General features: G+C 48.8%; 3 protein-coding genes across 4 annotated transcripts; 2 read left to right on the top strand and 1 right to left on the bottom strand.

The window, feature by feature from the left end:
• The first annotated feature begins 54737 nt into the window (after positions 1–54737).
• On the top strand, positions 54738–185485 carry CORO2B (coronin 2B). Its single transcript, XM_008139087.3, has 12 exons — positions 54738–54877; positions 121308–121508; positions 160030–160146; positions 173205–173354; positions 173928–174092; positions 176058–176174; positions 176299–176403; positions 176967–177063; positions 178775–178887; positions 179248–179338; positions 179524–179663; positions 183542–185485. The coding sequence occupies exons 1-12, from the start codon at positions 54863–54865 to the stop codon at positions 183671–183673; spliced, it is 1443 nt and encodes a 480-aa protein (XP_008137309.2). The 5' UTR covers positions 54738–54862; the 3' UTR covers positions 183674–185485.
• Positions 185486–222855: 37370 nt separating this feature from the next.
• On the bottom strand, positions 222856–261147 carry ANP32A (acidic nuclear phosphoprotein 32 family member A). Of its 2 annotated transcripts, none has more exons than XM_008139086.3 (7): positions 261065–261147; positions 229705–229854; positions 229355–229477; positions 226896–227097; positions 225352–225449; positions 223342–223405; positions 222856–223067 (listed from the first exon to the last, which is right to left on the bottom strand). In XM_008139086.3, the coding sequence occupies exons 1-7, from the start codon at positions 261116–261118 to the stop codon at positions 223006–223008; spliced, it is 753 nt and encodes a 250-aa protein (XP_008137308.1). In that variant the 5' UTR covers positions 261119–261147; the 3' UTR covers positions 222856–223005. The 2 variants fall into 2 exon arrangements, with proteins under 2 accessions (XP_008137308.1, XP_054572071.1); XM_054716096.1 differs by lacking the exon at positions 261065–261147 and adding an exon at positions 259952–260106.
• A 15021-nt stretch (positions 261148–276168) lies between these two features.
• LOC103283952 (60S ribosomal protein L35a-like) lies at positions 276169–278083 on the top strand. The gene is made up of 2 exons (XM_054715409.1): positions 276169–276242; positions 277765–278083. The coding sequence occupies exons 1-2, from the start codon at positions 276169–276171 to the stop codon at positions 278081–278083; spliced, it is 393 nt and encodes a 130-aa protein (XP_054571384.1).
• Positions 278084–288358: the final 10275 nt, after the last annotated feature.

Genomic DNA, 288358 nt, shown 5'->3' with positions numbered 1-288358 from the left:
AGCGAGTTACCTCGGGGCCCTCAGCTTCTGCCTTGCTCTTGCTGCTTTCACTCTCACAGGTGACCTCAGAGGAGGGGCTCATGGTTTCTAAATGAGAACCAGGTCGAAGGGGTTTGCTTTTCCTGATGGTCCCTCCCACATCCTCCCTCCCTCTCCCCCCACCTCTGACTCTGGTGAGGAAGCTCTCAGATAAGGAGTCAGATGACTGTTGGGGTGCTCTCTGTGCGGCACTCCCCCGCTCCCCTCTGGAAAGTGAGCCTGCACAGCTGCTGTCTGTCCTGGGACCTGGGCCAGCGGCACGGGCTGCAGCCTCTAAGTGAGTTTGCAGGTGGGCCATTTGGGTTGAGTGTGCACTCTGTGCTACTGGGGTGCTGCATGGAGGTAGGTGGCTCTGTGACCCCCACTGTCCACTCCTTGCAAACGAAGACTCCTCCACGGTGCTGACTGGGTGTGATGTGGCAGATGCAGTCTGATACAGGCAGGCCAGTCAGGCAAGAAGGAGCAAGCAGGTACCATAGGTGCCGGGATCCAGGCACTCATTACACCAGCATTCAGTCATTCCAAAAATATTATATGCATTAGTGCCAGGCCCTGGGATGTAATGGTGAGTGTGGCTGCTAGGCTTTGGTATCACAGAGCTCACATTCTGGTGGAGGAATAGGCAGGTGGGCCGGCAATTGCAATACAGTGTGGCACGCGCTGCTGTGCTGTGGGACAGGGCACTGCTGTGGTTGAACTGTGTCCCCCCAAGAAAGATATGTTGAAGTCTTAACCCCTAGTACCTGTACATGCGACCTTACTTGGGAATAGGATCTTTGCAGATGCAATTGAGTAGAGATGAGGTCACCAGGGAGGGCCCTAATCTATTATGACTGATGTCCCAACAAGAAGAGGAGAGGAGACTCAGGAGGATGCTATGTGACGAGGGAGGCAGGACTGGAGTGATGCTGGCAACCGCAGAAGCTAAGAACAAGGGATGGAATAGATTTTCCCCAGCGCCTTCGGAGGGAGCATGCCCCCGCTGACACCTGGATTGGGGACTTTAAGCCTCCAGACCCATGAGAGAATACATCTCTGTCCTTTACAGCCACTCCGTGTGTGGTTCTTTGTGACAGCAGCCCTAGGACACTGAAACAGGCGCATCACCTGTCTCAGGGCCTTTGCCTGGAAGGATCATGGAGCCATGCCCGTGGCTCCCGGGAGCTATGCCCAGAGGGAAATGAAAATGCTTCCCCTGGACAGAACCCCGAGAAGCATCAGCTGTGGTTGATCCCTGGATGATTTGTAAGTTTGCTGCTGTCGTGAAGAGAAGTTTATTTTCTACTATATTTTATCATTGATTATTGGTGTTTTAGAGGAATGCTAATGAATTTTGTATCCAACCATCTTGAAGAACTACTTATTTTAGTTCTATTAGTCTGCTGAGTGTTAGTTCTTACGTGAAGGTAATCATATTGCAATCCTCTTATTTTATTTTATTTTATTTTATTTTATTTTATTTTATTTTATTTTATTGCATTGACCAGAACCTCCAGTGCTATATTGAATAATAGCAGTCATGGTAGGCACCCCTGTCTTATACCTTAACATAAGAAGGATGTATCTAAACTAAAAAAAATTTCTTGTTAAGTATATTCACTGTAGGATTAGAGAATCTTTCTAAAGTGAAAGAAGTTCCCCTCTATTTTTAGTCTCTAAGAGTTTTTATATAAAGAGATGAAGTTTTCAAATACTTTTATGCATCTGTTGAAACATCATGGGATTTTTCTCCCTCCGCTTATTAATGTGGTGAAATACAAGGATAGATTCCCTGATACCAGACCATCCTGACATTCCTGGCATCAACACTTCTTAGTCATGATGTGCTGTTTTTAAAATAATTTGCTAATGTTTTATGAAGAATTACAATAGCAATAAGTGAAATAGTCTGTAATTTTCTTTTCTTGTTTTTTTTTTTTTGTCTTCTTCTTACCAGTTTTAAAAGCAATGTCATAAACAAGGAGGTTTCTCTCCTTCTGTTAGGATTTCCATCGGGGTGCTGCCCAGGCCTGGAGGAGTGGCTGGGACCATCTCGCCACATGTTTTCCTCAGCTCAAGGCTTTTTCTCAGAGAACACTGGTTACTTATGTGTCTTAGAGATGGCCCTGTCCCTCACCCCCAACCTCATGGAGCTCTACGTGCAGATGTGCTGGGTAAACCCACCTGACCCTCTTACTTGTATGACCAATAACACGTGCCTTAGATCAGCTGTTCTAGGGTCAGGCTGGCCAGGGTGCAATAGTTCAGTCTGGAACTGGGGTTAGAGGTCAGCCTGTGGCCAGTGTGTGGTTAGCTCATGGCAGTTAGGGCTAACCCTGAGGATTGGGCTCAATACTAAAGTATGGTTCATGCTCAGAGTCCGTCTCTAAGTCAGCGTCTAGGTGGGGTAACTGAGTTCATGGTCAGCCTCTGACTGAGGTTTGGAGCCAGTTTGTATCTAGTTTTAAGGATCTGTGAGTGGCCAGGGTTGAGTTCAGTCCTGCCTAGGGTTAGAAGTCAGTGTGCGGCTGGGTCCATGGACCAGAGAGCAGCCCGCAGGGGGCCTATGCTGGCCTTGGCCAAGGAGCAGCTCTCACTACCCTATGCACTGCAGAGATCCCAGGCCTGACTGAGCCCTTTGGCCAAAGGGCCTCTGCTCTTGCCCTCTGGAGAGCGGTGTGCTGCTTAGCAACCTCGGTCACTGCAACCCTTGGTCCACCCCCGTCACAGGGGCTCCACTCACCCTGGGGTGGCCTGTCACTTTGCTTCCAACACACCCAGGTAACACTGCTGTGAGGTGGCTCTGCCCTGCTCCCAGAGCCAGGCCCACCCCAGGCCCCCTTTCCAAAGAAGCCGGAGGCAAACCCAGAAAAATAGAACGTGCCATGGCTGCTCTAAGGCAACACGCCGAATGTGCTACTCCATGGCTCTGCTGTGTGGAGGAAGGGTTCTGGGTTCAAGTCCTGCTTGTCCCACCGTGGAGTGAGCAATCTTGGGTAAGTCATCGTTCTCTCTGAACTTCAGATTTCTTATTTGTAAAATGGGAATCAGAATTTCTGTGAAGATGAAACAAGATAGACTGTTGAAATGTGTAGTTAAAACTGCCAAGTGCTACTGAAAAATAGGGGATGGTGGTGGATGATGAAGAAGCTAATGATGACGATGATGACAGAGGGTGATCACTGTTTGTTCTCCTGGAGTCTCCTGATGGGGCTCCTGCAAGTACAGAGACGAGCACCAGCTTTGGCGTCACACACTCTTCAAGTCCAGGCTCAACCTCTTACTAGACATGTGTCCACGGGCAAAGCGCACTCCCGCTCTGAGCCTCCTCATCTGCCAAGGGAACCGCTCAGAACAGCCAACATTGTAGGCGCATTAGTTACAGGCTAAGCTTTTACATGAAAGCACTCACTTCAGTCCTCACAACCTTATGCAGATGAGGATCCTGAGGCATGAAGAGCTCAAGTGGATGGTCCCAAGTCACGCAGTGAGAATAGAGTCAGGAGTCACACGCTGGCCAGTGGCTCCGAGTCCTTGCTCATGGCTACCCTGCTCCGCGTGCCCTGGTCTAGGGCGCACCCTTCACCTCCAGTGGCTGAACTGAGACTTCCTCCCCAGCCCTCTGGCTCCAGAGCCCACACTCGCCGCTGTGCTGCTCTGAGCCTGGCCAGGCTGGGGGTCAGACATCTAACTGTGGACCTCACATTGCCTGCCAGTAACACCTTTGTGTCACTTTGGACTCGGCTAGCATTCTCAGTAGGCCTACCTCCTGGGGGGTCATGGAGGGTCAAATGAATGGAAGAATATAGTTAAAAGGTCAAATCAAGGCCTAAGTAGAAGAGCTGTTTAATACCCTCCACACTCTTTGATTTCCTCCACTTCCCCTTCCCCATCTCCTCGCTCCTCCTCCGTGACAGAGTCAGGACAAAAGTGATGATTATCCGAGGGGCACAGGCAGGGTCTGTCCCCTGGAAAGGCCTCTCCTCCCGGCTCCCTGGGGGCTTTCCGGTTCTCAGGCTGTTCTCCACAACCCCCAGAAGACGGCCGCGCGTCCCTCTGCAGCGATGGAAATAATTAGCTCCTTTCTTCCTACTTGGACGGTCACGCCTAGTTGGGCTCTTAAATATGATCTTTGTGTGCAGTGCATTTTCAACCCCTCACAGGTCCTATTTTTACTCCTCTTGCTAGAGGAGCGCTGGGAGGAAGATTCCAGCAAAAAAAGGGCCCTAATTAATTTCCCCTGCTTTTAAATATTTTTCAAAGTATGTGTTTGAAAAGGACATTTAAAAATTCCATGACTGTGGAGGCGGATTCCAACATATTTCTCACCGCTCTCCACTCGGAAAGCCACCTCCCCTGCCAGGGCAGCGGCCGGGCTGGGCGCTCTGTTTTGCAGCTGGTAGCGCTGCTCTCCTCCCTCCCGACTGGATGGACCGCCTTCTCCATCCGTCTCTCGATAGCCCAGAGCCCCGGGCTGCCTCTCAGGCCACGAGGAGGACAGGGTCCTGGCTAGGGCCGGGCAGAGGTGAAGGGGGCCTCGGAGAGCCAGAGTCACGAAAGCGCAGGCCTGGGCCGTTGGAAAATCCATTAGGGCAGATTCCTTTGCCCGGAATCCCCGTTCCCAGAAGGGCAACCGGGCCAAACCATACATGGTGACGGTGATTTATTGCTGATCTGGCCGCCCGCCTTTGAAATGATACTCCTCACACTGCCTGTGTCCTCACCAGGCCACGGGGAGTCTGAGCACACGGTTCCGGGCGGGAGAGAAGCTCCTGGGAGCTGGAATAAGGGCGGGGAGGCGGTTGTCATTCTTTGGGAGTTAAAGTGATTTAGTTCTTTCATTCTCCGGTTTTCGAACTCCTCACTGAAGAGAAGTTGTTTTGAAAGAGGCTTTTTGAAAACACACGAGAAAAGGTTCTTCGAGTTCAGCTCTCAGTTGCCAGGGGTAGGCTCCAGCTTCCCGGGATGAGTCCTAAACCGAGGCCAGGAATTAGCGGCCCCTGGGACTGAGGGGAGTCTCTGGCAGCGGAGAGAGCCCTGTGCCTGAAATCCCACCGTGAGCGCTTCCTGCTTTAAGATGGGAGGCCCCACCCGGGCTGCATCAAGCCCTTTTTAGCCGCCTGTGAATGGTGTGGGCGGCAGGACCCAGGGCGGGCTCCTCCCCTCTCTGCCCTCCCCAGCTTCCCCTGGCTCCTCTCCTCCCCTGGCCTCCCTCCCCCACCTCTGTCTTCCTAAGTCCGCTCCCCCAGTTTCCTAGTCAGCCTTCCTCTCTCCTCCCTTTCTTTCTCTCCCTTGGCCTCGAGGCTCCCCTGCCCTTGCTCCCAGCAAGCAGCCTCCGGTCCCTTGTTTCCGTGCAGTCTTGCTGCTAGAATTGGGACCATCTGGGCATGTGCTTCAGCTGCAGCTGGAGACACACTTTGGGCTGGTCTCCACCCGAGGGCTTCCCAGGGGCTCCCTGGTAACCCTGAGATGACCTGTCTTGCTTTTTTTCTGATGGGGAGTTGGGGGGGGGGGTGGTTGGCTGGAGGAAAGAGAGGTCAAGGGGCCTTTATAGACACAGAGCAAGCCAGATGTGCTTGATCCCTCAGATCCTGGGTGTCCGGAGCCTTGGTTCAACGCCCTGAAATGACCTCAGGTCCCAGAGGAGGAGCCTGGGCTGGGCCTCTGCTCTCCAGTCGCTGATTTCAGACAGCATGCCCGCTGTCCTGCTCCAGGCCCCAGCCTGCATATGCAGGCACAAAGGCAGCACGCGCAGGGCCTCGGGGAGTCCCTCACACTGTGGGCACAGGCCCCCCCTTCCCCACACCTCCCCTCTCCCCAGGACCAAAGTGTGCAAGGGGACTCCTCGGGAGAACCTGATCCCAGTAACCTGCAGAAAATGCGGCCAGGATAGACAAGGCCCCAGAGATCTGATTCTTCAGAAAAGTGTACAAACCCAGGGAAGCCCACATCCATCAACGCGTGTGATTGGAGTCCCAGGAGGAGGAAAATGAGGAAACGGGCAAAAGCCATATTTGAAAAGACAATGGCCAAGAATTTTCCAAAACTATCAGGCAGGTAAATTCTACATATTAACTCTACATTGATAATTCTATTCTATTTTTTTCCAGCTTTACTGAGATATAATGACATACCTGACATGTAACATTGTGTAAGTTTAAGGTGTACAAGGTGTTGATTTGATAAAATTATATATTGTAAAATGATTACCTCCATAGGGTTAGCTAACACTTGCGTCTTGTCACATAATTACCATTTCTTTTTTTTGGTGAGAACATTTAAGCACTTCTCTCTTAGCAACTTTCAGGTCTATAATACAGTATTATTAACTGGAGTTGCCATGCTGTGCATGAGGTCCCCGGAAATTATTCACCTTCTAACTGGAAGTTTGTAATTTTTGACCAACATCTCCCCATTTCATTTACCACTCAGCCCCTGGTAACCACCACTGTCCTCTGTTTTTATGAATTTCAGTCTTTAATATATTTTAAAGACAGAGAGGGAGAGAGGCAGAGAGAGAGAGAAAAACATCAATTTGCTGTTCCACTTATTTATGCATTCATTGGCTGTTTCTTGTCTGTGCCCTGACTGGGGATCAAACCCGCAACCTTGACATATCAGGACAATGCTCTAACCAACTAAGCTACCGGTCAGGGCTTGAGTTCAACTTTTTAGATTCCACATTGAAGTATATCACACAGTATTTGTCTTTCTCTGTCTGACTAAATTCACTTAGCATAATGCCCTCAAGGTCTACCGATATTGTCACAAATGACAGGATGTCTCTTTTCCTCATAGCTGAAATATATTCGTGCACTTGGGGGTTCCCTCAGCCCAGCCTATGCCCTCTTGCAGTCCAGGAGCCCTCGGGGGATGTCTGACTGACAGCTTAGGCCTGAGGGGAGCGGGCCTAAGCTGGCAGTCAGACGTCCTTAGCACTGCCGCGGAGGTGGGAGAGGCTTCCGCCACTGCCACTGTGCTGGTGAGCCATGAGCCTGGCTTCTGGCTGAGCAGGGCAGCTCCTGTGTTGAGCATCCGCCTCCTGGTGGTCAATGCGCATCATAGCAACCAGTTGTTCCACTGTTCAGTCGATTTTCATATTAGCCTTTTATTATATAGGACTAGAGGCCTGATGCACGAAATTTGTGCAAGGGTAGGCCTTCGCAGCCCCAGGTGCCTCATGGCCCCGCCCCCCCACCCGCACCCACCTTGGCCTGGTGCTGCCCGTGTCCACTGCCACAAACTCCTGGTTCCCCAGTTCCACAGAGCCCCCGATCAATCGCCCCACAGAGGGTGGCCTGGGCCTCCCTCTTTGGGGCGATTGTGGAGTGCCCCCCTATTAATTGCCCCCCAGCCAGTGGTCTGGGCCTTCTTCTGTAGGGCGATTGATCGAGGAGGCCCCCCCCCACCCCCCGCTGCAATCGATCACCCAGCAGAGGGTGGCCTGGGCCACCCTCTGCAGGGCAATCATGGGGCGATGGCGGGGCCCCTGACCAATTGCATCGCACCTGCCTTGGCTGGCCTGGTGCCAGTGGGTGTCATAGTGTGGTCATCCTGATGGTCATTCCACTGTTCGGCCATTTGGTTGATTTGCATATTACATCTTTATTATTATAGATTGTACTAGAGGCCTGGTGTATGAAATTCGTGCATGGGGGTAAGGGTCCCCTCAGCTCAGCCTGCACCCTCTCCAATCCGGGTCCGCTTGGGGGATGTCTGACTGCCGGTTTTGGCCCAATCCCTGGGATTGGGCTGAAACCATCAGTTGGACATCCCTCTCACAATCCAGGACTGCTGGCTCCTAACTGCTCACCTGGCTGCCTGCCTGATCGCTCCTAACTGCCCCCCTGCCAGGCAGATCACCCCTAACTGCCTCTGACTGCCAGCCTGATCGCCTCTAACTGCCCACCCCCCCGCTGGCCTGGTCACCCCTAACTGCCCCCTCCACTGGCCTGGTTGCCCCTTAGTGCCCCCCCTGCTGGCCTGGTTGCCCCAACTGCCTCCCCTCTGCTGGCCTGGTTGCCCCTAACTGCCCCCCCCCCCTGCTGGCCTGATTGCCCTTCACTGCCCCTCTCTGCAGACCTGGTTGCCCCTCACTGCCCCCCCCCCTCTGCCGGCCTGGTCACTCCTCACTTCCCCCCTCTGCCAGCCTGGTTGCCCCTCACTGCCCCCCCGCCCCCCGCTGGCCTGGTCGCCCCACACAGCCTGCTGGTCAGTCGTTTGGTCGTCCCTCGGTAATCCTCCTGCCAGCCTTGTTGCTCCACGCAGCCTGCTGTTCGGTTGTTACTGTGAGGGCATTGTGACCAATTTGCATATTACCCTTTTATTAGTATAGATATATACCACATCTTCTTAATCTATCCACCCATTGATGGACAGTTAGATTGTTTCCATATCTTGGCTATTATGAGTGATACTCTGTTTTGAAACCCTGAGACCTGGGCAATCTGGTTTTAGAGGCTGCACTCTTACGCACTCTGCTCTATGGTCTGTAAAAATTCATTATGAATATTTATCTTTTCATTGCTGACATCGGTCACCTGTATCCCTCTCTTTGTTCCTTGACCTGTCTTTCTACAGATTTATCAATTTCATTAGTCTTTCAAACAACCAACTTTTGACTTTGTTGCTTTTCCTTTTATATTCTGTTTTACTATTATCTGCTCTTATATCTATTATTTCCTTCCTACTATTTCCTTTGGGTAATAATTTGGTATTCTCTTTCTAACTTCTTGAAGTAAATACTTGCATAACTGGTTTTTAGCCTTTCTTCTTTTCTAATATATTAATTTAAGGCTGTCTATTACTCTCTAAGCCTGGCTTTAGCTGTATCTTTAGATGAGTATTAAATAAACTGATTTCAGCTTTTATGTTCTAATATAGGCATACTTAAGGTTATAAATTTTCCTCTAAGCACAGCTTTAGCTTCATAAATTTTGATATGTTATATTTATCATATCATTCAGTTCAAACTATTATCTAATTTCTATTGTGATTTTAAAAATCCATCTATTATTTGAAGCATAATGCTGAGTTTTCAAACATCTGGGAATCTTTCAGTTATGTTTTTCTTATTGTCCTTAATTTAGTACACTATAGTCAAAGAACATACTTTGAATCATTTCCACCATTTGAAATTTGTTGAGATTTGCTTTATGGGGTAGCATGTGGTCAATGTTGATAAATGTTTCATGTGCACCTGATATGATGCTTTTTCTTGGTGCGAGGGGCAGGTTCTATGTGTGCTATGTAGGTGAATTTTGTCACTTTCGTTTTTATTTAGTGCAGGTCTACTGGTGCTGAATCCTCTTGGTTCTTGTCTGTCTGTTTACTTTGCCTACACTTTTGGAAGATTTTTTTCACTGAATATAAACTCTAGTTTGATGATGATGATGATGATGATGATGATGATGATGGTGATGATGATGATTTTAGCAATTTGAAGATATTATTCCATTTTCTCTGACCTTTATCTTATTGTGCTTTTGAAGGTATATATCTTTTACCATGAACCACTTTTAAGAATATTCTTTTTATTTTTAGTGTTCAAAGGTTCATTCTGATGTTCCTAAGTGAGAATTTCTGTATATTTATGCTGTTTGGCCTTTGTAACACTTCTTGAATCTTTAGCTTTATGTCCTGTCAGTGCTGAAAGATACTTGGTCATTATTTCTTTATATACCACTTCTCTATTCTCTCTTCTCCTTCTGGGTCTCCAAGAAGGAGAAGAGAGAGTGTATGTATTGAATGATATGTATTGAAATCTCTATTTAAATTTTTCATCATGTTCCATATGTGTCTTATCCTCTATTCAGTATTTTGCTTTGGACTTCAATCTGTGTATTTTCTATCGACTTAACTATGATTTAACTAATCCTTTTCCTCTCCTTCAGTCCACTATTGAGCCATCCATTAGATTCTTAATTTTCTGAATTATATTCTCTTTCAGTTTTAGAATTTCTGCTTTTTCCAGCCACCTTTTTTATTTCATCCTCACCTGAGGATACTTTTCCATTGATTATTTTTAGAGAGAGTGGAAGAGAAAGGGAAAGACAGAGAGAAATATCAGGGCCCAGACAAGGGAGAAACCTAAAACCGAGGTACGTGCCCTTGACTGGAATTGAACCCGGGACCCTTGGGTCCGCAGGCCGGTGCTCTATTCACTTAGCCAAACCAGCCAGGGCTCCAGCCACCTTTTACTCATCTTCTTAGCCTCTTATCCTATGTAGCTGAGAATTGGAAATTGCTTCAAGGAGAAAAGAGCCCACTGCCAGGCTAACTTCTCTGGGCCTCCTTCGTCTCTTGGATCTTGACTCCTCTGGCCTTGGAAGCCCAGAACTGTGCTTAGTTTCTCTTCTCTGTGAGATAACCTGAAGCTCTGCCTGCTTCTCTGTCTCTTTGTGGGTAACCTCTCCTGAACCCCTCTACCTCTCACCCTGCACCAAATGTCCCAAGGGGAAAAGTGATGACCAAATGGTGGGATCTTTCACAGAGCTTCCTTTTCCCCCTCCAAAATCGTGGCCTCTTGAATCATGGCTGCCTTGTAACTCTTTAAAGAAATTTAAAAATATATTTTATCCAGCTATTTCAGCTGATCTCAATGAAAATTTTTATCTGGCATGAGCTCCTTCATCATAGCCAGAAGTGGAACTATGTTTCTTTATCTTTTAAATCTTGTTTTAATGATTTTCAAGTTACCGTATTTTCCGGCGTATAAGACGACTTTTTAACCCAGGAAAATCTTCTATATGCCCAGTTGTCTTATACGCCGGAAAATATGGTAATTGAAACTGTTTTTTTTCCTAACCCCTCCTTGTTGTTCCAGGGGGGCATAAACAAACAAACCATAAGTATGTTCATGCCGTTTTGCTGAGTCACCTTAGGCTTATCTCCCCAATCATATTATAATAAATGAACTTTACAATTTTACTAGTATTGCATTTATCTATAATAATAAAAGTGTAATATGCTAATTAGACCTTCCAGACGAAGCCGGGCTGCGAGGGAAGCCAGGGTCCTGGGTGCCAGCCGGTGGCCAGAGGGAAGCCAGTGCTGGCAGCCGGGGGAAGGAAGGCCTTCTCTTGCATGAATTTTGTGCATCGAGCCTCTAACGGACATCCTAAGCATTATCTTCTTTGACCATCACCCCAATCCTGTAGAGTAAATAGAGATAATGTTTTCTGTTTTAAAAATTATGACACTGAAGATCATTAAAATGTATTTAACAAAGAAGTTAAATGAATTCTTGAATGAGTACTGCTAATGAAGGGGAGGAATCCTAACTAAAATTTAGTTATTCGAGATCAAAGTCTAGCCACTATTCATGCTTCTTTTTAACTGTAGGCTTCCTGAAGCCAGAGCTTCTTTTGAATATTCCACCCACTGAGCTCACCCAAGATCTGAGTGCACAATGGGAGTGCGAGAAAAGCTGGCTGAACTGATGTATGTTGCATCGCAGTGGCTGATCAGAGATGGAGGCTCCTGGCCTAACATTGGCCCTTGACTATTGAATCAGATTTCATTTAAAAGGAACTGAGAACAACAAATTGAATGCCAAAAGAAACCCACAGGAGTTTATGAGAGGTACAACATAAATTCACTAAAACTCTTACTCAGTATTGGTTCTCCTTTGTCTTATATGTAGGCACATCTGGGTATAACGAAACGAGACAGATCTCCCTCTCAGACAGGCAGTTTCCCCTAGCAAAACGCTCACCAAAACGCAAAGTTAAAAGAAAACTGACATCATTTAATAGTTAACGAGGCTGATTATGGTCTAAAATGGCAAGCATGTAAATGGAAGCCATTTCTGAAATAAGCCATTCTTATTGGCTGGGGGAGGGGGAAACACAACCTTTTTTTTTTTTTTTTTTAAGCAAATCCTGAAGTATTTTGGAAAGATGAGCTGCCTGTGAAACCTTGCTGAAAAAGTCAGAAAGGACGACAAATGGTTTGAAGCAAATACTGATGAGCTTGTCAAAATTTGGAAAAGGTTAGTGCCCCCTCCTGCTGGGCCATAGGAGGATGCAACAAGGCTTTATGGTTTCCAGGCTGAGACAAATTCAACTCCTGACAGAGCCTTTTGCAGGGTTTGGGGCAGATATTTTTCATTCGTTAAAAAGTAGAAATGCAATTTCTGTTATTTGCTCACTCAGTGAAGATCTCAAGTTCAGTCTAATTCACATTTGTTCCAGCACAGAATGTAACAATTCATGAAGAAGGTCAAAACTGTCAACACTGTTTATAGATTGGGCTGCTGAGCAGAGAGTCAAACTTGGCTTGCTAGGTTTTTAAATTTATTCTAATCGACTTCATTGAAGTGTTTTATGTATGCATACACATACGTGTGTGTGTGTATATACAGTAAAAGTGCACCCATTTAAAGTGTTATCCACACATCAATTGGTTGCCTCCCACACATGCCCTGACCAGGGCCCTGTAAACCAGGTATGTGCCTTTGACTGGAAATGGAGCCTGTGGTCCTTCACTGTGTGGGCCGATGCTCCAACCACTGAGCAACACCGGCCAGGACTATTGAACATTTTTAGTTGGGTTTTCTATTATTATTGAGTTCTAAAAGTTCTTCATATATTCAGGATATAAGTCCTTTGTCAGATATATGTAAAATGAATATTTTCTCCTAGCCTATGGCTTATTTTCCATTTATTAAAGATAACTTTCAAAGAGCAGAAGTTTCTAATTTTGACGAAGACTGTTATGGACCAAACTATGTACCTGCTAAAATTCTTACGTTAAATCCCTAACCCCCAAGGGACTGTGTTTGGAGGTCGGGTCTTTAAGGTGGTACTTAAGTTAAGTGAGGTCATAGGGTGATGCTCTAACCCAAAAGCACTGATGTCCTTATAAGAGGAGGAAGAGACCCCAGGGATGTGTGTGTACAGAGAAAAGGCCGTGTGAGGACAGCAAGAAGGCAGCCATCTGTAAGCCAAGGAAAGGCCTCTTCGAAACCAACCAGCCGGCACCCTGACCTTGGACTCCTGTCTCCAGAACTGGGAGAAAATAAATTGCTCTCCGTGGTGCCTTGTTCTTGAGTAGTTGTTAGTTGTTCTTCTTGTGGGGGAGTAAAGTCAGGAATGACCTATGTTGACATTTTGGTGATGTCACTCCCTAACAAGTACTAGCAAATGTATGAATTTACTAAGATATTTACTATTTGTTATGCTCTTTAGGTCCAGGTTTCTGTCTAGTATCAATATTTTGAATTTTCTTTCATATTTCTTGTACTGTAGTTCTGCCAGTAATGAGTTCTATTAGCTCTAGTTTGTCTGAAAAAGTCTTTAGTCTTCATTTTTAAAGAATATTTTTGTTAATATAGAATTCTAGGTTGACAGAGTATTTTTTTTCTTTTAACACGTAAAAATATCTTTCATTGTTTTCTGGTATGCATAGTTTGTGACAATAAAAACCTGTAGTGTTTTATCTTTGATTCTCTGACATAGAGTGTCTTTTTTTTCTCTAGATGCTTTTAATAGTTTCATTATTGGTTTTCAACAATTTGATCATAATGTACCTTTATCTGGTTTCCTTTGTTTTTGTTCTGATTGGAATTTATTGAGTTTCTTAGATCTATGGGTTTACATTTTCAACAAATTTGGAAAAGGTTTTGCCCAATAGATCTTTAAATACTTTTCTGTTCTTGCTCCTCACCTCTGGGACTTGAGCAACATACAGATTAGACTGCTTTTTTGCTGTCCCATAGGTTACTGTGGCTCTATTTATTGTTCAGCCTTTTTTATTTTTGTGCTTCAGGTTAGATAGTTTCTATTCCTATGTCTTCAAGTTCACTGATGCTTTCTTCTAATCCACTGTTAACCCCATCCAGTGAATTTTCCATTTCACATGTTGTATTTTTGCCTCTAAAAATTCTATGTGGTTCTCTTTTTTTTCTTCTTCTTCTCTTTTTCATTACTATGTTCATATTTTCATTTAAGTTCTTGAACATATGGAGTACATTTATAATAGCTGCTTTAAAAATCTTGCTTGCTAATCCTGTTATCACTATAATTCCTGTTTCTGCTTCTACTGACTTGATTTTTTTTGTTTTGTTTTTAGTCACATTGCTCTATTTTTTGGCATGTATAGTAATTTTTAATTATATTTTTATTTGATTGTGAATATTCTGCAGTTGAGTATTTTCCTGTGAAGAATGTTGTGGTTTTTATATCAGGAGGTTAAATGCCAAAGGATTAAGTTGCTTTTTTTCAAGACTTGTTTAAACCTTTGTTAGGGCAGGTTAGAAGCTGAATGTCCTGGGTGATCAATAAAACTTTACTGTGTCTGGTTGGAGCCTAAACATCTCCTCACCTGTATGAACACAGGAAACTTTCAACTTAAAAAAAACACCCCACGGTTGTTCTTTGTATGAAGTCATAGACTTTCAGCCTCCGTGAGCATGCTTTATAATCCAGCAAACATTCAAGGGAAACCCTATGCAAATTCTTTTAGATTTTGTTTTCTGCAGAGCTCCCTTCTTTCTAGAACTATATCCACATTTTTAGCTACTTCAACATCCCTGAAATTTGATCTCTGTCTCTTCAGCACAATGAGGCCACAGATTTCCTTCCCACATCACAGTCCAGAATGTGCCTCTAGACGCAGTCCATAGGTATCATTGGGCTCATCTTATTTGTTTTCCTAGTCTCATGGATCATACTCCCATGCTGCCTGTTAACCAGTGTCTGAAAACAATTGTTTAATATATTTTGATCCGTTTACTAGTTTATTATGGTGAGAAGGTAAGTCTGAATTCTGTTACTTTATCTTGGGAATGCAGTGTGCTGAATTTTAATTCAGAAACTCTCAACTAGGTTGGGAGAAACAGAGGTGGATTAATAAGTTTGCTGATCACACACACACACACTCACACACACACACACACACACACACACACACACACACACACACACACGGGCATGAACAAATAAACAGATAAACCTAACCAAGAGGAACCAGGGGTAGACTCACCAGTAGAGTAACTAGACTGTGGAGCTGAAGCCAGTGGGACTGAATCGTTGAGTACTGGCTGATTGGTGATACTGCCACTCCTTTGTGGGAAGAGGAGAGAAGTCAAACTTGAGCTGGTTCTCCCTTGGGCAGGGACATTGAGAGACTGAGATCATGGAGGTAAACAGCCAAAGCTCCCCAAGCACTGTCTCAAAAAGCAGTATCTTTTCAACATTTTCAAAGGTTACATTTGGCATGACAGTTGTTAAAATAATAGTAAAAATTTGTTAGGGTAAACAGTATGAAATATCTGTGTCCCAAATATGAGAGCCTAGAGAAGGTAACCAAAAGGTGGGGACCTTGTTGTGATTATTTCCTCACCGCACCCCGCACATGCTTGTGCAGAGCGCCCCATCCTAGAACCCCACATTCAATGGCTTTCTGTGGCCTTTGATAGACACAAGCAAGACTCAGTCTGGCCCTAGTCTCCCTGCTTCCTGAGCTGCCTAAGACGAGCCCTATGTCCAGGGCAGGCAGGATTCGTCAGGGCTCTCCATCACACAGGTGTCCTTTCGCCTGGGGAACCAGTATGTCTGGTGGGTCCTCTGGGTGGGAAGGCCTCCCACCACTTCTGCCAGTCTCACCCCACCTATCAGACTTCTTCTAGCTTTTCTTTATAGATCCAGCCCACCATCTCCATCTCATCAAGTCGTCTCCACTCCCCTCTCTCTGGGTGTATAAGTGCACACGCACACACATGCACGCTGGCCTCCCATAACTGCACTTATGTTTGATTGTTGTTCACCTGATTCTCCTGTTACAGTAGAATTTCTTAAAAGACAAATATTTTGCCTTATACATTTTTATCATATTTTATCTCCAAACCAAGGAACATGATCGAAGCCTAACGAATGACTGCTGAATGATGTACTCACTTCCACCTTTTGTCTGCCAGATGAACCGGAATTATCATGTCAGCCAATCCAGGCATCCTTTTTCCTTATTCATTGCTGATTTCAAACTGCTAAATTACCCTTTGAAAACTCACTGACAGTTACAGCCTCTTTGCCAATACATCTGCTCTTTCTCCGTGTGCCAGCACAGTGAGTCTTGTTACATGGTTCTCAGTGATATGGGAATGCACTCAAGGCTTCACCCAGCCCTTAGTAAGATTTATGCCTCCCTGCATCTCCTTCGCTCCTCACTTTCTACTCATGCCTAGGAAGGATCGTTTCTGTAGATGGCTCCTTTTATCATTTTTCTGTTGAAATTGAGTAGTTTTTTTTTAATCTCCAGGGTATTATGGTCTTTTCCTTATGCTCTGCTCCAAAGCTAGAGGCATCTCCTTGTAGTCCTGGAGCAAACAACCAGGCATATAATTTTGAATTACCATTTTATAATTGTACTAGTGGCCCAGTGCATGAATTCATGCACATCGAAAGGAAATTAATTAGAAGAAATATTTTAATATCGCTATTCACCCTTTCTCTATAATAGAAGTGTCAACCAAATTCATGATCGACAATGACAGATCAAAACACATGCATGCGATTGGCGCTAGCGAGAGCTTTATATGTATCACCCATGCATGAGTCAACTTAGCCTTTTATATATATATACTAGAGGCCCAGTGCATGAAAATCGTGCATGGGGGAGGGGGGAGACAACCCTCAGCCCAGTCTGTACCCTCTTGCAATCTGGGACCCCTCAGGGGATATCCGACCACAGGTTTAAGCCCGATCCTGCAGCATCCCTCTTGCAATCTGGGACCGCTGGCTTCTAACCACTCACCTGTCTGACAGTCTGATCACCTCTAACCACTCTACCTGCCTGTCTGATCGCCCCTAACCACTCGCCTGCCTACCTGATCGCCCCTAACCACTCTGCCTGCCTGCCTGATCGCCCCTAACCACTCTCCTGCCTGCTTGATCACCCCTAACTGCCTCTGCCTGCCTGCCTGATCACCCCTAACCACTGGCCTGCCTGCCTGATCGCCCCTAACCCCTCTACTTGCCTGCCTGATCGACCCTAACCACCTCTGCCTTGGCCCCCGCCACCATGGCTTTATCCGAAAGGACATCCGGAAGGACCAGAAAGTTGTTTGGCTATCTGGTCTAATTAGCATATTACACTTTTATTATTATAGATAGAATAAAATTGCTTAATTAGACCTGCTTTCTGATTTAGCTAACCTTTTTCCAGCTCAGTGAAGCACCCCAACTTCTCTTTCAGATAATTGTCAGCAACACAGCAGTAAATATCAACACAAAGCAGATTATTATTGTAGATCATGCAGGGAGAACAAAAGGTAAAATACTTAACTGCAGCAGTGTTTGATTATATTCTGCACAGTGAGAAACCTGAAGTCATTTTCAAGGTCCACCAATTCTTACTTCTTTTCAGTTGGGTCAAGTTCCTAAGCTTTCTAAATCTCTGTCTTCTGGCTAATGAAAAGAAAATAGGATTCTAACAAGTCTCCTATCTACCTACTGCAGGACTTCTGTGAGGATCAAGTGAGATGAGGCACGGGAAAACGCTTCACAGACATTTGGTTAAAGTGTTAAATGTTTGCACCTGGCTATAAAGCAAGTCATGTTCCTAGGCTGAAGAAACTCCAAAGAGGCTAGTCGCTAGGGAGAGGAAGCTGGGCATTGCTACGTGACATCATTACCCAGATGGACACTTAGCATATTAACCTTTTATATATATAGATGATCTTAGACAAGTTGCTTAACTTTTCTGAACTGAGCTTGGTCATGGAAAAAAAGAGAGTATTGATGATAATTATTAATGACTAGAGGTCTGGTGCATGAAATTTATGTATGGGTGGGGTCCCTAGGCCTGGCCGGTGATCAGGGCCTATTGGGGCCGTCTTGCCCAGTCCCAATTGGGGCCAGGTCATCCAGGGCCTGCGGGCTGGGGCCAGGGAGCCTGCCAGCTGCTGGCCGGGGCCTGCCGGATGGGAGGAAGAACACGGGGGAGGGACCACAGGAGGTTTGCCGGCCAGGGGGTGGGGGGGGGAGGACTGGAGGAGGTTGGCTGGTCGTGGGAGGTTGGCTCTGGGACTGCACTGACCACCAGGGGCAGCTCCTGCATTGATCGTCTACCTGCTGGTGGTCAGTGCATGTCATAGCGACTGGTTGACCGTTCGTTCCAGTCGTTCCGGTCGTTTGGTCATAACGGTTGCTTAGGCTTTTATATATATATAGATGTTAATTATAATGATAATTCAAACAGGGTTGCTGGAATGATTAAATAGATAAAATATGTCAATAACAAGTATGATGCACATAGCAGGAATTTAATAAATATTGTTCTAATTACTATTATTATAGTTATTAACCCTTCATACACTACTGATACCACCTCTCTGCTCCTGCTGCCTTTCACAAATATATAAACACTTCTAGAACCTGTTAGGGATAATGCAACTGTTGGAGATGCCTAGAGAGAGGAAGAGTGCCTGCCACAGGCATTGGAGGGGGTAATGTTTTGTGAATCCTCACTTGAAAGCAGACTCAGTCAACTTCAATGCCAGCTTAGAAACCGGACACCAGGAATGTAAGGATTATTTGGGATTCCGGAACTCAGGTTGTTTAATATTCTGGAAACTGGGTCTTTGAGAATTGTGTGGGTTTATGGAACCTGAGGCTCTAGGAATGCTGTGTGATTCTAGATCCACTGGCATGAAAAAAACTTTGGGTGATTCTGAAACATTAGCCTGTAAGAAAGTTACATGATTTGCAATATTGGCTTATACTAACACTATGCTGTTTCATAATCGTGTGTGCTTCTGGAGATTTGACCTGTAATAAACCTACAAGATTTTGGAAACTTGATTAAAACATTTTTTTTTAAATTCTGAAAACTTGGCCTGAAAGAAATATGCTTGATTCTAGGATCCTGGCTATCAGAATATTATGTAATAATACTGTGTTATTTCAGAAACTTGCTCTATAAAAACACTGTATGATTCTGGAATCCTAGTCTGTAAGAGATATAGGGTAATTCTAGAATTTTTATCTCCATGTGCCTGAGCCTATAGGAATCTTGCATGAGTCTGAAAGCTTATTCTGTGGGAACCTTATATAATCTGGATACTTGATCCAAAGAAGCTCATGTGATTTGGGAAGGTTGGTTTACTGGACTTTGTGATTTTTACTCTTGGCTTGTGAGTTTTTATGTGAATTTAGGATTTTGGCCTGAGGAAGTATTATCTAATTCTAGAACCTTGAGAATCGTCTGTGATTCAGAATCCTGGCATATAATAGCCCAGCACTTCAGAACTTTGGCCAGTAAGAATGCAGTGTGACTGTGTAACTGGCCTGTAACCACATGGTGTGGTTGCAGAACATTGGCCTTTACAAGGTGTGACTGAAACCTTGGTGTATCAGAAATCACTGCTTGTTTTTTCATATCTGTTCTTCTTTTCTTCTTTGGTTATAGACCACCTGATTTTTAGCTGGGCCCATGGCCACCTGAAATAACAACTAAATTCTAAACCCTCTCTTGCATTTAGATTTGTCCTTGTGACTAGACTTTGTAAACAGAAGTGGCACACAGAAGTTCTAAAAAAATGTCCATATATGAAGGGGCTATGTCCTTGTTTCCATCCATCCTCCTTCCTGTGGCTGGAATGTGGACCTGACTCCAGGGGCCACCTTGAACAATAAAATGACCTTGGCAGAGAAGCCATGAATTATGGAGCATTGAGATGAAAGGGCCCTGAGCTCCTGATACTGGAGCAATACATGATGTGAGAGAGAATTCAACTGCCTCATGTAAGCAAGCTGAATCCATTGTTTCAATTCAATGAATAGTAGGAGATTCTGAAGATATGGTGTCTGTCATTCTGGCATCATGGCCTGTGAATATTCTGTAATTCAGAAACATTGGTAGACTGGATTATCTGTTGCCAACTGTGCATCACTGTCACCTTCTTGAAGAGAGAAACCAAGAACTACATTTCCCAGAATTCCTTTCCATGTGATTCTGGATTAGAGTTTGCCTGTAAGGTAAAAAAGGAGAGGCCATTTGTCTCCAGAGATAGTAATTGGCAACAGCATGGAAAGACTTAGCAAACTATAGCCCATCGGCCAAAGTGGCTTTCTGCTTGTTTTTTTAAATAAAGTTTTATTGGAGCACAACTATGTTTACATATTGTTCATGACTGTTTTTACACTACAACAGCAGAGTTTAGTAGTTGCTACAGAGACCACAGGTGGCCTGTGAAGCCCAAAGTGTTTATGGTCTGACCCTGTACAAAAAAAGTTGCCAATTTCCACTATAGAATACAATATTGAGGTTCAGTAAATTCAATTTAATAAGTATTATGGAGTATCGGATTTCTGGTATAGGAGGAGGCAAGAGTCTTGTTCACAGAGTGGATATTATTTAGGGGAAATAATAAAGTATACCCAGGTAGCAGGATCTCAGAGTTACGTATGTTACCTTCAGATATTCAAATAATATATAATTCTATTTTTCATTCCTAATAATTGATCTGATCTTTTTCAAGTCACTATCCATTGGGTGATAGAGGCAAGAAACATTACAATTTACCCAATAATTTTTAATTGCATAAAATAATATAGTCTTTTAAAAACAATGCTTGGTTTCATTAGGTAAAAATGTCCAGGGCATAGCAGTTGAGGGAGCGAGGGGCCACTGGATTCATGCCATGTCCTCTGGAATTGCTGACTTCAGCGCAGAGGAGCTGATCCTGAGTGTTCCTTGGGCTGGTGACCAGGAGGAGGTCCTGGATGTTGCCCTGGCGCCCACTTCTAGAGTCTGTGGTTATAATAACTCATGGGTTGTACTCCCGTTCCTCTGCACAGTCAGAGTCCATATCACCCCAGCTGATTTGGCCCCACTTTGGTTCTTGCTGTTTGTTATTTTAATTGAAGCCCAGTCTTCAAGTTCACTCCAAATGAATAGGTCTTTATCTAGAGAAAGGAAACTCACAAGTTTATGAATACAAAAAAAAAAAAAAAGTTAGCTTTTTTTTATCATCTCCCAACCTCCCTACACCCAGTGGGAGAGAAGGTGAGGATTCCAGAGCCCACTAGGAGTTCTTGCACTCTAGGCAGGGTATTGAGTTCCCCAAGGAGGAGTCTAGGTACCATGACAGCAGCCAGCAGGTTCTCACAGATCTGGGTCCCACTTTGTCTCAAGAGAGAAGGAGAGATGGCTCAGAGTCCTCATTTCTATTAGCTGACCTGACTAAAGTCCTGAGGCATTGGATGGTTTGGAAAACTATTAATTCTTTTAATTGATTGTATCACAGAATGTCAATCACACTCGAATGTTCCAGATTTTGCATTTAAACAGCTGCATTACATATGAATTGTATTATGCTATTTAACATTCATAGGTTTCAATAGCACAGGAGATGGTTCAGGGACCAAAAAGGAAGTTTAGTCACAATGTCCTAGAAGTAGGAACTATAGACGCCCAAGCTGCAGGAGCCTGCCAGGAGAGCACACTGAACCAGAAAGGAAACCCGCTTCCTGCTGCAGTGGCTCTCTATCCCCCTCTACTGACAAAGCTTAACATTGTGCCAGCTGGCAATGAGCAAACATATTTCAAGTGCCCAGCTCCATTTTTGTAGAGCTGGCATTGAAGGACTAATAATCAGTAAACTACTAACTGGTACATATGGGCTACGACTATCTATAATTGCCTTATTAGAAAATCTGAAAAAAATCTTTGAAATATTTATTAATTAAATCATTTAAAAATAACAATAAACCCATTAGGTATTAATAATGCATTTTTATGAAAATAACACTTTCCAAAACAAATAAAATTAATGAAAAGAGTAGCATTGTTTTAGATTTCTGGAAATATTTTTGATGTTTGATTTGATAGAAGACAGCTGGATTCTCCTATCTGCTTCTGCAATCAATCTATTGTGATACTAGAGGCCCAATGCACGAAAATCGTGCAAGAGTAGGCCTGCTGCCTCGTGGCCCTGTCCCCCACCCACTGGTCGTTCCGGAAGGTAGTCCAGAAGGTCGCTCCACCATCTGGTCTAATTAGCATATTAGCTCTTTATTATATAGGATGTTGTTTTGGTGGAGGTATATGAAGAAAATCTGCTTCTCATCGCAGACACACACACATACACACACACACACACACACACACACACACACACTCATACAATGGTAACAATGTGAGGTGATGATGTGTTAATTAGATTGATTGTGAAGATTTTTTTCACAGTGAGTATATATCAAAACATAAAGTTGTATACCTTAAATATATACGCTTTTTATATGTCAATGTTATCTCAGTTAAGCTGTTTTTACACGTTTTTGTGTTTGGTTTTTAAAAAACAAACAAACCTGGCTTCACACAGCTATGTAGTTGGAAAAAAGAGGAGTGCTTACATAGTCTTTAAAGATGATTATGACCATTCTTCTTGGACAGTGCACCAAAGCTCAACATGTGCTCACTTCTTAAAGGCTGGTTGCAATGAGGAATCTGAAATCATATCAATGAACTTTTCTTACTCTTACATCAAACTCCACATGTCAGCCTTGTACTTTAAATGGATCTTTTGCTTATGCATAATCCTGAAACATCATTCATTTATCATTTTGAAAATATTGATTCATTGAATTATTATGTAGAGCTTCCAAATGTTGACACATTTTATTATACAATATAAAAAACAACATCCTTATATTAATATTACAAACAATCACAATGTATTGAGAAACTGTCAACCTCATAGAGGCAAATACAAGTTTTCCAAAATTCTAAATTGCACTTGAAAGCTTGAATTTTATAATTGGCAACAATTATTGTCAGTCATTTTTCCTTGAAGTGGTAAGCTCATTTCTTTCATTTTCAAAACTGTGTCTGCCAAATGCCCAAATCTGGATAACTCCACTTTGTCTGTCTTTGAAGTAAGAATAATATTCCATGAAAAAAAGGGGCTCGTTTAGCTCACAATGCAATCTATCACAGAGTCCTTGTCCTCCAGACGACCCTCATACTTATGCTTGCAGCAGAACTGCTTTATGCATTTTCCCACTTTGTCACACAGAACCAGAATATTAAAAAGGCATGCACTCAAGGTTCAATATTTAATACATGGACTAATTTTCGCTGCTTCATCAAAGACATTCTTAAGCCAAACTGGCTTTTTTTTTGTCTGCAAGTGCGTGGTGGTGAGAAACACAGTCAATGACTCCTATTACAGCCGATGCCTCTGCTTCATTCACACTCAAGCACCAGCAATTTTATCCACATTTGCTTTTGCACCATCAGTGCAAATTTCAACACAGAAAAAAAGGAACAACAATATTTTTGTATTCATATGAAAATAGTTTTCATTTTGTAGACCCCCACAAAAGATCTCAGGAACCTCCAGGGTTCTGTGGTCAACACTTTGAAAAACATAGATCTATTTAAACATTTTATTAAAAAAGTACATTTATGTCATTTCAGGGCCCTAATTATCATTTGAATTGAGAGTCCTTTTGGGGCCAAGTAGTGCTATTTTGTTTTTAAGTGCTAGTGAGGCTAGGAAGAGGCATAGCACATTGAGGATGAGCTCACACCAAGGGATGTCAAACTCTGTATTATTACATAGTAGTTTGGATAGAGGAAAAGTGATGGGAGAGCTGGATCATTACACAAGATAATAATATGCTGATCCCAAAGGAGTCTATATCATTGCAGTCAGTACCATAATCATAGTGCCATGGTGATTTAGTCTCATCAAAATAATATCACTTAGAGCTAATTATCCCCCACTACTGAAGCAGGCCCTTCTGAGTGCTCTGCCCCATGCCCTGTGAATTATGACCTAGTTCAGTCTGCCTGGTGAGTAAGCATTATCCCGACCCAGGGTGAGCTTCTGCTACTGTTCCCTCCAATCCTTCCAGGTAGTTCTGTCCCTGGCTCCTGTGGTTTCCCCACGCTTCCGTGCATCTCAGTCCTCGGCTGAAGACAGGAGGGAGCCCTCCTTGGGCTTTGGGGTCCTATCTCGGTGTGGCTCTCTCCGCTCCGTACTGTGCCCTGTGAATTCTAGCCGCCTTGGTCTCCCTAGACTCAGTTCTGTCTTCTCAACTCAGAGTCTGCCTGTGCTCCTTCTCCCTGCACTGGGGCCTGGAAACTCTCCTGGCAGCAGGATGGGGCCCTCGTGGGACTGTCTCATTTGGTTGCTGTGTTTGGGGGATCACTGTTCTTTGTTGCCTGAGGTCTAGTGCATGGAAAACCATTGTTTCATAGTTTTAGTTGTTTCAGGTGGGCCAGTCAACCAGTTTCGGACTTCTTCTTGGCTGGAACTGGAAGACGGGTTCCAGATCCCTTCCCATTGTGCACCTACGTATAGGCTGACCCATCCTTAGCCACATGATTTCTGAGCTCATCGCTCCCCTGCATTGCCTTGCCAACTCACACTTTTAACTTCCTGTCTTCAAACGCCTTTCCCTAGAGTGCATTCCAAGTGACCCCGGGCAATGGTTTTACCCAATGCTGCTCCACTGCACGGAGCACTGTCTTCCCAGCCTCCAACACCCGTCTCCTCACCGCCTGCCATTGAGACTCTAAGAGAATGCTTCACCTCTTAGTTATTTGTTTCAACAGCACCCACTTCCAAAACCAACTTTCTGTGTCAGTCAAAATGGGGTAGGCTAAGCTATGCTAACGACCACCCCCAAATGAACAAGAGCTAATGTCTGGCTCACACTGCATGTCCAGTGAAGGGGACCTCACTCATGGTAGTCACTCGGCAACCAAACCATCCGAGGTTCCATGGTAACGCCAGCTTTCATAGTTGCTGAGCAGGAAGGGACATGGCCGAAACTGTCCTCAAAGGGTCAGATGTCACTTCTGCTCACATCTCACAGGTGGAGGGAAGTCATATGGCTTCCAAAGAGCATAGAGATGTACAAGCTTAGCGACGCCTGCTTGATCATCAGTGGTCAATATGGGATTTGTTGAGCAATGCTCCACATTTGGCAGATTTAACAACAACAAAAAGTCTCGTTCCAGACTGCTCCTGGATTGTCAGAGTTTATTGCCGAACAAAATAATCTCTTAACTACCAAGGCAATGCAAATCCAAAAAGCATCAGGCTGGACTGGAGCAGGTCACTCAGGAAGGCTTCCAGCAGGGGGCAGCATTGGGAGCCCCAAATGCCCACAATCCCAGTGGCCCTGGGCTGAGGTCCCAGGGAGGCATCCTCCAACTCTGGCTCTGCGCTGCCAGGCGACCTTGAACAAGTCGTGTCCCCTCTGTAGCCCTCAGCTTTCTCCCCTCTAAAAGGAGGACAGCGTGAGTGGAAATTTCCAGAACAGTGGCTGGCGTGTTCCCTTTCTTTGGCTGGGAATTGTCTCTCCTGGACCAGAGCCGGGCTGACTCACAGGCACTATCAGCATCATTCTCAGGCCTGCGCCAGGTCAGCAAGTTGTTTATCTTGGTGTCTGAGCCCATTCCTGACTTCGCAGACACACAGAGATGAAAAGCATCTGAGGGGCTGCTGTACCCCCGCCCCCACTTTCCACTGTCTCCCCTCCTTCCTCTATCACCCCAGGGGCTTGTGGGAATGACTAAAATTCAACCCTACGGCCAGCAAGGCCAATTTCCCAGCGGCAGAGTCCATAGTTCCCAGAGAGATCCTCCTGTTTGCTCCCCAGGACCCTCCCCTTGTAAGGATCTTGAGTTTACGCCTCCTTTCCAGCCCCTGCCTGTCTCTGAGCCCAGGGCTTCCATTCTTCCCCTCAAGACAGCTGTCAAAATCTCCCGTCTGCTTCCTGCCCTAGTCACCCATCCTGCTCGTGAATGCCAGTCCAGTCTTCCCAGCTTTACCTGGCAGTCTCCTGCCCAGCAGCCTCCAATGGTGGCTGGGATGAAGCCCCCCTGCACCCCGATCCTTTCCTTCACTGTCCCTGCCCTCTAGTCAGAACAAACACTCTGCTGGGTAAGTCACCTGCTTTCCTCCTGAACAGTCTCCCCATCCCTTTGTCGAAAGGGCATCTCAGACCCCACCCTGGTGACCACCCGCCCACCCCATGCTCTTTCAGCCCCCATTGTAGACAGCCAACTGGGAAGGGTAGTGTCTGAGAGCAAGGGCACCAGCACCCAACTGTGGCATTGACACCCTGACTCTACCCCTCCTGAGCAAGTGGCTCTCTCTCTCTCTCTCTCTCTCTGTGGCTCATTTCCCCCACCTGTAAAAAGGAGATGATGATGGTACCTTCCCCAGGAGGTTGCTCACTGGGAGGAGTAACCAAGACAACATGTAACAAATGCTGTGTGAGTGTGTGTACGTGTGTGTCACTAGTGACCTGTGGCGCTAGTCATAAGTGAATCCACCTATTCACCCATCCGCCTGGCACACTGTACTGAGCCCCTCATTTCTGTCGGGCTCTGAGCTAGCGATGCCAGGACTCAGGCTGTACCCTCAGGGAGCCCTCCTTGAACTAGGGGAGAGCCAAGCAAACAAAGCCTGGACACTGTGTGACATGCGTGTACAGAACAAGTGATCCTTCTGCCTGGTGGAGAACACCTGAGCTGGCTTCCAAGATGGACGGCAGGGGTTTGGGGGGGGGGGTGCCACACACCAACTTGACCCTAAACTCTTAGGATGGGACCACCTTCCCAGATATCTCTGTGCTCCCTCCAGTGCCCCCACCGGGCGATGCCCACCGCAGGCGTGGAGCAGCGTTCCTCAAGGTGAGGGAGCCGAGCTTAGGTAACCTGCTACCTTGTGCCTTTTCTGCGCCTCATTTTCTGCATCTCTAAAGTGATGGAGCTAATGGTTCCCTCGTCGAGGGGCTGTGCGGACTGAAGGAGTTGTGATAAATGGAAGCCCTGGTGCCTGGTGCATATGGAGTACTCAGAAAACGAAGAAGGTACAAGTCCGTGAGAATTCTGCCTCGGGGCCTTCAGGGTTTCTTCTCCAAATGCTGAACCTGGGTGTTTAATTCACTTGTTTTCACTTTGTCATCGAGTTGATGTGGGAAGGCGATTGCTGCTGTAGATGTGAGGTCTCAGGTTCCCCTGACGCCACAGTTTGTGGCCTCCCTGCCCACCGCAGTCCTGGAATCATTAGGTGGCACATGCAACCCTTTGAATGAATCCTGAATTGAATTGCGTCTCCTACGTGGGTGTGGCTGCTCTTCACATTTTAACATTCTTGAGATAAAGAGTGAGTTTCCCAATTGGCCTTTCCCGCCATCCCAGGCTCCCTGAGGGGAAGCCCAGCCAGAAGGGGAAGAAGGGGTGAAAATCCGGGGGAGAGAGCAGAGCGCAGCCACAGCCGGCAGCATCTGGAGGAGCCCAAGCGGCTTCCCTTCCTTAGGTCCTGGCGGAAACATCCCTTTCTAGGGAGAGACAATTCCCATCATCCCATCACAGGGGTGTATGAGGCTACGCTGGGAGGCTGGGGCACCCCCGAGGGGTGATGGGGGCTGAGGTCGCTTCCTGGGCTCAGACCCAGACATCCCCAGTCCCCAGCCCCAAGGTTGTGGTTAGGAAAGTGGCACACAGCGGTGCCAGGGCCCAGAAAGCCTGTCACGGCCAGTGGCCACCCAGAGAGCTGGCATTTCCTCCTAAAGGTCTCATTCCCTCCGCGTGGGGTCTCCTAAACCCCAGACCTCCCCCACTCTGCTCTCCCTCTTTTGCCAACTCATGCCATTCATTTTCCAGGGCAAAATGCCAACAGAGAATTGGGCTGGCCACCCTCGTTCTCTGGGCAGAAAATGGACTCGAGGCTCTTTTCTGAATATAGAACTGCTCTCTTGTTGATTGTCCATTACGTTCCCATCCCCTCCGCCCTCACATTTCCTGCCAGGAGGGTGACCAGACAAGGAATTGTCATGTTCATCCTGCAAACGAGGAAACCCAGCCCAGAGACGTTGAGAGATTGGCTACAAGACCTCCCAGTACTGGGTTTAAGGTTCTGCCACCCCGTTGTGTTTTTTCTGTTTCCTCACCTTTCCAATACTAGGCACACATCTGGGTGTGTGGGCTGAGTTTCTGTAAACTGGGTCCTAATCCAGCTACCCAAGGATTTCCACCTTTTCCAGAGACCTACAGGGAGTTCTGTCTGTGTGGGTGCAAGCAACCTGATCAGCTCTTCTGGCTGCTCTGTGTTGGTTTCCCAAGCTGGGTTTTGGTCATTCTAAAGCCTGAGGTGTCTAGATGGGCCTCCAGGAGCGGCTGCTGGCCTCCTGCCTGGCCTGCCTTCACTGCTCAGTGCAATGCATTTTCTTCTTCCCCTGGTGCTCAGTGGTTATTGAATGAACGAATGTGCAGGGAGGGAAGAAGGGAGGGAGGATGAATGAAATGTTGCCTTGTTATGCTCTTGATCCTGCCTTGTTCCTGCCCTTCTCTGGTCTTACGCTGACCTTTTCCTCCACTGACCTTGGCCTTGACCTTAGCTAGTGTTTGCCCCCTGTCCATTCCATTACCTGGTCCTTTAGGTCAGGACAAAAAAAACTCCACCTATAAATGTTAGCTAATATTTTAGGCAAGCACTCAGGATATTTTCTCCCTTTCTTGTTGGATTATATGTTATCATTTTGATGGATTTGAAAAGGTAAGTTAACTTATAACCAGCCTCATTCCAGAAACGACTCAAATCAGTTTGTAAGTTTAAATATAAAACAAATGAAGTAAATTATAAAACAAACAAGTGCAAAAATTACATTTAAAGGAAAATTATGCTTAAAAAAAGGTAAAAATAAGAAATGAGATAAAGGCAACTGGGAGGTCCAGTATAATCGCTAGAGAATAGGACAAATATCTGCCACTGAGCTTCCTGACAGCCAATGCAAAGAGGGCACACTATAGCATGTACTTAGAACTCCTCAGTGTCCCTCAGATAGAGACGGATCAGAGACCCCCAGCTGCTCCTGGAACAATGCTTCCTCATAAGGAGAGTCCACATGAATCAGCTGCATCCATATTTATGGCCTCAGTAACCAGAAATAGAGCAAGAAAGTTCAATGCGCTGCTTCCTTCATTTGCAAATTATAGAAAATACAGAGATAATCACAAACATTTACAATGACAGTTGTTAATATTTTGTTGACATTATAAACTTCTAATAAAGTTCTCTATCTCCCTTTTCTCAGTTTCCTCTCCCCAAAGGAACTGCCACAATGAATTTGGTGTTTATCCTCCCAGTCCATTTAAAATACAGACATATGTTTCATGAATAATATCAATTATTGTTTTTAATCCACATAGCCATATCCTACTGAACATTTCATTGTCACTTTCTTTTTTTTTTTGCTTACAGTATGTTTTTTAGATTGGTCAATGTTGATGTCTAAATTTAATTCTTTTAACTTCTGTATACTATTTCATAGAATAAATATACCACATTTTATTAAGATAGTCTCCTATTAATAAACATGTAGATTAGCCCACATTTTTCTATTAAAGTCAAAGATACAAAAAACGTATTTGCAGGGGTGTGCAGGTAAATGTTTAACCATCATCTCTCTGCAGGGTGGGGGGAGGGAGGAAAGCCCTGGTTTATAGCGTTTTCTAATTTCTGTGGTGTAAATACTCCCACCTTGACTGATTTCAAGCTACAGACATAACATCACTGAACTCAGAGTTAGGAAAAAGTTGAACATCCTCAGGTCTTATGAGCTGGTACAAGAGTTGGCTCTGGTACACCACAGCATACACATCTCCCTGAGCATATATATCAGCATTTCTCTAGGGATATATCTTAAAACAGAGCTGCTGTTGGCATTCTCAAATTTACCACTTATTGCCAAATTGCTCTCCACAGTGGCCTTACTACTGTACACTCCTTCCAGCAGCATGTGAGAGTGTGCGTGTCTCCACATCTTTACCAGGACTCAGTACCTCCAGGCTTCCATTTTTGCCAATATGATGAATGAGAAATGGTACACCCAGTGAGGTCAAACACCTTTTTATGTGTGTGTTGATGACTTGGGTTTCCTCTTCTGCCTGTTTATATGCTTAGCCCATTTTATCTTGAATTATTTATATATTTTTAAATGATTGATAGGAGTTGTTCCTACATCATGTCCTCATCCCTTGTCTGTTATGTAAATGGGGAATATCTTTAGTCTAATTTTCTAATCTTTTCTTTATTTTGTACTTTTTGTGGTTTAAGAAATTCTTCCTTCCCTTCCCCAAATCATAAAGATACTCTCCTCCTTGCTTCCTTTTTAAAAATTACTTTTTGTCTTATTATATGAGCAATACCAAGTCTTTGCAGAAAAAAAAAATAGAAATGATATATAATCAAGGAGAAGAAAAATCACTAACAATCCTGCTACCCAGAAATAAGCACTGTCCGTATGTTGGTGTATTACCTTCCAGTCTGGTTTATACTGTCCCTCGATGCGGGTCAGTGATGTCAGCCCGCTGAGGGCATCTTGCTTGTGTAGTATGCAGCTCTCTGAGTATTCGGTTTAGCATTTGTTACTCTGTCAATCTTCCTTCCTGGCATTTTAGATCTGGACCTTTTGTCTCCTTACTGGTTGATTGGTTGTTTTAATGTATCTGTTCTTGTGGCACCAAAACCTTCTGCTCTCTTGAGCAAAGTCTTTCATCCCCTTCCCTCCTCCTCCTGCTCCGGCCCTTGGCTAGCCTCTGGCCACACCAGCTTGGGCCTCTGTGGGGCAGGATGACAGGGAGGATGAAGTGGGAAACGCTCTGAGCGTGCAATTGGTTCACTCCATTGTAATCCCAGCCCCTCCGAAGCTGCTGGCGAGCATGGGCAAGTGGCTGAGTTCCTCTCCATCTTGCTAAGCTCCTTGATTCCTGCTTCTTGGACGGTGCAAACTACACTTGGTAGGTTTTCCAGACCTGGAAAAAGGTAGAGTCCTCCAAAGAGGTGGGCAGGGGAGATGCCAGACCCTGGGTGTCTTTGAAGCTGAGGGTTCTCGCTGAGGCAGATCTGAAGCTCTTTCTTTCCAGCATAAAAATAGTTTATCATACAAGTCCCCAAAGCAAGCCCCTGGGACGGAATGCTCTTTCTAGTTGATGTAGATTCTTTCCCAAGTTTGTCATTGACTTGCCTTGGCAAATCAGTCAGCCTGGGCCTCAGGACCCCTTCTGAAAACTCCCTTCATGTGGGGTTAGTTAGTGATATGAGGGGCTATGGAGTCAGGATGGCAGCATTGAATTTTAGCCCCACCCCTTATCAATTTAGGCAGGTTATTTAACCTCTCTGAAGCTCACTTTAATAATATATAAAATTATAAAGCAATATCACCGATTTCATACAGTTTATTGTAAAATTTTAATGAAATTATCCAGGTTCAAAGTAAGGACAACCTCTGTTACAACAGTTTCAGGGAATTAGGAGTCACCTGAGAAAGGATGGGTGTCATTCACAGAATTGCCAGCAGGTGGTGCTGTCTCAGAACAATTCTTCCAGGGGCTTGTGGGAAGATTTTCTCCAGCAGGCAGGGAGGTCCTTGGAGCCAGAGTACATCTGAGGTGGAAAGGACTCTAGAGAGTTTAGCTCCCTCATTCTCCAGAGGGGGATCCGGAGACTAAAGAGGTCAGTCATATTGCTTTCCTGCACTCATGACCTTGAACCCAGGCCACCTGCCAGTCACCGGTCCCCATGGGTGTGGGTGCTGGGTGGGGAAGTGTGCTGGGTGTGTGTCTGGGTGGAGAAATTATTCCTGTCTCTCCAGGGAAAAGGGGCCCAGGCTGCCATCCCTTGTATTTGAAAAATGAAAAATGACAACTAGAGTTACAAAGATTACAGCTTATTTTAAATGCTTATGATTACAGATTAGTGCTTTTCACGTACATATCAGTGATTAGAACTTCTTTTGATATAACATCTAAAGTCTGGATTTGGGGTCTTTCATGAATGTGAGGCCCAGAACCAAATGCCCCCTTCGCCTCCCCCCATAGGCCAAGACCAGATGCTGCAGTCCTGGGGGTGGGGGTGGGGGGTGGGGTGGTGGCGGGGGGGAGGAGTGTGTGTGCAGAAACCTGGCTGGGGCCTGAAGCTTGGTTTCTGCTGGTCTCTGCCCCTGTGGTTCTGCAATCACAGAATGCCTCGGCAGTCATCTTGCCCCAACTCTCCTCTCACAGGTGCGGAGACAGAGCCTGGAGAAGTCCTTTGCTGGTAACGCTCAGCAGGTGAGAGGTAGATCCAGGCCATCGCACCACTCCCCTGACTCAGTAAGAATGGAAAAGGGAAAACACCGAACGAAGACTGAGGCTGAGACCCCACTCGCTCCCTTTTCCCCACCTAGACCCCCTGGGCCTCCTCTCTCCGGATGCGGAATCCCTGGCCCAGCCACCCCCACCACAAAAGTAGTCCCTTTCTTCTGCTACACTTGGTATTTGGACACAGAGGGGATCTGGTTCCTACTACACGCTGGAGCCATCCAGAGAGGGCACAGAGCCCCCAAGGGGCAGAAATGGCCATAGGAGGGATGGGGGAGGCAGGGCCTTGTTGCTAGGCAACCAGACTCATCTGTTGCCTCAGTGACAGCCCCATCAGAGGGAGGTTGTGTGCAGTGTGTGCCTACGAGTCTTTCCAGCACCAGCTGGCTGGAGTCACCCCCCACCCCCAACACACACAACACACACACACACACACACACACACACCCTGGTCACACACCCCTGGTGGGAGGGGGACCCATGAGAATCTCCTCCCCTTCTCCTTTCTTCTTAGAGCCAGTCCCCTGCCAGTTCTCTCAGGGACTCTTGGCATAACCACCGCCTCTAACAGACTTCCTGCTTTTGGAAGCAAAACCCCCAAGGTAGGTGTGGCTCTTGCTGGCAACTCCTGCCCCGTGACCGTCCCGGGACTGTCCCCGACGGCCGGGATGCCAAGCCCACCTGCCTCACTGAAGTGCGGGTGGGTGTACAGAGCTTGACACGTGATCTTGTCCCATTTACATTTCCTCCAACACTCTGAAGGGGATACATAGAGAATGATAAATAGAGTGTAATCCTGAACAGAAACTGGGGAGGGTTGCCAACGAGGAAGCTAGAGTTTAAGGCTCATCTACCCAAGATACATCTGGGAATGGCGATGCAGGTGGGGGACCAGGTCATGCTCAACTTTGCAAAAGTCAGGCACCATCGTAGCCAGAGGAGCATCTTCTCCAAGGGCTTCCTACAGGCCAGGCACCGGTCTGAGTGCTCGACATGTAGGGAAGTGCCTGTAAGGTAAGTGCCATGATGTTCATGATCACTTTGAGGCACAGAGAGGTTAAGCAAGTGTCCCGGGTCACAGAGCTGGTGGATGGCAAAGCTGGGCCTTGAACCCAGGCAGCCTGATATCAGAGTCGCGCTGCTAAGCAGGACTCCATAGGCTGAGTCATGATGTTCCAGGAGTTAAGCAAGGACAGGGGAGCAGTGAATGATGGGTGTGACAGTTGTAGCACATGCCTCCCGGGTAGACTGAGCACGTCTCCGGAAGGCCCTGAAGACATACCGCCAGTGGTGGGCATGTGGGCACTGTGGGAGGTCTTTGTGGGGTCTTGCAGTTGAGGATAGTTTAACCCGAGGGCTGTGAGGGCAGCCAGACAGGCACTTGTGGGCACCTCCCTGGAAGGAACAGTAGTGTGGGCACAGGGACTTCCTCGGGGGCAGGCCAGTGAGCAGGGGCGGCAAAGGCCTGGGGGAGGGCAGACAAGGAGCAGCTGCTGGGGGAGGCTGGCTCCCCACCCTCTGTGGGGATACACTGTGGGGCTCAGTGGGGACCCCCACGCATGATATATTTCTGGGCTAAAAGCCCAGCCTCTCGAGAAGCCGTGTCCTGCTGCCATTGCCTGCCAAGCCCAGGAGCCCTGCTGGAGCTCTGATGGCTGCGAGGGTGGGACGGGGAGGAGAAAGCTAACTAACTCCCTTCCCCTGGACTCCAGACAGGATGTGGGTCTGCAAGAGAAAAGGGAGGGAGGCTATCCCTCTGGGACCACTGACCTGGCTCCTTGCCAGCGGCTGTAGGAGAGACACAGGAGAGGAGATGGATGGATCTTGGAGCAAAACTCAGCTCTGCCTTGTCTTGCTGTGTGACACTGGACAAGTTAATTCCCCTCTCTGAGCCTTAGTCCCCTCATCTCCAGGTCCTGATACTCACCCCACGTAGTTGTTAACAGGTGAGGAAGTGACCTGTGCAGACCAGGAAGAGAGAGCACGTTTCTCTTTTGCTGCTGTATCATCTACCATTTTATTCAGTGAATATTCACTGACCACGTGTTACTTGCTGGATGCCATCTTACGTGCTAAGAAGGGGGAATGGGTAGCAGACGTGGCTGAGAAGTGGTTGTTCTTACCAGAAGAGCAGTGCACCCCAGGGGCAAGGGGCAATGATAAGTCAGTGGCACCCTGTTAGCTAGAAGTGGCAGTGTTTTATTAATACTTTAATGTACAAATTGCCCTGTGCTTTGTCTAGCTGAGAGCATTTGCATAAGAAAAGATAATAAATGAGTGGATTCCCAGGCACACTGGCAGGAGGAGTGGCAGCCTTGGGGAAGGTGGGGACTCCCTTGCTCAAGGGGAATGAAAAGCCTTCGATGAACTTCCACACAGTGTTCGTTTTATTTTTTATTTTTGTTAATCCTCACCCGAGGATATTTTTCCATTGGTTTCTAGGGAGAGTAGAAGCGAGAGGGAGAGAGAGAGAAACATCCATGTGAGAGAAACACATCATGTCTCCTGCATGAGCCCATACCAGGGCCTGGGCTGGGGAGGAGCCTGAAAGCAAGGTACCTGCCCTTGAGCCCTTGATTGGAATCGAACCCGGGACCCTTTGGTCCGATGCCTAATGCTCTATCCACTGAGCCAAACCGGTTAGGGCCACACAGTGTGCATTTTAGAAGTTATGGTCTACCTCACATTGTGGCCAGAAGACTCCCCCGCCCCCACCCGGATCTGAATGACCGGAAGCAGTTATTTAAGCAGATTCCCAGCCCCCACTTCTCTGCTGAAGCAGCATCTCTGGGGACAGGGCCCAGGAATTGGCATGTTAGTGAGTTGCCCACAGATTTAGAGCATACAGAGAGAGGCCTGAGAATCCCTGCTGGGCCACTGGCAGGACTGGGCTGTGTTGCACAAAATGTGGGATTGGCACTGTGGGCAGTGAGGGCATTGAGGGGCCCTGCCTGGGGAAATCAGAGGCCAGGCCACACCAGGCCCCAGGGCCTCAGAGGGACAGCCGTGGTGAGCCCTGGGGGACTCAGGGCGGGGCAGGTGGGATCAGGTAGTGGGGCCGCGCCCAGGAGAGGTGTCTCTGCTCCCTGCAGCCCCTTTCAGGGAACTGCATGCGCAGCGGGAAGGCAGGGGCAGCAGCGGGCAGTGACCTTGGACAGCACAGGAACTTGGGCCCTGAAATAGAAACTACCGGCGGCCAGGAAGCCGAGTGAAGACCAGCTGGCTAGAAGGAAACAAAAAAGTCAGCACCCTGCCTCGTCCTATAAAAAATGTCGAGGTAGTTGATATCTCCGGGCTAACTGCCTGCTTAAACCTCTGGCCCGCAGGCACAGCGGATCAAGGTCTGACCGCCAGACGGCTTTCCTCGAGTGGCGGTCGTGGGCAGTCTGCCGTCTTGCCCCCACAGCGCAGGTGCGAACACAGCAGGCCATGCAGCTGGAAAAGGAAGTCACCGGGACCCAGAAATAGAACATTCCGCAAGCCCGCCTTTTTCAAAGAGCTCGCCTTTTCTCACGAGGCCATTTTGTCCCGTTTATAAAAGCAGCCTCGCAGAGCCAGTTCAGAGGACCTTCCTTCCCTCTGTGCTGCCTCCCTGTGCTCGAGCAGAGGCTTGATAAAATCTGTCTGGAATTTCTCTGGAGTTTTCTCTCGATTTCTATCTTGGGGAACCCCAAACCCCAAGTTCTTTGTGAAGTGAGAAATGAAACGAAGACAATACCCCATCCCTGTGTGAAGTAATCCAGAGACCAAGCAACAATGATTTAGTTACTTGTTCTGGGAATGCTAAGACTGTGAACGAATGAACAGTTTATTAACAACCAGATTATCAAGACTCCCTTCAAGATCCTTGCATCCCTGTGCCCCCCCCCCAATTCAAAACTCTGTCAGTTTCCCCAAACCCAACCAGTTTCCTGCCCGCTTTAAGTAAGCTGGGACCCTCAAATCCTATCAACACCCCTGCGTGATATCCCCATTTTAGACACTCGGAGGGCTGGTCAAGGTGAGTTCCTCCCACTACAAGATGTCTCAGAGACTTAGCTTCACTTGATCAACAGTTTCTTGGTGTCTTTGGAGAAGTCCACGGCCAAAGACTTTGGTTGGTGCCTGTGGTGTAAAAAGAAATATATCCGTAAGATTTCTGACACAGAGCTCCTAATCCCCCCGGAATTTTCTGAGTATTAGGAGTGTCTTTCCATTCATAAGGAGTTCCTTTTGAGCTCTCGAGGTCACTTAGAGTAGGGCCCGGGATAGCCTCAGGAGGGGGTGGTCACCAGAAAGACCAAGTGATTAGAGGGTGGGAACTTTCGGGCACACCCACCAGCCTCTGGGAAGGAGCCCTGCAGACTAAGCTCCACAAAACTCTCAACAACCAAAAAGGATGAGCTCCAGGTTGGTGAACACCTGGAAATTGGGGGAGAGTGGTGGGCTCAGAGTGGGCATGGACGTTCTCAGCCCTTTCCCTTCATCTTGTCCTCCGCATCTCTCCCCTCTGGCTGTTCCTGAGTTGTATATTTTTATAATAAACTGGTGAACATCAGTACATGTTTCTCTGAGTTCTGGGAGCTGCTCCAACAAGCTGATCATACCCAAGGAGGGGGTCATGGGAACCTCCAATCTGTAGCGGGTGGGTCAGCAGCATAGGTGATAATCTGGGACTTTCGATTGGTGTTGGGAGGGTGGGGGTGGGGCAGTTCTGTAGGACTGAGACCTTAACCTGTGGGATCTGGTTCTATCTCCAGGTAGACAGTGTCAGAACTGATTGAGTTTGTAGGACACTGGGTCAGTGTCTGCTGAGATTTGGCAAATTGCTTGTTGGTGTGGAGGATAATACACATTGGAATGCCTCAAAGGTCAGTTTGGCTTAGGAAAAGACCTGTCATCTTTTCTTTCTTTCTCTCTTTCTTTCTCTCTTTCTTTCTCTCTTTCTTTCTCTCTTCCTTCCTTCCTTTCTTTCTCTCTCTCTCTCTCTCTCTCTCTCTCTCTCTCTCTCTCTCTTTCTCTCTCTCTCTCCCTTCCTTCCTTCCTTCCTTCCTTCCTTCCTTCCTTCCTTCCTTCCTTCCTTCCTTCCTTCGAGAGGAAGGGAGAGAGAGGGAGACAGAGAGACAGAGAGGGAGAGAAACATCCATGTGAGAGAGAAACATTGACCTGTTGACTCCCTCATGTGCCCCCACCGGGGATCAAACCCAAAACCTGGGTATGTGCCCTGACCAGGAATTGAACTCGCCACCTTTTGGTGTATGGAACGACGGTCCAACTGAGCCACACCGGCCAGGGCAAGACCTGTCCCCTTTCTCAGGCTGTGAAAGCAGGGATGGAACCTTGCCTGCTGAATAGTGGCCTGAACAGGAAGGTGGAATAATGAACCTCCAGGAGGAACCAGCACCTGCGCACACCTGGACTCCAGGCCAGTGAGACTGATTTTACACTCTGACCTCCAGAACCTAAGAAAGGAAGCGTGAGTTGTCGTGAAGCCCCTAGGCTTGTGGTAATTTGTTACAGCAGCAACAAGAAGGATCACACCTGCCATGGGGGATAAAGGTCAGGCCACAAGGCTCAGGGGGAGGGAAAGAGAAGGAGGGACGTGGGGCAGCTCTGAGATGGCCATGGGGTGCAGTGAGCTCAGTCCATGTGGAGGAAACTGCCTCAACTGGGCTGGGGGACATGGGACTTCTGCGGTTCTCGGGTGCTCGGTGACAACTGGGCCGGGGTGAGGAATGAGCTAGAAGGGAGGCGGTGCCACAGTGCAGGGGCCTGGCACTCAGGGTGCCACGGCGGGCTTTAGGCTGGGAAGAAACGGGGTCTGGCTTGTACTTCGGGAAGGTCACCTGGCTGCAGAGAAGTGGACGAAGCAAAGGGGGCTGTGGGGAGGCGGTCACCTTGGTCCTGGGAGTGGGGATGAAGGCCCGAGTGCGGAAGGATGCATGGGCGGGGCTGGCTGTGGCCGCAGGAGAAGAGGGGAGAGCTGAAGGGATGAAGGAACAACATGGGGGCGGGCAGAGGGAACAACCTTGGTGGTGACAAGATGTCCCCCAATTCTGTCTTTAATCCTTTCCCTCTTGGTACAGTGATCCCTGAAGTTCTCACAGGGAACAGTCTGAGCCAGTGGCTGCTGTGAAACCATTCCACGTTCCCATAGGCCTCCCGGTTTGGATGCAGGTGTTAGTTCCAAGGAGTTTCCACCAGAGGGCAGGGTGGCCCACATACTTAGGAACTTGAGGGCTCAGAGGAACACTGTTAACAGGGCGCTCTCTCTCTCTCTCTCTCTCTCTCTCTCTCTCTCTCTATCTATCTCTCACACACACACACACACACACACACACACACACACACACACACACACTTCTCTCGGCATCTGTGTCCGTTTGGGTCCTCTGGTAAGCAGACATTGATTGAAACGAAGTTTGGAGTTCAAGCTGAGACCTGAACTTGTGAAATAAGGAGGAAGGCAGCAGGACTGGCAGGGGGAACCTCAGACCAGATGCAAATCTGACCAAGTCCCTGCCAACCCCTACCCAACAGAGCTCTGAGCCCAGTCCGCCCGTGTGAGAGCCCTGGATGGGCTGAGACCAGCAGGCCCTTGACACTCGCTGTGCTCAGGCCCTGGCTGAGGGCCCCTTGGGAAGATGGGGCTTCACACCCCATGGACAGAAGGTGCTGGAGGTTGTCTGCTAACTGCACTCCCTGAGGCTGACAGCAAGTTCCTTCCTGAAGAGGCCCAGAGCAGCACACAGCCTCCTCTCTCAGAGCTCCTCCACCTCTGCTCCTTGCTGGACGGCCCTCGTTAGCTGCCCTCCCTGAACCCCTCCCTTTCAAGTCCAGCTTTCAGGACCTCGAGGGCAGGGTGCTGGGCATAAACAGGTCTCATACCAATGCATTCGGTATGAGGCACCCAGAGGAACCTGAGCCCAGCCCTCTTCACTGTTGTGCAGTTTGCACAAATTAGCACCCTCTCTTCTGGATGTCCCATGGCACAATCAGGGTTATCTTCCCCACCAGCCCCCCAGGAATAGGATCCAAAAGAGGAGTGTAGGAGGGGTGACACGTCCCCCAAGGGAATGGCACAGAAAGGGTACAAGGGCCTGTGGGTTTTAAGGCGTTTATGCCCCTCCCCTCAACCCCAATACAACTCCACCTCTCAGTGCTGGTTGGGTTCCAGGAAAGGAAGCTTTGAGAGGGTTTTTTTTTTTCAGAATCAGTTAAATCTGAGGATGCTCAGGGAGATACGGTGAGAGGTGGAGTGGGGGTTTTCCTGCATATGGCACACCGGCTGCCCCTCCTCCCAGTTCCTCTCAGCCACCATGATGCCCATCTGCCATTTTGGAGAACTTGGGTAGTGCCTGCAGCTCCACTCTCCCAGGTCCAGATGGTCATCTCATCCCTTTCTCCCCCCACTCTCCCCACTGCCCTCACCCCAGTCCCGCTCAGCAAGGGCCTGAGCAAATGCCAACACTGCCTCCCAGCACCTTCTCCTACCAGGGTAGAGGGTCCTTGGTTGTCATGGAGACCAGGCCTGCACATCTTCCCTCAGCCTTCCTGCAGGGAGAGAGGCAGACTGCTGGGATGGGAGAGTGGAGGATAGACAGATATCCAGATAGAGATGGCAGGAGAAAATGCACACACACACACACACACACACACACACACACACACACATATCTAGAGCCCGAGAAAGGACAGGCAAAGTATATGAGGTTTGTCCTGACTGTGATCTGTTATTAGCATACAGGGTCACATATGCCAATGTATGCACGGCCATGTGTCTGTGTGAGTGGAGTATGTTTCAGTGGGGCTAAGTGTACGAGCCTATGTTTATCAGGCTAGTGTGTTTGGTGGGCCTGTGTGTATAGTGATGCATGGGAATGTGTATATAGTAAAGGTGTACCTGTGAGTGTGACACCAGTGTGTGCTGTGATTTGGTGCATATGCATATGGATGTGGGAGTACAGAGGAGGAATGCCCTGCTTTCCCACAGACCTTGCTCCCAAAAGCAGGCTGGCTGGGGCTCCCCAGCTCATACCCACAGTGGACTTTAGGTGTTGGGCACATGGTGGACAATGAGGTGTGAGTGGGGAAATGCCGGGACTGACCAGCAGACCCTGAGTGACGGATGAATGGATTACTCTGACACATGTTTCTGTGAAAGAGAGGGCCAAGGGACTGCTTGGCTATAGCAACCAAACAGCCCCGTTCGCCTGTGTCCTTAGGCTTTGATTGTAACAACAGCTTGAACTAAAATTAACCTCTAGATAAAATCAGCAGGGTAAGTATCTTTGAAAAAGCACATGCTTCTACAAGGTCGGGTCTAAAGACTAAACATAGAGATTCCAGTAAAACACCCAGGGGCTTGGACTTGTTTGGAAAAGTCAAGGCAGGGGCTGCCGCCTTTGGCAAGGTCTCCCTACTGGCCTCCGACCTTTCGGGGAATCCTCCTTATAGACTTTCCAACCAACTCCCGTGCTTCCCCATGGGGAAATCTTGGGAGACCCAAGAAAAGCCCTGCTGGAAGTCCTGGCTAACTCCCCTTGTCTTCCTGGTAAGACTGTGCCTCCTCTCTCCTTCTCCCTTCTCTTCAGATCGTAAGCTCCCTGTGCAAAGATTGTATTTCTCTCTTAAACTGGGAGCCCCTCCAGGTTAGGCCCTGATTTTCACCCTCAGATCAGAAGTTCCCTGAGTGTAGGGCCTATATCTGTCCTTAAAATCTTATTAGGTAAAATACAGGATGCCCTGTTAAATTTGAATTTCAGATAAAAAGTGAATGATTTTTAAAGATATAAGTGCATATCAAAAATTGCTTGGAATAAACTTACACTAAAAATGTACTTATTGTGTTTTGAAATTCAAATTTTACTGGGCATCCTGTATTTTTATTTGCTAAATCTGGCAACCTTATACTGGAAACTCCCCAAAGACACAAATAGGCTGAAAGTAAAGGGTAAAAAAAGATATTCTATACAAATAGTACAGAATCAAAATAGAGCTGGGCTGGCTATACTAATATCAGACAAAATAAATTTTGAGTCAAAAATTGTTTCAAGAGACAAAGAAGGACATTATATATTTATAAAAAGGTGAGTCCCAGAATATATAAAGACAGAATTAAAGGGAGAAATAGATAGTTCTACAATGATAGTTGGAGATTTCCATACCCTGCTCTCAATAATGTTTAGAACAACTAGAAAAAAAAAGATCAATAAGAAAATAGAGAACTTGAACAGAACTATAACCAAATAGACCTGACAGACATATACAGAGTTCTCCATGCAAAAACAGAGCATACATTCTTCTCAAATGCATATGGAGAATTCTCCAGGATAGATCATGTGTTAGGTCACAAAACAAGTCTCTATGGATTTTAAAAATTTAAATAATCAAAGGTATCTTCTCTGGTTATAATAGAATAAAACTGAAAACTGACAACAAAAGAACAACTGGAAAATTCACAAGTATGTGGAAATTAAACAACACACTCTCAAACAATCAATGGGCCAAAGAAGAAATCACAAGGAAAATGAGAAAATACTTTGAGACAATGAGAACAAAAGCACAGTATACCAAAATTTCTAGGATTCAGCCAAAGCAGTGCTTAGAGGAAATTTATAGCCCTAAATGCCTACATTATAAAAGAGGAAAGATCTTAAATCAATAACTAAATTGAAATATTAAAAAAGAAAAAAGAAAAGAAAAAGATGAGCAAATTGAACCAAAGTCAGCAGAAAGAATGACTTAATAAAAATTAGAGCACAAAAACAAAAGACTAGAAAAATAGAGAAATCAATGAAACCAAAAGTTGTTTCTTTGAGAAGATCAACAAAATTGACACTCTGTCAAATAGATTGACTAAGGAAAAAAAGATAAGACTTAAGTTACTAAAATCAGAAGCAAAAGTGGGGACATTACTACCCACTTTATAAAAATAAAAAGAAGATAAAAGAATGTGAACAATTGTATGCCAAAGAACTGGATAACCTAAGTGGACAAATTTCTAAAAGATACAAACTACAAAACTGACTCAAGAAGAAGCAAAAATCAGAACAGACCTATAAGAAGTAGAGATTGAATCAATAATGAAAAACTTCCCAACAAAGAAAAACCCAGGACCAGATGGCTTCACTGGCGAATTCTGCTAATCATTTAAAGAAAAGGCAACACCAACCTTCTCAAACTCTTCCAAAAAATAAAAGAGGAAGGAACACTTCCTAACTCATTCTTCAAGGACAGTATTACCCTTTTACCAAATCTAGATAGAGATGTTACAAGAAAAAATATCTATAAGCCAATATTCCTTTTGTACATTAGCTTTTCTAAATTCTAAACAATTGCTGTATTTATTGTTGAATGTGTGTGGGAGAAGTTTATTGTAAGTTAGTATGTTTTATTATTTACACTTTAATAAACATTGTTTTCGGCATTAAGTCAATTAGGGGAACCCCTAATTACGCAGTGGGCCTCGACACACCTAAACTAAGCTTCTATATGAAATTGTTTAGAGAACAATTTAATTCTAGTGAAATCTTTAAAACTGTCTTCTAGCATAGTTTTGTGTCTCAGTAGATCCAAAATTATCAACGAGTAGAGTTACTGTAAAAATGAAGAAGTAGAACTTGAGTTACTCAAGTCTGTCATCCTTCTTAATCTAGAGCAATGGGTCAAATCACGTCAATGTTCCCTATCTTTCAGCCATTTTCTCTGATTTTTTAAGAAAAAAAACAAAACAAAACAAAAGAAAACTTCAGAAGGTTTTACCAAAAAGAAAATAATTTCTGGTGAAGGCATTTTACCAGAAATTTTTGGCAAGAAATATTTGAAAACCACTGCAATCAATACTAAAGAAAGATATAAACAGTATTGTAATTTCTAGAATTTTTTTGTGAAATTAAATTTTTAGAATCTCTACCAAATATATCCTTATATTTAAGACTTTCCCTAATTATTTATTATCTGTTGCTTCATGTAAAAATAAGTTTTCAAAGTTAAAATTAATAAAAAGTGTTCTTTAATGAATTGTGAGTAAAGGTAGATAGACAAATATAGCTTTCCTGTCAGCTGAACATGAATTTGATGTCAATTTGGATGTCAGTCACAGATTTGCTACTGTGCCAGACTAATATAGTAATGTAAGTTTTCCCTGTTTAAAAAGCACATTAGTGTAATTTAAAAGTATTAATCCATTACTATTTTCCTTTTTCGTATTTTTATTGTTAAAATTTTTATTGGCATGAACATATATATGAAGTTAAAAAAAAACATTTTTAGTGTCTGCATTTCTTTTCCAGCGATTTTAGTTATTTCTTTCATCTCAAGATTATACTGAAAGCTTGGGGGTGGGGATGGGGTTGGGGTGAGGGATGATCTCCATTCTGGGTGTCAGATGCGTAAGGAGGCCACTGACAGGGAGAGCATTTGCCTGTGGTCCCGAGGAACAGGCCCTCCTATGCTTCACGTTGGCCTCACTTCTTTCCGGAACCGTTTTGTTAGGAATAATGCCTGCTTGGTCTCTGCTGGGGAGCCCCGGCCTGAGTGGATGGTTCCACCGTGCGCTCCTTTCCGCCAGCCTGGCTGCTTCCTCCACCACGTGGTCCCAGGCCCCAGCCAGCAGGGAGGCAGACCTGGGTGGGAGCCGAAGGAGCCTCCCTGGTTAATTGGTGCTAATAAATTCCTGCCGCCCAATCTGTCCTCCACCACCTTTCTTCCACCGCCCTGGGGAGAGCTGAGAACAATGCCAGCTTTGCACTTTGCATCCTGGTTAAGTAGTCCTCTTCTCCAGGCCCTAGGTGCCACCTGGCCGGGAGAAGAGGTAGGGAGAAGGGGGATGCTGATAAATAAAACGCTCAGCATTTCTCTGCCAGAGTCCTTCCTAAGCACTTTTCATGAATGCTACTCATTTAACCTTCACAACAAGGCAGGTGCTAACAAAAACCCCACTTTACAGCCGAGAAACAGCTAATATGTTCTGAGTCCTACCGTCTGCCAGTCCCTGACCCAAGCCAGGTACAGACGTTGCCCTCTGAGGTGGCTGCCATCTTTATGCCCATTTGACAGGGGAGGAAACTGGGGCCTCTTACTTGGGGAGGCTAAGTAATTCAAACAAGGCCGCAGCCAGGGAAGAGCAGGGACAGGATTTGGACTCAGATCTGGCTGCTTCTAAAACCCTATATTGCCAATCACCACACAGAACGTCCTCCGAGGAACTCCCACTCAAAATCAGGTCCTGTGGGTACCACAAGGAGGCCTTCCCCTCCCCCCCAGCCTGCAGGGAGTCCGGGCACTAATGGATTGCCTCCAGGTGGGGTGCTCTGCCTTCCTCCCCTGCTCCCTCCTCCACAGGCCTCCTCCGTGGTTAAGGGGCAAATTGGGCTCCATGCTCCTGACTTTCCTTCTCTGCCTGGTACGTGGGGGCAAAAATCATCCCGGGTGGGAGAAGGAGCCTGTATTGCCAGGCACTCCTGGGGTGAGCACAGCAGGAGACAGGACTCTGGAGGCTCAGGGGTGGCCTCTCCTGACTATTGATGTGGTGGGTCCCAAAAGGAAGCAATGCAGCAACACAGCACCGAGTGCATTACACATACATGCATGCACGCACGCACGCACACATGCATGCACACGCTTGCCTTGCAGTAGCTGGAGCACCTGAGGCCACCCAAAGGGAGGTAGAATGTCCCCTAAAGGACTAGGAGCAGCTGAGCCCCACACTTCCTCTGGGTCTGACATTTTCTGTTCTTCGAGTTCTATGTTTCAGTTTTCTTATCTGTAAAATGCGTATAACAATAGTACCTACCTCAGGGAGCTACTGTAAGAATTAAGGTGCATTGTTACAGGCTGAAGACTAGTCCTGGCTCATAGTAAGTCCCACAGAAAGGTTGACTCTGATCATCATTTGTTATTCTGAAGCCAGTCTCCAGTGATGGGGCAATGGGGCCACCTCTGTGTGCTCCAGGGCCAGCCTGGGAGGCATGGGGGCAAAGCTGGAGGTTGAGTACAAGCATGGAGTCTTCCAGAACCTACTATGCCACTGACCAGCTCAGGGCAAGTTGCCTGTTCCCCACCCCACCGCCCCCTCCCCCAACTCCATGCTTCATCTGTAAAATCAGTTGTAAGGATTAAATGAAACAATGTGTATAGAGTGCTTAACACAGCATCCGGATATAAATGGTGGCGGCATCATCATCATCATCATCATCATCATCATCATCATTATCATCATCACTGCTTGCCACTTACTCTCTGAGAGGTTGTCATGGGGACAGGAATAACGGGTATTATTGTCTAGGTTTGTAGCTAAGAACTCTGGGACTCAAAAAGTCAAAATGATCCACTTGCACTCCCACTGAGGATTTCTGGCACTGCTTCCCAGACATCGTAGCCCCAATCCCTTATAGCGAGAGCCAGCTCGCCCTCTACAGTTTCCATGGGCATTCGCTTGTTTAGCCCAGCCTGAGACCTGGGTGGTTTGGGCCCCCATTTTAAAAATGGATTTTTATTTTTTAGATCAGTTTTAAGTTCACAGCAAAACTGAGCAGAAAATAGAGAATTTCCATATACCCCTGCCCCCATGCAGACACAGCCTCCCCCACTATCAACATTCCTATCAGAGTGGGGCATTTTTACAATCCATGAACCTACACGTCATAATGACCCGAAGTCCAGTTTACATTGGGGTTCACTTTTGGTGTTGTACGCTCTGTGGGTTTTGACATGGATCCACCATTACAACCTCACTGTCCTAAAATTCCTCTGTGCTCCGTCTACTCATCCCTCCCTCCCCACATCCCCAGGCCGCTCCTGATCTTTTTACTGTCTCCATAGTGTGGCCTTTTCCAGAATGTCATGCAGTTGGAGTCATACAGTATGTAGCCTTTTCAGATTGGAGAGAAAGAAAGAAACATTAATGATGAGAGAGAATTATTGATCAGCTGCCTCTTGCACACCCCCTACCGGGGATCAAGTCCGAAACCAGGCATGTGCCCTGACCAGGAATTGAATAGCCACCTCCTGGTTCATAGATAGACACTCAACCACTGAGCCACGCCAGCCGGGCTAGATTGGCTTCTTTCGCTTCATACTATACATTTAGATTTCCTCCATGTCTTTTCATGGCTTGAGAGCTCAATTCTTTTTAGTGCTGAATGATATTCCATTGTCTGGATGGACCACAGTTGATTTATCCTTGCACCTGCTGAAGACCACCTTCGTTGCTTCCACATTTTGGCAATTATGAATGAAATTGCGTCCTACTATAAACCCATGTGTATGTTTTTGTGTGGACATATGTTTTCAACTCCTTTGGGTAAGTACCAAGGAGCAATTGGTGGGTTGCATGGTGAGAGTATGTTTAGTTTTGTAAGGAACTTCCAAACTGTCTCCCAAAGTGGCTAGGCCAGTGGTCGGCAAACTCATTAGTCAACAGAGCCAAATATCAACAGTACAACGCTTGAAATTTCTTTTGAGAGCCAAATTTTTTTAAACTTAAACTTCTTCTATCGCCACTTCTTCAAAATAGACTCGCCCAGGCCGTGGTATTTTGTGGAAGAGCCACACTCAAGGAGCCAAAGAGCCGCATGTGGCTCGCGAGCTGCAGTTTGCCGACCACGGGGCTAGGCTATTTTGCATTCTCACTTACAGTGAATGAGAGTCCCTGTTGCTCCTCCTCCTTGCCAGCATTTGGTGTTGTCAGCATTTTGGAGCTTTGACCCCATTTTGCAGATGAGGAGACTGAGGTGCGGAGAGGCAAAGGCTTTGCCCAGGCAGTGACAGGTTGCCCTCCCACTCCACCTTCGTCCTACACACATAACTCTCACAGTGTGCAGGCTGATGTGTGTTCTTTGGCTCAGGAGTCACTTTCCTGTGGGCTCTGTGCCCTCCCCAGCAGGCTTGGGGAAGGGACTCACCCGCAGGGAGACGCTACTCTGGTGAGTCACCCAAGCACAGAGCGTGCAGAGGTGATACTGGAACAAAAGGGCAAGTCGGCAGCACCAGCTGTTTCTCATCCCCTCTTTGGATGGCTGTGTGGTGTGGTGGGAATGCTTGGACTTGGAAATGGGTTTGAACACAGAACTGCCACTTTCTAGCTATGTGACTGCCTTCAAGTCACTTAGCTTCCAAGCCTTAATTTTCCCTCCTGAAAAATGAGTGTAACTTCATGGGGTTGTTGGGAGGATCAAAGGAGACTGGGCATAGGCAGTATCTGCAAGTCACAGAGTATGATTTAGAATTAGATCATCTGTATTCATAAGGGATATTGTTCTGGAGTTTTCTTTTCTTGTGATGGCTTTGTGTGCATTTCATATCAGGGTAATTCTGGCCCCATAGAATGAGTAAGGGCCTATTGTGGGTCTTGATCATGAAACTATAAGACATGGAGGAGACCCCTGGGTAGTGTCAAATAAGCCAGACACAAGACTAGGGACTGAGATGATGAGAAGCAACATGCTCACAAAGGTGGGCTGGTCCAAGGCCCTCGGGGACCCCAAGTTGGAAAGTAGCTCTTCTGTTCTCCCCTGGGGTTCAGACCGTGGAAGCTATGCTGAGGGAACACTAGGGAAGGATCTGGGTCCCAGCAGCCAGAGCCCCACATGGTGAGCAGAAAGCCCAGGATGCAGCCAGGCTGACCCAGAGTCCAATCTTGTCGCCATCACAGCCTTTTGGGGTGACCTTGGGCTCCAGCTCTCTGAGCCTCAATTTTATTCTCTGGAAAACGAGAGAACCCTCTAGGACTGCAGTGAAGATGGACTGAGATGTTGGACTAAAGCGCCCAGCACAGGGAAGGCTCCAGGAACTGGTTGCTTTTTGATTCTTTTTTTTTTTTAATATATTTTACTGACCCTTTACAGAGAGGAAGGGAGAGGGATAGAGAGTTAGAAACTTCGATCAGCTGCCTCCTGCACACTCCTCACTGGGTATGTGCCCACAACCAAGGTACATGCCCTTGACCGGAATCGAACCTGGGACCCTTGAGTCCGCAGGCCGACGCTCTATCCACTTAGCCAAACCGGCTAAGGCCACTTTTTGATGTTTATCTTAGGTCCCCATTTCTGATGATGGCAGAAAACATGAATCTTCCCACTTCAAGGGGTCCCCTGGCAGGATTTGACCTTGTGGAAGGAAGTTTGGGGGAAATGAAGAGGAGGTCATGGATGGCTGACATCTAAAAGCTATGCCCCAGGCTGTGGTAGACTTGGGGGTAGAGATCTGATGGTAAACATGATTAAAGAGCCGCCCAGGAATGTTTAGCTGGCTTCTTTGTGAGCTCCAGATGGGTCACCTTGCAGCATCGCAGCATCCTCCTCTCCCACACTGTCCAGCCCTTGGGCCTCTGGGGCGGTTGGGTGAGTGGGTGGGGACTCCTTATCCCCAGACATCCACAGGACTCCTGTCCTGGCCTCCTTAGGGTTCTACACAAGTGTCACCCTGTCTCACTTGCTTAGTAGCCACGTGAGCCTGTGTAAGAGTCCACCCCACTGTTAGCCTGGGAGAGCTTGGTACAGGAGGAAGCTGAGGCTGAACCATACAGCCTAGACTTTTCCCCCAACATCTTATTCCTCATGGGGCTGCCTCTCTCCCATCACTGCTACTTCCACCAGGACAATAGCGTTAGTGAGATGATTCATTTGACAAATATTTAACAGACATCTAAGCTGTACCAGTCACCGTGCTGGGACCTGGGGATACTGGTGGAAACAAAACCAAATCCTTGCCCCTTTGTAAGCTTTTGTTCTGTGGGTATGTTGGGGACAATGTGCAAAGTAATTATGAAGTGAAGACATGTCAGGGGTGCTAAGAATAATGCAAGACAAGGGGTAAAGGGAGAGGGTGGGGGCATTTCTGGAACGGTCAGGGGAGGCCTACTTAGTACAGAGATACTTGGGTAGATCCCCAAGGAGGCCAGGATAGGAGTCCTGAGACCAGTTGGGCCTATAGTGCCACTTACGCATGCTCCAGTTCCAAGAGGATGCGTATGGCTGGTGCCATATTCCTTTTGCAGGGTCTAGGTCATGAGCGATGGGGCCACTAGAATGGTGCTGACATGCTGAGTTTGAGTGATTCCCATATCAGACCCAGGTCAAGTTCAGGCCTCTGGGCTACCATCACTCCAGGGTCTGTGAGGTGACTCTTGCCCATCTATGTTTTGACCATGGCGTCACTTCTCATCTGCAACACCAAGAGTGGCAGCGGTGGTAGCAAGCATTCTTTACCCTGGTGCCAACCTCCACGAGCACCCATGGCATCACTCCATCCCATTGCCATCTTCTGTGGCCTAAAGGGTCTGTCATTTACACTCCAACATTCTGAATGATCAATTAAAGACCCCAAAACAAGTGACCCTTCTCATCTCCTGCACATTCGGTAAGACTTGCATTTATGGTCATCAGTGAAGCAGATGAAGAGCATGCGAAAGAGTCACTGGAATCCAGTATTCATGGCCAACACAATGGATGATACAGAGTCATGGGTAATAATGCAACTGGCATTAAATAAATGGTAGCAGAGAACTGCAGGGGTGAGAAGATCTATATTGTTTCAGCACACAGGTGCCTAAAAGCCATGGCACTGTGAATAAAAACCTTTTTCTCCTGGTGGGGGATAAGAAATGGACCAGGAATGACCTATCTTATCTAATAAAAGAGTAATATGCAAATTGACCATACATCTGTTACACCCACAAGCCATGCCCACCAGCCAATCAGGAGCGAGTATGCAAATTAACCCAACCAAGATGGCTGCGACCACATTGCGAGCAGGAGGCTTGGGTTTACCCGGCAATGGAGGAAGCCAAGCTTTCCGCACACCCTGGCCAGCCTAGGCCTCCACTCAAGGCTACAAAGTTTCAATTATAGAAGATAAATAAATCCCAGATACCAGGGCCTCTGCTTGGGTCACTGGCAGGCATGGACAGCCTGCAAACCACCACAAGCCCCTTGCCCAGGCTGCCTCACACCCCAAGGGAACCCCACTCTGATCTGGGACATCCTCAGGGCAAACCAGCTGGCCCCCACCCGTGCACCAGGCCTCTATCCTATCTAATAAAAGAGTAATATGCAAATTAACCATTACTCCAACACACAAGATGGCTGCCCCCATGTGGTCAAAGATGGCTGCCCCCATGTGGACACCAGATGGCCACCACAAGATGGCCAGCAGGGGAGGGCAGTTGGGAAGGACCAGGCCTGCAAGGGAGGGCAGTTGAGGGGTGATCAAGCCTGCAGGGGAGGCCAGTTAGGGGTGACCAGGCCGGCAGAGGAGGGAAGTTGGGGGTGACCGGGCCTGAAGGGAAGGGCAGTTGGGGGGGACCAGGCCTTCAGGGGAGAGCAGTTGGGGGGGGACCAGGCCAGCAGGGGAGGGCATTTAGGGGGGACCAGGCCTGCAGGGGAGGGCAGTTAGGGGTGACCAGGCCTGCAGGGGAGAGCAGTTAGGGGCAAACCAGCTAGCAGGGGAGTGGTTAGGGGGTGATCAGGCTGGCAGGCAGATGGGGTTAGGGGCAATCAGGAAGGCAGGCAGACAAGCAGTTGGGAGCCAGCAGTCCTGGATTGTGAGAGGGATGTCCTACCGGGATTGGGCCTAAACGGGCAGTCAGACATCCCTTGAGGGGTCCCAGATTGGAGAGGGTGCAGGCTGGGCTGAGGGAACACCCCCCCCATGCACAAATTTTGTTCACCGGGCCTCTAGTTTGACAATAAAGAATATGAAGAGCTGGTTCCTGGGCCCGAGGAGGAAAAGAAGGCTCTTGGGCCCACAAAGACTCTGCACACTGATTGGACAATAGGCAAAGATGCTGGTACCTGTTCTCTATCGTTACTCGATGTCTTCACCAATAAATCACAATACCTCATATAGGCCAAGAGATTTGTGTTACATTTGAAAATGAGATTGTTTATATAGACATGGGTTCCCCACACACGCGAATCTGCCCAAGGCTCTGCACACGCTCAGGGCAGCGCTGGCTGGGGAGATAAGCCTGTTCTTGCAAACTAGAGTTCAGAACATCTTGCAGCAGCACAGGAGGCCTTGGCAGCCATCTGGTCCCAAGCCTGCTCTTTGCAAATGATGAGGGACTGAAACGCAGCAGCGACAGGTGCCGTGGTATCTAACGTGGACAAGCTGCAAGTGCTGGGAGCTCCCCTCCACTCTCTCTAGATACAATGGAGAAAATATCCTCGGGTGAGGATTAACAAAACAAAGATAATAATAATAAATAAATAAAAAACACCCCCCCACCCACACACACACCACAAGACAAATACATTTAATTTTGATAATTATAAAACAGGGTGAGTTAGGCCACCATGGAGGTAGTGTCAGGAGAGCTACATAGAGGAGGTGCCATTGAACTGGGCTTTGAAAGGTGAACAGGAGTTTGCTACACAGAGAAAGAGGGGTAAGGAGGCTGAGGAGAGAGCCTGGTCCAAAGCATGGAGCCATGAGAGTGTCCGGAGGAGACCAGAGCTACTACTGCACACTCTTAGTTACGCCACAATTTGTAACACATTTCCTCAGCCTCCCTCTGGTTTCACCTGCAGCTCCATGGGTGGTTTGAGAAAGCTCAGACTTGAGCTGACTGCATCACGTAAGCTGGGGTGGGGGTCTTTCCACTTCTGCCCCAGGGCATTCTTCAAGCTGAAGTAATGCCCCACGGGGCAGCCCTCAAACAGGGAGGAAGAGAAGCCTGTGGACAAATGCCTGCTGGCTGACTCCAGCAACCAATCCTGGACACATCCCAGAAGTCTCTGGGGAACTGGCCCCCTTCCCTCCAGCCGTGACCTTGAGAACACACAGTATAAAGCCAGTCTTTATATTGGCTCTTCCTCCTTCCCAATCTCACTACCCACACCCGGCCCTCTCTTCCACTTCTGCTTCCTGGGACACCTTCCAATTAAACCACCAGCGTCCAACTCCTTTGTCAGGCTCTGCTTTGGGGAGAGTCCAGACGAAGATGGGCCATGTGCTGGGACCCAGAGTGGGAGGCATTGTGGTGTAGACACTGCGCCACAGAAAATGCACACATTTCTGAGAGTCTTCTGCGGGCCAAGCCCTTGACCTGACAAGGGGTCGCAGAGTTCTTTGAGAGGCCCTTCCTCTTCCAGACCTCCGTTCTGATTGGGGAGATGTGACACGAGGGGTGAGCCGGCAACGTGTGAGGGCTCAGACTCATTTTCTTTCTGCCTTTGGAGCCTGTCACGTGGGTTGTGGGCAGCAGATTGATGTTCCTAATTACATTTGGCTCAAGCTGATATTAAGCATTTGTCTTATTCTCAGGGTCTGTAAGGCTGGTGGATGGTAGGGAGGGTGCCAAGAGGCATGCTGGGTAGCCGAGGATGGCAATCTGGGAATTGAAACATCCATGAGAGATAAAGGCGGACCAGTCACAGCCTTGGGGGGAGGGGGATTCGTGTCTTTGAGTTGCCTTTTCATGGCTTCCAAGGGCTGGAGGTCCTGGAAAGGTTTTAGGGGCACCCTCCTGTCTTGAGGCTGACCTACCCAAGGCAGTCCAGACAGGGACTGTGACCCCTTTTGAGGCTGGACAGCTTGCTGAGAGCAAATGCTTCTGTGGGTCTAATCTATATTTCTTCTGCTGCAGATCTAAGGTTTATTTTGACTGATTTGTTTTGGGTGGTTGGTGTTTGCTGAGCACCTGCAGAGTGCCCAGGGGTACACAGTAAGGGAAGATGTGCCCTGTGCGCAGGACGCTTCCCAGCTCACCGTGTATACCAACAGGAAGCTCATGAAAAGAAGCCCAGATACTACAGCCAAATGTAACTGGTGGAACCAGGGGGGCAGGAGTTGTCAGGAGTATGGCAAGGAGGTGGGATGGTGAGAGGTAGGGAGGTTTGGATTAGTGCAGAAGGATGGGGTGAACAATGTGGTCAAAGATTTGAGGTCCAGCATGGGAACGAGGAAGGGTCTGCACGAATGAGATGCCTGAGACCTGTGGCAACATCGGCTACCCAAGAGATTTAGTAAAGTTACTCAAAGTCCTCCTGTGTGAAACCAGGACTCATAGCCATTCATCTAGCATTCAAGACGGGATGGGGGGGGGGGGGGGGGCACGGCGCAAATAAGGCATCCAGGCTGAGTGGCCCTGGAACACACAGGTCCAAAATACACAAGAATTCTGTTTATCACTGTGTGATTTTTAGGCAGGTCTCCTCCCCTCTTTGTTCACTCAGCAACACGAGGATGGTAATTCCTGTCTCCTACTGTTGCATTTTGGACTACAAGAGGAAATGCAAAGAAAATTAGTGTGATGATCCACAAAGCTCTCTACAGAAGCCCTTATTGCTGTAGCGTAACCAGTGTGCTTCTTGAAGGCAGGCATCAGGTCTCCTCTGTTCTCCTGGCACCGTGGACACACAGGTAGTCACCCACCGAGTTGACTGCCTGTGGCATACTTGATTTGGATGTAAATCTTGGTGTAACAGGAAGCCAGCACTGCCGGGCTTGCAGTGAGGTGGTGATGCACCAAAAAGCCCTGCACTCTCCATCTGGGCTAACCTGTGCCCTGCTCAGTCTTAGCCGCTCAGTGGTTCCGTTTAGGCCCAAACAGGTTCTTTTCAGGTACTCCGGCTGGCGGGGTCACCTTCAGGTGACTGTCCCTCAAGCCCCTGCAACAGCTCCAGGATGTGGTGTGACCCGGGTCAGGATTAGGTCACTGCACGGGACGCTGCACCAAGGCCAGTGCAGACACACCTGGGGCCGGGGCCCGCCCTGTCACCGGAAGGCACCTCTTATCACCACGGGTACCGGGACCGTGGAGAGCTTGCGCGCCGTGGATCGCGGAGAAACGCCTGGGGGCAGTCCCACCGCGTGTCCTTGTCTAAGTCCCTTTCCCCTCTAGCACTGTTTCTTCCTCCGTAAAATTGGCTACGATCCCCCTGGGCCAGCTAATCGGATAGAATTGGAGTCAACCGATCGCTTACCCAACCCCACTGCGCGACCTTGTGCCTGGGGTTTGCGTGAGTGAGGAAGGGCCGCGGGCGGACTCGGGGCTGCCGGCTGCCACGCCCCTCTCCGCGGAGCCGAGCGCCCCTCCCGGCCCGCGGGCCCACTTTGCGAACCTCCAGGGGGCGAGCCCGGCAGTCTTCTGGGCCAACGCGGCGCCTCGACCGTCCCGCGGGTGATTTCACCAGCGTCCCCGGGCCAGCGGGGCTCTGAGAACCCGGGCTGCCGCCCACTCCCCCGGCCAGCAGGTGCCAGGACCCCGCTCGCCCAGCCGCCCGCGGGCCTGAAGGGGTTAAGGCCGCCGGCCTCGGCGCCCGGCCCAGGCTCCCGGAGCGGCGGTGCCCAGCGGCCAGCGACACGGGCCGGAGGCGCGGGGCACGGCGGCGGGCGGGCGCTTCCTCCTCCCCCTCCTCCCTCCGCCTCCTCCTTTGTAGCGAGTTCCCGGCCCCTCTTCCTCCCCCCGCCCCCCAGCCCGGGCCCGCTCCCTCGCTCCCTTTCTTCCTGCCTCGCCTTCCTGCGGCGAAAGAGGCTCATCTATTATAAATGCACATTTGGGGCTGACATCAGCGAGGAGCGGCGGGCGAGCGCCGACGAGCGGTCCCTGCGCGCTGCCCGCCCGCCCGGAGCGCGGGCCCCACGGCTCGGCGGAGCCTCCGGCGGGGCGTGGGGAGCGCGCCCAGAGCCGCCCGGGCCGCGAACGCGCTAGCCGCGCGGGACCCCTTCCCGCCGCCGCCCGGGCCTCAGGCGGACCCCGGCCGTCGCCCCCGCACGCCGCGCCCGCGCCCGGCAGCGCCCCGAGTTCCTGCATGACTGTCACAAAGGTAAGCGCCCGGGACCCGCCGGCGCCGACAGCCCTCCGCCTGGGCTGCGGGGACGCGGGGGTGGGAGGGAGGAGGGGGCGCGGATGCTGGGAAGGTGCGGCGTGCGCCTACTTAGCTCCCCCCGTCGCTGGAGTCGCTCCGGCCCCCAAGGACTGCAGAGGGAAGGGGGAGGATGCGGCTTTGGCAGCCGCTGTGGTTTGGACAACAAGCCTCCTCACCGGCCCAGCCCCAGGACTGCATTTTTAACCCTTGTTTAGGATGCTGCATTTTTAACCCCCGGAGAGCGCGGTGGGGCAGCTCCGTGGTGTCCGCCAGTGGAGCGCGCCGCGGGGAGGGGAGCTGGCGGGGACTGGTGCCGGCGGTGGTGTGGGAATGGGCTTGCCGCCCAGAGGAGGCCACTGGAGGGGAAAGCCCACCACACCTGCCGGCCTCTGCTGCCGCCAATCCCGGGGACGCTGGCCCTTCGCCAACGCCACTCAGCGGAGAAGGCGCTCCCCAGCCGGGGAGTTGCTACTGGGGACAGGGAAGGTTCGGAGGTGACCAGCTTGAAGATAAGGGGCGGGAATGTGACAGGGAGGGTAAGATGGGCATTCTGGCAGCCTCAACATTTCAACATTGAGAGGGCGTTTTGGACCTTGCCATAGGGCCCCAGGAGAGACTTTGGGGTTTTCTCTGTTGTGAGGAGGAAGGGGTTAAGAGGAAAGCAGACAGGGTACTGGAAGGTGCCCAGGATGAGGAGACTAGCAGACCTGAACTCACTCCCCACTCTACCCAAACCTTGGGTGATCTTGGCTGGGCCTTTCTTCTTTGGGCCTCAGTTTCCTTTTGTGGAATATGAGGATGATAATATGGATCCCGAGGGTCATGCTGGGCAGCTGAAGAACAAATAAATCAAGGATGTGAACCCACACGTTTGAGGGAGCTCTGTCACTGTAAGGAGCTCACAGCCTGGCCTTGGCCTTGGGTGTTGGCCTTGGTTTTGGTGATCCAGGCACCCAAGGCCAGACTCCGCTAGCTGTCCAGCTGGCTCTCAGGATTGGAGAGTTGGAGGCCAAATGGGAAGGGCAGTTTGCTCGTGGTCAGAGCCGTGGCCCAGGTGGAGGGTCAGCCATGGTAGCTACGGGAGGGGTAGTTCTGGCTCCGTCTGATAAGTCAGGGGCTACCCAGGCCCCCATGAGATCTGCTGCAAGACAACATATTTGCTCAGGGTATTTGGGCTCAATTCCAAAATTGGGACTTGGAGACATTGTGGGAAGATGAACTTGGGGGCTGAGGGTCCACCTTAGCTCTGGCTACTACTGGCAGGGCTGCTGTGACCCACAGCGAGTAGGACGCTTAGTGTTTTGAAATGCTACGCATGCTATTCATCTGGGAAGGATGATTATTATTAAGGTTATTAATGTCAAAGGGAAGAAGAAGAATGGATAGGCCTGGATGAGAGATAAAGGATGTGCGATTTGTAATAATGGCACTGAGATTTGATTCAGTGCCTCCCCTGTGTCTCTTTATGCATACGAGCCCAGGACGCCTACCTACCCAGGAGGCCTACAAGGAAGGTGTGGTTGGCACCCTTTAACAGAGGAAGAAACTGAGGCTCAGAGGGATACAGGATTTGCTTAAGGTCACACAGTGAGTAAGTAGCACAGCTGGGGTTTGCCCTGAGGTCTGTCGTAATCTGTGGCCTATGACCTTCCCATTGCTGTGCACTGTTGAGCACCCTGGAGATGGGATTATTTCCATGTTAGAGGGTCGCTACTTGGAGGCGGCCCCTGAGGTAGGGAGTCCATGAAGGGGGGAACTTGTTTGTTAAACCCCCTGGCAGGCCTGCCCTCTTGATGCCCAGTGATTATTCAGGAATGCTTTCCCACCCCCACCAAAACCCTCTGTGTCTCTCTCCTCCTGCTCTAACCAACGTGGCATCAGTCTAAGCCAGCTCCGGATTAAATAAAATCCCCACCTTAACCCTATCTTCTTCACTCTTGCCGGTCCTCCACAGCGTTCCTGTGGGGAGGGCTGGAGGAGCAGGCGGCTGCAGGAGAGGGCCTACGTACAGTCCTGCTGCCTGGGAGCCTGCTGGAGGAGGTGCCTCTCCAAGTTCCAGAAGAAGAAGCCAGTGCTCTGGGCGTCTGAAGGCCTGGCCTCTAGTCCTAAGTCAGCCACGAAGAAGGCCGTATGGCCTTGGGCCAGTCAGTTCCACCTCTAGGCCTCTGTTTTCCCACCTGTGAAATGGAGGAATTGGTTTGGAAGGTGCCTAGAGTTCCTTCCGCTGGGCCTTTAGACATCTTCAGCTTCAGCAAGGAAGTCAGCTCTCACGGAGATTTGGGGGGGCTCTTAGTTCTCTGTTTGGTTACAAGACAGATATGAAGAAGAACCCTAAAGGACATGGGAGGTGGGATCACTGCTCACAAACTGGGGGTGGGGGGCAGGGGAGGCAATGGCTTAGAGGGTGAGACCTCAGCCCTTACTGCTCCTCCTCCAGGCACGAGGTCATCCCTTTTGGGGGAGCCTAGCTCCCTGCCCCTTGGACTGAGCTTTTGTGGCAGGCCCCCTGAGGGCAGAGGTTAGGTGTGGATTGCAAGAGATCATCTTGTTAGTGCAGAGATCCTGGAAAGCGGAGGAGAGATCAGAGGGGCAAGCTGCTAGATGGTCTGTAGCACTTCCTGAGGGGAGGCGGGCCTCTGATTCCCACCTCCCCTGGCCTCTCATACATATCCCTGTTCTCCTGCATTGTGGGCTGCAGCTGGTGGAGCTGCACATAAAGCCTGGGGGTGAGGGGGGTGGTCCTGGAGGGACTTCTGCCCTAATCAGCACTAGAGATACAGAGCCTGCAGATGGTGACCTGCTAGCCCACTGGCATTGCTCCTGGTTAGGACGTTTCAAACTCTATTTTATTGTGGGTGTCTAATAAGCTACCTTAGTTTCCTTATGTAATGAGGAGGAGAAAGGAATGAGAGAGAGAGAGAGAGAGAGAGAGAGAGAGAGAGAGAGAGAGAGAGAGAGAGATGCTTCCCTGACCTTGGCCAGCCACAGGAGAGCCAGGCTTCACCTCCTCCCAGGTTCAGCCTAAAATCCTTCCATAGGGCAAGTCAGGGGAGAGGAAGCAGAGGCTGCCTTCCTAGTAACAACACGATTTTATTCCAGATGATTTTACTCTTTGGGTTCTTGCGCCTGCTTTTTAGTAATTTTTCTATCTGTATTCCATGTCAGCAATATGCCAGACCAGCAGCACCTCTCCTGTTCTTAATGCCCTTTCCGAAACCGCCGTCACCCGGAGAAAACAGAACAAAGCCGCTAGCCCTGTGAGCAGAGTACACGTCGGTGGGCTATGAGAAAAGGTCCTGTGGTGTGATTTCCTGGCTTTTGTCTGTGATGTGCCCAGAGACGGGGCTTCTGGGTAAGCGAGGTGGTGACTTGTTGTGACGGGGCTTCCTGGTTCCCAGGTGTGCCTTGTTAGGTGAGAGCCCGTGAGCTCAGTGCTTTCCAAGTTCTCGGGGCCAGTTTGGTGGGTCTGCTGTCAGGAATAAAGCACCCGAGCCTCAGGAGTGCCTGCCATACTCCGGAAGAACTAAGGAGGAGGATGTGGGCAAAGAGGAGGCCCTGGGGCCAGCACTCCCTCTCTGGGACCTGATTTCAGGCCCAGCGGCACGGCAGCGGCTCCTGGGCCCTCTTCCTGCAGGTCAGTCCTCTCTCTCCTGCCCCTGTCCTGGCAGAGCTCAGCGCACTGCTGGCCGCCCCGGCCCCTGCTCAGTGCGACAGGACCAAGGACGGTGTTGCTCTCCCAGGTAACTAGTAACAGTTAATTGTTTGACAAAGATCACGTGACTCTAGGGCCCCTAGAGAGTGGCTTGTAGGAGAACAGCATGTCTGAGCTGTCAGATCGTCCAACCCTCTCCCTTGACAGACGAAGGAGCTGAGGCCCAGGGCGCAGAATTGGGAGCTGCCTAACGTCACTCAGCAAGTTGGAGGCTGAAGCGTCTGGAGCCTGGTCCTCCTGACGGCTGGCCAGTGCTCCTTACCCCTGGCCGCCCTGTGAGGGGACTTCAGGCAGCCCAGTCAGAGGCAGGTGTTTCGGCTCCACTCCAGTGACCCTTCTGATAGGCCAACCCGGACTGCTGGGGTCTGGCTTTCCCTCTGCTGGGCAGCCTCTTCCCTTGGAGACCAATGTTGGGGTTTAAGGTATATGGGAGCCCTAGCTATACCCAGGATCAGGATGGGAAGGGAGGAGTTGCGAGGCCACTCTACCTCCAAATCCTTGGCCCAGAATCTAGCCTATGAAGGAGATGCCTGGGCTCCATTCCTCTCTCCCCTTCCCCACCCCCCACCCCCAACATCCCCCTTCCCAGCACCTCTTTCCTGTCTGGCTCTTACTGGGAGAAGAGATGTGAGAGCCACCATGTCACAGAGCCTCAGGTAAAAGGCACACACCCAACTCCCCGCACTTGGGGGTGGAGAGGGGGGTGGTTCTGCCTCTCTACTTCATGCACTCATTATACCTCCTCCTTCCTGTCAGTTCTTCCAGATATGGAGCATTCTCATGCAGAGGGTGTGAGGCCAACATTCACTCATTCCTTTTAGCCAGCACCCTTGGAGCCCCTACTCAAGGCCAGGCCCTGTGTTAGGCATGAGGGTGACAGAATGCGTAAGCCATTGCCCCTGCTGTCCAGAACCTCTGAGGAGATGGAGATGAAGGAGATGTCCTGAGCTAAGAGTCTTGAGGTCCAGGGGATACAAGCCAGGAGAGGTCTGTCTTGCTTGCATACTATAGGTGCTCAATAAATACAGGCTCTTTCCTTCCTAACTATCTCTCCTTATAGGCAATGAAACTCACTCTCCAGAAGAGCTCTGGTGAGTTATTTGAGGGTACCCCACAGGCCTAGGTTCTCTTGCCTGGGGGCATTGCCATCTTGGCACCTGTGGCATCACTTAGAGGCTCGTGAAGGATTGTGAGGCTCCCCAGGGCCCCAGAATCACCCCACAGCTGGCTGGCCCTGTGGGGTGAGCCTAGACTTGAGCTCGGCCAGTTTGGGATGGGGATGCTGGCTGGACCAACGACCTGGCAGCACTAGGCCTGGCAGCTCCGTGATGGAGTGAGTTTTTCCATTTCTCTCCCGGGTTGGCTAGTCTGGAACAGACATGGCCTCAGCTGCCGCCGGCTCCTGGCACCGCGCAGCCCAGAATCTGATTTGGATGTGCTGGCCACAGAATTTGTCTGGTGTCCATGAGATGAGAGAATGTGCACATTCCCAGAGTGCACAGCACCCTCTCCTTTCCTCTTCTCCAGATCCGCTTTTTCTGATCCCCTGCCTTTCTCTGCCGGTGGACCCCGCAGACTCAGGCCTCAGAGCAGCTGGCCCGGAGCAGGCCCTGCCAGGGAAGGACAGATGTAAATCCAGTGGCTTCCACATGAAAAGAAGCTGTTTACAACGAGCCTCCCCTTTGTGGGCCTGGAGTGTGGGACCAGCTGTGAAGGAGCAAGAGTGGGGGAGGAGGGTGGGAAGTAGGGGAGGAGCTGCCACCCAACCTTCCTGGCCCCTCCCCTCTGCTCCCTGACAGAGGCCCCTGGAGGGACTTCTTAATTGGTTTCTGGCTGGCACCCTCCTTCCAATTAACACCGTGATGGGAGGCACCGGCTTGCTCAGGACTGTCCTGTTTACAGACTACAAGCATGGGTTACTGCACCTAATCCCTCCGAAGGTCCCATGGTGGGGTCCCCCTATTTACGGAGGACTAAACGGAGTCTGAGTGGAGAGATGGCCACAGCCTGGTCACAGAGCTAATGTGGGTCAGAGCTGGGATGCACACCCACATCTTCTGACTTTAAGCCATAACATTCTCAATCTGATCACATACTGGTCTACATCAAGCATGTCAAACTCAAAGGCTAACACGGGCCAAATAAACGAGGCATGCGGCCCGAGGGCTGCGAGTTTGACATGCTTGGTCTACATCCTGTGAGGGTTAGTCGCCATCATCGAGAGAATAACAGTTATTAAGCAGGCATTGGGCAGGCATGATCGCACTTACCCAGTACACCCATGAGGTTGAATCTGTCATCGGATGATCCCATTTTCCAGAGGAGGAAACTGAAGCTCATCGAGGGTAGGTGAGTTGCTCAAGGTGGCAAGCGTAGTGGGTGGGGGAGGGGCGCTCTGTGCCTGGGCTGTCTGAGCCCAGAGCACACATTCATCTAACGTCCAGGCCTCTTGTGCAGGTGTTCCACTCTGCTCTGCTCCCACCCCCGAGGTGGAGGGCTCCTATCTGTGTGTCCGTGGTCCTGGCACTGAGGTGTGTTTCAAGGCTGCTTGCCTTGAAGGAGACACCATGGATGTGTCCTGCTTAGACTTCCCTGTGGCCTTTATTGGAGCTGGGAACCACATAAATAATTTGGGGGAGGGTGCTGGTGAGGAGGGCTTCCTACATGTGGTGTCTGACATCAGATAGGGCTGCTTAGGCACGGTGGCCAGCCCAGGGGCCGAACAAGGTGTGACTGAGGCAGAAGTGGCCTTCTCTCGATATGATATGGCCCTTGATTCCCAAGGGGGTGCTGACTCTGAAGAATGCCAGCTTTAGAATTAGACAGATGGCACTACATCATTTACTTGCTGTGTGTTCTTGGGGAAGTTGCCTAACCTCTCTGAACATCTGTTCCTCCATCCATGAATTGGGATTATAATAGTACTTAAAAGAATTATTATGAAGATTAAACGAACTGATCCACGTGAAGCAGCTAGTGTTATCTATTAACATCTAGAAGACAGGAAATTAAAGAAATGCTGACAATGGGTGTCTTGAGGGTTATAAAATGAGAAGTACAGCAAACTTGGGGAATAACAACAGGGGACTGACATAGTCAGGGGGTCAGGAAGCGACTTTAAGCTGAATCATGAAGGGTGAGTAGGAGGTAGCAGGTGAAAGGAGGGAGCTGAGGAGAGGATAACAGGCAGAGGGCACAGCACACCAGGACTTTTCCTGCAGCATTGGGGAGGGCTCGGTACATGTATGCGCTCCTGTGATCCTCAGAAGGACTTCATGGTGTCGGTTGCTGTTGCCATCCCCACTCCACTCAGGAGGAAACGGGCACAGAGGCAGCAAGTAAGCCGCAAAAAGTCACCCAGCGATGTGGCGCACCGGCTGGTCAAGCAAGCCCCGGCCTCCTGACTCTGTCACTCTTCCCTTCCTCCTCCTGCGGTTTGATGATCACAGGGAGGATGGGTGGGAGCTGGGCCACTTAAACTGACCTGGGCAAGAGGGGGTGGAAGTGCCACGTTCAGTTGTCCAACCCTCTGCCCCCTCGCAGAGCCTCCCTGGGCTGTGTAAGGGAGAGCGGGGGCCCTCCTGGCTCGCAGGCAGCTTCAGGGAGGGGTCACTTATTTTTTCCAGAAGGAAATTTGGCTCTGTCAGGAACATTTCCATGTTATATTTTTACTTGGCCCAATTATGGCCATTTTTAGTTTTTAAATCTTTGTGATGATCTGGATTGGGCCTTGGTCTTTAAAGTAAAACTATCCTATATAATAAAAGCCCAGCAACTGAAACAGCAGAACGACCAGAACCACCAGAGACCAGAACGACTGCGGCCCCTCGCCCCAGCCTCTTCCCCCAGCAGGGACCTCCACCCCTATCAGGGGTGCCCATCAGGGCAGGCCTGTCGGTCCCCACCTGTGCACCAGGCCTCTATCCTATATAATCCTATATAATAAAAGGGTAATATGCAAATTGACCCTAACAGCAGAACGACTGCTCAACCAGTCACTATGAGGCGCACTGACCACCTCTTGGTCCCTTTCCCCAGCTGGCAGGCTCCGATTGCCCAATGGCAAATGGGGAACCGGGAGTGGGTGGTGGTGGGTGGCAGGGCCGGCTACAGGCAGCCGGGGAAGATGGCCCTGATCACAGGCCAGGCCTAGGGACCGTACCCGCACACGAATTTCATGCACTGGGCCTTTAGTGTATATATACACACTAGTATAAACTTTAATGTTACAAGTCCACTAGGTGGTGGCTGCATTTTGGTTTCTGCCCTGCCTGAGCTCAGGGAAGGTGCACATTTTACATGGAGTTCCTGGCTCAGGCTTAAACTTACTGGCCCCTGTGTGAGGCAGAAGGTGACACCCTTGGAGGCTCTGGCAGACTGGAGAGGGGGTGTGGGAAGGCTCCCGCTGGGTGGGTGCTCACACGAATTCCCGGGAAGAAGCCCCCAGGTTCAGAGTTTCACTCCAGAGCCAGCTGAGGTCATCGGGTCCAGCACTCGGCCTCCATGGCACTCCACACTTGCTAGGAACATGAGAATGACTCTTAATCTGAATTTAGATTCATTTAATAAATCCCAATTTATAAGTAGGCAGTTCCCAGCCTTTTACCAGGTGTTAGGTCCCTGCTTTTAAGGAACCAACTATGAAATAAGAACAACAGAAGTAGTTAACCTTCCTAGAGTGTGTAGTTTCTGGCAGGCATATAAAAAGTGTCTCATATAAATCTACTCATTTAATCATCATGACAACCCTTGAGGTCTGTGCTATTACTGGTCCTCTTTCTATAGCTGCAGCAGCAGAGGCCGAGAGAGGACGGGAGGTAATAGTGACTAACGTCCACAAAGCTGGTGAGGAACTGAGCCTGCTGCCCAGGCCTTCTGTCTGGCCACGGTGGGGCTGGGATGACCTTGTGCACACACTCCATGTAAATGTACACCTTCCCTGAGCTGAGGCAGGGCAGAAACCAAAATGCAGCCACCACCTAGTGGACTTGTGTAGGTATTTCTCTCTTTCCGCGTCCAGCGCAGCTAGAGAGAGGGTCCAGTTCCTGAGTAGGGGCAGCTGGGGATTGAGAAATAAAAGAAAGAGAGAGACAAGACACAAAATAGAAGGAAAAAGCTGGGAACCGGGTGGGACCACTGCCCTCTTCTGCTGGAGAGACAATGACCCAGAGCCGATACAGCGAGTTTATTTTATACCCCCAAATACCAGGAAGTTTCACCAAAAGTTAAGGTAAGACAAAAGGAGATTATTTGCATTCTTTTTTTTAAAAAATATTTTTTATTGATTTTTTACAGAGAGGAAGGGAGAGGGACAGAGAGCCAGAAACATCGATGAGAGAGAAACATCCATCAGCTGCCTCCTGCACACCCCCTACTGGGGATGTGCCCGCAACCAAGGTACATGCCCTTGACCGGCATTGAACCTGGGACCTTTCAGTCCGAAGGCCGAAGCTCTATCCACTGAGCCAAACTGGTTTTGGCAATTATTTGCATTCTTGAGTAGGCCCGAGCATTCCTGGTGCTTGACTGGATTTACATATCAAAGATCCACTACCCCACACCTGGGCAAAGGTAAGAGTCAGTGCTGATAACACATCTGCCTTCTTGGTAAATGTGTATCCAAGACAAGGCTTTGCCTGTCACCTTGGGTTCAGCTGACAATAATTAAAGAAATGCCCATGTGCCTTCCCAGGTGCTGTCTACAGACGTGTAACATTATTTACTTTAAAGACCAAGGCCCAATCCAGATCATCACAAAGACTTAAAAACTAAAAATGGTCCTAATTGGGCAAAGTGAAAATATAACATGGACATTTTCCTGACAGAGCTGGGGATCTGGAGGCTCTTGACTCTGTTCCTTACTGTGTGACCTTGGGCCAGCCCCTCAATGTCTCTGAGCCTCTCTTTTCTCATCTGTAAAAGATGGAGTTAGTACTCAACCTTTCTAGGGTGCTGTAATATGGAAGTAACATGGAAAAATAGAAGTAAAGTGCTTTGCAGGTGTCATGGAAGGGGGTGGTTCGTTGTAATGTCAAATTCACGGCCCCTCCTGCCCCATCCCACCACCAGGGTTTCACGGCCTTCAGTGTTAGGCAGTTCTGTCCAACAGCTAACCAACTTCTCCGGCTGCAGTGCTGCCTTCAGAACTGATTCATACTCTGTTGGTGGAAGAAATGAGTTCCTCTTCTAAAGGGCCTCTATGTGTTTTTATTGTCAGGCTGGTTTTGCAGATGAAAAGCTGCTTTCCACTCTTCCTGTTCTATTTTGGCTATCTTAATATGCTTGGGACACATAATCTGGCGATAAAAATTGGGTGTCCTGCTTTCGTTTGGAAAGTGAGCCAAATAAAGATCGGAACCTTGATCTGAATCATCCTGGTTCCCTGTGGAAGGTAGGGAAGACAGGCCCAGGGCACAATCTTGCCTGAGACTCTGGACAGCAAGACCCAGTCCTCCATTGGCAAATGACCTTGACCTTTGCTCAAACACATTTGACACTCCTGGGGGCTAGATCTACTTTTGTTTTGGGCTTATGGAAAGGGATATCTTTGACCAGCTTGAGGTCTTTGCAGCAAACCATTTAAACACCTGGAGTGTGATTTCAGAACTAGTAGCTTTATGATCTGGGGCCCAGGGGAATTTCCAGGACGTGGAGCAGCCAAAAAGAAAGGTGTTGGTGGAAATGGACAAAAACATTTAATTTTTGAGTTTTTTGTCCAACTGCATGAAGATGATGCTGTTTATGCCTGCCCTGCCAACCTCCAGGTGAAAGGTCTGTTTGCAGGAATGCAGGGGAAATTTGGGATTCTGAGAACTATGGGATTCTGGGAAAGGGGATTTCTGTGTACCTGATAACTTTTTATTATCTCAAATCTGTCCTCTGAAGGCCCTGGGTCAGCCTTCCTGCCATAGTCTTTATACTATCTGAGAGCAAATTCAAGTGGCTGTGGACTGAGGCTATTTCAGGGCCCCCACCGCTCTGTTAAACTGGCCTTTTCAGGGTCTGGAGATTCCTCTGCCTCAGAGTCCCCGGAGCTCCCCAGTCTCTGCTACACCATCCGCAGGCAAAGGCCTAACCTATGAGGTTGTTTGCTGAGTGTTTCATGAGTGTGGACCTTGACTCCGTAACTGTGAGCTTGCTGAGGCCGGGGTTTTTAGTCCCTTCCCCAGCACTCGTTAAGGGTGTGGTCCAGACTTTGGGGTACCAGGTGTAAAGATATAACATTGGCGAGGATTGCAGCAGGCCTAACCCCTGTCCTGGTGTTGCTGCGTAGGCAATGTCCTCTTCCTATTGATCCATGGATTTCTAGAGCCGGAAGGGACTCTAAAGAGATGTAATGGGATCCCCCCCATTTTGCAGAGGAGAAAACTGAGGCCCTAGAAGGTCTGCCTAAGGGGGCACAAGTGGCCAAGCAAGTCCTGGAGCTCCCTTGGGTTAATGGCAGGCTCAGGTTGGATGAGTTTCAGTTCAATGGGTTTTTCTAGGCTTCTAGTAGAAACCCGGCCAAGGACTGATTGAGAAGTGGGTGGTGGGGGAAATTCCAGAAAGGAGACTTTGAGAACTTAGCCTAGATGACAGGGGGCGCCTGAACGGAGAGGCTTGGTCCCCCCCCCCCACCCCCCCAAGTGACCGGCCAGGAGTGCCCCTCTCTGAGGCTTGGACATGGCAGAGGCAGGCGGAGCGACTGCTGAGGTTCCTCCCGCTCAGCCAGGGGACTGTGATTACGGAGATCTGGCAGCCGCGTGTCTTACGTCCAGGCCACCACTCTGGCCTCCTAAGCGGCCCGTGAACCCCACTCTCCCTCCTGGAAGCCGAGGGAGAGCTGGCCCTCTTGGCACCCTGGGCTGAAGGCGATCTTTCCCTCTTTTGTTTCTCTGAAACCATTAGAAGGGCCTCTGGGTTGGGAGCCTGAGTTGCTAAGAGCTTTCTGCTGGCCAGACCTTATCGCAGGCTTGAGAAGTCTCTAGGCAAAGTTTTCCCTGGAACTCTGACTTGGAGGGAGGGAGGGAGGCAGGGAAAGAAAGTGGAGGATGGAGGGTGGAGGGTGGAGGGTGGAGGGTGGAGGGAAGGAGGGGGCGCGGGGAGGGGCTCAGGAGCCACAACAAAGCCGCCATCCCAGGCCCCTGGAGAACCAGTGCAGGAACTGGCTGTGGGAGCTGCAGGCTCTGCAGCTTTTGCTTTGGGAAAGCAGCAGGAACGATGCAGCCAGTGCTCCTGAGTTGCACACCAAGCATGACACATTCTTTATCTCATGTAACCCCCCAACTCCTCTGGTATCCCCACTTCACAGAGGGGGGCACTGAACCTCAGAGAGGGCGGCCCTTGCCCTGGCTCACACCACGGGGAAGGGTGGCCCGGGACCTGCCCCTGGTGTGTCTGGTTGCACAGCCCCGTGGACACGGAGCAGCCCGCTGGCCTGGCAGCGGACGGCTGATCAAGCTGTGTGCTTGCTTTTTCCAGAATGCCCTCCCAGCCCCCGTGCCAGAGCCCCGTGCCTGAGTTCAGTTCCTTTGGGCTTTTAAGATGTTATTAAAATGTAAATTAGCCTGGGAGAAGTAATGCCTTCAGTGGGTGGCATTGACTGATAGATGGCAGGGCCCTGAGCAATGAGAGGAAGGAGAGGTCCCTGTGGGGGGAGTGAGGCCAGAGAGGACGGCTGGTCCCGGGAGCAGGTTTTGCGAGGAGATGGGAGTGGAGAAGATGGCCATCATTCTGTGTACCTCTCCACCCTGGCTGTCCTGCTCCCCTGACCACTGACCACCCTCCACACCCCTCACTGCTAATCAAGTTAATGAATCCCCCAGATTCATTAAAAAATCATTTGCTGAGCATTTGTGTGCCAGGCCCAAAGCATGTGGCACGGAGCATGCAGGGATGAACCCAAGTGTCCCTTCCTTCAGGGGGATCGCAGTCTAGTGGGGGAGACTGGCCGCTCAGAAGGACACACAGCTGTGGGGGAAGGAAGCTGGTGCGTCGGGATGTGGGGGGCAGGGACAAAGACGTGTGCACAGAACTCTGAAGTCCTGGCGGACCAGGTGGGGAAGGCAGGGAAGGTTTTAGGAGGCGGCGATCTTAGCTCCAGTCTTCCCGGTTGAGTAGGTGGAGGCGGATGAAGAGCAGGGAAAGGCATCCCAGGTGGAGGGGATGGCTGAGCAAAGGTGTGGAAAGGGACACGCGGTGGCTTATTCTCTGAGAGACAGGAGTGGGATGCTGCCGGGAGGAAAGGGTAGGATAGCGGTGGTGAGACAGGCTGGAGCGGCAGGTGGGAGCCGGGGGTCTTGAGCTCACCCTGTGGTACCCGGGGAGCCCTAGAGGGGTTTTCAGCAGAGGAGTGACAGGGGCCCTTTTGGTGTTCGCCCAGCCCATGTGGCCTGCAGGCGGAGAGGAGAGGGTCACTCACAAAGCCCATGGGCACGGGGTGGGGGAGCGGTTCCGGCCCCCAGCCCAGGTTTCCTGCAGGCGTCTCCCCGTGCCTGGGAGTGGGTGCTGCACGTGTCCCTCTCCATCAAGGAGATTGTGACTGGGACCACTCCATGGAACTGGCCTTTCCCATGGTTGCATGTGGAGGTTGAGTGGACAGAAGAGGAGGGCTGAGGGCCACAAATCTCCTTCTGAGAAGACTTGGTGATGGCGTGGTGAGAAGACCGCGGCGGTGGCCTCAGCTCTGCCACTGTGTGGCTGTGTGATCTTGGGTCAGTTATCCCCCTCCGCTGGTTGGGACTCAGTTTCCCCAGCTATCTTAGGATAACATCACCCAGTTCAAGGCTGGGTGCATGAGTGAGCTTATGCCCTGGTGCATGAGTGAGCTTATGCCTCTGGCCCAGCCCTACCCATCTCCCTCCCCCAACTTCCAGAACCTGCCGCCAGAGTCTCCTGAGCTGTCTCCAGCCTGCCTGTCCAGACTGCCGCAGGCTGTGAAAGTGCACAGAACTTGGCTGTTGAGGGCCAGAGTTCTAGTTGCGGCGCTGCCACGAGCTTGCACTGTGACTTGGAGAAGTCCTGCAGCTGGGCAGCCTTCCCTGATGAAAATTCTATCCAGTTTTCAGTGGGGACCCGGGTTGAGGGTGAGCTGCAGCATTAACTGAGACAGGGCATAAGAGAGCCTTCTGGAGTGATAGTGGTTAGGCGAATGTATGCTTGTGTACCAATTTTTCAAGCTGAACACTTAAGATTTGTGCACACTAGGCATGTCAGATACATTTCAATATCCGAATGCTAATATTTTATTATATAAAACTAGGAGCCCAGCGCGCGATTCGAAATCGTGCGGCGCTGCCCACCCTCAAGTCACCGGTCCGGCCCTGCCTCCCCCTCCAGCCCTTGAAGCAGCCGCAGCTGCTGCTGATCAGGCCCTCCCCCAGTGCAGGCATGTGGAGGCCCCTGCTGCCCTACCCCCTGATGCGCAACCTCCTCCTGTCTGGTGGACCTGTTACGGAGTCCTGGTTAATTAGCATATTTCTCTATTATTTATATATATATATACACACACATATATATACATATATATATATACACATATATATATACACACATATACATATATAAATACACACACACATATATATATAAAATTATCATTTATGTGTAATGTTAATATTTAATATGTAATCTATTTACAGTTGATTAAAAAAACCAAACAGACAAAAGGTTTGCCCCAGCTTTCTGGTTCCAGTGCCGTCTCTCTCCATCCATTCACATGTTCAGCCCGGGGCACAAGGAGGTGAAGGAGACGCAGATGCATGGCTGCTGTGTGAGCTCAGAGGTGTGGGACCTGCAGTGGCTCCCCATGCCGTTAGTAGTGGTTCTCAGTGCTGGCTGCAAAAGACCTGGGGACGTCTGCATGCTTGTGCCGAGGCCCAGCTTCATGGGAGTGTGACCTATGAGATGCTCGTTCTCTCACCGTCTTGAAATTCATCACAATTGTTGACCAAGGGGACCTACAAATTATGTAGTTGGTCCTTCCTCCCACCCTTCCTCCGGAACAACAGGCTCAGAATCTCTGGGAGGTGAGGCCCGGGCATCAGGGTTTCTTCAACGCTGAGTTTCCTTCCAGGCACAGCCCTTAGCCTCCGACCCTTGGCTGAAACAGAAGTTGCAGCCTAGTTCTCTAGACGCTTGTAACTGAGTTGGAACGATAAGACCTCACACGTGAGAGCGTCTTATCAGTTCCCAGTGGCTGCAGAGGCAGCGAGCCACGAGGGAGCTCGGGGAAGAGAGGAGGATCATTGTTGTAGGGTGGGATGGTCAAGGAAGGCTTCATGGAGGAGGTGGCCCATGTGCCATCCTGAGAAGGGCGAGAGAAAAGACTGGGGGAGAAGAAAAGGCAGAACAACATTTAGGAAAGGGAAGGACGCGTTCGGGGAAGGGGAGCCAGGCTGACTGGAGCGTGAGTGTCACTTGAGCAGAGATGTGGTTGGGAAGCCGGGGTGGGATGGGGCACGGTTGGGAAGCGCAGGAAATGACAGTCTGAGAAGTCAGAATCCTGTTGGCAGTGGGGAGCTGCTGAATATTCTAGGTCCCAGGATAATGTACTCCACGAACAAGCATTTGAATGAAGAAACAAAAGGAGTGTTTCGGGGAGACTTAAGGGGGACCAGCCTACTGAGTCCCCAAGGTTTCCAGCCAGAACTGCGGCCACCTGTTCTTGCAGGTTCTGCACCCTCTTCCGGTCTGTGCAGGAGCCGCGTGCCCCCTGCTGTGTGCTCTTGGGCAGCGGCGATGGAAGCATCTCCAAGAACAGACACTGAGCAGACCATGTTCTCCCATTTCTAGGAACAGCAAGCGGGGGCGGGGGTGCTTCTGGTAAAAAAGGGGCTCTGCTCTCCAGCCCACACCAGGCCTGCAGGGAGGTGGCTGTCCCTGCCATCTTGTATTTCCCATGGCTTGGTGGACACGTCGGTGCCTGGGGAGGAGTGAGGGTCCTGCCTGGAGCAGAGCAGCCCCCGTTTCTGAGTAGCCAGCGGCAGATCAAACGCAGATCTGTTTGTTTCTTAGTCTCCTGAAATATTTATGCAGGAAGATGAGAAAGGGGCTCTGTTTATTGAATGCATCCTCTGGGGAAGAAGCCACAGGGAACGGGCTGCTTCCCGTGTCTGAGAGCCAGTGAGCAGAGATGGAATGTCTTTGAGTTTAAAGCCAGACAGAGCCTGTGTACTTAAAAAGGAAAGGGGAGGGGGGTGCGTGGATTTCTGGAGGGGACAGAAAGTCCTCTCAACCTCCTGCCTCTAGTCCCAGGAAAGCCTTTCAGCACATGCTTTCCTGGTGACTCCAAATATAACAATTGAAACCTCAACCTAGTTTCTATTCTGGGCTCTGTTTCTAACATGCTGTGTGACCATGGACAAGTTGCTTAACCTCTCTGGATCTTTTGTTTCCAACTCTGAAAAGAGGGAGGTATCAATCCAGTTCTTTGTGCCCCTTGGGAGTGTTTAGAGAGTCAGATGAGCTGTGGAACGGCTTTGCTCTGAGGCAGTGAAGGGGTGGGAGGAGGTGTAGGGAGCACTGTACCATACAGAAGTCCCAGCTATGCAGCGTTCAAGGACAGAGAACTGAGTGGGAGTGGGACTCAGTGGCCAGCCCAGCTGGCAGTCTCAGCTGTGGCCTGTGGGGCCAGGCCAGAGGGAGGGCCCCCAAGACCCAGGCCCACCCTGGGCCCCTTTCCTTCTTCCTCCTCCAGCTGAGCTCTGCTGTCCCATGTCCCTGAGAACTCTGGCAGGATTTCCTCCCAGGAAGGGGATGCGGGTGTCCGGTTCACATCCCCTGGGAGTTGCAGGCACCAAGGAGAAAAGCAGCACTTGCTCCTGACAATGGGATTGGCCTTGTCTTCAGATGTGAAAGTCTGTGGCTCCGTGCCCTGAGCCTGTGGCTGGCCTCAGATCATCGCTGTCCACACTCAGGGCACCAGGACCCCTGCCCTCAGCTGCACCCCTGGTTGGGTCTCCTCCCAGGGTGGGGGTTCTGTTCCCAGCTCTGGGGCTGGCTGCTGTTCCTGTCTCCCCTGGTGGGCCTTGCGAGAGGTAATAGTTAATACGTTCTTAGCATTAGAACAATCTGAATCTTAATACAAACTGTCTCGTGGGCACCCGCTCCCTGCCAGGCACTGCACTGGCTCAGGGGACACAGAGGGACCGATTTCCCTGAACTTTAAGGAAGTTGAGTTCTGGGAGGCAGACAGATGCCAATGCAGTGATTGGAACAGTGTGGGGTCCGGGGCCTGAAGGCACGGGGCACTGGCAGGCAGCACAGGACCTCCTAGAGGGGCGGGGTTTGAGCCTGACTTGGAGGGAGAGGAGGATTTAGGGAAGGGGGAGCAGTGGGATGCAGCATTAGCAAAGGCAAGGGTGGCGTGCTCCTGGGGCGTTCCAGAGCGTGGAGGTCACCCAGGGAGGTTTGCATGTGAAGGGCCAGGGGCTGCGAAAGTGAGGAGCAGGCCTGGGGAGTAGCCAGAGAGGGGGTGACGATGGAGGCTGGGCTAGTCGGGCCTAAGTCAATAAGGAGCTTTTCCTGGGAAAGAGACACGATGGAGCCACTAGATTACATGATAATTCATACTCAGAAAGCACGTCCTGTGCTAGCCACGTTCTAGATGAGGACACATCAACATCCGTGAGCAAGACAGAGAAAGTCCCTGCCCTCAGCGGCCTGGCCTGGAGGGTGGGGACATAGGACAGAACACAGATATGTCAATATTTGGATGTCAGGTGGTGGTGAGCAGTATTCAAGCTAACGCAGTGGGGCCAGGGATGAGAGCAAGGGGACAGGGCGGCTGTGAAAAGGGGACATGGGGGCCCAGAGGGGAGTGAGGGAGGCATGCGGCGGAATCTGGGAAGATCTTTCTGGCTGAGAGAGCAGCACGCACCCGGGCTGTGGAGGGGAGGCCACCTACCATTGAAGGTGCAGCCCCGAGGCCCTCTTTTGGGGAGCATCGGGGGAGAGGGCTAGACAGGAGGGTGAAACTGGATCTGGTCACAATGAGTCCAGCCTCCCACAGGCTGCCACTTGCTTCCTGCTCACTGATGTACTGACTGAGTGTTTGTTGTTGTCAGTCCTCACCCGAGGGTATTTTTTTCCATTGGTTTTTAGAGAGAGTGGAAGCGAGGGGGAGAGACAGAGAGAGAAACATCGATGTGAGAGCGACACATCGGTTGGTTGCCTCCTGCACCTGCTCTGACCAGGGCTGGGGAATCAAGCCTGTAACTGAGGTCCATGCCCTTGACCTGAATCGAACCCAGGACCCTTCAGTCTGTGGGCCGATGCTCTAACCACTGAGTAACTGTCTAGGGCCTGACTGACTTTTTGAGAGTGGCTGCTTAGAGGAGGAAGGACAGGAGCAGGGAGATGATGCAGAATGGATCCTGGCAGCCACTCTGAGCTGATGAGGGATGGAGCCAGGGCTCAGTGGCACGGGGAAGAGGTATCTGCAGGCTTTGGTGGGAGGAAAGGGAAACAACAGCCAGGTGGTACCAGAACTTTCTGGAGAAGAACTGGATCCATGAGTCCACGGGGCGTGACCACAGCAGGGTTCCCACACCCCTCCCACGGGGCCCCTCAGCTCACTGGCCTCTGACCTGGGCCTGTGGAGTGAGCGGAGCCTCACCGCCCACCTGCCCCCTGGAGGATGCTCCAAACTGGGCCGCGTCCTCCTGCAGGGCCGGCAGGGCTCAGGGATCCTCCGGGGCCGCCCTCCCCTGCCAGCCAGCCTCATCTTGCGTCCAACCTCATTAGTATTTTGAGCAGAAGCATATTTATTTTTTCCTGCAGGGAATTGGTGCCCTGCTCGTTTCAAATTGAGTAAAACCAAAGCGCAATTAAGAGGCACAGCCTTCTTGGGTCAAGGAGAAGTGACGGAGGGAGCGGCGCTGGGCGGGCTTGGGTTTGGAGGGGCAAGGAGGGAGGTGCTGTAGGATTCGCACTCGTCGGTATCAAAGTACGAATGATTAATGTTTGTTTAGTTGCTGACCATGTTCCAGGGTCGGTGCTGTTTTACAGGCATCTTATCCCCCTTGCAACAATCTGAGGGGCAGGGTGGGGTGCTTCTGCTGTGTCCGTTTTGTGTATGAGGAAACTGAGGCTCAGAGAAGTTAAGTAACATGCCCAGGTTGCACAGCTACTAAACTGAGATGGAGCCAGGGTGCTATCTTATCTCTGAGACAGAGCCGGGGTGAGATAGAGCCAAGGTCGCTCGGCTACTACACTGAGATAGAGCTCGGATCCCATGCTCTTCGCTGCCTGGCTCTTTGCCCCTCCAAAGCATTGCGTTTGCCAATAGAACTCCCTAATTTCTGTTTCCCTCCCATCAAAAATATAAAAACAATGAACAAAAAGCTCTCGTGGCTACGGGTGCGAGGCTTCAGTGCAGTTACTGAGGTGAACCAGGGCAGAGAGGAGTCGCTGGCTGTGCTGGGCCCGTCCCTGCCCCTCTCTGGGACCTGCACAGCTAGACCCATTGCTCTTGGCCAGCCTGGCGGCAGCAGACTGGTTAGGGGGCCTTGTGGTGGGCCAGGCCACCGGCCTGAGCCAGCCTGGTGGGAGCAGCAAGGGCTGGAGAGGAAACGGGACACGGGGTGGTGTTGGTTGAAGAGTCGGTGGAGGTGGGTATGAAGTAGAAATCAGTGGATGACTGGGGCTCCTGGCCTTGCCCTTGAGGGCGATGGAGAGCCACGAGGAAGAAGTGGCTCTGGCCAGTGGCCTGTGTTCCAGATCCAGCCCCTCCCTCTGTAACTGGACCATCTGCCTTGTGCCACAGACTTGGTAGCTCTTCAAGCATTTTCAGTTTCAGAAAATCAGATTCTGCAGAGGCCGAAGCTCGAAGCTCGGTGCCTCAGGCTCTGCAGGCAGCATCTGGAGAGGAGGGGTGGCAGCTGGAGAAGAGGTTGGCAGCTGGCTAGAACTGGTGTGTCCTGCTCAGGGGGAACTGAGCTGGGTTCCTGGAGAGAAAGGGGTGGAGAGGGGGAGGGGGAGGAAAGGAAGGAGGGAGGGAGGGAAAACAAACAGGAAGCTTTGCCATCTCAGCTTCTCTATCATGCAGGGTCAGTGATTTTTACTAATAACCTCCTGGAAAAAAATTGATCCAAGGACAGAAATCCCATTTTCTCAGGAGAGTAGGCCTGCTTTCTAAAAAAGCCTGAATTTGCCCTATCCGGTTTGGCTCAGTGGATAGAGCGTCGGCCTGTGGACTGAAAGGTCCCAGGTTCGATTCTGGTCAAGGGCATGTACCTTGGTTGCGGGCACATCCCCAGTAGGGGGTGTGCAGGAGTCAGGTGATCGATGTTTCTCTCTCATCGATGTTTCTAACTCTCTATCCCTCCCCCTTCCTCTCTGTAAAAAATCAATAAAATATATTTTTTAAAAAATAAAAAAGCCTGGACTTTAGAAAAGCAGGGGGCTGAGTGCCCCAGAGAGGCAAGTCCCTGCCTGGTGAGCTTCTCCCCGGAGCCACCCGGCCCGGGCTGTCCCTCTGTAGCAGCCTGCTCTCTCCAACTCCTCATTCCCCCTTTTAACTCCACAGCAGACCTAACTGTCCCCCTCCCTCCGCTCTCTTTGCGGGGCACCGAGGGGCTAGGCTGCGAACGCATCTGTTAGGGCACGGCGGGGTTTCTGAGAGCCTTGCCAGGAGAAAGTTTCTACTCCGACCAGGCCTGCAAAGCCTTCCCCACCTCCGGCTTCCCACCATTACCTCCTCGGCCCAGGCCCAGAGCCTGCCCTCCAGCCACGCTGGTCTGCTTGCTGCCCTCAAACTTGTGCTTTTCTCTTCTCTCTACTTTCAAGGCCCAGCCAAAATGCCACCTCCTCCCTGGAGCCTTCTCTGACCTCTCCTCACAACACACTCTGTCCTTCCCATGTCACAGCTGTGTTGAGATGGTTGTAGCTGCCCACACCCTGCCTCCCCAGCCAGAGGACGAGGCCTGTGCCCTGCGTGGGAGGAAGCATGTGATGTCATGGATCCCATGGCGTGTTCCCTCGTGTCTGGCTCATAGACGTTCCAGCAGAGAATTCTGAATGACATATTTGTGTTTTCTGCATGGGTAGAAGGATCTATTCTGCTCATGCCACGTAGCTTTAGCCATGGGAGATGCATTTGTTGGCTCATCCATCAGAGGGTGCAGAAGAAAGGATCCCGAAGGGCCTGGGCCCTACACAGGGAGCTCATTCTCCCTTGCTCCCATCCCCCAGCACTGCTCACAAAGGGGCTGTGCTGCCCCTGAAGAATTCTAAAGGAGGGAGAGTGCTCCCCAGCCTCCAGGCCTCCTGCCCAAGGCAGGCTGTGGCCTGGTGACCTCGGGACAGCAGTGTGCTCTCCTGGGGCCCTGCGCTCCCCTGGGAGGCTGCCATATGCTTTCCGGACGTCCGGGTCTCATTAAGTCCAGCTCAGAATTTCATCTTGTCTAATTGTGCTCGAGGCCTGAGTGAATTCAGGGACTATTAGCCGGGCTCAGTGGACCCAGTCTCCATGGCAACGGAGGATGCGCCCTAATGAACTTCAATCCTGGAGACCGACTCCGGGGTCCCCTGCCTGCCCCTCTGTGTGGACGGCTGCTGCTGTCCCTGCTGCTGGGCGGAGGCCCTTCCACAGGGGAACTGGGCTGTGGGAAGGGATGGAGGCAGCCTGGGCTGCAGCCATTGAGACCCCTGTGGTGCAGCCACGGTTCCTCCCAGCACTGCAGGGATAAAAAGTACTTACAGATGATCCAACAGCCTTATTGCTGGCCAGAGTTCCCCTTCCCTCCCCAAGCAAACAGCCCTTCCTCTAACATGTGCACGCGCGCACACACACACACTCACAGAACCAATGATTTAAGTGCCATTTGTTTTGTAAATCTTTAAAATGTGGAAGTTGCACTCCTCCTTGGGGGCCTGGCTCAAATGCCACCTCATTCAGGACGCCTCCCTGGAATGTCTGTCTCTCTCAGCCCCATTCTACCACTGTGCTTGGTTTGTGCCTCAGGGACGTTCCCAGCACACTCTGCCCGGGAGTGGTTTGCTGAGGACACCGGGATTGCTTTGCATCAGGTGACAAGCTCCTGGCATGGGAACCCCCTGCCTTCCTCTCTAGAACCCCAGACCCAGACCTCCAGGGGGCTTAGTCCGAGAGAGAAAGGGGTCTTTGCTAACCTGTCTGTGCTTTTGGAGCTTCTCTGTTGATGTGGCTCCCAAGGGCCTTCAGGGGAGGCCTGTGGGTCATGCTAGGAGGCAGGTGCTTTGCCTTCCGCACCCAAGAACGAAGGGGGCACCCTAAAACTGGGCCTTTGGCAGAGGAATGCAAAAGGAGACTTGAAGTGAGAACAGTAAGCTGCGGACAGCGCTGGCCCAGCCCCAAGCATCCTGGTCGCTGGGCCCCTGACCCCTGGCCCTCCAGCCCCTCAGCCTGGTCCCCCGCAGGAAGACCATGCAGTGTGGGAGGAGGGGTGTGGTAGGGAGAGATGCAAACCCAGCGATTTCTCCACACCCAGCGCACCTCCCTCTGAGCTGTCCTGCTGAGTCTCAGTTCCAGAAATGACCTGGAGAGACAGGAATGAGTGGGGAGGAAGCTGCCTTCTGACTTTTAATTAAAAAGGACAGGACACCTCCCAGCTGGCCTTTAAGGCAGTGGCATTCCCTGTGGAGTGTGTATCTTCATCAAGGGGGACGGTGGTGTGCAAGTGTGTGTTCTGGAGATGGAACATCTATCCAGAAAGCTGTTTCCTGTATGCTTCTCCACAGCCCCTCCCCTTAATACAACGAATACTTTTTAAAAAAATATATTTTTATTGATTTCAGAGAGGAAGGGAGAGGGAGAGAGAGAGAGAAACATCAATGATGAGAGAGAATCATTGACCGGCTGCCCCCTGCATGCCCCCTACTGGGGATCGACCCTGCAACCTGGGTATGTGCCCTTGACCAGAATCGAACCCGGACCTTTCAGTCCGCAGGCCGACTATCAACCTGAAGAAGTAGAAATGAACGAACGAGACACTGTCTTTGGCCTCCAGGGCTGTGGGGAAAGCTGGCACCAAGAGGTCGCGGGGCCTGCCTATCACTAGGCCTTCATCCAGCCAGCATCCCCTGAGCACTCCTGTGTGCACAGGGATAAAGTGATGAATGCGGCAGATGGTCCGGCCTGCAGGGACTTACAGTCAAGGGCGCTGCGGGGCTTCGGGGCACAGGGTCTGACCAGGCCACTCGTGCTGCACAGTGTGACGGATACTAGGATGAGGGAGGTACGTGGGGACCCAGAGGAGGAGCAGCTGACACAGTCTGGGGGACCGGATGGTCAGCCTGAGGAAGGGGCCCTGAGCAGAGTGCTGAAGGAGGATGTGGCCACGTGAACAGCTGGGAAGAATGATCCAAGTTGGGGAACAGCGGCAGGTGCAAAGGCCTGGAGAAGAGAGACAAAGGCTTTGAGGAACATGAGGACGTTAAAGGCAGTGGGAGCATGGATCGGCTGTGGCAGGGCCCAGGCTAAGGAGGGCCAGCAGAATCCAATGAGTGAGGGCCATGGACTTGACCCTGCAGGTGAGGGAGGGACTGCTTACTGGCAGGGGAGCAACACCAGATTTATGTTTTAATAACATCACGCTGGCATGTATTTTTTTATGATAAAAAAAAATATTGTCAGTTTTTTCATTTAAGGTCACACGTGGTGCTGTGAAAGGGAACAGTGAGAGGCAAGGTGGGTATTGCAGTGATTGGGGTATTTGGCTGAAGTTAAGTCTGACCCTGGACACACACATTTAACCTAGATGTTTTAATTCACCTTGATATAGAAATTCCAGGCCACTGAAAGAGAGATTAGCCCCCAAAGGGATCTGGCTACTCTTTATAATGTGTCTTTAACTCTTCTCTATCCCTATCATGTCCCAAGCTAAGCAGGACCCAGCTCATCGCCATGGTTCCCAGGGCTCTGGTTGGTGGGGGTTCCCATGGTTTTGCCTCCTATGGTGTTTCTCCTCCTTTTATTGCCCCCATTGGGGTAAGGATGGGAGGTGGGAGTTTCATGAAGGGAGGTTCAGTAAGACAAGCAACATAGGAACACCTAGAGGCGATTCCTTCCTGTTTTCCAGGAGAAATATTTCATGGAAGCATGCCTGTGTGCTGAGCAAGGAGAGACTGCTTGTATAAATCTTGCAAGCACACATTTATTTCCCCTGTTGGGACGTGTATAATTTTATTTCCTAGAAGGGGACACACAGCTTTGCAATCCCTTGCCTAGAAGCAGTTGCCCCATTGGATTAACACCATCTGCTTCCCCTGAGCAGGAAGGCGTTAAAGAGCCTCCTGCCCACTAAGGGTTTGTCAAAGGTCTGTTAGGATAGGAGGTGAGAGCTGTCAGGTGGCCAGGGCTTGGGGAGCACAATGGGAGAGAGCAGTGGGTGGGATGATCGAGTTAGGATGCAGAATTGTCCTATGCACCATTGGCTCCCAGGTCTAACAGGGTGCCGGGCCCCTAGGAGGTGCTTACTAAACTAGTTGCTGGACAGCTGAGTGGCCGACCAAATGAATGAATGAGTTGAATGAATGAATGGAAGAGTATGTACAGATGGTGAAAGTTGGCCAACCGAATAATCATAATCTACTAAGAGAAAACATACTTGTTAATAATGCTCATAGGAGGCATGATGACAAAGGAGCCTTTATGGAGGATGAGCTGCAGGGACAGATGTCACGAGTCTGCATTTCTCCGAGCAGAGTTCGGTTGGTGTGGTGTTATGGACTGAATTGTGTCTCCCCCCAATTCAAATATTGAAGCCCTAACTGCCAATGTGACTGTATTTAGAGACAGGGCCTTTAAGGAGGTGTTAAGGTTAAACGAGATCATAAGGGTGGGCTGCTAATCCCATAGGGCTGATGCCCTTATAAGAAAAGGAAGAGACACCAGGAATGTGTGGTGCAGAGGAAAGGCCTTGTGAGCACCCAGGAGAAGGTGGTCGACTGCAAGCCAGGAAGAGAGGCCTCCGCAGAAACCAAGCTGCTGGCACCTTGATGTTAGACGTCCAGCCTCCAGAACTGTGAGGTTGTTTAAGCCATCTAGGCTTTGGCACTCTGTTGTGGCAGCCCTAAGAGACTATTACACGTGAGGACCCTGGACCTGAGTTGGGAGGTCAAGGTGGACGGAACCTGGAGATACGAGTGCCCTGTCATAGAATTCAGAAGGCCGTTGGTCTCTCTTGGAGGCTCATGTGGAACATGTACAGCCAGGAGATTCAGAAGAAGAGCCCTGGCTGTGGAGTCAGCCTGCCGGGGCCCAAGTCCTGGCCCTTTCTACCGTCCAGGTGTGAAGTCCTGGATGGTTTTCAACCCTCAGTTTCCAATCATAGTAGTCACTATGCTAACTCCTTGTACAAGTAGCATTGTGAGCATGAAATTTCATTTACATCTGTACAGCAGTCAGCACAGGGCCAGGCTTGGGTAATCCTCAGTAAACCCACGCTGTTCCTCTGTATCCTTGCAGGGTCTGCTCCTCCGTGTTGCCACCCCGGGTGCTCCCTTCTCTCAACACACATTTCAGGGGCGCCAGCCATGGTTCAGAACATTTTGGGACCTGCTTTCGGTACCCAGCAGCTTTCGGTATCAGCTTCTAAGGTCGAGAAATCAGTTTGACACCTCATGGCCAGCCTCCCCCATCCCCAAACCATCTTCCCCACCTTGAAAGGACCAAGCTTATGTCTAAAAGATTCTGTCCAGATGTGGCAAAGGAGAGCAACCTTAATAATGAAGGACAAAGGCAGGCCCTCACTGAGGGTGTCCCTAAGGATACCTTTCCAGTTCTATGTGGGAGTTTAAAGGTTATTTTTTTAAAATACGTTTTTATTGATTTCAGAGAGAGGAAGGGATGGGAGAGAGAGATAGAAACAACAACGATGAGAGAGAATCATTGATCGGCTGCCTCCTGCACACTCCCTACCGGGGATGGAGCCTGCAACCCTGGGCATATGTCCTGACTGGGGATCTAATCGTGACATCCTGATTCATAGGTTGATGCTCAACCACTGAGTCACACCAGCCGGGCAGATGGTTATTTTTTTAAAACGTGGTGGTGAAGGGCGGGATTTGATCTCAGTAGTGTAACCAGAACATGTGCTTGCCCTTTCCAGGGAGCATCATGGAAAGGCCAGGGTCTAAACATGTATATGCCGTGATGAAAACAACAACCTCACATTCAGCCTGGGCTCCTCATCCCAGCATCTGACCCTCAGAAAGCATGTCATCTGGGAACTCTGGGAAGGTGGGATTATAGGTGCTTTTGTTTTATTTGGTTACACAATTCCATGTTTTGGCTTTCTATAATGTACATTATTACATTGATAATTAGGAGAAGATTAAGCAAAACTTTAAGAAGTCTTTTAAAAAAGAGTCTGACTGGTGTGGCTCAGTGGAGGTCACCGGTTCGATTCCCGATCAGGGCACATGCCCGGGTTGTGGGCTCGATCCCCAGTGAGGAATGTATAGGAGGTGGCAGATCGATGTTTCTCTCTCATCGATGTTTTTATCTCTCTATCCCTCTCCCTTCCTCTCTCTCTTTAAGAAAATCAATAAAAACATATTTTTAAAAAAAATCCTTAGGACTAAGCTTGCCAACGCCTTTCCCGTCCCTCTCCCCTTAAAAACAAAGGGTGAAGTGGGGGGCTCTAAATTCCCAGGTGCCCAGGATTGTCCCAAGAATCATAGGTCCCAACATTGTATAAGCCATTATCAAAGACACACAAAAGTGAAGGAATACCACCCTTTTGGAGAGCAGTTTGGCACCATGCATCACAAGCTATAAAAATGTCCATATCCTGTGGCCTAGTAATCCCACTCCTGGGAAGGTGTCCAAAGGAAATGATCTAAAGGCAGGGAAGGCTCTGTGCACAAAGATGCTCATCACACGTTATTTGTAGCAATTGAAACATGGAAGCAAAATAAAGGCCTCACAACAGGGACTGGCTAAGTAAACTAGGCAGCATTTGTTCAAGGGAACATTCTGCTGCTGTTAAAACTCACACCGAAATGCTATCCCAATGTGGAAGAATGTTCCTGCTAAGGGAAGAAGGTGGCTTACCAAGTTGTATGCACACCATGCTTATAACTGTAAAAGTTCTTTGGAAAATACAGATGCTCTTAGACTGAAAAGTGAAGGGAGACGTGACGGGACCTAGAGATGGGCCCGGGAGAAAGGGGGTTCACAGATGCCTCTCAGGTTGTGGGATGTGCAGCCGAGTGGACGACAGTCCCATTTGCTGGGAGTCATGGTGGCAGAGGAGGAGCAGGTTGGAGTGGGGAAAAGATCAGTAGTTAGTTCCCGACAAGCTAGGTCAGAGATGTTGGGGAGACTCCAAATGAATGGATATGAAGCTCAGAAGAGAGACCCAGGCTGGGGGTGGAAATGTCAGAGCCATCAGCTTGTAGATGGCATTTAGGTCCCGGAGTGTGGGTGACGTCAGGCAAGGAAGAGGTGAATCAGAATCTCTGAGGTGGGGTTGGCCTAATGGGGGTGGGCGTTAAAGTGAGAGGAGGGGCTGGGCGAGAGCTAGAAGCTCTCTGTGGCTGAGACTGAGAAGGGGAACAGCCTTCAGAGAAGGTGTGGCCAGGGGAAGGTCAAGGAGGAGGGAGAGGTCACTCCACCAACCGCTGTCCAGAGGGCAAGCATGAGGCCTTGGCCTCTGGACTCAGCAGCGTGGATGAGGCCCTTCCAGCTCTGGGATCCCATGACTCAGTCGCCCCGCAGAGCCCAGCACAGGGCCGTACACACAGGTGACAGGCTGTAGGCATCTATTCTGGTGAACTGAACAGAACAGTTGTTCAGTCGCTTTTCATAAAGTAAACATTTTCCATACCCCAAATTCTGGCACATGGTCTGCAGGATTTTTGCACGGCTTCTGGGTGGAAGAGGCCGTGTAGAAAATGCAGTTTGGATATAGAAACAGTGAAATGACAGAGATGTTTTGATAGCTCATGGATGAGTGTGGCAGAATGTTTGAAACTGGGACAGACACAGAAAAGTCTGGAGCAAAACTGGACATGGGGTGACATTGTCCCCAGTATCTCTGGTCAGCCCCAGTCTGGCTCCGGGTAGAGAGTAAGTGGCTGGGCATGAAGGCGTTCTTGGCATCCCCTGGAGCTGCTGGCACGGAGCAGGGGTTTTGTGGGTGCCCTGTACGTCCTCCATCAGTTTGGATTAATTCAGAGCCACAGAAAGGACACCACAGGGAGGCGTCTTTTCCAAACGTCCCGAGCCCCTCCTGGCATTCTCCCTCGCTCACCAGGCTGGAGACAGACATTGGGCCTTTGGAGCAGGTAGAGGGGTTGGCAAGGGGCCGCCTGGCTGTTGTGGGTCAGGCATGCAGACAGGGCACACCAGGATAGCTTGACTCCGTTTCACAACGTCTGGAGTCTCAGTTTGGAAAACACAAATGATTAGGAAGTGACTTGAACATCTGAGAGGTGGAATCTTCCAGAAGTTTCTTCACTCTCATGTCTAGTGCTTGGATTGGGATGATTTGAAGGCAGGGCGCAGCTGGGCTGTGGATCAGAGCATGTACACATGCCATCTCTGGGCTTCCTGGTGGCATGGCAGCCTCCGAGCAGTCAGCTTTCTTGCAGGATGACTTGGCGCAAGTGTTCCAGCGAACAAGGCAGAAGAAGCATGACCTCTATGACCTAGTCCCAGAATCACACAGGTCACTCCTATCCCAGGTTCATCAAGGGGAGGGCCCAAGGAACCTGCCTGAGTCCGCTCCAAAAAGTGCATCTCTGGCTGTCACTTCCAGCCTTCCCCTAAGGTCTGTCAGGCTCAGTCTCTGGGAACAGACATGATGTTTTTGTCCCTGCCTTTCCTGAGACCTTAGGGTCTTCATCATCTTTCGGTCAAAACCAAATGCCTTGGCCCTGGCCAGTGTGGCTAACTGGTTGGGTGTGGTCCCATGCACCAAGCGGTCGTAGGTTCAATTCCTGGTCAGGGCACATGCCTGCGTTTTGGGCTCAATCCTTGGTAGGAGGTGTACAGGACGCAGTCAATCGATGTTTCACTTTCATATCGATGTTTCTCTCTCTCCTCCCTTTCTCTCTAAAAATCAATAAAAATATTTAAAACAAAACAACAACAAAAATGCCTTCCAGCCTAGCATCTCATGAAGCCGGGGCCTGGGAGTGAAGGACCATGTGTGCACAGAGGCCACCCTAAGGCTCAGCTGCAGCTCCTGGCCTACAACCTGGGAAGGGGTGCAATGCTGCCCTTGCGAGAGGACTTATCCCACTCTTCCTGCAACCTACCCCTGGGCCAGTGTTTCCCTCCCTTGGTTGGAGGCAGCCGAAACCAGGCCTGGTGGCCTCACCCCTGGTGGCCTCACCCCTGGTGGCCTCACCCCGACCACTGCAGGCCCAGAGCTAGCAGTCAGAGGCAGACAGTGCTCAAGGGGGAAGCGAGCAAGGTCTGGCCTCCTGTGGCTGCCTGCCCACGGCCAGACCTGAGGGGCAGTAGTTGCAGTTTCCAGGCCCCTGGGGAAAAGGCCAGCAAGGCAGGTTCTCCCTCCCCCACGCTCTGGTTCCTGGAAGCCTTCGGCCTTGCGGACAGCTCCCCTGGCCAGGCCCATCTGTGCATGCTGACCGCAGACTGGCGGGGGCTCAGCTCTCTCCGTGTGTGTGTGTGTGTGTGTGTGTGTGTGTGTGTGTGTGTGTGTTGGTGCATTTCTGTTTTTCAAGGATTTGGCTCTTTGTGCAGTGAAGGGATTTTGGAGTAGGATCTGAAGATCAAAGGTCAGGGAACATCTCCCCTCTTTTCCCCAGTTCCTCCTCTACTAGAGAGGGAATGCCCCCAGGAACCAGAATGTGTGAATCCTGAATGGTTGGAGCCTCAAGACTTTGTTCTTGGAACCTCAAGGCTTTGTCCAGACTCCCACGTGCCTGTGCCCATGCCCCCTCCAACACTTCCCACAGTGGGAGTGAAGGGGCTCTGGGAGAGGCCTTGGGATTCTTCATCCTCCTCCTCATCCTCACCATCATCATCTGCCTCCCGTGTCCACCATTCCAGCCCTCCATCTAACCATTCACCAGCATTGTAACAAGTAGTTATTTACTCAAACTCCTATTCAGCGCCAGGCATGTAGAGAACTCAAACTCAGGCCCATCCTTAAGGGCAGCAGAGAGGACATGGACTTGCAGTAACAGCCTTGCAGGTGGGCACTGCAGGCTTAGGGTGTGAGCAGATGGGGCAGGGAGAGGGGATAGGAACCATGGCAACAGGAATGACCTGAGTGTGGCGCCTTGTCAGGACCGGGCGCAGCGTTCCCTGGCTCGAGCCCCTGCTTCCAGAGGGGAGAGAGGACCTGTGAACAGGGTCACACCAGGCCCACAGGCCCCGACTTTCTTCCTTCCCCCCCGGGGCCTATATGTAAGAAGAGGGCCCTGGCTGCGTGAGCTCCGGGACAGAGGATCAGTATGTGGCCCACATCAGGCATCTCGGCATGAGGTAATGAGAGCCTGAACCAGAGCAGGGGTGATGGACAGGAAAAGAAAGGGAAATCTCTGAACTCGGGGGCCTGGCCTTGCCTCCCGCCTGGCAGCTGCCCAACACCAGAGCAGCTGGACCGTCTGGGATGGAAGTTTTCCTTGCAGTTGGGGAAGATGTGGAGTTGGAAGTCACTGGGGTCTTCGTCTCCTCTTCGCTGCCGGCCTCCCAGCTCTTTCCGATGCCAGTCCTGGGCCCGCTGTGCTGGCCACTGGCCCCCTCACTCCTGTTCATTTCCCAGAGCGTCTGTGTGACTTAAGCGAAGGCATAAAAGCTGCTGGTGGAGGCTGCTTGCTGCTCGGCTGCCCTGGGGTGAGCCGGGGTCAGGCGATGAGGACATGGGGCTGGAGAGCTGCCTTTCGCCACACGCCATGTGGAGGGGCCTTTTGGGCCTCGTCACTGGCAATGATGGCAGACAGGATGGAATGGGGCGGGGAGTGCGAAGAGGTCCGTTCAGTACACTGGCTGGACCTGGAATCCGTATGAGTCATCCAGACGGGCCAGCTAGCCCATCCCCAGGGGCCCTGTGATTGTGCAACCAGCCTCTCCCTCCCACCCCACAGTTTTCTTGGTAGAAACCAGGCCACAGACTCTGGCACAGAGAGAAAATAAATGTGACGATTTCATTCGTGATTCAGAATTAACTAGGTGAATACTTATGGAGCACCTCTTCCTAGGTAGGTACTGAATATCTGTCCGGAAGGAGTGCTATCCTCAGGGAGCTGCAGTCCTCTGGCCCCAGCCAGGAGCCCCCAGGAAATGTGGATGGATGCAGCTTATAAGAGTTACTGGGGCTCCACTGGATGGCATGGGGTCTCCAGTGCCTGGTTTACAGAGCAAGTGCCGCACCACTGCCTACCCTGAGGTCCTACGTTTTCCTCACGACCCCGTGCAGGAAGGGCTGGGGGCTGCCCTAGGTCCCGGGTGCACCCCTTCACTGCTGATCCTAATTTGACATCCAAGACCCCTTGCTGCCGGCCCCCTGCATCCTCTGGGGCTTGTTTCCCACGCTGATCTCCAGACTCCCTTGTTCCAGCAACAACAGACTCCTTGCTCTTTCCCTGATGGCCCATGAACTTTACCCTCTCTCCATTCATGCCTTTGTTTGTGCTGTTTCCTCTCTCGCCCCTGGTTCTGCACTTGAATCTGGAATCTGAGTCAAGCCCAGGCAGACTCCCAGGCTGGATTTTCCTCAACTCCTTCCCCATCTCTCCGTCCTGCTCAATCAGGCATTGTTCTGACTCTTGCTCAAACTCGTAGTTATCGAACTCAAACACTCATGGGATTGTGGGTTCTTTGAAGGCAACAGCGGCGCTCTTTTTCTCAGAGGGAAGATGAGGCCTAGTGAGTTAACTTGGGTTGGCCTTTCAACTCAACCACTTGCCATTCTGTGACCTTGGGCAGATGACCTAATAGGTCTGAGCCTCAATGTTGTTGCCTGTCAGATCGGGAAAAATAATACCTGCCTCCTAGGATTGTCACTAGTGATAGGGTAGCTCCATGCCTGACAACTAGTAAATGTTCTAGAAGTGTGGTTCCCTCCTCCCATTCCTCCGTGCAGCTCCTGTGGTCCTAATGCTGTGCCTCACACAAGTAAAATGCTCAGTAATTGTTTGGTGAATAAAGTGAGTGACTTGAGCTCAGAAATAAACCCTATTATATAGTCAACTAATTTTCTATAAGGTCACCACAAATACATGATGGGGAAAGGACACAGTCTCTTCAATAAATGGTGCTGGGAAAACTGGATATCCACATGCAGAAGAATGAAATTGGATCCTTATCTTTTTTTTTTTTAATTTAGAGAATACTTTATTAGTTTCTGTAATCAAACCCATGTAGATTAAGACCTTACATATTTAATACACTGCGTTGCCCCTGTACAAATGGAAAAAATTATGTTGAACGTTTCTAGGCCAATATGGCTGTTAATTTCTGTACAATGCCAACCCAACACAGTACAACTGGGATAGTTTTTCCAAAGTTGACAGCACAGCTAAAGTTTCCAAAAATTCAAATTTTATATATATATATAAAGACCAATAGCAGTATGTTATGCATCAATAGCAGCCACAGCCTTTCCAGGTTCTGCAGTCATCTGAACAAAATTATAGACATCCAGCACACTCCAATAAAAAAAAAAGTAAAAAACAAATCTCCAGAAAACAGCAAAGTTCTTTTACTGTTGTGGTACCTGGCACCATTTTTTTTAAAGCTTCTCCATCATCATCTGGAAAGAAAACACTCTAGAATAACGTCATTAAAAACAGCTCTGATAAAGCACGGTCACTACTACATATCATAAAGCAGGTACAAGGTACTTTACATTCACAGAGGTATGATACAGTACTGCCCTACGTCTGTAATACTAGAGATACAATTAAAAAGGCATTGAGACTTGATTCTGTTTTCCCAGCAGAGGCCCCAAGGGTGGGACGACGGCTCTGGGAAGAAACGCACCTTCTCAGACAGGCTTTCCTCTCATTAGTGGCACAGTTCTAGGTACCGACTGCTCTTCATGAATATCACCTCAAAACCATTTCAGAAAGACCAAAACGACCCAACAAAAACAATAACCCTTCCCCCCCCCCCGACACACACACCTCATTGGATGGATCCTTATCTTATAGCATACACAAAAATTAATTCAAAATTGATCAAAGACTTAAATGTAAGACATGAAAGCATAAAACTCCTAGAAGAAAACATAGGCAGTAAGCTCCTTGACGTTGGCCTTGGCAATGATTTTTTGGATGACACCAAAAGCTCAGGCAACAAAAGCAAAAAATAAACAAGTGGGACTTCATTGAACTAAAAAGTCTGCACAGCAAGGGAAACCATCTACAAAATGGTTTCCTACAGAGAACACATTTCCAAACCATATGTCTGAACAGGAGTTAATATCCAAAATACAAAAGGAACTCACACAACTCAATAGCAAAAAAACAAAAAACTCGAAGAATGGGCAAAAGATTTGCCTAGACTTTTTCCCCAAAGAAGATATACAAATGGCCAACAGGTGCATGCAAAGGTGTGCAGCATCACTAATCAGAGAAATGCAAATCAAAACCTCAATGAGCTATTTCCCCACACTCATCAGCATGGTTATGGTTTAAAAAAATAGATTATTGTTGGCAAGGACATGGAGAAAAGGGAACCCTTGTACATTGTTGGTGGCAATGTAAATGGGTGCAACCATTATGAAAAACAGTATGGAAGTTCCTCAGAAAACTAAAACTAGAACTCTCATATGATCCCGCAATTCCACTTCTGGGAATATATCCAAGAAGTGAAATCAGTATCTCAAAGAGCTATCTGCATCCATGTTCACTGCAGCATTATTCAAATAGCCAAGATACAGAAACAACACATATGTGTCTGTCAGTGGATAAATGGATAAAGAAAATGCAGCCCTAGCTTGTTTGGCTCAGTGGATAGAGTGTCGACCCACATACTGAAGGGTCCTGAGTTTGATTTCGGTCAAGGGCATGTGCCTCGGTTGCAGGCTCGATCCCCGGCCCTAGTCAAGGTGCATGTGGGAAGCAACCAATCGATGCATCTCTCTCACATCGATGTTTCTGTCTCTTCCCCTCCCTTCCATTCTCTCTAAAAATCAATAGAAAAATATCCTCAGGTGAGGATTAACAAAACAAATTTTATATATATATGTATGTGTGTATATATATATATATATATATATATATATATGAAAAACAGTATATATATATATATATTTTTAAAGAAAATGCAGTATATACACAATAAAATGTTATTCAGCTTTTGAAAAGGAGATCCTGCCATTTGCAACACCATGTATGAAATTGGAAGATAAGTCAGACATAGATAAAAACTGCATGATCTCACTTATATGTGGAATCTAAAAAAGCTGGATACACAGAAGCAGAACGGTGGTTACCACGGGCAGGGAGGTGGGGGAAATGTGGAAATGTTGGTCTAAGGGCACACAGTTGAAGTTATGTAAGATGAATAAGTCTAGAGGTCTAATGAAGAGCATGATGGCTCTAGCTAATATATTGTAATGAATACTGGAAATTTGCTTGAAGAGTAGATTTCAAAAAATGGGAACTATGTGCCGAGATGATATGTTAATGAGCTGGACTGCAGTAATCACTTCACTGTTATATGTAGATCAAATAATTTTTATACCTTACATATACACAATTATTATTTTAAAATAAATTTAAAAAATACAAGTGACTTGACTGTCATCTCTTCTGGACCATTAAGATGTCGCAATCAGAAGGGACATTACAGATCACTGGGTTTATTTCCTGAAACTGAGCCCTGGAGGACACGAGATAGAAGGTTACTTGAAAGAGTCACTCTTCAAACCTTAGTCTGTTCGTCCTAGTCCAATGCTCTTGACAGTTCCTGAATGTTGGCTGGTCCCTTGGGGCTGCTGGGCATGGTACAACCAGGGCACATCCTCACGTGGATGTGGATCCATGTAAGAATCCTGCATCTTCACACCACTCTGCTCAACTCCCACCACCTCCTGGATTTTTTCCTACTGATTCAATGCCTCCAGGGAGTTTGGGATGGCAGCCAAAGATGGTAGAGGTTGGCATTTCCCTGGCTCCGCAGGCAGGAGTCCTTGATTCAAGCTTGCTGCTTTCTCTGGAGAAGGTTGTCTCCCATGCCCCGGGTCTCCTCTCCCATGCCTTTCCTTTGGTGTCATGTTCTGCATTTCCTTCGGCTCCCACCCCACCCCACCCCACACATCTCTTCCCATCCTCCCATCCTTCCTCCCCCTTCCCAATGAGCACCCTGTGCCTTTAAGTTCTGTTTGTGGAAAGCTGGTCTCAGACTAGATCCTGCGTCCATCTTCTACACTGGAGGGTACATCTCTCCCAGGGTCCCATCTCTCAAAGAACTGAAGTTTTGTTTCACTGATTAAAATGGCTTATCACCTTACAGAGTACGATGATCTGCTCAGCAGCCAACACATTTCAGGTTCTGTCAGGTGGGCCTGGGAGGCCAACATGGCATCAGGTCAGTCCAGAATGTTCACATGTGGAAACAGAACATCAGAGTGAAAATGGGCCTTGGAACCACCCTACCCTTTGACTCCAGCTCACGGAGATGCCAACTAACACCCAGAGATGCCAGGTAGCACCTTCCATCCACACCCTGGAAGCAGCCAAGGAAATGGCCCAAGAGAGAAAATAAAAGAAGTATTTCATACAAGGATTTATTTGTGTTAGCAGAAAATTGGGAAACATTCCATGTACCGAATAACAACGAAGTGAAGCCAGCTGTGGGTCTTCAGCTCGAGGGAGTACAGCAGCCCGAGTGCGGTTCTGGAAACGAGCTCATGTCTGCAGACATGCTCATGCGGAGCATGGTTTTACCTGCATTCACTTTCATATTTATTTTTAAAGGAATATCTTTTTCACATTATAAAAATGACATGTTTATTCTGGAAATTTGGAAAATAAAAACATGTAAAGATGGAAAGAAAATATCACCCTTTATCCTACCCTCCCAAGATACCAGCCTTTGTGTTTTGATGCTTTACCTTTCACTGTGTGTTTTTCTGTGAGTATGTATGAGTATGTAGGAGTACGTATGAGTATGTATGAGTATGTATGAGTATACCCTATCTTTTGCATTTAATATTATAACATTGTATAAGGAGCACTTCCCCATGCTATCATTTATGCTATATTTCACATTTTGTGACCTCTGAAATTGGGATATATCTTCAATTGATAGCATGTCAAAGTTAATTATTACATGTTTTTCTTTTTCAGAAGAACATAAAATAAAGGCCAGTCCTATATTGAATTAGATTTGATTAAATCTGGAGATGCTTCAAAAGCATGATTTTTATGCTTGTATAACATGGTCTGTCATAAGAACATAAGCATATTTGATCTTATTAGCCTCTTATTATTGGGCATTTAGATGAGTCCAACTTTTTACTTTAAATATATATATTTATTGATTTCATAGAGGAAGGGAAAGAAAGAGAGAGATAGAAACATCAATGATAAGAAAGAATCATTGATTGGCTGCCTCCTATATGCCTCCAACTGGAGACTGAGCCCGCAACTCAGGCATTTGCCCTGACCGGGAATTGAACCATGACCTCCTGGTTCCTAGGTGGACGCTCAACCACTGAGCCACATTGGTGGGGCCCAATTTTCTACTTTTAAAAAATATCCTTATATGTGAAATGTGTCCACCATGCTAATTGTTTATTGTGGTTGATTCCCAGGAATAAGTATTATGAGACAAAATGAATGAAGGTCTTAAAGGCTCTTGATGCAGACACATATACATATTGGCAAGGACCAACATGATTATAGAGGAATAAAGATGGGCATTACACTTACCAGGTTCTTATTTTCTATGAAGTTCTTTGTGCATAGACGTTGAAATGATGATCATAAGGACAGTTCAGCTGTTAGTAACTCCATTTACTTATTAGGATGTGTGTGTGTGTGTGTGTGTGTGTGTGTGTGTGTGTGTGTGTGTGTGTGTGTGTGAAAGAGAGAGAGAATGAATAGGAGAGAGAATAGGAGAGAGTAGGGAAATGAGAAATGCCTAGTGCTGCAAGAGAGCCCCCAAATACTGGAATGGATGCTGTAGGAGTGTGTGCCATGAAGTCTGGGGTGGGCAGGAGAGCTGTTGGGGTGAGGGAAGGTTGTTTGGTAAGATTTGCATACCCCTAAGTTCCAGCAGTTGGAGCACAAAGTCTAGCAAAGCACTGAACTGGGTGAGGCCAAGGAGACCTGAGTTCAAGTCTTGGCCTGCTGATAATTTTCTCTCTAACCAAGCTTGAACACATGACTTCCCCTCCTCAAACCTCAGAGTTGTTCCCTGTCAATGAGGAGTGCGAATGGAAGATCTTCAGGATCCTTGCAGCTCTACAGATCTATATCCTTGGAGTTCCCAGCATTTGGGGAGAGACAGATGGCATTAGTTGGTTTGTAACTGACCCTAGCTTCCCCCCTTCTTATCCTTTGAGGCCTGGAACAGCTTTCTTGGCATCTCTTACTCAGGTAAAATGTCAGAGCCATTAAATACCCCTGGGAGTGCACAAAGGATTAGTGTGGCCACGTTTAGCATGACATGGGACTCCAATTCCTAACTTAACCAAAACTCCTGACAACCCTTCAGAGAAACCTACTTTCTTTTCTTCCCCAAGAATTCCAGAAGAGGCGGGTGCAGATGCCTTAAGTCTAGCTTGTATGCTTTTTCTGAACTGGCCTCTCAACATCAAAGATCAAACCCCTTTAACCGCTCCCCCTACCCCAGGGTCATGAAACAGTGCTTTGCTTAGGACATGGCTTGGACTGCTCTAATAAAGACCCAAAGTGGCATGAACAAAACTAAAGTTTATTTTTGTCTCACATCTCATAGTCTAGATAGGTGTCCAGACTGTTAAGGTGGCTCTTCTTTTCAAAGGGGTTAGCAGCCCAGGTCCTTCTCTCTTGTTGCTCTGTCATCTAGTGTGACTCACCCCCATGTCCATGTTTCTACCTGAGGGATGTCACAGGTAAAAGAAGGGGAAGGCAGTAAATTGTGAAGGACAAGTCTTCAGTCCCCTTGTGGGTGGCAAGGCTCTCGCTGAAGGACTGAGAACAGATTCAGAATTGCAAGCCCTTCCTTGGATTTTCAAGAGCCAATGAGCATGATTCACATATTTTTTTAAATTTTAATACACAACCAAAGGCTGCTTACAAATATCCTTCTGTATCAAACAAGGATTAGCAAATTGTGGTATTTATAAACCCAAATTAATAATCCCTAGAACTTATTGGGGTCTTAAAATCAGTATTCTATGAAGATGGCTGGTGCCTTTGCAGTCCTTGGCAAAGCTCCTCCTGTGTGCACCTGTATAGATTGCTAGAACTCCTAAAATTCTCAGTAAGGACTCCTTGCCGTCCGTGCCATCTTTTTAAAAAATATATATTTTTAGAGAGGAAGGGAGTGGGAGAGAGAGATAGAAACATCAATGATGAGAGAGAATCATCGATCGGCTGCCTCCTACAAGCCTCCTACTGGAGATCGAGCCCGCTACCCAGGCATGTGCCTTTGACCGGAATCAAACCCAGGCCCCTTCAGTCCACAGGTTGATGCTCTATCCACTGAGCCAAACCAGCTAAGGTCATCCTTGTCATCTTGAGTTTGTTCCAATATTCAGTTGCTGCTGTTCCTGCTTTTTCATTATAAATTGCTGTGAGTTTAGCTCCATCATTATTGATTTAGTTTGTTGTGCGTTGTTCAGTGAGCCACCAGTGTGTGCCACTTATTTGCATATGTGAAACCTATAACTTTTCATTAACCACTGTGTCTTAAAGTATCATCTGTGGACCACCTACATTGGAATCTCTTAGGTGCTTGTTAAAATGCTGATTCCTGGGCTCTCGCCCAGACCTTCTGAATGAGAATCTGTGCTGGCGAGAATTTCTGAACACATCTTTAGTGTGTTTGCATGATGACTCAAACACGAAATCGCCCGGACCCTTATTGCTAAAGCAACTGTGCCCATAATTCCCCAATTCTGCGTATATAGAAATGGGCTGCATGTGGATTTATTCTACTTACAGATCCTGCAAGAGAAAGGGTGTTGTTTTATCACATAAAATTGTGCATAGCTTGTTTTAGGAAGTATAGTAGGTGGTTTATAACACCCCTTTCTTATTCTGTTATGCCCACGCTGTTTTCCCACTGACAAATGAGTGTGGGTAGGTGAGGGGCCTCTGGTCCCGCCAAGATCAAGAAGCCAAGACCCCAAGGAGCATATTAGCTCCTGACAGGTGGAAACACTTGCTGGAAGAACTCCTAAAGAAGGAACATGGGGACCATGATAAGGAGGGGTCCTGGAGGACTCTCCGTGGCTCACAAGGGAGAAGCAGCTAAGCCTGAGAGTCAGGGACGTGGCCTGAGGCTGCACTGGAAAGTGGCTGGGAGGATTTCAGGACACCATCCCCACCCCCCTGTGGGGCCTCTGGGGACCGCCTTCCCCTCCACCCCTGCACTGTGCCCTGGAGGAGGGGCCGGTTCCAGGGTCCCAGCAGGCCCTTTCTCCACGGCCCTCAGTTCTGACTGGAGCACATTGTGTCCTGGCTGTGCCCCTCACAGCCTCTTAGTGACGGGCCTGTTGTCCAAGATGGGCGCGCGGCTGGTCCGGGCCTGCGCCCATGTATTATGCATCAGCAGCTCAGACAAAGCTTCTGTGTGTGGGAGCCGGGTGGGGTGAGGGCTTGGCCCCCCACAGAGTTTTATTTACCAGGCACTGGATGCCCAGAGGGTGGGATGGTGGGGGTTGCTGCGTAGAGGAGATGGGCTTTGCAGTGGGGCCTCCAAGAGGAGAGAGGTGAGGTGTCCCTGGCGCCACTGCGGGCCTTCCTAGCTGAAGCAGGAGTGATGGCCTACTTCAAGTTCAAGGCAGCCAGGGAAACAGTCGCTCACGATCTCATGAGAAAGACAGGCAGGCCCCGGAGGAGCGGTTACACAGTGTGCAGCGTTCATTGGGCTCTGGAACCTAGCACACAGGCAGACTAATTCCAACCACATGGGTCTGCTTTTGGGATAGGGTTTTGAAAGGAGGATATGGGGCAGGCAAGTCTGAGGGGAGAGTGCTGGGTGTGTAATTGTGTGCTCTGTGTGTGTGTGTTCATTCTCAGCAAAATCTGTGGTCCCAAGTGATAGGTGACTGGTCCATCCCATTGATGGACAAAAGGGCTGAAGAGATAAAGAAATAGGATCCAACCCATTTTGAGTGTTGGGCAAGAGTTTGGTCTTTATTTTCTTAGTGTAGGGACACTGAAGGAGCTAAAGCAGAAGATGGTCAGAGGTGTTTTGTTTTTATTTGGAAGAAATCTCTGAGGATAAAATGAAAGGTTTCAAGGGAGAAGGGGAAAGGAAGGAACTAAGTTTACACACACTTAGCAGGTACTTAACTTACCTTGCCTCATTTAACCCTCCATGAACGTGGAGTGGAGAGCAGTAACCTTGGTTACCAGATGAGGGTCCAGAGCTCAGAGGGGTTCAGAAAGTGGTTCATGGATTGTTGGGACGAAGTTACAGCCCGTCTGTCTGCCTCCAAGCCCATGCTTTCACATGACATCGGTTCCCTCCAGCTTTACAAAGCTGGGCAGGGTGCTATGCTGGCACAGGTGGCTCTGGGGGACTGATGGCTGGGGATGGCCAGAAACCCAGAGGCAGCCTGGGAGCAGAGAGACACGTTAGCCACTGTGGCCTCTTGTCTGTGCAGATCCTGGAGCTGGGCCTTGACACCACCTCTCACTCTGGAAAGGGACCCTCCATGGTTCTCCAAGCATTTTTCTGTTTAATGCCTCATTAGTGCCCTCTTCACTCGTGGTCTGGGAACCAAGGGACATGGTTCTATTCCCAGCTCTTGGTTGCCACTCACGTGCTATGTGACCGTGAGCCATCACTTGCCCTTCCTGGGCCCTCATGTTCCCACCTCTGAAATGAAGAGTAGCATGTGTGTGTGCATGCGTGTGTGTCTGTGAGTGTGTTTCTGTGTGAATTGTGTGTATGCGTGTAAATGTGTATAAGTATGTGCTTGTATGTTAGTCCTCAGCAAACACGATGTAAAGAGGAGGACCAGATGAACTCTAGGCCTCTTCTCACTGTGTTCTCTTCTTGGGGGGTGGGGGATGCTGGCATCATTGTTCCCATTTTATAGGAGCTGAAAGTAGCGTCTTGAAAGGGGGTCCTGGGTGAGCCTGGACTAAGCCATATTGCTCTTTTCCACCCACACCCAACAACCTTGATCTTGAAATCCCCACTGGGTGGCTGCCATCCTGCTGGGTGGATCCTGTGCCTGAACGGGGCCTTGGACGTTATGGCTGAACATGGGGGTTTATAAATGACTCTTGTGCACCTGGAATACCCTAGTAAACACACTAGTCCGAATTTTCAGTTCATTTCAGTAAATGTTCATTGAGTATCTACGCTGTGCCATGCTTTATGCAAAGTGCTGGGAACACAGAAGTAAACCTGGCTTGGTCCCTGCCCTTCAAGCGCCTACAGTTAATGCTGTGGCTTTTAGATACTTTGGTGGCTCAACTCTTGTTAAAAAATAATCTTATGTCCTATCTGGTTTGGCTCAGTGGATAGAGCATTGGCCCGTGGACTGAAGGGTCCCAGGTTCAATTCCGGTCAAGGGTTCATACCTGGATTGCAGCTCGATTCCTGGCCCTGGTCAGGGTGCATGTGGCAGGCAATCAATCGATATGTCTCTCTTACATTGATGTTTCTCTCTCTGTGTCTCTTCCCTTCCCTTCCACCCTCTCTCTAAAAATCAAAGGAAAAACAGCCTCAGGTGAGGATTAACCATAAATAAATAAATAAATAAATAAATAAATAAATATAAAATAATTTTATGTTGTGACCAAGACCAAGAGCATGAGTGTGCATGTGTGCACAGGCGCGCACACACACACACACACACACACACACACAAACATTATGCATACAAAACCAAAAATCCTGCCATTAACTCTGATATTTTCTACTGTCTTATTTTTTTAATGTTGACTTTGATTTCATAACCTACCAGTAGGAGGTGACCTTCCAGTGTGAGAAATACTGGTTGAGTGTGGCATACTATGGCATTTATTATATTGCATATAAATTATGTGATGTGGGAAAAGGGAACAAGGAATGGGTTCTTTTGATTGAGAAAATCAGGAAAGGCCCCCAGTTCAAGTGGCACTTGAGCTGGGTCCGGATGAATGCTGGGATTTCAGTCAACAGAGAAAGGGAAGGGCAGCCAGACTGAAGCAACAGCATGAGCTCAGCCAGGAGATAGGAGTGCGCACTGTGGAAGGCCAGCACGGATGTGTCTGGCATTGAGCAGCCCTTTTCCTGGGCTACCACATTCATGGGAATCTCATCTTACAATCATCCTACGAGACAAGAACTCTTTAGGCTACAGGTCAGGAAATTGAGACTCAGAGAAGTTCTAAACTTGCTCTCGGTTACACGGCTACTAAATGGTACAGCAAGATTGGAACTCTGGCAGTCCCCCTGAGATCCAAACATGAGGTTCCTAGAGATGTGACCGGAAAGATACTGTCGGGCTGGTTTATGGGGATGCATGAAAACAGCCGGGAAATACTTCATTTTACTCTGGAGGCAAGAGAACAACATTATACGTTTTTGAGAAAGGGAAGTGACACGATCACAGTGGCATCAGCATAGGAGATGGGCTCAAGGAGAGGCAGGGACACCTGAGGAGCCAGGGGCAGCATCTCTCCGCCCAGGTCAGCAGCCCAGAGACCGCTGTCGTGGGGATGCAAAAGCGTATTGGGAAACAAATTATGAAGTTTGGAGAACACTGACTCAGTTCAAACCCATGCCTGGAAAATGACGGAAGGCCCTTGTCTGTGGGTCTTGTAGGTTATTTTAAGCCACAGGAGTGCAGAGTGCCTTTCCCTTCCAACCTCATCTGGCCCTGCATCATGTTTGTTTGTGTGTGTGTGTGTGTGTGTGTGTGTGTGTGTGTGTATGTATTGATTTCAGAGAGGAAGGGAGAGGGAAAAAGAGATAGAAACATCAGTGATGAAAATCATTGATCGGCTGCCTCCTGCACGCCCCTCACTGGAGATCGAGCCCACAACCCAGAATGTGCCCTGATTCGGAATCGAACCGTGACCTCCTGGTTCATAGGTCAATGCTCAACCAATGAGCCACGCCGGCCGGCTGGCCCTGCATCTTTCTTTGGAATCATTTGTATATTTCTCAATGCCTTCTGTCTTTTCCTAACTCATTCCCCTTTACCCCAGTCCTACAAGGCAGGCACCTCAGGGGTTCCTGTTTCTGCTGTGTTTTTGTTTTGTTTTGTTTTGTTTTGTTTTTGATGAACAGACTGAGGCCCAGAGAGAGTGTGGGCCTGCCATCACCCAGCCAGCCATGGCAGACCAGGCCTTGCCACCATGTGTGCGCCGGGCAGGGTCAGCAGGGAGCCGTCTCTGTGATGAAATCCCCTAGCACATGGTAGAAGGTCGCTGGGTGAAAGCAGGGCCGCCTGCTGGCCCGGCTCCACGGGAGCATCACGCTGCTCCCTTCCAGGCAGCTCTGGCTTCTGAAGGAGCCAGATGTTCTCCTCGCCTGCTCGCGAATGGGCTTGTTCCGTGTGGACGGATGATATCAGCAGTGAACATTCTCAACTGTGTGACCGCTGTGAACCCTGCCAGCGCCCTGTGTGGGGACCCTCCTGACCATAAGTAATGAAACCACAGTCTTTATTGGGCGTCTTTGTGGTGCTCACAGATGAACTCTCACACTGACTCAGACGCTGCTCTGACCCCGGGGGACCCAGTCTGGCGAGGGAGGCAGACACATAACAAGTAGCCAGAGAACAACGCAGTAAGTGCCGGAGTGGAGCGATGGACCAAGTGTTACGCAGGGAGCGCAGAGGAGGGAGTGGCGAGTTCTCTCTCGCAGGGATCTCAGAGGCTTCGCAGCGCAGGGGACATCTGAACTGTACTTGTGCCTTTGAATAGGATTTGCCAGGCAAAGAGGAGAAGGCACCCCTGACCCAGAGGTGGCCAGGAAGGGTCCAGTGTGGCTGCAATATAGGGCTGAGGTAGCAAAGATGAGCTACGAAGGTGGGTTAGAACCATTTGCGAGCAGGAGTCCGGTTGCTGGGTTCACACTTGCATGAACCCGGCAAGACCAGCCCAGAGCACGTGAGGTGAGGCTGTGCCTTTGACTTCACGGGCCGTCTTTCCCCATGGGTGGGCTGCCCAATTGGTTCCACTGCCCCTAAAGATTGGGATGGTGGCTGGGCTGGAAGCAGCCTTGTGAGAGCCAGTTGGACTCGCTCTGTTTGGTTGTTAGTTTGTGTTTGGGAGGAAGTGTGGCTCAAGAGGACAGGCTGTGGAGGAGACAGAGCTAGTTCTAAGTCCATCTCTGCTCCGGCCAGCCTCGTGACCTTGGGCAAGTCATTTCTGAGCCTTGGTTTTTCCATCTTTAAAATGAGGATAATGAGCCCTTCCTCTTAGGAGTAAGAATTCAATGAGACCACGTGGGAGGAGGACTTAGCCCACAGCCTGCTTTGTAGTGAGAGCTCAGTACGTTAGCTGCTACTCTTTCAATTATGATGACGTGGCAACTGCTGGGTGAGTAGCTGTGTGTGCAAGGTGGAGTAAGTGTGTATGGACATGAGTGTATTTTTGGGACCGTCCATCTTGGTGGAGAATATGACCACCGTATGAGGATGTGATGATTGGTTTTGAGTACGAGTTGACTAGACAAGACTTGACTGAGGGCTGTTGTTGGCTGGAAGGGTTTGGGATGGGAAGAGTGAGCCTGTCATTCACTCTGAGTTGGACAGGACTCTCGAGGTGTCATCCTGTTCAACCTGAACCTGTTGTGTGAGTCTTATCTCTGACACCTGTGCCAGGAGACCTTCCAATTTCTGTAATTGCTTCCAGTGATAAGGAACTCCACCTCCCAACACAATCCATTCTGTCGTTGGACATCACTGACTACTCATTAGAAACAAAAGCAGCTCACCCCTGTGGAGTGCTTTCAGAGTCACAAGGTGTATCCCCACGCTCCATCCTTCCATCCATTCATTCATTTACACTGAGTGGCCAGATTATTATGATCTCTGAATGCATAATAATCTGGCCACTCTCTCTATATATATTAGAGGCCTGGAGCATGAATTCGTGCATGGGTGGGATCCGGCCAGCCTGGCCAGGGGGAGGGGACATGGGCGGTTGGCCGGCCTGCCTGCTGGTCAAACTCCTAGTCGAGGGGACAATTTGCATATTAGCCTTTTATTATATAGGATATACACTGAGTATTATCCTATTATATAGGATATACACCAGATTATTATGCGTTCAGAGATCATAATAATATGGCCACTCAGTGTATATTTGCTGAGCATCTACTATTGACAAGCACCATTCTAAATCTTGGGGATGCATCAGGAAAACAAGGAGACACAGGCCCTGTTCTCATGGAGTTTCCAGTTTTGTTGACCTTCTCTCACAGCACCCTTGTGAGGTAGGCAGGGCAGGGATTAGCATTACTCCCACTTAACAGACTGGGAAGCTGAGGATGGTGGTGGTGATGATGACAGTTACTTTTTTTTTTAATTTTTTAATTGATTTTAGAGAGGGAGGGAGATAGATCAGCTGCCTCCTGCATGCCCCCCTGGGGATTGTGCCTGTAATCTGGACATGTTCCCTGACTGGGAATGGAATTGTTACCTCTGGGCTCATAGGTTGACGCTCAACCACTGTGCCACACTGGCCGGGTGACAACTAAAATGTATAAAGGCCAAGAATGTGTCAGGTGATTTGTATACTTTATGAAATCTAATCTTCACATGACCCCTGTGCCGTAAGCACTATTAATATCATCCTCATGTCATAGATGAAGGAACTGAGGCTCAGAGAAGTGTTGTTGCTTGCTTGGGGTCACACAGGAAAGAATGGCCCAGTTCTTTTCACCTCCACCCTGCACTGCCTCTGGAATTGAGGCCCTGAGACTTGCCAGAGCGGCAGAACTGGGGCCAGAATTGAAACAGCTGGAGCGAGACTGTGGGCCCTTTGCACATGGTTGGAAGGTCATGTGGGAACCCAGGGAGTATCTAACTTGTACAAGCTGACATGACTGACCGCCAGCCCTCCCCAACCACAACCCTCCTCCTCAGCCCCACCTCGTCCCATCCCCAAGGGACAGAAATGGGTGAGGCCAGCCTCTCCCAGCTGCGATGTGGACTGAGGCCATCCCGGATGATGTCCATGGGTTGTCTCAGGCACTGGGGCGGACTCCTGGAGGGAAGGGTAGCCTGCAGGTTCCTTTGCTCTGGAAATCCTGCTGGGCTTCTGCAGGCAACATCCAGGAGCTGAGTGCAGTGACTGCATGCTGGGTCATAGCTCCAGATCACCCCAGTTCGTACCATTTGCTGAGAGTGAGATTGGCGGTGGTGCTTGAGCAGCCCGCCCCTCGCTGTCTACGTCCCAGATCCCAGCAGCCACTTTCCCTTTGGGCTCAGGGAGCACAAACAGGTTTCTTGACGGCTGGCCCTAGCCGGTTTGGCTCAGTGGATAGAGTGTCAGCCTTGCAGACTGAAGGGTCCCAGGTTCAGTTCTGGTCAAGGGCATACAGGTTGTGGGCTCGGTCCCCAGTAGGGGGTGTGCAGAGGCAGCCCATCAATGATTCTCTCTCATCATTGATGTTTCTATCTCTCCCTCTCCCTTCCTCTTTGAAATCAATAAAATATATTTTAAAAAAAGAAAAGAAAAGAAAAACAGCCAGCTGCTGGCTTAGATGAGGTAATCCATGTCAGGGTTCTTGAAGCACCCTATCAAGGGAAGATATTAAAATCGACAGCAAACACAGTTTCTAACACACATACTAATGGTGATGCACAGATCATTAGAGTCTTCAGTGTTTCCCCGGCCAGGGACTCATAGGAGGAACTGCTATCTCTAGGGCCTAAAACCAATGTATGATGTTTTTCAAATATCAGTTGTGCATCTCTGGGGCTTTTTAAACACCAGACTGCCAGGATTCTGGGGTCCGCCCCTCCCCCCCCCCAAATATTCTGATTCAGTGGATCTGGGGTGGTCTCTATTTTTAACTTCAATGCTGGTGACTAAAGGCCACATCTTCCCAGAGTGGGGACACTACAGGACAGTGGCAGCCTGCCCAGGGACCCTTTCCCTACGCTCCACTAAGGCCCCTTACAGTGGGGGTTCAGCGTGTGCCGCTGCGTGGGAGAGGGACCCAGGTCTCCTTGTGCCACCAAACAGGGTTTAGGAGTCTCTAAACTGGAAAATCCCCTTAGTTTCTTTTATGCAACTTCCTTTATCCATTTAACATTTCTTTAGGGAATTTTTAAAAGTCAGGTTTACTGTATAATTAGCATGCAGTAAAAGCCTTCCTCTTGAGTGCACAAGTCTGTGTTTTAGCAGCTGCCTATGGTTGTGTAACCACCACCGACCCTGATCTGGAACATTCCTGAGGGAGAGTGCCACGCGCCCGGACAATGAGATGAGTCTGACTGCAGCTTAATGAGTTAGCGGGAGAGGAGGCCCGGGACGATGGTTTGGTGGGAGGCACTGTGACAAGTCTGGTCTTTCCCTGCCGGGCGGCAGAAGGAAGAGGGGCCTGGACCGACCGGGGCTGAAACTTCACTGAGGGGATGACCGGGGGTTGACCGAGCCCAGGGCCGGGGAAGGAAAGGTGGCCTGGGGAGAGACGCTGCCCTCCTCCTGGTGCAGAGGAGCAGCAGTCTCTCCCATCATCCTGTCACTTCCACAGGGCGCTCGTGTCTGCCTTGCAGGCCAGCTGTGAGGTCTCACCCACCACCTAGCGCTCTGCAATGGTGAGGTCACAGAATAGAGCAGCCCAAAGCAGGTGGGACCTGTGTCATTCATCACTGTTCACTCAACAATCATGCATTAAGCCTCTACTGTACATACAGATATTATAAACCTGGCCCCTGCTCTCCACAAGCCTATCGTCAAAAAGACATTCAGCCTCTTTGCCCTGTGAATCGGAAACAAAGGAGGTATATGGGCAGGGCTGGGCTTGAAATACAAAGTGTTCTGAGGAGAGGAAGGAGTTGATTCTACTGGGACATCTAGAAGGGCTTCCTGGAAGAAGTGGCATTTGCACTGGGCCTCAGGGATTGTAGTAGGTGGTTCAGTGATCATTTGCTGAGTTGAATCTTTCGGGGCAGTCTGGTCTTCTTTCATCTGCTTCCTCACCCAAGACCCCCAGGCTCATGGGAATGGTTTCCTTTCTGCCCCAGACCCCCCCCACTGACCCCGATACCCCAGCCCCATCCTATTATAGCCAATGTGACTTGCTGTGTGTTGATGTGCCATCAGTTTGATGAGGCTCGGTGCCAAGGGCATTTATTTGCCCTCTCCTCTGTACCCCAATTTTTCTTTCCCTTCCCCATCAACTGGAAACCCAGCAGGAAACCTTCTATAAGGAATACCAAGACTCCCACCCACCACCTAAAAATGCAGCCACATCAGCGCTGCAGGGAGGGAGAGAAGGGAAGAAGGGGCAGCTTGATTTGGGCGGGCACTGCACAATGAGTAATAATGATGATAAATGTCCAACAATAATGAAGCCTTAGCATAATGACCATATATTGAGTGTCTGCTGTGTGCCAAGCATGCTTTATCTCGTTGAATTCCCACGATAGCCCCATAGCCTGCTTGGTAAGTGCACACTCAGTGGAGCTGGAAGGCCTGGGTTCAAATCCCTCCGTCCCTAGGTGACTTCGAGCCGGTTACTTAACCTCTGCGCCTCAATTCCCTCCCCTCTAATTAGGGGAAGATAATACATCTACCTCATTGGGTTGTTGTGAGGATTAAGGCCTCTAACCAGGGTGGGATGAAACATGGGGCCAGCTGTGTGATTTACCTCCAGACAGGGCAGGAGGAATGAACTGGAATTGGACAACAGAGGTACTGTGGCTTTAACTAGCGTTGGCAGAGAAGAGACCTAAAGGAGGTCCTGGGTGAGCCGTGGGCGTGTGCTGGGGAGCACTAAGTAGGTCCTGGTGTTTGTACAGTTGTTGCCCCTGAGCGGGGCTGCTCCACATTGGAAGTTCTGTAGTCAATGTCCGGGAATAGCATTTAGGTCAGAAACACTGGAAGGTAACTGGAAAGGCTCCACGCGTGGCCGCATGCACAGCTGTGTGAGTTGTGCCTGCGCAAGGGCACCTGGAAGAGGAGCAAGTGGAGGCTGAAATTCAGCCCGTGTGCTGCTCACCGCGCCGTGGGCCCTGGCCCAGAGCTGTGCCTGCCAAGAGGAAGGGGTGCCTTTTGCTATTTTCACGAAAGTGCCCTACAGTTTGGGGTGGTCCTGACTCCAGGGGAGAGGTGAGTAGAGAGGCTTTATCTGCAGAGGTGAGTCTGCAGAGGCCAGATGGTGCCAGTGGACTGGCTTGGATTTGCACAGGGACCAGGAGGGCCTGAAGCTGGAACACAGCCTGGGACCAAGACTGGGAGGAAATGATGTGAATGGAAAGGCTGAGCACTGAGCAACTTCATGGACTTTGTAATATGCTCATGAAGTGGACAGGGACCAGCAGAAGGGTAGGTGCCAGGAGCGTGTGTGTGTGTGTGTGTGTGTGTGTGTGTGTGTGTGTGTGTACCATGAGGGAAAGCAGAAAGAGTCCTTCAAAAAGCAAGAATCCCAAAAGAGCCCTAGCTGGTTTGGCTCAGTGGATAGAGCGTCAGCCTGCAGACTGAAGGGTCCTGGGTTCGATTCCAGTCAAGGGCACATGCTCGGGTTGTGGGCTCGATCCCCAGTAGGAGGTGTGCAGGAGGCAGCCGATCAATCATTCTCTCTCATCGTTGATGTTTCTATCTTTCTCTCCCTCTCCCTTCCTCTCTGAAATCAATAAAAATATATTTTTTTTAAAAAAGAGTCCCAAAAGGACAGAGGCACCGCCACCCTTTAGCAGCTGCCCAATGGCCGTGTTTTGTCACCCACATGCCATTGTGTTGGGAGGGGAAGGCAAGGGTGCTGGTGTTCGCTCATTGCCCACCAGGCCCTGTGCCAGATGTTTTACATACATGACCTCATTTTCATCTCCGCCCCGCCTCCTCATGGTTTCTGTCATAATGGCAGCCGTCAGAGGAATAAAGAACAGACGTGGGGGGAGGGACCTCCTTTCAAGTCTCAATGGTGTTGCTGGACCCGGGAGGTGCCGTGTGGGAGGTTGGGAAGCAGCGGGCAGTCTGAATCTGATTATTGCTTTCCCCCCCAATGGCCATCATTCTCACCCCCGAGCTGCGCAGCTCTTCCAGCAACTGCACGGGAGGCAGAGGCACTGCATGGCCCACCCCGAGGCACTCTGCTGAGAGACGGGAGGAAACCCGGAAAGGGAGCGGAGGGGCCCTGGGTTCTCTTGGCCCTCTGGCAGGGGCAGGCCTGCTGCCTTGGGCAGAGCCTCCTGATTTCCCAGTTCTTGGCGGTGAGGGCAGAGCCTCTGAGACATAGAGACCTCAAGGAGATAGTGTTGAAAGACTCAGACATCTGCTACCCCCTGCCCTTTCTTCTTCACCCTCTGCCCCTTTGGCTACAAATAACAACAAAAATCAACCCAGAATGGCTCAAGCTGTAGGCATCTGTATGGTTTATTGAACAAGAGGCCTAGAGGGAGGTGTTCCTCGGCTAGGTTTTGTGGCTCCACAGTTGTCACTGAGGACCGAGACTTTTTTCTATCCTTCTGGTCTGGCTCTTCATCGTATTGGCTTTTGATCATGGGCTTGTCACCTCATGGGCCCAAAGTGGCTGCCACAGCCCCGGGCTTTCCAGTCTCAAATGCAAACGAAAGCAGGAAGCAGTGTATCCGCCAGTATATCAAGAAAGAGATTTTCTTATGTGTTTTCTTTTATTCAAGAGAAAAAAACTTCTCCCAGAAGTCCCCTAGCACAGAACTGGATCACAGGGCCTCTCCTGAGTGTGAGGGGTCCTGGGACAGTCACAGCCCTCCTGCCATGGAAGTAAGTGGAAAAGGGTGGGGACAGCTGGCATGTAGCCTGTCAGCAGCATCTGCCACACCTCCCTTATCCAGGCACCTGTCCCACTGCTCCCAGGGAACACCCAGATGGCGGAGTCATGGAACCACTCTGAAGTTATGCTTGACTTCAAAAATGCCAGTCAGGTCTTACCCAGTCATTGGTTATTGACAGGGTGTGCAGGACACTCTGAGGGAGACCAAGAGGGTGGAAACTGTCCTGAGGAGTGGGCATGTTATCCTCCATTTTTACAGGTGAAAATGCAAGTTCCAAAACACAAATGAACCTGTCCAAGGTGTGTAGGGCCCATAGCTAGTAAGTGGTGGCACTAGAATATCCACCCAGGCCTGTCTAATTTTAGAGTCCCTGCGCTGTTAGGCTTCAGAGCTGGCATGTGGGCCCAGCTTAGAGCCTGCAGAGCATTCTCTCACATGTAAGAGAACCGATCAGACCATCGAGTGTAACCAAGTGCCCACCGGGAGCTGCAGCCAGGAAGCGCTGCAGATGCTCAGGAAGGGTGAGTCCTCGATTAGTGTCAGAGATACATAGGGGCCAGTTTATTCGCCTTTCAACACCAGCGAGCACACCGGGAAAGTGTGATCCCTGGGCAAGGAGAGCTCCTTATCCTGAGCTGTCAGGGATGAGTGACTTCCCCTTGCCAGCGCAGACGCTTGCCGGCGTAGACTGGCTGCTGGAATGGCTCAGAGCAGCTGCCCTGGGAAGGCCATGTGTCCCTCGCCGTGGCTCGGGTGGGTTCTCTTGGTTGCTAGAAACAGGCTCTCTCTGTTGACCATTAGTAACGGGATGCAAGAGAGTGACCAGCAGGCGGGCTCCCAGGGGCAGCCACAGGACCGGGCGTCAGAAGGCTGGAATGCCGTTTCAGAGCTACATGTGCGGGATCCCCCTGGCCGTCTTGTCTGTTCAATCCTGGCCTCTGGGATGGCGATGAAGCTCTCCGACTCTACCTCCTGCTTCTGCAGCCACTTCATTGTAAAGGGACTTGCAGTGTCTCCCCCCGCCAGCCCCCACGCACACACACATTGCATAACTCCATGGGGCACTGCCCACATGGTGCAGCTATGCAGTGCATAGCCTTCACAGCCTGGTAAAGTGGCCCTGACCACTTGGATGCAAAGAAGACACAGATTCTTTACTTTCTCTGAAGCTAATCTGATCTCATCAGGAGCCCCACCTCTCAGGGTCACGGTGATAAACACATTCAGCCTCATCCAGGGGAGTCAGTCTGATTCAGTCATTTAAACAGTCCTGTCATGTAACGGCCCAGCCTCTGGGGTAATTTGGCTTCTGCTTGAATGACTCCAAAGGGCTCATCTTGCAGAGCTCCTTCTCCTCTGGCTTTTGTTCCAAAGGCATCTGGGGTTATAGATGGCCGGGCTTAAGTGACCTCAGGTATCAGGGGAGGGGGACCTCTGGCTCTGTGCTGGTCCTTAGACATGTCCTAGCTGACGTCCACTGAGGTGTGGCTGATTGTCCCATCCCAGGGTATTCTTTGGGCATCGGCCACTGAAGTTTGCAGCTGACAAACTCCTGGTCCATTTTTTCTTGGCCCTGATGGTAGGGTCCATTCCCAGCCAGGCCTCTGTCTCACTAGTCATCTTGCCCCAGGCCTAGAATGTCTTTCCCATAACCAGCGAAGACACTTGCACTCTGATACAGTTTGCTTCTCTCATCAATATATATTTTTATTGATTTCAGAGAGAGGAGGGCAGAGGGAAGAGAGAAACATCAGTGATGAGACAGAATCATTGATTGGCTGCCTCCTGCATGCCCCACACTGGGGATCAAGCCCATAACCCGGCCATGTGCCCTGACCGGGAACTGAGCGGTGGCCTCCTGGTTCAGAGGTCGATGCTCAACCACTGAGCCACGCTGGCCGAGCACCTTGGCAACCTCTTGGTGGCCTGTGCTTCTGAGATCGTCCATGTCCTCCCTCCGGAGTGAGCAGGGCCAGCTTGGTTCTCTCCATCCTGTCTGGCCAGTATCCTTGGCCATCTAAATTCTGCAAGGCCAAGGCCATCGAATTTGGCCCAGGGTCATCGAATAGTGGTCTGTCTCCTTCTAGAATCTCAACCAAAAAGTTGGAGAGAACCCCTGCTACCCTCTGCACCACCCTTAACCCACTGAGCACATGTGCACCTAAGATTTGAGCCCAAAGTGTGAAAAATCAGGACACACATCTAAGCATGCACTTACCTTCCTGTTTCCCTTCTCAGTCTCCGTCCTCGAGGAGTGGGCTCTCCCTCCCTCTGGTGTTGGGCCAGGACCTCCCTGCCATCCGGGCAGCCAGGCGAGACTCCTCATTTGCTGACAGAGGCAGAGGGGAGTGGGCGAAGGCCTCTCAAGTCTGGCTCTGAAGTCTGTTGTGTAGCTGCAAAATCCTGTGCTTGGCATCTACTCAGCTTGGCTTTTTGACCCAACTGTCAAACAACCTTTTTAAAAAAGTTGCTTAGCCGAAACCGGTTTGGCTCAGTGGATAGAGCGTTGGCCTGCGGACTCAAGGGTCCCAGGTTCGATTCCGGTCAAGGGCATGTACCTTGGTTGCGGGCACATCCCCAGTAGGGGGTGTGCAAGAGGCAGCTGATCGATGTTTCTCTCTCATCGATGTTTCTAACTCTCTATCCCTCTCTCTTCCTCTCTGTAAAAAAATCAATAAAATATATTAAAAAAAAAAAAAAAGTTGCTTAGCCTTACCTAACCAAGAGAGACTGCAGTGGGAAGAGAATTGGGCTGAGAACCAGAAGTCTTTGGTTGAATCCCACTGGCTCCTACTGAGCGCTTACTGCATGCCTGGTCTTGTGCTTGGCAGTCTGGGAATGCAGGATAAAGCCCCCAAGGATTGCATTAGGCTCAGCTCTCCCACTGACCCACTGAAAGGCAGGGCAACTGTCAGGGTCAAAGGAGATCACCTAAAGTCCTTTTTTATTGATTGATTAATTAATCAAATTGATTTATATAATAATATTTGTGTAGTAGTTCACAAAGCACTTTCACACACACTGGAGCCTCACAACTATCCTAGGGAAAAGGTAAGAATTATATGTCCATTTTACAGATGGAGAAACTGAGGCTCAGAGGGTAAAGGGACTTAGGAAAGTCGCAGAGGTAGGGCTTCAGAAGGCTCAAGTCTCCTTGCCGGACAGATGAGGGACTGAAGTGGCTTCAGCATCTCCTGGCAACTGTTAGACCTGCACATCCTCAGGCCCCGCCCACAGCGATCTGTGTGAACAGCTCCCCCCGCTCTCCTGCTGTACGTTCAAATTTGAGGTGCACTGGAGGAGAGCGGTTTCTCAGCTTTAACACACCTGCGGTCCTGGGGATCTTGTTAAACTGTGGATCCTGCCTCTGTCCCAGGTGGAGCCCAGGATTCTGCATTTCTAACCCACTCCCGGATAATGCCTGTGCTGTCGGTCCACAGACAGTTCACTAGGGAGCCTGGTGGAAATGCGGATTCCTCGGCCCAGCCCCAGAGTGGGGTCCTGCAGGCCCGAAGTGGGGCCCAGGAACCTGAATTTCACAAAGACCCCAGGAGACTCAGACAGGATTCCCTCCCCAGGGTTCAATCTTGCAGACGTCCACCCAGCCTCATTGTCCAGGGTTTTCCTCCTCTACTCTCCCTCTCCACGGACCCTGAACCATCCATCTGATCTTCTGCCAATCTGTGGGTGAAGGGGTGTGAGTAGGAGGCCATCCCTGAGCCAGTGGGGCCCTCAGTTCCTCAAAATAGGTCAGGAGTCTGGCAAGACTGGGCTCAGTGGCTGCAAATAGAAACCATCTGCTGGGCCTGTGCTTTGCGCGCTACCACTCCTCCCTCGATGGGCAGAGGAATATAGAACTCAGAACCCCAGTGGATGGTGGGTGCTTCCCTGTGTGGGGCCTGCCCAACCCAGAAACTGCAATGGGTCTGTCTGCTGAGAGAGGTAGCATGGCAGCACCATGTCCTACCCCTCCACCTCCCCACCCCCACTCCCACTTCCTACAGGAGGCATACAGTGTGACTTGGCCATTAGGCGACCTTGCTGTGTGACCTTGGTCAAGTCACCTCCCCTTCTGGACCTCAGTCTGTGAAAGGAGAGGCTGGGTTTTAGTGGGCCCAGGGCCCTTTGCTGCCCGGGCAGGCTGTGCTTCCATGAAAGCCTTTTTGTGTCAGGACCACATGTAGGACAAGCTGGGCCTCAGGGGGCAGACGTTTCCTTCCCCGGCTTTCCGCCCAGGTTGGATCTGACAAGTGGTAACTCATCCTGCAGATCCGTAAGGGGCGGACAAGGTGTGTGGTCTGGGAGCACCAAGGGGGCTTTGGAGGCTTTGAGGGGGAAGAGACAGTCACTCTTTCTTATTCCTGTCCTCTTATTCCTTCACTCATTCATGTATTTAATAACTATTTATCAATACTGGAAAAATGAAGAAGAATGAGACCCAGTCTCTGCCCTCAAGAGCATCCAGTGTGGTCGGCAGTGAACACATGAAGCAGAGATCCTGGGTCAGATCTGAGTTCAGATCCTCGTTCCTCCACCTAAGTGACTTTGGACAAGCCCAGCTGCATCTGGGGATAATCGTCGTGTCTGTTCCATGGGATTATTATAAGGATTACAGGATGTAATGGATGTCAAATGCTTGGCTCCTAGCAAGCACAAGCACTTAATAAATGTTGGCTGCTGTTGTTAGTGTGATGAGCCAGGAAGAGGGTCAGATGAGATGATGAGACAGGACTGACTCTGGGGGCGTCCGGAAATATTCCCAGCTCAGGGGCCATCGCGGGAGAGGTGGGAAGCTCTCCTGAAGAGCTCAGAGCAGAGGAGGCCGCAGCCTCCCCTCACGTGCCCAACCTGCTCAGTAGAGCAGGAAGGCTGTGGGGATTCAGGACGGAAGCCTACTCCAGGAACAGACTTCGTGTCTGGCTGGACTTGCGTTGGGTGACGGGCAGAATGTAGCATCCATGGATGCAGGATCTGTGTCCTCCCATCTGCAGGTGTCATCCCGTGTTCCAACTGGACTTTGTTCATGTCATGTTCATTCCCACTGGACTTTGACCCCTCCCCTCCCCCGAAAGCATGAGGGAGGCAGGACAGAGCTGGGCAGAGGGGAGGAATCCCCATTTCATGGTTGAGAAGACTGAGGGACTTGCCCGGGAGGCTCTGTGTGTTGGCAAGAGAGCTGGCCGGGAACCCAGGCATGCAACACATGCTCAGGGTGGAGAGAAAGTCATGGGGGTGACTACAGATTATGACCTTCTGTGGTCTCTGTGCCTCCCAGCCAGGAACTCCTAGGTGTGGGGGTTCAATCTGATTGTTTTCTTCTAGGCTGTGACTTTGGGGGCTAATCGATATTCTTCCAGCACTGCCCAATAGAAGTTGTTTTGCAGGGAAGGAAATGATCTGTAATCTGTGCTGTTGAATATGGTAGCCACCAGCCATGTGTGGCTAGGAAGCACTCAAAATGTGGTTAGTCTGATTATAAGGAACTGAATTACTATTTTTTTTTCTAAAAAAGTACCTTATTAAGATACAGTTTATGTAAAGTGAAACACAGAGATCTTAAGTATACCATCAGTGTTGATAAACACATATCCCTGTGTAACCTATACTTCTATCAAGATATAGAACATAGAATTTTTAATTTGATGTAGCTTTAATTAATCAGAATGTAAACAGTCGCTGGGACTAGTAGCTAGCAGATGGGATGGTGCAGCTTTGGCCTACTGGTAGGCACATAAGCTAGAGCAGATACTCTCACACGCTGGTGTCCACAGTTACATGCATTTGCAACATGCTCCTCAGACAATCCCGCTGCACAGCCCAGTGAGGGAGTCACGGACCAGGGGTCTGGGGGATGCTGTACTGAGGGGAATGGTAAAGACCACACAGTGTATGTAGCCTCCAATGTCGATCCGTCTGCCGGCCTTGATGGCTTCTACCTCTTTTCCTGTCCTATTCCCATTGCAGTTTAACTCTAGCCCAAGTACACACTCAGTGATGCCGCATTGGTACCTTGAAATCAGCCATGGTGGGGATATCTTCACCCTGGAAATGGTCAGACACTGCAAACCAGGGCTCCCCACCCCTCCCGCAGAATGCTGGCCGGCAACCATTTGCCAGCGCACCACTGCCCTGGGCCCACGGGCAGGCACACTCTGCGAGTGTTGGCCGTGTGCCAAGGACTGTTGTGGGCACTGCTGATAGAGCCGCGAACGGAAGGGACAATAGCCTGCCTTCCTGGAGCTGCCAGTCTCGTGGAGGTGAAGGTGCCAGCCAGACAAGTGAAACATGTGGTGTGGTCGACAATGACACGTGCTTGGGGAAGGTCTCCTTGAGAGGTCACTTCAGAGAAAAGGCCCGAAGGAAGTGAGAAGGGGGAACAGCATCCTCACAAGGTCGTGTCACAGATAAAGGGAACTGACTCTCAGAGAGGTTCGTTGACTCCTCCAGGTGGGCCTGGGTGATGTGGAGCCAGGATGCAAATGTAGGTCCCTTGGCTGCAGAGCCTTCCCTCCTAACCACCGCTGTGCTGCTGAGCTGTGAGCTCCGGCCTGGGGGCACGGGGGCAGTGAGTCAGCCCTCGGCTGTGCTGTAGGGGTCAAAGAATTCAGAGGCAGATCTTCAAGGAATTCCTGGATCCCTGGAGGCCCCAATCCGGGGGATCCAGCCATCAGAGAGCATCTGAGAGAGATGTGTGGTCTACCTTCTCTGCTGGGAATTTCTTGAATGGCTACAACATCTTCTCAGAGGTCCTGGAAACCAGTGAGAACTCAGGGCCCGGGGCGAGGCCATGGAATGGCAGAGCTAGATGGTGGGCCTTCTGGGCCAAACCCCTCCTGTGGGAGGAGAAGGAGAGATGTGCGGAGGGCCCACAGTGAGTTGGTGGCTGAGCTGGCCATCTTTCCTCACAGAGGTTCTCAGATCGCGTGTCACGGTGCAGTCCCAGGACCATGGCTTGAAGTCCCAGCTTCCTTCTTGACGTGAACACAGACAGCTCTGACTTTGCCCATTTTGCATTTAGGAGCTCTCCTGCTCAAAGGAGAAGATCCTAGTCCTTCATTCTATACAGGAGGAAACTGAAAGAGAGGCATAGGTAATTCCTGCCCAGCCTGGCACGCTCCTCGGGACCCTGGGTGATTCACTCCTGCTCCCTCGTTTGGGAACATGCTCTGTGTCCCTCCTGTGTGCCCAGACCGGGGGTTGGGGACGCAGAGCTGACTCAGGGGTGGAGGAGGGCCAGGTGATCGGCATCGCTCAGGGACCCGGAATGTTCTGGGCGAATGCAGCAGAAGTCCTCATGATAGTATCTGTGCCCTGTGTTCTCATGTCCTCCAAGGATTCTAGGACGTAAGGGTGGTTGATACCCACATTCATGGAAGAGGACACTGAGCCTGAAGAAGGAAGGTGACTTATCCCAGGCCACACAGTTAGTGACCCAAACAGGATGGAAAATGCCAGACTTTCTCTGGCAGCAAATGGACAGGGAGTGGCTCACATAGAGGCAGGTCTCCTGGGTCCCCTGGCAGACAGCTCTCCGAGGATGCAGCCATGTGCTCTCCTCTCACCTGAGCCAGAGAAAAGAGAAAACCTGCCCTCATACATTTTTGTGTTCCAGTTAAGTGACTGGATTTTAGTCATCATCCTCTAGAAACTACACCCGCTGCCACTGGCCACAATAAATCATTTTCGGCATCAGAGGACAGGAAACAATTTGCTTCCATGTGGAGTGTACCTAGTGATCATCTCAGAAGAGAGAACAGCCAGCCTCCATTTCTTAAGAGGCTATAAGGGCCATTCAGCTGCAAAATGAATACTTCTTCCTTCCGGGCCCTCCCACTCCTGGAGGGAGACTAGCATGGCCCTGGGCCCGGGCAGAGGCCTCCAAGGAGTGGGCCCAGATGCTGCACACATCTGGAGGCCAGAGCCTCTCCCTTCCTTCCCCTGACCCTTGGCCCAGCCCCCTCCTCCTCTTGGCAGAGCCTGGCCTTCCCAAGTAAACATTCAATTGAGGTCAGAGCCTCTCCCTTCCAGGAGAAAGGGAGAGGGTGGAACTAGGGTATGGCAAGTACCCACCCTGTGCCAGACACCTGGTCAGGCAGGTTGCATTTGGCCACTTTATTGCATCCAGTGAGCTGGGTGATGTTGTTCCCATTTTACAGATAAAGAAACTGATGCTCAGACAGGTTGAGTAACTAGTCTAAAGTCACACAGCTAACAAATGACAGAGGCAAGATAGAAACCTTTGGAGTCTTTCTGACTCTCAAAACCCCACCGGCTGTACAGTTTTTTTACACTTTTGTGTATTGCCCTGTATTATATGGAACAATGTGTGTGTGGGGGGGGCGGGACATCGGGGCGGGGTATGAATTCAGGTGGAGAGGCTTAAGGAGGAGAGCAGTGGACTAAAAGTCAGAAGTTCTTGGCTGAAGTCTTGGCTCTGCAACTTTCATAGCTTGGGACTTTCGGCTAGTCTTACAAACCCTCTGAGCCTCAAATTAGTAACATACATACTGTATGTTTTCAATGGAATTGTGGTATCTGCCCAGTTCTGCCCACTGGTCAGCTGGGGGAGGTAGAGAATGAGGGGGTGTCTAGAGAGGGTCGTGACTATAGCTGGGAGTGGTTTGGGGGGTAGTTCCGCAGGCACTTGTCCCCTTGCTGATGCTGTGCTGTCAGCGACGAGGGCCTCATCAGCCCCAGCCTGAGAGCCGTACTGAACGCAGAGGCCTTGGCGACCTGGTGACAAGTTGTTCAGAGGAGATGGGGCTGCATGACCAGAAGGACAAACACTGCAGTGAAAGGCTTGGACCCAGAAGTGGTCATGGGGGGAGGGTCAGGACCAGACCCTTGTCCTGGGGGAAGGGATGGAGCATCATCCTGAAAATGAAACTCAGAACCTCAACTGAAGTCCCCACCTGGGCAGGTTCTGAGGGAGGCTGCACCCACAGCATCTAAGGAACCGGGCACTGGTGCCTGACCTTCACTCTTGCCCTCCCTCCGGACTGAGAGATTATAAACCGGCGTCTCCTGCCAGACAGGAGTCCTGGACCAGGCCTGGGGTGGGATGGGGCTGTACAGGGGCCAGGAGGTGACAGATGGTCAGATAACTTACCATCTAGTAGCAGGAGAAAGACAACATATATACATCTACAGCTTAAAAGAAGTGGCAGAGCAATCATCCTGTGGGATGCCCTAGGAGGAGAGAGCAATTGCCGTGACGGCTATTGTCATTCAGGGTCACAGCAAACCAGCTGGGCAGGCATTGCGATCCCTGCTTTACAGAAGAGGCTGGTCCCTGGCCAGGGGGCAGAACCAGGGTTCCTTCTGGGCACTCGGCCCCCTATGCTCCTCTCTGCCTCAACACCGTGTTTCGCATAAAGCAGAGGAGCACTATTATCTCTGGGCTGGAAGCCCCTCTAGGTCCATCCATTGTTCCACATTACCCTTAACAAGAGGTCACCCACCTGAATCCGGCCCCCTCCGGGGCTGGGAAGCTCATTATCTATCGAGGCAGCTTCCTTTTCCATCTCAGGCAGCTCTGACCATTGAGTAAGTCCTTCCTTTCGGGAAGCTCAAATGTGTCTCAATTTTGTCCTGAAAAGTTGAGAGTGTGTTCTGGCCTCACTTGACTAGCTGGGGGAATCCACCAGGATGTGGGCTGGGTTTGGGAGCAAGGGCAAAGGGCCAAGGGCCAGATTGCCGGGTCACCTCTTGGTTGCCCCCTCTGATTTCCCTCTGAGGTCTTGCAGCTCCTCTAGTCCTGGCCTCAGCGTGGCCTCCTCCCTCGGCAGAGTCAGGAGGAGCCTCTCTGTTCCCTGCCTGCACACCCGTGCGTCTGACCTCAGAATGAAGTCAGCCCCTTAGTAACCACGGGGGCGGGGAAGGTCCAACCTCCCTGCCGACGCCCCTCTTTGGCCACTTCTGTGCCAGGAGCTGGTCTGGCCTCTCAGGTCTTCTAGCCTCTGTCCACCCCCCCCCCCCAAAAAAAAAACAGCCCTTGGCACTGTCGGCCAACCCTCAGGGTCGCTAGCCCTGCCAGGTGAGTGCTCGCACGTTTCCTCTGCCCCCACCTCCCAGCCTCACGCCCAGCAAAACTGATGAACAACGAAGTGTCTTCAGCCTGCATTGATTCAAGGCTCTGCACCCAACTCCCGGAGTTTGTTGGCAATAGAGGGATGGTTTTGAAGATGCCGTCAAGCAACATGAGACAAATTGCTGGAACATTTTATAATTGACTTCGTGTCTTTAAAAAGCCAATGTCACTTTAAAATATATATATCTTTAATATTATGGGAGTGTTCTAGATTTAAAGGAGGCAAAAGAGAGATCACAACCAAATGAAACACATGGGAGCGATGTGGCTCCCCTCCCGGGTTCAAAATATGGAATAGCTGTAAAAGGCATTTTGGAGAATTTCGAATATGGGCTAGGTCAGTGGTCGGCAAACTCATTAGTCAACAGAGCCAAATATCAACAGTACAACGATTGACATTTCTTTTGAGAGCCAATTTTTTTAAACTTAAAACTTCTTCTAACGCCACTTCTTCAAAATAGACTCGCCCAGGCTGTGGTGTTTTGTGGAAGAGCCACACTCAAGGGGCCAAAGAGCCGCATGTGGCTCGCGAGCCGCAGTTTGCCGACCACGGGGCTAGGTATTAGATCGTATCAAGGAATTGTTAATTTTCTTAGATGTGGTCATCATCATGTGCTAATTAGGAAATTGTCCTTTGTAGGAAATGCATGCTATGCAATAGTGGGGTAGCAGTCATGATGTATGCAACTTCCTTTCAAAGGATTCCATAAAAGAAAAAGAAAAAAAGAAGTATACACACACACAAAGAAGTATGGCAAAACGATAATTCACCTAGATGGTGTTTATTTCTGTATGTTGAAATAAAAAGTTGGAGCAAACAGTATGCACTGCAGAGTCAGAAAGAACAGGTTCAAATCAGCCCTGCGCTTGCTGGCTGGGCTTGGCTGAGTCTGTTTCCCACCCTAGACCAGCACCCTGTAGTTTCCTGGTGGTGGGTTCTGAGACTAACCAGGGTGTGCGCAGTGCCTGGTGCTCCCTCAGAGCAGGTGATGGACCCCTCCTCCATGAAGCCCTCCCAGACCCCTCCCACCTTCCTGGATCTCCCATTTCTGTAACCCTACCGTTTGCTTGCCACCAGATGTCTGCTGACTGATGCTCTTGGTGCTTCTGGGGCACCTCTCAATAGGAAGGGCCCACGGGAGCAGCAGTGATAGTTTATCCTGAACAGGACCTTGCACCTAAATTATCTCATTTTTATTCTTCAACAACCACACAACGTTAGAAATTATGGGTCTCATTTTAGAAATGGAGCACCTGATACGCAGAGAGGCAAACTGTCTTCCCCAAGGTTAGCAGGAGTGGCATGGAAAGTAGATCTACAGGACCCCAGAGTCCCTCGGGGCGCTGCCATGCACCTGCTGTGGGGTCCTGTGGGGGAAGCTGCAGGCTCAGTGAGGAAAAACCATTGGTAAGCAAGGGCCCAGCCTCCATCCAGCAGTCCTTCCAAAGGCCCGGCACAGAGAATCTCTATGGAGATCCAGCCCGGTCCACCAGCCAGTGGGGAGAGGCCAGTGCCAGGCTTGCTGAGGACAAAGCCCTTGGAAAGACACGCTCCACTTTTCCCAGGAAGCAAGCCTGTGTTAGCCTAGAATCTGCTGGGTGGGTAGAGCCTTCCCCAGGAGACATACTCACTGAAAAACATGGCAGCTGAGTGCAGACCCCCAGCCTGAGGACTCTGCGCCCCTCCCCCTCATGCAACATCCAGCTCAGAACTGCTGGCTGGGCTGTGGGGGTGGGGGCGGGCAACATGAATGTGTTCAACAAGAATGTTACCCTAACCGGTTTGGCTCAGTGGATAGAGCGTCGGCCTGCGGACTGAGGGGTCCCAGGTTCGATTCCGGTCTAAGGGCATGTACCTTGGTTGCGGGTACATCCCCAGTGGGGAGTGTGCAGGAGGCAGCTGATCGATGTTTCTCTCTCATCGATGTTTCTAACTCTCTATCCCTCTCCCTTCCTCTCTGTAAAAATCAATAAAATCTATTAAAAAAAAAAAAAAAGAATGTGAGTGTGCCCACTGGGAGCCTTGGCCACAAATGCCGCTTGGCTGTATCCGCAGGAATGGGGAGCTAGGGAGATGGCAGAGCGAGGGAAGAAAGGGCAGGGAGTGGGACAACATGGAAAGAACAGGGAAAGATAGGAAGGAGGAGGGTAGAGGAGAGGTGGAGGAGGAAGAAGTGAAGTCAGATGGGCAAACAGAGGCAGGTGGCTGGCTGCTGCAAGCTCCCCTCCCCCACCCCAGGGAAATTTGCATGTGGTGCGGAGGGTGTGGCCAACCCTCCTGTCCCAGGAGTTCTGGAATAACACATTTCCCAGGAGGCCCAGCCATGGTGGATGCAGGCTGGGACCGAGGGCCTGGGCTCAGACCTGGCCCCTCAGCCTGCAGGGCTCTGGAGTGTTTGGAATGGACACGGTCGGGGGGTGGGGGAGGGAAGGGGGGGTTCCGCACAGTGCCCAGCCGGCTTCTCCTGCCTCCTATTTTGCCCTATTAAGTGAGCATCCAGAGGGGTGCCAGGCCTGTGCTGTGCGCATCCGGCAACTTGGCACTGACTCGTGCACACACTTGGAGGCAGTGGGGATTACTGGCCTCCTTTATAGCTGCAGGTGGCACAGAGAGGTTAAGTGGCTTGCCCAAGTCACACAGCTGGGCAGCAGCAGAGATGGCACTTGCATCTAGATCTCAGTCTGGTGCTTTTTACCCTCCCTCCCTCCACCACCCATAGACCCTGCAGTGAAGTCAGCACTGGGGCAGCACAGAGCGGGGCCAGTTACAAACAGGCCTGTCCACCCGTCCTGCCCCGCCATGGGCTGTGCTCGGGGTGGAGAAAGAGCTCTCGGTCCTGCTCACCACACGTGGCTATGAAGTGGCTCCCTGAGCCTCGCCTTCTGGTGGAGGCTGACCTGCCCCCGCCCGTCTCCCCACCAGGCCCATTCCCTTCCAGGAGGGGCTCAACCTGTCATGAGGCCCGAGTGCCCAGCAGGTTTCCCCACGGCAGCCAGACCCACCGGGCTGCCCAGGAAAAGCACAGAACAGACTTCAGTGCTGCTCAGACGCCGTGGTGTCGCTGCCTGCCATCGCAGAGCTGAGACCGGCCCTCGGGCCGAGGGAGCCTGTGACAGGTCTAGACTAGGAGCTGACGGAGAGGTGCTAGCTGTCCAAGGGTTCTGAGGGGGTTGAGTCAGGGTGAGTTGGGAAGGGGAAGGGTAGGCTGGGCAGAGAAGAGGGGCGAAGGCATTCCAGGCCAGAACTGCACCAGCAAGCAACAGGAGGTTGAAAGGAGCAAGATCGCCACCTCCGTTCTCTTCCATGGGAGCTCTGGACTCTCTGCCTGGAAGAGACGGAGCGATTTCCAGCACTTCCTTATCAGATTGAATTTTTGCTGGGCCCATGTACTACCCAGACTATTTCATACTGTTTTTTCTTTGAAGTGATTCATTATTTTTTAACTTAGCCTCATTAATAATAGTATCTGTGAAATCATGGATTTGGCATGCAAGTTATATTTTTTTAATGCAAATTAAAATAAACACATAACGACTACAATTAAAAACTTCACCTCTGGCCCAGCTGGTGTAGCTCAGCGGTTGAGTGTTGGGCCAGGAAGCAGGAGGCCACGGGTTCAATTCCCGGTCAGGATGCCTGCCTGGGTTCAGGCTCGATGCCCTGTGCGGGGCATGCAGGAGGCAGCCAATCGATGATGTATCTCTCTCATCGATGTTTCTACATCTCTATCCCTCTCCCTTCCTCTCTTTCTAAAAAAACCAATAAAAACGTGTAGTTTTTAAAAACCTTTCATCTCTGTACTGTGTAAAGGAACTGTCAGGCCCCTGAGACTCCACTCTGGGAAGCGCTGATGTAATCCTGGTGCGGAGTCAGATACGAGAGTGGAGGGGGCCAGGAGCGACCAGCCAGGCCGCTGGCCTCACAGCAGGACCCGTCCTGCGCGGTCTTGGGGAGCAGTCTGCAGGGAGGAGAGGCAGGCAGCAGCGGGCTGCAGCGTGGGCAGAGGCTGGGAGGTGGGGGGACTGGGGGGGTGGAGAGAGGGGGGAGGAAAGGTGAGGACCCTGCCTGTGCTTCTCCGCATGGGCTCTGAACTCCTCCCTCCAGGGAAGGAGCATCTGTGGCGGAGCTCCTGGCCTTATTTGAATCAAATGCAAAGTTTTGTTTTCGGTCAGATCCCAGAGTTGGTTTCCTGGTTCTGTGGCTGTGTTTCCTTTTGTTCTCCTCTCCTTGGAAACTTCCTGTGAAGCCGTGAGTCTTCCCCTTTCCGTCCTGAGACGGGGTGAGAGGCTCAGGGCGCATCAGGAGGTTCGGCAGGAAGGGGAGGCGATGGACGATGGCAAAGCCAGGCCAGAAGCGTGTTCCTCTTACAGAGCGTTTGTTGAGCTCCCGCTGCCCGTCAGGCCCCGGGCTGGGTGCTCCCTTGTGGCTCATCCTGCTTGGATGTGTACCTGCCAGGGGATCACCTGTGACAGCGTCCATTTGTAGGGTCCCCCATAGGAGGAGCCATCCTACAGGGAGGCTGGACTCCATTGCGGGCAGCCCATGCGGTCCTCACCCAACCACGCGCGCACAGCACCGGACGGGCGTGCAGTGGGAACCAGCTGGTTGGTGGACGTTGGTCGGTTGGTTGGAGCCTATGTCATGGATGGTGGGCGGAGAAGTGTGAGGGGACCGAGGGCCTGGGCTCTCGGTCCCCTCACAGGGGCTCTCTAGAACAGGGGCTCCTAAACTTCCATCTCACTGCAGGGTGGGGAGCTGGTGAGCATGGTCATTTCTGGGCTCCATCCTCCAAATATTGAATTCAGTAGGTCTGGACTGGGACCCAGGAATCCGCATTCCTAACAGATAATATGGGAGGGAGGCTCAGCAACCTCCCCCACACTGGATGATTTTGATACAGCAAAATCATGCATAGCAATCTGCCATAACACGAAGTCTGCAGTTTCCAGCCAGGAGAGCTGTGTTCCTGGTCCGACTCCTTAGCTGGGTAACCTTGGACAGGCCGCTTCACCTGTCTGTGCCTGGCGGTGACAGCGATGATGACATATGGGACTAAAGTATTTCTGAGGGTGCACTGTGGGTTAGGAGCCTGAGAGAATCAGAGGCGGAGATGATAATGGGTGGCTGTTGGCCTCTGTTCAGATAGAGGGGCCCCTTGCCATCAGCAGCATTCTCTCCGTGAGCGCCCAGCCTCCCCAGCCTGCACCTCCTGTGCTGAGTTGAGCAGTTTCTGGCACACAGAGGCAGCGCGTACCGGTAGTTGGGTGGACGGTCTGCTCTATCACATGGCACGTCCCTCGGAAGAGAAAGGACGCTCCATCCTTTCTGGCAGGTGGGATGGGTGTGTGTACTGAAAGCAGGAAACGTGTGAATACCCTCACCCGGTCTTTGCTCCTGTAGTCCTTTATTTAAAAAGTGAGTCCTCTAGCACAGGGTCCCGTGCACAGTCCTGGGAGGTTCCTTCCCCTCCCCCTGTCCTGAGGGCAGCACCAGGGCTGGGCCGCCCCCTGCCTCCCTGGGAAGCAGCTTCTCTCCCCCAGCGTCCGGCCAAGGGCCTTCGGGAAGCAGTGACCAGCCTGACCCTTGTCTCTCCTGGCCCCTCACAGATGTCCTGGCGTCCGCAATACCGAAGCTCCAAGTTCCGGAACGTGTATGGGAAGGTGGCCAACCGGGAGCACTGCTTCGATGGGATCCCCATCACCAAGAATGTGCACGATAACCACTTTTGTGCCGTCAACGCCCGCTTCCTGGCCATCGTCACCGAGAGCGCGGGAGGAGGGTCCTTCCTCGTCATCCCCCTGGAGCAGGTAGGTGCCCGGCTGCAGCCCGGGGCAGAGGGAAGCCCTTCTGGTCACTGTTGGGCGGCTGCCCCTATTTGTCTCTGCACCCTTCCCCTCCCCTCCCCCCACAACCACCTTTTACTTCCTCATCACGTGTCCAGTGTCTGTGCCTTCCCAGTTTTTCTGAGATTCACCAGAACAATTGCAGGCTGGGATCTCGGAGACCTGAGGTCTATTCCCAGAACTTCTCCAAAGGTGTGCACGTGGACAAGTCGCTTTCCTTGGGGTGCTTGAGGTTCTCATTGAGGGATTGGACCATCTGATCTCCAAGAGCAGGTCCAGCTCTACCATTCTGTGTCTTGGATTTGGAGCTGGGAGGAAGACTCAGCCGTGGGCACATTGGGCATCTACAAAAAACGGCAAACTTAGAAAACACACAAAGCCATTGTGAGCTCTCCACTGAGAGACGCTGTCTCCCTCACCCCCCACCTTCCAGCTACAGGTTTCCCCCTCTGTGGCTGCCTTTGTGAATATAGCTAATTCACCGGCAAAGCCTACATTCTGAAGCTCTGCCATCCAGGCAGGGTCCCCAGAGGCCCCGGGGGAGGTCACATGCCTCAGGAAAAGTGCTCGCTGTCAGTCCTGCTTGTTTCTGGCTGAGCGCTCCCTTCCCGGCCTGACTCATCTCCACTCCCACCCTCGCCAAACTGCTCCGGGGAGGAGGGCCCTGAGGAACCTTGGTTCTTGCAATCCACGTCAGCTGCTGGGGGAGGCCGGCTCTTTGCAGCCTCTCCTACCCACGGTGGGGGAGCACGGATCTGGGAGAGACGGGCCAGATCCTCCCTTCCTCCAAAGGGGGCAGCTGCAGTGACTGAGGACAGAGCCCCAGGCACGGACGAGTCCGAGGGGCAATGGACTTGGTCTGGGTTCTAGTTGGGCTCTGCCACTTGCCGGCCGCATGACTGACCTCGGGTGTCACTTAACCTCTCTGCACTTTATTTTTCTGTAATGGCACAAGGGGGATCCTAAATTCTCCTCCACCTACACCCGAGATGTTGGCGTGGAGTGGGATACTGGACAGGAAAAGTTGTGAACCACACGACACGTTTAAGATGTTTTGCTGCTCTCTTGGGAGAATCATCAGCTCTGTTCCTCAACTTTGCAGATGTCCTCAGTGGCTCTAACACATTCTAAAGGGCTCTGAAATGTAGCCTGCCTCCCCTCCCAAACCAGATGGGCTCAGATATCTGTCGCCCTCAGGGACTAGCTCAGCCCCCCGTCTGCAGGTTCCCGGTTACTTTCGTATGGGGCTCCAGCGCATTGCCGGCCCCCCGGCCATACTCCACTTGATGGCTTGCAAAGGTCAACAGTCAGTGCCTCACTTTATAACAAAACGTTATTTCCAGGTGGGTTGAACATTTAAAGAAAAGGAAAAGCTGCAAGTATGTTGGAGGAAAATGGAGAGCATTTTAAATATCATACAATGAGGAAAGACTCTCTAAGGCAAGACAAGAATTCCCAGGCCATAAAGGAAATGATGAATAGAGTAGAATAATTTTTTTTAAAAGGTAAAGTTTCTGTACTACAACGATCATGCAAGCAGAATTAGGGACAAACCACACAATTGAGTACAATAGTTAAAATATATAACAGACAAAAGATTCGTGTCCAGAATATATAAGGGTTCCAGAGAAATCAATAAGAAAAAGAGCCTAATAGAAAATGGCTGGAGGATATGAGTAAGCAATTCTCAGAAGACAAAAATATACCTTTTAACCTACTAAATAGGAAAATATTTGAGAGAGCAGTAGTCTTTGGTATTGCCAGCGTTGTGAGAGAGCCGGCACTCAAGTGCACTCTTAGTGTATGACATGGTAAGAGGTAAATGGAAACAACTTGGCAACACGAATTAACATTTAAGGCGTATGTCACTGGTCCAGCAATTCCACTTCTAGGAATCCATCCCTCAGAAATATTCCCCGGTAATGTTTGTAGCATTTTTTAGTACTTGACTTTAAAAAAAAAAAAATAAGCACCAACTTTTTATTATTTCCAACAAAAATAAAATTCCTCTCTCAAATTGCATACAAGTTTCTAAATCCTTCCGCAACATTTCTGGTAATAGCACCATAGCACTGGCCTAGCATATGATCAGATTTTGTAAACTCTCCATGAACAGCGGAAAAGGAAGTACTCTTTACAGAGTATTTCTTCCTCTATAGAAATATACAAGGTATCTGTACACGTACATCTATGGTCAGTTCACACAGAGCTTTCAACTTTGTTTGTTCACATTCTCTGATACCTTTTGTGTAATTTGATTAATAGTGGGCTGCGAGTGCTGGCTCACACTGCCAGTTGGGGTCTGTCGTTTTCTCTCCTTTCATGAACTGTTCACCTTACCTAAGTACTCCATGATCGGTGCAGCACTTTTATAATAGTGACAAACGGCGACAGCCTGCAGGTCCGTCCATAAGGAAATGAGTGAACAATCAGGGGCCACACAGAAGGACACCATGCAGTCATCGAAACTGATGCTGTAGGGCAGCCCTTCTCAAGGGTTCAGCCTCGGAATCACCCAACTCTCTAAAAAATTATTGCTTCTGCTTATAGGGGCCCTATGTCTATCAATATTTAGCATATCTATATATATATAAAGCCAGCCGTAACAACCAGTGGCTATGATGCCCACTGTGACCAGCAAACCGGCCCAATCAGAGGGTGGGGCCGGCCAGCCAACATCGCAGCCCCTCCCCACTGCCGACCTGCCCCTGATTGAACTCTTCCACCCCAATCAAGAACTAGCAAACACCCCCTCTTTTACGCCCCCCCCCATCCCTGCCAGCCCACCAGGATAGGCCTGAAACCCCTGCCCCCGGCCACCCCTGATCGCACCCCCCAACCCCAATAGGGGGTGGGACTGGCCAGCCAACCTCCTGCAGCCCCTCCCCCTGCCCAGCCCCACCCTAGATCGGCCCCCCAACCCCGATCAGGGGCACTGCCAGCTAGCCAACCACCCATGGCCCCTCCCCCAGGCTGCTGGCCCCTTATCAGCACCCCCCACTCCATTTAGGGGTGGGGCCGGCCAGCCCACCTCCCACAGCCCCTCCCCATGGCCATCCCCACCCCCAGTTGGCCCTCCAACCCCAATCAGGGGCGAGGCCCACCGTCCAATCTCCCCTTCCCCCAGCCTGTCCCTTCCCCAGCTGACCTGGCTCTGATCAGGCCCCAATCAGGGCAGGCCAGCCGGCCAACCTCCTGTCATCTCCTCCTCCCGACAGGCCCAGCCCTGATCCGCCCCAATTGGGGCTGGGCTGGCCAGACCCCACCCGTGCATGAATTCATGCACTGGGCCTCTAGTTTAAAATAAAAACAAAGGAACTTCAAAAATATGTATATTGATTTACTTAACATAACAACAATAAAACCATTTCATGCTCTCCAAAAAAACACATATCTTCATGAGGAAAATATATTTTCCAAAACAAACAAAATTAATGAGAAGAATGGCATTGTTTTACACGTTTGCAAATCTCTTAATTAGTCTAAGAGACGAGCGGGACTTGCGTATGCACTTCTGCGTTCGCCTGTTGTGACATCACACGTCACGCAGCCTCTGGAAGACCCCACTGTGCACTCCTGAGAGCAGAGTGAAAGGCAGCTCATGTCCTGCAAGTAGTTTTAACCCAGCAGACGCCCTGAAAAGTCCTGGCGATCCCTGAGGCCCCAGACCAGACTTTGAGAACCACTGGTGCAGGAGGATATTTAATGAGAGAAAACTTGTTTTAAGTGAAAACAAAACAAAACATAGTGAAATGCTTAAAATACCCCATTTAAAAATATCTATGTATCCATCTACCGGTCTGAAAAAGACTGGGAGAATATACACCTAATATTGAAAGTAGCTATCTTTGAGTATTGGGAGCATGGGTGCTCTTTTATTGTCTTTGTTTTCCGTAACAATGTTATCTAAATTTTTCTTAGATGAACACGTAATGTTTTGTACTTTTTTTGGGGGGGGGCGGGGGGGCGGAATCTAATAAAAGCAGTTTGCTGATGGGAACAGGGAGCCCCTGAGGTTTCAGGGGCCACACAGCCCAAAGCTGGCTCCTGTTCAGCATTCCGTTCTGTATGTTGCAAATGTTTTCTCCCAGAGTAACATTTGCTGGAGAAAATGCAAACTTAATCCATAGTGAGGGCATGGGGTGGGGGTGGGGTGATGGATGGCTGGGAGGACGAGGCAGCTTCTAGATCTGAGTGGTTCATTTCGTTTGAGCCAGGACCCCAGCTTCTGTGGAGCAGGGTCCCACCCCCCAAAGAGGAGCTGCTTCGGAATCAGTGCCAACTCCCCTTTCCCCTGCTCCCTGGACCAAGGCCGTCAGTCTCCTGCCCCCTGTGGTGGGAGCTGGGCCTGCAGGCAAGGGCCTGGCTGCTGGGCGTGGGGAGGCAGGGCTAATAAACAACAACAGCAATAATGCTGAATTCAGAAACATCTCATTATCTCAGCAGAGATGAGCTGTTTCACGCTGGTCGATTTTCTGGGAAGAAGGTTATATGATGTTAGCTCCAGGTTTTCCCCCTCAGTTTGATAGAAATCCCTCTAAAAAACCAGTTTCCTGTGCTATTCAATACAAACACAGAGGAGGTGTGGGCCGTTTCTTGATGAACCCTAATCATTGCTTGCAGCGTTAACGAGGAGCTGTGAACTCATGGGGCACACTGTCCCTCCCCGCATTGTCCCTGCAATGGCTCCAGACTGTTGTCCTGAGCAACCAAAAGGCCACAGAACATTGTCTGTTGCTGTCAATCTTTTCCGAATCCTTTTCCTTCTACTGTCAGTGAGTGTCCTTCTCATTCCTTCCTTGCTTCTCCAGAGGTTTGGGCCAGATGAGACCAGTATGAGCCGGGGACCCCCAAATTCCTGAGCCTTCGGAGAGAGGCTCCCACTCCTCCAGGAAGCTTTTCTCCCTTTGTTCCATGTCCGTCCCTCGTAGCCAGTTGGCCTGAGAGTTCAATATTTGTGACTAAAAGCTGTTCTCCAGGGTAGGAAGCTCTGGCCACAGCAACACCAGACAATGAGGTTGCCTTGCCTTTGTACAGCACTCGGGTCCAACAAACTCTGTCTTCATCAATCCTCCCGGGTGGTAGGTAGAACCATCCCCATTTTACAGGTGGGGAGGCTGAGGCTACAGAGATGGACATGCAGTTGGTCAGTGCAGGAGCTGGCCCTGAAATCGGCTCTCTTGTTTCGGAACCCACGCCTCTTTCCACGGCCCATGTCGCTGGTGAAGAAGTTCTGGCTGGCAGAGCTCGGAGCCGTGGGTTTGTCCTCCCGGGCTCTTGTTCGGGCTGCTGTTGTGAGGGCCAGAGCCTGGTTTTCCCTCGTTAGCATTCAGCCGCCAGCTCTCTCCTCTCTGGAGTGGAATGTTAAGCTGCAGATGGGGGAGCAATCAGCACCCTGACTGCCTGGCACAGCTGGAGGGGCCTTATGAATATTCCAGAGACCAGGCACTGTGCCCAGGCCTGATTAGCCACTCGGGCCTCCCCACGTGCACCGCCCCTTTCCGCCACACTCCACCAGGGCTGCCCGGTCCAGGCCCAAGAAGCCCAGAGCTGGAAGCACAGCCTTGCATGCCCAAGCTCCACCACCCAAGAGGACTGCTGAAGTCAGCTCCCTGGTCCCCTACCTGGCACCTGCTCGGAGAGAAAGAAGCCTGGCTTGCACGTCAGGAGTCTGGGTTCTCCCAGCGGTCCTCAGCCGTGGCTGTAGAATCACCTAGGGAGCTGTTGAGGGCCCAACACATCTGCTGTCTTTGAATCTCACCTCAAGTCCCATGATGAAAGTACAGTTACTCTCCCCATTTTACAGATGAAGAAACAGAGATTTGGAGAAGTCAAATCTCCACGGCACACAGATGGCAGAATTTCAACCCAGGGCTCTCCCAGCCACCCGCCTGCCGCCTTACAGAGTGAGGGAGAGGCATGTCTACAGATGTGCCTTGTGTTACTCTTACGATCATTTGCATGTCTCCAAGGATTTCCTTGAACGTTAATTCCACCAATGAGTCCCTCTGATGTGCCAATGCCACATGTGTCCCTCTCTGCTGGAAGCCAGGAGAGCAGGCATTTCCTAGGCCAGTGATGGGCAACCTTTTGAGCTTGGTGTGTCAAACTTCGCCAAACAACTGAGCATAACTCGGGTAGTGTGTCACTTTGAGGAAAAAACATTATTTCGCAAATGTTTCATCCTCAGGAGCAGCAAATGTTTCATCCTCGGCATGCGGCCGCCTCAGTGGCCGCGTGTCATCAGAAATGGCTACGCGTGTCAGTGCTGACACGCGTGTCATAGGTTCGCCATCACTGTCCTAGGCGCTAGGGGACGCTTCCTCTCTGAAGGACTGACCCAGCAATTTCGGTTGTCAAGGAGAGGTGGAGACAGGTGTCCTGGAGTAGGGGACCAGACAAGAGAGCATCATTCCTTTAGTCCTGGGACTTGGACTGGGCACTCGGCACATGCCAGGCACTGAGGACCCAAGCAACATCAGGCCTGGTCTTAGAGGCCCAGGCGTATCCCATTGGCAGGCAGGCCAGGCAGGTGGGAATTCCCTGAGAAGGTCCTGTCCCACGTTCAGTAACTCCATGGTGTGTAGAGGGAGCTATTGAACGTGTCCATCTTAACTGCTCCTGCCAGCAGCTTAAAGGGTGGGGCATTAATACCTTCTTCAGAAACTGGAGTCCCTGGTGAACTTATGCTCAGATTTAGCTGCATAAAATGAAAATAACCCAATCCTGGGGTTGGGTGCTGGGCTTGGCCTCCAGGTGGGGGTCACTCCTACCCCCTTGTGTAAGCCCTGTGGCCTCTGCCCACCCCATGCCTGCTCAGTCTCTACCTGGTGGCAGAACATTTCCTCCTCAGTCTTGGGGCCAAGGTGCTGCATCCTCTTCCCCCAACCCAATTGGTATGACCTCCTCTTGCTTAATCTCCTGTGCCTGGTGTCCACAGGTGGGAGGCCTACCCAGGGCTGGGCAGTTGCTCCCGGTCTCCATGGCGCTGCAGGGGTGGGTGGTGGAGCTGGGCTGGGGCAGGAATGGTATAAAAAATCCACAATCATCTCCAGGGGGAGATCAGAGCCCTGGAGCAGGAAAGTAGTGAGGAGGTCAGGCTCTAGAAGCAGAGAGACCTTGCTTGAATCTCTGCCTTGCCGTGTAGTTGCTGTGTGACCTCAGGTGAGTCACTAAACCTTCCTATGCCCTACTTTTTTCTTTTGCAAAATGATGGGGTTGGACCACATGATCTCAGAGTTCAATTTAGTGCTCACATCCTGTTCCCTTTTAGTCAAATATGTCCTCCCAGTACCAGAGTGCTGGGGGGTACTGTGCAGAATACAAGGCTGGCTGCTTCTCATCCCTCAAAGACCAACTCAGATGGGGTGAGCTCCACGTCACTTTCCCCATCCCAGCACCTGTCCAGAGGCATTTTGATCCATTGTTGTTAGAGTACTTTTTATATCCTTATGTTCTTAGGTGTTAGTCCATCCATCTACCCACCCATCCACCCACTCATCCACCCACCTGTCTATCCACCCACCCATCCACCCACCTCTCCCATCCATCCACCCACCCACCCACCCACCCTCCCTCCCATCTATTCCTCCATCCAATTTATTCACCCACCCAGCCATCCACCCAACAAATGTATATTGAGCACCTACTATGTTCTAGTCACAGCTCCAGGGGCCCGAGATGCAGCAGTAAACAAGACCAAGTCCCTGTGGGCATGCAGTTCATGGTCCAAGTTGGCCACCTTGATTGGACTGAGAGCCCCAGAGTGTGGGGAACATGTGGGATTTGTACAGGGCATACAGTAGGTGCTCAGCTAGGAGGCCTTGTGCTGGCGTGAGGCCAGGTCCCAGAGGCACTGTGTCCCATCTTCCCACCTGGGGTTTTCCCTTTGCCGGTCCTGGGATCCCCTCCCCACCAGGCCCCAGGGACAATGTGGTACCCTGCAGGGGCTTCCCAGACTGCAGTGGGGGGCAGGCTGCATGCTCCCCTTCAAGTCCTCAGAACAGTACTTCCCCACCCAGCTGCTCTCTCTCTCCAATGGACCCCAGTAATTGACAAACCAGCAAGCTCTATGACTCACAGTATGTTTGAGGTCTAATATTAAAAAGAGGGTGGAGGGAAAGTGCCCAGCTCAGTGCTGAAAACTGTAATAAAATCAGACTTTTTTTTGCTCATCCAAAGCCTTTGCTTCCATTACAGATTTCTCTCCCTCCCCATCACTCCCCACAGTCAGCTTGGAGCTCCTCAGTCCTTCTCTGCCCCATAAAAATAGCCCCAAATCTTCACCACTGCTCCCCTCTACTGATACGTCTCCCCCTCTCCTGGGGGAATTCAGGGAGCCTTTTCCAAATTCATTTTTCTGATCTTTCCTCAATGGCTCTTTGTTCTTCAAGCTGCCTTCTGCTTGCTGTGATTTGCATCTCAAAGGCTGTGACAGCCCAAATGTACAGTAAGTGACTTTGGGAAAGGGGGGGAGAGAGAAGTCGCAACTTTATGCCATTTGTCTGAGGCCCCAGATTGACAGCCTTGCTTTGTGCTTTCCCTTTTTTGGAAGAATGACTGCTTGCTTTTGAGAAAAGTGAAGGCAAGGCCTTCGGCAGCAGGGAAAATGTGGCTTCCTTACTTTATTCCAAGGTTATGGGGTGGGGTGTTATCTGGATTGGAGGTCCATGGAGGGACCAGGGCTGCAGCCCGGCTGGTGGGTGTGCTGGGAGGTCAAGGAACCCACCCCTCTGCCTCGAGCCAGGGCCTCCACTCGCTGCTCCTTAGCGTCACTCCTCTGATTCCCTGCAGAGCCAGGGAGGCCGGAAAACTAGGGCTGGGTCACTAGGACTCTGTGAACTCGGGCTGTGGGCCCTGACTCCACCCATGGGCACCATCCTGGACCCAAACCAGTTTGGCAGTTAGCTTGGTCTGCTCTCCATTTTCTTCTGAGGCCTGGAGCCTCCCACACTTCAGCTGTGAACCCCTGGGCATGGAACCTCTCTGTGCCTCACTCTCTCTGTTTCTAAAGTAACAGTGGTACCTGTTTCTTAGGGGGCCGAGATGATTAAATACGGTGCGTGCTCAGTCAGTAGAAGCTACGTGATGCCAACAGCTTTCCCCACCCCCACTTTCTTGTCCACGAAGGCCCAGAAATAGCCTGAGGGCTTCCCAGCCTCCAGCCAGCAAGCGAGGCTTCTTTTTGGCCTTCTTACTACTGTCTCCATTGCCCGGTGCCGCCCATGAGCTTCCCAGCAGTGAGCCCACCCTGCCCGCAGGGGAAGGCGCCCACCGCCGAGTCATTTGTGCTGAAAAGCAAGTGGGGATGGTGGTCAGTGTATCCCCAGGAGCATGACTGATGGGAACCAGGCTGAGTCCTGGAGGAAAGAGAATTTGGAGGGGGAGGGCTGGACCCGCTTTGCTGCTGGATCCTGCACCGCCGAGGTAGCCTGCTTGCTTATCTGGCCTGTCAGCCAGGGTTAAATGAGATAAAGCATGGAAAGTTTTACCCGAGTGTTTGGTATACAGCAAGTGCTCAATAAAAGCTATAATGCTTTTATTTCTATTATTATAGCTACTAGAACAAGCTCCCAGTTACTGGAGGGAAGGAGGTGCTGGAAGTTAGGGGCAGGAGCTTTCTGGAATCTACGTGGCTCAGAGCCAAAGCACAGGCCCGCTGTGGGGGCATGAGTTTGAGATTCTGTGCTGAGCTGGCCTGAAGCTACACAATCCCCACAGTTCATGCCCACCTCCCCAGGGCCCCAGTTCCACTCTACACGGACACAACTGCCAGATCCGGAGGCTCCAGCAATCACATATTCCCATGTGGTGCCCATGAGAAATCCTGGCCCCAAAAGACGTGTGTATCCAAGGTTGCACAGCAGCCTGGACACCCTCGTGCCCTTCCCAGGAAGCCTTGCACTCAGCTGGCACTTCTCAGAGTCCAAAAATCAGACCTACTAAGGCAGTGGTCGGCAAACTCATTAGTCAACAGAGCCAAATATCAATAGTACAACGATTGAAATTTCTTTTGAGAGCTGAATTTTTTAAACTTACACTTCTTCTAACGCCACTTCTTTAAAATAGACTCGCCCAGGCCGTGGTATTTTGTGGAAGAGCCACACTCAAGGGGCCAAAGAGCCGCATGTGGCTCGCGAGCCGCAGTTTGCCGACCACGGTACTAAGGTGTTGGTAATCATGGTGGCTTTCCTTTACAAGGAATTTGCATTCGGTTAAGGTTAAGGTGAGATTTAAGGAAACCAAACTCTTGAGATCCACAGGAATGTGTTGCTAAGAGTGGAATTCCAGACTGCAGGGAGATCTGTTCCCACAGGGCAGCCAGCTGCACACCCTCCAGGGACTCACCTGTCCCCTGAGTCCGCAGCTTCAGAAGCTCCCTCCTCCTGTGTCCCTGGACTCCCAACACCAGCAAAAGTGATATAGGGTACAGGGGGGTGTGGCGAGTGGAACTAAGGTGACTGGCTTGAAATAGCATCTGGGGGAGGGGGGGCGGGCAATGGGGCCCTGAGGCCTTGGCCAAGACCTCTACGAATTGACCTGGCCCATGGCAGCTTCCAGAACAGTGAGTATGTGTTTGCCTTGCCTAAGAAACTCCAGGCCTGACTTAGTCCTAAGGGCAGTTACCTTTTCAGGATGCCCTTCCACATATCCCTGACCTCAACCCCATCCCAAGGCTCTTAAAGGGCCAGGTCACCTTGATGGAGGTGGGGGTGGGGAGGTCACAGCACTCACAGCCTCTCAAAACAAGAGAGGGCTTTGTGGCATCAGCAAGGCTTGGTGCTAGCCTGTCCTCCCCGCTTTGCATTCCACTCAGCCAAGACCTTGATTTCAGTTGCTAAGCAACCTAAGTCTTTAAGTGGGTTGTCCCTCAGGTAAACAACGGAGGGGGAAGGCAGGGATGGCAGTGCTTAGAATGCTGCCTTTTATAGATGGAGACACTGAAGCCCAGAGAGGGCAAGAGACTTAGTCAAGGCTGCACAGCTAGTTTGTGCCCCATGTGTCAGACAATCAGCTGGGGCAACAAACCCTTCAGAATCCTATCCCCCCCTCCACCCTCCAGAAGAGAAGCTATCCCCCCTCCCACCCAAGCCACAGCAACACCTTAGGGACGTTCCATAAGAGACTTCCATCTCCCTAGACAGGGAGGCAGGCTGCCCAGTGATGGGGCACAAAGGGTCTGGGTTGGTCAGTTTGGATTCGAATCCCAGCCCCAGCATTTGCTGGCCATGTGCTTTGGTCAAGTTACCTAATTGTTGTGTGCCTCAGTTTCCTCACCTGCAAGATGGGAGAAATGCTAGTCCCAACCCCAAGACTGTTCTGAGGATTCAGTGAAATGTTAGAGCATGGGAGGGTGCCCGGCACAGAGCATGCACACGGGCTCCTCACCCAGGGCACCAGTGCCTCCTCCCTCCTCCCCCTCTACCTCCCCTCCACCCAACCCCCATTACTTCTTTATGTGGAGGGAGTTCAGCCTCAGTCTTAGTCTTAGGAGGTTACAGATACAGTGGAAAAGTGTTCAAGCTTTAGTGTTTAACACTAAATGAGACAGGTCCTTAACTTTGGAGGGGTGCATAGGCCACTTGGGCTGTCTGGAAAAGCCCACGGACTTCTTCCCAGAGTAAAGTTTTTAAGTCCATAAAATAGAATAAATAAGGTAACAAAGGAACCAATTCTATTGAAATAGAGTTATCAAAATGCATACCAGAATTATAATATAGTAGTATGTGTGCCTTTATATTAATATACTAGAGGCCCAGAGCATGAAAACTCATGCACTGGAGTGGGGGGTCCCTCAGCCCGGCCTGCCCCCTCTCACAGTCCAGAAGCCCTCAGGGAGGCGACCTGGCGATCTGGAGAAGGCGATGCCCCATCACACCTCTGCTGCTGCCACTGTCGGCAGCACAAGCCTCAGCTGACCCTGGTTACCTGAGCCTTGGGTGGCCCTGGGCGGCTGGGCAGCTGCCATCCGAGGCTTGCCTGTACCTTGGGCCACCCCTGGGTGGCTGGGGGGCTGAGGGGACTGGGGGACTCCAGAGGCAGGTGTGCAGAGCAGCCGGGCCCACCTGGGGGTGGGCCCAGCCTTGCTGTGTGCCTGCCACCCCAGCGGGGCTGAGGTGGCTGGGCGCCGCCATTTTGTGACTGTGGGTGCCGCCATCTTTGAGGACAGGACTTTCAATTAGCATAATCCCTCCTTATTGGCTGTGGGCACCGCCATCTTTGAGGGCGGGACAGTCAATTAGCATATTCCATCCTTATTGGCTGTGGGCGCTGCCATCTTTGAGGGTGGGACAGTCAATTAGCATATCCCCTCCTTATTAGATAGGATTAAATAGCATGATCAAGTGGAGGACCTGATAACTTCTGTACTTTCAAAGCGATGAGGAGTGTAAACAATTTTTGAGATCGTAGTAACAGGGTAATGTGGTCTGAAAATATCTGTCTTGTCTATTGATGGAAAAGTTGTAGGTTCAGCTAATCTTAATATTAAATTTTAGTTAGAGACTAGGAAAAATTTAAATGCAGTTTTTCTGTTATCTCAGCTCACAGACATGCTAAAGGGTCTGTAGGCCCAGGTTAAAGACAGACCCCTGAAACATAACCAGTTAGGCTACTGTGACTTCGCAGAAGGAATGTCTTTGTATAAAATCAGGACTAACAGAACTGAAGCTCAGTGGGAAGGGGGTAATGCAACCTGCCTGAGCACCCCTCACCCTGTGGGGTGCCCCCAAATCCCAAGCTTTACTGGGAGTGAGGAAGCCCCACTTCTCTGCTTGGTTCTTTGTGACCTGGGGCAGGTCCCTTGGCTTCTCTGGGCCCAGTTTCCCCATCTGGAAGAGGTGGTGTGGGACCCGGTGTCCTCTGTGGTCTTGTCCAGCTCTGATGTGCAGGGAGTCTGTGTTTCTCCTCCACCAGAGACAAAGGCCTCAGAAGCGTGGGTTGGCAGGAGCCCTGGACCAGGGAGAGGGAACAGCTGGGGCCAGGCTGGCTGGCTCCCAATTGTTCAAGGCAGGAGGAGGAGGAGATGCACGGTGCTCTCCAACGTGACAGCTGGGTGAGCCTGGCTGGGGGCCTCATCCTCGCCTGCCATCTGTGCCTCCTTCCTGCCGTCGGCCGGTGGGAGGGGGCGGATAGGGGGGTGCTGATGGGGCCCAAGGCCAGACAGCAACCTGGGGCTGCCCCAGAAAAAGCCATGGAAGTGCCTGGTTGCTAACTCTTGGGTGCTTAACTCTTTCCATCCTCCCTTTCCCCACCCTGGTCTTAATTGTGTTCTGGAGAGGGGAGGATACCAGCCCTGGGACCAGTTAGGCTGCTGTGACTTTGGGCAAGTTACTTAACCTCTCTGAGCTCCACTTTCCTCTTCTGTCCAATAGACATCAATCCTAAGACTGCCCCTTGGGATCAGAATGAGGTTTAAATGACACAGGGTAGATGAAGTCTCCCCAACACAATGGTGGGCACTTCGCTGCGGGCTCAGCGCTACAGGACATCCAAGAGGGCTTCCCCCAGGACAACAAAAGCCCCTGGAATTGACACTGAGGCCATGAGGAGACCCTGGGCAAAGGTCTGTGAAGGGCTCTTGAGCCCCCAGACACACCGGCTTTGCAGTCCCCTTTCCCTTGTCCACACTTTTGCTCCAGCTCTTCCCCCTTGTGGACTGCCCTATCTCCCCAATGCCCACATGTGGAAAATCTGACCCATTTAGAATAGCCTCTATTTATAAATAAGGATTTATTTCCAGATAGTAAAACCTTCAGATGGCTTCAACTTCCAAAGCAATCGAAGAACACACAGTTAAAAGTCTGCCTTTCACATAGCTTCCAGTTACTACCAGGAGGCAGCCAGTGTTAACAGCTTCTCAAGTGTCTTTCCTGAAAAAAAAAAAAAAAATAATAAAAATATATATATATATATATATATATATATTCCTTTATACACAAAGACAGCACACTGTGCCCATTGTTCTCACTGTGTCTTGCCTTTTTCCATGCAATTATATATCTTAGAGATGTTTCCACATTAAATACAGAAAGTTTCCTCATCCATTCTTACATGACACAGTATTCCCCTGCTTAGATGTACCATCTTTTGTTGAGCCATAGATAGAGCCTACTGATGGGCATTAGATGATTTCCATACTTCCACTGTCACAACCGGTGCCACACAGAATAGTTAAGGACATGCCTTGTGGCACAGATCTGTAGGATAAATTCATAAATGTTGCATTGATGGTTCAAGAGGTATGTGTTTCCTCCCAGGAAGCAACACACACACACACACACACACACACACACACACACACACACACGAGAATTTCTTCCTGACATTATAACAGGCAAAGATTGTTTAATAGGACGCAGAAAGCAATAATTATAAAAACAACTGATAATTGGACTTCATCAAAATAAAACCTTTTGCTCATCAAAATATACCATTAAGAAAGAGAAAAGGCAAACCATAGATATGGGAGCAATATTTGCAATGCATATAGCTGAAAACGGACTGGTATCCGTAACATATGACTGTGTTTTAAAATATTGAAAAAAATAGGGCAAACCTTAGATGGACATTGCATAAAAGTGGATTCCAAATGGCCAAGAAGCCTATGCAGAGGGGCCACTTCATCAAAGTAGTCCCAGTTAGCATTTTTATTAAGACTGAGGCTGAAAACCGCTTTATGTGTTTAAGGCTCATTTGCACTTTCTTTTTGTGGACTTGTTTATCTACATGCTGTGCCCATCATTACTCACGGGGAAAATGCAGGTTAATAGCATGAGTTATTCTATACACCCACCAGAATGGCCCAACTGGAAAGACCAACAATATCAAGTGTTGATAAGGATGAGGAGCAACGGGAACTCTCATACTTCGTTGGTGGAGTGTAAAATGTTACAGCCACTTTGAAAAACTGTTCTGAGATGTGTAATAAAGTTAAACAGATGTCGACATTAGGACCAAGCAATTCCACAAATAAGTTTATAACAAAGAAAAATGGGTACATGTATCCACAAAAAAAGACTTGTGTAAGAATGTTCATAGCAGCTTATGCACAAGCCACTAACTAGAAACAATCTAAACATCCCTCATTAGGATAAACAGATTGTGGTAGATTCATAAAATGGAAGAGTACACAGCAGTAAAAAAGTCACTGTAGAGCCCTGGCCAGTTTGCTCAGTGGTTAGTGTGTCGGCCTATGGACCGAAGGGTTTGATTCCTGGTCAAAGGCATGTATCTCCATTGCAGGTTTGATCCCAGGCCCCAGTTGGGGCATGTATGGGAGGCAACCAGTAGATATAGCTCTCTCTCTCTCTCTCTCTCTCTCTCTCTCTCTCTCTCTCTCTCTCCCCTCCTCCCACCCCTTCCTCCCTCTCTTTCATTCTCTCTAAATATCCATGAAAAAATGTCCTCAAGGCTTTTTAAAAAAAGAATAACTATAGCTACCCAAGCAGCATGATGAGTCTTTAAAACATGTTGAATAGAAGCCAAACACAAAATAGTTCCTACTGTGTGATTATACTTATTCAAAGTATGAGAACAGGCAAAATTGATCTGTGGTGATGGAAGTCAGAGTAATGGTTGCATTTTGTGTTGTGGGGACACTTTTAGAGTGATGGAAATGTCCTGAATCTTGATTGTGGTGATAGTTACATGCATGTATACATGTGTAAAAACGTGATGAGCTGTACAGCTAAGATCTCTCTCTTTTGTAGGAGATAAATATACCTTGTTAATTTCAAACAAGGAGGGGATAATATGTGCTTTTGAAATGTTGATAGATATTGATAAAATTGTCTTCCATTGAGGTTGTAACAATTTACATTCTCACCAGCAAACTATACATGTGCCTACTTCCTTACCCACTTGAAAAATGCGGTGTTACCATACTTTTTATATTTTAGCTGAAATGATGTGTGAGAAACTTTCTCAGAGTAGATTCAAGTAGCTTTTTTGTTAAAAATGAGGTTGAAATATCTTTATATGTTTAAAATGTATTTTCATTTCCTTTTTGTGTGACTTGTCTGTTCATATCCCTTACCCATTTTGGTTCTTATCATTGGTTCTTTTCTTACTGGTTTAATAAGTTCTTTGTATATTAGGGAAGTTAGCCGTTTGTTTAGGATATGACTTGCAAATACACCTTTCAAAGGGTTGTTTTTTCAATGCAGTTTTCTCCTTTTAAATGTCAATAATTCCAATTTGCCAGTCTTTCCTTTTATGGCTGCTGGATCTGGGCCATGGTTAGAAAAGCCTTCTCCATGATTATCAAGTAGTTTTCTGACAGGCCTTCCAGTACTTTTATAATTTTGTTTTTAAATTTAAATCTTTGATACCTATAGATTCAACTTAATTTTTTCCATCCAGTTGTCTTAATACCACTTAAGTGAATAATCCATCTTTCCTCCGCGGATGCGAGGTGCAGTCTTGGCCACATTCTACATTCCTGTATGTGTTTGGGTTTATTTTGGGGCTGTTTATTCTTTTCTGCTGATCTCTATTAATGTATCAGTACCACAGTGCTGTGTTATTGAGGCTTTGTATTATGTTTTAATATCAATAATGCTAAAAAATTAAAAAAGAAAGAAAAACAAACAAAAATATCAATAAACTACTCATCACTCATCATTATCTTTTCTCAAAGGTGAACTGCCTCTTCCTGCTTGTTTATTTTAGTATTTAAATTTAGAATCTGCTTATGTGAATACAAAAAAATCTTATTTTTATTGGGATTATGTAAAATTCATAGACTAAATTAAAAGAGTAGACAATCTTATGATGTTGAAGCAAACTATCTATGAACATTGGTAACTTGTCCTAGTCTTTTGTACCCATTGTAGTGTGCTAAATTTTCTTCATATAGAGCTTATACCATTTTTTGTTGGTATTATATATAGAGTAGGGCCCATTTTCCATTATATCTTCTATTTGGTGGTTGTATATTTGAAAGCCATTGGTTTCTGTATGTTAATATTTTAGGCTGCCTTGTTACTAAATTCACAAAATTTCCAGTGTTTTCTCTCCGGTTTTCTAAGGATACTCTCTTATCATTTGCACGTAGTGATAATGTTACCTCTTTATAATGTTTATAGCTTTAGTATCCTTTTCTTTTCTGATTGCATGGGATAGTTCCTCCAGGAAAGTGTTAAATAACAATGGTGTCTAATTCCTAACTTTAATGCCAATAACCGAATGTTTTTCCATTAAAAATACTTTGGGTTGAGAAAGATAGCTTTCCCCCCAACACTTTATTATAAAACTTTTCAAACATTCCTCAACGATTAAATAGCTTTGCAGTGAACACCATCTCAATTCTACCGTAACAGCTGGCTATCTTAATCACTGCTGGGTGGCCTGTTTGTCTGAGATGGGGTGGCTTCAGACACAGAATTCCTTGGGGACAGTCTGAGTAGCTGGCACAGGACTGGACAACAACATGCTATGTGGCCAGGTGGTGCTCAGATGTACAGATACTGAAAGAGAGGCCCCAGGCACCTGAGTGTCCTACACACCGTGTCACATGGAGGCCAGAAGTAGAGGGGCGCTGAGATTTTAGGACAGAGGTGGGGTGGTGCTCAGGTGAAAGTGTTGTAGTGTACCCCGAATCTCACAAAGGACGCCTCAAAAGGTCAAATTATGGAGTCATTTATTCAAAGGCCGGCGGCTATGAGGGGCCACAGCGCTCCAAATCTCACAGCTCGGAAATGCTCGTCACACCTGGTTTATATAGGCAGAATGTCACAAAGGTATCGATTACATCTTTGGGTTTGGAATGAGGAACCTGGTTTGCACAAAGCAGTTACAGAAGCAAAATTGAGCAAGTTAGTTATCTATAAAGACTAAGTATAGTTTTGGGTCTATGGATCACTGAATCAACAGAAACACATTATCTGGAGCCACTGAGGCAATTTAGAATAATTGTGCTGTCCTGGTCTTGGGACCACTGAGTCAACCGAAACGCATTACCTGTAGCTACTGAGACAATTTAGGGTAATTGTGATGTCCTGGTCTCAGGACCACTGAGTCAACCAAAACGCATTATCTGTAGCTACTGAGACAATTTAGGGTAATTGTGCTGTCCTGGTTCCCAGGTAGAGAAGAATGTGCTTCGATAACCAATAAGATCACAATCAATGCGATATTCAAACCACCATCCATGGAGTATTCAATCGATTGGGATAGCATACATAAGTTCAGAAAATCAAAATAACTTTTCTATTGTTTTAGCAAGCAAATAAGTACAGAACCCAAAACAGCAGGGTTAAAGTTAAAACTGCAGTTTCTACCTGAGGGGATTGCTACCATACTTCAAAAGGAGGCGAAGGACAACAGCCTCTCCCACCCGCACTGTTCCAAACTTCTCCAGGACCCAAGGAGGGGGCACAGCATTTCCAGGAGACAGTCTTTCCTGGCAGCTGGTGGGAATTTCCTTTCTTCCTTTCTTTCTCCATCGCCTGCTCCTGGACAGCTGTCCCCTCCTGGCACAGCCCCAGACAAAGAAAAGGAAGTGGCCTGAGAAGGTGCTCCCTCTTCCCCTGGACAGCTGGAGTGGCCAGCACGGCGGGGGTGGGGGGGCTGGGGGCTGGGGGCTGGGGGGTGAGTAAGGAAGGGGCCAAGCAGCTTTGAGTCTCTCTCCACCCTGTGGCAGAAGGGGGTCTCCGCGTTGTCATTTTTTATTTATACTATTGCAGTCACCACCTTCAGTTAAAAAAAACAACAGATAATAAAGAAAGTACACAGTTTCATAATCAGGTAGATTTGGGTTCAAATCTCGGCACTGCCGGAAACCAGCTGCATGACCTTGGTGAGTTACGGCTCTCAGCTCCTCCTGTGGGTGGTGAGAGTCGCAATGGGAGTGCCAGTCTGCACCTGTAGAAGGAAGGCCCGTGGCAAACGGGCATTGAGTTTCCTCTCCCAGCCTCTCCTCTCCCAAATCTCCCCTCTCTGTCATGGGGCCCTCCCCTACTCTCAAAGCCTCAGGGCCTCTCCTCCCTTTCTGGATCAAGTCCATCCCTGCCCTGGCTCCGATGAATCTCCCATCCCTCCTTTGGGACTCACACTGCCCTCCACCCCAACCCTGAGCCTGTCCTGGTCCTTCCCACCTCCATGCCCTTCTCCTTCATTGAGCACACGGACAATTCCTGCCTATCCTTCCTGCAGAGCTCCGGGCCACCACCTCCGGGAAGCCACCATGCTTCTTCCTTTAGTCTGGGGGGCGATGACGGGGGACGGGGCTCAGTCTGTTTTCATACCTGCTCCTGCTACTACCCACTGGGCTTCTGAAAGCTGGGAACAATCCCGCTCATCCTATTCCCAACACCCAGGGTTCTGCCAGGATACTAGGCCAGGATCTTTCCGGATGGGATAACCTTTTGAGGTTTAAGGTGGTGACGAGTCTTGGCCAAAACCCCAGTCTTCCAGACTGCAGAACTGGGACCCTGGGTGAAGGGTCTGATGGGTGAGGCCCTATGGACAGGACAGAGGCTTCTGGCAGATCCAGCCCAGTAGCCTGCAGCCATTTTCCCACATGGAGAGGCTGCCTGCTTGGTGTCTGGAAGATGTCCAGTGAGCCAGGTTTACATTGGACTTCTCTGCTCACCCACATGCCCCTTCTCAGTCTCAGTTTGCCCATCTGTGAGTGCACTGAAGATGGGGGGAATGCAGGAATGCAGGGAGAGCTGGTTCTGTATGTGTGGGGAGGGAGTCGCTGTGAAGGGGAGAGTTTCCACACTAGTTTGTTTGTCTGTAAAAGAGAATTGAATATGTGGCCGGACAAAGTCATGGCCTCGGGTCTTAGAATCCTGACTCAGCTACTTCCTAGCTGAGCTGTTAGACCCTAAATCCTTGGCTTTCTTATTTATAAACAGGAGGAAATAAATCCGCCTCGCAGTGTTGTTATGAGAACAATCACTCACACCTCTTTGTTCCCTGTCTTACTGAGAGCACACAGTAAGCCTACGAAACAGGAGTTGCCTCATCTTACAAATGAGGAAACTGAGGCGCAGGAAAGTTAGGAAACGTACCCAAAGTCACGCAGCTTGAAAGTGATAGAACCAAAAGAAAACAGGACGATGCTGGCCCAGAGTTTAGCAGGACCTGGCCACAGCAAGCCTCAGCCAACAGGATGGCCTGGGTCATTTGCGCCTTGAGTACACAAACTTAGCAATTTGCAGGCACAGCTTGGGGGGAGGTGTGGAGGAGGAACAGCACCAAGGAGAGCTACAGAAGATCGGAGAACCTTCTGGATCATGCAGACAATACAAACAAGATGTACAGGCAAGGTTCCTGTTCTCAGGAGCTGTGTGGGCCAGGCAAGGAGACAAACAATACACAGGGAAACAAACCAGTCATTAAGATTCTAAATAAGATGGTCAAGAAAGACCTCTCTGAAAACTTGGATGGGAAGGAGCCAGTCATGTGCAGACCACAGGGAAGTGTCTTAGCAAGAGAGAATAGCATAAGCTAAGGACAAAGGGAAAAACAAAAACAAAAAAAGATCAATGTAGGGGGAGCATCGTGAATGAGCAGGAGAGCGGTGGGAGATGCGGTTGGAGCGTTAGGAAGGAACTAGATTACCCAGAATCCTGGAGATCACACTAAGAAGTTTGGATTTTCACCTGGGTGAAGTGGGAAGCCATTGGAGGATTTCAAACTTAAGCAAAGCAAAGAAATACACATGATAATACATTCCTTAGGAAGCCTGAGGTAGGACTTGACCTTGAGAAGCAGGACACCTTGTTCACATTGGAACCAGGGCTTATTTGCATCTGGGTAGTTGAAATCTACAAGGACATCTTTGCAACCAGCAAATGGGCAGCTCCCTCATGGGAACCGTAGCAGATCCTCTCTCCAGCCAGGGCAAAGTGAGTGTGGTGTGAAGGGTATGGTAGGTTTTTCCAGCCCAGTGGGTCGGACGTGATCTCTGAAAGAAATTGCAGTGCTTTGCATAAATACGGAAGTCAACCGGAGCCAGCAGAGGAACACATTCCTGTGACTGCTCCTGACTTCTAGTGTTTCACTGCCTGGTCTCACTTTATCCGAGAGCAATGAGTGAGGCTTTCTGAGCTTGCTATGATTTTATGCCTCTGAGCCCCAGAAATCAGCCTGAGCTTGCTGGAGACATCATTCCTAGGGAGGTTTGGTGGCTCGACCAACTAGGGAGGGAACTGAATAGGGAAAAAGAGGCAAAGTAGAAATATTTAGAATCATTAGTTTTTGCAGGTGGATCAAGTGAAAAGGGATAATAATACAAAGTTAATATCTCTAATATACAAAGAGCTCTTATCAATCATTAAGAAAAAGAAACGAGTACCTCACTCATATAATGAGGTCATTCACAAGCAAGGAAATGCAAATGTCCAGTGAGCAAATGAAGACATAACCAACTTTGCTAGCATCCAAGACTTGTGAATGAAATCTTATTTTTCATCTAAAAATAAGGAAGTTAAAGTCATTATTATATTCTGTGCTGTCAGGGGTGTAGGGAAATGGTCATTCTCTTGAGTTGCTGATGTGAATACAAATTAGTACAACCTTTTTGGAGGGCAATTAAAATTTTATAACAAAAGCATATTGTAAAGTGCAGACCTGTTAACCTAGCACTTTCACTGAAAGGAACTTATCCTTTAAAACATTCACATATGGCCGGCCATTGTGGTTGAGCATCAACCTATGAACCAGGATGTCACGGTGTGATTCCCGGTCAGAGCACATGCCTGGGTTGAAGACTCGATTCCCAATGGGGGGCATGCAGGAGGCCGCTGATCAATGATTCTCTCTCATCATTGATGTTTCTATCTCTCTCTCCCTCTCCATTCCTCTCTGAAATCAATAAAAATATATTTTCGAACACTCACATATGTGTGTAAAGATTCAGCTGTGTTTACTACAGCCTTTTTAAAGTGTTGCAAATTATAAATCACATATACATCCAGAAGTAGGAGATTGCATAATATACTGTGATATAGCCATACTGTGAAATACAATGCTGCCATTAAAAATGGTGATGCCAAAAATATTTAATGCCACAGGAAAAAACAAAATAAAACTCTCTCCTGCTAGGTATAAAATTGAGCCAGTATTCACCAAGAAATAAAATCAGTCATTCCTCATCTGTATTTCCCGACTTTCCTACCTTATTTTTCTCACTACTTAAAAAAAAAAAACAAACACGTGACGGGGAGCCTCTAAAATGTCAGGGGTTGGAGCCCACACCGGGCACCCAAGAAAGGTCACAGGTTAGGGCCACTCCTCATTGGCTGTGGACCGCCCTGCTGGTGAAAGCCTCACCCACACGGCTTCCCTGCTCTGTGCCTCAGTTTACTACTTCAAAATCTCAGGTGCTAAAGCTTCTCTGCCTGCCTCACAACAAACGGGAATCATATCTGTATTTGTTTTCTCCTTCTTTATAATAAATTACCCCAAAACGTAGCTGGGTAGTTCTGCTTCAGGATCTCCCATGAGGTTACAGCTGAGCTGCCAACTGGGCCTACCGTCATCTGATTGGGGGAACTGGGTGGCCTTAGTTCCTGACGCCTGAGCCTCTCCATAGGCTGTGTCCTCTCTGATGGCGGCCAGCCTCCCCCAGTGATGATCCAAGAGAGCAAGGCTTCCAGGCAGAAACCAGGAGCCCTTACAGCTCTCAGGAGCCACGTTCTGTTAGCATCACAGACCACCCCTGGTGGAATGTGGGAGGGGATTGCCCAGGGGGTGTGTGTGTACCAGGAGGTGGAGATTACGGGTCCTCTTGAAGGCTGCCTCCCACCACATCCCAGGGTTAAAGTGTTTTACAGGAAGAGATAGTGTTCTGAGGGGCAGGGGAGAGCTATGCAGCAGCTAGAAAATTTTGACTATGCCTGACAATTTCCCGAAGCCCTGGAGAGCGTGTTGGGGGCCCTCGGGGGTAGTGGACAGGGATGGAAGGACACTACTCCACTTGCTCACTGTGTGCAGCTTGGGGAAAATGTACACCACAAATAATAGTGATTATCCCAGGAGATAATAGAGCGGGATAGTAGGACACCTTGGTAATGTCCTTGGTAATGGAGGTAACCTGTGAGCAGCCCCCCGCCCCCCATGACAGTTGGGTCACAGGCATTTAATGGGAAGTGTCTGCGAGGCCTGGGCTGAAGAGCTCCGGCGGAGGTGGGTGTGAGTATGCAGCAGCCAGGAGAGCCCAAACCCCAAGGGGAAGGGTCTAAGAACAGGCTGTAGCTTGGAGGGTGGGAACAGAGTGCCTGGGAGCCACTGTGAGTGCTGGAAACCCAAGCCAAGAGTGGGAGGTACATAGTGTCCCCTCTCCTGCTCTTCAGTGGTAACGGTGGTAACGGAAAGAGTCATCATTTGGGATGTCAAAATTGGAAGGAGCCTTAGAATTAATTTATCAGGATCCATCCCATTGTCTCATAGGTAAGAAAATAAAGATCCAAAGAAGGAAAGGGTCTTGCCCAAAGTCACATAGCACCGTGGGTGGCCAACGAGGAAAGGGGACTCCAACTCCCGAGAGCTTGCAAAGCAAAAAGGGGTTGACGTTTTCTGTGTGGCCCCAGAAGCAGAGCTAAGCGCTTATGACAAGAATTACAAGGAAATGGATTTTCATCTCAATATGAAAAGGAATTTTCTAGTCAATTGAGCACTAGGAACACTCAAGCCAAGGCAGTGTGTGTCTTAGGACCTCTGCTTAGGAAGAGCTGGTGGGCCAAGTTTCCTCCCACACAGTCTACATTTCTGAATGCTGCTGACAGCAGCGCAGCTACCGCCCTCTGCTGGTGGAATTGCAGTAGCACAGCTTCCTCTGCTTGGCCACTATGTTATCCTCTGGCCAGGCAAGGACTTCCAGATAGGAAGCAACCCTTTGGGGTCTGAGAGCTCCCTGCTGATGGCTTCAGGAAAGGGGATGGGGATATTCCCTGCACAGATGTACCAGGAAGGTAGGTGAGATCAGTGGAATGCCCCACCAGTGTCTGTAACTTGGGAGTGAAGCCAGTGAACCACCCTCAGGTAACTGATGTATGCCCCATGTCTCCTCAGGGGACCTTCCTGTCCTCTTCCTATGAGCAGGTCCTCTAGACCTGACAAGGTTGGAACTGGGCACTAACCTGAGTGTCTTCAAACTGGGTGTGGCCCTGGGCATAGCCATCACCTACTTACTCACTGAGTATCCCAGAGCAAGTGCCCTCCCCTCTCTGGGCCTCCCACTGATGGTGGGGTGAGGAGCAGGGGCTCTGACCACCAGAGAGCTCATATGTCAGGGCTTCTCTGTAGAACACAGCATCAAGAACACCAAACTCATTGATGCCCAATGACCTCATTAGGCAAGGTCTGAGGTTAAGAGTTTGCATTAGCCTTATCCACCTATTCTTTCTTCCTTATCTACCCTCTCCACATTCTCCACCAATGTCTTCATGCTCCTTTCCTTCAGATCTGCCTCTAGATAAGTTCTCAAAGCTCATTCAGAATGACCAGCATCTCCTATCACTATGCCCTTCTTAGTAGTGTGTGTATGTTAAGAGCATCAAGGTGTAGCACCAAAGGAATGAATCCCTAATGGTGGGAGTTCAGATATGAGTCAACCGGCGAGTCAGAGATTCTTTTACTAGTATAAGGCAGAAAAACATTAGAGTCCAGACGGAAGGAGGAACTCTTCCCTCTCCCTTTTGTGGTGGTCAGACCACAGGCTAGAAGTACAGCATTGTTCTGAGCTCCATGAGCCATACTTTAATTGGGAAATAGAGCAGAAGGTAATCTGAAGAAGGCAGCCATGATGGCGAAAATACTTCTAATCCAGCATGAACTGGAGTGTGTGTACCCCCTCCGGCGTGCTCTGGAGTGCCCCTTTCAGCGTCTGCCTTCTGCCTGGCTGTCGGTCCTTTGTGAGGGTCTCACAGTAACGGAGGGGAAACAAGCTTGTATTCATCCCCCTTCCTCAGCCGGTCAGCCTCTGCTAGGCCTGCAGACCCGTCCCTTCTTCTAGTTCATCTTCCCAGGGAAAGCGTGAGCTGCTGAGGCCAGGAGCAGCATTTTCTAGATACCAGGGCACCCTTCTTGACCCCCTGGCTCAAGTGGCCACAGGTCCTCTGCAACTGTGGGAAGCCACGAGGCTGCATGGGGGTGGGGGCTTCCTCCTCTGCCCAAGCAGAGAGAGCAGGCTTTCGTGAAAATCCTCTGCCTCCTGGGGCCTAGCAAGGCCCATCGCTTTGGCCCAGGAGGCCATATTCATGCCCTTCTATAATTGGCAGGAGCCCCCCTTTGCACCCCAAGCACCACTGTCCCTTCCTGACGAAGGCCTAAAATGTACTTGACTTCCCCGGGAGAGTTGCTCAGCACCTATGCCTCTGGCTACCAGCTCACCCTACAACCCTGGGTGGATTCTAGCCCTCCCCATCCATCTGGGAGACCCCCGAGCCAGGCATGGCCCCGGGAGGAGTCAGGCAGCATGGCCTGGGGCTCCACGGCTCAGAGTATGGGTGATGGGGGACCAGAAAGCCCCAATTTCTATGCAGATGGGAGGCCTCTCTGCCCTCCTCACACAGAGCCCTCAGAAGGTAGTCACGGGGCCATGGGGCAATAATGGAAAAGGCAGCGGCCTCTGTAAGTTTCCCAAGGATCGGCTGGGGGGTGGGGGTGGGGGGCACCCAGAGCCAAGCTCAGAGCAGCTGCCCTTACTGTCTCGTGTGGGGAGCCCCCCAAACAGGTGCTGCACAATCAACCCCCTGTATCCCCCAGAGCTCAACACAGGCCAGGCCTCTGTCCCCTTTATCGGTTGGGAATTAGAGTAGCCCCAGGTGACTGGGAAGCTAATGGATCTGGCTGGAGGCCCAATGGCAGGCACAAGAGGGATGCAGCCCCTCTGGCCCCTCTGGCCCCTCTGGCAGCCTAGCTCTGCTTGACGGTAGGAGCCAGTCTCTGCCCTGGCCTCTGGGCTGGTGAGGGGGCGGGGGGGCCTTTCTGGAAATATCATCTACTTCCCACTCGTGTATTCATTCAGTAAATATTTATTGGGAGTCTACTAGGTGCCTGGCACTGTGTTAGATGTTGGGCATACAGGCGTGACCAAAACAGATAGATTGTCATGGAGCTGACATTCAGAGGAGGGATTTCGTCTCTCCGTGGCCAGCACCAAACCCAGGAGGGTCCTGTCAGTGTTGGCGGAGGAGTGGAGGCTGTTTCTAACCATAGACTGTCGGCACTAGAGGGCCCTGGTGTCTCACTTCTGTTCAGCAGACACTTCCGAGCCCGTGTGTTCAGGCGCTGTGCTAGGTCTGGTTGCACAAGGACAGGTGAGACACAAATCCTCATTTTGCAGATGATAACGACAACTAGTATCTGTTGAGTGGCTATTTGGTGCCAGGCCCTGTGCTGGGTGAGCTTATGTATATTGTCTCGTGAGGAAACTGCAGCCCCAGGAGGAAGGAACTTGCCCATCACTCACTGGTGTGGGCAGAGCCAAGCTGGACCCGGTTCCTAGGAGCTTGGAGTGCAGTCTGTCCCTTCTCCCACCCCCCAGCCCGAGGATCACCCAAGCTCAGCAGGCACAGCCTGGAGAAAGCCTGGGACAAGGCGAGGCACCTAAGGATCGGGCTGCTCACTCTCCATTTCAAGGGCATTGGCAAGGCCATTGCCTCGGAGGTGGTGCGGCCCTTTCTGTGGCCCCTGAGATGTTGCTGATGGAGCGAGGCTGAGGGTTTGAGCCAGAGGTCTCCGTGTGGCCAGTGACGGCCCAGGGCTCAGTCTTGGTAGTGTCTATGCGGGCATGGGGCCCATGCTGAGTCTGCTTGCTCTTGGTGGATGGTGGGTCTCTCGTGGACAAACCCAGAGGCGAGGCAGAGGAGTGGCTCCGCTAAGGGGAGTGTGGATGGTGCTCCGTGACCCACTCCCACCGCCGACAAAAGCGGCATCTGTGCACCTGGCTGGGAAATCACTGGGTCCCGAATATAGACGGACATTGTGTTTGGGGCCGAGGGCATAAGAAGCATGTCTTAGGCTTCTTCGGTTTCACTTGTGCCCCACGCTCTGCTGGGAACCCTCCATGGCTATCGTATTTGAGATGAAAGTGCTAATAATATCCTGGGGAAGGCAACCAACACCCATGAAATAAAGCTAACCGTGCAAGGCAGTGCTATTGAGAAGCAGCGCAGCATCGTGGCCAGGCTGGGGGGGAAAAGGTGTGGTCATCAAAATATTGGGATATATTGGGATATACGGAGATGTCACTATTTTATTGGGACCTGAGACCTAACATTTAAAGTTGTGTCCATCTCTTGACAATCTGAAAAGTGTGACCTCAAGAGGGCTGAGCAAATTGATGGCTAAGGGTAGAGGTGGGAACAGAGTGTGGGCCCTCAAAGGCCAAGCAGGTGAGCTGGATCCGATGAGGTAGGGGCAAGGGAGCTGACTCAGGATTCCTGGTTGCTAGCCACAGAAGTCACCCTTAGTCCTCTTAAGTGGACAGGGATTTGGGGCCTTCACAGAATCGAGGGGCGGGGGTCAGTAGAGAACCAGACTTGGAACACAGGTGAGCACCAGGCATCCGGAGGGTCCAGAGCAGGAAGTCAAATCAGTCCTGGCCCTTCCTGGGTGGGAGGTTCTGATTGGCCACCCCGGGTCACGTGCCCCCTCCGTGACCAGCAGAGGACCCTGGGTAGGAGGAGCCCCATTTCAGCTCCCGCGATGGAAGGTGAGGGGCTGCATCCCATCGGTACATCACACAGTGGGAGAGTCCCCCAAATCAGGAAGGGGGCTGGGATGTCCAAGTGCAAAAATTCCTACCAATGGTTACAACTATGGAAGATTCTGGAGGAGTTGCAAAATGGAAGTGATAATTAGAGAATGCCAATCTCACACAGGGGTTTGAGAGATGGGAGCACCAAGGAGACCAGTTGGAAGACTGCTGGGCACCTCAGGGGGCTGCGGGCACCGTGGGCTGGAGAGGGAGGGGCAGAGGTGAAGGCCTGTGTGGGGATTAACGTAGCCGAGGCCTCCGGGAATCCGCTCTGAATGCCGAGAGGTCCCGAGTCTCAGAGGCTTAGCAAGGAGCTCACATGTGAACAGCTGTCAGAACTCTGGGGTCATGTGGCCCCAGGCAGACACACAAACTTCATCTCATTTGCCCAGTCTGGCCTCCGAAAAGGATTGCAGGGCTCGGGCAGGACCCAGTGAACCGTTAGCGATGCCTGCTGCAGAGACCGAAGCCTGGGGGTGGCACGGGGACCACGTATTTGTTATCTCTGTCCCTCCAGAACACCTTCACTTTTCAGAGGGAGAGACGCAGCCCAGCAGGGCAGAGACTTGTCCCGGGCCGCACAACCAGTGAGCAGCCGGGCTGACATGAGCCCAGTGCCCTGCTCCTGGATCTCACCCCTCCCACTGGAACAGAGGTTTAGTGATCTCCTAACTCCCAGGTGGGCTGGGCAGAAACAATAGCCCTGAATGGCTTTCCTTCAGGCAGCAGGAGCCTATGCGGGTGGGGGAGGGGGAGGAGTTTGCAGGAGGAGCTTCAGGCCAGAGGGTCCCTGTTTCTCTCCTCCTTCCCTGGGCCAGATGGCAAATGGAAGGAGGGATTCTTAGACTCTTGGCAGCAGCCTCTGTAAAACATGAGAAGGTCTGGTGGGGCCCCCAGTACAGCTGACCTGGGAACGGCTCCTGACCTTGACTGGGTTCTATTCCTCCTCAGGGTCATTCATACCTCCGTCCCTCCCCATTTGGGGTGGGTTTCCACTGGGGTTCTCTCTGTGGCAGGGTCTCTGGAAGGATGAGGCCTGCCTGGGGCCAAATACGGAGTGACACTGAAGAGCTTGTAGCCGAACCCCACAGGCCTCGTGTCCCTAGTGCTCCCACCTTCTAGGAGAGCTTGGCTCCATGGCAGGGGAGGAGCAGGCCAATGCTAGTGTTGACAGCACAGAGACGGCGCAAGCACTCTCTTCCTTTCCTGCCAGAGGAGGCCGGGTGGTACCCGAGCTCTGAACCTGCACAAACTCTCTGTGGCTGCCATTGCCTGGTGGGGTGACCAGAGTCACCCTTCCCTGGGCAATATTAATATCATGTAAGTGCAAGTGCTTTGAGAACTATCAAGGGCTGTGAGTTGGGGGCATGACTTCCTTCAGACCAGAAGGCTGGGACACAGGGGACCTGACCTTTGCCCAGAGCTTTGGGGAGAAGGACTACAGTGCCTATTTTACAATGGTTCTCCCATTTAATATCAACTTCCATCCAGAGGAGAGAGAGCAGAGGAGACTGAGCAGCTTAATTGGATGGTCTGGGATGCATGGGGCAGATCATGGAGGTGGGAATGTGATGACCCGGGTGGCACATCCAAAAACATCACCCATCTGGAAGCTTGGGGTTCCACCATTACATCACCCATCTCTTGGATTCAGCATTATCCATTACCCTGGGTCCTCTTGATGGTATCTTTCTATTTGCTTTATCTGTGGTTCCTGCCAATGAGTCTGTATTAAGTGTGCAATGATGTTCTTTGATTTCTCACCCCACCCTCCACGCCTACACTGGTTACCACTGAGTCAGGCAGCCACGGAGCCTGTCTTAAAATGCATGAGTATTGCAGGGGCTCCCAGCAGAATAGGGAGCCTCTAGGGTAGTGGTTCCCAAACTCTGCTGCCCATTGGAATCACTGGGGGGTCTTTAAAAAATACTGATGTCTGGCTCCCCCCTCCCAGACGTTATGATTAAATTGGTACAGGGTGCAACGTGGGCACTGGGATTTTCAAACTTCCCAGGTGATTCCAAAATGTAGCAAAGTTTGGGAATCGCTAGGGGGAGGGGCGAGTCTGGGTGAGAAAGGAGGAGGGAAGGGAGAGTCTGCAAGAGCAAGTTTAAGGGGCACGTGGAGTTGCCAGCCAGCCCCTTCTTAGGACCCCACTGCCCCCGTAATTTATCAAGGGTCTCACCCACATTCTGAAATAGGAGGCAGCGTAGCAGAGATGCCTCAGAGCCAGACAACGCCAAGTGCAAATGGCAGCTCCTCCCTTCCCAGCTGTGTCGTCTTCAGGAGGTCACCTCCCAGAGCTGTTTTCTCTTCCATAAGATGGGTTGATACTGGAGGGTTAAAAGGATTTCATAAAACTATGTAAGGTTGTTACAAGAATTAAATAAAATCTATAATAATAAAAGCATAATATGCTAATTAGACCGGACGTCCCTCCTTGACGACCTTCCAGACGAAGCCAGGGCTGCGGGGGCCGAGCCCCTTGCACAAATTTCATGCATCAGGCCTCTAGTAATGTATACAAATTGCTTAGCACAAGGCCTGGTACTTTATAAGCACTTATCAAATGGTCTCTTACTACCACCCTTCTCTTTTTTAGTTATCATTAGTACTGCTATCCTGCATCTTTCTGATAGCAGGTCTGCCTTGCTTCATACAGTAAGAAGCGGTAGGGCATTAGTCCAGGGTCTGGGAATGGGAAGTCCAGAGAGGCCAGGGTCATGTTCAAGGTCATTCAGCCAGCCAGATGGGTGTAGAACTGGGCCTACGGGCCTAGAAACCCTACCTCCTGCTCAGTGTCTGTTCTTTCTGCCTTGCTAAGCTGATTCCCCAGGTAAGAAAACATTTGGCTCCTGTGAACAAAATTCAGCTTTGCAGCATTGCAAGATTCTAGGAAGCTGAAGCTGCAATGCAGGTTGTTTTGAAAATCTCATCCTCAGTCAGTTCACTGGGTTCACATAAAGCCTGGACAGAGGCCCAGAGCACCTGCCACTCCCCTGGGCAGGCTGCTGGGTAAGCCGAGCTGCCCACCTTCCCCAGGGAGAGGGCCTGGCCTTGGCTGTACACACACACACACACACACACACACACACACACACACACACACTGAAACCCGCTTTCAATTCGTTATATAATTTCATTCAATTTAAAGGATCTTATTCCCCGCCTCCAAACCATTCTTGGTAACAAGGGAGCAGTGAAGCCTGTATGAGCAAACACATTTATGTTCCACAAAAGCTTCTGAAACGTGTAAGCCTGGTAGACTCCAGCTGCACCTTATTTCTTTAAAACCTGCTTGACTGCCCATCTAGGTGGCTTGGTGGTTGAGCATCAATCTATGAACCAGGAGGTCACAGTTCAATTCCTGGTCAGGGCATATGCAGGCTCAATCCCATGTGTGGGGCATGCAGGAGGCGGCCAGTCAGTGATTTTCTACCATCATTGATGTTTTTATCTCTCTCTCTCTCCCTCTCCTTTCTTCTCTGATATCAATAAAAAAATATTTTTAAAATAAAAAAAATAAAACTTGCTTGACCAAAACCAGAGAGGAATATTTTTCAATCAAAGCTATAGGGTGTGTGTGTGTGTGTGTGTGTGTGTGTGTGTGTGTGTGTGTGTGTTTAAATAAATAACATTTATCTTTTTAATAAAAGTTTTAAATGTTCATTGTGGAAAAGTGAAAACCACTAATATCCACCTAGCCCGAGATGGCCACTATGAACAAGTTGATGTGTTTTCTTACAGACTGTGTGTTTTTTAATAGGTAGAAATTGTTTTATGTATTTAACTTGGTTTTGACTGTTTCACTAAACATATCTTGAACAAGTCCCATGTCATTAAACATACTTTGAAAATATGATTTTAAATGCACTTATAATATTCCATTATATTGGTGTACTGCAACTCATTTTGGTGATGCCCCATTGTTGGGCATTTAAAAGACTGTTCCCTATGATAAATAAGACAGCAGTGGATGTCTTAATTTTTAAAAATACATTTTTATTGATTTCAGAGAGGAAGAGAGAGGGAGAAAGAGATAGAAACATTTATGATGATAGAGAATCATTGATTGGCTGCCTCCTGCACACCCCCTACTGGGGATTGGGCTGGCATGTGCCCTTGACTGGAATCGAACCTGGGACCCTTCAGTCCGCAGGCCAACGCTCTATCCCCTGAGCCAAACCAGCTAGGGCAGCAGCGGATGTCTTAGTGTGCTTCTCTGTTGATTCCTCTCGGATGAATTCCCAAAGTGGAATTATTGGCCGAAGCCTATGGACCTTTTAAAGGTCTTTGTGACTCTCTCAAGTGGACCTGCAGGAAGGTGGCAGGTTACCTCCCACTCCCTCCCGCCCTGTAGAGAGGCCTGCGTCCGGCTGTCCGGCCGCTTCCAACTCTGTCTTTGGCAGATGGAGTGTATTTGAGATACAACCTGATCCCCAACCCTGGGTTCTGCCCTGAGGAGCTCAGGGTATGCCATAGCTGCCATCCCACATTTCACGTGGAAGGTCTGTCCCACCGAACAGGGACCGTATTTGTCCTTTGAGGCCTTAGGAAGTGGCCCACCGACAGTGGGAAGGCCTCCCTGGTGACTATAGACGCCACATAACGGGCTCCCCCACCCCACCCCGAGCCACAAGGTCTGTGGAGGCTGAAGCTGTCTGCGGTTCAAGGACCAGGTGGCAGAGGAGACCCAGGCCCCTGAGAACCTACCGCTGGGACCGTGCTGCGATTCTAGTTATAAACACTGAAAAGCTTTGACTCCACTGGTTAAACCTCTGCCTTCTCAGCCATAAGATGGGGTTCCGAGGATTCAATTTGATTACATTAATGTAATAAAGTAACCACAGCGGTTAGTGTTGGTGTGCGCATTAGTGTGTGTAGGAGTATGAGTATGAGAAGGTAGCACGGTGCAGCCGTCAAGAGCCAGGTCTGGACTTGGTCTCTAGTCACACCCCACACAGAAGCTGGAACAGAACACAGAGGCGTTCGGCCCTAGCTTGTTGGGCTCAGTGGATAGCGCGTCAGCCTGCAGACTGAAGGGTCCGAGTTCGATTCCGGTCAAGGAACATGTCCAGGATAATTCTATCTCATCATTGATGTTTCTGTCTCTCTCTCTTCCTCTCTGAAATCAAGAAAAAAAATATTTAAAAAGGAAAACAGGGGCATTTAGGGGATCTGCAAGAGGATTGTTCACATTTTTTCCCCATCTTTATTTTTTTTTTTGGATTGTTCACATTTTTTTAAGATTTCAGAACAAGCTTCCCTTAGAACACCTGGTGCATGCATTTTACTTGTTTGCTCTTTAATTTCCTGTCTAGCAGAGTGGTAATTATACAGAGTTCATAAAGTCTGACAGTGACAAGGCCCATAGCACCACACGTGATGTGCGGGAGTCGGCTTGTACTGGCCTGTGAGAGCCTGTTGTTACATTTTCAGGAGTTTTGCAAGTTGGTTGTTAAACACAGCTATTACTAAAAATTAAATTATACAAACTTCCAATTAAATAAATTATATTAAAAACAGAGGTACTAAATATTAAAGTCATTATTTTCTAATTATTGTACTAGTTTGTGCTCTTGAGGTTATTCATGTCTATCACACTCTGGTAGTCTGGGATTCCACACACGGCAGATTCAACCAAACATAGATCTAATATATGGGGGGGAAGTTACGTTGTTGCTGGCCTGTACTATGTAATTAGGCCTATTATGGTTGCATCTGTACTGAACATGTACAGACTTTTCCTTGCCTTTATACCCTAAACAATACAGTATGACAACTATTTACAGAGTATTTAGATTGTACTAGGTATTATAAGTAACATAGAGATGATTTAAAGTATACAGGCAAGCCCTAACTGGTTTGGCTCAGTGGGTAGAGCGTCGGCCTGTGGAGTGAAGGGTCCCAGGTTCGATTCCGGTCAAGGGCATTTACCTTGGTTGCGAGCACATCCCCAGTAGAGGATGTGCAAGAGGCAGCTGATCGATGTTTCTCTCATTGATGTTTCTAACTCTCTACCCTCTCCCTTCTTCTCTGTAAAAAAAAATCAATAAAATATATTAAAATAAATAAATAAAGTATACGGGAGAATGTGTGTAAATTATAAGGCACTTGAGTATCTGCGGATCTGTGGATTTTGGTATCCTGAGGGATCCTGGCCCCAATTCCCTGAGGATACCAAGGGATGACTGTATCTAATGGTAGAAATATTATGTAACGGGTGCTACTGTGATTCTCCTCTAACTCTGCTTTTGGTGATACCCTCCCGGCAACTTGAAATTGGCCACGGTGGGATATTTACACCCCTCAAATGGGCAGATGCTCAAAACCAGGGCCTTTTCCTCACAGGAGAACTAGTTGTTGAACATTTACTGGCACATCATGGCCTCTACCCTCCATTCCTGTCCCACTTTGCTACATCCCTCATTTCCCACTCCTTAAAGTGGCTACTTGCATTGCTTTTAGCTGTTTCTTTTTGCACGTATCCCCATATTTCTTAATTACCTGCTTCTACTGCCATGTTTTTATTTTTAAAATCTTAGACCTTGTCTATTGACTTTCTATTATGGATGATGGGGATCTGGCTCTCTCCCAGCTCTATCTCCCCTCTTACCACACGCACACACACACACACACACACACACACACTTCCCCTACCTCTCTCCTCCCAGCACATTAAAGCACAACTCTTGTTTAAATAAATATTTGGAATTTCCATTATTACAACTATGTAAATACTGTATATAAATCATACATTATGATTGGATTAGCTTTCTTATATACAACTTTTTTTTTCATGGAGTTAATAATAGTATTTTTTAATTTGCTTGATTTCTCTATAGAACACTGGTTTTCAAACTTTTCTTCTTACCAATGGGACTTGTCTTTCTAACAACATTTTATGCGAAACCCTACTGTATACCACAGGAAAACCAGAGCTGCCTAGTTTGAAAGCCTGCCCTTCACGGCTGCCACGTAGAGCCACGTTGGTTGTGTGCTGCAAAACTCGAGGGTCACCCTTCACATAAGCAACAGTGTGCTTAAGTGGTGATCATTATTATTACCCACCCCATTGGGGGATGCATCCATTGTAGAGAGAGAGGTCCACCTGGACCTATACATGACATCGGGATTATTCTGTTTCAAAAAGACTCACTCCCTTCCCAGCGCAGGGCTCCGACCTCTCCCCATACTGAATAGGTCCCAGGGATGTTGCTTCGCCGGCCCCTCTGTGCGTCACCCACAGGCTGCGGGCCAGAGCTGCTGTTAGCTGATGGCCACCTATTGACTGATCCCGTGCCCCTCCCATTTGCCTGGGCCGGGCTGGGTGCCAAAAGCTTAATGCAATCAGCATTGCTCGGGGATCATTCCGACGCAGCCTTTGGGGTCCAATGTCAGGAACGGCTCAGTCCGAGAGTGCGTGAGCTGTGGGAGCTGACAGTGCAGGGCTGTCCGCCCATGGACCTCGGAGCTGGAGGAGGGGAGCCGGCCAATGACGAGCACTGGGCTTCACGGAGCTCAGCCTTGAGGATCCCCCTAGGTAGGCGCCTGCATTTCAGGTTCAGCTGGGGCTTGTTGCTTAACCCTTCTGGGCCTTCACTTCCTCATGCCTAGCTCGTAGGCTTGTCATAAGAGTTAAAGAGGATAAGGTGTAACTCTAATAAATCCCAGGGCCTCGTGTGGTCTGGTCTCATTTAAAGAAACAGTGTCCAACAGTCTGAAAGAAATTGGAAGAGATGTTCCAGTTTTGAATTGCATCCCTCATGTCAAAGGGGATTCCATTCTTAACTGATACCCATTCTCTCTGAATCTCTAATTTCCCCACTATGTACAGCTTCAGTAAAGTTTGCTGGAGGACAACCTCTGAGGCGTTTTTCCTCTCTCACTCCTCCTCATTCCTCACCCTCCATCCCACGGCCATTTCCTCTTAGGGCTCTTTTTTCTCTGCCCATCCTGCCACTGCTGTGTCACACACAAAAATCAAAGGATTTGGAAATGAGCTGATAGAGATGCAGGCAGGACGTGGGTGGGGAGGTTATGGCAGGACAGCACTCTGCAGTCACGCTTGCGCCATCATGCTGGTGAAGTACAGGGACCGCATAGCAGGGCCGTGGCAGAAACTGGTTCTGTGCCTCATTTTTCAGTCCAGGGACCTAAAGGAGGGTGAGGTATCACCTACCTAAGGTGCCTCTGACTGCCTAACACCATTAGCAAATGAGCAGTGCTTCAAAGAACTCTATTTCCTCCAAACCCCAAAAAAACTAGTATTAAATGGGTGGAGCCTGGCTGATGTGACTCAGCAGTTAAGCATCGACCCAGGAACCAAGAGGTCACTAGTTCGATTCCAGGTTAGGGCACATGCCCAGGTTGCAGACTTGATCCCCAGTAGAAGGTGCACGAGGCAGCTGATCGATGATGTTTCTCTCGCATCGATGTTTCTATCTCTCTATCCCTCTCACTTCTTCTCTCTCTAAAACTCAATAAAAAAAAAAACATTTTTTTAAAAAGGTGAAGACACAGCTTCTGCCTACAATTTTCCTTCCTTTCCCTGTCACCCTTATAGCCTCTGAGCATGGGCCTACCCTTCCAGTATCCCCCACCCCCACATCCTTTGCTCCATTTTTTGTGGACTCTATTCCCTTCACAGGATGTCTCTCAGATCATGAACTGAGCACTTACTATGTGCCAGGCTTATTAAAAGCGGGAGATTTGGAGACACAGACCCTGTCCTCAGTTGCTTATACACGGAAACAGACTGCAACTCCATGTGATGATGCTGTCACGGAGGGAAGCCCCGAACGCTGTGAGCGTACAGAGGAGGAGCTCTTAACCCACGGAGATGAGGGAAGACTTCCTGGAGGAGGTGTCATCTAGCCCGTCCAATAACAATAGCTGTCAGATATTGAACAGTCTTTATAATGCTAATCTACACATTAAAAACCTTGCTAAGCACATTTGCTCATTCAATCTTCACAACAATGCTAAGAGGTAGGCATTGCTATCCTCATTTCAGAAATGAAGAAACCAAGGCTAAGAGAAATTCACTTACTTTCCCCAGGCTGCATAGCTGCCCGGTGGCAGAGCTGCGATTCAGACGCAGGCGTGTGTGACTCCAGAGACTATTACTGTGCACAGGTGTTTAAGACGCACCCCGAACAAGCCTGCCTCATCACCGTTCAGGTCTCAGGCAGAATCAGTTACTTAAATGACAGTGTTTAGGTGAACACAGGCTCCTGGAACAGCAGGAGAGAGTCTCCTCCTGACCCAAACCGGGCTGTAGCACCTCTCCTGGGGGCAGGGGGAGTGCGGGCACTGGGGAGAGTGCATACATCCAGTGTCTAGGTGTATGCCCTGCCAGGGCAGCAGCCTTTGGTCATTCATCTTAACTTCAAACGTTTTTACTTGAGGAAGAGGCACCTTTTGCTAATTTGCACAAAGGTGGCGTATGGACCAGTCGTGTCCACCCCACCCCCATTACATGCAGTGTTGGGGAGAACACAGCCACAGAGCAATTTGGCCCAGCCTTATGCAGGAACTCAAAGATGAATAAGACATTTTATTTTTTTTTTTATTTACTAGAGGCCCGGTGCATGAAATTCGTGCACCAGGGGGGAGGGGGGTTGTCCCTCAGCCCAGCCTGCACCCTCTCCAATCTGGGACCCCTCGAGGGATGTCTGACTGCCCGTTTAGGCCCAATCCCTACCACTCCCCTGCCAGCCTGATTGATGCCTAACTGCTCCCCTGCCAGCCTGTTTGCCCCTAACTGCCCTCCCCTGCAGGTCTGGTAACCCCTAACTGCCCTCCCCTGCAGGCTTGATTGCCCCCAACTGCCCTCCCTTGCAGGCCTGGTCCCTCCCAGGTGTCCTCCCCTGCTGGCCTGATCACCCACAACTGCCCTCCCTTGCAGGCCTAGTCCCTCCCAACTGCCCTCCCCTGCTGGCCATCTTGTGGTGGCCATCTTGTGTCCACATGGGGGCAGGATCTTTGACCATATGGAGGCAGCCATCTTGTGTGTTGGAATGATGGTCAATCTGCATATTACTCTTTTATGGTGCATGGGTGGGGACTGGCTGGTTTGCCCTGAAGGGTGTCCCGGATCAGGGCGGGGGTTCCCTTGGGGTGTGGGGTGGCCTGGGCAAGGGGCCTGTGGTGGTTTGCAGGCCGGCCACACACCCCCGGAGACCCAAGAGGAGGCCCTGGTATCTGGGGTTTATTTATCTTCTACAATTGAAACTTTGTAGCCTGGAGCAGAGCCAAGCCTTCTGCTCCCTCTGTGATGGCAACCATTTCTGATGGGATTTATTTATCTTCTATAATTGAAACTTTGTAGCCTTAAGTGGAGGCCAAGCCAGGCCAGGGTGTGCAGAAAGCTTGGCTTCCTCCATCGCTGGGGAAACCCAAGCCTCCCCTCCTGCTCTCTCTGTGGCCGAAGCCATCTTGTTTGGGTTAATTTGCATACTCGCTCCTGATTGGCTGGTGGGTGTAGCAGAGGTATGGCCAATTTGCATATTACTCTTTTATTAGATAGGATTTTTAATGAATTTGACTATTTTTAAAAAATAATTCTTTATTGTTGAAAGTATTACATATGTCCCTTTTTTCCCCCATTGACCCCCTCCAGCCTACCCCCACCCACCACCCCAGGCCCTCACCGCTCCATTGTCTGTGTCCATGGGCCATGCATGAATAAGACGTTTTAGAAGCCAGAGTAAAGGCTCTCTGTTCAGGGCCATCAAACTAATCTCCTTCTCTCTCTTTTCTTGGCAGACAGGCAGGATTGAACCCAACTACCCCAAGGTCTGTGGTCACCAGGGGAACGTGCTGGACATCAAGTGGAACCCCTTCATTGAGAACATCATTGCCTCATGTTCGGAGGACACATCGGTGAGCAGGAGGGGTGCCCTGAGGAAGGTGGGCCCACGGGGCTCTCCCTGCTTCCTCCTGACGACCTTCCTTCTTAAACTCTCCTCCTCCTTTGCCCTTCTGACCCAAGATGGGGAGGGGAGTTAGGAAAAGGACTCAGGGAGCAAATCCATAGACACTTTGACAGATCTTGTGCCATTAGAGCCATTTCATTTGGAGGTGTTGATTTTATAGGTGAGAATTAGAACAAGATTAAATATGTGAGTCGGCACCTGTCTGTGGTCTCCCAAGGAGAAAGGCAGTAGGGGGAACGTGGACAGAGAAGAAGGGGAAAGGGGAAGAAATGGATGAGGCATGAGGAAAAGAGCCCTTTTTTGCAGGCTGGGCATGGCAAATGCACCATCTGGCTTTGTCCCCTGGGAGCCGTGGCGTTAGGGAAGGACACTGGCCTGAGAATTGTCATCACTTGTCCAAGGACCCACATGGTGGCCGGAATTTGAATTTCATGTCCCACCACTTAATTGGAAGAGAGAAGAAATAGGAGAAGGGAAATGAGGAGAAGGGAGCCGGGGGAGATGGAGGGAAGAGGAAAAGAGAACAGATAGGAGAGATGGGGGTGGAAGGAAGAAAGGGACAGAAAATTTGGAGAGGAGAGATAAAGAATCCAGGGAGAGTAAAACTTGAAGTTGTTTTCTGGCCAGCCTTCCCCCGAGCTCAGCTGATTTTCACAGGGTGAGGTAGCGTCAGGTGTTGGCAATAGCCTTCACATTTCTGCAGAGGGTCCCTATGTCTAGTCTCACATGGCCTTGAACATTGTCAATGCACCAGCTTAGAAGCAAGAGGAGATTTCAGAGCAGCAGTTCCCAAGTGAAGGAAGATCAGCCTTTCAGTCGGGTCACAAGCATCTACCTGGCGCTCACTGGCATGTCCTGATCCTGGGTACAGGTCATAGGCTCCCAGGATATTGGCACTAGAAAGGACATCAAAGCTCATGTCTCCAGACTGGACTGTGAGCTCCTGAGAATAGAGGTTCTGAATCCCAAGCATCTAGCACAGAGCCTGCTACCTAGTAAATGCTTAGTAGGTATTGGATGGCATGGATGATTGGACGGATGGCTAAATGGATGGCTAGGTGGGTTGGTAGATGAATGAATGGATGACTACACTGATGGATAAAGACATGACTGAATGGATGGATAATGGATAGATAGATGAATGGAAGGAAGGATGATTGGATGAAGGTGAATGGAAAGATAAATGTGTGAGTGAATAAATATAGCCCAACTAATCAGTTATCCAAAGAAAGAGAGTCACCGTAAATAGTCTCCATTGGTAAATAAAGTTGGGGGAGGAGGTCAGCTGGCACAGTACCTAGTAAATGAGAGTAGTGGGGAGGGGGCTAGGAGAGTGGAATGGGCTTGACCAGCTCCTGAAGGTCAAAGCCCTACGTCAACCCAAGAGGGTTTCTGAGAGCAGCAGCAGCAGCAGCAGCAGCAGGAAGAGCAGGGCGCAGGTGAGCAGAGGATCAAGAATTGGTGGTGACACAGGCCATGAGGTTCGGTTACTTTCTTCAGCCAAATGGGGACAGTGCCCAGGGGTCAGAGCACAGGCAGGCCAGAGGATGGACACACGATGATGGAGCCCAGGAAGAACGAGGTCATTGGTTGCTTCTGGGGCTGGAAGGGAGGCAGCTGGAGCTGGTGAAGGATGGAGAGGTCAGTGGTCAGTGCGGGTAAGGCCTGGGCTCAGTGGGAGAGAGGGTAGGTGGAGGCACTGCCCACCCTTCTCTTGTGGGCGCAGGGAGCCCGAGCAACCACAGCTGGCTCCATCGCTGCTCACTAAGGTATTGAGTGACTGTCAACAGCCTTCAGGGAGCAAATGTCCCTGAAACTCAGGGCTGCCTTATACCGATCTCCTCCACCCAGTCGGGGCTGGACACGTTAACACAGTGAGCCCTCCCAGCCACCCTGCGAGCCAGGCACTGCCACCCCCAAACTGAGGGTTGGGGGCAGGTCACACAACCAGGACGTCGAGGAGGGCTTGTGGTCCCAAGCCCTTCCTGCTCTACGAGGTCTCATCATGACATGAGCCCACGGAGTTTGTGGGAAGCCTCAGGGCCCTCCCAGTGTCTCGTGTCCCTCCAGGGGAGCCAGCTGGGACAGAGAAGAGCAGTGTCCCGCTTGCTGTGGGGAGGGACAGGTTAGGCCAGGGCTCTTGGAGTCACGGGCTGTCCTGGCTCCACCGCAGGTGGAGACGTCTGCCTGAGTCAGGGTAAGGGTGGCAGCGTTTCTGGTGCTGATGGCCCTGCCCAGTTCTAGCTCAGCACCTTATTTCACCTGAGAGCTGGGCACCACCTGCTAAAGGACCGCAGCTAATAAACCAGACATCCGTGCCGTGTGGTCAAGAAAAGCACAGGGCCCCAGCCCAGGCCACACAGGCCACACGCTCCCTTCAGCCTCACACACATGACGGAAGGACCAGGGTGTGCCTGCCTGCTCCTGGGTGCTGGCTTCAGAGCAAGCTTGGCCACGGACTCAGACTGATCTGGGATGGAATCTCAGCTTCACCGTGTAGCAGCTGGGTGACCAGGCCGTGCTGTTTACCTTCTCGGAGCCTCAGTTGTGCTCATCTTTATAACAGCACTAACGATACCCGGTGGCAGTTGCTATGAGGATGACAGGAGGTCTGTGCCTGCCAATCTCGGTCCTGCCCAGGAAACTCCACGAGCAGAGGGGCAGCATCACACCCACTCACTGAGATGCAATGCAGAATGAAGTCGCTGTAGCCACGAAGGTCAAACAGGGCTGGGTGTCCAGGGAGGAGAGAGGGGTTAATTCTGACCACGGTGCAGGCAGGGCAGAGGGGGTTAGGGAGAGCTGGACTCTGGAGAAGGAGGACTTTGAAGGCAGAGAAAGGGTTTAAGGATGTCCAAGAAGAGCAGAGGCACAGACCTGGAGGGAGTGTGCCTTAGGCAGCTTAGGCCAGTGTGACAACGTACCACAGAGTGAGTGGCTTATACACAACAGGAAGTTATTGCTCACAGCTCTGGAGGCTGGAAAGCCAGAGGTCAGGGTGCCAGCGTGCTCAGGTGTCGCTCTGTGTCCTCACACCACAGAAGGGGCTCGGGAGCTCTCTAGAGTCTCTTTCATAGGCACGAATCCAGTTCACCAGGGCTCCACCCTCATGACCTAATCCCCTCCCAAAGGCCTCCCTTCCTCATAGCATCACCTTCGGGGGTTAAGATTTCAACATATGAATTTTGGGGCAACACGAGCCTTCAGACCATAGCAGAATGCATACGGAGTGTTTGGGAAATGGAGGTGTCTGGTGTGGCTGGAGCGCTGGAGCGCTGGGGAGCGGGCCAGGGAGGGGAGCGGGCAGGAGAGGGATGCGGAGGGAGGCTGGGAGCAGAGAGCAGCCTGGGATGCCAGGGGAGCAGCTGCCCTTTGAAGTGAGGCCCGTGCATCTGAACTTAAGCCGGGGCACCAGGTGTGCGGTGTGTGGCTGACGCCGGGTGCCCTGGGAGGGCCCAGGGAGGGCCCCGGGAGGGGGATTAGTGGGGCTGAAGGGTCAGAACCAGCTTTGTGAAGGAGGGGCCCCAGGCCAGCTGGACAAGAGCTGGAATGTGGCTCCACAGAGAAGGGGAGCACCCAGGGGAGCGTGTGAAGAGAAGGGACACCCAGCGGGGGGAGGAGGGGGGCGGCACAGGGAGGGCGGGGCTGGCCCAGGCTGCTGATCCAGAGAGAAGGAGGTTAAGTCTCCAGACAGAGGCGCTAAGCTCTTGCTCAGGTTGCCGGTTTGGGCAGCAGCTTGGCGCCCTGCTTTGTCCCACAGGCTTCTGCCCCTTCCCAGCCTCAGGGCCAAGGATCTTGGCCCGGAGCCCACAGGCCCCTGAGGTGGAGGCCCAGGTCACACAAGGGGTCTGTGTCTCAGCTCTCCTGACTCCCCGCCAGCACTCTGAGCACCCCACCCGAAGCTGTAGCTTCACAGGTGAGGAAACTGAGGCTCAGATCCATCAGACGCTCAACATTTCCCTCTCGGCCTTCTCTCTGTGCACAGCCCACCGGCAGCTTGGCCAGGTCCCGGGAGGGCCATGCACAGGCAGTAGAGCCACAGCTCCCTGCTGGGTGAGGAGCCTGCGGGTCCGCCAGGGCTGTTCTGGCAGACCCCAGGACATTGGAACTAGAAAGGACATCAGCCTCCCTCCACGTCCCTCCCTGCGTGTCCCTCTGATACCCTCCCTCAACCACTCCACTCAAAGGGTCAACTTCACTGCACATCAGAAACAACATCCAGAACCGGGGTTAAGAGGCCAATCAGCAAAGCTATGGCATGCCCGGCACTGTCTACACGCGGGCCGGGTGGGGAAGCAGCCTGCAGGTCCTGCCCATGGCTTTTGCCTGTGCGCCCACGCCCACCCTCCATCGCCTCTCCTTGTCTCAGAACATTCCGAGGACACTGAAGGGATTAGCGAGCCTCCACCCCCTCCCAGCTCCTTTCCCATGTCCCCCCATCCCTTGAAAAATCTCCAGTGACAGTGACACCCACCCGCCATGTCCCTCGGGATCAGCCTTCCCTCCCCCAGCCTCCCTCCACCAGAGTCTAACCCACCCCTCCCGGGATCCAGTGGAATACACCCCGGCCCGTTCCCAAGGGCTCCTGTCCTGAGGGAGGGTGGGGGCCGTCACTCTCCTGGCATCTGGCAGAATCCAGTTCTTGCTGCTGCTGGGTGATGTCACCTATTGTTGAAGGGCTGTGCTTTTTATAGCTTCTGCCGCAGCTAGGGAGGGCGCTGGCAGGCGCAGGGAAGGGCGCTCTGGGTTTCCGAGCCGCCTGCTCTCAGCACTTCTCCAGCAGCCGCAGAGGGAGAGGTTTCTGACATCTCAAGGAGAGGAGAGCGCAGTCTCAGGAGAGTGACGGAGGAGGGAGGGAGGCAGGCTCGTCTCCTGGGTGGGCCAAGTCAGCATCTTCCCTTCGCCTTCCATTTCTTTGCCCCTCCATCCAGCGGCTGTCCTCGCCACCCCCTCCCATCCCACCCCCTCCCCAGAGATGACACCCCTCCCAGGGGAGCTAGGGATGGGCTGGGGCAGGATGTCAGCTCTGCTAGAAGCAGTCGAAAGCCACCCACCACCCTGCCCTCCCACACACTTGAGAAGCACACCTCTTGGAGCTGGGAGGGAGCACCACCCTCCTAGCGATGGGAGGACAGTAGCCCTAGGAGGCCTCAGCAATGCCCTGGGCAGCTGCAGAGAAACGGGCAGTGTGGCTCGTGTGTTGAGCAGCCAGGCTCAGGAGGCCAGTCTAGGTTCAAATCCTGGCTCTGCCACTTTCTACATGTGTGACCTTGGCCCAGTTCCTTTACCTTTCTGGGTATCAGTTGCCTTGCTGTAAATTGGGGAACATATTGGGCTCATCATGAGAACGGAATGAATATAAAAGTGGTTCATGGCTACTAAGAACTCCATAAACGTAAACTGCTACTGCCTTAGCCTTAGTGGGGACCAAAGAGTTTAAATGACTTGCGCCAGTGAGGGGTGGACAGAGGGCTGGGAGTCAGACACTCAGTACGTGTTCTTTCTACTACATCCCACTCCGCTCAGTGAGCCCCCAAATAGGCCTTGTGTCACTGGTTTCCAAAAAGGACTAAGCTGAATGCTGAGCTTCAAAATCCAGGAAAGAAATCCACCCCCACCCCCACCCCCCACCAGGCCCTGCTTCCAAACCAGGAGGAAAGGGGTGAGTTCTCATCCATCCTGCTCACCCCCAGCCGGAGTAAGGACTAGCCGCTCACCCGGGTCAGGGGATTCATTGCTGAACCTGCGGATGGCCTCAGCGCTGTCTCAGGTTCTCCCAGTGATTCATTCATTCAACAGGTGAGTCTCAGGTGCCTATTATATGTCAGACCCTGTTCCTCACCCTGGGAAGAGAGCGGTGATGAAAGACCCCACCCTGTATGGAGGAGGTGACCATCCAGTGGGAAGCCTCGCTGGTTATCTGTGCCCCAAGGAGGGCGATTTCTAGATACTTGGGGCCAGGGAGCTGTACTTTTTTCCTGGAATAGATGAGCAGAAAGACAGACCATGCCCTACCCAGGCTGTCAGATTCCAGCCGGGGGAGCAGGAAGGGACTGGGCAAGGGCAGGGGTGCAGAAGAGAGGGACAGGGTAGTTTGCCTGATTCCAAGCCTGAGTTTGAATCCCAGCTCCTCCCTTCCTAGCTGTGCAACCCCAGGCAAGTGTCCTAAACTCTCTGTGCTTCGTTTCCTTATCTGTGCAAGAATAATCATTAATTTAAAAAATAAATAAAACAATAATAATTTGTGGCATGGATCCATCTATGTGTCCAGCTCCACATTTACATGTCCTTTAATCCTCTAGCAGCCGCCTCGCGGGACTTGCAGCAGTAGATGCTCAGTCATGCTTCCTTCTGGGCCCTCAGGTGGCCTCTCGCACCTCCCCGGGGTTTGAGGTGACTTGTTTCTCACTTTGGGAAACAGTTAGGTGGTCAGAAGATATCAACATGAACGTAGACTGAGATTCTACCTCTTGTTTAGGTGAGTGGTGAGAAGCTCAGTTTCTAGTAGTAAACAGAATAATTGGCAAGAAATGGGGAGGTGGGAGCTCCAGGAGCCTCCTGGCTCTGGGCGAGACCCTCCTCGTGGCTCTCTTCTTGCTGCAGAAGACATGCGAGTTGCTGTGCTCTGGGCCCCAGGCACTGTCTCTGTGGAGTGGTTGGAAATCCCAAGGCCGGTGACTGTGTGATGTAGTATAGCTAAACTGGATGCTTCCCGAGGGCGGACACCATAATGTACAATGTTTCTCCCCACACTGTTCCACACAGAGTGAGTGTGCGTGTGTGTGTGTGTGTGTGTGTGTGTGTGTGTGTGTGTAATTAAATTCTGCCCTGGCAGGTGTGGCTTAGTTTGTTGAGCATTGTCCCATTCACAGGGGTGGGAGTGGGTGTCGCCGGTTTGATTTCCAGTCAGGGCACATGCCAAGTTTGTGGGTTCCATCCCCGGTCCGGGTGCGTACAGAAGGCAGCCCATGGATGTTTCTCACATCGATGTTTCTCTTGCTCCCTCTCCTTCCCTCTCTCTCTAAAAATCAATAAAAATAAAACATACTAAAAAATGAAAAGGAAATCCTAAGTCGTTGGAATCTGTATCTGTGTCTTCTCCCAGCTACTTAGGACCACTGTGAGCGTCAGCGCCTCCCGAGCTCCTCTGCCACAGACACAGGCAATAAGGACTGTCTCTTTGCCGTGTAACAAGCAGATCCCCTACACGGAGCATCCTTTCCTTTAGGAACAATGTCGACAGAGTCACCGAGCAGACCCTCACGAGGCCCTGGCCCTAAGTCACCTGCAACCATGACCCTCAATTTGTCAAAACCTGAGAGAGTCCCAACCAGACACCTTCATAATCACATAATAATTTTAAAGAGGAGATGTATGCTGCATTCTGTAAAATAGACAAACTTTATACCATATACACAGACTACACAGGGGAGACAAAGTGCGCATGGAAAATATAGAGCACATCTAAAACTGGACGGATTCAACAAAATAAGTAAATTGATTAAAATGGCCTACATAAAACTTGCATAAGATCCTTAATTAATATTAAGCAAGCATTGTTATGTACTATTAGGTACTTTAGTAATCTGCTTGGTAGGGCACATATTTTATCTTCATTTAGTCTTCATACAACTGTGATTTGAGGTATAATTTTTAAAAATATTTTTATTGATTTCAAAGAGGAAGGGAGAGGGATAGAAAGATAGAAACATCAATGATGACAGAGAATCACTGATTGGTTGCCTTTTGCACACTGCCTGCTAGAGGGGTACGAGCCCGCAACCCAGGCACGTGCCCCTGGCCAGAATTGAACCTGGGACCCTTTAGTCCGCAGGCTGATGCTCTATCCACTGAGCCAAACCAGCCAGGGCTAGAGGTATAATTATTCTCACAGATGAGAAGACTGGGGCTGAGAGAGGCTAAGTAGCTTGGCTGAAGTCACACCAGTATGTTCAGAGTCTGGGTTTCAATGTAGCTTGCCAGACCCCAGGGCTCTCTCTGTTGGCCAGCTGCTCCCTCCTCCATGCACAGAGTTTTGTAGCTTTGTTAACAGTGCTTATCAGCTGTCTTGCCTTAGCCTTGTCTGCACGTGTCTGCTGTCTCCCCCAAAGACTGTGAGCTACTTGAGACCAAGGACCGTACCTGGTGTCTAACGGGTGACGCAGGGAGGGGCTGCGCATGTTTTGTTGGATGCCTGTCACTGAGATAAGCAGGGCTCTGACCCAGGGACCTTTGAAGGGGACGGTCCCAGGCGCAGCTGCCTGGCTGGAGAGAATGCTTTTCCCACTTTTCCCCTCCCCTTCCTTCCAGAAATCCGGTTTGGCAGGCTCTGTTGGTTTTCCCGTTGAATTGAAGTAGCCTCCCAGAGCAACTTCTGGGCAGATCCACAGTGCTCCCCCCACGCCCATCCACTCTTTCCCGCCAGCAAATCCCTTGAATATGAAGGGGTTGGACTTCCTTTTCCAGCTACTAGGCCCCCTGTGAACTTCAGCCCTCCTCTTAGCTCCCATAGCATGTGGCACCAACTGTTAGCGGTAGCGGTGGATCAGAGTTAGTCTCTCCCCCCAGGGACACATTCAATGATGTCAGCAACACAAAAATTTGGAAGATTAACTTACACTGTCTCAATGCACGCATGAGAAACCGGGGGCCCAGGAAGGAAGTGGCTGATATCAAATGGGGGTAAGACAAGACGCCTCCTTCCCTCTCTGTGGGACATTTTCCGTCAGGGTCCCCCAAGCCCCGCTGGGGACGCTACTCCAGCAGTTATTGGTGAAAACAGCCCTGTCTTCTCCCTTGCAGCCCACGCCGCACGGGATGGGGATCCAGTTCAAGGCTTAGCCTGTAGGTTACTAGGCAGAGCCGTTGCCCAAACAAAGCCTCAGACTCACAAGGACTCTGAGCCCAGTTCACTTTAACTCACACACCTCTAAATGGCACGCACACCTCAATGCATCGTCTAGACAAGGAATATGAGCCTCAGAGACGTTAACTGGCTTGTCCAAGCTTGTCAGTGAGATTAGAGCCTGGGTGGACCCCCACTTCACAGCCTCCCCATGTGTCTGTGCCTTAACCTGGCCTGTGACACCACCCAGGGATGCCTCAGGTACCTGGCTGCTCAGGAATTAGGCTCTGGGAAAGGGTTCATTTTTCTGAGACTCCCCCAAAGCAGCGCTCCTTTGGGCCTCAGTGACCAGGTGTGATACACACGGCCTCTGGCCTCCTCTGCCCCCTGCCAGCCCGCTGCACACCAGCCAGGCTGACCTGCCCGCAATCTCCCCAACGACTGTGCTGACCCCACACACACTGGTCATTTTTCTGTGTCCCCACCCTTCCCCACATCCCCAGTTGGTATTTTCAAACCTGGGTTGATATCCTCTTTTTTAACCCTGCTTCTTCCTCTCCTCCCACCATCACCCCCAAGACTGGATTTGAGGTTCCCCCACCTATGCCACCACAGGTGCTCTACTGGGTCAGCCCCACTGTACGCTGCTCAAGGGCAAGCATGGGGCAAGCTCAGCACCGTCCCATTGGCCAGCAAGGGCCCGGCTCACAAGAGGCCTGTGTGGAAGTAATGAGGCTCAACTCTCTGCTTCAAAGATCTTCCTCAAAGGCCAGAGGCCACTCTCCTGCCTCAGTCAACACTTGCACCCTGAATACTTGGTGTTCATGTGTGTACACGCTTGCCTGCTGTCCTTGAGAGACAGGGTGAGGCCCTGGCCAGGTGGCTCAGTTGGTTGGAGCATCATCCTGTACAACAAAAGGTTACGGGTTCAATACCCAATCGGGGTGCATATGTCTCTCACACTGATGTTCCTCTCTCTCTGCCTCTCCCTTTCTCTCTCTCTGAAAAATCAATAAAAACATATCCTTGGGTGAAGATTTTTTAAAAAGAAAAAAGAGAGACAGTGTGAGGTATTCATAGACAGGATCCTTTGCCCCCAAATGCCTCCACACTGACCCATCATTCTGCCCCTTAAAGTCTCATCCCCTCACCCAGCCGACGTGGCTCAGTGGTTGAGCATTGACCTATGAACCAGGATGTCACGGTTCGATTCCCAGTCAGGGCATGTGCCTGGGTTGTGGGCTCGATCTCCAGTGTGGAGCATGCAGGAGGCAGCCAATCAATGATTCTCTCTCATCATTGATGTTTCTATCTCTCCCTTCCTCTCCCTTCCTCTCTGAAATCAATTAAAAATATATTTTTAAAAAGAGTCTCATCCCCTTGAGTCTGAAAGCTTCTCAAGCTTCCCAAGTGCACACAAAGGAGGCCCAGTATGTCTAAGAATCAAAGAAATCAAGTGCAAACAGCAGTGGCACTTTTAATCCAACGGGCAGAAATCCAATTCTGAAAATAGAGTTTTAGAGACCTCAGTAAAGCAGCAGACTCTGTCGGTGAAAGAGGAAGAGCTTTGGGAACAATTTCACAGAAACTATAATGAAACACTTCTAGGCAAGTGTCCTACAGGAATACTCACACCCATGCACAAACTTGTGTTACAGGCTGTTCATCAGAGAATGAGTTGTAATAGTGGAAAAAGCGGGCAGAAGCCAGGTGTTCACTATTAGAGGTTGATTAAATCCATCATGGCACAATCATACAACAGATGTCCCCTGGCCACTTAAAACGATAAGGTGGATCATGTGTAGTGATGTGGAACGATGCCCACTATCTGCTGTTACATGAGAAAAGTTGTAGAAGTGCATGTATAATAGTATCCCTTTGGGTAAAAAAGAAAGGAACGTGTGTGTGTGTGTGTGTGTGTGTGTGTGTGTGTGTGTGTGTGTCCCCTTCAAATATTAGTCTTCTTTCTTCAAGGGTCACCTTCCTCTAGCTCAGTAGTTCTCAACCTTTCTCATGCCGCGACCCTTTAATACAGTTCCTCATGTTGTGGTGACCCCCAACCATAACATTCAACTGTCCCCTAATTATAAATGTTTTCTTGAGCGTGTTTTTGAAACAGGATGGTACACCTGAGGGTGACCCCAATCCTTGATTGGACCTGCCTTTCTCTCCCTAAGGCCCTGTGTCTGCATGTGCAGAGTTGGGTCTTCAGGGGAACAAAGTGTGGGAAATGCTCATTTCCATAGTCCGAGGGGAAAGCACCAGCAAGAGAAGCCTGCAAAGGGAATTCCCTTCGGGGCACCCCCAATTCACAACCTTGCTCCCCTGTCCTTCAGAGTACCTGTAAGTGGCTTTCTTTCTTTTTTTAAAAAAAAAATATTTTTTATTGATTTCAGAGAGGAAGGGAGTGGGAGAGAGAAATAGAAACATTGCCGAAACCGGTTTGGCTCAGTGGATAAGAGCGCCGGCCTGCGGACTCAAGGGTCCTAGGTTCGATTCCGGTCAAGGGCATGTACCTTGGTTGCGGGCACATCCCCAGTAGGGGGTGTGCAAGAGGCAGCTGATCGATGTTTCTCTCTCATAGATGTTTCTAACTCTCTATCCCTCTCTCTTCCTCTCTGTAAAAAATCAATAAAATATATTAAAAAAAAAAAAGAGAGAAATAGAAACATCAATGATGAGAGAGAATCATTGATCGGCTGCCTCCTGCACGCCCCACATTGGGGATCGAGCCCGCAACCTGGGCATGTGCCCTGACCAGGAATGGAACCATGACCTCCTGGTGGATAGGTCGACGCCCAACCACTGAGCTATGCTGGCCAGGCTATCACTGGCTTTCTTTAACAGGCTTCAGAATTATAACAAGATGGCTAATATTCCACACTGATATGACATTAGATTGTTCTCATGTTGGTCATTTAGAGTGTTTCTAAGTTTTTTGTATAGGTAATGTTACAATGGACATCTTCATGCATAGAGATTTTTGCTTATATTGGGTTTTAAGAGTGAAATTACTAAGTCAGATAATATAAATGTCTTACAGTTTCTACTAAAGATGGCCAAATTGCTTCTGAAAGATGACTGCTTTATAATACTACCAACACCGATTAAACCTACAATATAATCTGCCACCACCAGCTCTTTCTTTAAGTTGGCTATTTTAGAAGATTACAAATGGTATCTCAAAGCTGTTTTTCTCCTTACTAGCAAGGATGGAGTTCAGATTTTCAGGGTTGTTTTAAAGGTGTCCTAAGTTGTGGTCACATGTATTCTTGCCTCTTCGCCAGTCAGATCATAATAAATAGTATTAATGATGATAACAATTAGAACAAGGTTTATAATCCCTTAGTTCTATAGAGAGCTTTACAGCTTACCAACTTTTACAAGCAGAATCTCATTTTACTCAGCCAGTGGGCAAGGCCAGGCAAAGATTTCCTCCATCTCTAGATGAAACCGTTGAGACTCTGCAGAGCCTGTTTGGCTTGATAGACAAGCCCACCGGGGCTGGTGGAAATAATGGGGTGGGGTGGGTATTCAAAGATTACAGAGAAACTGTTCAGTTTCTCTCCCTCTGGGGCCTCATGGTCTCTTTTCGCTGCCTCTCTGTGAGCCCCTCCTCCTCTCTGCAGATCATCTTTTTCTGCTTCTCGATCAGCATCAGAAGCCTGGAAATAGCAGCTGCCTGCAGGCTCTGCCCATCCTTTCAGCTCAGGCTTCCACATCTAAGGAGAATCTTTGCCCCTTGGTTTCTCATGTCTCAGGAGACTCTGGACTTCCCACCTCCCAGACGGTCTCCCTCTGCTCAGGTGTCCATCTTGGGTGGGGGACAGGATCAGGGACAAGGCTGTATGGTCCAAACAGGAGCTGGGGCTGAAGGCAGATCTCTTAGAAGGGTGTGGGAAGGGAAGCAGAGATAGGCTTTAGAACTTAGCACTGGCTCAGAGCTGCTCAGCGTGACCCTCCCAAGGGAAGAGAGGGGATGGCCTCTTTCCTCTTCACTCACACCCTCGAAACTCCCCCCAGGCCTCAGTCAGCTCTGCACACCACGCCGGCCGTGAGGCGCCTCCCCACGCAGGTGGCAGAAGCCTGGTGTGGGGGGGAGAGGCATCGGGCCTCTGCCTGCCCTGCCACCCAGCCTGGGCCCTCCGTTCCCTCTGCAGGTGCGGATCTGGGAGATCCCCGAGGGCGGGCTGAAGCGGAACATGACAGAGGCCCTCCTGGAGCTGCATGGGCACAGCCGGCGTGTGGGGCTGGTCGAGTGGCACCCCACCACCAACAACATCCTGTTCAGTGCCGGCTATGACTACAAGGTGGGCAGCCCGGCAGGCAGTGTGGATGGAGGGGGAGAGATTAGGGCATCTTTGGGGGCATGTTCGTCAATAGTGTCTCATCCACTCATTTATTCATTCGCTACACACTACTGGGCATCTTTCGTGCACCCCGTCGTTCCTGGGGTCCATAGAGGCCGGAAGCACCCGTACTGCCTTCTCTGATGCTGATGGACTGGAGGCGAATGCCACTCCGTGTCCACACTCTCCTGGTGGGGAAAAGAGAGCAACCAAAGCTGCTGGAGGGAAGAGAATGGAGCCCCCGTCCCTACCCCCAGGGCCCCCTCAAAAGAGGTGTGCCAGCCCCTGGAACCCGGCCAGGAACATTTGTCCTTCCTGCTCGTTGTGGAAGCTGAGCCCAAGGACAGTCGTGGGTTTGAGAGACAGGGACGCATCAGCCTTTGATACAGATCTCAGCGACACCACCCTGCAGCCCAGCACACCCCCACCCTGCACGGGGCACCTCTCCCAGGACCATTGGGCGTGGACCGGGGACAGATGCCCGATGACAGCAGCAGCAGGGCTGACCCCACTCCTGCATGCCTGCCCTCCCAGGTCCTCATCTGGAACCTGGACGTGGGTGAGCCCGTGAAGATGATCGACTGCCACTCGGACGTGATCCTCTGCATGTCCTTCAACACCGACGGCAGCCTGCTCGCCACCACGTGCAAGGACAAGAAGCTGCGCGTGATCGAGCCCCGCTCCGGCCGCGTTCTGCAGGTGAAGCCCCACTTTTTTTGAGGGGAAGGGAAGGTATTGGGGCCTGAGGCTCAGCTTTCAGCCAGGCCTAGGGGAAGGCTGAGCCAGCTCCCCTCTCTCATGCACCTGGCCTGCACCTCTGTTGACTGTCCCGTCTGTTCTGGGCCCTTCTTGGCTCACAGGAACACTGCCTTGTCCTTGGTGGAGAGGGGCTTTAGTTCTCTTTCTTGGTCACTGCACCCCTCCCCCCAGATGGGATTCTTCCGGCCTGCATTGGGGATGAGGCTGGTGACACCTTCAGCACATGAGTCCGTGGGTGTTGACCGAGCCCCATCCTGGACACAGGAGGAGGGGTTTGGACCCCCAGCCCAGCCACCTGTGTGGGACCAGCCTGGTGGCAATGCCTCCGCGCACATCAGCCCCGGGGACAACTCCAAGTGCGGAGGTTGATGGTGAACTTAACTCCAGTTTGGGTTTTTGAGTCTCTTGGGTCTTGCCTGTGAGGAAGGGATTAGATGGCATTTGGGAGTACAAAATTAACATTTCTTGAGCCCCTAAAGCATGCCAGTCACTAGGAGGGATGGGAAATTTGGATTAAATTTGAGATTTGCCTACTACACAAGAAAGGATGGGTGATGACCTGGTTGTGTTTATCTAGGAAGAATCCAATATTGTGAGGCCAAAAAGCCAGCTACTACTACTTCTACAGATAATTACCCTAGTTATTAGCATCTCTAGTATTAGCAGCATTTGCTCAGTGCTCACCGTGTGGCATGTAGGGCCACGGGCTTCATATCATTCCCTCACGACAGCCCTCTGAGGTGGGTCCTGCTCCTCTTCCCATGTCACATGTGGGGACACTGCGCTTCGGAGGGGGTCGGAGACTGGAATGTCACCATCGTGGAGGAGCTAGAGTTCAAACCCAGCCAGATGGACCCAAGAGCCCATGCTGAGCAGAAAAGGTGCCAGAGAGCAGAGGACCCAGCCTCCACCTCACACCCTGGACACGAGCTGAGAGGGAGGGAGGGGCTCCTCCGGGTTACACTTTTTTGGCAGAACTTGGAACTGAACGCCAGAGCAGGTGGCACCAGCCTGCGTCTGTGCCCGGCTCTGCCGGCCTCTGGTGTCTACCTGATGCTGACTCATCCTGGCAGAGGACCGTTGTGCGTTAGGAGGAAAAGGAAGTGCCATGAGCTGGGAGGCAGGAGAGGAGGCAGAGGACGGCTTCGTAGGAGCCCCTGGTGTAGTGAGTCATCAAACAGCGAGCCAGCCTGAGTCCCCTGTTCTCAGGTTCCTGCCAGTAGGTTTTGCTGTGCAGGCTAAAAGAGAGGCCCTGAGGAGAGCACCTGGCACCTGGCACATTGCAGGCCCTGCCCGGGGCTTGGTCAACGTTAGCTCCCTCTCCCCTGTGCTCCACCCACTGTGGGACATGGCAGAGAGGCCTGGTTTCCCAGTCTCGGGGCTCCACTGCTCCTCAGTACCTGTATTTCTTCCCTGGAGCTGTTGTAACAAACTACCACACTAGTGGCCAACACAACAGACATGGAATCTCTCCCAGTTCTGGAGGCCAGAGTTCTAGCATCAAGGTGTCAGCCGGGCCACACTCCCACCAGGGACTCCAGGGAGAATCCTTTCTTGCCTCCTCCAGCTTCTGTGGCTGCTGGGCTTCCTTGGCTTGTGGTCACATCACTGTAAGCTCTGACTCCGAGGTCACATCACCTTCTCTGTGTCTGTGGAATCTCCCTCCACCTGTTATAGGGCTCTCATGATAGCATTATAGGACCCACCTGGATAATCCAGGGGATCCCCTATTTCAAGGCCCTTAACTTAAAACTACATCTGCAAAGTCCCTTTTTCCAAATAAGGAAACATTCACAGGTTCCAGGGATGAAGACATGGATGTATCTCCTGGGGGGCCATGATTCCGTCTTCTATAGGACCCTGGTGTCCAGGGCCCTGACTTACCGGCTCTCTCTATGCCCCCAGGAGGCCAGCTGCAAAAACCACAGAGTGAACCGGGTGGTGTTCCTGGGGAACATGAAGCGGCTTCTCACGACCGGGGTCTCTAGGTGGAACACACGGCAGATTGCCCTCTGGGACCAGGTCAGCTGCAGGGAGGCTGGGGGGTGGCATAAAAGGGTTGTAGCTCTGGGGGCTTTGCTGGAGTTTGGGAAGGTGAGATGCCATCCTTCCTGGACACAGGCTGATACTGGCCGCCTCCCCGCAGGAGGACCTCTCCATGCCTCTGATCGAGGAGGAAATTGATGGGCTCTCCGGCCTCCTGTTCCCCTTCTATGACGCCGACACCCACATGCTCTACCTGGCAGGAAAGGTAGTAGAAGGTGGAGAGGGACTGGGCAGCCTGTGGGAGACCCCTCCTCCCATGCGGCCCCTACTCCTTCCCTACTTCCCTAAGAAGAACCAACCTAACCTCTCTGGCCTTCCCCTGTGCCAACCTGGGTCTTTCTTACTCTTTTCCATTGAAACCTACCCTCAAGTCTGACACGTATTCTTACTGAAGTGTCAATGACAGAATTCCTTCAGAGGTGGATTGGAGAGGGTTTTACACTGGGATAAGGGTCAGAGCTGAGGTGTAGAGGACTGTGACTAATGATGGAATTTGAGGCACCTTCCAGGAGATCTCTGACAAATACGGCCTTGATTGTCAGGAAAGCTGTATATACACACAGACCCACCACCAGTAGCAGCACCACACCCCCAGCGGGTCCCCTGTGGCAGGCCCACCAGGGACCCAGAGGCCAGGTCTCCCTGGTCTTTGACCACCTTTGAGGCACAGTGGAGGCTCTCTTCAGCAGACTCCTGGACCAGGGCTTACTCAACCCTCCCCATACACACACACACACCTTCTTCACCTCCTTCTCTCCTTGCCCACAGGGAGATGGAAACATCCGGTACTATGAGATCAGCACTGAGAAGCCCTACTTGAGTTACCTCATGGAGTTCCGCTCCCCAGCCCCACAAAAAGGCCTAGGTAAGGGGTCAGGAAGCTGCCCTGGCTGTTAGGCTGTAGAACAAGAGACTGGATATTTGGCTCATGGATTACACGCTCCCCAATAAAATATCAGACTTAGACGGCCACAGCTCATAGGCAAGTTAGATAGAACCTACAGGTGCTGCCCCTGTGAAGGTCAGCCGGCTCGTCTCCAGCCACCTGTCACCACCCACTGGACCGGCTCATCCTCCCTTGGTGTTTGGCATCCTCTGCGATCTCTGCTCATGAGCAGCCCATGGAGAGGGGAAGGGATGCAGTGTCTTCATTCCCATTTGCAGATGGGAAGCCCAACACGGTTCTGACATCGGAGGGTTTTCTTTTCCTTGGGTGGGTGAGTAGGAGGTGGGACAATGCGATGTGATCTGAAAGTCCTGTTGAAGATTGCTCTGGCTTCTGTAGGGAGGTGGATTCAGAAGCATGGATTTTGAAAGGCAGGAGGGAGGCAGAGAGACCAGTTAGGAGGCCACTGTGGATTTCTAGGCAAGAAATGATGGTAACTAGGGGGACAGCATGACAATGGGGAAAAGAGGGTGAATCCAGGAGATGTGTAGAAACTAGGGTCCGCAGAACTCAGAGAGAAGAGGAGACAGAGGGAGGAACCAAGGGTAAACATTTCTTATCTTCCTCCCCTGTGGCCACTACTGAGCATTTACCATGAGCTGGGCACGTTGGAAGGTTCCGAGTGGCTACGTAACTCACCCCAGGCAGAACTCAAGCTCAGTCTGCTGGCTCCAGATGCCCCTTGGGTGCCATTGCACCATTGCCCTCCAGCTCCTGGAATGACCTTGTTTGGAAGAGCAACCTTTCCATTCCAGCTGAGGAGAGGTAGAGCCTTGACGCATGGTCACATCATGGAGAAAGAAACCAATGTTATCTGTGCTCTCCACCATGCCCAGCTGTTAATGAGCATCTTCATGCTCAATCCTTCTCTAACCAGCCAATGAACCTGAAGCTCATTGAGGTCACGATTTGCCCAAGGACTCCCAGCCATAAAGAGGGTCAGAGCCAGGATTCGAACCTGGGTGTTCCCTACCCGCAAGGTTGTGTTCTTAACACCACACTGCACACCACTCCCTCAGTAGATGACCAGTAGGTGCAGCTGTTAGGGACGGTGTGGCTAACGACACACACAGACAATGCATGCACTCACATGTGCACACATCTGCTCTCAGTCCTAGAAGACTATGACAGAACAGCAGACAAGCTGCATTGAAATCTCAGGGGTGCATGGAAGAAGGTTTTTCCCTCCTTCTCTGAAGATCAGGGACACAGACACTTCAGGAAGCCAGTTCCTTTCAGAAGGTGATGGGTTCTGTGGCTTATATTGTAACAACACCCTGTGACCTTGGACAAGCCCCTTCCCTTCTGACCCGCAAGAGTCTCATCTATAGAAAGAATGGATTGGATCCCAATATTTCTGCAGCCCCTTCCAGTCCTAAAAGACCCCAATTCTAAAGCATGCACTTTGGTGAAGCAGGTCTGGCCCACGAGGCTTATGTGAGAAGTCACCACCCAGGACAGAACTGACTCATGAAGCCCTCAGCCCACCCACTGCCCTCTGCAGTGGTCACTGCTCCAAATCTAGTGCTAACCACTGGGGGTCTCTCCCCGTGGCTGGGGACATCAGGGAGAGGGACACCAAGGGGGGGAACCCCCTGGGCCCCAGGAAGCCATGTGTAACTGTCCACAGGGGTCATGCCCAAGCACGGGCTGGATGTGTCGGCTTGCGAGGTATTCCGCTTCTACAAGCTGGTGACTCTCAAGGGCCTGATCGAACCCATCTCCATGATCGTGCCCCGGAGGGTGAGTGTGGCTGGGAGGGACTCCCAAGGGCCCCCTGCATCAAATCCTAGCTTGCTGTCCGCTGACTGAAAGCCTGGAGGAGCCCAGAAGAAGTAGCCCTTTTACTGTGGACTTGGGTCTTCAGGCCCAGTTTGGGGTGGGGAATGGAGGACATTCCAAGGTGGGGGCAGTGTTGTTTGCTAATGAACCCAGGGTGGGAATTCCAAGTGGGAGACATTGTGAATGCAAAGGCTTGGAGGCAGGAAAGCAGGTAACATGGTGGAAGGTCAGCAAGGAAAAAAGTCTGACTGAAGAGCAGGGGTTTTCTCAGCCGCGCCCCCCCCCCCCCATCTATTCCCTCTTCCACTCCCCCCACTATAGTCAGATTCCTACCAGGAAGATATTTACCCCATGACGCCAGGCACGGAGCCAGCTCTGACCCCTGATGAATGGCTGGGAGGCATCAACCGAGGTAAGTGCCACCAGGGGTGGGCTTCACGAAAGAGGTAAGAGTGTGAGAGCTTTGCCTTCGTCTGGCTCACCCCATTTCCCTGCACATCCTCCTGTTGGAACTTCCCTCACACTTGGCCAGCCGTCAAGCAGAGGCTAATTCAGTCCATCCGTCGTCAGTGAGAACATGTCCCTTGCCTTTCTTAGATCCCGTGCTGATGTCTTTGAAAGAAGGTTATAAGAAGTCCTCAAAAATGGTATTTAAGGCTCCTATCAAAGAAAAGAAGAGCGTTGTGGTCAATGGAATAGATTTATTAGAAAATGTCCCGCCCAGGACAGAGAACGAGGTAAGGAATATAAGTTATTGCCTCCACAGGCCCTGGAAGAGGGAGGCCTTTACGTTTCAAGGGGGTCAGGCCTTTAAGCCAGCTCCATTCTGAAGCCTTTTTCTTCCTGAGACAAACACCATCGGTAGCCTGCTGTTGGCTTCCATCGCCTCTGACCCCTGTAAATAGAGGCTGGGATACCAGAGGGATATGGATGCCCCTCCCCCAACCCTCACATTCACTGCCCCACACAGTTACCTGTGGACTCACAGTCTCCTCATGAGTCCACTGCAGAATGTCGCTGTCATTTGGTGGTACAGGAGACATACATTCCTGACTCATCAAGCCTCGTGCACTACAGCACTGCCTTCCTTCCTGGCTTTGGAGCACTGATGAGATCTGACAATTTCCTGTTTTGTGGAAGATACTGGATGTTTATGGAAATGCTCTTTGTGCCATTTGCAATGGGAGTATTCAGGAGCAATCGTAGCTGGGCCCTATCCATGCCCCCGGAGGCTTCTCTTTCTAACCACACCCTCAGTCTGTGGTGCCCATACAGTTTAGCTCAGCCAGGACTCACAGAACGCCCACCATGTGCCAGGCACTTGGCTTGATGCCACTGAGGTGGAGATGGCTGCGTAGACCCACCTGCATTGGCATCTGGCTCTCCCATTTCCTGGCTGTGCCTGAACAAGTTTCCTGACCTTTCGAAGTCCCTGTCCTCATGGCACAATGGGGATATGAAATGCTGTGAGCATGAAAGAGATCATCTCTCCCTGGCTCACATTAAGTGCTCAAAGAGCCTGACTGAATTAGCTAGCTATTGCCATGTAACAAATTACCCCAAAACTTGGTGACTTAAACCCACGAACATTTGTTATCTCATCGTTTCTGTGGGTGCCTGTGGCTCAAGGTCTCTCAAGAGGGTGTGAAGTATCAGCCAGAGCCGCAGTCGCATCTGGTGGCTCATCTACTTCCAAGTTCACTCCCATGGTTGCTGGCAGGACTCATGTCCTCCCAGGTTGTGGGATTGTGAATCTCAGTTTCTCATGGCTGTCAGCCAGCGATGCCCCCGCTCAGGGCCTTGCCACATGGACCTCTCCATAGGGCAGCTCACAACATGGCACTGGCTTCCCTCAGAGTGAGTGAGGAAGAGGGGTGTCCAAGATGGGTGCCACAGCCCTTTTGTGGTCTAATCTTGGAAATGACATCTTATTACTTCTGCCATATTCTATTCATTTGAAAATCACTAGGTCCATTTGACTCTTGAGGGGCAGGGATAGCAAGGGGTGGGGGGCACCTTAGAGGCTTCTTGTCACACCAATCATGATTGCCACTATTACTCATAAAAATAAGACTATTCCTGACCTCTGGGACCTCACAGTTTTAAAGTGGAAATTGACAGGCAAACTGGTAATTGTTATATATATGTTTATGTGCCATTGTAGAGGGACGTTGAGGTTTCTAGGGCTGGATGAAATCATGTGATAAATGGGATTTGCTTCTAAATAATCCCTGAAGAGGGGGAAGGGGTGCAGGAGAAGTGGGCAGGAGCAGATACCAAGAATAGGTAGATATCAAGGAGGCAAGGCAGTAACACGTGCCATTTGTTGAAGCTGACTGATGAGTACTTGGAGGTTCATGGTGCTATTCTTCTTACTTTTGTATATGTTTGGCATTTTCTATTAAAATGTTGTGTGTGTGTACCTTGAGAAGGCAGAGGTACCTGATTTCCTTTGTTAGCCCGTGTGAGCCATATCAGGGGCCTGAGCTCAGTTCTAGTACTGGTGTGGAGAAGGCAGGGTTGACTAGTATTTAAATCGAATACCATTTAGCTATAGACTTGTCTATATGAATCATAACTGAGAACCTGGAGGAGAACGATAAAGGGTCTCTGGCCCTAGCCGGTTTGGCTCAGTGGGTAGAGGGTCTGCCTGCAGACTGAAAGGTCCCTGGTTCAATTCCAGTCAAGGGCACATGCCCGGGTTGCAGGCTTGATCCCCAGAAGGGGGCGTGCAGAAGGCAGCTGATCAAAGATTCTCTCTCATCACTGATGTTTCTATCTCTCTCTCCATCTCCCTTCCTCTCTAAAATCAATAAAAATATATAAAAATAAAATAAAAGCCCCTGAACAAAATATGCTACTTAAAGAAAGGGGTGGTGGGTCTCTGAGCAGACAAAACAGATGCCACAGTCTCCCTACACTAAAGCCTGTGCACTATCCTCGTTGGGAAGAAATTCATTCAGAGCCTGCTAACTCTGGTTTTACCCACAGTTTTAATCTTCACAGCAGCTTGGAAGCAGCCAGTTAGAAAATGGGGCCTTAAACAGTAGACACATTGATCTAAGTGTGAAGAATGACTGGTGGTTGACACGAGGGAGGAGACTTACAGTTGCACAACTCTGTAACTTTACCAGAAATCACTGAATTGTACATTTAAAACAGGTGACATTTATGGAATGTCAGTTAGACCTCAATAAAGTCTTTTTAAACAAAAGTTGAAAAATTGTGCCAAGAAATTTTGAGAATTTGGAAGGCAGAGGAGTGTGTATGAGCAAATAACATACCTTCCCTCAGACAAAACCAGGACTGGTTTGTTGGTATTAAAAAACAAACAAACAAACAAAAAACAATTAAAGGAGGAAATCATAAAAATGACATACACATTCTTCAAACCATTTGTTTTCATTTAAAACATATACATTCATTCAACATTTTTTGATGCAGGGCCAAGACTGTTTCTTTGAGGACATCCCTGGATGAACTCTGCTGTGTTTTTCTCAATTAATCACATCTTCGCTCCAATTCCCAGTTTCTTTTACATAGAACAAGAACTTAAAGTCAATCTGAAAACAAAACCCTAGTTTTTTCCAAAGATTTCCCCAGTTTTTTAAAAAGACAACTTTATTGGGTTTGAATTCACCTGCGGTTAAAAATTCACCCTTTATAGTATACAGTTCCATAAGTTTTGACAAATGTGTAAGAAGTTTCTATATTCGTGAAACCACTCTCACACAATCCAGATAGAGGAAAGTCCCCCATCTTTTGTGGTTACATCACCCATCGCTCACTCATTCAGCAGCAGCATTTTTAGCATCACCTTTACCAACATCTTTTAAACCATTCAACGTAGTTTATATAGGACACTAACTGTCCTCTGTACTCACATCTCAGCAGCTTATAGCATAGCGAATTGAAGTATGCGATTGCAAGAGCAAATATGACTCTCACCGGGAAGTTTGAGGAGGAACCCAACTGCTTGTTGGTAACATTCCACTCAAGCGTGTGGGGTCCTCCAGGAGCCGCGGCCTTCCAGGCCTCCGTGTTCAGTGGGCACCTGTCAGTCTGTTTTACAGAAGAAATGGAGAGGCAGGTGAATGCAAGGGGTCGTCTACGGGAGGGTCTGTCTTTGCCTGTGCCCACGCCAGCAACTGGACCACTGCCCCGGGCAAACTTTGGTGTACCTGTGATGGTTCCATGTCAGCAGGGAACAAAGCTGGATTCCATCTGTATCCTGAGCCTCCTGAAGCAAGCATTTTAGAAAGGTTTCCATTCAGAATGGTAACTAGAAGTATTAGGTTTGGGATGTTAGGAAACGGCCTGTGCAGTGATCCCGAATCAAGCCCCAAGTCTATCGCTCTTACCTACCTCACAGGGGAAAGTAGGAGCAGTGAGCTGAGTCTGGGGGAGGGAGAGCTGTGGTGACATCAGTCACCTGGGACACTACAGGGGGGAGCAGTGGAAGGTCTGGGGGAGGGGGGCTGAGGCTGTATGGGCAGCCCAGGAGGAGGGTGGTGAGGGGGGATGTGGCCATTACCCACTCAGGAAGTCACCTTCTCACCTCCTTTCTCCCGGCCCCGCCCCGGCCCTCGTGGCCTCTCTTCTCTTGGTCCACCAGCTCCTCCGAATGTTCTTCCGGCAGCAGGATGAGATTCGGCGTTTGAAAGAGGAGCTGGCCCAGAAGGACATCCGCATTCGGCAGCTCCAGCTGGAACTGAAGAACTTGCGTAACAGCCCCAAGAACTGTTAGCTGTCCGAGCGGAGCTGCTTTCTAAGCCGATCTCTCCATTGTTTCTACTTGTCCCTTAACTCGCCCTGATCCTGTGACCCCAGAGACAGCGCCTGGATGGGAGCTGGGGAGAGCCTGAGGGCCCCGCCTGCCGCCTCAAGACTGGAAGCTGATCTTTGACCTCTTGACCTCATGCTAATAAGAGTCCCCAGGCTCTCCTGGAGGACCCGGCTGGCAGCCCCTTTTCCTGCCACCTCCAGAATCTCAGCTTCCCCCTGCTGGGCAAAGACCACGGGTTCCCTGAGGGGTGCCCTCAGTGGACCAGGGAGCAGAGGAGGAAACCAGACCCCAGTAGACTTAGAACTGGAACTTTTCCCTTGCAAAGGAGGCTGCTGTCAGGACATCTCAGCACCCACTGCGGGGCTCACCGCATCCCTGATGGACCACACTGTAAGGGCTGGATGGCAGGTGTCACCTGTTCTCCCCTCCCCTCCCCCCCGGCTGCAGCCCTGGAAGCCAGATTCACCTGACAAGGGTTGCAAGCAGCCTCGCTCCTTTCTGTCTCTTGCCCCCTCTCTCTCTTGTCTTCAGGGAATTAAGAGGATTGCTCGCCAAGGCCATAATGACCCCTTGCCTTCCCATGATTCTCTTCAAAGCTCTTGCAATACCCTTTTCCCATTTGATTTAGGAGGCAGGCAGGGTAGGGAATGATGTCCTCATTTCACAAGTGACAGAACTGAGGGCTGCACTGGAGAAATGACTGACTCAGTCACCCAACAGGTCAACAGTGGACCCGGGACCTAGGTGTTCCGAACAGGCCGGGGCCCTTCCCACTGCATCAAGATGCCAATCCCTGGGGGCTTCACCGGTGCCCACGTATCTGTGGAGAATGAAAACTGGAAGCCACTTCCACCGTCCGCCCAACACCAGTAGTGCCAATGTGTCACACTGCCTAGTTGAGGCCCCTCACACTCAGTGCCCCTCCGTGTCCCTGGCCCCCGTGCCCTGCCCCCACCCCCAGGGGACTCCCTCTCAGATGAGGCCTCTTCCTCCTGGAAGTGAGGCTGAGGAGGGTGGAGTCAGGCCCTAGGGAAGGCAGAGCAGGGGTGTCTGCTTCAAGGGGTGGATGATGCTCTGTGTGTCTCTCGCCACTGTTCTCTCAGCCACTCTCAGCCTTACGCTTGTAGAATGACCGCAGCCCCTCCCGTCGGTATAGCACTTTAAAGTTTACTCGGTTCTTTGACACATCGGATCTCATTTGAGTCTCACATCCGCTCCAGGGGTAGGGAGCACTCGTTCTATTCTGCAGATGAAGAAACTGAGAAGTGGCCTGAGGTCACAGGACTCTTGAGACGCCACGTTTCATCTGGTCTTCTACACATTCTCTTTTTGTTTCTCTTTCTCCATTTCCCACTACCCACAGTGTCTGTAAACACTGTTCTTCTCAGAAAAGTCACAGTTTGGGGGTGAGATCTGGCCCGGGAATCAAGAAATGGGTGTCCACCCTTCTCTCTCGCTGGCTAGGATCTACTAGACACATTGTGCTCCACACCTGCCTTGCCCTTGGCCACCGCAGAACATCCGCCCACAGAAGTCAGGATTCCCTCCAGGCAACCTGGGCAGGGAAAGCCCTCCAACCCCTGGGGGTTTCCTCCCTGAACTTCCCACCCTCTGGGCCAGCGGAAGCAGGGTCTCCTCTCCCCCAACCCCCTGCAGCTAGACAGTGTTAGCTCTCATCTCCTCCGCCCCATACTTCTTGAGCTTTTTTTCTTCCCATTGACCTTTGTGGTCTTCTGTGATTATTTATGCTGCCTCCCAAGGATAGAATTGAAATAAAATGTTTTCAACTTATCAACCTGGGCATGGCCCTGTCACTGCACCCCGGGTGCTTCCCGCTCTTGGTTACCACGGTGTCTTGATGGCCAACTCCCCAGCCCAGCGCTTTTGCCTTTCTGGAACGGCAGACCACATCTGTATCCGCAGATGTAATTTCACACTTTCCTTCACCTCTGAAGGCTTCTGAGTCTCAGCACTATTGACATTTGGAGACAGATAACGTTTTGCTGTGAGGGCTGTCCTGTGCACTGTAAGATGGTTAGCCGCATCCCTGGCCTCCACCAATCAGATGCCACAGCAACCCCTACCCAGTTGTGATAAACAAAAATGTCTTCAGATAATCACCCAATATCGCCTGGGGTGTCAAAATAGCCCCCAGTGGAGAGCCACTGTTCTACAGTTAGTCTGCAGGCATCTGCTCTGTATCAGCCCTGTGTTGAGATCTGGGGGACATCAACATTTCACACTGGAATGCTATTTCGGTTCACAAAGCACTATCCCATGTACCTGACTGTTGATCTTCATTCACAGCAGCTCTAGGTATATTCTAATATTGTCCCCATTTTCAAGCAAGCAGTCAGGTCCAGAATGGTGACATGCTCAAGGTCACTCAGCTGGTGTAGTGGGGAAGACATACAGGGATGTGGCTCTTGTGAGCCAGAGCCCGAGAAGGCATGTGCTCCCAGTCTCCAGCCAGTCTTAGTGCTGAGCCACGTCTGTCCTGGGGGGAGGGCTGGGGCCATCACAGACAAGGGACGGTGAGCAGCCACTGGGACACCCTCATCTCTCACCAAGCCAGGGTTGTCATGGAGCTGAGTTGTCAGGCTGCAAAGTGGACAGGCACATAGCAGCGTGGACACCACAGAAAACTCAGAAGAGCCAGAGGAAAGCAACGAAAGCCTTAGAAGAGAGGTACTGGAGAGGAAATGAATAAAGGGCTGCAGAGCAGCAGTGGGCAAGACACCGGAAACTGGGAGGGGTTGCCCCAGGCCCAGCTCTGCCTCTAACTGGGTGTGCCACATTGAGTAATTCACGTCTCTCTGGCCTCACTTTCGCCATCTCTAAAATGAGGGGATAAGACAACTTTAGGGTCCCTTCCTGGTCTAACACTTAAGTGTCTGTTATACCAGCAGTTAGGAGAACGGGACAAATCCCAAGACTACATGGCCTAGCACGAGTGGTGCAAAGGAGAAGTGTAACAGGAGAAGGGAAGCGGCAGGATGGCCTCCTCCAGGGTGCGGTGCCGGAAAGCACTTTTGCTAAACATGCATTTGAGCAAGGACACTCCCGGAGTTTCTGCACTAGATCGGTTCACAAAGCCCTGAGCTCGCACAGTCATTGAGAGTCTGGCCTTCATAAGCTCCTTCCGGGAAGCTGAGGAAGACGGAGCTGGTTCCTTGACTGAGGCTTCTCTGCTCCCTGACACACACACACACACACACACACACACACACACACACACCAACCACCGCCTGGACTCAGGGAGCAGGGAAATGAACCAAGGGAACCTATCTCATGTGTGTCTCAGTCCCACCCAATCCCCAGTTCTGAGCTTAACTGGGCAGCTCTTTAATCATTACTCATTATGACAAATTGTCCAAGATCAGGGTCAAATGAGACTTTCCCTCAAGTAGCCTGTTTTCCCAACCGCATTTGTTAAGTAGGGACAAGTCCACACTGACTGTCTGTGTCCTGTAGTTCTCCATATACCAGGGTATATTATGCCTAGTCTGTTACTGATCCTGCTGCCAGCTGTGGCCTCGCTAACCACACTGCTTTGGTTATTGTGACAGTGGAGGACAGCCGGTCCCTCTGGCTCTTTGAACCTGTTCTTATTGCTATGTTCCCCACCAGGTGCTTGCTCCCCTCTTTTCTCCAGTGAGAGCATAGGCTAAACTTCTCTTGTATGGAGAGGTCCTGCCTAGTTATGCCTTAAACCCCTTGGCCTGCCCCCCAACACCTACTTGGATTTTCAACTCAGTCTAACACACTAGAGTAGCTGGATCTGCTCAGTCCTGGGTACTGGGAGCCCAGAGACAGGAAAGAATCAGGCCTGCTCTTGAGGGGCCCTGGTCCGTGGTCATTCCATGGGCATCGTGCCATCTAGCAGCCCCTGGAGTGAGCTTTACCCTCTGGCTCAGTGTGGAGTAGGCAGCTGTGGGATTTGCTGACTCCCAGGTTCTCAGCCAGCCAGCCTCCTGAGATCCCAGGATGGACCTGGGCATTTTCAGACTCTCTCCTGGTACTGGGCAAACACCCAGACTGCCAGTGGACCGTGCCAAACGCGGCTGCTTCCTCCCTGTGGGCAATGACTTCATACTGAAAAGCCCCCCTACACACAGCGCCACCAGCCCTCAGCCTCGCTGCACGCGGAGCAGACGCTTCCCCGGACCACGGGAAGCATTCCCACCTCCCTCCCTTTCCTCCCGGCCTTGGCCAGCCTGGGGATTGCAGGCCGGTGGTGCAGGGAGGGAGAGGGGAGAGCGCCTGTCTGGGGTGTTGGCAGGAGCTCCTTGTATTTTGGGCATGAGCGTTTCTACTTGGGAACAACCTGAAGCCTGACTTTCCTTGGAATTTTAATTCGGTAACAAACACAAATGTCCTTAGAGAGACAAAGTGAACATCTATAGGATGGGGTCTGAGGAGCTGTAGGAAGCCCTGTCCTGCCTCTCCCTTAGACCTGGCTGTCACACTGCCTGGAACACCTCCCCCCGCGCCCACTCTTTAGCCCATAATACCTTTGGGTTAAGCATTGCCCTAGCCCCAGACCTCTTCATACTCAGATCCCTCCCTGGGACTGGGGTGCTAATGTGAACAGGGTTACCAGATTGAGTGATGGAAACAGGGACAATGAAAAGGACAAGGCCCAAGTGGGAGGAGGAAGGTGAGGACAGAGATCCCAGATTTCAAGGTCAAGGTGCTTAAGGCAAGATTCAAGGACCAGGAAGAGTTTGCTAGGAGCTTGAATCTAGCCAGCAGGTGGCAGATCGTGGCCTTCCTATCAAGCCCATTTTTCCTAACTGTGTCTCTTCTGCCACCCGCCACCCCACCCCAGAATTAATGACCCAACCAGAGGCACCGGGGACTCATGACCAAGAAGGCACACGGAATAGCCAGGATGTGAAAGGTCCCAAGTCTGGGAGAAGGGACACTCACTCCAAAGGGGGCAGCCCACTCTCCCCTGACCTGTCTCCAAGGAGCGGCCAGAGGAGGGCGCTCACCTCACCTGCCCTGAGTAGTTGGAAAGGGCCTGGATGTAGGCCCTGTCTCAGCCCAGCCCCTGACCTGTGATATGACCTTGGGCAACTTTCCCACCAAGGGACAATGACAGGGAGGAGCCAGAAGAGTCTGCAATTAGATTAGGCTTGGGGCCGAGGAGGTGACTGAAGGAAAAGCCAGGAACTTGAAGGGGAGGGAAGGAAGGGGGGAGGGAGGAGCAGGGGTTCAGGCCAGTGCTGTCCGCAGCAGCTCCAGTCCGCTCAGGGTCCGGGAAGTTCCTGATGAGAGAAACAGGAGCAGCATCCCAGGCGCGGATACGGCCCCGGGGCAGAGGAAGAGGGGTCACAGCCAGGCCTCCGAAGCCCTGAGTCCTAGACGGGGAGCCAAGAAAGGACTTGAAGCAGGAATGGCAGCTGCGAGGGGGAAAGGTTTGAGGACAGCCCTGAAACAAGGAGCCGGGTAGGAGCTGGTGAGCCAGTGGCCCAAGGGCAGATGGGGGTGGGGAGGGGGGGCAGTGGTCAGGGCAGACTTCAGAATGGGCATCTTTGGTCACGGACATGGGTGCATGAGGAGGAGGAAGAGGGAGAGCTCCCAGACATGGAACCAGAGCTGGGGTGGGAGATGAGCCACCCTCTGCCAACAGATGGGCCCTCCGCAGAGGTGGGCAAGGTTCTTTGTACCTCTCTCAAACCAGCACCACCCCAACAGGGACCCAGGACAATGCTGGCCGCACCGGCTTAGTCAGTGTCCTTTGGACTTGCTGACAGAGGAAGGGCTTCTTAGAAAACTTGTGTTCTTTCATCACTGAAACACCTGGCTGCCCTTGGGGCTGCCTGGCACTGTCACGTGAAAGGCCCCGCACCCTAACTTGTCCCCCACCAGCCTCTCACACGTTTGTTTGTCCTTTGGCTAAGTCATCTGCAATGGTAATGACAATGGGTTAATCCCCCTCCCCCACCGCCCCTCGCCTACTGGAAGATTTGAGACAGTTTCCATTCAAAACTATTTTATCAAGTGCCTTTTCTACACCAAGTATTATCCTAGGTGCTGGGACTAAGGAAATGAACAAGATGTGGCTCTTGCTCTCAATGAGGTTGTATTCTACTTTACCATTGAAATTCTAGGCAGTGCAGAGAAAATGTTTGGGAGGACTGAGAAGATCCCAGTAGTTATCTCAGGGTGATGGGATAACAGATTAATTCTATACTTTTTTAATAGCTGCATTTTTTCCCCCATAATAACCTTTTTCAATAAGAGAGGAAGGTACTTTTTAGTTTTAAAGATATTCCATCCCTGGCCGGTTGCTCAATGATTAGAGCATGGGCCTGAAGACTGAAGGGTCGAGGGTTCAATCCCCGGCCCGGGCACATGTGGGAGGCAACCAATCCATGTGTCTCTCACATCAATGTTTTTCTTTCTCTCTCTCCCCACGCTCCTCCCATTCAAAAAAAAAAAATCAGTGGAAAGACTATCCTCAGGTGAGGATTAAAAAAATAATAAAATAAAAGATATTCCAAAGACATGTAAAAGCTTAGGATTTGCCACCAACTGTTTCCCTTGGGATGGAACCTCAGGCTTGCTCTGTTCAGTCCACCAAGGCATGGGTCGTGGGACTTTTCCTCCCCCATCATCACTGCCCCTCTGGACCTCATGCCACCACACTCACATGGGAAATTGGATGGGGTGAACAGACTGTGGGCAGGGGTCACTTCTATTGGATACTTGACAGGTGAGGTCCTGGCAGCAGACTCCCAGCTCTGCCACTGAAATGCACAGCTCACACGGATCCCTGCACAAGCAAAGGTGGCAACAGATTTACACCGAGGCCTTGACTGAGCTTGCCCTTGGTCCACTGGAGGTTGGCTTAGCCTTCCCTGATCCTTCCAGGTCTGGTCCCACCCACTGACCTCCTCCCACTCCACGTGGCCCAAATCCTGATCTGGCCTATGGAGGAGCAGGGTACAGGGGCTCTTCACCTATCTCTCCCAGTCTACTGTTTGTGGCATAAACCCTATGACCTGCTTCCTGTGCCATTGAGCCCTTTCTCCTCTTCAAACCAAAACTCTTGGATTTCAAGACTATTGTCTCAGCCATGACTTTAAAAAGAAAATTTCTGCTATCAGAATCATGATGTTCCCTTGGGCAATAAATACGTCTAGCTGAGCCCTAACAGGTTTGGCTCAGTGGACAGAGCGTCGGCCTGCGGACTGAAGGGTTCTGGGTTCAATTCCGGTCAAGGGCACATGACCAGGTTACGAACTAGTTTCCAAGTTGGGGGCCTGCAGGAGGCAGCCGATCAATGATTCTCATTATTGATGTTTCTATCTCTCCCTCTCCCTTCCTCTCTGAAATCAATAAAAATATACTTTTAAAAATACTTCTGGCTGTGGTGGACATAATGTACAACAGGAACTACAGATAGACTGTTATTTCCGAAATCCACCCTCTCCACTCGCCTCAACACGCGCCCATGAACGCATGCTTGCACACATGTGTAATATGTAACTGGATCAGTAAAATGGCCAGAAAGACTAAGATCATATAAAATGGGAGAAATTTAATTAATGATATGGAACTGAAAAACTGTATCTTTTTGCTAATTTTTAATTAACATCTGCTGGACAATGACATTACATTAGTACATTAGGTGCCAGTGATATAGAACAGATTGAGATATGCAAGACACTGACCTTGGTTTATGAGGGATGCAGATGCTTCAATAAGTAATTACAATTCGGTACAGTAAGTACTGTATCAGAGCCATGTATACAGCCAAGCACAGAAGACAGAGGAAGACCTCATGGTGATAGGCAATCTGAGTTCTAGTCTGTATTTATTGAGCTGTAAGTGATATATGACATTGTGTACAAGAATTTGATTTGATACATTTATATATTGCCATATGATGACCGCCATAGTATTAGCTAAGACTTTCTTTTCCTGTTGTTGTTAATCCTCACCCGAGGATATTTTCCATTGATGTTTAGGAAGAGTAGAAGAGAGAGGGAAAGACAGAGAGAAACATCTATGTCAGAGAAACACATCGATTGGTTGCCTCCTGCACAAGCCCCGACCACGACCTGGGCTGGGGAGGAGCCTGCAACCAAGGTACATGTCCTTGACTGGAATTGAACCCGGGACCCTTTGGTCCATAGGCCGACACTCTATCCACTGAGCTAAACCAGCTAGGGCAACACTTTCATTCTGTCTCATAATTAGCATTTCTTTTTTGTTCTGAGAGCATTTAAGATCTGGTCTCTCAGCATTTTTGAAGCATGTAATACACTGTTGACTATAATCACTTTGCTGGGCATGAGATCTCCAGAATGTACTTACCACAAGTTGTATCCTTTGACCAACATTCCCCCCGCCTCTTCCCCAGCCTCTAGTAACCCCTATTAAGATTCCACACAGAAGTGCTATCATGCAATATTTGTCTTTCTCTGTCTGGCTTATCTCACTAAACATAAAGCCTTCAACGTCCATGTTGTCACAAATGGCAGGATTTCCTTCTTTCTAGTAATCTGTGTTCTTGGAGTGAAAGCAATTTTCCACCAAAGAAGAGAGAGGAGGCATTCCAGTCAGGGAACAGCATGTGCAAAGTCACCGAGAAGGACAGCTGGTGTTGGTGTGGATGGGGAGGAAATCCGTAAGTCCTTAAGTTGCTGAAACCAAGGAGAAAGTGGTGAGTGGACAGTAGTCTGCAAGGGATCTTATACTTAGGCTATTTATTTGGAATGCACTGCTTTTAAAAATATGTTTTTGCTGATTTTTAGAGAGAGGGTAAGGGAGAGGAATAGAGAAATAGAAACATCGATGAGAGAGAGACATCAATTGGCTGCCTCCTACACATCCCCTACTAGGGATCGAGCCCGCAACCTGGGCATGTGCCCTGACCAGGAATCAATCTGGTGTGACCCCTTGGTTCGTGGATCCACACTCAACCCCTGAGCCACACGAGGTGGCTGGAATGCACTTTAAGCAATGGAAAGCCTCAGGAGGTTTTTAAGCATCAGAATGATCAAATGAAAATTGCATTTGAGAAAAATTCATGGGGAGGTTGGAAAAGAGAGAGAGACTAAGGGCAAGGAGGCTAATGAGAAGTTGCTGGGAGTATTCAGCTGCCTTATGAAGGTAACTGAACTCAAAAATCAGAAGCTGTAGAGAGGGAGATGCGGGAGGTGGGCTGTGGTATACAATAAAACACCACACTCTGAATTGCCGAGAGTTTGAGAATACTTATTCTTAGTGGGTCATGAAATTGATCGAGTGAGTTGCAACCAGCATTTTTTAGTAGAATAGAATAGAATTAAGTAGAAACACAAAATAAGGGTGAGTATCTATGTAGGAAACTTTGTTCAGTAGTATGCATGTGTGTATTGCTCTGTGCGAGAGAGAGAGAGAGAGAGAGAGAGGGAGAGGGTGGTGTGTGTGTGTGTACTGAGATACAAGATAAAATATGTGTTTTTCACTGTGGGTCACAATCAGCCAGTTTTGAAAGTCACTGATGTAGAACACACGAATGGTGCAAAGCAGAGAGCCATTGCCAATGGATTCCCAGGAGAGAGAGATGCAGTCCTGTGTGGCTGGCAGGGGTGGCTTTCCAGAGGATGTTTGGGAATAGAACGTGGGCCTTGAAAGAGGATAGGGTACAGATGTGACAGGAGAGGATTTGGCGTCCCTGGCAGAGAAAGGCCTTGAGAGGTGGGTCCCAGCAGCCCTGCTGGATCCCTCCCTACCCTTAGCCATTCTCAACAACCTCAAGATAGTTATCTTGGGGGAATAACATTTCAGTCTCAACACAGAAAAGCATTTGCTGACAGCTTATCTTTTCCTCCAGCACTTATGCAAAACCTATCTGTCAAATACCCCATGTCTCTTTTGACCTTCTGCACAGGGGCACCAAGTTCATTCTCAAAACAGCTCTCTTGACTAACAAGAGATATTTCCCGTCTTCATGAAAACCCTCAAGGGAAACAGAATTGAATGAGCTGAGATCAGGGTTCAAGCTCTAGCTCAGAAGCGTACTCAACAGTCACCGAACATTACTGAACACCACTTTTCCTCATAAAATGGGCTAATCAGAACTACCTATTTTTTCTCCCAAACTTGTGAGCATCAAATCAAATGACATAATGGCTGGAAACCAGAGTTACTTGTCTCATTGGCCAGAAGACCCAACTAATGTCCGATCTCCCAAAGCATAAACATGATTTGGCACCCTTGTCATTGTCGCAGCAGATAAGAGAAGTTATTGTTTTATCAGCTGGCACCAGAGTTCCTTTTAGGAAAGGAAGTGTCATTGTTTAGGAAAATACCTTGATAGGCCCCTTGGGGTAGAAGGTGAGGCTTTGAGGACATGGGTGGGGAGGAAAAAACAAGGGGAGCGTAACTGTTCCACCTAAGAAGTGAACAAGAATTTGGGGATCAGGAAGAACAAAAGAGAGAGGAAAAAAAGAAAAACTAAGCAATATGGCCAGAGACTAAAGCCCTCGTGGGTAGAAAACTGGGGAAGCTTTTTAAAAACAGATCTCTGGACTGCAGTTCGGCAATCCACCCTCTTTACAATGTAACCCGTTCCCCCAAATCTCCAGTAAACGTCTATTACACAAAGCTACCCTGTGGGAGCAGGGTTATCGGGCATCAAAGAGAAAGGGCTGTGTTTAACTTTGGGGGCAATTCTGGGACAGAGATAAAGGTGCAGCCACAAGAAAGCAAAGGCAGAGGTGACGCAGACTTGTAAGTCCAGGGAATTCACAGAAATCTCAGAGAAAGGATTTTTCCTACCTTATGAGATGGGGTTCAGAAAACCACAGGCCCAAAATGGCGTCACTCATGCTAAAAGAGCAGGATACCAATCCTAGATGTAATACCAGATCTAATTGCAGCGTCTACCTTTTCCAGAAACATAATCTTAGTCAACCAGTCTGGAATTTTCTGGCCAAGCACCAGCAAAGTAATCTGTCCCATGGACCCTCTCGGTCCCCCATAGAAAGAAGAGGCAATCTGCACAACAGAAACCCTTCCTCCAAAGAAATGATGTCTCTGCCCCAAAATAATCCTCTCTTTTCTTTTGTTAATAGCTCCCTTGTGCCACCCTTCTTCCTATAAAAACCATCCATTGTGTACAACCCCTTGGCACCCTGTCTGGTTGCTAGGTGGGATGCTGCCCAATTCATGAATCACTCAATAAAGCCAAATAGATCCTCAACTTTATTTTTTCTTAACACCTATTACATATAGAGTTGAGGTGTTAGGATTACCCTAGTAGACATCTGAAACCATCAGCTATCCAATTCTTGTCTGTTATTATGATAAACATTTTTCCAGGCTTCTCTCTGGGTGAAATCAATATTATCTGGCTACTATTGATTAAACTTCAGTCACAATTTAAGAATCAACCACACAAGGAGAGTGCACCAGCTTTCTTCTTCTTTTTTTCTGACTGACTACTGACCAACATAAACTCTGGGCAGTGCTAATCTAATGCAGCTACGGAATTCCTTTAGGATAATAATCATCTATTGCTTAGCATGTTACTTAAAGCTACTTCATCTTATCTCATTGAACACTGCGTCTTCAAAATAGTCCCATGAATCCAGAAAACTATAGATTATCAACTCCATGTTAATAATGAGGAAACTAAGGCCCAAAAGATCAAAGTATTAAGTTTGGATTAGATATGAGAGGTAATCTCAGTTATTAAGGAATGTTGGAGAGATAAGATATAAAATGCATGAAAAGTCAAATAACAGTATTAAAGAAGTAGGAATAAATCCTTATATAATAAAAGGCTAATATGCAAATTGTCCCCTCAGAAGTTCAACTGACCGGGAGTTTGACCGCTTGCTATGACATGCGCTGACCACCAGGGGGCAGTGTGGAATGAAGGAGGGCCCTGATTGGCCCTGATCACCAGCCAGGCCTAGAGACCCTACCCATGCATGAATTTCATGCACCGGGCCTCTAGTATAAAAATAAAAGTTTGAAGGAAGAGCACAATTAATTGTTGGGAGAATGATAATGATCACAATGCATCCCTGGCTCAGCCTTCTCGTGACCCCACCCACTTCTTTCCATCTTCAGGATCTCTCAAAGCCATCATTGTCTCCACCGGGATTACTATAATAGCTTTCTTACTAGTCCTCTGACTCCAGGCTTGTCCCTCTAATCAGTTCTCCAAACAGAGTAATCTTTGTAACATGTAAACCTCATCTCGGTCACTCCCCTACTTTGCACTTAGTGGCTCTCCAATGCATAATCTGAAGTAGAATTCTTTAACCTCATCTATAAGTCTAGCTTGTCTCCTTTCTCTCAAGTCTCATCTCTTTCCATTTGTTACCCAAAACTCTTTGCTCCTATAGAATGCTGTATAATAAACATTTGGTCTTTGTTTCTTTTCTTGTCCCAGAGCCCCTAAAACCCTTGGGATTTCCTGAATGGTAGGTGTATCTTCTGTTATTCATAAGGAGTCATTTTCTATCACACTTGAGTTTATATTAATACAGAGACTTAGGGTGGGGCCTCTAGTAACCTCAGGATGGGGCTACTCAAGTGATGGAAGGTAGGAACTTCCAGCTCTACCCACCGACCTCCTGGAAGTTGGGGAGAGGAGGCTGGAGATTAAGGTCTATAAAAAACAAGATCCCAAGAGGTTTAGAGTTGGTGGCTATATCCATGTGCTTGGAGGGTGGTGTACCCCAACTTCATAAATACAGAAGCTCCTGAACTGGGGACCCTTCCTGACTTTTCCCTATGTACTCTTCATCTGGCTATTGATTTGATTCCTTTATAATAAACTGGCAAGTAAAGTGCCTTCCTGATTTCTGTGAGCTGATATAACAAATTACCCAACCCAAGGAGGGAATAATGGGAACCTCTAGTTTATTGTCAGTCAGAAATATAGGGGGCCTGAGGCTGCAGCTGGCATCTGAAATGGGGCAGTTTTGTGGTGTCTGCACTAACTGTGGGGTTTGCACCAACTCCACGTAGTTAGTTTCAGAATTGAATTGTTAAACACTCAACCGGTCCTGGAGAATTGACTGGTGTCTGAAGACGTCTCACACAGATACTTCTTTCTTGCTTTGTTTTCCTGATTCCCTGAGCTGTTTCTAGGCACGGTCTTGCTTCCAGGCCTTTGTACACCTTGTCCCCTCTGCTTGCATCACTCCTGCCCGCTCTCCTGGTCTGGCTAATTTCGTTTCACCTTCAGATCTTAGCTTCGATGCCACTTCCCAAAAAAAGGTCTGTCCTATTCCTGGAATAGATTAGAACCTACACCTTGCTACTCCCTGGTTATGGGTGAGATGAGGAGACTTTGGTTCTTGTCTTCTTGAGGGAAAGATTTCAATCAAGAGACAAAGTGTAGAAAAGCAAGTAAGAATTTACTGACTGTAGCAAAAATATCATGAGGTCCCTTAGAAGGGAGGGGATACGTGCCTGTTGGGGAGGGAAAGGGAGAAGGAATGGCTCCAGCATGCTCCCTGGAGGGAGAGTGCGCTGGGACTTTCATTTTCAGAAGTTCTAAAGACTGGGCATTTAGGGGGGGGTCTTAGTGGTGGATCAACAAAATATTCATCAGCTTTATGCTGATATACCAAAATGATATTTATTCTCTTAATTTCTCTGTCCTTGGGTGTGGTTGGCAATTTGCACTTAATTGGATTTTTATTATCTGTCTCCCAGAGGTAGGGTGATTTAAGCTATTTACCCTCTGGTTGGGGAACAGTACAAACCGTTTACTCTGAAGTATCCTTGGTTTAGAGAAGATAGGATTTACTAGGTGGCCACACACTGCTGCTTAACTATCTGTCTCCGTTTCCCTAGTCTGCTTGTCTAGCTTCTTACTATGCTATAACACCTTAGCATCTTTGACTTCCCCATTCTAACACTCACCACACTTCACCACTTATATAATTGTCTCTTCTAAGAGGGAAGGCAGCTCTGTCAGCTCACTGATGGATGGACCATGTCTGTCTTGTTCCTCATCTCACATCCGCACCTGGCATAGTACCTAGTGTGTCGTTAATAAGATAGTTAACAAGTATATTGAGTTCAGAATGAATGAATGACTGTTGCAGGAATTCAGAGGGAAAGAGAGGTCAATTCTGAGAGAGGTGGTCAAGAAAGAGGTAGGCTAGGGCTAGAATGACAAGTGGAGAAGCTTCCTCAGTTACATAATCCATCAGTGACAAACCGTGGTTCCTTCCTCCAACCAGGAAGCAGCTACAGCGTGGAGAACAGAGTTCTGGACCACACGCCAGCATAAACGTTTAAAAATTCTAAGTCATAAAAAAGCACTGATACAATATTGGGACTCTTTATTTTGCCTACTGAGTGTGGCTCCTGGACACAAAGGGAATTTGCAAGTTCAGGAACCGCATCAGTTCAAAAAAACCCCTTCCAGTCACCTCCAAGATACCAGGGAAGGATAATAAATGAGGAGCTGAGGCATGGGACAAGAAAACAGGGTCCCCAAGATACACATTTTATTTTTATTATTATTTTAAAAATTGATTTCAGAGAGGAAGGGAGATGGAGAGATAGAAGCATCAGTGATGAAAGAGAATCATTGATTGGCTGCCTCCTGGCTGTACCGCCGCTTTTTTATCCACTTGCCTACTGATGGGCACTTGGGCGGCTTCCATATCTTGGCTATTGTAAATAATGCTCCGGTGAACACGGGGGTGCATATAATCTTTCGAATTAGTGTTTTGGGTTTCTTCAAATATGATTAAGGAGTACAGATTGGTAGTTACAGAGCAGCCACAGGGATGGAAAGTACAGCACAGGGAATATAGTCAGTAATATTGCAATAACTATGTACAGTACCAGTTGGGTACTGGAAATATCGGGGGTGGGGGTGGAAGACAGTTTGTAAAGTATACGATTGTCTAACCACTATGCTGTACACCTGAAACTAATACAGAATAATACTGAATGTAAACTGTAATTGAAAAATAACATTTAAACTTCTCTAAAAAGAATTCCCTTTATACGTTTTCAAATTACTTTATCCGAAGATCCAACCAGCATTTTTCAGTGATTCTCCTCCTCCCTGGAGAGCACCACTGTCAAGGAGTGTGAGAGGGTAGGACAGGGTTCCTTCCCAGGCGGGCATCTTGGTGCCAGGCGGCCCCTCTCTTCTGGCAGCTGCGCCATTCCCTCCTGAAAGCACGAGTGGACGAGCCCGGCCTAACCCGCCACCTCAGCCTACACTGGACCTTCCAACATAGGGGTCCCCTCACAGACACCTGGCACGTCACACTGTAAAATACCTTAAGTCTTACTTTAATTGCGAGGTGTTTAGAGAGAGATTCACGTCAGCTCGGGAAGATTCTAGGGAGTAAAAATAATTTACAAACGGAGGAAACAATACTAAAAATGCTAAAGAAAATTAAAGTATCTCTTAATCATTTAAGGAGTATTAGTATTTGATAAGTGACTTTAGTAGCCAAACGTGCTGAATCATTTTCCAAGGAATTTGGCAGTGTGGGTCAGTGTTACTGATTTCTGAACCTGAGTTGGTTCTTTTTTTCTTTTCCTTAAATCACACGGTCCATAGCAGGGGTCCTCAAACTTTTTAAACAGGGGCCAGTTCACTGTCCCTCAGATCGTTGGAGGGCCGGACTATAGTTTAAAAAAAAAACTATGAACAAATTCCTATGCACACTGCACATACCTTATTTTGAAGTAAAAAAACAAAACGGCAAAAACACCCGCATGTGGCCCGCGAGCCGTAGTTTGAGGACACCTGGTCCATAGTGTACTTTACACCCAACCACTTTGGATGACATTGGTTCAGAGATGAAGTAAAATTTTAGGAGTATGGAATTAAATGACCTATTTTTTAAATATATACATATTGATTGATTGATTTTAGAGAGAGAAAGGAAGGTAGAGAGAAAGAGAGAGAGAGAGATTGATTTGTTGTTCCACTTACTTATGCAGTCATGGGTTGCTTCTTATATGTGCCCTGATGGGGGATCAAACCTGAAACCTTGGCGTATTGGGATGATACCCTAACCAACTGAGCTGTATGGCCAGGGCTTAAATGCCCTCTTGACAACAACAAGCTCATTTAAGAACATGCTCATTATTTTAAAGATTCAAGTAATTTGGAAGTATACAGAATGGAGTCCTCCTTCCCCACCACTCTCTCACACCCAGGAGTATTCGGAGTGAATGTCCTTAATTGTTTAGTTATCCAGACCTTCCTACTAGGGGCCCAGTGCACGAATTCATGCACCTTGAAAGGAACTGTGGGCCACAAGGCTGTGGTGGGCACAGGGGGGAGGGTCTCGGCCCATCCTCTGCGCCCCCATCCAGCCCCTCCCACTGTGGCCCCCGGTCCCCTGTCTGCCAGCAGCCGCGCTCCCGCCACCACAGCTCCCATGCCCTGACAGCGCCGGCCCAGCTTGCACCTGCTGACGGTGTGGAGCAATTGGGGCTGGCCATCGCCCCTCAGGAGCAGGGGTAGGTGGAGAAGCCCTCAGGGGTGATCAGGGCTGGCAGCCGCCACTCGCACCCACTGACGGCGCCGAGCAATTGGGGCCGGTGCTGGGCACTGGCAGCAGGTGCAAGTGCCAGGCAGGACCGCAGCATGCGGGAGCAAAGAATTTTCAGTAACCACCAGGGACTCAACCCGATGACAGCGACCAGCGCCCCGCCTTGGTCTGGCGCCCCCTGCTCACCTCCACCATCCCGCCACAGCCGACACCCACCATGTTCCACGCTCTGCTGCCTGCTGCCAGTGCTCGCCATATTCCCCGTGCACCCCCTGGTGGTCAGCACACATCATAGCGACTGGTTGTTCGGTTGTTCTGCTGTTAGGTCTATTTGCATATTAGCCTTTTATTATATAGGATCTCTATTTTTCTGTCTATCATCTGCCTACCTGATTGATACAGCACATATTCGCCTATATTAAAATGTACTCATGCTGTGCAAACTGCCCTGCAGCCTCCTTTTAATTTTTTTTACAGGACAATACACTATGGACATATGTTGAGGTTGATATATGAAGATTTACTTCGTTCTTTTTTTTTTTTTGATATATCTTTATTGATTTCAGAGTGAGAGAGAGAGAGAGAGAGATAGAGATAGAAACATCAATGATGAGAAGGAATCATCAATTGGCTGCCTCCTGCGCACCTCACACTGGGGATGGAGCCCGCAATCTGAGCATGTGCCCTTGACTGGAATCGAAACAGGGACTCTTTAGTTCACAGGCCGTCGCTCTATCCACTGAGCCAAATCGGCCAGGGCATTCTTTATCATTGTTTCCCTCAGTGTGGGTTTAAAACAATATTAACGAACTCACTTGGGGACATTCAGGCTTCTCAAATTTTTTTTTCACTATTTCAAAATAACATCTGTATAAGCTTAAGAGCACTGGCTTGCCCAGCTGGTGTAGCTCAGTGGTTGAGCATCTGCCCATGAACCAGGAGGTCACGGTTCAATTCTCAGTCAGGGCACGTGCCCGGATCCTGGGCTCTATCCTCAATGGGGAGAGTGCAGGAGGCAACCAATCAATGATTCTCTCTCATCATTGATGTTTCTATCTCTCTGTCTCTCCCCCTTTGTCTCAGAAGTCAATAAAAACATAAAAATAAAATAAAACAAGAGCACAAGCTTGTACCAGGCTGCCTGGGTCCAGTCCTATCTCTACAGCAGGCATGTCAAACTTGTGGTCCACGGGCATGCGGCCCACAATGAATATTTTTGCAGCCCAGCCAACATAACGGTATGTAAGAAACATTTTAATAAAAATTTTGTAACTTAGTTTTTACAATATCCTGTTATACATAATTATTAATAACGAACTACAATGTTCGCTAATGACTGATCACTATAATCGTGTTGCATTCATTTCCCTTATACGCCTTACGCGCAGGCGCACCATTTCTCTCCACTAATACTAGCAGCGAATATTTTAGCAGCTGATGGCCACATTATTAGTCTTGTACTGACTTGTTTGGTGTGAGCAACAGGATATATTCAGCTTTCAAAGAACAAGAAAAATAGGATTTATTTGCATTACGCTTATTAATTTGTGCAGTTATTCAGTGTCTGGTAAGTTAATGTTCAAGAAAAAATATTAATTTTTATTAAAATGTTCTATTATTTTATGTTCACGATTACTCATTTATTTCAGCCCTTTGCATTCAGCATGTCTCTATCGAAATAAACCTACGTTTCTATGAGAACTGAAGCTTTTGTTTTTTGCGGCCCACATACACTTAAACCTTGATTACTTGGCCCATGTTAGCCTTTGAGTTAGACATGCTTGCTCTACAGCTTATTAGCTTTCCTCTTCTTGCATCTCTCGTGTTCATACCTGTGAAACTGGGATAGTGGCTCCGACCGCGTAGTGCTGTGAGGACTAGATGAGTTTATATCAGTAAAGCACTTTGCACTGAGTCTGCCACCTCACAAGTGCTTGTCTTTATTGTTATATACATCTTTGACTTGTGCTAGTGTTTCTGTAAGATAGCTTTCCAGAAGCAGAGTATAGAGATGCCAAAATGCCTTCCAAACATCGGACCAGCTTACACGACCACCAGCAGTGGATGAGATTGTTCTTTCTCCCACCCCTTTAAGGTTGGACTCTTCTGTTCTTCTCTTTATTGGGTCAATCCTTTTCAAACTTTTTTTTCAACTATTTTTTTTTTTTTATTGATTTCAGAGAGGAAGAGAAAGGGAGAGAGAGATAGAAACATCAATGATGAGAGAGAATCATTGATCAGCTGCCTCCTGCATGCCCCCTACTGGGGATCGACCTCACAACCTGGGCATGTGCCCTTGACCTGAATCCAACCTGGGACCCTTCAGTCCGCAGGCCGACGCTCTATCCACTGAGCCAAACCGGCTAGGGCTCAAACACTCTTGATCCATGATTTTCTTAGTTTGAAGTAGCCTGGCGACTTAAACTTGAGCTTAGAAATACCTGCCAAAATTTCAACAAAGTATATTCTTTGACCCAGTGACGCCAATTCTGGGAATTTATCCTACAGATATACTAGCAGACTTGCAAAATGACATGTCTACAAGGTTATTCATTGCGGTATTGTTTGTAACAGCAACAGACTGGAAACTAATAGGAGACTCATTAAATAATTTATGGCCCATCCACACAATGGATTACTATATAGCCATTTATAAAAAGAAGAAAGGAAGCTTTCTTTGTACCAATACAGAACAATATCCAAGATGTATTTTTAAGTGTTAATAAGAATGTGATAGCTAACACTTGTATCCCATATTTCTTCAACTCTAAGATATGTGTTTTTTCACTTTGTAACATTTTTGAAATAAGGATGTGTTACAGTCAAAGGCATGTCATAATTTAATTGGAATGGCTTGCCTTTCCTGGTCTGCAATATGATGATGTGTTTTACAGTCCATGGCATCGTGGATTTGATGAAATACAATAGTGCTTACTGTGTGCGAGGCACTGTTCATTTCAATCTCACAACTGGTAAGAGTAAGTACTATTATTTCCTACATTTTACAGGTAGGGAAATGAGATTTGACCTTGGGCAGTCCCACCGCAGGGCTCATGCTCCTGGACTCTTGACACCTTACTACATATCACACCCAGAGAGCTCACTGTGCCAGGTCCTGTCCTAAGTGCTTTATACATTTATTAGCTCATTTAATCCTCAAATAGCCATATGAGACAGAGGCTATTATTATCCTCGTTATGCAGATGAGGAAACGGAGGCACTATGAGGTTATGAAACTTGCTTAAAGACACAGCTAACTAGTGGAAGAACTGGGATTAGAACATTGGCACTTTGGCTTCAGAGATCATGCTCTTAATGCTCTCTATGCTACCTCTTGTGTTAAAAAAAAAAAAAAAAAGGATGAAGTTATAATAATACTAGAGGTCCGGTGCACAAAATTCATGCACTTGAGGGAGGGGTCCCTCAGCCCGGCCTGTGCCTTCTCCCAGTTTGGAGGCCTTGAGGGATGTCCGACTGACAGCCACCGCCGCTACACTCGCCAGCCGTGAGCCTGGCTCAGGGCTTCTGGCTGAGTAGCGCTCCCCCTGTGGGAGCATACTGACCACCAGGGGGTAGCTCCTGCGTTGAGCGTCTGCCCCCTAGTGGTAAGTGTGCATCAAAGCAACCGGTTGTTCCGCCGTTGGGTCGATTTGCATATTAGCCTTTTATATATATATACTAGAGGCCTGATGCATGAAATTCGTGCAAGAGTAGGCCTTCCTTCCCCTGACTGCTGGCACCAGCTTCCCTCTGGCACCAGGGACCTGGGCGGGCTTCCCTCCAGCCACCAGCAGGCACGCAGGACCCGGGCTTCCCTTGTAGCCCCAGCTTCATCCAGAAGGATGGCCAGAAAGTCATTTGGTCTAATTAGCATATTATGCTTTTATTATTATAGATATAGATCTTTACATTTGCAGATGGAATCTTAGGGGGAATAAAGAAAAGCAATGCAAAAATTAAGAAGAAAGCAATGCAAATGTATCAGTAGGTAGTGGGTAGGAACTGAGTAACTAGTGGATGAGGGGGAATGAGACTTTATGTACACCTATTTATGTTATTTGATTTTTGACCCAGGTGAGTGTATTACCTATTTGGACTAAAACAAAACAGCAATTTTTAACTTTGCTTAAAATTAATAGACCAGTGGTATGAGAGAAGTGGCCCTGGATATTCAGTTAATGAGATTTCTATATTCATTTACTGTTTTAGTATTTATCTTTTAAGCCTCAAAAATATTTTGTTTTATTGCTTTTAAAGTAACAACAGATAACAGATGAAAACCTCCATTAATCCTGATCACAAATACCGTGATTTCCATCATAACATCTGATATACGGATCTGCCTGACCATGCCAATAGCAGGATGCTAACTTATAACCCATGCATAACTCCACCCTTCTCTTTGATCACTATGCTGTCTCGGGCTGTTGCCTCCAGTGAGTGAACAGTGGACTAGCATGTGTTGTTTATTGATTTTTTAAGTCTTTTAATTCACTATAGTGTTCAATTTACTAAGGCCATTGACTCTTCCGACATTTTCCTTCATCGTAATTCAGAGGATCTAAATCTCTTGAGTATCTAGGTTCCCCCCAAAATCCTATCTTAAGGGCCAGGACTCGGATCGCCTGTATTTATATGACAGTGGTGGCACTGGCTCTCAAATGATGTTGACTAAGCTTTTGGCTTTCCAGAAAAGATGATAAAATGTCTACTTTTAATTTGTATTTTGTTTGTGAAGCTCCCCTACTACATCTTACATGAAGGACATGATTTGTTTTGTTTTTGTTAAATGGTGTGTTTGAGCCTGATGTTTCAGAGGGTGGGTAAAAAGCAATCATCCTTTCAGTGCTTATTCTTCCCGGGTGCTGTCCCAGCACAAGGGGGAAGCGCCCGCGTTCTGTATCAGCTGATATGAATGAATTCAGTCACCCTCGTTCAGGGAATGCTGTACTCCAAGGGCCCTGGGATCACTGCAGAGTCCCTAAGCCATCGAAAGAGACCTCAGCTAATGCCATTTTTTTTTTATTTTTATTCCTGGTAAGTTAAAAAATGAAGAAATGCCCCAATAGGGACACACACACAAAAAAAAAAAAACAGGAACAAGAAAATTCTATAGTTGTGTTAATCGGAAGATAATTACAGAATTCATAAAAATAACAATTCATAGCACATGGTCAGCAATGTGGTCCAGTAATAGGCCATAAGTTCAGAGTCCCTGGATAAACATATTTTTTCAGTTTTATTGGCATGTCTGTGTGGTTATATGTATAATTTCATTTGGAAAGAAGATAAAAATTTTATATTTAAGCCCTAACAGGTTTGGCTCAGTGGATAGAGCGTCGGCCTGCGGACTGAAGGGTCCCATGTTCGATTCTGGTCAGGGGCATGTACCTTGGTTGCAAGTACATCCCCAGTAGGGGGTGTGCAGGAGGCAGCTGATCAATGTTTCTCTCTCATCGATGTTTCTAACTGTCTCTCCCTCTCTGTAAAAAATCAATAAAATATATATTTATATATATTTTTTTAAAAAAAGGGCATGTACCTTGGTTGCGGGCACATCCCCAGTAGGGGGCATGCAGGAGGCAGCTGATCGATGTCTTTCTCTCATCAATGTTTCTAACTCTCTATCCCTCTTCCTTCCTCTCTGTAAAAAATCAATAAAAATATATTTTAAAAAATTTTATATTTAAGATGTTCTGTGAATGTGAGGTCTGGGGGAATCTAGCAAAATTCTGTATTCTACAGTCTGGAGAGAATTGTTCTCACAAATTGGAAGCTAGGAGAAGACTTCTAACTGTAGTTCTATTCTTTGCTGTAACTCTGCAAGAATTGGTATAAGCCAGCTTTGAGTCAGGCATATCCAAGTTATTAGAGTTCACTTCTATTGTTTTATTCATTTGTTCACCCACAACAAGCAAAATAAGTGAATTCAGTAATGCTACCTGGTCTTTGCACTCTCAGGTTTTTTTTTTTTTTTTGGTTTTTTTTTCCTTATGGATAGCTAAGAATTCCCTATATTTTAAAAGGGTATTTAACTAGAATTCTCATCATCCATTTTCCATTTTAAAGAAGTTCTTTAGGAAATATAGCTTCTGTACAAATATCATTCAAAATAAAGCATGAGCGTCTCTTTTAACATCAAGTAAAAAACCATGCCAAGTAACCCTAGCCAGTTGGGCTCAGTGGATAGAGCAGGCGTCCTCAAACTACGGCCCACGGGCCACATGCGGGTGTTTTTGCTGTTTTGTTTTTTTACTTCAAAATAAGATATGTGCAGTGTGCGTAGGAATTTGTTCATAGTTTTTTTTTTAAACTATAGTCCGGCCCTCCAACGGTCTGAGGGACAGTGAACTGGCCCCCTGTTTAAAAAGTTTGAGAAAAAAAAATAAAATAAAAAGTTTGAGGACCCCTGGGATAGAGCGTCGGCCCGTGGACTGAAGGGTCTCAGGTTCGATTTCAGTCAAGGGCATGTACGTTGGTTGCAGGTTTCCCCTCTCACATCGATGTTTCTCTGGGTCTCTCCCTTTCCCTCCCACTCTCTCTAAAAATATCCTCGGGTGAGGACAAAAAAAAAAAAAAATCATGCAGAGTTTATTCTTTGAACACAATGGAATCAAACTAGATATCAATAACAAAAAGATAACAGTAAAATTTTCAAACAATTGGAAAAATAAATGTTTACTAGTACTCAAAGGAATACAAGTGAAAATGATAGTAATAAGATACAGTCTTCCTCCTATGAAATTGGCCAAAAAAAACTTGACCAGACCTAAATTTAAAAAAACAGATCCAAAGGTGACAAAGATACAGGGGAATAAACACTCTCGTAAAGTAGTTGGGGTGTATAAATTAGTATGACCTTTCTGGAAAGCAATTTGCTAGTATTAGATGTAAAAAAAATGTTCTAACTTTTGACCTAGTAACCCAACTTCAAGGAATCAATTCATCCTAAGGAAAAATCAAAATGTGGTCAAAGATGTATTGCACAGCAAGTTCTCCCCAGCTTTGTTTGCAATAGAAAAACTGGGAAGCAAGCCAACGTTTAACAATAGGGAGTGATTAACAATTTATATATAGTACATGCATACAATGGAATAGAGTGCCATCTAAAAATCATGTTTTTAAGAATATTTAATGACAGGGAAATGTTCAAGATATAAGTAAAAATATGAATATGTCATTAAGTGATTTTCTGTGAGTCATAAAATTACAGATTAAAACAAATTTTTCTACTTTTCTGTATATTCCAAAATTTCTATAATAAGCCTTTTTTTTCAGCTTGGTAATACCAGGATGGTGTCAAAGTATTTTAGTTGAATATAAAATACAAAGTTAATGTTTTAGGATATATTTTTTAATTTTTTAAATTGATTTCAGAGAGGAAGGGAGAGAGAAACATCAGTGATAAGAGATTGGTTGCCTCCTGCACGCCCCCTCCTGGGGATTGAGCCCACAACCCAGGCATGTGCCCTTGACCAGAATCGAACCTGTGACCCTTTAGTCCACAGGCCTACACTCTATCCACTGAGCCAAACCAGCAAGGACAATGTTTTAGGACAAGCATGTCAAACTCAAAGACTAACACGAGCCAAATAAACAAGGTTTAAGTTTATGTGGGCCGCAAAAAAACAAGAGCTTCAATTTTCATAGAAACGTAGGTTTATTTCGATAGAGACATGCTGAATACAAAGGGCTGAAATAAATGAGTAATTGTTAACAAAAAATAATAGAAAATTTTAATAAAAATTAATATTTTTTCTTGCACATTAACTTACCAGACACTGAATAACTGCACAAATTAATAAGCGTAACACAAATAAGCCTATTTTTCTTCTTTTCCAAAAGCGAAATATTTCCTCTTGCACACACCAAACAAGTCAGTACAAGACTAATGTCGTGGCAATCGGCTGCTAAAACATTTGCTGCTAGTATTAGTGGAGAGAAATGGTGCGCCTGCGCATAAGGCACGTAAGGGAAATGAATGCAACACGGTTATAGTAATCAGTCATTAGCAAACATTGTAGTTCTTTATTAATAGTCCTATACAGTAGGTCCTCGGGTTACGTCAGAGATCCGTTCCTACAGCTTGAGGTAACTCGATTTTCACCATAAGTTGGAACCCACCTACATAAGCACCTACGTCACTCACATGGAGCACATACACAGCAGCAATGAAGTGAAACAGTAAAAAAAATTTAAACGAAAAATAACAATTCCTGACCTTTACTTGTGGTAAATAAACAATAAAAAACATAACATATGTACATACGTTGAAATGATGGAACTTTTTTTTTTTAATAAATGGGAGATGGCAACGTAACCACAAAATGACGCACGTCATTGCCTGTATAATAAAAGCCTAATATGCTAAGTGTACGGTCATCTAGTTGGCCGTTCAACCAATCAAAACATAATATGCTAATGTTATGCTAAGGCTGCTCAACTGCTCACTATGACATGCTCTGACCACCAGGGGGCAGAGAGTCAACCAGCCGACCAGTAGCTATGACGTGCACTGACCACCAGGGGGCAGATGCTCTGACCGGTAGGTTAGCTTGCTGCTGGAGTTGGGCCAATTGAAACTGAGCAAGATGGGCTGGACCTGCCCTGGAGCCCTCCAGTGGTCCCTCCCCAGCTGGCCAACCTCCTGCATCCCTCCCCGGCCCTGGTTGTGCACTGGTGGGGTCCCTCAGCCTGGCCTGCGCCCTCTCGCAATCCAGGACCCCTCAGGGGATGTCAGAGAGCCAGTTTCGGCCTGATCCCAAAGGCCAGGCCGAGGGACCCCACTGGTGCAAGAACTCGTGCACTGGGCCTCTAGTTATGTATAACAGGATATTGTAAAAATTAAGTTATAAAATTTTTATTAAAAAATTTCTTACATACCATTATATTGGCTGGGCCACAAAAATATTCGTTGTGGGCCGCATGCAGCCCATGGGCCATGAGTTTGACATGCTTGTTTTAGGAGATTTAAAAAATCATCCATAATCTTAATTCTATAATGTATCTTTGTTTTGCATTTATCATACATATAGTAAACCTAAGAAATGTACATCAAAACACATATAATTACCATCTAACTTCTATAGTTAACATTTTCTATATTTATTTTACCACATATCCATCAAGCCATCTTATTGTTTTCTGCATTTAAAAATAAGTTCCAGAAATCAGTGCCCTTCACCTCTCAATACTTCAGCCTGTATATCATTAGCTAAAGTTAAATACATATTTATTTACGGTTCTTAATTTTTTAGTTAAAATTTACACCCAGTGAAATGCAGCAATCTTCTGTGTGATGAATTTTGACAAATGTATACAAATGTAACCCACACCCTAATCAAGATAGAGAATAATTCCGTCATCCCAGAGCATTCCCTCTTGCCCTTTTCCCATCAGTCCCCAGTCCCACACCTCAGCGATTGACTTCTTTCACTATAGATTAGTTTTTCTAATTATTAAATTTTATGTAAATGAAATCATGCAATATGTTCTCTTATGTCTGAGTTGGTTTTGATCAGTATAATAGTTTTGATATTCTTCTGGGTTGTTGTTTTTATTGGTAATTCATTTCTTTTTATGGGGAGGGTAACACCATTATACAGATATACCACAATTTGTTTCTATGTTCACCTGCTGTTGGACATTTGAGTGGTTTTCAACTTATGGCCATTACAAAGATGCTGTAAACATTTCCTTGTGAACATGTTTATTTCTGTTGAGTAAACATATAAGTGGGGAATTGCTGGGTCAGGGGGTAGGTAAACATTGATAAGGTTAAAAGAAACTGCCAGAACTTTTTCCAAAGAGGTTGTGCCATTGGATGCATCCACCAAATATACATGAGAATCTGGTTGCTTCACATCCTCACCACCTTTTGGTGTTATCAGTCTTTTTACTGTAAGCCATTCTGGAGGGAGGGAGTGATAACTCACTGTGGGTTTAATTGGCTTTTCCTGATGGCTACTGATATGGGCACTTTTTCCCGTGCCCACACCATTGGTGAAGTCCTCTGTGAAGTGGTCTGTTCAAATAATTTGTTCATTTTTTCACTGGAGTTTTTGTTCTTATTGAATTGTAGAGCATGTTTTCTTTTCATATGATAATATGAACATACTGTGCTTAATTGTATGCATGTTAATTTGTTTTCTTTTCTTTTCTGCAAAAAGCTTTATTGTTTCATTTGGTCCAATGCATGGGAGAGGGCTCCAGGGTGGTTAAAAGAATGACTGGTAGTTTCGGGAAGAGGCTCGGGTAAAAGCCAGAGACAGCAGGGGGATGCAGAGGGGCCTCTGGGCTCCAAAGGCTCCTAGTCGTGCTTGAGGGTGAGCCTTTCGAAGAGATACTCGCCCAGCCCAGCCTGGGAGCCGGCCAGCCTGCGGATGTTGGTCAGGTGTCGCCCATCTTCTTGATCAGTTTCACCTCCTCATCCAGGGAGTGGTTCTCCAGGAAGTCACGGAGCTGAGGGTCTGCGTGGGGAGAACCCAGGGCCTCAGCTCCCAAAGGGCCTGGTTCAGGTTCCTCTCCAAGGCCAGGTGGCTGCCATGGGGTCCTGAGTTTTGCCCACTCATCCGGGGAGGCTTCAGCAGGTCCTGGAAGAGAATGCGGCCACCGCGCTGGTTTTGCAACTTTAAGAGACGCTCAGCGCCCTTGTGCTTCTCTGCCAACTTGAGGAAGAAGTGGCCCACGCCCTTGAGAGCCACATCGTCAAAGTCGAAATAGCAGCCCAGAGAGAGGTAGGTGTTGGGGGGCCCACAAATGCAGGTTGGCCAGGCGGCTGACTGCAGCCTCCACATTGGTGGAATAATTCTGACGAATTTGGGAGCCCATAGTTGTTGAGCAACAAGGAGTTAAGGCAGGAAAAAACCCGGTGTGTTGGCTGGTCCCAGAGGTGTTTCTGAAGGTGGTGACTGGATGAGACGCAGGAGAGTGGGTGGAGGCTGGAAGAAGGAGCGACCCTGGGTCTGTTCCATCCAAACACTGTTGAAGCAAGAGGCAGATCCGGGACCGCTGAGGGCACTGCCTGTTTTCTGTTCTTTTCAATAAATATCTATATATACAAAAGGCTAATACGCTAACTGTCCCTCCGCTTGCCCGACTGGTCGCTATGATGTGCACTGACCATCAGGGGGCAGACGCTCAACATAGGAGCTGCTGTAACACGCGATGGCCATTTACAGAGAAATGGCAGTGTGGACCTGGTGCCGACAAAGCAACACTCGGCTTCACCAAAGTGGGACAGAGGCCCCACCACTACCCCAGAGCAACAGCCCACCAAATTGCAGCCAACACTGCCGAGACCCCATGGCACAAAATGCGGCCCCCAGCCCAGCCCAGCCCAGCCCAGCCCGGAAACAGTGGCTGTGGGCGCCGGATAATGACATCACGTAGCATTGCCCAGCTTCCTCTCCCTAGTGACTAGACTCCTTGCAGTTTCTTCAGCCCAGGAACATGACTTGCTTTATAGCCAGGTGGAAACATTTACACTTTAACCAAATGTCGGTGAAGCGTTTTCCTGTGCCTCATCTCATTTGATCCTCACAGAAGTCCTGGAGTAGGAGACGCAGTAGAATCCTATTTTCATTTCGTTAGCTGGAAAACGGAGATTTAGAAAGCTTAGAAACTTGACCCAACTGAAACGAAGTAAGAAATGGTGGAACTTGAAAATGACTTCAGGTTTTCTCACTGTGCAGAATATAGTCAAACATTGCTGCAGTTAAATATTTTATCCTTTGTTCTCCCTGCATGATCTAAAATAATAATCTGCTTTGTGTTGATATTTACTGCTGTGTTGCTGACAATTACCTGAAAGAGAAGTTGGGGTGCTTCACTGGGCTGGAAAAAGTTTAGCTAAATCAGAAAACAGGTCTAATTAAGCAAGTTTACTCTATATACTAGAGGCCTGGTGCATGAAATTTGTGCACGGGCGGGGTGAGGGGGGTCCTTCAGCCCGGCCTGCACCCTCTTGCAATCTGGGACCCCTCAGGGGATGTCCAACTGCTGGTTTATGGACACACTGCATGCACCAGTGACCATAGTTTTCATACAGGTGAAAGGCATCTTGCTGTTGTATGGGCAGTTACATTTTTTGCCCTGATTATAAAAAGCAGTACATAACATGATCCTTCCGAGGCAGTAGTACCATTTTCCCCATCTTATGGGTGGAAAAACTGAAGCAGAGAGAAGTTAAGTAATTGGATTTGTCACACAGTTATAAGCGTCAGAATCAGGGCTGACCACAAAATGTGCAAGCCGGAGTCCATGCATGTCATCGCTGCATCATCCTGTTTTTTCAGGATAGAGTAGCCTTGCCAGGTTTTAATTTTTAAATCTAAGAGACTGTTCCCAATATATAGGGTAGGGTCCCTAGTCCTGGCCGGCGATCAGGGCTGATCTGTGGGGTGACTGGTGGGGCAATTGGGTGCCCCCACTGGCACCTGCCTTGGCTGGCAGCCTGGTTTTCCCACCAGCCAGCTCCGCCAGCCAGCCCTGCCCCCCTACTGCCCCTGCCAGTTACCTCCCTCTGCCCGATGGCAGCTGCCTTGGCTGGCCTGGTGCTGCCCACTTGCTGGCCCAACCCCCCGCCAACTTGTCATTCTGCAGGTTGTTTCACCTTTTGGTTGATTTGCATATTAGGGTTTTATATAGATAGATTTAAAAGGCTAAGTTGACTCGCACATGCACAATACATATAAAGCTCTTGCACCAATAGCACATGTGTGTTTCCATCTATCACTGTTGATCGTGAATTTGGTTGACACTTCTAGAGAAAGGGTGAATAGTGATATTAAAATATTTCTTCTAATTAATTTCCTTTCGATGTGCACAAATTTGTGCACCGGGCCACTAGTTGTATTATAACATTTCCCCCTCTATATTTCCTCCTGGAAACTTAGTACATTTTAAAGTATCATGAGCCCTTTCCCATTATGATACAATTTTAAGAATTATCAGTTTGGGTGACCACTGATAAAATTTGGCATAATTTAATTTGTCACTATAAAATCTCAAGGGACACCTCAAGTCCAAATTGTGCTTGTCTGTCATCTTGAAATAAGATAGAAGATAAGTGTCCCTAACTTGGTAGTTCCACCCAATACCTTCTACTGTGGCTGGCAGATGATCAATAACTACTTGTTTAATGTTTTTTGTGGTGTGGTCCATTTCACTAAATATTGATCTTGGGGGGAGAATTTGACTCCATAGTGTTAACAGAACTATCAGTCTATCCTCCTATTTAAGTCCTCTCTCTGTGAGAACTCTGTCTTTTTTCCTTCTAAAGAATTGAATGGCTACTAGGTCATGAAATCTTACATTTGCAATAGCATGGATGGAATTAGAGGATACTATGCTCAATGAAATAAGTCAATCAGAGAAAGACAAACATCATATGATTTTACCTGTATGTGGAATCCAAAGAACAAAATAAACAAACAGACAAAATCAAAACAGACTCATAGATACAGAGAGAGAACTGGTGGTTGCCAGAGGGGAAAGAGGTTTGGCGCACTGAGTGAAATAGGTGGAGGGATTAAGAAGCACAAATTTGTAGTAACAAAATAGTACAGGGAAGTAAGTATAGCTTAGGAAATATAGTCAATAATATTGTCAAAACTATATATGGTGCCAGTTAGGGTACTGGAAACATTAAGGAGAACACTAGGTATATGATTGTCTAACCACTAAGCAATATACCCCAAACCAATTCAAAATAATAATTAGAAAAAAACCTGCATACTGCCCTGGCCAGTGTGGCTCAGTTGGTTGGGTGTCATCCTGTTCATGGAGAAGCTGCCGGTTGATTCTGGGTTGGGGCATGGGCTTGGGGTTTTGGGTTCAATGATGGAGTGGGAGGCAGGGTGCAGAAGGAGGCAGTTGATTGATGTTTCACTCTCACATCAATGTTTTTCTCTCTCTCTTCCTTCCCCTTCCTCTCTCTCTAAAAATCAATAAAAATATTTTTTAAATGTATTTTATTGATTTTAGAGAGGAAGGAAGAGAGAGATAGAAACATCAATGATGAAAGAGAATCACTGATCGGCTGCCTCCTGCATGCCCCCCACTGGGGATCGAGCCTGCAAGCCAGGCATATGACCTTGGCTGGAATCGAACCTGGGACCTTTCAGTCCACAGGCTGATGCTCTATCCATTGAGCCAAACCAGCTAGGGCTCAATAAAAATATTTTTAATAAATAAATAAAAATAAACATAATATTCGTTTAAAAACCTGTATGCTTAGATTGCAAAACAAAACAAAAAAGCAGTTTACTAGGAACTTTGTTTCTTTCCCCCCAGCTTTTTGGGGTATAATTGACAAAAGGAAATTGCATATATTTAATGTGTACATCTTGGTTTTTGATATACACGTACATTTTGGAAAGATAGAATGGCAAATAATTGAATGGCAACAGCTTGGAACTGGTTAGGAGCCTAAAGTATGGAGGTCAAAGAGACTTCCAGATGCCCATCAAGGCAGGCAAGAATACACCAGAGATCTAGAGTAGGTGAGTTGTGGGCATCCAAACTCAAACTCAGATTCTGCAGATAATCCATGAAGCTTCAAGGGAAGGCAGGCCCATGACCCCTCTGGGAAAGGGAGCCCAGACAGCTCTTTCTGCAAGTTGATAGTGCTTATAAACACAAGTTGGGGATCTCTGAGCAGAGCTAGGTGTCCAAGCCAGAAGCTGACCAATAGGGGGCTCCCCATTGTTGGTGATCAACCAGCTCAGGCACCTCCCGGTTGCCTGGGGAGGGGAAGGTGGGAGTGCAGAGAGCTCAGGCCCTGAAGATACCTTCATGTTTGAGGGCAAAGGAGTCTTTGCTGTAACTCTCCGAAATGCCTGCTACACAGTCTGTGAGGGGCTGGGTCCCAGGGAGGCCGGGCTGGTGGTGGTGTTGCAGCTTTCCTCCCTGCCATCTGAATTCCAGCAATGAAGTTTAGAACACTGGCCGAAGGAGTGCGAGTAAGAGTGGACATCTGGCTTAGATAGCTGGCTGGTGGATGCTAAATAAGGGCTCCATCAGGGAACTTCTAACCAGAACAGTTCTCAGGGTGGGTGGGCCGAGCCAATGGCACAGAGTATCGCCTCTACCTAGAGAAGTCAGGGGCGTGGGGCCACAGGAAGCGGCAGCCCGTGAGAGGAGAAGCCAGCAAGCTCCAAAGAGTCTGCCATGACTAACAGAAAAAAGAGAACCAGCTCCTCCGGGGACACCCACAAACACCCAACTTGACCTGTATGGCGAAGGTTGATTCAGAGTGGATTTTTTAGTATGAAAATTTTAAAAGGGAGGAGGAAACCTGGCCCCTTCACCGGCCCCAGCCCCACCCCACCACCAACGTGAACATACAAGCAAGTTGTGTTAGGAAGAAGGGCTATTTTCCACCCTTTCCCCCTCCTCAGACCTTCCGGAGCCTTGTAGGGGCCGTCAGTAAGCAGCTGATGGACCTCCTCTCTTGTGTTAACTCAAACCTGGTTCTAACCTGATGACCCCTCTCCCCAGCTGTCTTCTGGGCCACAGTGTCCCCCTCCCTCATATGCCCCAAAGCCTGGAACTGAGAATTGTTCTGGTTCCCCATCACTGTTCCATCTCTCCTCCCTCCTCCTTTAAAGAGGCATAACTGACTCTTTGTTGCCATTATCTGCCTCCTCATTAGTGAGGATTCTAGCAGTTGGCTTATTATCATTTTTCCTATTTTTATTCCTATTATTCTTCAATGACCTCAAGCACAAACCACCTAATCTACCCCTTGGCCTTTCTGTTTTGCAAACTCCTCACCTCCAGTGAAGATCTGCTTCTGCTTCCCATCTCAGACACCCACCCCCATGGTCATATCCTGGCTTCTCACCAAGTCAGTGCACCACCTTGAACATCTCCATTCTCTGACCACTGCCTGTCTCCTTGCAGCTCACCTACCTTGATGCTCCCATCCCAACAACATAACTCCAGCAGTTCTCCACTCTACTGACCTGCTCCCACATTCTCACTATCAGTCATGACTCACTTCCCTCCATAGCTAACTTATAATTCACTAGAGGCCCGGTGCACAAATTCGTGCACAGGTGGGGTCCAGCCAGCCCACCCCAACAGGGGCCATTGGGCCGGGCTGGTTGGGGGTGGGGAGTGTGGGAGGTTGACCGGCCCTGCCCCTGATGGGGGGGCCGATCGGGAGCAGGGTCAGCCGGGGGGGGGGGGCCATGGGCGGTTATGGGGGGCAATCAGGGCCCCGATCAGGCCAGTTGGCTGCCACAGTGTGTGTCATAGCAACTGGTCATTCCATTGTTCTGGTCACTTGGCTTTTATATATATAGATGGTCCATCCTTACAAATCTTCTAAACACCCCACCTTCCTTGCCCCCTGCTGTATGCATTCTCATCATCTGGCTAGTAAAGCCCAGCTCTCTGCCACCTCGATGCCTGCTCTCAAGCAGCAGAGCCATGCTCGCTCCCCCTTTAAAGTCATGGTCGCCATTCGCCCCTCCCAGGCATCCGAGAGTGGTTGTTTCCCACCCTCCAGAACAACTGTCTCAGTCTTCTGCCCCTCTCAGCCCCCAGCCCCCACTGGTGATCCTGCCTCTTATTTTCTGCAAAAGCAGACGGGAACTTTGCCATCTTCCCTCCATCAAATTCGCCCACCAACATGGATCTATATAGCCTTTCTCTCCTGTTCAAAAGATGAAGTGTCCTTTTCCTCTACCAAAGGCTAAACTTCCAGTTAGTCACAGGATCCCAGGCCTCTGATTTTCTCCGAGATCCTCTGTCTCTCTCTCTCATCGTCGATGCCTCCCTCTGCACTGGATCATTCCCTTACCACCACGCACACACGCTATCTCCTGTCACTTCTGGGAGGCAGACACCACAGAGAGGAGGCTCCTCCCGGGTCACACGGGCCTCCTCGCTCTGGCCCAGCATGCTGCCCCTTTCTACTTTTCAAGTATTGGAAGGAGTTGCTGTTGTTTTTTTGTTTTTTTTTTTTTTCCCAAAACATGTAGAGTCCCTGTCTCCAGAGGTAGAAATCAGTTCTCCTTATTCCCGAGGTTCAAGTCATTTTTGTTGCACGACAGCTGTTCCCCGGGACTGTGGGGAGACTGGTTTTGTCACAGTCTGGAGAACTGCAGAGATGAGTGGGAGGACTGCGCTGGGCCTGAGAGCTGGATTCTTGAGAAAAGGTGTGAAATTAGTCAAACCAAGATTCAGAGATGAATCTTGCTGCAGTGAGCTGTAGGCTGCTCAGGCCCTGGGGATTGAGGAAATACCCCCATACTTCAGGCCAGGAAGCTGTGCGTGCGGACAGCAGCAGCGCCTTCCTGGCTATGCGATCTTGAGCACGTTTCATAATGTCTCTAAACCTGTTTCTTCATCTGGAAATTGGGGAGAATAACTGCCTCAAAGAGAGTTCTTCTGTGAGTACGAAATGAGATCACACGTGCCGAGCTGTTTTCTGTCGGCTTCTTCACTGGCCCAGGCAAACGTGAATGTGTCCGGACTGCGCCGGCTACACCGTCAGACCTCAGAAGGTCCTTTTGTGAATTCTGCATCAGAGCGCTCCCGCCCGCAGAGGCTGTTTCTCCCACGTTGATCTTTCCTACTGCCACCTCGTAGTTTTGGCAGGGAACACCTTGACTACACTCCAGGTCAAGAGAGACCTACCTGAAGGCCTCAGGGCAAGGGAAAGACTATTACAACAAACTACCGACTAAGGCTGTCAGAAGCCATTTAGTCTGCATGGATCTTCTTACAGGACATAGAGGTGACTTGTATGCAATCACCCAGCGAGTTCGTCTCAGGGCTGGGAGAGGATCCAGGTCTCCCAACTCTTGAGCCCTGGTCAAGGCTTGATGGCCCTCAGAAAGCCATCTGCAAAATTGAGTGCAAATTCACTTCTTTTTACAACCAAGATCTTCAATATACTGTATCGTGATAGTTGATACAGAGTGAATTTTATTGTATGTAAATTTTAAAAGAGGGGGAACCACTTTCATATAGATTATCTTAATGACCAACTGGTTTGTAGGACTGTTTTCCCCTCCTTACAGAAAATATTTGGATTGCTGAGACTTCTTTTCCATAACACTGGCATCTCTCTCTTTACCAAAAGCAGTTTTGCTTTCCACTTTGTAAAGTCCCTTCCCATCTTTCCCACCGTCTGTCTCACAACCTGTGAGACACACAGGTAGTCGTTATCATCCCCTTTCTCCAAGAAGTGTGGAAGTCCTGTAGACCCAGGTTCAAATCCCAGCTGTCACTCACCACCTGTGTTATCTTGGGCAGGTTACTTAACCTCTCTGAGCCTCACTTTCCTCAACATTGAGTGAGCATGGCCATAACACCCTCCTCACTGGGCTGTTGTGGATATTACGTTTCATGCAGCATTTCCCAAATGTCCCCAGTGATGAGAATCCTCTGGCTATTTGTTAAAACAGATTCCCAGGCCCCAGTCCAAAGCTACAGAACCAGAATTCCCAGGGGTGAGGGAGGCCTTGCAGTCTGACAAGCCCTAGGGATTCTTATCAGGGAGGTTTGGGAAACACTAGGTTGACTTCTGTAAAGCACAGTGTTGTGTCTGGCACTAAGCGAATATTTAGCAAGTACTTATGTGTTCAGTCTTTGAAATGGGGATAATTACTGCCTGATAGGGTTTTTATGAGAAAGAAGCAAAATGATGTGCAACGCCCAACAGTAAGTTCTAAATCTGCGTTGGTGTCCTCACTCAGTGTACTGGCCCCCACCCCTCCAGGCCTCCATCATCCCAGCCCCACACGCATAGCAGGAAGTTCCTCATTTAAATTCCAGGGACCAAGCCTCATTTTACCAATCTGTGTCCCAGGACCAGTCACTCTGGTCAGAGTATGGAACATGCTGATTGGCCAGCACTAGGTCACTTGCTCAGCCCAGGAACTAGATAGGTGACCGGCAGCCCCGCCTGAACTTCAGGAATGGGGGTGGGCCATGTCCATGGGAGTCTCTGCAGTGGTTTTGCCAGACCAAGAGGAGAGGATGCCTGGCAGGCAACTCCATGGGCGCCCCGGCATCAGCTCCCAAGTCCCAGGTGGCAGTCTGCGGATGCCCGGCTGCCACATTCAGAGACCGCCTGGAGGGGCTCAGGCAGGCTGATCAGCCTCAGACCTGCCCTCATCTGTCCAACCATCTCCAGGCCTCTCCTTGCCCCACTCAGCCCTGAGCCCAGCTTGCCACAGGGGCCTGTCCAAGGGCTAGTGCAGGGACTCAGGACACCACTGTCCAACGCTGCTTATTAGGGACCCACTATGGGAATCCTTCCAACCAGGAACAATGAGTCTCTCAACCAGGATAAAAACAGCCTTTGCAAGTCAGCAAATGAGATGAACCAAATCGCTTGTCTGCCTGGCTCTTTGAACACAGTGGATAAGAAAAAGACCTCCAGTGTCAGACACAGGTTTGAAGCGCAGCTGCCACTTAACTTGCTGGGCTAGTTGTCCAGCTTGTCTGAGCCTTGGTTTCCTCTGTGAAATCCGTGTGAGGAAGAGGGAGGTGATGGATATAAATGATGACAAGAGTAGGAGCTCCTAATCTAGAATCAGCAGCATCCTCCTCCCCTCCAGGCACTAGTCTGCGTCAAGAAATGCCCTTCTCAGGGATGACCATCCTGACACTATTGGGAAACCAAACCCACTATGAATATTTAAAAAACATAGGATGCACTCCAAAGCCACGTACAACACCCAGCTGGGCCCTGGCGCTCGCGGCATCCTGTCCACCCAGGGCTGGGCTGTTCCTTCTGGAAGACACTACTGTGGATCTCCTGATTCTCACAGCAGCTGGCCTCCCTGCAACCAGTGAGCCGCGGGAGACTTGGCGCAGAAGCCCAGGAACAGGAGTCCCGGGGCCCAGGGTGGGCTCTGGCACCTTGCAGTGTGACCTTGAGCACTCACTCAGCCTCTCTGGGTTCTAGTTTCCTCTCCCACGAAATGAGAGGGGTGACTGATAACTGGGGGTTTCTAGCTCTCAAGGGTCCATAGGGCACCTGCTAGCTCGCAGTGGGGAAACCTCACTCCCAGGTGCACTGGGCAAGGTGAGCAACTGCTTTACGCAGCTGGCTCATACAGGCGTCTCGGCAGCTGGCTCATACAGGCGTCTCGGGGAAGCAGGAGACACTCTAGTGTAAGACGAGGGGGCTGGCTCTGGAACCACCCCTCCCTGGATTATTCCTGATGCTCTTTTCTGGCTGTGTGACCTGGGTACTAGCACCTCCGTAAGGTGGCTGTGAGAATCCAGTAAGAATGAATTCTCAGTACCCGGCACACAGCAGGAGCTCAATACACGTCAGCCTCTCCCCTCTGGCTAAGCTTCCTCTTCCTCCTTGCCATTCATGACAATGTTTGATCAAAATAGTCCCGACCTGGGTTTCACCCTGACTCCACCTCTCCTTACCTTCATGTCACTGGGCCTTGGTTTTCCTCATCTATAAAACGGGTGCAATAAGACTTCTACTCAAGGGCTGATGTGAATGTTCAGTATGATTGACATCGACAGTTTTCCTCCCTCAGTCCCATCAGCATTAACCAGTCACAGTCTATTTTAGCTTCCATTTTTATAGCAGTTATTTCCATATCTATGTGAGTCAACTGATCCTTAAAGCCCCCAGAAAGGGAGCCAGGGCCAGAAAACCCAAGGCCAGGCCCGAGCGGCTCTGGATTTCACCCCACTCCCATGTTCTTTCTCCAGCTCCGGAGGCACAGAGCATGCCTACCTCGCTCATCCTCACAGCCCCGTTTTCCACAGCCCCGGGGCCTCTGGGAGGCCACCGCCCATCCTATACACAGAGTCAGGGGATTTCTCCAAAGAGAAGTGCAGGCGTCCCAGGCACCACCCAGAGGGGTGAGGTTTCCCAAAAGTGAGGTGCTTCTCAGAGCACCTCACCTACAGGAACTGCACAGGCGCCAGGGCTCACATGGGGTTCAAGGCTACAAGGCCGAGGATGAAGACATGTGCATGTGTATAAACTACCGCAGCACTTTAGTGTAACCCTTCTGGAAAACATGGCACCTTGCACGCGAGTGTTAGAGATGTCAACTTTTGGTGCAACGACACTACTTCTAAGCATTTGTTCTAAGAAATCCTCAAAAACGTGTAACAGAAAGTCCACTGTGGTGGTTAAGCTGGAAATAACACCTAACCATTGGTTAGGATGGAACACATCAGAGTAGTTAGTGGACCACTATCTACCCTTGTTAGATAGATGCTTTTGAAGACCCTTTAGAGGCAGAGAAATTATCGTAATAATGCTAAGTCAAAAAGGAACAAATGTGTTTCACACATTCCTGAGGCTCTCAAGCAGATGTTCTAGTTTACAGTCTGAACAACAAAACAATGGAAGGTATTCAGAATAAGGTCTGGTCCCAAGGTTGGCCTAACATTTTGTTTTTTTTTATCTTTCTCTCTTTACACTTCTCCCCGCCTCCAACATGAAGCTTTTAATGAAGAAAGCACACCACTGAGTCTTGCTTTGAGACCCAAAGTGTCCAAACGTAGTATCGGGTTACATATCCCATGAGAAAAGCTATTTTGTCAGGGAGCCCTGTCAGCGAGCAGGTGGTGTGGAATGCATCTTAGATCAATGGCCTGTTGGACTCAAAGAAGCCATCCCAAAAAAATTGTATAAAAAGATTTATTGAAATTTATCAATGACAAACAGACATAAAACTCAAAGTTTGGCTCTTCTGAGGGGGAGGAAAGAAACGGTGCAGATGCTCTTTTGTACAGATGAAACACGGGCCAGGAAGCACGTCACTCCTAAAGCAATCCAGAAGAGGGACATGAAAGCAAACCTGTACATTCACTAGGAATTTGCAGTCATTTCAGACTTCCACTAGGTAAGAAAATACAATTTTGCGCTAGTTTTTCCGTGCTCGGGCGTATGAAAACAAACAAACAAACCCAGCCGACATGCAGCAACATCTCCTGCACTTAGGTTTGTAAAAATGGTCTAAGCACAGGAGTACATGTGGAAGAATTCTCTTGTCATTTTGTAAAACAAAGCATTCTAATATTTTACAGAACAAGAGAGGAGAGTTTTTAAAAAATCTTTTAAAGAGGTTAACGGTTAAGGGTTTGCTTCTTCTCTTTTCATTCTAACCACCAGATCCATTTTACTCATGAGCTTGCTGTTTTCAGCTCTCTGGCTCATAGCTCCTACTCCTAAGAGCGACATCAGAGTCTTCTTCGTAGAACGAAGCCCACCACCATCTGTGAAGAGGGAAAGGGAATGAGAGATGGGGACTGTCCCCCAACCAGTGCCAAAATACGCCTTTAGGTTGCTATTTAAAACCAGGGCGTTGGATGCCTCTAGCAGGCCCAAGAAATGCAGAAACCACGTGAACCAGGACAAGAGGTAAGATGTGGCTGGTGCTCAGTCCCTCCGGGGCTTTGAGAAACCAAACTGAGGCAGCCTCGGCCTTCCAACCAACTCAAGAGACTCAGGAAATACCAGGAAATGTGAGAGACCTCCAAACCATCCTCTCCGAGGGTATGGAACAAATGCTCACTTGGTGTGTACTCAGCTATTGCAATTACAGGGACAAAAACAGACACAAAAAAAAAGTAGGGGAAAAAATAAAGAGTGGCAGTAAAAATAGTATTTTATTCCACCCCCTCCCGCCCACCCTCTCCCCACAACCCCCAGTACACTTTTCCCCTCTCGTTCCCACAGCAACGTTACAATCAGAAAAAAATAAGTTTCGGGGGGCGGGATTTGGGGGGTACGGGTAAAAACAGTCAAATCACAATAGGAATTTTTCAAAATAGGTTATCCACTTAGTCATCTTCTTCTCCCTCATCTTCAGGCTCTCGTTTTCGCTTCTGACCCTTTTCTTCTTCTGGAAGAGCAAGGAAAAGGCGTTCAGATTAAGAGTGGTCCTACCTCTAATTTACCACCCCCTTTCCCCTCCCCCCCCCCACCACTGAAGCCAGGGGACAGGCATCTCGGAAGCTTTGCCCTCCTGGCAAACCGAGGCAGGACATCTGCAAAGCCAGGCACCTGCAGCCTCAGATGGGCATGTTGTGCCCACTGCCAGGTCCCTGGGGTCTACACAATCTACTGTCAGCTGAAGGGGACAGCCGCCACCAGCCAAGAGTACAAAGGCTGCCTACCACCAGCCTCTTCTTCATCTTCCTCATCGTCTACTTCCCAGTCGTTATAATCTTCTTCATCCTCCTAGGAGAGAAGATGAGTGCCAGTCATCAGTAGTGCCCCGGCCACAGACCTGCTGAGGAAGCTACTTTCCCCAGCACTGATCTCAAAAAAGGCCTCTCAGAGCCCCCACGGACATTCTTTTCCATCACAGACCCCAGACCCCTTTAAAGATTCTATGGAAAGCTTTAAACGCCTGCCCCAGAAAATACCCCTGTCACATACAATACTTGCAAACAGTGTCAGGGGGGTTGTGGATCCTACCCCAGGTCAAGAACTCCTGAGCTGAAGTCCCTAGGACTCAGGCAGCATTCTAATCCAATGCGCTGCTCTCCTAGGAGAACAGGTTCCCAAGCAGACTCTCTGTCATGGGAAGTAGGCCATCCTTCCATCTGTCCTCAGTCTAGTGCTGGCTTCAAGGAAGACCCCAGTTTCAGCAAACACAGATTCTGTGGGCAAGTCCAACCTCACCCCACACAGCCCAGCACCATCTTGCAAACTTGGACCACTTGGAGGGGAGAATAAATTCCACTGAGGGCATCATCCCAGCTCGGTAAGATCCAGCCAGATGTGTGACTTCCTTCTCAACACAGGACCCTTGCTTTATGCTGCTCCCGGGTTACATGCTAGTTAAATCTCTGCCTGTTGAACACTGTTCCCAAAGCATCAGGCAGGCCATTGTTTAACAAGAACTTGGAGATAGACTTCTTTTTGTCAAGGGAGATATCCTTTTATAATGTCACAGAAGAATTCCTTAATCAGTCTGTTTGCTGAGATTGGGGTGTGTGTGTGTGTGTGTGTGTGTGTGTGTGTGTGTGTAAGCTCTCCTTTACTGGAAGCTGGAAAACTGCAGATGGTCAATGAGATCACACACACACACATACATACACACACACACACACCCCCAACCCTGCACGCTGCAGCTTCTGTGGCAGCAAGAACAAGACAAAAAAGCCCATTAGTCAACACAACTTACTGCCCTGTCCGGGGGGTGTAGGGGTGGCTGTTTTCCTAAGGGTTCAGAGGTGAGCCTAGCAGCCTACACCCAGGGAGAAGAGCAACCGCACAGAGACCAGGAGGAACCAAGCCCATCGCACCAGCTCTCCTCCCCGCCTGGGCTGTGCTGGCTGGGAGGTCCTGCCCAGGTCGGTGTGCTCAATCAGGAGACAGAAAACCGGGAGAAACCAGGAGCCTTGTCCATGCTGTCATAATTTTAAACCTCTCCACACCTAACTTTTATCATCAGCAAGAGCTGATGCAAAACCCCCAATACAAAACCCAGCACGCTGAGCCGGCATCTTGGAGAAAGAAGGGTGTGAAAGCCTAAAATAGCAAGTGGTCAAACACCTTAGTCAGACACTGTCCTTAAGCATTTTACTTATAAATTAGTTTATCCTCTTGACAATATAGTGAGTTGATCCCTGTTTACAATCCAGATGGCTATTTCTCAGATGAAGAAATAGAAAGGTCACGGAATTTGTCCAGGGACACACAGCTAAATCTCTGTGCTGTATTACCACTCACAGACAATCCCAGACTTGTCGAAAAACTAGGAACCAGTCAGTGTGGTAAGAAAATGGCACTACTTCTACTGTGTGCACTAGACCCTTGTCACTCTGATTTGGGATCCAGCAGTGTCTTTCATTATCCATCAGTTCAGGGCAGTCTTTGATTTTCCCTAATACACTGTGAGTGCTCAGTGAATTAACATATGAATGCAAAAGGGCAAGAAATGGGGACATGGATGCAGTAAGAACTAATTTTCACACAGAACTGAGGGCCAGGCTTACCCCAGCAGGTGAGGTCCTGCCTCCAGAATCCCCTCTCACCCACTCCTAATCCAACTTCCCAGGGCTTGCTGCAAGTCTGGCCTCTCTCAAACCAGCCCTGAGTCCCTCTTACTTGCTGACTCAGAGACAGCAAGTAAGAGGGACTCAGGGAGATGGTACCCCACCCAGCCAGGCACTTACCTCTTCCTCTCCACTCACATCCTCCTCTTCACCTTCTTCCTCCTCTTCTTCATCCTCTTCATCTTCCACTAGATGAGCATCCTCATCATACTCTTCCTCTGTGCAGTGGAAATGGGGACAAGAACGAATTGGTGGTGAGCTGGCTCCTCCCTTGCACAGCACAGGCCCCAGGCTGGTGGGCCTGGCAGGGGTGTTATGGTCCTCAGTGTGGGGCCTATGACCTCACACCCCACCAAAGCCCAAAGCCTAGATGCCTGAAGGTGATGTAACACATCCTAAAATGATCTAAATTATAAGCACTTGAAGTGGTGTGAGCAACAAGCCCTGGTCCCGTAGCTGTACAAAAATGAGAGACCTTTTGTGAAGGTTGAGACCACGGAGAAATGGAAGGATCAGAGGAACAGTTACCGGGCCCGGGAAAGCTGAGAAATTAATTCATTTAGAAAGAGCACCCAGCCAAACTGCTCACTTTAAAGCAGGGGTGGGGTACGTCGGCCTACGGGCTGTATGAGGCCCTGAAATATTTGGTCTGGCCCTGCCAAGGCATTAGGGGTGAGTTAATTAAATGTTTGACCAAATACAGCAGGCTAATTTTTAAGTTGATAATTCTGTATGGCCCGCAAATGATGTCATAAATATCCAAATGGCCCTTGGCAGGAAAAAGGTTCCCCACCCCCACAAGAAATCTGAGGCAGAGGGGAGAAGTGACTTGTTCAAGGTCACACATCAAATTAGTTTGTGCCTAGAAACCTGGTCTCAGGACTCCAGTCCTGGGCCCGTTATGTTGTATCACAAAGTGCATGAATAACTTGCAAAATACTATCTAACAAGGGAAATCTTGGGTCTGAATTAACCAGGCAAGTATCTCCATTCTCAACTCTACTCTGGCCATGAAGACCCATGGAAAAGCCACACTGTGCTGGTGACGAGGGAAGGTAAGAGAAGGTGCCCTTTCCTTTCCCTCCCTGCAACCCTGGCTGCTCGCCACACTGCCAGGGAGCCCACCAGGCCACCTGCAGCCTCCACTTGCCCGGATCCCTCACAAGTTCACACCCCAGAGTCCTGGACTGTGGTTCTCTGGGCTGCAGCCACCAGGGGGCCCCACAACCTCTCCAGCTCCATGACTGGACACCTCAGACCATACCCCACCTTCCTCTATCTGCTCCCACCTCCCTGGGACAGTGTCTGAGTCTAGAGTCACACTAGACAGTGTAGAATCTCATTTCCAGTGGGACTTTGGAAAGGGGAAAAAAAAAAAAAAAACCCAAGTGAGGCTTCAGCTAGATGGTCTTTAATAAGTTACTACACAGAGTCTAAGGCTGTTTCTCTGGGGCTCACGCACGGTTCTTTTAGGGGGGAGTCAACCAATGACCCAGATTAGGGACACCAGTAAACACAGCAGAGAGCCCCACTCCCTCCACAGCTTTGGAAGGAGATTGACAGTCCTACCCCTGAGCAGCCAGTGGGGCCTCCCAACACCCAGGCCACCCCTCGGTAAAGCAGGGAGGAACCAGGCCTGCCCTGGCCCTCACTCGGCCACCCACCATCCTCATCCTCCTCCTCCTCCTCATCCAGGCCCTCTACGTAGCCCTCGGCGTCGGAATCAGGGGCCTCCTTGTCGTCCCGGTCATAGCCGTCGAGATATGTAAGTTGTGGGAGGAGCTTGAACACGTTTTCTCGGTAGTCGTTCAGGTTGGTTACCTCACAATTGAAAAGGTCTAAGCTCTTGAGGTTTTCTAACTTTTTCTGCAAGCAGAAAAATAAAGTCAACAGTGAGTGACCTGTGGGAGGCAGGAGAGGAGGGGACAGGCGGGGCGAGGGGAAACAACCAGGGAAACAGGTGGGGATGAAGTGAGACAGTGTGAAGAGCCAAGGCCACAGGGGGAAAGAATTCTGATTTGGTCCTGCTCGGCCACAGTGTCCACCCACTCACATCACCCCCGGTTGGTGGGCCTCAGTTTCTTCACCTGGAAAATGAAGGGTTGGATTTTATCGTTAAAATCTCATCCAATGCCCACACTTTCATTCTGCTTGAAATTAAGTGGGGCTCTCTTGGTGCATGAGACAAGAGCTGTGCTGCCTGCCCCTGTGACGAGGGGCCAGACGGGAACTAAAACGGCAGCATGAGCCAACATACTAACCCCTGCTGCTAGAATAATAGGAGTTAACACAGCACTTGGGTATTAACTCAATTTGTCCTCAGAACCCCGACCCCGATAAGGTAGAAATAATTGTTTGCTCGTTTTCCAGATGAGGAAGTAGAGAACTGAGGTTTGGAACCCAGCTTCACCCCTGTGCATACTCTCCGCCATGCTGCCTGTCAAAAAGGACAAGAGAAAACCCAGCGGAGGGTCCAGATTTTGTTCATGGCACTTAACATGAATAATTTGCTCTGTCAAAGCTTTATGTAGGAGGGTCTAAGCTCATACAGTCCTGCTTGGTGTCTGAGGAAACTGAGGCCCAGGAAGTGGAAGGGTCACACAGCTGGCAGGAGGACCCTGCCCCAGGCCAAGACCCTGTTCCCACGGGGCCAGGCCTAACAGGCGACTAAAGCCACCGTTCCTCAGGGTCAATGTCAGGAACCAGGCTGCTCTCTCAAGAGCTCAAGACAGAGACCTGGCCATTCTCAGCGGTTGGTCAAGGGCAGGGAGGGAATCTGGGCTGTGGTTTGGGTGGGTGAGCCCAGCACCCCCAACCAAAGCAGTTGCCCACCCTTTAGTGGTGAGTGTAACCCATCAGTCACACTGATCACTAGGAAAAGGAAGCTACAAAAATGTGTGGTCTGGGTGGGAGGAGCATGGTGTGTGTGTGTGTGTGTGTGTGTGTGTGTCTGTCTATATCTGATCTCTAACGATGACTGATTCACAGTGTTTCATACACTCGGTCCCTCACCACCCAAACACACAGCTAGACCTCCACACATTTTCCCTTTTGTAATGAGATTAAGATTTCAGATATACAAAATAGTTCTGCTTTCCGATCAGAGGAGGACTTGACAAGATGTTCTATGGGAAGCCCATTCTAGTGAGTGACCCCAGGCCACAGATGGGCAGAAAATGTCTAACTTCCTGTTCTGCCACCTGGGCCATCCACCAGCCCCCCGAGCACCCACAGGGGGCAAAGAGTGCTTTTTGGACAAGAACCCTATAAACCCACCTGAGAAGTGCTCCACCCTCCGCCCTCAGAAAAGGAAAACTTGGCAAAAGACCCTCAGGCCTTTCCCCTGATTCTAAGTTGCATGGCGTACGAAGTGACTCTTAGGTGTATATTTACAATAAGTGTGTTTATTTCGGGTGGTAGTATTTCTATCTTTCAAAAAAAATCTACTAATGAACCAATGACACATCTTACAGTTGACCTCCTTAAAAAAAAAAGAAAAAAATCAAGATAATTCAGCCATTCAGATCCTGCTTATGTAAAAATTGTTATCCTGACCAGGACGTGCCGTTCCGGCCAGTAAGAACGTTTGGGAGGACAGCAGAGGAAGGCCGGCATGAGGCTCCCAGACCACAGTTCTCTGCCATCCCAGACGGCTTGTGTCGGGGCCAACCCATCTCTCACCCTTCGGAGGCACCAGCCTCAGGCCGGTCCGTGACCAAGGAGAAAGCAGATTTGCCTCCTCCGGGATCAGCCTAATTCTCGGATGGATCCTCCCTCCCCTAAGAGGGACCAGGAGCCTGGAGAAAAGCTCCAGTTTCCAAAGGGACGCAGACACTGCGTGAGGAAAAGCGCTAGGCCAGACGCTGAGGCTAGGGGCCTAGTCTGCACCCAGACGGCCAGCCTGGCTGTGTGACCTGGGCCAAGGCACTAACTTCTCTAGGTCTCAATTTCTTGACGGATGAAGCAGAAATAGTTGCTCAAACTCTATCTCACAGCACACAGGGGGAGTTAAATGAAGTAAAAAAAAAGTAAAACAAGTGGGGGGAAACTCAAAAGCAGCATTCGCTGCTATCAGTCCTGCCCTCCGCCCGCCCGGTGGAGAGGGAAGGACCCAATGACTCACCAGTGGCTCTATTGTGCTGAGGTCTTTAATTTTGTTGCCACTTAAGTTTAGATGCTTGAGGTTCGGACACTTTTCTGCCAATACTTCCAGGCCCCCTGAGATTCTGTTATCGCTTAGTTCAAGCTAAACAAGGCAGGGAAATAAAAAGCAGAAACAGCTCTTAAAACGAAGGCTGTATGCTCAGAGCCTAGCAGACAGCGGGGCAGGCAGCTGGATACACCCTCAATTATGCTCCCTAAACACGAAGTGATGGCCATTTCTCCTCCCTACCCCCACCGCCTGCTTGAGGGCGCACACACATGTGCGCGTGTGTACACACACACACACACATTCCTCTACACTCTACTTACCTTCTTAAGTTTGTTTAACTTTGGTAAGTTTGCGACTGAGGTGAGGCCTACGTTGATTGTACTTAAGAATTCCAGTTCTTCAAATTCATCTGTGAGGCCTTCGATTTTGCCTTCATAAGACCGACAGTTGTCCAGGACAAGCTCTTTCACCTGGAAAGGGAAGGACCGTGTGAACGGAGGGAGGAATGGGGCCCAGGCAGAAGGGGTGTCAGGCCTCCTCGGAGGACGGCGACAAAGCCAGGAAACAGTCCCTCGCACATTAACAACATGCCCACCCCGGCCTTTCTACCCGGGGACTCAGGTTGAGGGGAGCGGAGCTGCAGAACCAACCAGGGGCCACTCCAGACAGGAGGCACGGCTGAACTGTAGAAGATAAATTCAGAAAGCCCTGCTGCATCGGCAACGCTGCCATGCATCACCACAGCCTCCAGATCCTGGCTCTAACGTTAGGGGACCTCTGGGCCTCACCCCACGCCCAGCATGGCCCCAGCTTGACCGGCCCGAGGCCAGCTCCCTCCGTCCCATCCTCAACCCCCGTGCTCCCTTCACCTCCATGTGTCTGTGACCTTCCTCCTGCTGGCGTACCCTCCCCTCCCTCTCGCTCTCACACCGCTCTTGCCACCAGCCATAACCTGCCCACCTGGCCTGGAATTTGTCACCATGGTCACTGCTTGGCCTACCCCAGGGTACGGAGAGACAATCAGGGGCTCCTCCAACGCTCCATTCGCTAGAGCACTGCTGTCCCACAGAACTTCCTGCGGCAAGGGAAACCCCTGCACTGTCCACGAGGGGAGCCACTAGCCACGGGTGGCCACTGAGCAGCTGCAGTGTGGCTGGTGAGACCGAGGAACAGAGTTTTAAATTCAATTGAACTTTAATTAATATTAAGAGACACATGTAAGCTACCGTAACAGATATCTCAGCTCTCGGCTTTGCCCTTTGGGGTCCTGAGTAGATGTGGAAGGAGAGAACGGAAATCCATAAACCAGGATGGACCCATAATGAAATGCTGAGGGCAACAAAGTCCAAAAGCTGGTCTTTGGAGGCACTTCTATGGCTCTGCCCCATGCCCACCTCTCTGGAGGCAGTTTGCCCTATTAGGGGTCTTGGATTCTCCTCTCTTGGACCCCAAATCCTTTATTTCTAATGAGGTAGAAAGAACTGATAAAAAAGCCACCTTCTCATTAGGTTGTTAGAAGGCAGACTTGGCTGACGTGGGAGGCCAGGCTTTCGGACAATAGGGACACTAGCTGAGAAGAGCGACCCTGTCTCAGGCCTGAACGGACCCAGGGAGTCAACCAGGGCCGCCAGGGTGCTGGCCCTCCAGGCAGATGCCCAGTTACCCACTCAGGTCCCTGACAGGCTGGCACGGCAGCCCCTGGCCTCCCAGGGCTGGCAGGCACCTTAATGATGATTCCACCTGGCCACACCTGGGGCCTGCCACAGCACCCCTGCCTGCTCCCTGCAGCCTCCAGGAAACATGCACTGCTGCCGCCTGGACATGCTGGCCCTGGGCCCTCTCCCCACAGGTCTGACCTCTCACCCCGGGTCACACGGACAGGCCTGTCCTTCCCAGCAGCAGTCTTGCAATGTCCCAACGGTCATTCCTGCCCCTCAGAGCCTCTTCTTCTCAGGGATAAGCAGTCAGACCCCTAACCTGCCTGCCAGGCTGCCCCCGCGCTTCCCTGCAGCAGGCCAGTTTGCTTAGCTTTTCCCTGAAGGGTCCAGGATGACCACCTTCCCAAGGTCGTCCAGGTGCCCCTCCGATTGGGGCATCTCTGGGTCAAATGCCAGCTTGGGGGAACAGACCCACAGCAGGCCTGCCGTGCCCCTCCTCAGTCTACGCTTGCCAGTGGGCAGTCTAGGAGAGCTCAGGGCACATCAGTGCTCTCTTCCTCCCTGCTGGAGAGATGCAGGCGGCTCAGCCCGGCACAGCATTAATCCCTCACGGCTAGGGAGCTCTGGGCCTGGGCACTGGCGCCAGGGCCCACCTTTCCTGGGGCCTTTCCTGTCCTTTCCCACTCCCTCAGGCCCCAGGAGAGGCCAGATGTCCAGGTCAAGTCACCTTCTCAAGGTCAGTGGCAAGAATGCCTGGGAATAAGTCCTACCCTAGGGCAGGAAATCAGTGTAGAGCCAGGAAGCCAGGCCTCAGGGGAGCAGAGCAGATGGAGGGAGAGCAACTGTCCTGGGGGAGGGAGGACCCTCCTTCAGTCTGTGGTAAATGCCGGAGTCACAGGGCCCACCATCTTCTTTAGTTACTGTTTCCTTGGAAGGTCTTGGGAGTTCTGTAACCTCCACCAAAGAAAGACAAATATGAGAACGGATTCCAATCCACCCTCAACGATTTCAGACATGCAATTTCCCTAACCGGGTCAACGGCTTCTCCTCTTAAGGCCCTTAGCCAAGGAGAAGGCCCACAGCTGGGGGGAGGTGGTGCTGCAGAGTCAAGGGAATTCCTCCTGGAAGTCGACCTCTTTCCCGGAGCAGCTCAGTGCTGCCTGGGAATTCTACAGAGGCTCCAGCTCCAGCTCCAGCTCCAGCTCCACACCAAACTGGAGGCCATTCCTCTCGGGACCAATATGCAAGTCCGTGCTACTATTACTACTGTGTTATTCATAACAATCCTGGGCTCTTTCCTGAGCCCTCAGCAGGCACCCTCTAAGTGCTAGGCCCACAGTGGGCAGTCCCCCATTTCTCAAGGGCAGAAGTGGCCACAGGAGGGTGTCTGCTGGGCCCGGTGGTCAGTGTTGGCTCCTGATGATTTCTGACGTTCTCAAATATGGGGCACAGGCGCTCCCAGCGCGCCAACTCAATCGGACAAGCTGCCCTGACAGCCACCTGCTCCCCTTTTACCCCTCTTTTAACTGTTCGACCAGCCAGGTGGGGGCCACTCCCAGCAGACCCCACCGTGGTTACACTTCCTCAGTAACCAAAGCACAAAACAACCCAGCCCTCGCTCAGATGAGGCTGAAGCCAGGGAGCACAGATCTGGAGAGGGGCTCGGGGACCCCACTCTCCCCAGGGAGCAAGAGGCTGCTTCCAGTCACTGGCAAGGGAGGCCTGTGGTGTCGGGGAGCCAGGTCTGTGGGGTTTGCAGGTCTGTGGGGCATGCAGGATCCCCGGGGTTTCTGCATTTCCTTCCTGTTGGGGGTTTCAGCACTCTTAGGGGAGAGATTAAAGAGGAGGGGGGCAAGTCCAGGCTTAAACCCCAGGGTGCTAATATCACCAAAATGTACAAACCACACTGAGGGAAACCCACTTCTTCTTTGTGGGTTGATGGGGATGGCAAGTAAGCTGTCCGTGAAAAGTCTGAAATGGGCCAAACAGGAAAAAACAAAAAACAAAAACGCCAGCCCAACAGCAGAAGCCATTGGACCCACCCCCTTCCTTGGAGGAGGGCCACACTTTCTTTGAGCTCCCGAATAGGAACAGGCTATCTATCCACACCTCCAACCCGCCCCAGTGTTCCTTAAATCACTTTGAACTGCTGCAACTGCACCCCACTTCCTCCTGCCTCTGCTTGGTGACCATGCTCTAACCTTCCAGGTGAAGAGAGCATCCTTGGCATTCAGGGAGTGTTCTCCTTAAAAAAATAAATAAACAAATAACTAAAGGCCCATTTCCTCCTGCCAAATCCTGGGTGTGAGTTAAGTGCAAAGTTAAAATTAAACCGGAAATTTGTACTTTGGGTTTAGACTCTCTCCCAACTCCACTGGCTGTTTAAAAATATCCGAATGTGGTTACACTCTTTCTAGTTCAACAGCTGGGACGACACTGCTTGTATCAGGAACTCTTCAGACACACCAATGGCAAACCCACACAGGACCCTCTGCTTCAGGCCTCAAGTGCAGACACCCCAGAGAAGCCTGAATATCCACACTCGGCCCCAAAGAGATGTGAGTGCGGCACTAAGAAGTTCCCTAGAAGTCAGACTGCCCGGCCCTGGTATTTCCTGAAAAACTTGTCCACAAAGCAAGAACGCAGTGGCCATTTCCCACCAGCGAGAGCTGTGAGGTCCATGATCAACATGAACACATTTTTACTGAGGAACAACCCACTGGTTGTTCCAAAACTGTGCAAGCGTGTCTTTACCGCGGCTCCAACTTGACCATTCCTCTGTGTTCCCAACACTGCAGCCTGGTCCTGGCCAGTCACGTAAGCCGCTCTGCTTCCAAAGGGGCCTCTGTGACAGCAGGGACACTGGACTCCTGGGAATAGGCCCTGACTGGAGGCCAAGGACCCGGCTGACGGGCTGAATGAACCCTGACTGTATCCCTGAGATGCTGGGCTCAGCCTCTGCAGAAAGGGGATGATATGTGTTAACCTATAAAATGCAAACTCTGGCCTAGAAAACATTCCCAGCTTGTGGCCACCGCCTGGGGGGGGAGGGGGGGTCGGAATTCAAGTTCCTAAACTGACCTGAGAGGCCCTCCACTCTGGATCTCCCCCTCCGCCCTCCAATCTCACTGCTCCCCGCCTCTCATCCTTGCACAAGGCCCCCCTCCGCAGGCGGCCTTCCCCTGCGTCCAGCTCTGAGCATCCCAGGGCACCGAAGGCAGCTGCTGCATGAATCATTTAATCGTGTATTAAGCACCCGATCCTCCTAGAGGTCAGGGACTGTCCTTCTCCATAATCAGCCTAGCGGGGAGTGGACACCAGAGCAACTGCCTAACAAATGCCCTGTCTATCGTGCCGGGCACAACACTAGGTGCGGGGCACACAGAGTAAGCCAGACCATGAAATGTACAATGTGACTGGTCCGGGACCGGCTGAATGAACACCCTGCCTCTGTGAACAGCGGCAGCAATGGTTTCCCGTATGTCTTGTATCCCGGAGACCAGCGAACTGTGCACACTCCTCCCCCCTGACCCGGTGCTCTGCCCTTCTCTCCAGACACAGTGCTCCTGGGTCACTGTTCACCTGGGCCAACGCTGAGGGACTCGGAGGGGACAGTGAGCAGGAGGTGTGGGGGCTGGCTAGGAGGAGGCAGACAGCTGGTAAACAACTACGGTCCTGTGTGCCAGCTGGGAGGCATACTGTGGGACCTAGAAAGACAGAGAAAGGGGACACACATGTCAAAGCCAGGACTGGCCATGTAATTTGTAGGGCCCAGAGCAAAATGAAAATGTGAGAACCCTTGTTCAAAAATTATTAAGAATTCCAAGACAGTGACAGCAGCACATTAAACCCAAGAGCAGGCCCTTCTAAGCATGGGGCCCTGTGTGACCGCGCAAGTCACATGCCCGTGAAGCTGGCGCTGATTTAAATGGACAACTTGGGCCTCAAACAGAGTCCTCTGAAGGCCAGAACCAGAGAAAAGGAAGCTGAGAACTGCTCTTTATTTTTCCAGCATTTCCTAAGGCAAGGTGGAGAGGTGGACAGAAGGCAGGCTCTGGAGTCACGAGAGACCTGGCTCAAATCCATTCTCCACTTGCTTGCTCATCTCACCCCTCCTGAGCTCCTGCAATGACCAGAGTGCTGATCACTTAGGGTTGGATTAAATGAAATAATACTTTGAACGCCCCAGTTGTGGAAAAAGCCATTTTCCTTCCCCCTGATCCAGTCACGTTTATTGCTGTGTCCCCTCTCAAAGCACAAGAATGAGAACAGCCCGACTGGTGTGGCTCTGCGGCTGGGCATCGACCTATGAACTAGGAGGTCATTGTTCAATTCCCAGTCAGGGCACATGCCCAGGTTGTGGGTTCAATCACCAGTAGGGTCATGCAGGAGGCAGCTGATAATAATTCTCTCTCATCATTGATATTTCTACCGTTCTCACCCTCTCCCTTCCTCTCTAAAATTAAATATAGATAGATAGATAGATAGATAGATAGATAGATAGATAGATAAATGAGAACAAAGGCAGGCCAGCAGATCTGAGTTATTACCTCAGCTGTTTGCAAGGCTTCCTCGTGGAATATACAAGGCCTTTTAACACTTTGGAGAACTAAGATGGTGTACCCCAAACATACCCCTTTATTTTACATCCACGCCTTGATTCTTTTTTTCCACTAACCTCAACCCTTGACTGTCTTTTTTCACTGAGCAAGACTTCAATACATATTTGTAGCTTTGGTTTCAACCTTGTCAGTCCCTGACCAATTTAGTTTTCCAGTTCCAGCCTTGCACAGAAGAGAAGACTCAAATCAAATTGACCCTGTGGTGGTTTTTTTTTTGTGTGTGTGCTCATGGGTTTTAAATAGGTCAGCTTTTAAATGGGCCATCCCCTGTTGCAGATTTCTAGCTAGAAGGCCAGGCTGTTCGAGGCACCAAAGCAGAGGGGAAACGTGTTCGATTAGAGTGATAAATGCTTGTGATTTTGTCATTGTAACCATAAAATCTAGTTTTGCTTCACAGTTGGTGTGACAAAACCTGCAAAAATCAGTGAGGTTCCATGGGGTGAAAGTCAGGCTCTGGGAGAAAAGTCAGACATTTCGAAAGCTAGACGGGCCTTAGGGATCATCTAGGTCAGTGGCTTGCTGACCACAACGCACAGTAAAAAATCCATTTACACCTTGACTCAGTGCATACCTTTTTGTGTGCATCTAGACATACACGCTGAAACAAAACTTACCCTGTTAAAATTACTCCTTTCTAGCACGTTAAAAAATTTTTTTTAACCCATGGTTTGCAAAATACTGGTCTAGTTTAGCCCTCTTTTCTCAGAGGAAGAAGCCAGGTCCAGAGTTTGCCTAGAGCTTAGGAACCCAGGCTGGGTGATTCTTCTGCTGTACCACGTACACTGTACCGCTGCTCTTGCCAGAAACCAGTCCCCTGTGGAAGACCCAGGAATCGTCCACGTAGCTTTCAGTTTCTGTTAAGAGGAGGGTATTCCTCAGCCTTGATGGTAGCGGAGACAGGTGTCCACACCACTTAAAGATCTTTTAAAATCTTCACTAAGGGGCAGGGCCCACATTACTAAAAAAAAAAAAAAAAAAAAAAAAAATCTCTCCAAGATAAAAAAAAAAAAAGCATCGGAGTGTCTGGATTTTGTTTCCTACAATAGAGCTCTGGAGGCACGGGCGGGGTGGGAGCACATGGCCGCGGGAAGTCGGTGACGCCATCCTTATTATTTTAGGGAACCAAGGAACGCAGCGGTAATTAAGCTGTCGGCCGGCAAGGATAATAGGCTGTGCGCCGGCTAGGGGAGGGCTTGCATTAACATAAACCCTGTGACTGGCTCCCTCGCTGCCTGGAACTGGATTCCTACCTCTTCCGCGGGTGTGGGGAGGACTTGGTGGCTGTCTCGCCAAGACAGAGGAGCTGCTTCCACTGCAGATGCTTCCTCCAGCCAGAAGGACAGACTCAGAGCGGTAACCACCCCAGGACCCGCCCAGGTGGGTGTAGGACCTGGGCTTTGGGCCTTCCAAAGGGCCTGTTTAACTTCTTGAGAACTTCAGCAAGGCTGGGGCCCCTCCCTGATGTTCTGCCTTTGCTTTCCTCCCCTAAAATCTCATTTCTCCCTTCCAGCCATCTACTCCACTTCAAGGACTTGTCAGTTCCACCTCCTGCAGGAAGCTTTCCCTGGTTGCCCAGCCCTGCACTAGCGCTGCCTGGTTTAAGAGCACAAGAAGGAAAGTATTCCAAGAGCAAGAGGCTTAGAAAGCTGTTTGGGAGCCAGGAAGTGGGGAGAAGTTCAGAAGGGAGAGATGAGGCTCTTGGAATTTGTGGGTGGCGTGATCCATTGAAAAAAACTTGGCAGGCTGCATCTTCTAAATGGTTGTCCCTTCCTACCTTCAGCAGATCCCAGAAGAAGCAGGAGTTGGAAGCAGTCCAGTGAAGACCCCGGTCCCCGCAGGTGGCATGTGAATGGGACCAGAAAAAGGAAAGGGGGAGAAGATGTGGGCAGGTGCAGTGCAAAGGATGCTCGACACGCTGTTTGACCTGGACATGGTGCTCACTTTGCCACTGCCTTGCTTGTGCGCTGAGGGAGGTCATGTCCACTCTCTGGGCTTCTGCCAGCCCCTCGTCCACATACTGAACAATGGGGCCTGAGTACAGAGGTACGATTCCTTCTGGTTCCAAAGTTCTGTCGTCCACACACTTTTAGTCCCACCCATACCCAATCTCAGTCACTGTGCTCCAAAAGTAGGTGGGAAATTTCATGGGCTAATGAAGCCCAGAATTCATCACTAAGGGATGCCAGAAAGGAAATACAGGACACTGGTCAATTATCCTGATAATTACTGAAATGCAAAAATCAATCATGTAGTCTATTAAACACATCTGGATCACAAAAACAGCCCCCAGAAGTCTGTGGTATTGTGTTCCAAATGTGGGAGTCTGACCTCCTCCATGTGATGTCCGCCATCTCACAAGGCAGCAGGAGGCAGGCACCTCAGCTGACAGGGTCCCATTCTCTGCTCAATAACCCTGTGATTCTTAAAAAAACCCACACCATCCACAATGACCTCATTACAGAGCCACAGCACTGGCCATGAGGAGACTGAAGAGGAAGGCCTAGAGAGCAGGGGTGGATAAATCCTGGTCAATCTTCCTAAAAAGCTGCTTTGATCACCTCCCATCAGTCCCTGTCCCAAAGCTTTTAATGGCCATGGGGATCAAGTGCAAATCCAGAGGAGGATTTCCAGTCCCCCCACCATCATGGCTCTCTGACCAAACCCCCTGTGCCTCCTCTGAAGGTAGTCTGTCCCCGCCTCACCCCTCTACCAGGCTCCCTGACCTGCAGCGAGCACCATGACACCACCTGGCATTTCTTCCCCGTGTTACAGTAATTAAAGCGCTTCCCCAGGCATCATCACGTTTACCTTGTCCACAGACAAGTGGAGTTCTATCCTCCCAGGGAACTTGTCCCTCTCCATCAGGCCCTCTGAGAGGCACTGCTCGGCCACAGGACATCTGGCAGTCTTTATTCCTGCTGCCTCTCCTCCAAACACAGCCTTTCTAAGGTCTCAGCGGCCCCCTGGTGCTCTGCCTAGAGGGGTTAGCTTTCATAAACACAGGTCACTCAAGCTAGAGAGGAAGAAGTGGGGTGGGCAAAGGCTAACCCTTATTCACTTTCTAAAGCAAAGTGCCCCACTGACTCCACTGTTGGGCAAGTCAACCAACACAAATATATTTTTTAATTTTTAATATTTTTATTGATTTCAGAGAGGAAGGGAGAGGGAGAGACAGAAACATCAATGATGAGAATCACTGATCAGTTGCCTCCTGCACGCCCCCTACTAGGGATCAAGCCCACAACTGGGCATGTGCCCTGACCGGGAATTGAACCATGACCTCCTGGTTCAGAGGTCAATGCTCAACCACTGAGCCATGCTGGCCGGGCAAAAAAATATATTTTTTTAAATGGCTTCCTGGGCCCTCTGTCCCAGCCGACTAATGCGGTTGATTTGGCTACTGCGATCAGATTCAAGGATTTAAGCCTGGCTGGGCTGGGACCACTTGCCGACAGCAAGGGCTGTCTGCTGCAGAGATCCTGCCAGAGTCCCTGGGTCAGCAGGGTCTGAAAAGGGAGCACAGCCATGGGTTTCTGCCATGGGTGTAGTGTGGACCATAACAGCTACCCACTCCCTGTGGGCCCGAGGGGAAGAATGGCCTGCAAAACAAAAGTTCATTCATTTCCTCAGTTTTACTACTAAGATCCATGAGCTGGCAGTTCAAAGCCTCTGTCCAGCCCAGCCCACCACCATAACCCACCTAAGAAGAGAGCACACCACTCAGACTCGGAGATCCAGGCACCTTCCACAGCCCTGGTACTAGGCCTCTGCCGAATCCCCAACTGGCTTTTAAAACATGCTTCAGAGAATGCAGGGGCTACATCTTTGCCACTTCTGCGGAACCAGTGGATCCAACCCAGCTTCTCGGGCAACTGAGCCAACCCAGTGATTCACCCAAGGTTAGAGTTAGCCCACTGAAGAATCAAGCCTTGGGCCAGCCTCAGTTCTCTTAACTGAGGGGCCACACCCCTAAGTCACAAGCCTCTCCACAGGGAACTCCTTGAAGCGAGGAAACCGAGCAGGAAAAAGAAAAAAGCTGTTAGGAAAAGAGCCCCCTGCCTGAATTCAGCTTCCTCCCTCCCACCCTGCCTCCACTCACCCCAGTCTGAACAGAGTGCAGAAGAGGCAGGAAAAACTAAGTGGCTCCAGAGATGAAACCCTCGACCTTGGCCTCCTTCCCTGCCAACCCTACCCAAAGTGACAAAGTATTGGCAGTGACAGAAACAGAGCAAACACTGCTGCACTGAGCCCTAGTGTCCAACCACCAGTCGGAAACCGCTGATTTGGGCAGAAACGGAAACCAATCATGCATTAGAACCTAAGGCAGGGGGCTGAACGTTCCTTCCATCCAAGGTCACACACAAGAAGCGATTTAACCTGATTTCTCTTCTCCCTTAGAAAAATTCTATAAGTTAAATGCTTATGATAAAAGGATTGGGGATGGAAGTATAAGAAATGCTAAGAAGTAAATGTTAGTTCCTATGTCTAGTAACTGGAAGGGGGGGAAATGGAAAGCAATGGAAAGAGAGAAAAAAAGGAAGGAATGGGAAGGCGAGGCCCTGCTGGGAGAAGAGGATGATGAAACATGGGGAGACAGACAGGCCTGAGAGAAAGACACAGGCATTCAACGACAGGGAAGAAAGGAGGAAGTCACAAGGCTCACATTACAGGCTTTGCTTTACTTCCAGAGCTCCGCCCTCTTCACCTGCATTTTGGTGATAGAACTTTTCTTTTTTTTTTAATCTTTATTGTTAGATGATAGAACTTGACCTATCTTTACTGTTTTGTTTTTTTAATAGAGTTGAGTTCATTGTCGTTCACAGATCTACAGCTGCGTTAATCTCAAAATGCTAAAATACAAAGACCGTACAATCTTTATAATCCTTGAGGATCAGGGAGGGGCTGGACCAGTAGAGATGATGTAAAACAGAATCCAATGTGTTAGTCTTCACCAGAAGCTCAGGAAGGAGGTCCTGCCATCCCAGGCTGTGCTGACAGAAACAAGTAGGATGGACCAACATGCCTCCCTCAGCATCACAAAACACTCTGCTCCCATAGGGCCAGACTTCAGATGCCGAACCTTGAAGCATTACAAACTTGAGGAAGGCAACCAGAGAGGGAAGATGTCTGAAAACTGACAGCTGGACGAGCAATGGCAGGAACTAGGGATGTTTAGGCTGGAGGGTGGAAAAGACTCTTGATCACTATCTTTCTCCAACTATTTGAGGGAGTGTCATATGCAAATAGAAGTACATCTATTCTGTGTTCCTCGGTGGCGCAAGAACTAAGATCAGTGTGCACGAATTACAAAGAGGCAGTTTTTGGCCCAAAATAAAATACAAGAGGGTATTTAAATCATTACACTGTCCCATAAAATGGGCTGCTCTGAAAAAATAAATAAGTGAGCTCCCTGGAGGCTACTAAGGGATTGTCTGTAAAGAACTTCACACATAAACAGTGCTGAACGGTTATTAAATGAAAATATTGCATGATGAAGCACTGAAAAGAGATGAGCCTTGGGTCTTTTCTTCTCTTACAATGCTATGGTTTGATTCTTTCCTCTTTTAAAAAATATATTTTTACTAGAGGCCTGATGCATGAAATTCATGCATGGCTGGGGTCCCTACGCCTGGCTGGCGATCGGCTGATCTGCAGGGCGACCAGTGGGGCGATAAGGGCCCTCCCACCCCCCCCCTGGCACCCGCCTTGGCTGGCCTGGGGCCTGCGGGCTGGGGGGCAGCTCCTGCATTGAGTGTCTGCCTCTGGTGGTCAGTGCACATTACAGCGACTGGTCATTCCACTGTTCGGTCAATTTGCATATTAGGCTTTTATTATATGATTGATTTCAGAGAGGAAGGGAGAGGGAGAGAGAAATAAAAACATCAATGATGAGAGAAAATCATTGATTGTCTGTCTCCTGCACGCCCCACACTGGGGATTGAGCCCACAACACAGGCATGTGACCTGACTGGGAATTGAACCGTGACCTTCTGGTTCCTAAGTTGATGCTCAAACCACTGAGCACGCCAGCAGGTGATTCTTTCCTCTTTAAAGAAGTGTTACTACTTATTTAGGCGACAGGTTCCATCTACTCATTTGACAGTATTTACAGAATCTATTAGATGCTGGACACCCATGCTAGGCACAGGAGATACAGCAGTAAACAGAACTAGGTGCCTGGCCTCCAGGTTACAGTCTAGTGGGGGAGCAAGATAATAAGTCAGTAAGTGTATACATCTGTACATAATATATGTAAGTGCTACAAAGAAAAAAAGGGGGGATAGCAATAGCAACAAGGGACACTCCTTTAGAAAACGTGGCCAGGGACAGCCTAGCCAAAGCGGAGTTTTCAGTGGGACTTGAAACCAAGCGAAGACCTTGGGAAGAGCCTTCTGGGCAAATGGAACAGTCAGGGCAAAGACCCTGAGAGTGGGGAGTGTGCATGGCCTTCTGGGGAACAGCCAAGAGGACAGGTGGCGGCAACAGAGTGTGTGGAAGAAGAGAAGGAGAGGAAGTGTTGGTGTGAGCATAGGGTGGGGAGAGGGCAGCTGTCTGTCACACATTTGGGGAGCACTGCACGTAACTGCTGGTAGGGCGGTGGGTTTCATAGGCAGTGGAATTAGCATTGTTTGGACCACATCAAAGGGGTAAGAACTAAGACCCAACCATAGGCCTGGGATTTCCCTTGCCCTTTCTTAAAGGAAAAAAGAGAAGGAGCTTTAGTCAGGATTGTGCTCACCCAATGTTTCCAGGTCGAAATGGGGTACACCCCTGGGAAATACCCCATGGTAGAATGTGTTGATTATGAGAGGCTGGGCACATGTGAAGTAGTCAGAAAGTCTGGTTTGGATCTGGGCTTTACCACTTAGGAACTGTGTGGATGTGGGTAAGATTTCACTGAGACTCAGTTTCCTCATCTGTAAAATGCAAAGAAGAACTCCTACTAATTTCATGGTCTCCGTAAACTGCTATCCTGGAGGAGGCTGGGGAGGAATTTTACAAGGTTTCTTACCCAAGACTTTGCACCCAGAGAGTAGAGACGAGGTGTTATGCAGCTCTGATTCCCCCACGCTGCCTTGCATGCAGCTCTCAACAAATGTTTGCTGAACCGAAAAGCATTAAAAATAATCTGGGAAAACATTCTGCCACTTTTTTCTTCCTATGAAACTCCAGTTTGCCAGAATGCTCCAGAACAGTCTCTCTTCACTGTAATCCTTCACTTTGGGGGAAGAACCAACTGAGTCACATCAGGGCAGGGTTCTCATGGGATAAACTCCCAGGAACAAGGCCTGACCCCTCTGCAGAAGGCTCCTTGTTCTCCACCCCACCCCAGCCCCTCTCAAACGGTCTGAGCCGATCCAGGTCCCGGCCACCAATGAAAGGGACTGTATACCATCACACCATCGTCAGACAGGGCCAGGGTCTCCTGGAAAAGCCCACACAGGCTGGAGAGTCACAATATATGCAACATCTCACTCCACAGGAAGCCTTGATCTAATCCAACTGCCCAGATGAGTAGAACAGCTGGTCCAAAGTCACTTCTGTTATTTAGAAAAATTTGTTTTAAAAAGTAACACTTTCATTCTCATGGTTTCAAAACCAAGAAAGTATAAGCAGTTAATTCTCCCTCCCATCCCATCCAGTTAACCACCTCACCAGGATTTGTTTACACATATCTTGTTTTTCTCCTCGTTTCATATTTGCATTGTGTTCTACTGTGAGGGGGTGCCATCATTTTTCTTGACCAGTCCCTTACTGATGAATATTTGGGTTGCTTCCAATTTTAGCTCTAATAATTCCACAATACAGATAAGCTGGTGCTTATGTCACTTCCCGTTCGCCCAGCTTATTAACCAAGAAGCTGGAATCAGATCCCACTTCTGACCTACAAGGGCAGCCGTCAGAGCCTCAGAGTCCTCCAATTTAATGGACTCGCTACTGTACCTATGTAGGCAAGTTACTTCCCCTCCACTCATTCAAGAAATGTTACTCCAGAACCTACAAGTGCCAAAAAAAATTTTAATCTTCAAATGTAAATGTATTAAGATATTCAGCTATGCCTGTCAGTGCACCAGGCACTGGGGATCCAATGATAAAGGTACCCTTGCCCTCTGCCTCAGTGTCCAGTCTGCAGGGGATAAGAAGGGACTGCTACAATACACAGGGCAGTTAGTTCAGTGGGCCTTGAAGGCCATCTGATTCCCCGGCTAGAAATGGGCGGCCACACCTACACCTTAGGGGTGTTCTGAGGGATAAAAAAAGTAATGCTTGCTAACCAGCTAGCATGACACAAGGCCTATACTAGGTGCTCAATAAGGGGTAAAACCTAATTCCTGTCCCAGAGGGGGTCTTGCTGATGGCCAGGAGCACCATGATCACCACGCCTGCTCCACAACAGCCATGACTCCTTTCTCGCAGGTCAGAATACACTGCTGCTGGTTTTGAGGCGGCACCTCAGCCCCTAATTATGTCTCAGCCTACTTTTACTGGAAAACAATGTGGCCTTCTCCCACTTTCCAGACCCTCTAGTATCTGAGGCACCCTGGGGACGCTTCTCAGCTACGTGTACAAGCCCTCGGGCGTGAAGCAAGTCAGAGTGTAAAAGGAAATCCAGACATATTCATTAAGGCCCTGGCCCAGAAAGGTAAGGGCAGACACAGGAAAAGTGGATTTCATGGGGATTTCCCCAACAATGTAAAATAATCATTTAATGGGGTCGGGGGGGCGGTGAGGGGGGAATCTAAAGAAAAATCATTGGACCTCACATTTATTGTTCACTTCAATATATATTCTATTTCACACAAAGAACATTTTTAAAAATCAGAAATTTTGGCATCATCGGTTATGATAGAGAAAGGAAAAGGAAGTCAGGAGACGAGCGTATTTCCATATTCTCAGCAGCCCCTAAGTGGCTGGAAGAAGGCAGGAGGTCAAAGTGAAGATCTGCGGCTCCGTGCACAGCTCTGAAGTCAGTGACCTGGCTTTGCACCCAAGCACGGCTGTGCTCAGGACTAATTGACCTTGAGCTAATTACTGAACTACTTTTCTGAGCCTCAGTTCCCTGTCTGTTAAAGTGGGAATAATCCCACTCATTTTGTAGTATTTCTGTATTGATTAAATATGAATAAATAGGATGTCTGGCACACAGACATTCAATAGGTAAAAATAAGCAAAACATAGAAAAGACACTACTTTTTCTCAATATTGAGTAAAAAGATGACAATCTGGGTCCTTCCCTTTAGAAGCTTGAAGCAGAAGAGTAGGCATCACATTCTTCAGCCCCCATAATACTGGGAAGCTGGTTCCCTAACAGGCTAATTAAGGAAGTCTTACTTCACCAGAAGCTCCTTTCAAATTCATGCAGGAACCTGCTTCTAGATGAAAACTATCAGCCAATTAATGCTCAGCCTTGTCCTTGGAAGAGGTGGGTCAGGGCTGGATTTGTGACCTGAACTAACTGCGGGCTTCTCCCGCTCAAATACACCGCGGGCACCCTGAGTCCTGCCTCACCATCTTTGGTCAGAGGCATCGGCAGGTTCTCCCTAGCCCACCCAAAGGCATCTGGACCCTCAACAGGAGGGAGGGCCTGGTCCAGACGGAATCCAAAGGAGCAATGGGGGCCCTCCACATAACTGCCATTTCAAAAAGACCAATGGAAATCCCACTGTGACAGGTAGCAAGAGCCTGTGGTTAAGAAAATTGGACCATACCTCTGCCTAGGCAGGCAAAACACCAACTCCAGGCGGTTAAGCCCTTGCCTGGAGGCTGACTGGCAGTTACAGATGTGTTTGGCATTTCTGCCTCCCAACCCCAACACCCCCCGCCATAAATGAAAAAATATTATTGTTAATAAAGGCAATCTGGAAGTATAAATGTTTCAAAGTGTGAGTCTCCAGAGGATAATAAAACACATTCTGCGATGGAAAGGCAGAGGGTGAGCTGGCCAGAGAAATACCCAAGGTTGTGAGCAGAATACTGGCCAGTTATATTTTGTCCCACTTTGGTATCATTTCATCTTTCCTACTAATCACCTCATGAATTTGCATCTTAACCTCACTTGGCCTCAGCTTGCTCACCAGCAGGTGATTCACAGGTACTTACTGATCAGATAGATACTTAAGCTTCTGGCTCATGGGGGCCCAGAAGTCCAGTGCAGGTTCTGTGAGTCTCTGCTCCTCCTCAGAGAGGCCTTCCTGGGTCACCCACTCCCTTTAGCACAGTTTTATGTCGTCACGGACTCACCACACCAGCAGTTATGCCTTTGCTCGGATTACTGTCTGTCTCCCTCAATGGAATGTCAGCCCCACGTGGGCAGTACCAATGATGTGCTCATCTAGTTCAATGCTAGCGGTATGCAGAATGCAGAGAACAGAACAGGCACAGGGCAGGCATTCAATCAATACAGGCAGACATTGGAGATATTGCAGGTTTGGTTTCAGACCATTTCAACAAAGCAAATTGCAATCAAGTGAATCACACAAGTTTTTTGGTTTCCCAGTCATATAAAAGTTATATTTACACTATGCTGTAGTCTATTAAGTGTGCAATACCATTATGTCTTAAAAAATGTGTATACTTTTAACTAAAATATACTCTATTGCTAAAAAGTGCGAAGAGCCTGTTGGGAAAATGGCACGGATAGACTTACTTGACGCAGGGTTGCCACAAACCTTCAATTTTGAAGAATATAGTGTCTGTGAAGTGCAATCAAGCGAGGTGTGCCTTATGTGGCAACGGATGGCCAGCCCTTCCACACACGTATTTTCTATCTGCAGAAATCACCCTCATACTCAGGTTCACATCAAACACTAGCAGGCCACGCTGCTCATCATCAGGGACATCCGTGGCCGTAATAAGCCTCCTGGGGCTGGCAAGCCATTTGCCCATACAGGCCTGGTTTCCGGCTGAATGGGTACCTTTCAGACCAGACAGCCACTGGTCAAATTCGAAGGTGCATTTTCTTTCTTTCTTTTTTGCATATTAATTTCTTTATTGGTTAAGGTATTACATATTTGTCCTCATCCCCCCATTACCTTCCCACCCCCCATCCAAGGTGCATTTTCATTCCCACATCTGACCCTCTCCTGTGGTGGCCCCTGAGAATGGCCACACTGGGCACCTGAACTGAGGGAAGACTCCTGAGCACCCATCTCCAGAGGCCAGCTGCCTACCCTGAACCAAGTACCCTTTCGCTTCTACAAGAACAGCATTCCATTTCAGCTCCCAGGCCTGCTCCTCTACCTCCACCCCAAACAGCAGCCCTGGATGACCCTACTTGAGGAGAAGCCTCCCCAGACTCACAGACCACACCTAGACGTGCTGACACGCCAGCTCTCTTAATCAAGACACATAAGGGCATGTCTGCCACAGAGCAGCACACTGGATGGGGGCTAAAAGAAGCAGAACCAATCATTATGGCAGCAGGCCAATCCCTGCAGATAGGCCTCTTCAGGCCTACCAGAGACAGCTGGGGAGCTCTGCTCAAGTGCATGCCTTCCCACTCTTCCCAGGCCACACCCAGGGTACACCCAAAATTCCAAGAGGAGAGGGAGATGTACAGAAGTGGAAGGAACGCCCTGGGTGGGTGTGATGGCCAGTTCCTGGCCCTCCATATGGAACAGGCCCTTGTGCCAGAACAGACAGATCTTCTGCACAGGCAGCCAAGCTGGAGGCTGGAGAACAGATGACGTCATCACAAAGCCTTCCGGGTGCACCCAGCTGCAGGGGAGCTATGCCGGCTCTGCTAGCCCTCCCTACTGCCCTCCAGAGGGGGGATGAAGAGACACTGACCAACCCAATGGGAGCAAAGCCACCCAGTGAGGTGCTACTAGAACCAGCTGACAGAATGCTGCGGCATGGCCTGGAAGTCCCGAGGCTTCTACGTCTTTAAATCACCTGGGAAGGACACAATTTGCTCCCTTTTCTTGACTTCCTGGAGACCTCCTCTCAGGAGCTGTTTGAATGAAACATAAAGGCCTGGGAGGGGCAGACTGAGTTCTGCAGCCAGGAGGTAAGCTAAGAGGCAGGAGGGGCTACTGGCACAGAGCCACTGCTCCAGAAATGAATGGCTAGCCAGGCAGAGAACCCCTAACCCCGACCCCAAGATGGGAAAGGGGGGCCCTGGGGCAGGGGAAGTCCGAAGCTAGGTTGATGTTGCTCCAGCCCCACCTCAAACATGGGGGCTCTGCCCCCTACCTGGGGCCCCCCCGGACCCCTCCTACCTGCTTTAGCAGCTCAAGTGAGGCCTCCTTCAGGGGCAGGTAAAGGCAGCTCTCCCAAGAACTGCTCCCACCATGTACAAGCTCAGACACCCAGTAAGGGGCCTCCTTCAGACAGGCTGGCTCCCCTGTCCAAACAGCTTGTTCAAGCCTGGGCTGGTTAGAATCTACTACCCTTCAGAGGCTGTCCGCAATGCACGTCTGGCACAAACCTCATTTCTTTCCGTCCTAATGCCCCCCGCCCCCGACCACCACTCCCAGGAAGCAGATATTGTTAGTCACCATTTTACAGATGAGGCAGCTGAGGCTCAAAGAGGGTACTTGCCAGATATCTTCTAGCCATGGAGCTCCATAGTCCTGGGCACTGCCCACCACACCTGACTGTTGGCCCTGAGGTCCCCTCCTTACAAAAGGCCCACAGGCCTGCCTTCTCAATTCCCTAGAAATCCCGATGGGCCAAGCCCAGGCTTGCTCAATAAACCCCACTCCACACTCCAGCAGCATCAGGACACAGGGAAATGAAAAATTACAAGTGTCACGAGCAGGAATGTGCTTGTCTGTCAACTGTGTGGCCATGAGGGTGTGTGGGGGACCAGGCCAAGGACTGGACCCCTACCCCCCAGCAGGTTCAGTCCTACATCCTTCTTTCTATTTCCCGTTTTCCTTGCTCCATTTTTCTCTCCTTTTACCGCCTTCGTTTACTTCTTCCTACCTGCTGTGAAGTGCTGCACCTGCCTGTGTGGTGGCTCCCAACTGTGCCAGAGCCCGTTCAGAGCCTTCTAAAAATACAGCCTGGGCACCCCCCTTGGAGGATTCCTTAGCCGGGTAGAGCCTGGGAATTTCTTATAAATGCTTCCCTGGTGGTTCTGACAACTGGGGTTGCAATCCGCCTCCCTAACTACACCCCCCACCCCCGCATCTGTATGCTGAGTTCTCCACCATCCCCCTCAACCACAGAAACCCATACCACCACCTTCCGGTGACCCCTTCCTCCTGGCCCAGGTGGAGTGGGTCACAGGAACTGGATTAAACAAATGCAATCTGCTACAGCTATTCAAATAGCATCCCTTTACCTCCCTACATCACTCTGGATGCTGGGCATACAGACCCAGTCAATGCAAGTGGGCTCCCTTCACCCCTCCCTCCAGTCACATCATTTGAACCTGCTAGTGAGGCCAATAACTAAGGTGAAGGCGGTTACATAACCTGGGATGAGTCCCTCCCTGGGATGCAAACCCCTGAAAACAATCCCTTTAATTTTACTGTTACAGGATCTTGCCTCAAACCTACCATCCTTACTTACTCTCTTTCTCTCTCCCTCCCATGACTTCTGCAGGAGGCAGCACAATCCGACAAACCAGTCCTAGACACCTGTGATTGCTGGGTCTCGGCACCACTCTGCTAAGGTGCTTCACACAAACACTCAGGCCTGTCTCCTCCAGTTTCACTCTGGCCCTCCACCCCCCTCTTCCAGCCTGAAGCTCATGCTGCCTTTGATTTATTCCCAGCCTGTGGGTAAGTAGGAGAGAGCCTTCTCCCCTCCACTGACCAGCCTAGGTCTACTGATGGAATCCTCTCACCTCAGACACTTCTGGGCCTCTCCAGATCTGCAGGAACAGCTCAGGGATTGGCCTTGGCTGAACCCTAAGGGGTGACCTAAGGGAGCTTGGGGTAGGCCTATGCACACAGTCTAACCAGGCAGCACCTAGCTGACACCAGAAATGGGCACTTGATTTGCTGGGGATCTCAGGCAGACCACTGGATTTCCCACTTATCAAAGAAGGATTAAGAATGCCCTCCACACCTACCCATCACACACCAGGGCTGGGAAGATCTAATTAAGGAAAGAGTGTTTGGTAAGGTATAGGCATTTCCTGTGTGACATGAACTTTCATGACCAAATTAAAAATAAAATAAGCAACTGATTAAAGCAGTGGTCCCCTTCCCCTGGGATGCAGGAAAAAAAAATATTAGGACTTTTAATATCTTTTAACTTGTTCTCAGTTTTTAGTGTTACATTTTATAATGTGCATATACTTACATGTAGTGTATGTGAATAATCTGCAACTAAATGGTAAACGTACTGGGGCTCACGGTCAAAGTCTTTACTATTACCCTATATAATAAAAGGCTAATAGGCAAATTGTCCCCTCGACCGGGAGTCTGACTGGGAGTTCAACTGGGAGTTCGACCAGGGGGCGAGGCCGGCCAGCCAACTGCCCACAGCCCCTCCCCCCGGCTGACCAGCCAATCACCCCACTCGGGGGCAGGCCAGAAGGACCCCTCCTGTGCACGAATTTGTGCACCGGGCCTCTAGTGGGATATAAAAGCCGGAAGAAGTTGAAGAGCACTGGGCTGAGAAAGTATGAACCACCCACCCAGTGGCAGAAGCTCACGCCCATCCAGGGAAGAGCTGAGGGCACCAAACCTCCATTTGTTTCAGATGCTTTGTTTCAGTGGCTTCGTGCTTGGCTCACCAAACAGAGAGGGCAATGAAGATGACAAGAACATGCAAATACCATGGTTCCTTCATCCAACCAACACTTCTAGAATGCCCACCATGAGCCAAGTACAGTGCTGAGCTCTGAGGATACACAGTGCAAAGCAGACCAGGTCCTTTAAATCAAGCAGCTTACCAGCTAAGCATGGGGAGAGATGCTAATTAAAACATTCGCACTCAGGAATATATAATTACAAACTCAAGCACTTTGAAGGAAATTTCTATAAGAGTTTTCTAACAAAAGAACCAGACCTAGAGCTGAGGAGGGGTGGATGATGATGGAGATGGTAAAGATGACTAGATGCTAAGTAGGTGATGGTGGCAGTTACAGCGAGGAATAGATTTGAAGAAATAAAAGGCAGTGAGTGAGGCCAGCACAGCAGGAAAGGGGGCAGCAAGGGAAAAAATGAGAGGAAGAGGCCAGCAGTGGCCAGTCCATGCAGGACCTTGTTGGTCTCACTAAGGACTCTGGATTTTATCCTATGAACAATGCTGTGTTGTAAGTATAGGGTAATGATTTCATCTGTTTTGTTAGGAGCATTCTGGCTGAAGTTTGAAGCATAGCTTCCAGGGGGCTGTGATGCAGGGAGACTGGCTGCACGCAGTGGAGAGTATTTTGAGTTGACAGAACTTGTGATAGCCAGAAAGAAGATCCCGTGTGTACACGTTGGGAGGGGGAGGGAAGAGGTTACACAGGTCACGGGTTCCTTTTGAACATACTGAATGTGGGGTGCATTGGGGATACTGAGTGGGTCCCGAGCTTAGCCACGAGGTCAGGGCCAGAGATGTGAACGGCAGCTGTTGGTGAGGGAGGACAGGACTTTATCGGGAGGGAATAGAGAAGAGGGCCCAGGGCCAGGCTTAACCGAGTCCAGTGCCTCATGGCTGCACAGAGGAGGGCAAAGGCCACGAGAAACTGGGGAGCAGCCCTATCCACAGAGGGAAAAAACAGAGAGGGAGGGGCAAGAGGGAGCGTATCTCATGAAGGTCAGGGTGTAAATACTCTGCTGAGGAGTCACAGAAGAGAAGACAGGGAAAGCTGTTTAGGAAGCAAACCAGACTGAAGAGGGCTGAGGTGTGAGGAGGGAACGGAGAAGGTGGTTGTAGACAATGCAATGAGCTGCATGTAAAAGGGGAGAGGTAGGTAACAGCCACAATGAGACAGAAGAATCGAGGGAGGTCTCCCACTGGTTTTAAGGTGGGAGAAACGCCCCCCGCTGGAGAAGCATCCCGAGGAGAGAGGGGCTCGGTGCCCAGAATGAAGAAGGGGACCCGAGGGCAGGCAGGGACGAGAACCAAAGGACAGCGGGGCTGGGCATGGACTTGGTCGTGGTATGTCTTTGGAAACCAGGAGGTCTTCATTTCCTCTGTAAGGAAGGAGGATGCAGCTAGGAGGGAAAGGGTCTGAGAGAGAGAGTGGGCAGTCTGACAGGAGCCTAAAACAGCTGCTTGAGGGCAGTGGCAAAAGAGCGGCAAGTCGTGACATTCTCCTCAGCGGAAACAACCTGACAATCCAATGCCGGGCTGAGCACGACGTTTAGACGGGACAGTTATCCTCACATTCAGAAGCAACGCATTTACGGTTGAATTGCTTGTGGGGAAATTAACTTCTGGCAAGTTTTAGTCTATAGCTTCTAACCATTGAAACAAATGTTTTTTAGATATAATGTGTCTGTTGATAATGTAAGGTTTATTTTTAAGTGGGTGACAACTGTGGTGTTCTAGCGGAACAAACCATAATAATAACATATAACGCTTATTGAGCATTTACTGTGTGCCAGATTGTGGTAGGTACTATCACATCGTCATTTTACACAGACAAGAAGGGAAGGTGCTGTGGGGTGAGGGGGCCTGCCCAAGTACCACAGCTGGAAGGGGTGGGGGACAGGAGGAACACCCAGGCAGTCTGGGTGAGAGTAGCAGCCAAGTGAATCTTCTGTTTGCAACCTTTCTCCTCCACACTGGTAAATAAATGTGGGCGCCCCAGGCAGCCTGCATAGTGTGCATGACACCAAAGGGGTGATGAGGGTAGAGAGAAGGGAGTGGAGGAACATGCTTGGCTTAGGGTCACAGACACAAGCAGGAACACAGGAAGGCATCCATCCAGAGCAGGAATTTAGGATAATGATTCCCTAATGCCATGAAAAAGTTTTGATTAGGAAAGAGCTAGAAGAAAGGAGAGCAGGTTGAGAAAATGGGACTCCCAGATAAGCTGGCTTCAAAACGCAGAAATCACTGACCCTCAGGAGACAGATTTCACAATGCTACAAATGGCATTCCCTCATTCCCCCAAATCAAACCACAAGATATTTGAGTGTGAATGAACCTTAATGTTCATATTTTAAATGTCTTTCAAACACGAACAATTAATGAAACCAATTTATGGGTCAAAGTCAGCACACTTGTTTTAATGAATAGAAAAGTGTTTTACACGCAGTAAGGGAGCTCACTGTCAGTTTTTCAAATGACATGTATGTATCTACACACTGGGCAGTGGGGTAAAACATTTCTTACTGTTAGGGTCAAAAAGTTTGAAAGCCACTAATTTAATTAAGAGTGAAGAAAAGAGAGGCCCAGAGCAGCTGAACAACATGCCCGAATTAGTTAACAGCAAAGCTGAGAACAGCATTCAAGTTTCTAATAGTTCTCTGGTAATTTCCTCACCAAACTGGAATCTCCAAATGCAAATAACTCTGGGAGAGAGCCCTGACTTTAATCCACAGGAGAGTAAAAGATAGTAAGTTGATCTTTTAGATCTGCTGCCTGGGGCAAGTTTGGGTGAAGGAGAAGACAGACAAGTGTATCAGGGCAGCGGCAGAGCCAAAACAAAATAAATTTGAGTGAAAACATGGGGGTTGCAGGGTGTGGCCCAGAAGGCCCAGGACAGGGGCTGGTGTGGTAGAGCAAAGAGGTTTTATCTTGTTTGCAGATTTTGTGTTAACCAATCTCATCGGACTAGTTCTATACAAGGAGGGTGCTTCCGTGTCTGGGCAGGCGGCCCTGGGTGCTTTGTGCATCTTTTTCGACAAATTTTATTAAAGGAGAAGTTCTGAACAACAGATGCCTTCGAAATTCTCCCTCCCTGCCAGACTCCATCTCTTTAATGAAAACATCATTGTTGGGCATTTATCATTTGTTGTAAAATTACATTTCAATGCAATGTTAAGATTCAGAGTCAGGTCCATGTTTCTCTACTTGTGGCAGGAAGGCAGTGGTGACAGGGACCCGTGAGGGGTACTTTATAGGAGACTAGAGAAGTGGCCACAGCAGGGGGTGGGCAGGTCACAATGAGGGGAGGGGAGGGGAGGGCATGCCAGCAAACATCTGTAAGGGAGTGCCCCCTCTGCACACCAGTGTAATGAGTCTCCTCTTTACCAAGGCAGAATTCAGGCCAAACCGGGCCAAGTTCATTCTACCAGGGCTCACCAGCACTCAGCAGCAAGTTCTCCTTTCTTAAGTGACTGCACCAAGGTGGAGAGGGCAGGCACAGCGGAAAGGAGACATCTGAGGAGAATCCTACACTCTCTCCATAACGGATCACCAAAAGCCTCAAGTTTTCTATGTCAATGTGGTATAACTGATTTGGACCTAACCTCTGGGATGACCAGCTCTCAAAGCTCAACCGGGGCCTGGTTCCTATAAGGATTGTGTAAGTCCAGAGCAGTGGTTCTCACCCTTCCTAATGCCGCGACCCTTTAACACAGTTCCTCATGTTGTGGTGACCCCCAACCATAAAATTATTTTCGTTGCTACATCATAACTGTAATTTTGCTAGTGTTATGAATCGTAATGTAAATACCTGTGTTTTCCGATGGTCTTAGGCGACCCTGCTAGCGGTTCTCAACCTGTGGGTCGTGACAGCAAAATAACAGTAGCAAAATTACAGTTATGAAGTAGCAACGAAAATAATCTTATGGTTGGGGGTCACCACAACATGAGGAACTGTATTAAAGGGTCGCGGCATTAGAAAGGTTGAGAACCACTGGTCTAGAGTAAGTCACCTGAGAGGCTGGTGATGCAGCAGCAGCAGCTAAGGCAGGGAACTGAGTCTTTGGTTTGCTATCCTCATTCTCTTGGATTTAGCATCTCCTTCCCCAGGCCTGGCCAACCTCACATCCATTCCCATCGTTCAGTGGCTCAGGCACAAGAGGCTAAAGGTAGAAAGAAGGGCTTGGAAGCTCAAAGCCACTTTTCTGCTGGTTCATTCTCCGGGGTCCATGCATGGAATAAGAGCAGCATGCCCAAACCAGAGATTCCAAGGTTATCTGTGGTTTTCAATCATCTGTGCTCTGAGGGTCTGATGTCAGCCACAGGGTGCACAGCTGTGGCACCTTACCAGGCCTCAAAGCTCAAACCGTTGCAGTTCAAAGCTCCTACCCTCTAGCTCTGAGAAGACATCTAAAAAGTAACCATGTAACTACAAGATATGCAAAAGCCTTCTGAAATATTCTGAATATGCAAGATAAAACATTTTAGCTGGTTACACAGAACCTCTGGATAGAAGTGGTGTTCAATTTTAAACGAGCAGCAAGGAGAATTTCTCTTCTAACGCAGGTTCTTGAATTGAGACTGATTTCCAGTAGGTGTCAACTAGTTAAAGGGCACACATACAAGGATTTGGAGAGCCCCCAAAGCACCAACCAAATAAATGGCTTGCCACATGCTTAATAAATGTTTTTATTTTTTTTAATTTAAAAACCCAGATCTCAGGGTCCCTCCCCCTACTCTACTAAGCCAGAGCTTACCAAACTTTTTCTGTAAAGGACCAGATAGTAAACTTTACCTAAAGGCAAAACTGACAATACTACACAGGCACTTTTACAATGAGAGAAAACAAGTTTCCACAATTCTCTTTTTTATTAGTTTGTGTTTTTTTTAAATCCTCACGTGAGGCTCTGGCTGGTCTGGCTCAGTGGATAGAGCGCCAGCCTGAGGACTGAAGGGTCCCGGGTTCAATTCCTGTCAAAGGCACATGCCCAGTTTGTGGGCTCGATCCCCAGTAGGGGACCTGCAGGAGGCAGCTGATCAATGATTCTCTCTCATCACTGATGTTTCTATCTATCTCTCCTTTCCTCTCTGAAATCAATAAAAATATATTAAAATATAAATAAATAAATCCTCACGTGAGGATATTTTTTTCCATTGATTTTTAGAGAGAGGGGAAGGAGGATGGGGAGAAAGTGAGACACATCTACTGGTTGCCTCCCTGCACACCTGGACTGCCCTAGATTCAAAATCGAACCCATAACCCTTCAGTCCGATGCTCTAACCACTGAGCAACTGGCCAGGGCCACACAATTCCTTTATTGATAAAATTAAAAATATATAAGTATAATTTTTGTAATAAAGGTCTAACACAAAATTCTTTTTTTGCGGGGGAAATAACATTTTATTTAATTAGGATTCCAAGTTAAATGTTCCATATCATCAAACTGTGTGTAACGTTTGTATATACAATTATTCTTAGCTCATGGGCTGTACAAAAACAGGTTCCCCACATGACTCTGGTGATGGACCATGTTTGGGACCCAACAGACTATAATTTGCAAAGTCCTTACTGTCCACCTCTGGTTTTACAGTGAGAGAACCCAACTCTGCTACTCACCTGCTGCCTGACTTCCACCCTCTCTCCCATCCTCAATGATTCACTTTCACAACAGGATGTCACAATTCTTGGTCTACCCTGAAGGAGCTGTTGGGAGGACTGAAATGATCCATGTGGTATTATTAGCATATTAGTCCTAAATACCAAGGACATGCCAATTCTGTTGCTTTTGGCTATAGATGGAGAGTAATGAAAATGCATTACGTACAAGATCCCATAGAAATCAGTGCCTAACAGTGGCTCCTGCTTGTCTTTTCATTACCCCAAATGCACCCCCCAATACCTAAAAGGCCAGATTTGCTTCAAGTCTAACCAGAGGTGACATGCTAAACCAAACTCAGAAAGTGTATGGCTTCCCCCTTAAGATGATAACCCAGGGTGGGGGTTTTTGTACAGCCCATGAGCTAAGAAGGAGGTGAAGGAGGCCTAATATATGGTGACGGAAGATGATTTGACTTTGGGTAGTGGGCACAGTGCAATATACAGATCTTGTAACATAGAAATGCACACCTGAAACCTATATGATCCTATTAACCAATGTCCCCAATAAATTTAATTTAAAAAAAAAGATAATCCGCAGAGCTTCTGGTCCTGACCACCTCTCTCAACATCTTCAATCGAGAGGCCCTCCAGTCTTCGTACCTTCAACACAGGAAACTCACTTGCCATTAAGGTGAGTAAGTTTGAAAGCCAGAAAAACAAAAAAAGCTCTTCCTGAAGGTATTTTACAAAAAAGGGTGCTTTCGGAGAGTAGTGATTGAGTACAGACTGGTTGTGATAGCCTGTGTTCAATTTTCCTCATGTGTAACACAAGAATAATAAGAGTATCTTCTACCTCATAGCGCTAAATTAACTGATAGGCACAATCCATTAAGAACTGTGCCAGGCACAGCATGTGTACAATGTAAAGCATCAGCCATTATTGTTATTCTAATCCTAAGAGGAGTTCAGAGTTGTGCCCCACTGCATCCCGTATCTCTCAGATAACAACGCTATCATAGACTGAACACCCTAGGGCCAGATTAAGCCAGTTTTGTCGCTTACTAACTAGAATTACTACTTCCGCTTTCCAGGTAAGGAAACCAAAGTTCAAAAAGGTAGGTTAGGTTGACCTGCCTGAGCTCACAGAGGCAGGTTAACTTACCTTACCTCTTTTGCGACTGGGGGGATTCAAGCTCAGATCTGTGTGGTTCCAGAACCAAGATTTACCGTGGACCCAGCCCCCAAACTTAAAATTACCATCAGCCGCAGCAGTTCAGTAACAAAACACAACCATGACTATCCCGAGCTCAATGCTCAATTTTCTGCCTGTGGGTCCCGCGTTGGCTTGCATAAAAACTGGAATTAACACCAGCCTACTTGAACCCAATTAGGCAGTAAGTCAGACTGGAAAACATCATGCGATGTATTCCAAAGGTCGAAGTTAAACCTGGCTGACTGGGCAGCCTTTGCTGGGCGCTGCCATGAAAGCTAGTCTCTGTGCAGACACCAGGGAGGTGTTTAATCAGCACCCTATCGGCTTTAAAAAGTCCCAGAGCGATGCCGCCTACAGGACACCTTGTCTGGCTCTGCAGTCCATAGCCAGAGAAGGGGAGTCGGCAAGAAAGACATCACTTACTTTTAAAAAAACCAAACCTCATTCCCTTCTTTTATCCATTTGCGGTTACATTTAGTACTGTAGCTGCCTTCCCCTAGGTACAAAATAAAAGGAGGAGGGCAGGGAAGGGGCTCCCCTATCAACCTGCAGGGCGCTGCAACACCCACCTGAAACCCGGAGCAAGACCTACCTTCCCCGGAGAGCCCAGCCTCCAGGGCGTTCCCCGCACGCCGCGTCCCTCCCGAGGAAGCAGCTGCGGTCCTGGCTTCAGTCGAGGCGCTAGAGTTGCGTGCGCATCCCCTCCCCAAAAAGAAACCCCCTGTTCAATTTCTCCCCCCGCCCCCTCCTATAAATTCCGAGGAAAGACCAAACACCAGGGTGATAGGCTCGTCCTCAGGACCACATTTAACTACGTCTAAAACGGCTGCAGGAGGAAGGGCAAAACACTGGAGAGAGGGGGGTGGAGGAGCGCCATGGGGGACGGGGTGGGGGGGGCGCACTACAAGGATCTAGCGATTGCGACGCTCCAGCAGAGCCTCAGGCCGGGGGCACGGGAGGGAACACCCGTCGGGTCCCATAGCGCATCTGAGGGTGCTGGGGCCACCTCCCCACGCTGCCTCCACGTCCAGGCCCGTCGGGGTGATGGCGCAAGGCTCTGCCTCCCGCCCCCCCCTCCGCCCCCCCGCAGCGACAACAGCCGCGGTGACAAAATGGCAGCCTGGCGCCCGGCGGTCGTGCCACAAGCGAAGAGGGCCCTGGCGGCCGCCCCTGCCCCCCAATAATGCCTCGGCGCCCTTGGGGCTCGGCCTCGGGCGGGTCTGGCCGTTAAAATAATGAAACACCTCGAGCTCCAAACCAGCTCCGGACGCCCCAAGGCCCGCCCCGGGGGACTGAGCCAAGGCGCCCGCGCCCCGGCCCGCCAGCACCAGGCCCAGCGCCCTCCCGCCGGAGCCGCGGGGAGCCCGGCGCCCGCATTCGGGGCCCGCGCTCCGCCGCCGCGCGGTGGGGGAGGGGCGGGGCGGGCCGCGCGAGACCGGGAAACATGGCTGCTCATCCTAGTTCGGCGGCGCGGCGCGGCCACCAGCCCCCGGATCGGAGTTGGGAGAGGCTCGCAAGGTGGGTGTGTGGGGGCCCCGGGGGGCGGCGCGGCGGGCAGGGGCGCAGGGGGCGCTCTCCGGAAGCTATTTGTCTTAAGAACGTTAAAAAAAACAGTTCCTCCTCCCCCACCTCTTTTGTCCCTCATTAGCGAGCTTTCTCCCCTCCTCCCCAAACGCGCAGAAAGTGCCCCCTCCGCTCCCCGAGCCCCACCCGGCCTCGAGGCTCGGGGCAGGCGCGTGGGCAGGGAGCCTGGGCGGCGAGGGGGCGAAGCGTGAGAAATCGCTCCCCGCTCGGCGCGCTCCCCTCCCCCAGCACACACTCGGAAGTTTAAAGAGCCGGTTCGACCCGCTTTCGAGCTCGCTCCCAGGTGGCCGGCGGAGTGGACGGGGGTGGCCGGGGCATCCGCGTCCCCCCCTCGCAGCCACCCGCGGAGACCCGGGCCCCCTGCTCGGCGCCCTTCCCCCTCCGCACGGGGGGCTTCCGGAAAGTACGCGGGAAGACCGCGGCTCGGGCCCCCTCCCCCATCACCACACCCAGCCCCCAAATCCTCCGGCTTGGGGTTCCAGCCGGGAAGGAACCGACCGGAGAAAGGCAAGCCGCCGGCAAATTGTTCCAGGCAACTCCTGCCTTCTCCACCGGGCACCCCTCCCCGCCCTGCGCGCCATCAGGCTCCGCACGTCTACACTCCACAGCTGCGTTATGATGTGATGGGGGGCGGGGGGGGGGGAGGCACAAAAAGGATCTTGTTTTCAAAAGTCTCACTCAGGTTTGGGGGAGGAACTAGAGCAAAGAGGAAGCCAGGCCCTGTCTTCCCCAGGGATTCGGGTTTTAATCAGCCGGAGGGGCGGCAGGTCAGCACACAGTGCTCCGCCAACTCTGGAACCCTGGCCGCCGCGGCTGGAGCGCCGGCCCTGCGCCCGCGCTCGCCTGGTCCCCCAAAGGCCACTAGGAGAGTCAGCCAGCGTCTCTGTCTCAGACCCGGGTTCTCTCCCGCGGAGCCGCCAACTCGCATAAAACAGTGTTGGAAAGCGAGAGGGAGCCAGGAAAAGCAAAACAAAAACAAGAAACGAGCGTTCGAGTAACCAAGCCTGGCCTCCCACTTCCTCAGGGGCGAGCTCTCCCCGAGGCTCCCGGTTCCCTGCCGTGTAAGTTTCCTTCGGCCCTGCTCCCGCCGCTGCCCCATCGATAACGGCGACGGGAAGGCAGACTCCCCTCCCGGAGCTGCGTGTTCGCTCTGCCCGCATCAATCTGGACCCGGCCAATACCCACCACGGGCACCAGTGCCGGGCAGCCTGAGTCCTGACAAAGTTTCCCATGCCCATTTATTAGCCGGGCACCGAATGGCTGCCGAGGAGCCCACTCTGGAGAAAGACCGGCCAGGGGTCGCCAGGGTTCGAAGGCTGGCATCCGGAAGGCGCAGGGGCGAGGGGGGGACCGGGACGTAGCCTGTGGGTAACTTGCAATAGCGATCGCTAGATGTGGGGAGGCGCGGGGATTATCGGTGCCTTTGCACGTTCGAAAATCCCTCCCCCTCTCCTTCCCATTTATCCTCCCCTCCGAAGGCAAGAAATATCAGCATCTGGCCCGAAGGTGGGGTGGAAAGAGTGAGGGAGAAAGAGGAGAAGAGGAAGAGGCAGAGAAAGGGAGGGAGGGAGAGAAAGGGCGCGTTCACGAACACTACAAAGTTACAAATATGGCTCCCCCGTCTCTCGCCTCATCACTGCAAAGAAATGAAGACGCACTTTAAACTCGAGCCGTTCCCAACTCCACTGCAGCCCCCTCCCCACGCGCTCTCCCCGGGGGCCTCGGTCCACATTTATCAGAAACTAAACCGGACTCGCGAAGCCCAAAACTTATTGTGTGTGCGTGAGCGAGAGGGAGAGGGAGGGGTGAGGTGCGGGAGGGGGTGGTGGACGGGGGTTTTCATTTATAAAATATAAACCCCCTTTTTGTTGTTAAATCCAGGAGGCAGCCCCTCTCCTCCTCCTCCGTCGTTAATCTTTTTCCCCAGACGGAGTCATGGGAGCAACGAGCTAGAGGGTCATTTTGCCTCATTCTCTCCGACCCAAACGCGTGCGCCCGCTGGCCCCCGATGGGTGCACACACTCGCACGCACACTCTCGCACCCACACTCGCACACGCGGGAGCACACGCACAGGTAGTCACACACCAAGGGCAGCGGCGGCGGCGGCAGCCGGAACATGCTCTGATGGTATTGCAACCCCCCAACCTTGCAATTCATTTGCAGTCCGACCCCCAAACCCACACCTCCCGGGCTCCCCCCCTCAATAAAAGTGCCTCACCCCCCCCCCCCCCCAACGCACACACACATACACAAAGTAGGAGAATGGACCGACAGAGATATTTTTGGCAAATGCTCACATCAGAGGGCGTCCTGTTCCGCAGCTCTAAATGAATCCGTTTGTCCATCTCCATCTCTCGTGCTCTCTCTCTGCAGAGGCTCCCGCGCCGGCGGAATTCAATCAATAAACCCCGAACCCACGGCCGCGCGTTTTAGGACTTTGAAGGCTCAACCAGCTCCGCTCGGTTCTCGAGCCCCCAGCACCCGCGGCGCACACAAACCTGATCGCTGTAGAGGCGGGATCTGCGGTCTCGCGAATGAGCGGCAGGAGCTTCAGCCAATCGCCGCCGAGGATCTCTGAGCCACAGCCAGTGGCGGCAGCGGCGGCGGGGGAAGGGACCAATGGGCGGGCTGCGTAGCCGGCCAGGGAGGCTCAGCCATTTGGTTGTGGTGCCGGAGACGGACCCCTTTAGATTTCTGGGCGGCAGAGGAGCGCGGCCGCTGCTCCGTGGCTGAACGAGGGGGGTGGGATGAATGGCGGGGTAAGGGAAGGTGACTACCTCGAGAGCCGAGCCGCCCGGCCTCGCCAGCCCGCCGCCGCCTCAGCGTTTGGCCGGGGGCGGGGCCGCAGGTGCGTTATACCAGGGGGAGGGGCGCGGCCGGAGGGGTCGGGTAGGGGTCCTTGCGGGGCCCGGGCTTCGCAGGGCAGCCCTAGGCCTGCGCGCGCCACCCCAGGGGGTTGCGGAAGGAGGCTGTTGGCGCGAGGTTTGGGAGTCGCGGGCTGCTGGGCTGGCGGGAGGATAAAAGGCCTGGGAAGAGGGGGAGGGATCAAGGGTGCAGCGAGGTGTGTGTGTGGGGGGGAGGGATTGGGGGGCTGGTCATTTTTTGGGTCCGGCGGGCGGAGCAGGTGGGACTTGGCTGCTGCCCCCCTTCTCCGGGGGCTCCCATCCCCGGCTCACAACCCGCGCGCCCCTTCTCCTCCACCCTCGTCCTAGTCCAGCCGCAGCCATAGCCCCTCCTCGAATAATTAAGTAAATAAAAGCAAGTCGCGTCCACCTTTGGATGACTAACCTCGTGGTCTCGACCCTTGCCACGGAGGGGCATTTCAAATTGCTGTCATACAAGGTCAGCTTGGGAGGAGTGATCACCAAAAAGGCACCCAGGATCTTGTTTAATCAATGAATGAAGACCATGGCTTAAGAATTGTGTATGTATATGATATTAAAAAGTGGGAAAGGAAGGTGCTAATAACTTCTGCTTTTCTGGACCAAACATAATTTATGGGCTTTATAGACCTAATGAAAGAAAACGGCGCACAGTTTAGTCTAATCGTCCACCTGAGTCATACGGTTCAACTTGGGTTGCCAAAGAGGCTCTATTTGGAGCACTTTATCAGGCCTTTCCGTTTGTTTGCTTTGGGTTTTTCGAATCACATTAATTGTGAGACCTTAAAGCCTTGATTCCCGCTGGGTTACCAACCTCAATGTGCAGGCCTAAGGTTTGGCTGCCTATGGTTGTTAATAAATCATGGGGGTTGTTATCAACAAGGAAAGATACATCTTGACCCTTCCATACAACTGTTTTTAAATGCTTTTATTTCTACACGCCTAGACTCTTTCACTGTAAGGAAGTTTTTTTCTGTTTGGATACATGTGTTTCTTTTTCAGGGAAGTGGGTTCAAGGGACAGATAAATCAGTATGTATGTTGCAAATTTGAAATGTTGTTACATAACACCTATACAGTTTCATTCGTGGGCATATAAAGTTTAGGAGGAAATAAAAAGTGACAGAATGTAAATAAAACACATACAGAATGCCTGCACTGGGGAAGAAACTTGTAGTAAATTTAATATTGTAACCTGATGGGTTACAAAAGTAAAATCCTGCAACTAAGCATTTTGCTCAGTAAATTCTTTTAGATAAAATAAGTGAAATTTGAAAAGTGATCATGTTCTTTGAGTAGCTTGAAAATGAATAAAAAATTGAAAGTCGTTTTTCTTTATGGGAATAAATAGTATAGAGTAGTTTATTTGACTTGACTTAGCTGACATATGTCTTCCTCAGTGTTGTTAATCTTACTGAAGTCAATTTGTGTATTTTGAATTTATTCTTTTTAAAATTGGACTGGCTTCGTTGTAAAATGTACTGGGACCCCAAATTACCTGTATGCCAGAGTCAGTTCTTCCTGGGTATGGTATTTAAGGTTGATTAAGCGCAGAGCTCTTCATCAGAAGCACATTAAGTCAATATGATGTGTAAAATCTAAGTAATATAGGGGTCCTGAAGCTTATGTTCTCTTGATGGTAAATGCTTCAATTTAAATATTTAACCCCAATTAAGTCCACATTTTTAGCAATGTGATATGGGACAGTGCCTTTCCAGAGGAGTGAGTAATCCCTTACAATCCAACCAATCAAATGCAGGGACATTCCTCATCCAGCTCTGCTAAAAAGAAGCAAATAGCTCACTTTATCATACAAAAACTAAAGAGGATGGTGTGGAAGCTCAAAATCCCATGAAAGAAAGTGGACAGATACAAATGAAAATTAGGATTGAAAAAATGGCTTTATCACTAAGGCAAAATATTAAATTTAACAGTTATTTTTTAAAATATATTTTTATTGATTTCAGAGAGGAGGGGAGAGGGAGAGAGAGAGAAACATCAATGATGAGAGAGAATCATTGATTGGCTGCCATTCTGCATGCCTCCTACTGGGGATTGAGCCCACAACCCCGGCATGTGCCCTTGACCAGAATAAAACCTGGGACCCTTCAGTCTGCAGGCCATTGCTCTATCCACTGAGCCAAACCGGCTAGGGCTAAATTTAACAGTTATTTTTAAAAGCACCTTACCCTTATACATTTTTATAACAGCTTTTGTATTGGTATTAGAAAACTGAAAGAAGGCTTTGCCAGACGTCAATCATTAGATATTGAAATGTCCAAAATGTATATATAACCAATTGAATACTTAACATCCCATCTTTGCAACATACTCTGAAAGAAAAGATTCCTCTCATTTTTACAAATAGATATATTTGTAGCTTATTTTAAGGGAAATTTTAATGATTTTGATTTTTAAAAAAATATTTTATTGATTTTTTTACAGAGAGGAAAGGAGAGGGACAGAGAGCTAGAAACATCGACCAGCTGCCTCTTGCACACCCCCTTCCGGGGATGTGCCTGCAACCAATGTACATGCCCTTGACCGGAATCGAACCTGGGACCTTTCAGTCTGCAGACCGACGCTCTATCCACTGAGCCAAACCGGTTTCGGCGATTTTGATTTTTTTATTATCAAAAGGAAATAGGAATATAGCTCAGCTAATACTCAGCCATTTGCCCCGCAGTACTTGACCAACATAAAAACAAAAAACCCTTCTCTTATAGTCCTTATTTTACAGAGTTGTTTCTTAAATTACATTCAATTGCATGTTATAGTCGTAAGTCATTGCTCTAAATGGCTCTGCGTATCACACATCAGACATCATAAGATATAGTAAGAAAAGAAGCCCCCATCAAGAAATCTTGGCTACATTTGTTGTTTTTAATCCTTACTCAAGGATATTTTTTCCATTGATATTTTAGAGAGAGTGGAAGGGACAGGGAGTAACAGACAGAAACACTGATGTGAGAGAGACACATCGATTTGTTGCCCCCCGCATGCCACCAACCAGGACCCGGAGCTGCCCTTGACTAGAATTGAACTCAGGACCCTTCAGTCCGCAGGCTGACGCTCTATCCACTGAGCCAAACCTGCCAGGGCTTGGCTACATTTTGATTTGGAGTGAGAGCACGATGAGTTCCTAACTGTTGAGATGATTCTGCAGTGGGAGTTAGGTTAAGATGGAGAGTCTGGAACTGGATTTGATTTGCACTGAGAGTAATAAATGAGCTACAATTCAAAGGTTTGAGCCCCTATGGAGAAAAATGGACTTCTAGTTCAGAAAGATACCATCCTGTCTTCCAGAATATTTCCCATCGAGAACCATCCCAAACAAATGAGCAGCCTATCTTAGTCTCTAGGACCGTGGTCGGCAAACTGCGGCTCGCGAGCCCCATGCAGCTCTTTGGCCCCTTGAGTGTGGCTCTTCCACAAAATACCATGGCCTGGGCGAGTCTATTTTGAAGAAGTGGCATTAGAAGAAGTTTAAGTTTAAAAAACTTGGCTCTCAAAAGAAATTTCAATCGTTGTACTGTTGATATTTGGCTCTGTTGACTAATGAGTTTGCTGACCGCTGCTCTAGGAGGTATGAGCAATGCATATCCTTAACCTCTTGATACCTGTTAGAAAGTATTGTTTTATTAATAACCCATGTTGATCTTGCTGCTATTTTAGCTCATTTGCCCTTGTTTGGTCTCTAAAAATGGAGACCCTCTTGGTAGCATCCTTTTCATGAGTTGAGCTGATGTATTCACAGTTCAACTTTTTGTTCTTCAGTTTGAGTCACATACACTGGAACCTGGCCATGATACTTTTTCACCTACATCATGGTTCTGCTGCCTGGACCCCAAAAGACAATGATATGGAAAGACTCCAGCTTAATTATGTTCTCTTTGTCCTGTATAAAAAGGTTTTTAGAATGTAGATTATTCTTTTGAAATTCATGGTAACAAATGTGAGACAACTACTGCATTTTGATTTGAGCAACAAAGGAATGTTGAGGCCCAGGATCTAAAAAGTTACTTATTGTTTGCTTAATAAAGTATTAGATTATTTTATTTTTAAATTATTGAATAGTTACCTTATCAATGGGCAGGTCATAGAGAAAAAGCACTGTCAAATAAAAATAGTCAGAGGATTTTAAAATTACTAGTAAAAATCTTAAAAGCAGCTTAAAGATGATTCATTTTGAAAAGGGAAAAACAACTGCCCTAGCCGGTTTGGCTCAGTGGATAGAGCATCCACCTGCAGATTGAAGCATCCTGGGTTCGATTTCAGTCAGGGACACGTGCCTCAGTTATACGCTCAATTGGGGGTGGGGGTGGGGGGTGCGCAGGGATGCGTGCAGAAGGCAACCAATGGATGTACCTCTCTCACATGATGTTTCTCTCTCCCCCGCTCCCTTCCACTCTCTGAAATTCAATGGAAAAATATCCTCTAGTGAGGATTAACAAAAACAAAGAAAGGAAGAAAGGAAGGAAGAAAGAAAGAAAGAGAGAGAGAAAGAAAGAAAGAAAGAAAGAAAGAAAAGAAAGAAAGAAAGAAAGAAAAGAAAGAAAGAAAGAAAGAAAGAAAGAAAGAAAGAAAAGGGGGCGGGGGGACACTATTACCTGTGCACTTGTTTGGGAAACACTAGAAATTCTATGAATCTATGTCTTAAATATATTTAGTAAAGAAAATTTGGGGGTAGCAATAAAAGGAAAGTTTATTTACCATTCACCAGGAAGAAAACCAGAGCCATAAGCTCTTATTTTTAGTATTAAAATATGGCTATAAAGGAAAACAGTACATAGTTTAAAAGTAAATAATGGCATGAGGGATCATGGAACAAGACTGACTAAAGGGAATCTATGTTAAAAAAAATAGAAATGCAATTCACTTAGAATCTGCAAATTTATTTCCATCCATCTGGGGTTGAAATTTACCTCTATATAGATAAGGGTACTAAAGTCTATTAAGATGAGATAGAGAACAGACTTTCTAAGAACTTTTACTATATTTACTATTTGCAAATAGTGTTTGTAATTTTAAGCATGCATGGTAAAATTGTCCTCTCAAATTATGTACTTTGAAATAGTTCTTATTTGTAGCTAGAAGTAATTATGTACTTTTAAATATGAACTACACCTCTTCTTGAATTAAAGATCAATCTAATGCATTCTAAGAAATTAGTAACTTTTAAATATATTTCTAGTTAAAATAGTAGGTCCTCCAGACAGTATACCTATACCCTAAACTTTCTCTGGAAATTCTGAATTCTAGCAACTTGAATATAAAAATTATGCATTCATTTGTACAGGACCAAATGAGATAGCCATGTTAGATGTTTGAGGACTCTTACCCAACAGAGTAACACATACACGTTTTACTCTGCTGGATTGCTTTTTTTATCCCAAGAATTTACTTGAAATCATTTTCTATGCCTTCTGTGTATAAGAATTATATCACTTCTACATATATTTATTCAAAGACAACTCGAGTAACTGTGACAAGTATTTTTCACTAGGCTGGACCAAAACTCATGAACATGTCTGTGTTCAAGTTCCTGTGGAGAAGCAATGCTGTAGGATGAGGCAGAATAGCAGGCAAATAACAAGCATGTTGATCACAGTGTGGTATCTAGAGGAAGAAAAAATATATTCATATGCCCAGGAAAAGTCTAGAGAGTATACATCAGGAAATTAAGATTTGTTTTGTTTTGTTTTTACAAAGCTGCTCTGGGTGATGGGGTTATAGTGTTTTCTGTTTTGTCAAAAGTTTCTAAGATTTTCAGTTGATAAATAATGTTTGCAATAAATTTATTTTTAGTGGAAAATATAGATATAGCAGGTACAGTGTTTGCGCTAGTTGGAATTCTTGGTTGCAGGCAGCAGAAACTGTCCCTGACCAATGCAGGCAGGAGTTTCTTATAAGCTTACCGCAGAACCAAAGAACATGGTCCAGGTATAATCTGCAGAGGACCCCACCCCTTGTCATTCATCTCTAAGCTCTGGACTCTGTCCCTTCACTGCTGTAAATGATCTCGGGAGCCTCCATTTCTGTGTCACTCCCTCAAGATTCAAAGCACTTAGGGAGAGCATTTGCAAGTTCCCCAGCTTTCAGGGGAAAAGATTGTATGACACTGCCTCCCATTTATGTTAGGATTCTCCCTCAGCCCTCCTACCTAGTATTCTGATGCTAGGTGGCCAAAAGCAAAATCTAAACTGTTCTGATTAAACAATACTGTGAAGATTTTCTAATGACCCAAATTACCCATTTTAGCTCCTCTCCTGCTCCAAACTACTTACCAGGAAGAGACTTGATATGATCTAAATGTATGTATCCCCAGCCCCCAATCGATCCCCAAGGTGATGGTATTAGCAGGTGGTTCTCCCAACAGGAGGCAACTGGATCGTGAGCCCTCATGATTGAGATTAGCACCCTTATTAAGAGGCCCCACAGAGTTCCCTAGCCTTTCCATCCTGTAAGGGTATAGCTAGAAGTCTGCAAACCGAAAGAGGGTCTTCCCCCCACCATGCTAGTAGTTTATTCTGGACTTTCAGCCTCCAGAACTGTGAGAAATAAATAGCTGTGTGTGTTTTTTAACTTATAAACCACCCAACCTATGGTATTTTGTTACTATAGCCTAAAACAGACTAAGGCAGGACTGCTTCACCTATTTAGGATCAACCTAAAACAGCTAATGTTTGAACCATGGCTGGGCTCAGTTGGTTAGTGTTGTCCAGATTCACCAAGGTTGCTGGTTTGATTCCCATCAGAGCACAAACAAGAATCAACCAATGAATGCATAAATAAGTGGACCAACAAATTGATGTTTTCTCTCTCTCTAAACCAATCCATTTAAAAAAACACACACACAGCAAATATCTGAGATCCTTAATTTTCTTTGAAATGCTTCCCTTTCCAAATCCTAAGCCAGAAGAAACAATATATTATTATTGATGTTGATGTTATACTTAAAGAAAGCAGAGTTGATAGTAACAGATTTTGAGAAAGGTCCCATAGATATTTGATTTAAAATAATAAGGAGCCCTAGCCGGGTTGTTCAGTGGTTAGAGCATGGGCCTGTGGACTGAAGGATCTTGGGTTCAATACCTCGTTTGCAGGCTCAATCGCTGGCCCTGGTCGGGACAGGCGCGGTAGGCAACCAATCCATGTGTATTCTCACATTGATGTTTCTCTCTGACTCTTCCCCTCCCTTCCACTCTCTAAAAACCAATGGAGCCGAAACCGGTTTGGCTCAGTGGATAGAGTGTCGGCCTGCGGACTCAAGGGTCCTAGGTTCGATTCCGGTCAAGGGCATGTACCTTGGTTGCGGGCACATCCCCAGTAGGGGGTGTGCAGGAGGCAGCTGATCGATGTTTCTCTCTCATCGATGTTTCTAACTCTCTATCCCTCTCTCTTCCTCTCTGTAAAAAAATCAATAAAATATATTTTAAAATAAAATTAAAATAAATTTTTTAAAAAATTAAAAACCAATGGAAAAAATATCCTCTAACAAAACAAACAGAAAAAAAAAGGTAAGGAATCTAGTCCTAAGAGATACACTAAAGATAGAATAATCTACATGTTATATTTCAAGAATAAATGCAGAGTCTTTAGATAGGTAATGTTGAGTAGTGATGCAGTACTGCCGATGGCTTTCTAACTGCCACTCTGAGCACGTGTCAGGTTCAAGTGCAGAACTAAACTGAAGGGCATGAGATGTGTAGTAAAAATGTATTGGAAGTAGGCAAGTGGTCACAGGCTAAGAGTTCTTAAAAGGATGCAGTCTCTTTAAGGACAATTTTGAAGGAAAAAATGCTGATGGTGAAACAAATGCAAAAACCACAAACACATCAAAGAGACCCATATTCCTGGGAACAAAGAAGAAGGTCATAAAGGATCTGCTTATAGAAAACATATTAACCCTGGGATAGTGTCCTCTTTCCTTTTGCGCCCCCCTCCCCCCTGCCCCCCACATCATTTTAGGTCACTTAGCTTAGATTGCTTTTTTTTTTTTAAAAAATTTTTTTTTATTTCAGAGAGGAAGGAGGAGGGAGGGAAAGATAGAAACATCAATGATGAGAGAATCATTGACTGGCTGCCTCCTGCACGCCCCCTACTGGGGGTCAAGCCTGCAACCCAGGCATGTGCCCTTGACTGGAATTGAACCCGGGACCTTTCAGTCCGCAGGCCGAGGCTCTATCCACTGAACCAAACCAGCTAGGGCTTAGATTGCTTTTCAACTAGAAAAAGCAAGTGATACCCTTGCAAGGACTTGGAACAAAGTTATAGGAATTCAACTGTTTTCTAGTTTAATTTTTACAATGGTTAATGGTTTAACTGTAACATGAGTAGAAACTCCTTATAAGTGGTAATAACTTCTCTTCTGAGATGCAGTGCTAAAAATTCTGTTCATTAAAACACAAAATGCTCTTCATGACCAAGTGTTTTATTTATTAGAATTTAACTTTTTCCCCAGATGATTTAATGCCAATCATGGCAGACTGATAATTATTAAAATCTCTTCCTCTCCTTCCTGCACACAAAGCTTAACTATGCTTCCCAGCTGCCCTTGTAGTTAGATTGGGCCATAGGACTGAGTGCTAAACAGTGGAGTGGGAGGAGAAGTGATGTTTGTCACTTTGAGGCCTGAAATCGCCAATGCATGCTGACTGACGTGGAGGTGACAGAGTGATCTTGGAAGCCAAGTGTTGTTCATGAGGTTGGAATCTCCCTCAGCCTGGGTCTCTGCAGAGAGCCGTCTACCAGCCTGTTCACTTGCTCATCAAGAGAGAAACTGTGACCAAGATAGAAACGTTTATGGTGCTGTGCCATTACACGTTTGAGACACTGCAGCCATGCTAACACTAATAAAGTTTTTTTAAAAATCAGTCTTAGCTTTCTATTCATTTATGATTTTGTAGATCAACTGTAAATTTCAAATATTATTAGATTTGCAATATATCTTTGAATTTCATGTTCTCAGAAGCACCATAAAACAGGTAAAAGAGTTATATTAAGTAATAAGAACTTAATGAAGAAAAGATAATTGTAAGAAAGTCTATATAAGTGACACACAAATATATCTCTTTTCCCCCAATTTAGTGCTTGGCTCATAGCGGGTATAAAATAAATGTCTATTGTTTCATCAATAAATGAGCCTTCCTCTGAAGCTCTGGACTGACATTTCACTTGACCATGAGACATTTCCTACAGGAACATCCACAGAACATTTCCAGAACTAAAATAATCTTCCCCGTCAGGCCCTGCCTACTTTGCCTCTACCAAAATACCATCGTGTGCCTCACTCTCTTGTTTTTATCAGTGGCACCCTTGGAATTGCCCTCTGTTGACTCACATAACCAAATGGTTGCCTCATCTTCTAAGTTTTATTTCCCAAATATCTTTCCTCCTTTCCTCCTTTCAGCCCACTTTCTCCACTGTACCTAAGAGTGCTCACACCAACTCCAATATCCCTCAGATCTAAATTGACTCCATGTGCTTCTATTTTTCTCACCAATAACATTTCCCCCCAAAAAAGTGTTTTAAGGACCAAGATAGGATCACCAACTTTTAATTTTACAAGATAAAAATATGTTCAAAAAACTTCTTTATGTGATATATGTATAAAGAAGATAAATATATAAATAAAACATTTTCATTATCCATCAATGGACACATTGTTTCCATATCTTCACTATTGTAAATAATGTTGCAATGCACATGGACATTTATCATTTATTTTTCTATAGACTATTGTCTTAAAACAGTAATGTAGGGTCCAGCCAGTGTAGCTCAGCAGTTGAGTGTTGACCCAGGAACCAAGAGGTCGCTAGTTCAATTCCCAATTAGGGCACACACCAGGGTTGCAGGCTCGATCCCTAATAGGGGGCCTGCAGGAGGCAGCCAGTCAATGATTTTCATTGATGTTTCTACTTCTCTCCCTTCCTCTCTGAAGTCAATAAAAATATATTTAAAAACAAAAACAATCAGGTAACGTTACTGGTTAGAAAAAAAAACACTTAAAAAATAGTAATGTAGGAAGGACTCAACATTGGAATATATGAGAGTCCTTTACATTAAATGAATTTAATTTTATGCAAATTCACTACATTATTCAGGATTTTCAACTCAGGTAATCGGAAACTTCTGTGGCCCAGCACTGGCCCTGAAGTCCTGATACCCTCTCATCGCCAAATGAATGGTCCTAAGCTCCAGTCACAGTGCTGCTCCCATCAGCAACAGCTTCTCTGGTTCCTGGTGGCCTATCCACCCCACCCCAGCCATGCATTTAAATTTCCAATAAAGAGACCACACATGACCTCCCCATTGTTATTTCTATTTTCCAGACAAATTGGACCTTCTGTTATTCCTTTTTTCTGTCTTTGATTATGTGATTCTCCCAGCTTATATACCCTTTCCTTTTTTCCTCACCAGTCCAAATCCTACCCAAAAATTGAGACTAAATTTGATACTACTGCCTTCATGAAACCTTCTTTAAATCCACCCAGAGATCCTTCCTGTCCTTGAATTTCATAAGACTTTAAGGGTAGCAATAGGACCACTTCCATGTACTGTGTTTATTTACCCACCCCCTCAATAAGTCCTTAAAGTTATAATGTTTGACATATTTTGTTACCCCCAGTATTATTTGAACATTGAATATTCAATATATATTTAATGACTAAATTCTTTGAACCTAGTGGGCACCCTACTTTAAAAGTCCCTTTGAAACATTTAAATTACTATAATCTTTAATGTCAAGTAAATAGCAGTAGGATATTGGGGAAACAGGGATTGCTAAGTAACTTCTTTATTCTTTCTAACATGAGGGGAAAAAAGTCTTATTTCTATGACCACAACACAGAAGCTTTTCTACTATAACATTTTATTTTAGGCTCCTACCCAGGGATTGAATTGTCTTAAAAGGCAATTTGTGGGAGAGATGGGAATTAGAGAGCTCCCTAACTCTAATTTTGTATCTATACCACTTTTAGTGAAGTTACACAATATTCTTTGGATTTTATATTCATCAAAAAGCAAGACAAAATAAGATGACAAAGCTCAAAGACCCAAAACCATAAAACTTGTAGAAGAAAAAATACAGGGTAAACTCCTTGACATTGGTCTTGGTGATGATTTTTTGGATTTAACACCCAAAGCTAAGGCAACAAAAGCAAAAATCAACAAGTAGGGCTACATCAAGCTAAAATTTTTCTGCACAGCAAAGGAAGTCATCAACAACTACTGAATGGGAGGAAACATTTGCAAATCATCAGTCTAATAAGGGGCTAATATCCAAAATATATAAAGAACTCATACAATTCAATAGCAAAAAAAAAAACAACCCACAGTTTTAAATATAGGCAGAGGAAATAAACATATTTTCAAAGAAGACATAGAAATGGCCAAGAAGTACATGAAAAGGTGCTCAACATCACTAATAACTACAAATCAAAACCACAATGGAGTATCACCTCACAGCTGTTAGAATGGTTATAAAAAAGACAAGAAATAAGAAGTGCTGGTAAGGATGTGAAGAAAAAGAGCCCTTGTGCACAGTTGGTGGGAATGTAAATTGGTAGGGCCACTGTGGAAAACAGTATGGTGGCTCCTCAAAAAATTAAAATTAGAACTACCATATGATCCAGAAACTCCACTTTGGGGTTTATAACAGAAGGAAATGAAATCACTATATTGAAAAGATATCTGCATACCCATGTTCATTGCAGCCTTATTTCCAATAGCCAAGAGATAGAAATAACCTAAGTGTCCATTGATGGATGAATGGACAAGGAAAACGTAAGAGATCTATATCTACCTATATCTCAGCCATAAAAAAGAAGGAAATACTGTCATATGTGACAACATGGCTGGACCTTGATGGCATTATGCTAAGTAAAATAAGTCAGAGGAATACAAATACTATGTGATCTCACATATGTGGAATCTAAAAAACCAAACTCATAAAGAACAGATTGGTGGTTGCCAGAGGCAGGGCATAGGGAATGGGTGAAAATGGTCAAAGGATGCAAACATCCACTTATGAGATACTGTGTATAAATTCTAGGGAGTTAATGTACAGCATGGTGACTATACTTAACAACAGTGTATTGTATATTTGAAAGTTATTAAAACAGTAATTTCTCATCACAAGAAGAATTTGTAACTGTGAGGTGATGGATGTTAACTAAAGTTATCATGATAATCATTTTGCAATATATACATATATCAAATCATCATATTGTACACCTAAAACTAATACAATGTTATATGTCAACTATCATATATAATAAATGGCTAATATGCAAATTATCCCCTCAGGAGTTTGGCTGACCAGCAACTAGGGGAAGGAAGGCCCCAATTGGCCCTGATCACCAGCCAGGCCTACGGAGCCTACCTGTGCACAAATTTCGTGCACCAGGCCTCTAGTATCTCAATAAAACCAGAAAAAAATAAATTAAAGAAGGAATGAGATTACAAAGCTCATCTATTTCACTCTTATTTAACAATTGAAGGAAATCTTCATTTTTTATTTTTGATCTAATAAATCTAACATTTTTTCTGTAATGGTCATGAAATATGAATATCAATGTGTAAATGTTTTCATTTACCTCAGTTGTATAAATAGAAAATTTAACAAAGATTAGGATGAGTATATATATATATATATATATATATATATATATATATATATATTTTTTTAATATATTTTATTAATTTTTTACAGAGAGGAAAGAAGAGGAATAGAGAGTTAAAAACATTGATGAGAGAGAAACATCAATCAGGTGCCTCCTGCACACCCCCTACTGGGGATGTGCCCACAACCAAGGTACATGCCCTTGACCAGAATCGAACCTGGGACTCTTCAGTCCGCAGGCCGACGCTCTCTCCACTGAGCCAAACCAGTCAGGGCAGGATGAGTATATTTTATTAAGCTATTAATTTTTACAGAGGCATGGAAATAAAAGACAGGACTCTATAATGATACCGGAATTTAAATTTAGGATTTGAATTTGAGTGGGAGCATGTAGTAAGAAGCTCTTTATGTTTAGCCTGGCATTACAATTTGAGATGAGAAAAACATAGTGGTTCTTTTAATTCATTCCTTTTAAAATATGAAATCTCTTGACTTTCAGCTCTATTTATTATTGAGTGCCTGACATTGGACTCATCTTCCTGCGTAAAACAGTTGCCGCAACCAAGGCAGGATTATTACCCTTCAGAAATGGGAAGCACATGAGGCCAGCCTCACATTCATTCGAGCACAAGGAAATGGAGCAGAGAACAGTAATGTGTATGGCCAGAGGAAACAGAGATCAGAGTTCAGACCTACTAACAAAGCTGGGTTTAGAGGCCAAGGTCCCTTAAGGAGGGAGCTGCAGAGAAAAAGCACTCCAAAATTGCATTAAAAAATTCCCTCAGAAACTTGGCCCATTGTTACAATCTGTAAGAACAGGGCAAGACTCCAGGAGACCTAGCAGAGAACAGTGACTAGGAGGCTGAGAGCTGAACAGAGATTTCAGAGGTTGAACAATAATGGGAAGGCATGAGAGGTTAAGCCAAGCCTAATTTAGAATGTATAAAACTTCATGAATACCTAGGCACTTAATGGAAACCCTTGAAAGCCCACATCCTGGTATTAAGGACCTTCATGAATGAGTAGTGTTACACAATAGGAGTAAGGACTAAACTTAAATAATTTGACACTTGCTGTCAGAACAAGATTCAGCATTCAGAGGAAGGCAATATAATCTAGAGCCTCTTCACTGTAATAACCACTATATTAAATCAGCAGACAAACAAAACAAAAGCCCTGTCTGGTGTGGCTTAGTTGGTTGAGCGTCATCCCATGCACCAAGAGGTCACCAGTTCGATGCCCAGGATGTGGGCTTGATCCCAGTAGTGTGTGTGCGGGAGGCAGCCGATCAATGACTCTCATTGATGTTTCTCTCTCTAAAATAAAAAAAACAAACAAACAAACAAACAAAACCTCCACTGGATATGCAAAGAAAAAAGAAAAACACACACAAATCATCAAGAGATACAGTTAAATAAGCAGATAAACAGAACAAAACAAAACTATTAACCAGCAGAAATACAAAACAAGCCGAAACCGGTTTGGTTCAGTGGATAGAGCGTCAGCCTGCGGACTCAAGGGTCCCGGGTTCGATTCCGGTCAAGGCATGTACCTTGGTTGCGGGCACATCCCCAGTAGGGGGTGTGCAAGAGGCAGCTGATCGATGTTTCTCTCTCATCGATGTTTCTGGCTCTCTATCCCTCTCTCTTCCTCTCTGTAAAAAATCAATAAAATATATTTAAAAAAAAAAGAAAGAAATACAAAACAAAACAAAAAACAACTCACTGGACATGCAAAGAAATAAGAAAAAAACAACCACCACCAAACTGCCATGAGGTGAAACAGAAAAAAAAGCAGACCCAGAGATGATTTAGAAATTACTAGAGTTATCTGATAAAAACTTCAAAATAACTACAATTGGTATGTTAAAGAAATTGAAGGAAATGGTGGACACAATGAATGAAAAGACAGACTACTTCAGTGGAGAATTTGAGTCTATGAATAGGAATCAAATCGACATTCTAGATATGTATATTGAAATATCTGAAATTTAAGAACTATTTCAATGGTTACAGCACCAGTCTAGACTCAAAATTAATCAGAGAAAAATTTTAAACTGAACACAGAAGGAAAAAAATAATGAAAAAGAACAAAATATGAGAGAGATATGGGGCATAGGCAAAAAATCTAATATACAATAATTTAAATCCCAGAAGGAGGAGAAGAGAGAGATAAGCATAAACAATATATAAAGAATGGTGGCTGAGAATTTTCCTATCTAATTAATGATAAAGCTCACAGATTCAAAAATCCTCATGAACACCAAGCAGGATAATAAGAGAAAACCATAGCACACCATAGTCAAATTTTGTGAAATTTTGTGAATTTTTTGAGATAAAAGGAAATCTTTAAAGCAGCCAGAAAAAAGAATGATACAATAGTTGATATTATAACAAAAATGTATGGAAGCTGGAAGGCAATAAAATAACATCTTCAAACAGCTGAAAGGAAAAAAAAATACCACCCTGCTAACGTAGATTTCCCTAAAAAAGAAAAGTTTAAGAAAATGTTCTCAGACAAGTAAGTTGCAAAATTGTATCCCTAGCAGGCTAATATAATAATAAATCCCAAAGAACTTTATTCAGGTTGAAGATAAATGATCTCATAGCATCATACTGAGTAAATATGAGAAAATCTTTACTATTGAAACAACAATCATAACAAATATTTGTGGGGTTTATACACAGGTAGGCAATAAAATGTACAAAATAAAGATGTGAATGGGGTAAATGGATATACACTGTTTTAAGATGCTGACATTATTTGTGACAATGACAGGTACACTGTAATAAGCTAAGAATAGATTTTTTTTTTTTACATTCTAAAAGACTGATAGTAAAAAGAAAACAAAAAGATAAAATGGAATATTAGAATCCTTGACTAATAAAAACAAGGCATGAAGGGAGGAAGAAAGCACATGGGAAAAAAAGAAAACAAATAGAAAAGTAGACTTAACCACAATTTAATCCTATATAATAAAAGCCTAAGATGCAAATCGACCGAACAGCAGAATGACCGGTCACTATGACATGCACTGACCACCAGGGGGCAGATGCTCAATGCAGGAGCTGCCCCCTGGTGGTCAGTGCACTCCCACAGGGGGAGTGCCGTTCAGCCAGAAGCCGGGCTCACGGCTGACAAGCGCAGCAGTGGTGGGGGGAGCCTCTCCCGCCTCCGCTGCAGGAGCGAGGGGTCCCGGACTGCAAGAGCCCCAGATTGCAAGAGGGATGTCTGACTGCCGGCTTAGGCCCGATCCCACTGGGGATCGGGCCTAAGCCAGCAGGCGGACATCCCCCGAGGGGTCCCAGATTGCGAGAGGGAACAGGCCGGGCTGAGGGGACCCCCACCCCCCACCCCAGTGCCTGAATCTCTAGTTATTTCATAATTAGAGTGAATGTAAAGGAATAAAACTCCCAATTAAAGAACTAGATTGTCTCTTTCCACCATCTTAGAACCTGTGGAGGCCTGCTAAACGACAAACATGTCTGAAGGCTGTGGTCCAAGGCCATTTGTGTTGGCTATACGTTGCGTCTCTGGAACCAGAGGGAGCACACAGCTCTTCTTAAAACTGAAGGTGTTCATGCTCAAGATGAAACTGAATTCTATCTAGGCAAGAGATGTGCTTATGTGTACAAATCAAAGAACAACACAGTGACTCCTGGTGGCAAACGAAACAAAACCAGAGTAATCTGGGGAGAGGTAACTCACGCTCATGGAAACAGTGGCATGGCTCGTGCCAAATTCCAAATCAGCCTTCTGGCTAAGGCCATTGGACACAGAGTCCATGTAATATACCCCTCAAGGATTTAAACTCATTGAAAAGTAAGTAAATAAAACTGGATTTGTTCTCTTGTGAAAAAAACACACAATATAAATTGTTAGATTTTTTAAAAGACTCAATATATGCTGCTTACAAGAGACACACCAAAATACATGAAAATATGAAAACAAATAAGTTTAATGGAAAGGATGGATCAAATATGTCATTTAAACACCTAACCCAAGAAAGCAAATATTATTATACTAATACCAGAGAAAGTAAACTTTAGGGCATGAAGCTATTACTTGATATAAAGAGGGAAATTCCATATTGAAAAAAGAATTAATTCAACAGTAACAACAATAACAACATAAAACAATGCTAAATTAATATGCATCTAGCCGTAGCCGATTTGGCTCAGTGGATAGAGCATGGGCCTGCGGACTGAAGGATCCCAGGTTTGATTCCTGCCAAGGGCACATGCCTGGGTTGCAGGCTCGATCCCCAGTAGGAGGCGTGCAGGAGGCAGCCGATCAATGATTCTCTCTCATCATTGATGTTTCTCTCTGTCACTCTCCCTTCCTCTCTAAAATCAATAAAAACGTTTTTAAAAAAGATTAATATGCACCTAAAAACACATCTCTAAAATGCATAAAGCAGCAGTTTACAGAATAAAAAGATAGACAATCCCAATAATATATGGAGAATTCACCACAGCTTTCCCAGTAACTTGTAAAACAATAAAAACATTAAAATATAGAATATCTAAATAACACTACCAGCCAATTTTATCTAATTAGTATTTATAGGATACTGTATCCCCAAAGAATAGAATACACATTCTTTTCAAGTGCACATGTATCATTTATCAAAACATGCTTCGATCCATAAAGCAAGTTTTAACAAATTTCAAAAGTCAAAAGTTATATAGTGTATTATTTCTTTTGTTATTATTTAAAATATATTGTTATTGATTATAGAGAGGAAAGGAGAGGAAGAGAGTGATAGAAACATCAATGATGAGAGAGAATCATTGATTGGCTGCCTTCTGCACGCCCCCAACTGGGGATTGAGCTCACAACCCTGACATGTGCCCTTGACCAGAATTGAACCCGGGACAAACGAGCTAGGGCTAGAGTGTATTATTTCTGATCACCAGAATTTAGAAATCTCAAAATATTTAGAAATTAAGGAACACACTTCAAAAATAATCCATGAGTCAAAGAAGTAAGCACAATGGAAATTATCAAATATTTTGAGCTGTCTGTACTGGAAATGCATCCTATCAAAACCTGTGAATTGCAGCTAAGGCAGTATTAAGAAATAAATTTATAGATCTGTGTGTACATATTAGAAGAATGGTTATAAATCAATGATCTAAGCTTCTAATGCAAGAAATCAGAAAAAGAACCTCAAAGAAAATCCAAAGGAAGCAGAAAGAAGGAAATAGTAAATATTAGAGCAGAAATCAATAAAGTAGAATACACACAAAGTGGAGTATATCCAAATAGCCAAATATTGTTTATTGAAATTAATAAAATTGAATTAGAAAATTTTATTAGCAAAACTAAATAAGAAAACAGAGAAAACACAACATACCAATATGAAGAATAAAATATTATGAATAACTATGCAAAAAATATGAATATTTAGAAGAATGGACACATTCCTTGAAAAATGCAATTTACCAAAATATAATCAAGAAGAAATAGAAAATTTAAATAATCCTATATATATTCAACAGATTGAAACTCTTTTTAAAATATATACTTTATTGATTTTTTACAGAGAGGAAGGGAGAGGGATAGAGAGTTAGAAACATCGATAAGAGAGAAACATCGATCAGCTGCCTCATGCACACCCCCTACTGGGGATGTGCCCGCAACCAAGGTACATGCCCTTGACCGGAATTGAACCTGGGACCCTTCAGTACACAGGCCAATGCTCTATCCACTGAGCCAAACCAGTTAGGGCCAGATAGGAACTCTTATAACAAACCTTTCCACAAAGTAAGCTCCAAGCACAGATGGCTTCAGTGGAATTCACTAGAATTGTCACATATTCAATGAAGAAAAGATTAATTTTACAGAAATTATTTCAGTAAATAGAGGCTATAGAGTCAGCATGACCTGAATATAAAACTAGATAAGGATTCTACAATAAAGGGAAATTACATACTAATTGTCTTTCATAAACAGGGACAATAATCTAAATAAAATTCTGCAAATGAGTTATAGTCCAGGATAGCAAGGGGAGTTTAACTTTAGGAAAATCAATTAATGAAATTTGCTACAATAATGAAGGAAAGTCAAAACCCCACATCATCCTCTCAGTAGATTCAGAAAAAGCACTGATAAAAGTGAACATCAGTTCAAAACTAAAACATCTCAAGCTAGGATGTCAGGGAACTTTCTCAAACTGATAAAGGGTATTTAAGAAAATTTCACAGCCAATATTATACAATTATGGTAAAATATTGAATAATATTGCCCTAAAATCAGGAAAAGGCAAGAATCTTCACTATCACCACTTCTATCTGCCATTGTATTGGAAGTCCTAGCCAGTGTGATAGGACAAGAGAAAAAAATAAGTATACAGATTGAAAAAGATCAAAGTAAACTATCTTTACTACAGGAAACATAATTGTTTACATTGAAAAAATTTTAAATCTATGAAAATAATACTAAGACTGATATGTGAATTTAAGAATATTGCATGATACAAGTTCAGTACAGTAGGTCCTCAGGTTACATCAGAGATCTGTCCCTATGGCGTGATGTAACATGATTTTCGCCATAAGTCAGAACCCACCTACATAAGCACCTACCTACATCACTCACATGGAGCACATACACAGCAGTAATGAAGTGAAACTAAAAAAAATTTAAAAGAAAGATAACAATTCCTGACCTTTACTTGTGGTAAATAAATAATAAAAAACATAAAGCACATTTGTACATACGTCGAAATGACAGAACTTTTTTTTTTAAATAAATAAACTAGTGTCCCAGTGCACAAAATTTGTGCACGGAGGGGGGGGGTGGTCCCTCAGCCTGGCCTGCACCCTCTCCAATCTGGGATCCCTCTCACAATCCAGAATCACTGGCTCCTAAGTGCTCATCTGCCTGCCTGATGCCCCTAACTGCTCCCCTCCAGCCTGATGGCCCTAACTCAGTGGTCAGCAAACTGCAGCTCACGAGCCACATGTGGCTCTTTGGCCCCTGGAGTGTGGCTCTTCCACAAAATACCACGGCCTGGGCGAGTCTATTTTGAAGAAGTGGCGTTAGAAGAAGTTTAAGTTTAAAAAATTTGGCTCTCAAAAGAAATTTCAATCGTTGTACTGTTGATATTTGGCTCTGTTGACTAATGAGTTTGCCGACCACTGCCCTAATGGCTCTCCCCTCCTGGCCTGATCCCCCTAACTGCCTATCTGCTCTCCCCTCCTGGCCTGATCCCTCTAACTGCCTAACTGCTCTCCCCTGCCAGCCTGATCACCCTAACTGCTCTCCCCTCCTTGTCTGATCCTCCTAACTGCCTATCTGCACTCCCCTCCTGGCCTGATCCCTCTAACTGCCTAACTGCTCTCCCCTGCCAGCCTGATCACCCTAACTGCTCTCCCCTCCTTGTCTGATCCTCCTAACTGCCTATCTGCACTCCCCTCCTGGCCTGATCCCCCTAACTGCCTATCTGCACTCCCCTCCTGGCCTGATCCCCCTAACTGCCTATCTGCACTCCCCTCCTGGCCTGATCCCCCTAACTGCCTATCTGCACTCCCCTCCTGGCCTGATCCCCCTAACTGCCTATCTGCACTCCCCTCCTGGACTGATCCCCCTAACTGCCTATCTGCACTCCCCTCCTGGCCTGATACCCCTAACTGCCTATCTGCACTCCCCTCCTGGCCTGATCCCCCTAACTGCCTATCTGCACTCCCCTCCTGGCCTGATACCCCTAACTGCCTATGTGCTCTCCCTTCCTCTCCGCGCCTTCAGACCCCAGCACAGGAGTGCTGAGAGCTCTCCACCGAGGCCCTGCCCCCGTCCTGACGTCCCCCTCTGGGCTGGGCGGCGCCACAGGGGCCACCCCCTGTGACAGCCTAATGCCCCGGTGCTGCAAGTCCCCGCCCCCGTCCCTGCCCACCAGCTCCTGTGCGTGCGCAGCCTGGTCATGACTGTGACACCGTCAGGACCAATCAGCATATTACCTCTTTATTATGTAGATGGGAGATGGCAACATAACCATGAAATGACATACGTCGAGTCCCACGTAACCCAAGGACTGCCTGTATACAAAAATCAACTGTATAGGTATATGTTGCGAACAACTGAAAAAAAAGGAACTTTAAAAAAATCACTGACAATGGTATTCAAAAACAATATTAGGAATAAATTTGATAAAAGATCAGTAAGATATTTATACTGCTAACTATAAATCATTGTGATAAAATTTAGCAAAGACCTAAATGAATGGATATACATAATATTCATGTAATAGAAAACTTGATATTATTGAGGTGGCAATTTTCTCCAATTTGATCTATAGATTCAACATAATGCTAATTAAAACCCCATGAAGCATCTGTGTAGATAATCAACAAGTTGATTATAAAATTTAAATGAAAACACAAAGAAGCTAGCAAAGTAATTGTGAAAAAGGACAAAAGTAGAGAATACTACAGCAATAGAGTACAATGGGGTGGGGAGGTTGTATTGGTATATTGGTAGACTACAGATCAATGGAACAGAACAGAAAGTTACAAAAGTAAATCCACACATATATGATGACTACTTTTTGACAAGAGATCCAAGGTCATTCATCAGGAAATGAAGATCACAACTGGATATCTGTATGGAAAAAATAACTTTGGCCTTTGTTCCACAGTAGACACAAAAATTAATTTGAGATGGACCAGAGCCCTAAACATAAAATCTAAACCTTTAAAGCTTTTAAAAGAAAACATGGGAGAATATCTTCATGAATTTGGGATAGGCAAATATTTCAGATGAGACACAAAAAACACTAGCCATGAAACTAAAAACTCATAAATTAGACTTCATAAAAAGTAAAAACTTCTGACCATAAACACCATTATGAAAATAAAAAGGTAAGCCACAGAGTGGTTAAATACATTTCTCAATACATTTATAAAGGACTTGGGTCCAAATCAATGAGGAAAAAAATAATGTTATAAATGAGCAAAAACTTCAAAAAGACACTTGACAAAAAAAGATGTACAAATGGCCAATAAGCATATAAAAAAGCTCTATACATTAGTCATCAGAGATATCCAAATTAAAAACATAATGAGAGACCATGTTATACTCTTTAAAATAATCAACATTTAAAGGAATGATAGTAGTTCCACACCCCTTCTTCTTTCCTTTTTTAATTCCCTTCCATTTCCTCCCAAAAGATTCAGTCCTAGAGCCATTATGCTGAGCAGAGCAGGTGAAATCATATAGTATTTGTCTTTCTCTGACTGACTTATTTCACTTAGTTAATACCTACTAAGTTCATATATGCTGTAGCAAATGATAAGATTTCATTCTTTTTATGGCCAAGTAATATTCCATTATATATATATACACACACACACACACACACACACACACACATACACACACACACACACACACACACACACACACACACACACACACACACATATATATATACACTAGAGGCCCGGTGCATGAAATTTGTGCATGGAGGGGGTGGTCCCCTCAGCCTAGCCTGCATCCTCTCCAATCCGGGACCCCTTGGGGGATGTCCGACTGCTGGTTTAGGCCCGATCCCCCCTCTGGGCTGGGCGGCCCAGGATTGGACCTAAACCGGCAGTTGGACATCCCTCTCACAATCCTGGACTGCTGGCTCCTAATCGCTCACCTGCCTGACTGCCTGATTGCACTTAACTGCCCCCCCCCACCCCCGCCGGCCTGATTGCCCCTAACTGCCTCTGCCTGCTGGCCTGATCGCCCCTAACTGCCCCCCTCACCGGCCTGGTCACCCCTACTGCCCCCCCCTGCTGGCCTGGTTGCCCCCCTCTGCTGGCCTGGTCACCCCAACTGACCCCCCCCCACCAGCCTGGTCACCCCTTACTGCCCCCCTGCTGGCCTGCTCGCCCCACGTAGCCTGCTTGTTCAGTCATTTGGTCGTCCCTCACTAACCCCCCTGCCAGCCTGGTTGTAGGCAGCCATCTTGTGAGGGCATGAGGGTTAATTTGCATATTACCTCTTTATTATATAGGATTTTAAAAATGAACTTTATATACCACCACTTTTTATCCACTTGTCTATTGATGGGCACTTGGGTAGCTTCCATAGCTTAGCCATTATAAATAATGTTGCAACGAACATAGAGGTATACGTATATATTCTTTAGAATTAGTGTTTTGAATTTCTTTGGCTACATACCCAGAAGTGGAAATGCTGGGTCATAAGGCAATTCCATTTTTAATGTTTGTTTGTTTGTTTGTTTATTTATTTATTTATTTATTTATTTATTAGAGAGAGAGGGAGAGAGAGGAAAGAAGGGAGCGGGGAGAGAAACATCAATGTGAGAGAGACACACTGACTGGTTGCCTTCCACACTCATCCTGACCAGAGCTGGGGAGCAAGCCTGCAAACACGGTACATGCCCTTGACTGGGAATTGAACCCACAACCCTTTGGTGTGTGGGCCGACATTCTAACTTCTGAGCCACACCAGCCAAGGCCATTTTTAATTTTTTGAGGAACCTCCATACTGTTTTCCATAGTGGCTGCACCAATTTGCATTACTACCAACAGTGCACAAGGGTTCCCTTGACAGCACTTGTTGTTTGTTGATTTATTGATGGTGGCCTTTCGGACAGGTGTGAGGTGATATTTCATTGTGGTTTTAATTTGCATTTCTCTGATGATTAGTGACATTGAACATCTTTTCACAGAAGTCATCTGTATATCCTCTTTGGAGCAGTGTCCATTTTTTAATTGCATTATTTGTTTGTTTTTCATGTTAAGTTGTGAGTTCTTTATGAATTTTGGATATTAATTCCTTACCATATGTACCATTGATGAAATGTTCTCCCATTTGGTGCGTTGACTTTTTGTTTTGTTGATGGTCTAAACACCATTCTTTTTGTTGTTGTTGTTCATCCTCACCTGAGGATATTTTCCCGTTGATTTTTAGAGAGAGTGGAAGGAAGGGGGAGAGACAGAGAGAGAAACATCAATGTGAGAGAGACACATTGATTGGTTGACTCCCACATGCGCCCAACCAGGGCCAGGGATTGAGCCTGCCCTTGACCAGAATCAGACCCACAACCCTTCAGTCCGCAGGCCGATGCTCTATCCACTGAGCCAAACCAGCTAGGACTAAACACCATTCTTCACTAAAAACCAACCAACCAACCACCCAAACAAAAAGAAGTTTCCTTGGAGAAATGGTTGATTCCAGGGCTAGGCAGGAAAATACAAGGTGATCCTGGATGCTCTTATGCCAGAAAGCAAAGAATTGTTCCAAGAATGTCTGGGACATGACAGAGGACAAAAGCCAGCTTGCAGGGTCAAATCTGGTACATTTTGACTATCAAAATAAATAATGATAGTAATAGATTGCTTTCCATTGAAGCACACAGGAAACTATGAGTTCATACAGATATCAATTCATCCATAAAAATTTGGGAAGCAAAGCAATAGAATTTAATCTCAGAATACCTTCCCACAGAAGTACTGATCACAAAAGAAAAACTTTACAGTGAAGAAACCTTGCAGACACTACCTTATTCAAATGATCAAAGTGAACATCCTCAGTATGGGAACAAATTAAATTCATGTGCTTTTCTGCTCAGTTGTCCTGTGTGTCAAGTGACTCATACACTTGGTTGGCTGCCTAGATAAGCTGATGGGAATTTAGCTTGGAAGGGCTGCAAAAATAAATAAATAAAATTCATGTGTTTTTATGATAATGTTGCCAAAGATGCATAACCTGAATGTAATTATGGAAAAACATCAGACAAACCAAAATTTGGGGCCATTCTACAATATATTTGGCTTAGAAACTTCGAAATTTAAAAAAAGAAAACCAAGAACAGTCCCAGTTTGATGGAGACTAAAGCAATTTGACAACTAAATGCAACATATACTTTTTAAACTGGACCTTTTTTTTTTTTTTTTAACTGGACCTTTTTACTAAAAAGAACATTATTGGGACAATTGTTAAAGCTTAAATAGTGTTTGAGAGTTAGATGGTTGTAATGAACCAATATTAACTTCCTGGTTTTGATGGTTATGTAGGAGAGTGTCCTTGTTTGTATGAAATACACACTAAAGAATTATGGGGAGCCCTGGCTGGTTTTGCTCAGTGGTTAGAACGTTGACTCTCGGACCAAAGGGTCTTGGGTTTGATTTCCGGTCAAAGGAAATGTACCTTGGTTGCAGGTTCGATCCCCAGCCCAGGGTAGGACATGAGCGGGAGGCAACTAATTGATGTGTCTCTCATATCAATGCTTCTCTCTCTCTCTCTCTCTCTTTCTCTCTCTCTCTCTCCCCCCCCCCCTCATCCCTCCCTTCCACTCTGTCTAAAAATCAATGGGAAAAATATCCTCTGGTGAGGATTAAAAAATAAAAAGAATTACAGGGAGATGGGACATCAAGTTGGCAACTTATTCTAAAATGGTGACAAAAAATGTCCTTTGTACTGTACTTGCAACTTCTGTGATTGTGCTGAATTAAAAAGAACTATTAAAATTATAATCACACACACATAAAAAGTAATATTAAGTGTTGGTGAGGCTGTGGAGCAGCTGTCCCACACGGATGGAGAGTGGTTAAAGGGTAAAACACTTTGAAAAAGTGTGTCCATTTCTTATAAAATTAAAGTTACACTTATCCTATGACCCAGTAATTCCACTCATAGAAATGTCCACTAAGTGGTTTGTACCAGAATGTTCTCAGCAGATTTATTTGACATGGCCCCAAATTAGAAAGAACCCAAATATCCATTAATAAGTGAATGGATAAGTAAATTGTGGCTTATCCATATAATGAAATATTATTCAACAATAAATAAGAACAAACTACTAACACACAGAAAAACATGGGTGAACCTCAAAAGAGTTATGTTGAGGGAAAGAAGCCAGACATAGATGAGTTTATGTTTATGATTCCATTTATATGAAGTTCAAGAACAGTCAACACTAAACCATAGAGATTGATTTAAGCCCTAGAGCATTGTTCCAGATACACCACGGTTGTGGGTTAGATCCCTAGTCAGGGCACATACAAGAATCAGCCCATCTATACTAATAAAAGGGTAATATGCTAATTAGACCGGGTCAACCAGCCATCTTCTGGATGTCTGACTTCCTTACAGACAAAGCCACGGTGGTGGGGGCTGAAGCAGAGATGGTTAGGGGTGATCAGGTCGGCAGGGGAGGGCAGTTTGGGGCCATCAGGCCAGCAGGGGAGCGGTTAGGGATGATCAGGCAGGCAGTCAGGCAAGTGGTTAGGAGCCAGCAGTCCCAGATTGCGAGAGGGATGTCTGACTGCCGGGGGTCCCGGATTGGAGAGGGTGCAGGCTGGGCTGAGGGACCTCCCACCCACCCATACACAAATTTCATGCACCAGGCCTCTAGTCTATATATAAAAACCTAAGCGACCATTACGACCAGAAATGACTGGAACAACCAGTTGACCAGTCGCTATGATGCACACTGACCACCAGGGGGCAGACGCTCAATGCAGGAGCTGCCCCCTGGTGGTCAATGTGCTCCCACAGCCAACCTCCCATGGCCAGCCAACCTCCCGTGGTCCCTCCCCTCATCCCTACCCCCGGGCAGCAGGCCCCAATTGTTCCACTGCCTGCCCACCACGGTGGCAGCACGGCAGCAAGGGAAGGAGGAGGAGGGGAGGCGGGGAACCGCGGTGGCGAGGCACCAAGGGCGGCACTGGCATCCAGCATCTGTTTCTTTTGTGCCCCACCCAGTGACCTTCGCCTCCTCTCCTGACCCCGCCAGGGCCTTTGGGCCCTGGGCTGGGACGGGGAACCAGGGTGGGTGGTGGTGGATGCAACCCTTTTCCCAAGGGGGCTGAGGGCTGGCTTCCTCCTCTGGGCTGGAGGCCAACCTCCTGCGCCCATCCCTCCCCCTGTCCGGTAGGCCCTGATCGGCCTGCCGCCCGCCCACCATGGTGGCAGTGTGGCGATGAGAGAAAGAGGAGGGGGGAGAGGTGAGGAACTGTGTCTGCATCCAATGTCCATTCCTTCCTCGCCCAGCCCAGTGACCATCAGCCAGGCCTAGGGTCTCCATCCGTGCACGAATTTGTGCACTGAGCCTCTAGTGAATGCATA

Source organism: Eptesicus fuscus, chromosome 5, assembly GCF_027574615.1.
Source record: "Eptesicus fuscus isolate TK198812 chromosome 5, DD_ASM_mEF_20220401, whole genome shotgun sequence".
NCBI lineage: Eukaryota > Metazoa > Chordata > Mammalia > Chiroptera > Vespertilionidae > Eptesicus > Eptesicus fuscus.
This window is presented reverse-complemented; position numbering and strand designations above follow the sequence as displayed.

What these genes read in the sequence shown, in the direction of transcription:
- CORO2B (XM_008139087.3), top strand. An exon ending in TCGTCATCCCCCTGGAGCAG is followed by an intron (nt 121,509 to 160,029) that starts GTAGGTGCCCGG and finishes TTTTCTTGGCAG; the next exon opens with ACAGGCAGGATTGAACCCAA. An exon ending in CATGTTCGGAGGACACATCG is followed by an intron (nt 160,147 to 173,204) that starts GTGAGCAGGAGG and finishes TTCCCTCTGCAG; the next exon opens with GTGCGGATCTGGGAGATCCC.
- ANP32A (XM_054716096.1), bottom strand. Translation starts at nt 260,089, where the DNA reads ATGCCAGCCTTCGAACCCTGGCGACCCCTGGCCGGTCTTTCTCCAGAG. An exon ending in ATGTGAGTGGAGAGGAAGAG is followed by an intron (nt 223,406 to 225,351) that starts GTAAGTGCCTGG and finishes CTTCTCTCCTAG; the next exon opens with GAGGATGAAGAAGATTATAA. An exon ending in AGATGAAGAAGAGGCTGGTG is followed by an intron (nt 223,068 to 223,341) that starts GTAGGCAGCCTT and finishes TTGCTCTTCCAG; the next exon opens with AAGAAGAAAAGGGTCAGAAG.
- LOC103283952 (XM_054715409.1), top strand. Translation starts at nt 276,169, where the DNA reads ATGAATGAAAAGACAGACTACTTCAGTGGAGAATTTGAGTCTATGAAT. An exon ending in CAAATCGACATTCTAGATAT is followed by an intron (nt 276,243 to 277,764) that starts GTATATTGAAAT and finishes ACATGTCTGAAG; the next exon opens with GCTGTGGTCCAAGGCCATTT.